The sequence below is a fragment of the Epargyreus clarus genome, unplaced genomic scaffold (genome assembly GCF_041222505.1).
Source record: "Epargyreus clarus isolate Ecla_fem2 unplaced genomic scaffold, WU_Ecla_fem_2.2 ptg000014l, whole genome shotgun sequence".
Lineage (NCBI taxonomy): Eukaryota > Metazoa > Arthropoda > Insecta > Lepidoptera > Hesperiidae > Epargyreus > Epargyreus clarus.
The window spans coordinates 13,682,264-13,960,734 of NW_027332222.1; the positions used below are offsets into that span (position 1 = coordinate 13,682,264).

A 278,471-nucleotide genomic window follows, 5' to 3' on the forward strand; every position below is an offset into this window, starting at 1 on the left:
TGACAATAAAACTCCCATCAAAATCGGTCCAGCCATTTCAGAGATTAGCCAGAACAAATAAACAGACAGACAGACAAAAATTGTAAAAATGTTATTTTGGTGTATGTACCGTATATATATGCATGTAGTAAAAAGCGGTTATTTCAATATTAAAAAGAGACAGACACTCCAATTTTATTTATATGTATAGGTAGAAGTTATGACAATGATAGATATTGTTAAACCATACTTAAGGTAAGAAAATTCCAAATTGCGATTTAAATATCTTATTATGATATAATCACAGAATCCGCCATTTTTCCGCTTTATTTCAAAACGCCTATTGTTAGACGAGTCCCATTCACATATCAAAATATAATAGTAGTTGTATAACGTCATGTAATTAATGACTGTACACGTAATTGCAGCATTATAATTCGGTTTAGTTTTTTCTGTTTTATCTACTTGCGCATCACGATTTTATTATACTCTGCGATACGAAGAAGTTTTACCTATAAACTTTGAAGGATTGAACCAATTTTAATATTTTCTGGAAACAATAAGATTCGCCTCAATAAGGTCTCATTATATGTAAATCATCACTCGCCACACCCTTAGAAATAGCGGCGGTAGTACTTCCCTGGTTTGTAGTGTGACACGACCTTTATAATGCTAATATATATTGTAGATCAGTTGTTTAACTTAATCCGCACCTTACAGGTTAAGCTATATTAAGTAGGTGGTACAGTTTTATTTTTAAATATTTAACACAAACATAAACACACCTTAGTCATATTAGTAGTTCGCGAGGGACTTTTCAAATTATTTTACTTTTTTTTTATAATATAGGTGTAGCAGACGAGCATGCAGTCCACCTGATGGTAAGTGGCTACTGCCGCCCAAGGACATCTGTAATCAACCCCAGATGGGATTAGATATTCCTACCTGAAGTCAGCCACAGATTCGCCGCTACCCCAGAGGGCTAAGCTGTAACGCCTCGGAAAAGTATGTCTCCCTTACCACACCCTTCAAAATGAAACACAGCAGCGCCTAACACTGCTGTTATTAGGTAGAAATAGGTGTGGCGGTGGTGCCGCCGGAGTCGATCCCACAAAGAATTCTACCACCTTCGAACTTACTGACTTACTTACTTTACTGACTATGTACTAATTTGTAAAGTACTATTTAAAATTGAATAGCTACGAACTTGCAGAAATTAGTTTATTATGACCACTTTCAAGTATTTCTCGCTACATAGGACGTAAGTGACAATATTTCGGAAGTCAAGCATACACGAAAAGGTCTTATACGATTTGGAATGTGGTTAACACCATGATCCTTTAGCATGTCGCTTTAGAAGAAATTCAATGTATCCTGCACTTAATAAATAAATATATTTATTGCCTACATATTTGTAACGATGAATAAAGTTTTTCGTGTTCTTGACCCAGAATCTTAACTAACAATAATTACAATGGTCAATACAATAATAATTACAATCTTCTTAAATTATCAAATACCATAAAGTCGGAGTCACGGCCTTGTGTCCTTCTTGACCTTACAAACTCGAAGAAACTCTTCCGTTATGCAACAAAACGCACCTTATAAAGAAATAGAATGAACCAGGAAATGTAATTAGTAATTAATTTTATAATGGGCAGTTATGTGAACTGTGTACACTATGGATATTAAATGCTTATGGTGCCTTTTATAGTCCTCAGACTTTAACGACTGACAACCGAAGTGGCGAAATAGGCATATAGACATAGCCATGCTGACCTGAACCGTAGATCCGGGTTCGAGCCAGGGTAGACATGCATCTTAATTATGAATTTTAATTTCCGTACCAGGTCTATGTGTCTGTGTAATTGCTTATAACACGCACGGTAAATGAATTCTTAGTGTCGGACTTTACTTCATTACTTTTTAATATAGAAGTAGCAGACGAGCATGCAGTCCACCTAATGGTTAATGGCTTCCGCCGCCTATGATTATTTGTCAACAAACCCAGGTAAGATTAGATTCCTAACGGCCACAGATGCCTCTACCGCTGCAATGCCACGGAAAAGTATGTATTTCTTATCACACCCTTTAAAACAGAACACAGCAGCGCTTTACACTATTATGAGGCAGAAAAAGGTGTGGCGGTGGTGCCGCCGGAGTTGAACCACAGATCATCACCTATCACCTTTACCCACCACTACCACTACGCCACTACGAAGAGCATAGTGGGATCACTATCACTATCAAGTATAATCTAAACGCACGGAATTATCTGACAAATTCTGGTAATGCAGGCAGTGTGTATTTTACACGAAACGTTTCAGCGTGGTTTATCCTTATCCTAACTTTATTATCTAAGTATATATAACTTAAAGCTGACTAACTGACATAGTGATCTATTAACGCACAGCCCAAACCACTGGACGGATCGGCCTGAAATTTGGCATGCAGGTAGATGTTATGACGTAGGCATCCGCTAAGAAAGGATTTTGATCAATTCTATCCCCAAGGGGATAAAATAGGGGATGAAAGTTTGTATAAATCTTCTTAGTTAATAATATTACTTCGTAACGCGAGCGAAGGCGCGGGCAAAAGCTCGTGGTTACATATAATTAGTTGACGTTGACATCAAGCGTTGTAGCAGAAAATTAGTGACATTCTTGCCTTATTATTAATTTATACAATTTAATATAAATATTCAAATAAACACAGTCAATTAAGAATCAACTTCCTTCGCATGCACATTTATTATTAAAAGTAATTAGTGAAAAAGTAATTAATTTCATATAATCGCATATCATCATTATTTTTATCAATTATATTTTATTTACGAAAATCGTTTTTATCTTCTGTTTTGTAATTAATCAAAACTTAAGATCAGATAAGATTTTTACAGAAAATATTATAATTTTGTGATCTGGTTGGAAGGGCGTGGTCAGGCATCTGAGATTAGCGACGCATCTATGGCCGACCTCATGCAGGAAACCGATCTTATCGGTATTGATGACAGGTCTACATGGGCAGCAGTAACCACCTACCATCACGTGGACTGCTCACTCGTCTACTACACCTATATTAAATTAAAAAATATATATTCTTCTAGAAACCCCTGGGGCACGCAAAGCTCTAGATATAGCCAGTGGTGCTGCGTACTGTGTTGTAGTTACCAGTTACCACTTACGATAGCCTAGTGGTTAAGAAACTCGGCCTCTCGATCGAGAGGTTGCTCACTTGCTACTTGATCACTTGCTAAACGGTGGAGGAAAACATCGTGAGGAAACCTGCATATCTGAGAGATGTATAAAAAATAAATCTCAAAGGTATGTGAAGTTTACCAATAGGCACTTGGCCAGCGCGGTGGTCTATGGCCTAATCCTTCTCATTATGAGAGACCCGTGCCCAGCAGTGGAACAGTAATGGGTTGTTGATGATGATGATGACTTACGATAGTGTTGGCTGTCTGAAAATTCATTCGCTAATGAATGACTACTAGCACGAGGGGAATTATGATCAAAACAATTCTTTATTAGCTACGAGTTCACATGAACTAGTTTATACTGTATTAGTATACACTTCCTAATTTAGTATATATAATTATTAATTCAGAATATAATTTATGAATTTATTTTTCCTTTTCGAGTTTCCTTCACAAATTACTTCACATAAAGTTTTAACGCTATACCATATAATGCCAACAGTATCCAAATTTATACCTAAAACATACATATTTAAAATTTTAAAGGATTATATAACACTGTAAGTTTATGAGTATGCAACTGGTAGATATGTTGATATAATATATGTACATACACTTCATGTAGATGCATCGTATTTCCATTTCTGTATTTTTTAATGTAACATAGTTTTATATACAGGCAAGAAACACGAAAACTGATAGACGTGTGTAAAATAGAAAATGATTTAATACGGAATATAGTTATTATTTAATGTTTAAATAATGAAAGGCAATTGTGAAGTACAAGTACCTACGAGTACATAATAATATACCGGTTTGATTTGCATTGAAATTCGAACTTGAAAGGTACATGTTGTTCTTGTAAAGCTATATATAAAGCTTGTGTTCACTTCCGAAAGCATTGCATATTACTAGGCCATATTTTCCATACATGCAAAATTTTTACAACATAAGATGTGCATAAAATAATATAATTTGATATCTCTATTTATTTTTACAACTACTAAACCGACTTGGATGGAGCTTTCACATTAAAATAGGTAAATTTCCAGGCTAATAGGCTTCTATAACCCGGTAGTATTCAGAGTTCTTACACGTGGGTGAAGTTTATGGAAAACACTATTCATTATTTTTTTATACTTTTGGATGAACACATGAAAAATATATCGGCTTAGCACGCAAAGGGTTGGAAGTACATTCAGGGGGAGTGGGTTCTGTCTCTCTTGTCGTCTTCGTGTGCGGTGTGTGTAATGGTACCCACAACATAGGGAATTCTGGGGTGGAGCTAACAAGTGAGAAATGCATATAATGTATTTATTTTCAAATTTTTATTTGGGCCAAACCCTAAGACTCGGCAGGAACAACTTCAATCGTGAAATCGACAGACGCATACAGTCGGGCTGGGCAGCATACAGGAAGTTTCGTCAAGTCTTCTCGTCGCCAATACCACAATGCCTAAAGACTAAGGTCTTCAACCAGTGCGTCTTGCCGGCCATGACCTACGCTGCCGAAACGTGGTCCCTGACATTGGGACTAGTCCACAAGCTAAAGGTAGCTCAGCGAGCTATGGAACGAGCTATGCTCGGCGTCTCTTTGCGGGATAAAATCCATAATACGGAGATCCGGCAAAGAACTGGAGTAACCGACATAGCTCAAAGAATTAGCAAGCTTAAGTGGCAGTGGGCTGGTCACATATGTCGCAGAACCGATGGCCGATGGGGCAGGCGAGTTCTCGAGTGGCGACCACGAATCCGCAGACGGAGTGTAGGACGCCCCCCGGCGCGTTGGACCGACGACCTAAAGAAGGCTGGTAGTGGCTGGATGAGAGCAGCGCAGGACCGAGTGCTGTGGCACACCCTAGGGGAGACCTATGTCCAGCAGTGGAACGATAAAGGCTGAAGTGATGATGATGATGATGATGATATTGAATGTATTTTATAATATAGAAGTAGCAGACGAACATACAGTCCACCTGATGGTAAGTGGCTACTGCCGCCCATGGACATCTGTAATCAATCCCAGATAGGATTAGATATTCCCACCTGAGGTCGGCCACATATGCGCCGCTACCCCTGAACGCCTCGGAAAAGTCTGTCTCCCTTACCACACCCTTCAAACCAAAACACAGCAGCGCCTAACACTGCTGTTATTAGGTAGAAATAGGTGTGGCGGTAGTGCCGCCGGAGTCGAACCACACAGGGTTCTACCACCTTCAAATTAACTGCGTATTTTACACTTTTATTCATATTGTTTAGACATAAATAATTCCGTGCGTTTGATCAAGATATATTTCATTCATCTTAGGTTTTAAACTTGACCCCTCTGTACTACGCCCTGCCGTATCCGCCGGAGGTCAATGAAAATTAGCAACATGTTTTTGCCACACGTGTACGGTGTAGTACAATAGCATAAATTATACATATTTTATAATATTCTAAGCGATACATTTATTATAAATCAACTTAAATTCACACGGACAAATTCGTCAGCAAAACCTAGCAGAAAATAAAATTGTACCTTTATCTATAATTGTACGGATAATATATGCTAACTCTAAGTCTTTAGCATTATATGAATTGCTCTGTCTGTAAGCATTAATTATATATTTTTTCCTCTGTAATTTACAAGGACGCAATTACCATTACGGAAATATTACAGTAAGATTCTAATTGTACGTTTATTGTGTTTAATCGACTTCATTCATACAATCATAATACATTACATACCACATAACAAAAACATTTGTTGCATATCAATCCTTCATTTTATATACAATATATACGGAGTAAAAATAATATATTTTATTCATACCGGATTTTAGATGTGACCGCACATTACAATTAACACTTTTTTACCTTCGGCCGCGTAAAATCATTGAAATACACTTATTACCCTATTCACAACTAAATCGTAAGGTAAATATTATAAATAGAAATAAAATTTGATCTCAGTAGCCTAGCCTAGTGTTAAGTGGTTATACCTCACAGAGGTTGCTAACTCTTATTAGACTGAAGCCGTAACTGAAGTCGATCCTTGCATTACTGGGTTTGGAGATTCAATAAAACGCTCTACTACAAACTATCATACAAAAATACTGCTACTAGACAAAAATAGATGCGCCGGATTCTTCCGCAGTGGAATTTTGTATAAATCAATACCAGGAACTTAAAAGTTCCCCAAATACGTCAATTTGTACCTGATACTCTAACATATATTAAATACAAGGAAGTGAGTCTATTTTAAGTACTTAAACTTTAAAAATATGCAAATTGCAACGTTAAAGATAACTTATATACGAAACAATCATTACTATAAATATATTCTGGGAAGTAATAAAGTAAAAAATTAACTGATCGTTCAATAGTCTACGATATAAGCTCATTTGATTGAGTCGTGCCACTTCTAGTCCCTTGTATTTTGCTACAACCTTACTGTACGAACGTTATAAGCTAAGTGATACTCAACAATAACAAGTTTGGATTTATTATTCAAAAGAAAATTAAAAAAAAACTCATTACGTTCATGAACTGTGCGCTTCATAACTTCCCGTGAATATTTTAAGACCTTAAGCCTAAGGTCATTGAAATATTATAAAACTGAACACCGGTTTACAATGAATACATACCTTATTTAACCATATCTGTGATAAGAATAAACCGTGTTAAAGTTTGAACTTAAATTATGCTTAAAGTTTTGATCGCTCTGCTGTATGTGGGAAATATCTGTGATACATTAAGAAGTCAGCCAAGAAAACTCTTCACATACTCGTTGCCTGATAAACGACCACTGAAACAAGCCCTAGGATATATAGAAGATTCCTATTTCAACTTCACAGAATTGGCCACGAAATACGAGTTTACATCTGAGGAACATATTGTTAAAACAAGCGATGGCTACCTTTTAACGATCTTCAGAATATTGACAAAATGTAATACTTTAAAGAGATATCCCGTGTTGTTAATGCACGGGATATACGATAGTTCAGATGCATGGATATTGTCAGGACCTCAAACTGGACTGGGCTATATCCTCTCCAGAAACTGTTACGATGTGTGGGCAGGAAACAACAGAGGGAACAGGTACTCAAGAAAGCACGTCCGACTTAACCCTGATAGAGATGTGAAATTTTGGGATTTCTCATTCGACGAAATTGGCAACTTTGACATACCGGCAATAATAGATTATATGTTAAGTGTATCGAAGAAGTCCAAAGTTTATTATATAGGCCACTCTCAAGGGACCACAGACTTTTTCGTGATGACGTCGCTTCAGCCGAGCTATAATGATAAGGTACAATTAGCCATTCAGCTTGCTCCAGTGTCGATAATGAAGCATATTACCAACCCAATTCTGAAAGTGGTTGCTCAAGGCAGTGAAAATATAAAAAATATATTAGATTCCTTAGGTCTTCAAGAACTATCTGCCGTTAATCAAATTGAACACTTTATTTTAGAAAAACTATGTCAAGTAGCTCCAGCACCAATTTGTGGAACTATTTTGTATATAACAACGGGATACAAACAAGATACTATATCAGCGAGGACTCTGACCATCGCTTTTGGTCATTTACTCGTGGGTGTATCTGCCAAAACGTTAGCCCACTTTGGACAATTAATTTTATTCCAAAAATTTCAACGATACAATGAAGGCTTACAAGGCAACTTGAAAAGGTACGGATCAGTAAGTCCTCCAGAATATAATGTATCCCAGATAACCTGTCCTATTGTATTAGTTTGTGGGCAAAACGATTATGTTTCGACATTGCAAGATATTGATGAATTAAGTTCGAAATTACCTAACGTTGTAGAAAAATATATAGTGCCAGATCCGACTTTTAGTCACAATAATCATGTATGGGGCGTAGATGCACCAAAATTAGTATTTAAAAGAATTCTGCAATTTTTCAGTGAATTTGATAAAACCTAAATCTTACAAGGTATGTTAAAAAGTAACTGAGTTTTGCACAGGGATCGCTGTTATATTTTAAGTAAAATGTACTGCACTTTTGAATGTGAAGGTCTTACTTAAATGGATTCAGAAGTTTAATATTGGGCCACTGCAGATAGACTGGCAAATATTTAAATAATATTTTTGTCCCGTAATATTTCGCTGAATAGCATATTTTAGGTTATAAAAATTGGCCAAGTGCGAGTCCAACTCGCACACAGAAGGTTCCGTAACAACAATTTTACATTTATTTTTTAATTTTAGTATTTATTATCACAGCAGTCATAAAAGTAGATGTATTGTAAAAAAATTAACTGAGTACCTATTATAGGTCAATAGAATAACACCGAAAAATAGCGCATTCGTTTCTATTTTAAGCGTTCGTACTTATAGTGGCAACCGTTACTCTGTAAAAAAAATAAGTGTCTATCTATTACGATTCAAGTGATGAGCCCTGCGACAAACGGTCAGACGTTCACAACGATCAGACGGTCAGTCGGGCAGACGGACAGACAGCGAAGGCTAAGTAATAGGGTTCAATTTTGTGCGTTAAGAGATAGTCACTCATATTAAAAATGAGGCTTTCAAATATGCCGACCCTAACAACAATAATAACTACTATTCATTAATATATACGGTAATAGTTATCATAATATATTTAACTAGTCATACTTGTTCCAGAATGCCACACCTTACTTAAGCTAATTATAACATGAACTCATAAATTTCAAATAAGTTTTAGGTTTAATTTAAAAATACAAAACAAAAATATTAATCCGATCTCGCAAACCGCATACAGAGAAGATGAAGCACATAAGCAAATTATTTCGGAAAATACACGATACAGTTGTTGAGCATGGCTCTAAAATAACTGTAATATATTAATGAAGTTTGATAAATATGTTATATTGCTTATAGTAGGTATAATATTAAGTATATTACTTCGATCTCGATGATAATTTGCCTACATCTAATATGCCAAATATTAAAGTAACTTAATATGTAATAAACGTAATAATTCAATAATTTCAATAAACCTTTGTGACATTTTCATACTGCTCATAACTGAACCGATATATAACAAAATAATTACATTCTTATTGAATTATTATTAGATCTAAGCATAAATAATGGGTTAGAGCAGTGGGTCAAAGATTGTGTTATGAGTCAAATATTAGCATTTATTAAAAAAAATAAGTAAGTACAAAAAATAATTAAAAACAGCACAGGAAGATGTGTGATTACAAAGGTCTATTAAAAATTTAATGTTTTATTTTATACGTAGTTAATCGTAAAAAATACAATGTGTGTAATAAATTATCCAATTATAACCGGATTTTTAATTAATTAAAACCGTTATTATAGCCTCTCCGTAAAATTAAATGCGTAATGACTATATTAACTATGGACTATTAATACACTATATAACTTTAATTAATTCTTGGGACATGCGACCAACTACAATAAAAACCAATCTCCTAATTTATGTCAACTAAAGATGCTTCGCTATCCTTAAGGATAAAAATATAACAGGGTTTTTATGAAATATGTATGTATGTAATATAATGTACCTAATAAGGTGTTTATGTAAGTGTCCCATCCCATCCTATGGAAGTAGTGACAGTTTGTAGTTAGAAACTCGGCTCACTCTGAAAGAACACTCATGCCCAGCAGTGGGACACAAAAAGGATTGAAACTGCCGCTTTGACACCCTCACTTAATTCACCTTTTAAAAGTAAAAAATATAGCAGCATTACATTGCTAAAAGACATCAAATTTCAGTTAATGAATGCAGATGATTTGCATAAAACAAGTACGAAAGTCAGTCTTGCCATAAGTAAAAAAAATACAATTGCAATTAGCTCCAACTGCAAGTCAAGGTCGCGGCTTATCGAGAGCCATAAAGTTCAGGTGTACACGGGTCAAGATACGAATACCTGTAGAAACCTGACATCATCAAAAGTTCACGCAAGAAGCCGTGAACAACATCCGATAAATATGTTGTTGTTCTGTTATTTCTAAAGGCTATATTTGTTGATGATATAATGATACCTAAAACAGCTGTAGATTTCATCGTAGATTTATATTTATATTCTATAATGTCCAAGTTTGTATATATTTATAGTTATGGTTAAAAGTTTTATAGAAAAACTACCATTATAAACACTTGAACCTTGTGTTACCCAAAATAGTATATCCATACAAATGTTAATAATTTAAATACTTAATGAATATAATTATTACAATAAAGATAAGGTAAAAAATAAATAGGTAATTTAATGTAAAATAAATCTTAATTTGGCAGTGATAGCCTAGTGGTTAAGAAACTCGGCCTCTCGATCGAGGGGTCCGAGGTTCAAATCCCAGGCACGCACCTCTGATTTTTCAAAGTTATGTGCGTATTAGAAATTAATTATCATTTGCTAAACGGTGAAGGAAAACATCGTGAGGAAACCTGCATACCTGAGAGATTTATAAAAAAAAATAATCTCAAAGGTATGTGAAGTCTACCAATACGCACTTGGCCAGCGCGGTGGACTATGGCCTAATCCTTCTCATTCTGAGAGGAGACCCGTGCCCAGCAGTGGGACATTAATGGGTTGATGATGATGAAATCTTAATTTACATATGCGCATCAAAAAAAACTTTTAAGACAGACTAGTATTACTTAACTTTGGAGAAATTACGCTCTAAAGTCACAGATTAAAAAGTAAACGTAGCTAGTGACAGAATTGTTATCGTTCAGAATGCAACTTTAGCAGATCACTGCACCTTGCATCAATATGTATGTGCATTTTATTTGCCAACAACTTTACTATTCTGAGCGCGTCATTTGACTGCAACCTGAATTATTCCTTGAATCATTTAGCAAATGGCAATTTAGGAACCGAACGTGGCTTATGCAGCCGTTACGAAATCGAGGACGGATTAACAATACTTGCAATGAAAGAGAAATTGCATTTCCTAGAAATATCTGGGATATTGCTAGGGATTTTGGATCAAGTTAATTACGTTCCTATCTCGGTGTGTATACATGGCACGACACGAGCTTAGTATGGATGTATAGTCCGCGTAAAACTGCTAGTCCGCTCTGAATGTAGAAGTAAATCGCGTCGCCTGCTCGCAACAACTTCAGAGCGGACTAGCAGTTTGGCAAAAATTATATCTATGTAAAATCCTTCTTTATTATTAGGTACTTATTTGAAGTATTGTTTAAATAAATTAATAGCAATTAATGAACTATTAAAAAACATAAATAAAACCCGACTTATAAATATAGTCTGTCTGTCACACCCACCGTTAAAATCCGTCAAGCCGTTTGAACTACAGGAAGTGTGAAGTAAAAGATACATATGTACATAGCATTACCCGCCGAGCGGGTCTAACTCACACGCATCAAAAGAAAGAAAATAATATAAATATGTACGATCGCCCTTACTTAGATCTCAGTTTAAATATATATATCTGTCTTGCCCGAGATCAAATGAAACGCTTTGCGTATATGAATAATTCATCTATACTAATATTATAAAGAGGAAAACTTTGTTTGTTTGTTTGATTGTAATGAATAGGCTCAAAAACTGCTGGACCGATTTTAAAAATTATTTCACCATTCTAAAGCTACATTATCTACGAGTAACATAGGCTATATTTTATATGAAATATATTTGATAAATAGATTTTGAGGCGGTACAAAGTTTGCCGGGTCAGCTAGTCTGTAATAAAATATGTAAAATGTACGCAACACATTATATAACTAATTTATTGCTCCATATTACTTAATATAAAATGCTTGTTTGTCGTTTAAAATAGATGTGATGTGAACATGCCACGATATTATTACCAAATATACGTAGTACTATTGTATATACGTTATGGTATATCCGAAGTTTTTTTCTAAAAAAAATAACCTTTAAATATTTAAAACTGAAAATTTCTCATTTAAATTTCATATTTTTATAAAGTTATTAATGCTATTATTAGAATTATTAATATTATTTAAATCAAACACTTAAACCAGGAAAAACTTGGCCACTTATAATTTATTTACATATAATATACAAGTATCTTTATTTTATAGCGTTAATTAGTGTGAACAGCATTATACAAAATATAATCGACGACAAAATTTCGACGACCATTATGACTTAATTATATCATTTTAATCTATGAATACCTTTTTTTTCTTTTCGAGGGGGAAACCTTCAAAAGGTACCCGACGCCGTGGGAGCGACGCCGGGTTATGTGGGATTTTTACCGCACTAAAACCCCCCCGATGGCCGTCCTCAGCGCTTGTTGGAGAACTCCGGGATCCCCGACGAAACACAACCGGTGTCCTCCAAACGATGCCCGAATCGGACTCTGCCCTGGGGGAGCGTTCGCTCCTCCCACAACATCTAGTGATTACGACGGTATGCGACCACACATACCGCCGTCCTTCCCGGGGTAGCATACTGGACGGTTCGAGCTCCCACTCTTGCCGCCCGCAACCCCGGAAGCTCCCTTTTAGTCGCGTCTTACGACAGGCAGGGGATACCGTAGCCCTATTCTAGTCCCGGAACTACAGGGACATAATCTATGAATACCTACATTTATTTTGGTCCTCGAAAACCCGTATCCTTAATAAAGTTGAAAACTGAAATTAGGTAAGTAAATAATACGACAACTTTAAAGTTTACGTTAATGAATAATGGTAATTTGTTTCATATCGCAATATTGAAAAATATGTATGTCCAAACTTATTTTGAAAAGAACAGATAAGCTCATTAAATGCAGAGTAAATAGCTTAACATAATACTCAAAATGGACACATTTAATTGATTTCATTTTAATCACAATTAAAGATTTGAACATGATTTGACACGTTATTGCCGAAAGTCACATTAAAACTACGTCAGATATTTAGTTTAATGAGTCAAATGAAGATTACGTAAATCGAATTAACCACGCGTAATACCATCCCCATAAATTCGTCATTAATATACCAGAACTGAGCGGTCCGCTTCGCAAGTCATTAAATGCCATCAGAATATTTTCGATTAGCTAACGGCGTCAGGCAACACACATTGAATCAAATTACCGTCGTCCATTTGTGAAATTCGGAACGGGTTTTTGAATATTTATGCTTCATTCAAGGACCTATAAAGGATGATTGATGTTCATCCGGGCACCGGCATTTATGTTTGATTTTCGACGTGTCACCGATCGATGGACATACAACTTGAAAATGGTAGCACCGTCAGTGTTTCGACTCTGGCTACCCCTATGTCATACCTATTTCTTCCTGATAACTTCTGTTTTAAGCACTGCTATGTTCTGGTTTGAAGGGTATTGTAAGGGAGACATACTTTTCCGAGGCACTCCAGCTTAGTCTCAGGGACAGCGGCGTATCTGTGTTCAACCTCAGATAGTATCAGATTACTAGTAATAATGATAAAAAGAAAACATACCTGCTCAATCAAATGTATTTTTTATATAGCAGACTTATTTTCATAGGACGTACCAAGTAAGTCCTTATAGGTACCAATGTATGGATAAACCGCCGCAAGCTCTTGTATTTATAGTCACTTATAAATGTCAACAACAATACAGATATTAATAATTATACGCTCAATTTCCATTTGAGAACATACATTATTCTAGGTTTGTCTTCTTGTTCCTATAAGTATTTATGGATCCAATTTGTACTGGATATTATATACAAGTTATTTTAATGTTCTGAGGCCAATTTACAATGTATATCATATACACTTTCAATCAAAACATTACATTGAAGTCACTTGAATACATTTCGATCTGCACAATTCGGCATGACATAACATGAGTCTACCTTTACTTATTCTATATTCGGCTATTGTCACCTTTTAAAGTATAATAGTGACCGATGGACATATATAATGCCCGTTAATACTCACACTTGGCTGTTTTAATAATGATGACCTATTCCTTGCAAAAATTCCATCACGAATCTATAACTAAAATTCATAACACATGTCATTTAAGTATGCAAAAAATATATTGCCCATTTTAAACACTATTTTATGTGTTTATTCTTATTCGTGTATTCAATTTCCTTACTGAGTCACTTGATTGAATTGTCATTTTTAGTAGAGTCAATGATTCATAGATGATATAACTAATTACAATGTTTTAGTTACTTGTGTTATACCTTACCTGTAATAGTTAGTACGATAATTTATTGTATATAATACGTCCTTTCGGTGAACACATAGACCTGAAGCCTATATAGATTTTACAAACTTTGTATGCGTTTGAAAGTTTCTGAGTTTTCGAGATGTATTTCTGTGCTTCGCGAGGTACGTTTAGCAATTGGTTCGGATAATAATCATTATACATCACTTATTAAATTTTGTTGAAATTTGTATTGCCCAACAATATAGCATACACGTTAGCTCTTATTAACACCACCAGAAACCCGCATTTTAGCAGTATACTGGAGTATGCCCTAGGACCTCCCTTAGACCGACATAAACGACCTATGAACTTATAAAATGTTGCCACCAAACCATTTTATATTGTATCAAATCACTTCAATATAACAAATTATAAATTCCTTCCCTCAGTTTGAGTCTCGGCAGGCCACTACCTTACCTACATTTCAAATTAAGTTATATGTCATCTATTGTGTCCGCTCCTTAGCGGGTGTGTCCGTGTCACCGCGGCACACAAAGCACGGCCCACTTGCTCGTCCCAACGGGTAAAAATGTAATAGTTAACATACTAACTTTTAACCGCGACTGCTCTTCCTTTATACAAAATTGTATGGGATCGACTATACAAAATAGTCGCTAATTCGCTGTTTCGTATTCGACTCGAACGACCGTAGAGTTGAACTGTTTGTCTCCGTAAGTCGTTGACGTTCCAAGTCGGGTCAGAAAAAATAAAATTTAGAGCTCTTCTATGTCTACAAGTCGCACAAAAAGAATAAACAGGAATTGTTTATTATTAGTTATTATTAATAAAGTAATATAAGTATTTAATAATTATGCCAATATAATAATTTGAAATTATTATTAAAAATAAGTACTTATACAAAAAATGTAGGAACTGCAACTGGTAACTTACGAGTATTTGTCTACACTTGTAACTCTACTTTGCAAAGAAAACATTTGACCACTAGGATTACTTTTAAACCCTAAAGTATACCCATTCATTGGATTAATACATACATACACACAAGCAGACTTAATTATATATACATGGAGACTAGTGTAACGGAAGTGGCGTGTGCGCGGCCTGACAATGTCGTCCATTGGTCCCAGTACTGCACTTGACCCTCTAACGGTATTTTATATTGTTTTATTGGACTCGATTTTTATGCAGGATTAGTTGATGACGGCTACTGTTGATATGGTTGGTATGTGATCAAGTAGTTATAAAATGGAATAACGTAGTTATAATATTTTATTGAAATGGATGAAAATAATAAAGTTTTCATAGAGAGAGAGAGATTTTTCGTCAAAAAATATACATATATTACAACTTAAGAACGTATACTTAGTCCTTTTTCAATGTGAATTTTGTAATAAAGCAGCAACGAGGAACAGGTTCACATTAAATGAATAACGAAGTTAAAGGGATTGAAACGATATAAACGATAATAAAATTAAATAAGAAAATTTATTTCTTAAATAACATTTTTAAACACCCATTTTTTAAAGACGAGGTTTTGAAATATCTACTTTATGACGGTTTGAAGTTAAATTAAACCGAAATTGTAAACGCAAATTGTAGAACATAATTCTTGAATTCCATGTTCTATGATGATTGCCCCTATCCAACTTTCTCACGCACGCACGCAAATGTTTTAAGTGTATGTACTTTTATAAAATTCCAATAAATCAACTCTTCATATATTTTAAAACCATAATACAGAGCATATAAAATTCACAAAGCTAATAAGATCTTATAAAAAAAATACATGATTGAAATGCTCTTCAATATGTTTAATATCACTAAAACTTCAATAAGCTTCCATAAATTATCATGAAGTATATTATATCGATCGATAAAGGTTCCTTTTCCTCAAAGGCTCAAACTATTCATTTTAAGAATATATTCAAGGCAACCGGTTAAATATTAATAAACTAGACTTAAGACTCTATCAACATAATGTTAGTTCATAAATAAAATATATCTTATAAGAATTACCGAAAAGAATAAAGATATAAATAAAAATTTTAACACTCATAACTCCCCTTAAAGATTTATAAGACATGGATGTTCAAAGATATGTATTCATAAACACCCTAACCTAGAGCATTTATATGAGGTCTATTTAACTTAAATACCAGATATCATACGTAAGCAGCTTATAATCACTTTTGAGTCAGTCACGTTGTCTAAACTGTAGCACGTTGTATTTAATTCACCATTAGCACTTTGAACATTGCAATAATAGTGACCGGTTACAATACGCCATGAAATGTTCTTAGACACGATAGATATAAACTGTTGCTATACATTAATGCTATAGTAGGTCGGCCTTATTAACCTAGTTAGCTAATAGCCGACATGTAGAGCATGTTCACGTTTAGTGCAATGAACCGGTGATAATAAGAAGTTATAGATCGAAAAATCGTGTCCAGCTTAATTGTACTGAAATGTGGAACGATATTTTACTTTTACTGAATATGAATATTACTTCTAGTAGCGTGACTTTACCTTTACTGTTCAGTTGTTAAGTACCGGGTTGAAACGTATGGTAAGGGAAACATATTTGCTCAATCCGTTTCAACTAGTAGGTAAGCATCTGTGGCCGACCTCAAGTTACTGATATCTTGTTGGGGTTGATTACAAATATATGTAGATAGCAGAAACTTTGGTGGTCATCCAAGCCATCAAATTAACTTCATGTTACTTCTGTATTTTTAAAAATTCTGAAGCTAAACAATATTTTTGTGATTGAACGAGTTTTCCTCATACGGAGATCGTATAAAGGTATTAAAAACTGTTTTTTGTTGATATCATAAAACTTCATTTAACTATTAGCAACAGAAATTAATTTGCAAGAACTAAAATAACTTGTTATAACTTGTTTGTATCTTTTGTCCATTCCATTTAAACTGAGTTTATTCCTCATATTGTCGTTACAACAAAATCTTACTATTATTTATACATATAACTTAGTAAGAGCTCAAAGCTGTTAACAATAGAATACTAAAGATATGGTACGAATAGAAATTGATCATTAAAAGTCTAATACAAAGATCTGAATACAACGACAAATAAAATAATGCTATACCTTAGTGCAAATCGTATAAAGCTACATTTTGTTACCCGTCACGAACATCCATCTTGTGTCACAGTGGAATCTGTCTAGCTGTTGGCAATCAATATATCGATATAGATAATGAAGATTAAAGTGTCCGTCGGTACTAACTTTGCGGTTGCGTATTTAAGGCCGTGGCTATCGGTCTTCTATTTTCTTTCAATGTTCTCGTGTCCTCTTTAAAGGACTCAATTAAAGAAATTGAAAGCAGCGTCTCCCGTAAAATTGAATATTTACTACTATTACTAATATACATAAATAATTAAAACAATAATGATAAAGTGTCATGTTGAGGCAAATGAGGCCTATCATATGTCCTTAAAACGAGCTAAAAACTATTGCAACCATCTTTATTAATACCACGTAATCTTAATTTGAAAATCATGTTAATATTTATTTATACGACTTCGTTAAGTATTCCAAATTACAAAGGCAAATCATATTTAACATAATACAATTTGATACAACTCTATATATTTGAAACAAAGTACAATTAAATATTATTTGAGTCTATTGTACCATATGTAAGTTCAAACGAAGTCATGAGCACATATAATACTCAATACATATGCGTCAGAAGAAGCTAGAGCGATGAAAATATCGATTGTGACATCCGTAGAGAGCTAATGCTGCGAGTACTTATGCAGTTGTGTCAAAATAGGTTTTACAGAGAATGGCTGTTGCATTAGAATGCGTTTGTTGAGGAGAATATACTGGCAATATTGTGTTTTTAACTAATTGATAAGGTGTGGGAATTAAAAGGCACTCATTAATGTAAAATTACAGTCATAACGACATTTATAATACAGTACCCTTAGTATGAATTTTTATGTTTGTACAACAATGACTGTTTTGGTATTTGTTTACGTATTTGCCCATACATTTCCAATCAGTTCAGATACAGTCCGCTAGGGGCGCTGATTGGAAATATATGGGCAAATACGTAAACAAATTCAAAAACAGTCATTTTTGTAAAAACGTAAACCTCATACTAAGGGTCCTTCGAATCATAGAGCCAGTATTCAGTTAGAATCCCGGTTCGATTCTCGGCTAAGCAAACATCTGAATGATGGATTTAAATTTCAGACACCATGACACATTGTACCATAGGTTATAAGTATAAGAAGCGTACATACATTTTATAATATTCTACAAGTATACAACAAAATTAATAATATAAAGATAAAGGCACTTTAATGGTATTCAACTGATCGTTAATATTAGTATCTTTATAATATAACAAAAAATAAGATATTAAATTTATTTATTACTCAATTATCACGTTCATTATAATAACAATTAACTTAAGTCCTTGCCAGTATATATATGCCATATATAGAAATAATAATTTCTACGTTTTAAACGATACACAGCTTATGTAGTAGGGAACTATGAAGTGAAGTTAATATTGTATGTCTTACGCCAGTTAATATTCACGAAATAAACATAAATCAATGAGTAGATAAAATCAATCGAGTCATATATCATGTGTATTACTTAAGTAAAGAACATCAGACCTACTTGTCTCATTTCCCTGGGCATGCTATCCACCATCAGATAAACGGTCAATGCTTTCGATGAACATTTGCAATGAACATCTAACAGAAACTCTTAGTAAGCAGGCAAAAGATGAGCTCTGAAAGCTAAATTGGCAGGCCTCCGATAACTTTATCTGCCCTACACTCTCGAAAACAGTACCCTTACCATGAGTTTTTACGTTTTGACGTTCTGACGTTTCCAAGTTCTGACACAATCCGCTAGGGGCGCTGATTGGAAATTGTATGGGCAAATACGTAAACAAATAACAAAACAGTCATATTTGTCAAAACGTAAAAACTCATGGTAAGGGTACAGAACATGGGAGTTACCACTCTACTGATAAAAAAAATGTAGCAGTTATTTTACTGCAAATAAACCACTAAAGCCTACCATAAAATGCTATGAATCGTACCAAAAAGAATTAAACCAAATAATTGAACTAAACTCAAATAAGTGTAGTTTGATCCCTTGTTTCGGATTTCTCCGGATGAATTGGATTGGCAATTATCTAGTAGCAAGTTATGTAGTAGTCACCCGAATCACGTATTTATCAATGTGCAGTAATATTGAAACAATATCCGTTCCTGCGTAGCTTTAGACGGATATTTCACTTTCACGTTTCACTTGAATTTAAATAAAAAGCTCGTAACGATTCTTTGAGCGTTTTGGATCGGAACACAGATATTGTAATCGTATGAACGTAAGCGCTGATGATTTGCAGTTCGTTTCCAATGTACTTTACAAAGGCTTAGATTGAAATGTTTTAAGAAGAATGAGTAATAATAAAATAAGTTAATTCTACCAAGCCTATTTTTATGATAAATGGAAACTTAGCTTACAGTCATTTTTGGTAATATCATAGATCATAGAAATAGTTCAAGCCAAAGCGGGACTATTTAAAGATAACTTACTACATATAACAGTTACCCTATACATATATCGGTTAGATCAAATTTTAAATAATTCAAAATAATTCTGTAAAATTGACTTGCAATTGTAACACATATTATTAAATATATAGTTATATTACTACTACATCTCTCATTATAAACATTATGTTTTTTAAAATAAAGTGTCAGAAAGTTTCTTTTTTATGATGAAATCAACAATAAATAAATATAGTAACAATACAAACTACTCTATGTAGTCTTTGATTATTTAGTGCCATTATTATATAGGAAGAAATGCAGACGATACAATCGTTAAATTTTCCAAATAATTCGAGAGTCAAATCCTACTTAGAATTCTGCAACGATCGAAGCAAATAGCTATCATTATGCAATAACGTGGGCCATCACATTGGGATTCCGAATAGACGGCAAATCGGCGATGTATTCAACACGGCGCATAAACACACGATAGCATCTCGCCCACGGAAACACCACGAAAGTGATCGAAGGTGTTCTTATAACCTACGACACGACATGACACCATAGTAGGTAATATTGAGTAGTAGCGATAGAGCTTCTAGAAATTGAACTGACACCAGTTGTTAACAACTCTGCTAGCACTGTTTGCTTGCCCGGGAAACCAGTGCAGAATATTAGTTGCCGATTTATAAGTCGGAATTATCCAAAAGTGAAATTAGCAAATTTGTGGGTACTTCGTTCTTAGCATTATAGGTCATTTTTTTATAATATAAGAGTAGCAGACGAGCATGCAGTCCACCTGATGGTAAGTGGCTACTGCCGCCCATGGACACCTGTAATCAACCCCAGATAGGATTAGATATTCCTACCTGAGGTCGGTCACAGATGCGCCGCTACCCCTGAGGACTAAGCTGGAACGCCTCGGAAAAGTCTGTCTCCCTTACCACACCCTTCAAACCGGAACACAGCAGCGCCTAACACTGCTGTTATTAGGTGGAAATAGGTGTGGCGGTGGTGGCGCCGGAGTCGAACCACAAAGAGTTCTACCACCTTCGATTTAATAAGATTGCCAACTACGCTTTATATTTATAGTTTTCACATAAATATCGGACTTTTTCTTCAATATTATACAACAACAACCACGAACTGACAACACCATTTGGAGACCGACGTTTATGGTGATATATAAATCTCAAGCATGCAGTATGCACCGCTCTTTCACATGTGTGTTTCAATCCAAAAATAAGCACCTTTAGGATATGCAGAACCTATTATGTATAATCCTTATCATAATATAGAAGAAGGTACTTATAATGAACATATAATGAACATACAAAATAAAAAATGCCGTCAACAAATCGTAGAGTGCCAAGGATCTTATTGAAATCGCCAAAATGCGAGAGGTCGGCGACCGCGAGTCACACTATGTGTTTGTGCAGTGTCCTCGTAACTCAACATCTTACATAACAGCCGTGGAAGTCGTGGAACTATTGCCCACGTGAACTACACGGTGATAGAGCCATAGCGTAAACCCGGGGATTTTACACTAAACAAATAGAGATTATTGCACAATTTATTATGCGCTCATCCTAGTGGCAGTACGTATTCAATTCAAGTTTGAAACTAGTAACTTTTCATCAGAAATAAGAATCTGTATACTAAATGATAAGTGTTCTTTATACCTGTAAACGTTAATAGAATAGAATACAACAGTGCATGAGATATTCCAAGTTAGATATTTGCATAAGATGAACCGATGAACAATATGAGTCCTCAGGAGTGCCAACGCATCTAGCATCAGATTCAGTTTAAACTTGTTCTAAACGGAATTATTCATAGATGTCTATGGATGACAGTAACGTTATCACGATATGGACTGCATGATCGTATGATTTTTTTTATAATATAGAAGTAGCAGAGCATGCAGTCCACCTGATAGTAAGTGGCTACTGCCACCCATGGAATCTGTAATCAACCCCAGATAGAATTAGATATTCCTATCTGAGGTCAGCCATAGATGCGCCGCTACCCCTGAAAACTAAGCTGGAACGCCTCTACAAAGTCTGTCTCCCTTACCACACCCTTCAAACCGGAACACAGCAGAGCTTAACACTGCTGTTATTAAGTAGAAATAGTTGTGGCGGTGGTGCCGCCGGAGTCGAACCACAAAGGGTACCACCACCTTTAAAATGCATGTATGCTACTTCAATCTTATAAAAAGTCTTTATTAGATCATGCGATACGAGAAACGCGAATTTGACCATTACAACAAATGAAATAAATATATATATCGTCTTATCACAGGTCTATTATTTAATTTGTGACTCAAAAAGTAAGGAATCATTTTCTACTGAATATCTAAACTTTACAACACGCAGACCTTTCCAAGTCATATTATTGTTATGCTTTTTTTTTTTTTTTTTTTTTTTTTTTTTTTTTTTTTTTTTTTTTTTTTTTTTTTTTCCGTCGTTCGTTCGTCGTACAAAGCAGACGTGTATAACTTTACATTTAAAAATCAATAAAAAGTACTCGACAAATCTAATCACTACGTCCCTAGTAAATTGCGGTTAAAATTGTGAACACAGTGCTTCGTAATTACATCGTTACGCATCTACAGCTGCTACAAAGTTGAGCTCCCCGCTGCCCGTGCGCACCCCCGCGAGAACAGGCGATTGCTATTTTTTACTCGCTCACGCACTGCATTAGCAGGTACGTAAGACATGAGTGTCCAGCGGACACCTCCTAATAATCCGCTACTACCCGCAACAAGCGCATCGACTGCGCGCGCTGGATCGCAACCGGATTTGTCAAAGTTAGGAAATCCTAATATGGATACGCAAATTACATATCGAAAACGTAAACAGCGGGAAGTTCATGAATGTGAATGTTCAACCGATCTAAAGGAGATGCGACTGGAGATGTCTCGTATAAGTTCGCTATTGGAAAAATACACCGAGTCACATGACCAAGTTTTGCAAAAAATGCAAGAAAATATTACCGAAATTAAGAACCAAATTTCTGATATGAAATCATCTAACGAACAAACCATACATGTTATTCAAACAAATGTAGATAAAGTCTTCACAGACATCAACGATATTAAGTTATCTACTTCCAGCCTACTGACGGAACAGAAAAACATAAGAAGCCACGTGACTCGATTAGAACACTCTATAACACTTGGTGAGAATAAGATAAAATCTCTTGAAACGGACCTCAACAATTTGAAAGATTCGTCACTCACCACACTTACTAAGCCTGAAAACCAACTATTCTTAGGTGAACAAATAATTCAAGAGATCCAGAATCGTAATGCTAGAGAAAAAAATATAATACTAGTGGGGTTACCCGAACCAACTTCTACGAAACTCGAAGAAAGAATGGCGAAAGATGAAGCCGATGTTTTAAATATAAATTCGACAATTAATACAGATATTCCAATCCCAATCAAAATTTTTCGAATTGGAAAGTACGATCCGGGAAAAAACCGTAGCATTAAGGTATGTTTTGATGTAGTAGGACCAGCAAAGCAGCTCCTCCGCAATAAAGGTAAACTTCCAAAGGGAATTCGAATGTACTCTGATCAAACTCCAAACCAAAAGAAATTCCTTAAAAATTTGCAAGAAGAGTTAAAACTGCGTGAAAATAATGGTGAAAACGGACTTACTATTAAATATGTAAACGGAGCACCGAAAATAGTACACTTAAACGCAAAAAACTACGAGCAATGAATAAAACTCCTTTTGATAGAACCTTGAGTACAAATACCTACGAAATACTAGACAGCTATAACAGTATTACAAAAAATAAATCACGTTTCACATTCTTTTATCTTAATGCCCGCAGTATATGTAAAAAAGGAAAATTTGACGAACTTAAATGCATTCTCCAGACTATACCAAATACTGTACATGTTATTCTCTTGACCGAAACATGGATCCGCACTGAATTGCAGGCGCAACGTCTCCAACTCCCTAACTACACACACTACTATAATTATCGAACAAACTCTGCTGGAGGCGGTGTATCGGCATATGTTCACAACAACATTAAACACAGCCTGTCCGAGTCTAAGTACATTGGAGGAAATAACTATCTTTGGGTAAAACTAGAAAAATTCGCTCTTGAAGTAGGAGTAGTATACAACCCAGGACATACTGACTTTAATGAATTTCTTGCAGAATACGAATACCAACTAGAGCAAAGACGCCGTGCAATTGTATTTGGTGACTTTAATGTTGATCTTCTATCGAAAGAAAAAAAGACAAAGCAGTATAAACAACTATTGAAGGAATCCGGCCACATAATTATTAATAAAGTCAGCAAAAAATTTTGTACTAGAGAAGGGCAAACAAGAAAATCAATTTTGGACCATATCAGCACTAATTTGAAAAACGACAACTTTCACATGATAACTATTGACTCCCCATTTTCAGACCACAAACAAATTTATTTGGAAATTAAGAAAGTAAAACCACCACCTAAGATATCTACTACATATAAAGCCATAAATTACACTAAACTACAGAGCATAGTAGAAAAAAGAAGATTTCAAGAAGTGACAGATGATTACACTACATTAGAAAGGAAGATTAAACATTGTATAGAGGACAGTGAAGAAACTAAAACGAAAATTCTTAACAGACCGCAAGATGATTGGATAAATAGAAACATAATATCTGAAATCAACAAAAGAAATGTATTGTGGGTGGAGCTCAAGAAAAAACCGAATAATGATATTTTGAAGAAAGACTTTAAAAAAAAAAGTTACGAAGTATCTAAGCTGATTCAAGATACAAGAGATTCATACTATTATAATAAATTTACTCAAAACATTAAAAATCCAAGAAAAATGTGGGATTTAGTAAACACCTTAGCGGTAAATAAAATACAACAAAATTGTGCTCCTCCAACGCTAATATTTGATTCCAGGGAAATTAAAGACCCCAATAAAATATGCGACACTTTTAACGAATATTTTTCATCAATAGGTCAACATTTAGCATCTCAAATACCCAAAAATTTCCATGACCAACGCAAGCAAGCATTGCCTTTACCAAACGATTCTCAAAGCTTACAAATGTCATCTTTAAAACCATGTTCTCAACAAGAAATTTTAAATATAATTAGTCATCTTGATTCAAACTGTAGTGTTGGTGTAGATGGCATTAATACTAAAACAATAAAATGCCTAAAATATGTAATATCAAACAAATTAGCTGACTGTTTCAATAGGTTGTTTGACGATGGTAATTTTCCCGACACATTAAAAGTCGCTAAGGTAACACCAGTATATAAATCCGGTCCAAAAAGTGATCCAGGTAATTATCGGCCTATTTCTGTGTTGCCAGTATTGTCAAAGATCCTCGAAAAACTCTTGCATACACGATTACAAAATTACTTAGATTCAATTAACTACATTTCTAAACAACAATATGGTTTTAGGCCCAAAAGCAACACACTTACAGCTACAATCGACCTTGTTACTAAAATAAAACAAAATATCGATAAAAAGAACATAGTTCTTGGTATATTTATCGACCTTAAGAAGGCTTTTGATACTGTAAGCCACGAACTACTTTTGCAAAAGCTAGAAGTTCTTGGAATCACTGGAAAAGCTTTACAAATGTTCAAATCATACCTAACACAAAGATCGCAAATAGTTAAAATAAATAGCTTTCAGAGTAAGTCATTGCCGATAACTTGCGGTATTCCTCAGGGATCAATTTTGGGACCATTGCTCTTCTTAACCTATATAAATAATATACAAGAACTAGGTCTAAATGGTCACATTACCCTATACGCAGATGATACTTGCTTGTTTTATTTTGGGTCATCCATACATAATCTGATTTTAAAAGCTCAAGAAGACTTAAACATCCTACAAAACTGGTTTCAATACAATTTACTAACTGTTAATATCTCCAAAACTTGTTATACTCTTTTTAAGGCAAAAAACAAACAGATACCATCATACACACCGCTTACAATAGACAATACCCCTTTGCAAGAAAAACCCAGCCAAAAATATCTTGGTCTACATATGGACACTTACTTATCGTGGAAAGATCATATAAAACACATTAAAACTAAATTGATAACATTGAGTGGGTCGCTACGTAATATAGTGCGGTGCATACCACGTAATTTTCGCTATAACATTTACAATGCACTAGTAAAACCACACCTGACTTACCTTATAGAGGTATGGGGATGCGCGGTAAAAACAAGAATAAAAGAACTTCAAATAATACAAAATAAAATAATCAAATTAATTTTTAGTTATAAATATCTAACGCCTACAAAGAAAATTTATGAAGAAACAAAATTAATGACAATCAAAAAACTTTATTTCTATAGCATTTGCATTTTCATACGTAAAACACTAAATAAGAACATCCATACTAGCATAGCGTTCCAGAAACAGAAACACGTCACAATACGCAGCACGCGTCGCGCTAGTTTTCTCGTTCTACCCAAGCCGCGAACAACGTATGGCAAAACAATGATAACGTATGAAGGAGCACAATTTTACAATAGATTACCTTTGCGTTTAAAAAATGTAGAATCACTAAATGTATTTAAGAAGGAGTTATCTAAATACATTATTAACAGTCAGTTTTGTTAATTAAAAATAATGATTTAAGTTTAAGAAGTTACGTTTGTGAAACAGTTTAAATCGTTTGTGTAATATTTAAAATGTAAAGAGGTTTCAATTAACATTAATGTTTGTACAGTGCGACAACGAACTTGTGTATTTTTTCTTATGAATTATGTTCTCATGTAAGTGACGAATATGTCTTTTTGAGAATAAATATCTTTAAACCTTAAAACCTTTAATCTTCCCTAACCACCGTTATGTCTCCCAAAGTATCCGAAACAAGTTACTTTAATACAAGTGCGATTATTGAAAATATTTTACGAGCGCCCACTGATTTATGTGTTGACCCACTTGTATAATGAGTATAGGTACGACCCTGGAATATTTATCGCTGGCATTCAGTAAGAAACCCGACGCCTTAGTTCCTATTCACATATATCACTACCGCAGCGGCAAAATGTCGGCAAACAAGTTACGTGTAGAAGCGTCGCTGCAGTTTCTTGTAGCTGTTTAGTATTAACTACAAAAACGTATCTTTGCCATAGAATGATCGTCCTCTTACGCGCAGTATTCAGACTGTTATGCTGCGACGAAGTCAGTACCATCCACACTGCTGCTTTGGACGGCAAGATGTGCTCCATTTGAGCAAAACCATACATTTACCACCCGGCAACTTAGTTTTTGTGATGTCGTTGTGGTACATGTGAATAGGGTTTAAAAGACCCGGCCGAAAGCCTTAGTCTCTACTGGTTTACTGAGAATTAAATAAAGCTCCTTTTTAGGCTTCCTGGAATATCTGAAGATAAAGGCCCTTTGGTTAAAAGATGTTGTTTATTAGTGTGAAAAAGATTAACGACAGTTATAAATGTGTTTAGTCGTGTAACAAACCGTTATTGAGAAACGGTCGAAGATTATTGATGCGTTCTTCATATGGAAGTAAAAATATTTGAAATAACTGTAAAAATGTACAAGAGGATTGCTTGTAAAAATTAAAACAATATAATAGTCTTATAACATGATTTCTTCGTAACATTACGTGTATAACTCTACAAAACAAGACTGTTATTATCATTATAATTATCCACGTTTATGCTAATTACCATTCATCTTAACGCTACAATTCAAACACGGTTACTTCAACGTCAAAACCTAACGGTTTTCATCGAGAAAAAAAGGAAAAATACTGAAAACGGTATCAAAAACAATTCGGTTACGTCGTGAATTCGTCACCCTTTTGGACAAAGATAGTGTGTCGATTTCACGGCCCCAGAGTCTAACGTTGAGAACAAATGTATTCGGGTGCTTCTCCGAAATGCTGTTTGAGAAAGCTCCGCAGACGGCATGCTAAAAGGCTTTTACGCAACGCGTCAGCGCGATGGTTGCGTCACGCCAGGGGCGCCAAGATTATTGTCACTAGTAACGCAGATACGCTAGATAACATTTATTTAACATAATTTTTAATATCTCGTCTCATCTGTGACTTCGATTAACGTGTGAATTTGATAGAAAAAAAATAATTACATTGACAGGTAGACAATGAACAGCTAAAACTAGTGGGCTTGGAAGATGGAATTGCGTGGTAGTTAATTATATAACTTACGTATAAGCGCTACGAAAGATTTTTTAATATGTGTGCCTATATCATTTTACTTTTTTAGTATAAATAATATATCAATTTTTCGACTTGTTGCGAATACAAGAATACCGATAGCATACATCCAGATCAGTACCCTTAGTATGAGTTTTTATGGTTTTAAATGACTGTTTTTTATTTGTTTGCGGATTTGTCCATACAAATCCAATCAGCGCCCCTAGCTGACTGTTTCAGAACTGATGGGAAATGTATGGGAAATACGTAAACAAATGCAAGAACAGTCATTTTTGTAAAAACGTAAAAACTCATACTAAGGGTACAGTTTTAGGTATATAACACCACCTAAGACACACACGGACACAAATATTTGCTTCTGCCACAAAGTATACGCTCAACCCTCAACTCATGCCTTACTTAATGACAAACAAATAGCTTCTTTGACTCGTCTACCAAGTGCTCACTCTTTGCGAATCGTCCTACCCAAGTTGGCAACAAGCGATGATTCTGTTTCCTGGTATTTAGGTTCAGCATGCCGCCCGTGATGAAGTGGTAACTCAAATAATTACCGCGATACGCCCCCGTAATATTACTATTTCAATAGTTGCAGCTGGCGTCATAGCTTAGAACAATTGTCGCTATCGTAAGCCAAATAACTTAGAAAATATTGCGAAAATTTTCCGCATTTTAGTTCACTGAATATGAAGTGACGTTTTACATTTTTATTAATCCACTGTTCTACTGTTTAACTTGGTCTTCCAAAATTAGACTTCATAGACCTTCGAATACTTCAAAGAGATATACTAAATTTGTAAGTTTCCTGTTCATATTTTCTTTCACTGATATAAAAGAAATATATAAAACAAAAGAGCCGTACTTGGAATTTAAACATTAAACCTACTCTACCTAAGCTTCTAGAAGTTTAAAAGTTATAATATTAGGCTCTCACTGGCAACGTTATGTAAACTATATAAAACGTTAAGGTCATCTAGATTTATCTCGTTTTCAAGTTATTGCTAGATTATGTAAGCAAAATGTCACGTTTATGTGCCTAAACCTGATTTATCTAAACCTACGACGTAAAGATAGTCGAAACCAGCCTTTTACAAATAAAGTAAAAGTCTCTAAAGGCATAACCCTTGTAATATACCTAAATAACAAACAAAGAGACTAATTAAACAAAATCTAGTGATGAAATACAAAACATACGACAGAAGCGCTAATTATGTAAGAATAACATACTCTCTTACTACACACATTTGGACGTAAAAACAACTTTGATGAAAGAGTAAATAAATATGTACTTAAATCTGTACGCAATTTCATTTCTGTAAAGACACTTATTAAATTTGTAAACCTGTCATCGACTTTAACTGATTTAAATAGCAAAGATACTAATAGGCAAAATTGGCAGGCATCTTCCGTAAATAATAATAATAATAAAATCTTTATTTCATAAAAATAACACAATTTAGTACACAATTATAGGTGCAGGGTAACATTATAGTAAGATTGGACATAACATTTATCTTCAGTTGCCTAAACTGGGCGTGAACCTGTAATATAGGCAACCGATCTCTCCCGGTGTGAGTCTAGGATACTATAATACTATTAGAATGCTAAATTACTACTAATACTATCAATAATAAAAGAGAAGGTAACCTGCCACACAAACAACATTCCTAACATGTGTCGTTATTGTTAGAGCAGATCAAATAGCCTAATGATTATGCTGTCACTGCTTTACTACGATGACTAAAACATCCTTGAGCTGGATGCAAGCCCCGCATATATTATTTTCGGCTACGTTCCTACAGTGTATCACAAAGTTCCTCATCATCTTTCAAAGACATACAGGCAATAAACGCCTCTACATACATGTAATTAGACCTGATTTCGCGTACGAATTTCGTTGTACGTTGCAGATTTTGTAGTGGTTGTAAGAAGCTGTAGATATTGCATAGATGCCACCATTGTTGTACCGAACAATGCATTTGGACACCCACGGACACTTTCTGTAAGCTAAACGATTGCTACGCCCTTGTGAACTCCTCTGCTCGATTTCGTTATTAATGTTTTATTCGCTTCGCATTGCTCAGTAAGGTCACATGGGGTATGTAAACCCGATTGTGTGAGAAGCGAAATGGTGTATTATTCTCGCTGTTTTCTTTACCATCACATTCATATGTCATCGCCAGAATGCCATATATCATAATTTCTAATCAAGTACGAGTAATTAGCAATGCTACTTACTTTTTTGAGTAAACGTAAACTTAACAATATTAAGTTATCACTACGGCGAACAATATACCCACTACACAGACTGTAGTACACTCAAAGTAGTTAATAATTCGCTGGTTCAAGTGTCCTCCACGCTTGAACCACCATACCATATCAGTCTTGCAGCGTCATAGAGCTGTGTAATGACCCAAAAATATGGAATTCATCTGTAATACACTTTTTGTTCAATAAATAAAGGTATGTTTTTACAGCAGTGAGGACTTCTGAAATAATTTTAATTTGAAATGAAATAATTCATACAATTCATCTCGTACCAAAAGTACCTATGTACTTATACGTAGCTTACCTACGTCTAACTAATAAGTATTGTATAAATAAAACATATCGATTGAAATTATTCCAATGATTGGCACTGCCTAAAACAACACCTCCGAAGAATGTCATTTATAGACCAGTATTAGGCTTTATAATGCGGCTGACACCTTGATAAAGGAGGGTAATGATAGTCCGGGATGTGGGCGGCCTTGGCAGCCAGTAGGAAGCCGATCAGCCGGTCACGATACCATTAGATACTAGATTGCATTAATTTAGACGTCACTTTCGGAATGCGGTGATCTTTACAAATGTTTGTCGGAAAATCACTAAGAAATGTTCATTGTTTCGAATTTTAAAATAGGTAACAGTAACTACGAACTAAAAGCAAGTGAAATCTATTGCAACGACAGTACGCCAAAGCTAAAGGAGATGCAATGGAAACTACTAGTACAAAATGTCAAAAAATATTATTTCAAAAAGTTGAATAACTCATGAAAGTGGCTAGAACATAAAATTGTATCTCCATAAATATAACGTCCACGTGAAATTCATAAGAACAAACGGATATTATTTTATTTTGTATGCACTGACAAAAATATCCCACATTATACAATCAAATATACTTCATATTAAGTTATAATAATGGCCAGTGGTTTGTGTGGTCCTTGTATTACTCATTGTTAATTAGAGTGATACAGGTACTAATATGAATCATTTCAACTTATTCTCAAAGGTTATAATTAAATGCTAAAAGTTAGTAAGCTAAAAAAGCCACGCGCCCGCATTTTTTATTTTTTTATTAATAAAAACATATTTATTGAACATTGTTATAAAAAATGACAGCCTTCTTAAAAAACACTCCGCGAATTCAAATACCAATAGGTAGGTATATCGTTATTGTAATTGACTTATAAGAAAGATTTGTTTTCATTGCATAATTCATCATCATCAACTCATTGCTGTCCCACTGCTGAGCACAGGTCTCCTATCAGAAAGAGAAGGATTAGGCCATAGCGATACCACCACGATAGTCAAGTGTGATTTGGTAGACTTAATATACCTTTGAAAATGTTTTTTTTAAGTTTTCTCAGGTATGCAGGTTTCCTCACGATGTTTTCCTTCACTGTTTAAGCAAGTGATATTTAATTTCTAATACGCACATAACTTTGAAAAATCAGAGGTGCGTGCCTGAGATTTGAACTTGGACCCTCGAACAAGAGGCTGATTTTCTTAACCACTAGGTTATCACCGCCGCTATTGGACAGTTAAGTTATATCAATGTGGTTCATCATAAATAACTCAGGTAAAATAATGCACGTCTAGACATACGAAGAAATCTGTGTCAGTGCGGAGTCATTGCACCGCCACTTGACGTGAATACTGATGACCAGCGACGTGTGCTGTTGGCAACTGAGGAGCAGATTCATATTTATTATTTTACTAACAGTACCCGCGGCTTCGCTCGCTTTTTGTTCAATCATGATCAAATATAGCCTATAGCACTCCTATATAATAATAAAGTAAAGTATAGCAATAAAGTAGCTTTCTGATTGTGAAAGAATTTTCGTGATCAGTTCAGTATTTCCGAAGATTAGCCCTTACAAACGAACAAACAATCAAAGTTACAAACTTTACCTGTTTATAACATTAGTATAGATAAATTAAGTAATCAGTCTAAGTAAGTCTTAAGCACGAAGCAGCTGCAACATCCGATGCAGTTGTTCAGCGTGATTTTAACTTGGTCATCATGTAAAATCTTCAATAATTCCTGTCACGGGTATTGTTCTATACAAAATTGTGTCACATCGTCATGGAGCCTATTATTTTTTATGTAAGATGGTCACTGGCACCCATTTGTAACTAAGTCCGTATAGATACTTAAGTTGATCACAGATAGGTTGCTACTCCTGAGAGCTAAGATAGAAATATTAACGTATTAATAAGGTATAAGGTCTTTTGTAATCTGATTTGAAGGACATACCTTTACAGAGTAGCTATCATTAGAGAGTTTACCTACCAATACCTTTAGAGAGTAGCATCTGTGACGGACGTCAAATCTATTCATGTTTTTGCTTGACCACAGCTACCCATGAGCAGTAGTTACCACTAAGCAACAGGTGATTGTTGTTACTTCTATTTTATAAATAACACCTATACATATTCATTTATTGTCGTTGACCTTTCAGATTGAGACAAAAACACATAACAGTTAATACGGAACATCGTAATAACATTTATTTGGTTGTAATAAGGAAGACAGTAAAAATAAATGCAACGAAGAAAACAACAGCACTAAGAAACGTGACGTCACCATCAGGCAAGATGGCTAATTATGTCTATCGAGGCGGATGTCACACATTAACCTTTTACTCATATATAGTTGATCTAGATCGCGGGAAAAAATATTGTCGGTATCCGGAATATGTTGAAATCCACCCATTATTGCCAATGCCACTGGATACAGGTTTCGTTTGAGAATGAGAAGAGTTAAGGCCATCGTCTACCAAGCGGACGGCAATATACATATAAGAGATACAATTCATCATTCAAAATCATGCTTTCTGTTATCATAAACTCATACCTGTACCCTTAGTATGAGTTTTTACAAAAATGACTGTTTTTGTATTTGTTTAAAATGTGGGATGTTTCGAAATCTCATGGTAAGGGTACCATGCCATTAAGGGTACCATACCCTTAGTATGATTTTTTACGTTTTTACAAAAATGACTGTTTTTGTGTTTGTTTACATATTTCCCATACATTTCCAATCAGTTCTGATACAGTCCGCTGGGGGCGCTGATTGGAAATGTATGGGCAAATACGTAAACGTAAAAACTCATGGTAAAGGTATTGGACCAGAACGAGCACAATCAGGCTCAAAAAGAAAAAATAAAATTACCACTTAGATATCTGCCTTCCGGAGATCGAAACTAACCTTCAGGGAGTCTAATTCCACATAATTCAAATAACGATAAAATATATTATATTATTCTTAATAATGTTAGAGAATATTCATGACTAAATAATGCTAATCTACCAGTTACTGCTGCTATTACAAATTCTACTTGTTACAAATTAAATTAAACGCAGGTACCAACTATATTCCTTTTTATAGATCAACAGTATTTTACAATCAATGATCTATAGAATAATAATTAAAATAAGACAAAAATGAAATTGTTAAATCAGTTTAAGATGACAGCTTTTAAGCCTTAACATTTTAAATCATATTGGATCCATAAAAAACAAGAATTTACGGACAAATTAATATGGACCCTGCCGACCTTATCAGGTTTCACATAAACCAGTCAACCCCAAGTTAACCTCCAAGTAGACGACAAAGACAGCCTGAACTTAATCGGAAAAAAGAAGATAACCTACACATTAACCGTTGGATGTACTCGCATTTATAATTCAAGTAATTGTAATTTATTAGCTTTATTCATCGCCTATTAAAGGGCCGGCTCCAAAGCGGTTAAGGTCCATAAACGGAAGTAAACATGGGGCAAGGATTTAATCATAGTCAGAGTAGTAAGATTAATAGAATCAGCAATAGAATCAGCAATAAAGCAAACTAATATTGCTGCAATGTGCCCCAAATAAAAAATAAATAAAGTGGTAGTAAATTATTAGAATTATTATTATTATTTTTCAATTATCTTTGGCATTGTTATAGTACCCCCTCAAAATTAATGCACAAGAATAACGAAATAGTTTCTTCTGTTGGTTGTCAGCAAGGCGACCCACTTGGGCCGGCCATTTTTAGTCTAGCCATACACCCTATAATTTCACATCTAAATTCTAAATTTAATGTTTGGTATTTAGATGACGGCACTTTAGGAGGTGAAGTAAATTCAGTAATTTCGGATCTAAAAGAGATAATTGAAAAGTTTTCAGATATCGGTCTAACTATTAATTTTTCAAAATGTGAACTGTATATTAATGAAACTTTTAACAACTTACAAAATTCTGTTATTTCTGTCAAATTTAGTGAAATAGCTCCTGGCATCAAAATTTTAAATAAAAATACACTTCAACTCCTTGGTGCTCCAGTATTTCTAGAGTCTGTGACAACGCTCATAGATCAACATATTCAGAAATTCAATGATATTTCTTACAGACTTTATGAAATCAACTCTCATATTTTATTATTAGAAATTGTCTTTTCGTTCCAAGGTTTACATATTTATCCAGATGTAGTCCTATTTTCAAATTTACAAGTATTCTAAATTCTCTGGATTTACTCATTAGAAACACTCTTGTCAAAATTCTTAATTGTAATCTTTCCGAATATGCATGGTCTCAGGCTTCCCTTCCTATTCGGTACGGAGGTTTGGGAATTCGCAAAATTTCCAGTGTATCCCTACCGGCCTTTTTGGCTTCTTCACATAGCACGCAAAGTTTAATTGACAAGATACTACATAAAATGTCTTTTAGTAATCCTGAAATTGCTTATGTGAACGAAGCCGAAACTGCCTGGACATTGGCCTGCCCAGGGCAAAATTTTCCTGATGATAAAACTGTTCAGAGATTGTGGGACGAGCCCATTTGTAAATTATACCGTAAACAACTTTTAGACAATTCACCAAATCTTTCAGAGCGGGCTCGTCTTTTAGCAGTCTCTGAAAAAGAGTCAGGTTTTTGGCTGCAGGCTTTACCATCATACAATTTAGGTACGTTTTTTGATAATATTTCATTTTCAATTTGTGTCTGCCTGCGTTTAGGTTTGAAAACAAATGAGCCACATCGCTGTCTCTGTGGTGAAAATGTCAGCCAGTTTGGCCACCACGGACTGTCTTGCCGCCGCAGTGCTGGTCGCTTGTCGCGTCATGCGTGTGTCAACGATATCATCCGAAGGGCCCTTGTTACCGTCAACGTGCCGGCTTGCCTTGAGCCGAAAGGTATTGCACGTGACGATGGCAAGCGGCCCGACGGTATGACTCTCGTTCCCTGGAAACAGGGGATGTCACTTGTATGGGATGCGACTTGCGTGGATACGCTGGCTCCATCCCATATTTCAGTGACCTCGACGCATGCAGGTGGTGCGGCAGAGGCGGCTGAATCTCTGAAGCGGCGCAAATATGCAGCCTTGGGGGAGGGCTACATATTTGTGCCGTTTGCGGTAGAGACACTGGGTCCGTGGGGGCCAGAAGCACGACGGTTCTTCAAAGAAATGTCGTCGCGTCTGGTTGACGTTTCTGGAGACCCAAGAGCTGGTGCGTACTTTGGCCAAAGAATAAGTTTGGCCATACAACGTGGCAACGCGGCCAGCATTCTTGGGACTCTACCGGGAGGCAGTGATTTGGACTCATTGTTTTATATTTAATTGTTTATATTTCCTTAAGTTTATTATTTATTTTTTGTTTAAATTATATTTTTTGTATATACTGTATATAGATTTATAATTTGTGAATAAAGTTAAAATATACTTGATTTTGAACTTGATAAAAAAAGTGATGGTACGGTAGTACGTAAGCAATTTTTTTGATTTATAATATGAATTATTCAAAGTATAATAATTAATATTATAAATCAAAAAAATTGCTGCTGACGCAAATTTTATTTCTTTGAAGACCACAAATATTATGATATTATTTTTTAGGTACAACGAATAATTTACATTTAACATTAAGACACATGGAAATGATGAATATTAAATCAGGAACTAGACCATTATTTCAAAACTTTGCAAGACAATTAAAGTAAAAAAATATTATTAAATATATGTCAAAAAAATATCAAATAACATGACATGTTAAACAACTTGCGGCCTTCCTCGGAACGCTTTCCGCAGCCGGTAAATGTCATGAATTTCCCATATACTTGACGTTTAAACGGAAATCGTAGAATAAATAATATCCCCGTGATATAATTTCAAACGTACTACATAGACGCTAAGCCCACAAATTGTGGCTATTGAGATTGTTCATTTGTTGGAATCCTTGAAAAAACAAGATACCGATATAAAATTCACATCATTAGATTGTGTACGTAGTTTAGTTTAAATCTCTCTGTATTGTAAAATTATCAAATTCATCAATTAAGTTGCATAAAAATGGTATGTTATTACTTATTAAGTTCTAACATATAAGCTCTCTTTTATGTGTAATCATAATGTCAAGAAATCGGAAAAGGGATCTACTTGATAAAACTTTAAAACTGACTGACAAACAAAGAACAACACAAGCGAATTACCGAGGAAAGGCAAATTAAGAGGAATAAAATTTATAGTTCGAGATCTTTATTTAATGAAAATATTGTTAAAACTTCTTTTACAAAATGGGACTAAATAAATAAATTAAGATTTCAATCGTTCCTTCTGTATTTAGCGTTAAATGCTAATCATATGTATCCATTTTCAAGTTCACGATTGCTTGAAACTTGATCACAAAAGTATTGGACGCATAAGTTGCACCTATCAGTAGTCTATAAACCGGACATTCGCATACGCCACAGAATACGAAGTTACACAAATTGTTCACATTGTACAAGCTGCCTTTCGATACATTCCGCGAACATTCATTCAGGATGTCGATTTTTTACTGCAGAAATCTTAACTATTTCCAAGAAAACAATTGTCTCTATGTGCTGTAATGTTATGATTGTTTTACGAAAATACCATAATGAAATAATAAGATACATGCAGAGCTCTGCTTCAAAGCTGAAAGTGCAATGGAAATTCCTCAAGAGCTGCAAGTATACCAACCGTACAGATTATTCCCACGGATAGTAGTAGTTTTTATCATGTATTTTTAGTACAGTTTTAGTACAGTTTTATCTAATGTTACTGTCATTCAAGAATGTTCGAGGCAAAGGGCAGTCAAGGGGCAATAACTAACGGTCTGAGGATAACACCAATCACTAAAAACAAACTTTATTCAAACACTTTGTTACATTCTCAAATACGTGTAATGATCGATATCTTTTTCTAATTTGAAAACCCTTGAATTGAAGCAACGTAATGTCTTATCACTGAGCAATAGGATATTAATGAGTTGATCACAATAGATCAACGTTGACCATTAGAATGGGGTCTCACACGGAAATCGGGAACGTTCGGGTCATTTACAGCAGAGGACTGGTAATTGGAATATTAAAATTCAAGAGAGTGACGCACAGTAACGGGACCGGTCGACAATGAATTGTATAGGATGGTCCCAGGGGAACTCGGACCGAATTTTAATTTGACTACGCAAATTAGGGTATGTTCAAGTTGGCCATCACTCCATTTTGCTTTTTATTTACACTTCATTGACTAATAAATGATGTTACAAAAATGGACTTAAGATATTCTACCGGCCAACCTTGGACATGTAAGAATGAATGCTGTTTCATAAAAGACTTAAAGAAGAAAGAAGAGCCGTTTTAGAGAATTAAAGAAAATAAAAATTCTAATTCATAAAGAAGCACATTAACTAAAATTGACCTTGATATAGATTTTCTCTAAGATATAATATCTCCGAAAATAGCTAAATATTTTCGATGCTACAGTCAATTTTTCACGAATTTTCAAGAAACAACATGCTTATTGCTTACACATATATGGATCATGTACTTAAATGACTGTTAATTAGTGAGTTAACTTACTGTTTATATTAATTATTATTCTATACTCGTCCTATGTATAAATAAAATAGAAAATAACTATTGTTTTCTACTAGTTACACATCTTCAAAAACAACATTCCTTTAAAAATCTATCAAATTAAAAACATCAGTCACGTTCACAGATACATACAAAATGTTTGTAACGTGATTCATTTACAAATGAACTCACACTTGTCATGTAATGAGATTTTAATCAGCGCTCTTATACAATTAAACCAAATCATGACTTATAGAGTTTGGCCATAGTTTTCTTCACAACTACAATCAAGACAGGCCAACTATTTTTATGTAATTTTATAGTAGTTTTTACCCACGGGACATACGGTAATAACATATTATTGTTACTATTTTACTACCTTCGCCAAATGAATAACTTCTTTATACCTACTCGTAACAACCATATAGCATGGTGGTTATAAGTATTTCACGGCGTTTCTTACGTGTAGGTTCCAGTTTAGTGATTTATTATTATTGGACTATTTATTGGACTGCGACTTACTAATAATAATTTTACTAATAATTTGATTTAACTTATTAATACCCCAATATTGACAAATGTTCTACAATTCAACTTTTAAATAATGATAAATATGAGTAGGTACTGACACATTTGACTACATTTACTAATGAATTAAGCGTTCCTGTAATGTTAGTGATTATGGTTATGAGTAGGTATGTTATGATTTAATGAATAAATAAATTATCCAGTTAAGTAATTTATGGTAGTGGCTATTCAATTTTAGGTGCAAACGTAATGGCCGCTTTTACTATATATACTTTTTTTTTATAATAGGAGTAGCAGATGAGCATACAGTCCACCTTATGGTAAGTGGCTACTGCCGCCCATGGACATCTGTAATCAACCCCAGATAGGATTAGATATTCCCACCAGAGGTCGGAGACAGATGCGCCGCTACCCCTGAGGACTAAGCTGGAACGCCTTGGACAAGTCTGTCCTGTCCTGTCCTGAAAAGTCTCCCTTACCACACCCTTCAAACCGGAACACAGCAGCGCCTAACACTGCTAGGTTATTAGGTAGAAATGGGTGTGGCGGTGGTGCCGCCGGAGTCGAACCACAAAGGGTTCTACCACCTTGAACGTTTCATTAAATTAAACATTTTAATTTTGAAATGAGAGTTTATCGACATAATTTGTCTGTCTTGTCCAACTATATTATTCTTATCATTCTAACATATCAGTGGAAATATCTTAAAGTATTTCACACTAAAGGTTTATATGCTCTGAATGCATAATTTAAGTTATTTTGATGTTTGCCAATAAATAATACATTAATTTTGCATATCAGATCTTCATATGTGACAAGGTTTCATAATATTATTTTTGTCGTAAAATAGATCACCCTAGTATTATTTTTTTATTATAGTCCTGCGTGGTTAGGATTCCCGGTTTAGAGATGCATAATTGCCTTAGACTCAGATCCTTAGCAAAATAAATAAAAAATAAAAATCTGGCTAAGTCCGGTTCCAGTTGAATCATAAAAAAATCTGTTCTGAATCAACTAAGAATGAGTGCGTAATATTTTTAAAGCATTTATTTAGCGTTGCTTTTTGCGAGAAGGTTACTCATAATATATCAAGACAAATACTTTAAACATTGAATGCGTTTAAACCTAGTCATCACAGGTAGCACCACATTAACAATCTCAAGAATCTTATTAAGATTGATAACATATCAATTTTAAACTGCAATAACTGAACATCTGTTGCATTGCAGGCTGACTTGCGACTTCCGTACTTGCGAAAATTATTGGCTGTAAAGGAAGTCACGGTACTTTTCCAATTACACAATCCAGAACCGAATAAGCATACAACTTAGCTCGTCTTATAATTCCTCACAGCGTTCTGTTTGTAGAAATCATTCGCATTTGCAAATCGGTATGGAGACCGTGTCCGGTGGAGAGCGGAAAGACATTTTAAAATAAAGCTGCAAAATGTATTCGCTACATATTGTACACTATGTACAGGTATCTACATCCTATACTAACAATCACGTGTTGTATGTTAGGCATGCTATCCGGCTCGGTTGCATTGTACAATACAAATACAGGTCTGTTATTGTTATCAGATTGGGATGAGGCCTCAAGGAGGCCAATTCCAATAAAATAGGACCTAGATAATCTCTTTCCTTTGGCTTTCCAAAACCAACTGTTTGGTAAAAAATAGTTCATTTTTTACCTCATCTATATTATACTAATATTATAAAGAGGAAAACTTTGTTTGTTTGTTTGATTGTAATGAATAGGCTCAAAAACTACTGAACCGATTTTAAAAATTCTTTCACCATTCGAAAGCTACATTATCCACGAGTAACATAGGCTATATTTTATATGAAATATATTTGATAAATAGATTTTGAGGCGGTACAAAATTTCCGGGTCAGCTAGTCTCATATAAATCCATAAATAATTACCATATAACACGCAACCCTGATCAACTTCATATTCTCCTTGCTATCTATAATAAATACGTAACAGCCTCGACAAATGTTCAACCGACCATTTAACATCTCGAACCAGAGCTCCATTAAATTTTAACCAGATCTTGTAACATCAAACAGTTGTCATTACACAGCCAACAAAGTACACTTGTTGCATAGTTACCAAACAGCTTTCAGAGAGACCAAACCCCGGAAGCATGATGCAATGTAGTTCCGGTCGACATTGGCTCCGTGGCTTATGTGTAGCGAGGTCTACATGCTGTCACTTACATTCACCGTAGATGCTGGTACAAGGAAGGAGCAAGCATCCGTCTAAGGTACTACTAATTACCATTTAATGAATTCATGTGCGTATTAGAAATTAATTATCACTTGCATTATCGGTGAAGGAAAACATTGAGAGGAAATCAACCTACATGTATTTAAGTTCTCAAAAGTGTGTGATGTCTGAGCATTATGAAAAATAGCCTAAAACTACTCATAATCTGAGAGGAGACCCGTGCAGCCCCAGCAGTAGGATAGAAATGGGCGTTGACAGTTATATGAATCACGTAGTCCCTTAATACGAGTATCTAATTTATATCCCATTCTGTCCCTATCTATATAAAAATAAGACGACTATATAAAATTATTTATAGTTAGTTTTTATTATATAAATAAATAGTAAAACTACATTTTGGATAATACCTTTATTAAATGCTTTTTATTACTATTAGAATTGGCTACTTGACACTTTTTGGGAAACTGTTTTAATGAATTCATATACGTATTATATATGCCTTTCATTGATCATTTTTTCGAAAAAAGGGCTATTTATTAATAAAAAACATATTTTTATTACGGTAAACGGAACGTTACGCCAAAACAGGCGGTCAAGTGTCATTTCGTAGCGTGACGTCAACACATTGAAAATATAGAAATAAACTTCGACGCTACACATACTTCAGGGGAAATCTTGGGAATTATTTAACTTTTATTAGTACAATTGCAAGAATGTCAAATTACAAGGCGTGTGCAGTGACGATGTGTTCAAGTACGATCGCTAAATATCCTAACAAATTTGCTTATACAAGTTCCTAAACCCAAATCTCATAAACGTTAAAGAACTTGCAGATTCTTATATGTTTAAATCCTCTGTTTGCAAGCAATGACATTTTATACTATCTATGTAAGAGAAGTATTATTGAAAAAAAGGAATAAATTTAGTAACTCTCGAGTGATTCGTCAATTCCAAATCATTGGAACGGGACGTAATCAAAACAAAACAGCAAGTGGAAGTATTCATATATTTAATATATTATATAGATGTCTATGATAAGAATAGAATTATAAGACGTCTATGAGAATTCTATTTTAAGGGCCCATTCTGTAATTAATAGGACACAATTAAAATATTTCATGACTGTGTTATTATTGATGGTGCATGTGCACTAATTAAGTTACAGGACTGTATAATTAAAAATACATGATTTGCTAATATTAGTATTTTATTAACCAATTTCTTTGTTTATTTGGTTTATATGGTTCTATTAGTGAGTACACACAGTAGAACTTTTGTATATATTTATCATATGTTACAATAATTACTACAGATCACCTAAGCTAAATTTTTGTGCTGCTTGCGTGTCTGCTTTTCTTCATTACTAAAATTATTTTCCGTAACAAATGGATATATATTATTATCACTGTCATTTTCAGAATTAAATTGCAATGCAATAATAGGAACTGTATGGTCACTTTTCTTCCTTCATCTTGTTGGGTAGGTTAAGCAAGTAAAGAAGTACTATTTCCCGTGTACTTTACTTTATGTATTTCAGACTGGTGCCCACTTTCGAAACTTTTGGCTCCTCACTTCTTCTAGGCAGGACAGTCATCACATTTTCATTTTCATTGATGTACCTTGTGTTCAGGGCAACTTTTACTTTTCATGAAACACAAACTTGCCTTCCTCTTAAACTGCACATACTCTATAACGTCGTCACTGGACGATTGTCGGGAAGATCTGTAAATATAAATATAACCAATTAATAACCTTAAAACAGTTCACATAAGAATATAAGTATATTTAAAAAAATCTTAATAATCACTTGAAGACAACCTTTCTTCTGTCTGAAGTCAGTTAAGAAATGTTTTAATTGTCCGATATGATTAAATGTAAATATAAAGAATGTTTTACTTACGTTGTTTATTTGATATTTCCATAGGTTATCTCACGGAAGTTTTTGTATCCATTTTGATTTATTGCACTGCATATATGGAGATTCTTTAAGCAGGTTCACGCTATCAGCTTTAATATAGTATGGCTTCATTTCGGTTCACAACATATTATAAATTCAACCAACTCTAACAGCAAACGATTTAATTATTATTTGTCTTGTTTGGTTTCGATGTAGTGACGTCACATGACATTTGAGGCAGCACTGTCGCCGTTTTGGGATTTAAAATCCACAGATAAAAAGTCGAAAATTTCTTTTTAAAAATTAAAATACTTAGAACGTATTAAAAAATAAACGAAATACTGCATAATTTATGTTTACTTATAAGCTATCATATCCAACATATTTCATATTTTATTGTTATAACTGTCAAGTACCCAATTTTCTATATTTAAACATTTTTATATCGTTAACATCGATGCTTCTTTAAACCACTAGTAATATTAATATACAACAAACTGATCGTTAAATACGCACAATTTTTATATCGTTTAATAATAAGATTCGATTATAAATCTAGACGCCATCGCTAAAGTACTTGCAGCCAAAGCAGTTGAATGACCGTTACAATACCCGCCCAATATGTCATGATTCCTGGAGTGTATGATCTTCCAAGCACTGGATGTAGGGAATTTAAACATCTTGAGTTTTTCACGGGCATGTTGTGAGAAGCATCCAGGTAAAGTTTGAAAGCGAAGTATTTTTTCCAACCACGAGCGCCGGAGGAACTCAGCGTGGCCGTCCAAAGCGCATAGACAAACTGAAAACAGCATAATTATATAAACACAAGAATGAATAAGTCTATGTGTATATAATAACGTAGGTATTAAAATAATATACAATTCTTCTAAATAGTTATGACACTTTTATTGCACCAAATTTTTAAACTACAGCTTTCTTAGAAAGGTGCCTACTATAAGTTCTTTGTAAATACATAACATATTGACCATATAAATAGTTTGATGGTCTTTTACATAACCATTACACGTTTTTACCGCACATGAGCAATGCGTACGGCTAAAAGGCTAACACTAAAAGAAACTTCGTTATGGAAGTCACTTTAACCGTATTAAGGCTATATTTTAATAATATAAAAAGAAACGTAACATAATAAGATTGATTACCATATTCCAACAGTAAATCGACGATTGCAAATCCATGTTTTGCAATATATACAGCTTCTTGATAAGCTATTGAACAAAACCGCTGACTCATGTGTTTATCTTTCTGTTCCGAAAATATACTGCAACCGCGGCCGTATCTCGCTTGCTGCAGAAATAATAATCTGAAAGGAAATCAACCGACAACTTCAACATATAGTTATAACAACAACTTATACAACATAACTTCTACATATTTATTAGAGCAGAGATCTGCGCTTAGCATAATAATTAGATATAAGAAAGATACATCAATATTAGGCTGACTGGTGTCGCTGCACAATATAGAATTCCTTACAATGTATAGCGTCTTAAAATCACTACGATTATACCACTTCTTCATTTGAACCACAAAGACTTTAATACTCGTACCTTTAAAATTTATTATTCATATTTATAAATATAACATTCTTACAATACATACCTATGAGCTAGAGCGTAGCCAAAATCAGTGCCATTCTGTAACATTTCGTAGCACGATTTTGAAACTCTACATCTCCGTGAAGTGCCATCACCTATCTCTTTGGCTAAGGACAATGATATTAAACATTTGTCTGGAATATAGAAAGTAAATTTAAACTTAAAATATATTGTTTGTAGCAATGAAAATTTAGAAGATATATATTATAATTTTTTAGAATGTTACGGAACAAGAATTGCTTTTTTTTGTATTCTAAATCAAGGTAACTTAAAATAAGTACTTTCATTTTCACTATATATTTAAGTTAAATATAATGTGAGTAAAATTAACTTGAATATTACCAGATTCCTGAGGATTCGGCACCCACTCATTAACATCATTAATATTTTTTATATACAAAGTCCAGTTCGTATATACCTTGTCCAGATCAGAATGTAATGTTAACTCATTTACGGGGCTTAAATGAAACTTTCGCAATCGATCAATCCATATTGATCCATTTGAAAAAAGGGAAAAGACTGAAAAAAATACTTCAAAATTATTATTACGTTAATATAGATGTAGTGATGGTACCTCCGGAAACTAGCCACAAAGGGGTCTACCACCTGTGTGAATGAAATCTTACAAAACTTACGTTTGAATTTTATGAGATTCTAATCTAGAAAAATATGAAAATAATCACGTAGTCATCAGTAAATTATTACTGTATCACTGAATATGAGTCTTCTCTCAGGACAGGGACAGGAAGTAAATGATTTCGCTAATCTGCTACACTATCAAAAAATATTTCTGTTACACTATCACTTTACCCTTTTCCCCTTTATCTAGATTAATATCACTTACTTATTTTATATTTATTATTTTGCTGATCGTCATCATATCTAATCATATGACGAAAAAAGTTTATAAGTTTTTCAGATTCTCGTATTATTCCTCTTAAATAAATACGTAATTCTTCCGGCAAAACTTGATGTTTTTCTTGAACCGCGCGTTTCAAATTAACTGAAAGTGATTTTTATTAAATTAGATTAAACTGTGATTTTTAGATAAATACATTTAATTAGGCATTTTTTCACCGTTGGCTAAAAATAAACCAAAATAAAAAATTATATCAATATCATTTTTATGACGACTGTAAAAGTTAATAACACCATGCAAAGACTCCAAATATTTAATTAGATCCAAATTATTAGGGAACTTTGCGTTTTTAAATTTCGGCGTTTCGATAAGTCCTTGATTACTTTCAAAATCTGGAAAGCTTGAAACTAGCATAAAACAGACAGTCAAAAAATACACTGGATATAACATCATAGTAATAATGATAACTATTTTTTCTTCGCATTCGAATTGTTCCCGTAAAACCCGGACTGAACTCAAAAGTAAACTGTTGTTTATCCCCAAGAATTCCCTTTTATATCTCGTGTGGCTTCGTTAAAATAAATTGAAACATGATCCCGCTATTTGTACAAGTAGACTTTTTACTTACAATAAAATAATGTAGTGTATTTATTTATTATTTCTAACTGTGAACATAATGTTACATTTTATGTTTAATTTTATTATATTTTAAAATTTAATGTTTGTGAAGGACTGTCCTTCTTCCGATTGTCGTTTTAGTTACACTGTCACAAATATTTTTGTAACCACGGTAAATTAATATGTGATTTTTGGAAAAGTGATATAAGCCCAAAAATAAGGACTTAATTTGTTTTTATAAAAGTTGTAATGACAATGGCTAGTGATTAATTAACATCGGATGGACGATCAGGCGTTTAAAGCTTAAAAATTATTACTAAATTGTTCGTTAATATTAATTGCTAGTGACTTTATATCAGGCGTTTTTATTTACACAAAACAAGGGAGTAAGAAGTATTTTTCTTTAAATTCAAGTTTATTTAGAAAAATGGATGGTATCCACAGAGCTTAAGATAAGTAATTGCGAAGATGTGCCTCGCAGCGGGCGGCTTATAGCCGTTTCTCCGTAATTCAATCTTTGAATAGATAAGTAGGCTTTAGAAAATTATTCCTGCAGGGTATTTTAATATTACTTTTACAGATTATATTTTTTGATCCAACTTGATCATTTCAAATTGTTAGAACTATATCATAATTATCTTGACGACGTGACTGAAATTAAAATGTTTGATTTCGGAACGTAGTTTTAAATTTACTTCATTATGCCATCACACCAGTATATAGCAAAATGGCGATTGGTGATTAAGAGTTAAAGATCCTATTTTCGATAATACTACCAAAAGAACCGGAATGGTTATTGGAGTAAAATATTGTTATTTAACCCAAATATTAATATTGGTGTCTGTACCAAATATATTAATTTGGTACAATTATCACCTCAGATTATTACTTAGTACGTCCAAACATAAAGTGAACGCATTCATCACCATTTTTTTAATTGTCGCAGTGGCAACTGGCAACAGGCAACACTGTACCATTCCAGTCAGAAGTCACCATTTTGAAGTATCATCGTATAATTGTTGTTATTCCATTTTTCGATTCTAGTCCGAAGAAACAATGGGTTTGGCCACTGTTATAGAGAATGAAGCCCATTTTCAGTCCGAAATGGCTAATGCCGGTACCAAGTTAGTAGTCGTGGACTTCACAGCGACTTGGTATGTATAACCTTTTTGAGTATCAAATTCTCGAGTCATCGTCCCAAGTTATGAGTGAAATTGGTTCAATATATTGTGAATTTGGTGTGATTAGGTGTCCGCCTTGTCAACGCATCGCTCCAATCTTTGAGCAGCTACCAGCGAAGTTCCCCAGGGCAGTGTTTCTGAAAGTCGATGTGGACAGATGCGCTGAAACTGCCAGTGCTCAGGGCATCAGTGCGATGCCTACATTCGTCTTCTATAAAAATCGGGTAAGCATTGACAATGTTCTAAAATATTTCTGAGATTCAAGTAATGAAAGTTATATCCTCTCTCTGTCAACACATCTGTCTTTGTATATTTTTATTAATTTGTATTTCATATCATGTTTACTGTTGACCTACCAATCTACCAATACCACTTGGTTTTCGTACTCTTAGTATTTTTTTTTACATTTAGAGTGCCAACCGAGCACTCTCTCCATCTGATGGTAAGTGGATTCTGCTGCACATGAACATCTATAATCCTAACTGAACAATAGATTAGATTAGATTCCTACCTGAGCATGACCACAGATCGGCCCCTATCCATGAACACTAAGCTCCTATTCCTCGGAAACGTGTCTCCCTTCAAAGTGTAACACAGTAGCACTTAACACTGTTGTTATTAGGCAGAAAAGGTGTGTCTCAGGAGTAGAACAAAGGCAGACCGCCTTCAAATAATGTATTGTGTCTATTAATTTACAGACTAGGATTGACCGGCTACAAGGTGCAGATCCTGCTGCTCTAGAGAACAAAGTGAGACAGTACTACGGTACTGATGAAGCGGGCGATGAAGATTCTGCTGTTGCAGGACATGTAAGTAATAATTATTTGAGTATGACAGTTTTTTAGATACTTCCTGGTTTTATAACTGGTATTTATGACTAAGACACTATTAATCTCTCTTGCATGAATTGTAAAAGGCAACTGGACAAAATGTAATCCAGATATTAGTAATGTTCTTCAGTAAATTATAATGTAATACAAATTCATTCCTTTTACTTTCACTGAGACCTTCTATTCACCAATATTCAAATACTTGATTGTACAAACAGATTAGTAAAGAAATTTTTGAGAGATGTATGCAATTGTGTAGAAGTTATTATTAGCTTTTTTTTTATCATTTTCACCTGCATCTTGCACCGCCAAAATCCATGATATGTGATCAAGTGCGATCAGTACTGCAAAGATTAAATAAGCCTTTCTATTGTTATAGATGGACTTGGTCACTTTCATTACTAAAAATGAATGCGAGTGTCTGAATGAGGCGGATGATCATCCCCTGGCACATGCTCTGAACAGCGGCGGTGGCTACTTGGCCAGTGACTGTGATGAGCAGCTCATTATCAACATTTCCTTCAATCAGGTAAATATTCTATATACATTTATTATTTGGATGTTCGATATAATAAAAACAGCTGTAAGAAACACAAATAAACTAAAAGCTGGTAAAATGAACCCCAGTTGTTTTAGCATAGTATAATAGAGTTTACAGCATAAGTCAGTATGTTATTATAAGTTTTAGTAAAGATCGAAGGTAGAGGTAGTATAAGTAAGTAGAATATTTGCAGTGTTTTGCCAATATTGGATACTTCTATTTCCACTTCCTATAATCTAGAGCGATTAAGAAATTAAGTAAATGACTTTAGCTTTTTTCTAATTAATTGTCTATATTTATTGAGACGCAATAAAACAATTTAAATACAATTAAAACTCATTCTTTACAGAATCAACACTAACAAGCATATTATAAAAAACTTGTTATGTAGAATGTTATTTTTTTTAGATTGTAAAGCTGCATTCCTTAAAGATTAAGGGACCCAGTGACAAGGGGCCTAAATTTGTGAAACTGTTCATTAACCAGCCAAGAACACTTGATTTCGACCAGGCAGGCGGTAACTCTTCAGTACAAGACTTAGAGTAAGTTGACAAAACCCATTTGAACCTAATATTTGTCAAATATACATAAATATATAATGGTTATAAATATTGTGTTATAGATTTTCGATAGCATGTCAAATAAAATTATTCAAAGTTGACAGTCAAACACTGCCTGTAATAGTTTTGCAAAATTTTCAAATTTCCTAATTTACATCTCCAATAAGTAATATTTATGCTTGTAATTTAGAATCTACAAATGATTTTCAGGTTCACTCCAAGCGACTTGGAAGGCAATCCAGTTCCTCTGAAATTCGTAAAGTTCCAGCATGTTCAAAACATTCAGCTATTTATAAAAGACAACCAGTCGGGTGGTGAAGTAACACAGATTGACCATCTTGCATTCTATGGTTCACCGATCTCCACCACAAACATGGGTGAATTCAAACGTGTGGCAGGCAAGAAGGGGGAGAGCCACTAAGTCACTGATTTACTATCTATACCTAAGGTAGCTCAGTTTATGAGAAAATTCGCCCATAACTATGATTCACAATATGAGATTAAAATCTCTGAACTATATTTATTCCTATCTATCGTCTATAATACAATATATAATCGTAATCATACAAATTGATGTCTGTGTATGCTACGTATTTAAATTATTCCAGATCTGTAGTCAAATTTTAAAAGTTAAGTAACCATTCAATGTGATCTATTATTTATATGTTAGCCAATCATTAATATGTATTAGATGTTTTTTTTTTTATTTTAGTAGACATTAATTTATAATCCATCATAATTGCCAATGTTTGTTTCGCTTAAAACAATAAGATAGATGTTGTGTGGTTTTCATTATAGGCCACATCAATTACTAGTGTATGAATAATCAAAATAATGTAATCAAATGGGTAATTTCTCTGACTGTGTCAAATACTTTTTGATTACAAATGTATTGTATCTGTTTATTCTCCATGAAGTAACTATGACAACTCAATATGAAAGATAGGGATTATTAGTCCTCTGTGCCATTATTATATGAAAGTTAATTCATGGAAAATAATTGTGTCTCGTATTTATAAAATATTCATATGTATAACATAATTTTATAAGTGTAATGGTCATTCCATGGCAAAGAATTTGTTGAATGGGACTAAGTAATATCAGGATTTGTATATTCAATAAATAAAGAAAAAAAGAGACAATTAATTGTTTTATTAAACTTAATATCAGTCCTGCTTTAATTCATATATTTGAATATATGCTTCCGTCAATGTGATCATTTGAGGCAAAATACTGGTTACATGAAGATCTTGCATTTCATACCTGTAACAAATAATGAACAAGTATTAGTAGTAGTAAGTAAATAAGTCGTAAAAATATCCTTAAAGAAATAACAAGCTATTGAATAACTGTTGTCCTGATTCTTTATACTTTTTAGTGGAATAAGGAGGATAATATTTTTTGAACATATGTATGTCTCATTCTTTCCCATACCCGAAACAGCTAGACGGATTTTAACCGATGTGGTGTCATTTGATTAATGTCATTTTAAACAGTCTGGTTTTTTTTATAATAATTAACTGGTTTGAATGGCATGAATGTATGCAATATCAGACTGCATATTCACTTTTTTGTATGTAATTCCTGTACCACACAAATTGCATTAATTGCATTGTAAGAAGCATTATAAAGGATATGGGCATGCTTGACATCTGATTTTAAGTAATAATGATTGTGAGCACCGATATCTGAAATATTTGCTTACCATTGCTGTGTTGGAGTGTGCAGCACATGAGCTCTGTATGTACCTTTCTCTGGAGTACCATCATGAACAATGTTGCCCACTAACTCGTATATCGTCTTTCCATTGTGTTTTGCTTTTATTTCTGGCGTTAGTATATCTCCAAAGTCGACATTTCTGGAAGAAAAAACGTCATTTATTTAATTAAAATTCTTGAAACTTTGAAAATTCTGTATATAAAATAGATAACAGAAATTGTATTTTTGTTAGAAACTTGTAATTATGCATGTGGTACTTTAAATGTTAAATTTTCAGTAAAATTCACTTACTTGACTGGAAAATTCACAACAGTTGGATTCTTTTCCACAAAGAATGTGTTTTTCGTAAACCTCTTGATATATAAAATCAAGTATGGAGGCAGTTGTGTTATCTCAAATCTCTTTAGAAAATTCTCCTTGTATGTTTTGTATTCCTTAGATGATTGTCCGTTGAATTTAGATAGTAGTTGATAGAGATTCACCTACAACAATATAGTAAAAATAATTTAGTTTAAAAAATTAAAAAACGCAGCTTTTATGATAAAATCAACTAAAAAGTAGAAAATAATTTTCAATCTAGGAATCAATTAAGGGACATTGGGTTGCTCCATTTATCAGTTTTCAAAAAGCGCCCTACACTTTTTTCACAATTATACTATTTACTGTTCCTTATATAAGGACAATGGTACAAAATTATTAAAATCGTGTATTGTCATCGGTTTTTGATAATTCTTCAAAATTTTAATTAAACTGAATGTTCAAAGTGGATAGAAATCCGGTTCAAAGATTCCGTTACATAGTTACATACATACATACAACCCAAGCTAATAAAAGTTTAAAAAAGTGTTTTATACACACTCCATATAAAAATAACAAGTAAGCAGATTATAAGACTAAACATTTCTTTTCATCTAGGTCAACCACAAATAAAATTTGAGTTCTACATATAATGCCATACATTATTTTGTTGCTAGCCCTGGGAACTAAGTTAGAATACCTCATAATATATGCCAGAACAAATATAGTCAGCACTATTTATATGTTGTATGGGTTTATTTATTACACTTTATACGAAGTTACCTGTGGGATAATGTTTTCCCTGAATTCATCAGTGAATAGTGGTGTCGGTGGTAAATCACATGTAAGATACAGGAATGGTGACTCCGTTATCATTTCACTGTAGTCTTCACTGCTTAGGTCTACTTTTGCTGCATCATCTGCATCAGGGGGTGGTAGTTTTCTACAAAGTGTTAAAAATATCATATGTTAAATGTAATCCTTACTAACTATAGATAAAGTTATAAATTTGTTTAAAATCTTATTGCATTTTTTGTATCTACTTATTGTCCAATGGATTAGTATGCTATTCTTCTTTTTCCTTTTATTGAGCTTAATGCAGTTTTTAAGCCTTTTGATAGGCCTGTATTCAATTAATTTAAATATTCATAATTTATTTTAAACATATTTACATTGTATTAATGTGTAAAATGAAATTAGTAATCAAGTAACTTACCTTGTGTATATCCTCATGTGTCCAAGAAAGGACTTGTAAATTATTGAACTATTTGGCTTCTTTGTACCATTCAGAGCCATATGAAGTGAATTCAGAAACCATGAAAGGAAGTCTATAGGATCACCTGTAAAATATTAATTGTAGTTATACTGTCTAGAAAAAGAAATTGATAAATTATTTTATTAATATATGATCAATATGCTTTTTCAAATATTTTCTATAAATGGTGAGTATAAACTTACTTTGTTTAATAAACTGAAATCTCTTTTTAGACCATAACACAACAGCTTGTAACATTTCATGTGGTGATACGTGCGCCTTGAACGCGCGCGGGTTCCACAGCTTTCGTAATAATTCCCCAAACCTCTGTACCAACAAGAAGGATGAGTCCCCTGGCGGTCTCTTCACATCCGCGTAGTTTTCTTCACGCAGGAAATAGTTCCGAAGGGGCCTCACTTGAGACAGGCACTGCAAGTTAATAAAAGTTATAAAACTTTTTATGAATAAGACCAAGTGTACACACTTATTTTACAATACATGGTAGACCATAATGGTAGAGTAGATGCACCAAAACTTATAGATCTAATTTGCAGCTGATAAATTTCCAGCATGTGCGTCCATATTAGTCAAGATATGAAAAATCTCAAATAGCAATAATTTCACTTTAATACATTATTACTAGAGATGTGCCGAGTCAGGTCGACTCGAGTCAGTACTTGAGTACTTACATAAACTTGCATACTCGAGTACCAATAGTGATACTCGAGTACCAGTAATACTCGAATACTGACGTTACTCATACACTACAAATACTACTCGTACAAGTAAAAACTTGATTAATTTTGTGTAGTGAGTGGCGTTTTTTTTTTCTTTTTTGCTCTTCCGTGTTATTGGACTGTATGTTGTGCAAAGTACTTGAGTACTTTGTGAATACTTTGGACTCGAGTACTGACTCGATTCTTTTTTATATGAGTACTAAAGTACTCGAATACCAAAAATGGCCGACTCGGCACATCATTAATTATTACATAGCTGATGCTGTAGCAATATAAACTTAGTACTTTAACACTTATCCTAAAAAAGAATATTAGTATGGTTGAGAGTCGAGGGTACATGAAAAAGAAAGTAATTTTTAACTCACCTGTAAAATAACATTGCAGTAATCATTGGCCTTGATGTTGTTCAATCCAACAATTCCTGGCATATACATGGTGCCGTCTATAGCTCTGGACATCTTGGTGTTGGTGTCTAAATGCTTTATTTGGTCTGGTGTGAAAATTGGATTGAGGACATATTTGATGTCATTTAGAGAGGAGTCTATAAAAGAACATGATCATAATTAGAAAAATAAGTATATTTTTATTTGGTAAAAACATTAATTGGTTCAAAGATATCACACAAGATGGGATTCCAAAAGCTAACATATTTATTAATTGTCTTACTATGACAAGTATTATAATAGTAACAACCATAGGTTTACGTAGGTGTTCGGCAAAAAAAGTCAGCTAGTCTCTTAATTTTTTTTCTTTCCACATATGGTGCTAGGAGGTTCATAAATCAAAAAATAAATAATCAAAATTTTTCTTTGTGTTGAAGAATATTTCTTTCTCATCTTTGACGACCTAGCAACCTACTCCCACCCATATATACTGTACAATAAACAAAGAATAATTGTAGTGTCATTTTCGTGCTTTACCTATAACTTCATAGTTGTCTGGCAGACAGTAGAACTTCAAGGTGTGTAGGTTGAGAAACACATGGTGCCCATCTGCCACTGAGTGGGTATATGCATGAGTGTTAGTCCCTCTTCCCTGTAAAAACAATATTAATAGACACATACTGTAAAAGCACTTTGCAATTTTATGAAAATAGCAAAATGGGAAAGGTTTGCAAGTTAACTAAATTAAAGCTCTAGTAAAGTAGACAAACTCTAAAAGTATTTAAAGTTACATATTGCTTCTATTATACATTATGCTCCCCCTTTAGAACCAAGATTAATCTTTGTGTTTCCCCTTAAGAACATATTTCAAACCGGAAAAACAGCAACATTTAACAGAGCTGTTATGACTTTAACTTTTACTGTAGTTCAATAATAAGAATAAAACGTACCTGGAAATATTTCCCACATACTAAACAAGCATATACATTGATCCTCGTCAAAGATATAGAACACAACTTCTCAAAGTCGAAGTCCAGGACATGTCTGTTTATTGTGTCCAAGTATGGACACTGAATATGGGACTTGGTTGGTCGTTCTGGAAGTATTAAAAAAAAGTTCAAAAATAAAAACAATTCCAATGTTGTTGTCACGATTTATAGGTTATCGTAAATACCTGAATATTCTTGACCATTTTCGGCAGATATCTTCCGTTTCCTTGAGGGTACTACTGACATTATTGATATACTTTAATTAGTAATAAATCTTTATCCAAATTAAAGTAGATTGAATACGAAATCACAATAATTAATGGATTATTGGAGATTGAGAAATGATAAAAATATTAAATTATCACTAAACCGTAGACAAGAATGCATCATGTCATCAATGTCACAATGGTAGCCTGAAGCCTGACTGATGACAGCTACCTTAAATGTTTGGTAGTTTGCTGACAGAATTGCTGGAGTACTGGAGAGAATAATGGGTGGACGTTGGAGAAGAACCAATATCAATTTTACTGGTTCGACGGCGATCACCTACCAAGTCTTGTAAGTGAATTACTCGAAACTCAATTAGGTATGTTAAGTTCACATTAAATTATTTTTTTATATGCACAGCAATTCATATCTTCATTAATTTATTTGTATTTTCAGAAGATTCAAATAACGATATTAACGATGATGACGACTTGAATATTGAAATCCAGGATTGGTTCGAGGATGAAAGTCGAAACTCATATGAAGCAAACAGAATGAAGATTAAGACTTAATTAAATAGTAATGGAAGATCATATTTTTACTAAATTTCTATATTTTTGTATTAATATAATGAATAATAAATCGACATTTAACTAAATAATTTATTGTTGAAACAAACCCTGTGTAGGAAAAAAAATGATTGTTTCTGGGGCTTAATAAAAATTTTAATTGTGTCTGGGAGAATGTTTGGCCCTTCGGATGGGTCTGGCTGTCCACAAAAGGTATTAAAATAGTCCCCCAAGCATCATATATAAAGTTGAAGATTTCGAATATAACAAAAGTTCAGTTATTTTTTACAAGCTTGTTGTGATGCCCTGTATATTCTACATAATATTTGAATTTGTCAAAAGAGTTGAAGTGGAAACTCGGCCTTTCATTCGGAGGGATCCGAGGTTCATATCTCGGTTCTAGCACTTCTCATTTTTCAAAGTGATGTACGTATTAGAAGTGATGATGTGAACGCAGAAAGTTATTTATTTCAGTTAATACACAAAGTACAATCGTCCAGTGAATCAAAGATCTCGGAGTGAGCCAATCGATACGCATGAATGTGAGATAACCACCGAATACTCGGCTGACTAGAAAGCTTGAGCAACGGCACGCGAGCAACGACTGTTGGAATGCGCGCGCAGGTCGGCGAAGCCGAACAATCACACGAAACCTTGAAAGCCTAGCGGTTATTTTATCTAAACCTTAGTCTGCATACTAAATTAACCACTTGATTAAACGGTGAAGGAAAATATCGTGAGGATGAAATAATTCACCCATTTATTGGTAAATGTTTAAAAGCTGACAACCCTGAATTCATAGAGACTTATTTTAGTTGAATTGAGAATCTCGTATTGAACTACGATATAGTAATTATACAACTACGATATAGTAATATATTTATATAAATGTAATTTTAAGTAAGGAATTAAAAAATGCAATATAGTTATATTATATTTATTTCAACGGTGTAATTTTGAAAAAATAACATTTGTTATTTTTGACATTTTGCTTGAATGTTTGTATTTACTTTCTTAAAAATATTTAATTTCATTGGCAAGACTGTGGAATATCATCGATCGAGATGACTGATAGTTTTGCTGCTTTAGAAAAGTGTCATTATGGAAAACTGACATTTTGAGATTGGCCGTTCCCGAAAATGGCCGCTTCAGGAGGAAATATAGAATGGGCTACTACTGTTAAACCATTTTTAACAGCACTTTATGGCCCATTTTTCGATAAAAACGATGCAGTTGAAATTATACATGCTATTATCAAAAGGTAAGTTCCTATTAGCATCGCTTACCACTTTACGGTCTGATAGGCTGCTTAGTCATTATCTCTATTTATTTATTTTTACAGTTTATTTTTGTTTCCGTCGATGCTTTTTAACTGTATTTTTAATTGTAGTATCTGATCGTATAGATAACAATAATAAACTTTATATTTTACGATGCATGCGCATATTTTTTATACCAAGGCATTGTCCTAATTTCAGGTGTCTGTAGATAGATATAAATAAAAAAATAAATCATAAACTCGTGCAAAAATGTTTTACAACTATTAGTAGGCAGAAAAACTTGATCATAAAGAAATAAGACATATTTTGTGACATACCCTCATTGAAAAATTCCTCCAATTTTACCTAATCATTTTCCCTTGATTTAAAATACAAAATTAATTGCTTTAATAGTAGAAATTTATATTTTATGTACATAATTATGCAATACTGTTCTTTTTATGTAATTGTTCTACATGTAGAACAAATGATTTATTTCTATGTTTAATTATGTTTTAACAGTATTGCTAATAAGTTGGTTTAGTGGCACTTGTCACTAAATAAGATCAGAAATAATAAGAGTATTTTTATAAGTAGTAAGAGTATGTCAGTGATGACAAAATACATAGTATTGTATTGTTAAAATATGTATATTAAGCAATTCACAAATAAATATAATTTGATTTGATTTAATCTTATAAGAGTATATTCTGCTTCAAATTGCCAATGACATGGATACGGTGTTGTATTTTTTATGCCGAACTAGTCATTATTCATAGTATTACTGTAATGTGGATGTTACATACATTTTGGAATGCTAAAGAACATGTCTTATATGTAGATTATAGATTCATGAAAATTATATTTTGAAATAGTTAGATAGTCTTCAATCAATCAATGAATTAAATACATCCTCATTTTATGACATAGATTTTACATATACATAGATTTCAAAATTGATTTGGAATGGATTTGGAATATGTAAAATTTGTAGGCAGGATGCAAAATAAAAATGGTAAAATTTTGCTTATAAAATATGAACATGATGTGTATTACGCTTAGTAGGTGTACTAAGTATGTAGGGTGTCAGTGTGTAGGTATATTAGGACACTAATCTGATATTAATATACTTAAACAATCTTTAAGATAAAGATAATTCTTAAACATTGTTAATTTGTCACAATGTTTTCTTTCTCTGATAAAAAATGCATATTATATATTTTAGTACTGTTAATGTGATGCAGCTGAGGAATATGCCTGTAATTCAATCAACATGGATGGCTGATATTAATATAACTAAGTTAACCTGAACATTACTGAGTGCTATTAAGTCCAACAAAGATCCAAAAGAGTTCAATAATGTTGTAAAAGTTAATCTTAGTGCTCCACGGCCACAAAGGGTCATTATTAAAATAATTTTATGTTTCCTTAGCGAGAATGAGTTCCAGAACCATGATGACGCCCAGGATCTGTTCTACACATGCATTGCGTGCTTGTCTGCACATTTCATCAACATCAATGCAAACAATTGTAAGTAGATGATAATGTTTTGAATAGTTAAATTCCAATCTTGTTTTATTCTTTTCTTGGAGTGTCATTTTGAATGGTTAAATGCAAGATTGGCATTAATATCTGATTCTTTACTTGACTCTGTTATAGGTATTTCACTTATTTGTGGTAATTAGTGTTAGGATGTCAAATGACTTTGGACATTTTTTAATATAATTTCATGACATAACTATTGCTTTATTTTCAAATTTCAATGTGGTGACTCAATATTGTGCAATCGTAAATCCTTATGAGTAATCATATTATTATGTTTGTTTGATAATATTTTTACAAACATATTAGTGAAAATGTGCTAACATTTGATGCATATATTGGAACCATAAAGATTAGTATAAATGAATTGGTCAGTAGTAAAAGATTCATATTTTTTACAGTGCCACTTGACCAACTTAGCACTGCACGAGATGCCTGTAGGATTATCCTGAGACAAATCGTGAAGAAGCTCTCCGAGGCCGGATTGAGCTATGATGACAACAGCACCACTGCTGCCCCCAATGTTTCCATCAAACAGGTAATTTTGATTTGCTTTTGTCAATACTATCAATAACAAAGATAAAGATAATGGATGTTAAAGAGATTCCTTATAATTTTTCTTATATGTTAATGGTTCTAATGTTCTACTATTAAATTTAATAAGTTAAATAATGAAACAGATTGAAACTTTTCTTGTTTTACAAATATGTGATAAAAATATCACATATTTGTAAAACAAGAAAAACCATGATTTAATCCTTTATTTTTTCCTTGTAGCTTCTGCTCCCCATTGTTGGACTTTGTGGAATTGATGGAGGTGGATACCCTCAATCTGACTTAGTTATTTTGACATCCTTGCTGAAAAATGCAAAGATACCAACACATGTCAATGTTACAGGTAAAATATATAAATCCATTTCATCATTAATTTATCCATAAATAATACAATTTGTTTTACGATTTTATTGTTCAATGGGCAAATCAGATTTAGTTACTGAAACTAATTTTGCAGAAACACAAACCACAAAATCTTCAGTGATGCCAAGCCCAATAACATCCCTGGCTTCACAAACTACCAACACAGACAAGCAAGCGCCGTCACACGCTCAGCGCCGCTCCGACGCGCTGCTCGAGCAATTGACCATGCCACTGAAGGACCCAGTGACAACAGTACCAATGATCCAGGCTAAGCCTTCCACAGCTGCCATGTCTCCCGGAAGCAAGGATAGTCTGGAAAGCGCCAAGGATGGGAATGCTACCCAACAGCCCACAGCCGAAATGAAGGTAATAATTGTTAATTATGCAGCTAATGCAGTAGAATTGAAGTTTCAGTTGAGATTGCACTAGGAGGAAAATTACATGGTTTGAGTTTACCAAAACAGTTACCAGGTATCACATAATTGGTACCAGCAAATATATTTAAAATATTATTGTCATATTGTTGACATCTATGCATTCCTTGTAGAAGTGGCTGGCACCAACTTGCACCAATCTGCTGGTGGAGCTCCGCGCGGGCTCCGTCGTGCTGAACGTGTGCGCGACGCTGCCGTGCCTGCAGCGCTACCTGAACCGCTGGCAGTCGGCCAAGGAGACCGCCATGTCGCCGCAGTTCAACTCTGATGCCTCACTGTAAGTGACTGTGCTGAAATAATATAATCCAATTAAAATGTTTTAGGTAGAAAGTAGCTTTGTCACGTAAACTAGCTTTTTTTTTTGTTATTTTTAACCGTACTCTACTAACTTCATTAAAGGATTTTAAATTAAGGATAAATTTAAAACACACATGGAAGTAAATACAACCTATGTAATTATGGCAATCTCATTCTTTCTCGATGTATTCCAGTCTCCATTTTCTCGTGAATGAAGTGCACGTCTGCCGGCTGGCGCTGTCGCTGCCCTGCCTCGAGCCCTTCACGCCGGACCGCATCTCAACGCTCAGTGATATTGCCGTTGCTTGGCTACTTTGTGCCACGGCTCAGGTATTTAAACTTTGACTCTTAAGTACAATAAATGTAGTGATATTTGATTTATAAATTCCTTTGTCTGTGTGCTGTTGTTGTTTGAAATGTGCTGTGTGTTGTAATCGCTGATTACTAATAAGATTACTATAAGATTACTGTGTACCATTATTATTCTACTATTTTATTATAGTAAACAAAACTTATTAATATATTTATTTATTTTCCAAATGACTTTATCAAACAGGCATCGCTCCACCCTAAGGACGAGGAAGGCGAGCAGCAGACTTCGACACTGGTAGAGAGCGCACTCAGCTTGTACAACACTGTTGGAGAGACATTCAAACGATCCACGCGCGCCGGCGGATATGTAAGACAAAAATTAAATTAAAAACATATACATGTAATAATTCAATTGTCTTCACTGAGACTCGTCCCATTAAATTGAAAAGATATATGAAAGAAATATCAATACTGTGTTAGTTGTTGCATATTTGTTTTTACATCTACTTTTTATAACAAACGTAAATTCTACTCTCGTTCTCTAATTCTCTCCAGCAATTTTTTATTGTATGTATTTTCATATTACCTTTTATTTGTATAACATTATTATCTTGATAGGTATACCAAAATCATCTGATGATCGGCGCCTGGGTGCTGCTATGCGGTCTACACCACGCGCTGGCGGGCGCTCCGGGACCCACGGCGCCCGGCAAGAGCCCCGCCAAAGTGCCCTCCCGACCTTACAATCTCACTAAAATGTAAGTTTATCAAGTTGACATTTATTAAATTGAATTAATACTAAGAGGTTAATTATTATGCAGTTACAAATAGATGGAGAAAACTAAAAAGTGGAGCATGCGTTTTAACTTATATACATAAAAGGCCCATGTTCCTGAATGAAGCACTTACAGGTAAAAAACAATTACATTTTAAGATTCATGTTAGTGTCTCAAATCATCAGTGCATTTTTGTCATGGGATTGTTCACCTGTTTCAGTGTTGGAGTAAGAGTTTAGGTGTTTGAAAACTTTTCTTTTTAATGGAATTCTCAAACATGTAGATTAATCTATACATCTATACATATAAATAAAATTGGAGTGTCTGTTTTTAATATTAAAATAACTGCTTTTTACTACATGCATATGAATATACATATGGTACATACACCAAAATAATATTTTTTACAATTTTTGTCTGTGGGCTAATCTCTGAAATGGCTGAACCGATTTTGATGGGACTTTTATTGGCAGGTAGTTGATGCAATAAGGAGTAACTAAGGCTACTTATATTTTAAAAACGAGCTGTGCCCCGCTGTATCACCCGCGTTAAAAAGAAATAACGCGGGGGAAACCGCGTTGTTACAGCTAGTGAAAAATAATTTCTAATATTGAAGTGTGTTTATTGTTGCGGACGGCGGACGTGTTTTCATTACGTAAGATTGTTGATTTGTATAAGAATATTTAATGTGTGTGAAAAATAATGTACAACTATGTTTAAAATAAGGTATTTAATGTAAATAAATAAAGAGAAATAAAAATAAAGTAAAGTTAGAAAGAGAGGGACATGAGTAAGAGAGAGAGAGGGCTATAGGAAGTGAGCGAGACGGGAATAGAAGCGACTGCTGCGTTAGCCCCCCGACGGTTGTAACACTCACTTTGCCACTTAAGGTGGCTAGAAATAGGGCCCGGCACGCTCCGGAAAATAGAAGAATTTTGTAAATACATGAATGGTCAAGATAAGAAAATACAACAGGAAGATTGAAATTGGAGTTTTTATTTGCAAACCCGTACTCAACATTTATGTTGTTATCAGGCAACAAGGTCTGGGCGTGGTGTGGGTGGCGCTGGGCGGGCGCTGCCTGGCGTGGACGGGCGCGCTGCTGGGGGACGCGCGGCTGGAGGCGCTCGGCGCGGCGCCCAGCAGCGTGTCCGCGCAGCTGGCCGCCGCCGCCGCCTCGCCCGCGCCGCTGGTCGTGCTCGCGCACCACACCGCGCACCAGCGCGAGCTCCGGCTGGCCGCTGCTGCGCCGCTGCACCAGGTACGCTTCAACATAATAAACATATCAATAAACCCACTAAATACTTTTATTATTCTTTTATACAATTTGTGATGTCTGTGGTGGTGACTCATTGCAGTCCACGCATAATCACATTGTTAAATAGAAAATTCCTATACATGCCATATTCTATCATCTGTACATAAATGAAAAATAGAGTTATTAAAGAAATGCTGGCAAATAATACCTTTACTTACGATATTTGTTCGCAGATTGTAGCATATCATAATAATCGCTGTAATTGAAATGTTTATACTAGATTATACAGTACTTTCCGATACTGCAATCACAAAAAGTAGTCTAATAAATATTGATCTAACTAACGCCTCTAATAACCCCTATAAACTTTATGACAACACAAACACAGAAATAAGTAATGGAGTACACAGTGCCACCAGGTAGAGTAGCACTGTGTACTTGTACATGTATTTAACAAGTTCAGTATTGAACAAATATATGATTTTCACAGTTACTGGTGGCGCTAGCCGTGGTCTGTTACCGTAAGGCCACAAATTTGAAGCGCGCAGTGGTGCAAAAGCAGCATCAGGACGCCGATCTCGACCGCTCAGACTCAACCGTTTACTTCCAGGACATGATACTGTGTTCCGAGGACTCAGAGACTGATGATGGTGAGCATACTTTTCAAATATTTACACAGAATTAAATTATTAAAAACAATTTGGCATCATGTTCATATTGATCCTTAAAATTAATAATTTCTTAACTTACTTCATTGTCAAAAAAGCATTGCAGACTTACAAAATAACAAAAGATATAGCTCTAACAAATCATAAGATGCTTGCTTCAGAATCGCTACTTTGGTAAATTAAAAAATCAACCACGAAACATTAAGGCACGATCACCCAAAATTCAAAATTGGTGTAAAGTTGAAGCATATGAGTAGTGACTTATGTACCATTTGTGCCCAGAAGACAGCGAACCTTTATTTGGGTTATGGTTCGAATCAACTCTAGTGGCGCCCGACGCGGCGGAGGGGGCGCGCGCGCACGACGTCAACGACAACTGCGACCCGCCGCCGCGCTCGCAGGGCATCGTGCCCGACAAGGCGGAGCCCTTCTCTGTAAGTTACTTTTATATTGTTCATCCTATCCTATTATGCATATGGTAGCTTTTGGTTTCCAATTGGTGTATTTATCCTCTTGGATTTATACTAATGGGAAACAAAAACAATCTGATTTTAATACATTTTAAGTGTAAGTGCTTCCCTTTTACTCTTCGAAATTATATACGTGCCCAGAATGAGATGGTTAGTTAATAATAAATAGAATCATTCATTGAAGGTGCTTTATTAAATAATCACTTAACACTTTTCTGTACATGAATGTACAAACTAATGCATGTAAATGCTGGCTTAATATTCACAAAAGAAATTCTGCACATGGTATTTCCTATAGTGAGCTTAGAGGTCACTTTAAAAAATTAAAACTAGTTTGCCTCTAAAACAATATTCCTTTCGCGAGCTGTTGTCTCTTTTCCTTCGCGATCTATGACCGTGATGTAGACATTTCTATAAGTGTATCGTTCGCACAGTACATAACGCTGGCGACGGAGGTGTTCCTGCTGCTGACGGAGGAGATCATCAGCGAGGGCTCGGAGCGGCTCGGCGCGGGCGCGCTGCAGCTGCACGACGCGCACCACGCGCTGCTCGCCGCGCTCGCCAAGGACCTCGACCGCGAGACCGCGAGGACCGACACCGGTATCTATGTTTTTGTTTTGCCCATTACAATAAAAATCCGGAATAGCTATTAAAATTTATTACTTTCTTATCCGTCCAAAGTGGGATCTTATTTTTTCAATCTACTTTAAAAAAGATGAGATGAGGTAATCATTGTGCCATTCAAGGGCCTAATGAGTCTTTTCTTTAACTTATATTTTTACTTAGTGTTGAATAACATTTTTATATTATGCAATGATTTTCTGATTTTGGATCTTTCTCTCTCTCATCATCCATCTTTTCTAGGTACAATCTTGAGGTAGCCCATTATGTTTATTGAATTGGTCTTATTGTTTAATTGATTGGTCTATATTGTTTTAGTACTTGTAAACAGACAGTAGGAGACAATTATAAAACACGTCCTTAGTATAATCCGCGTAGGGTTTGTGGTCGGGAATTCCCGGGAAAAACACGATGAGTCGGGACGGGAAAAATGGGCCGGGATCCTGGGAACTCGGGAAATGAAAATAGTCCAAAAAAATCTTTAAAAAAATGTAAATTACTCATAAATTTTAAAATTTATGATGATTTTAATATGCGATACCCAATCATATTTACATTGTCAAATAGACTCTATTGCGTAAGAATATGTCATTTAAGCACAAATTAATACCGAAAATTCAATCATATTGTAATGGTAGTGGCTATAAGCTGATGGAAAAAAAAATATGTTTAAGAAATTAAGAATCATGTCAATATAAGAAATACCAGGAGGCACTAAATGCTCTCTTATTCCATCCATCCTTTTAAGGATCACTCCTGGACATAGGTGTCTTATTATATAAATAAAATTGGCCAAGTGAAAGTCGAATTCACACATTCGTACCACCGAAATTTTCATTTAATTTATTTTTAATATTAGTTATTATTGCAGCCATTAAAGTATATGCATTGTAAACATTTGCACAGATAGATAAAGCGGAAAACATCGAAATATATTTATTATATTTTATCTTTACTTTATTATATTTTATCTTTAGTATTTGTCGTTATAGCGGCCACCTCTATACTCTGTAAAATTTTCAAGTGTCTATCTATTATGGTTCTGGAGATAGAGCCTTGTGACAGACGGACAGACAGCGGAGGTTTAGTAATAGGGTTCAGTTTTTACCCTTTAGGTAAATAGGACGCTGCAACCCAGGTTTTTCATATTGAATCCCATCCGATTTATATTTAGTTTATCTTTTATTATTATAATCCATTTATTGTCTTCAGAAGTCTGTATAGTTCTAGTACAACTGTGGCTAGAAAAAGGTGTAATATTTAATTACTCATTGTTAAAACTGGAACATTATTTTGTTACGGATACGCTGTGCATCTGCGTGCCTGGAGTGCCTGTGATTTTAAGCTCGGAGCCCTGGATTGAGAGGCAGAGTTTCTAATCACTAGCATAATAATATTAATAGCATTTATTTTGTGTTTATTAATTATTTTTAAAGTCTTTGGAGGGCGAGACAATCTTTCCACCCATTGCAATCTTCCCATCAGCATTGACAGTTCCACTGCCAGACGTACGTCTTCTACTTAGGGTGACTCCTAAAGTTTCTCCAATTTTTAAATCCAAAATGGTTTTCACAATGGTCTGTCCACGTGGTATGTATCTTTGCTCCTTTTATCTAAATGTCATGACTCGAAAACCATTTTCCCCATTGATTATTATTGGTCGGCCCTTTCGAGTGATGGGGCTGGTCAACGCCACTTCAGATGGCTAAGCTACGCCTAATTCCGAGCATTCGCGATTGGATCGCCACGCGAAGATTTTTTCAGTACACACTTGAACACATTTTTAACGCTTATGAACAATTTGGGCGATATGACACTACCTTCTGTTCCATGTATGACTGCTGTCGATGGATTGCATTCTAGCTTTGGTTGTGTATTATATACTTGGACTAACACAAGGGCGGCTCTTTATACACAGTTTAAAATCACGATGTACCTACAGTTGATCTTGCATCGCTGAAAAGCCTAGTACCGAGAAGTTTAGATAACAGCACGATTATACTTTTCAGCTTACGATACGAGAATTGATGACCTCTAGTGGCTAAATTTCATGCGCGCTTTGTAGCACATGTTATTTCGACGATCTCAGGTGTTGTAGCACTTGGTTAGCAGTCGTTAAACCTTATTAGAGGCCTTATGGATAATGGATAAAACATTTGACATGGTTCGGCCACTAATAAGTACGTCTTTCCACTAATTCGTATAGCAGATTAGTGTAGTATAATACGGTCCAGGCATCCCCCAGTTGCAAGAAGTGGGTAATGCCCAGAAATAAAGAGTTAGAAAGGTTGGAGACATAGAATACAATAACGTTTTGTAAATTTCTCGAGTTCCCGGGAATTCCCGGGAAAATGTGGTCGGGAATTCCCGTGGGTCGAGAAGAAAAAAAAGCCGGGAAATCAGAAACCCTAAGTCCGCGCCAAACTGCTAGTTCGCTCCGAATATAGAAACGAGTCGCGTCGCAATAGCAAATTGTAGATATTAGCGGGACGAAAACTGCGCGGGACCCTTCGGCACCCGTCCGCTGCCCGCTCTCACCCACGGGTACATAGCTGCGTTGGTGTGCCCTTACGTTACGACGTATATGTTAATTAAACCTGCGCGCAACAACTCCAGAGCGGACTACAAATTTGGCGCGGACTATACCAATGTAATCATCCACCAGGTACGATCTCGGCGTGTTACGGTGCACAGCTGGGCGCGTTCTACACCGCGTTCAGCTCTGCGCTGGTGCGCTACCTGCACAACCTGAGCGGCGCGCCCGCCTTCGCCTCGCTGCAGGCCGCGCTGCACCAACACCTCGTCGCCTCCGCCGATAGAAATAACATGACCCCATTACAGGTTCGCTCTCATATTATTTTAACATCATTCTATATTTTTTTTGTATGTTTTAATTTTATTAATGGGCATAGAACACGTCTTTACGTTCCATCTGCCCTATTCTCTTGATTCTTTCATTGCATATACTCTCATACTGCTGCTGCTGCTGCATTACACATTATAATATTAAAGGAAACTAATGAAATAGCTTGGTTATATCTGTCTATTGTTTCAAATCTACTTTTGTTCTTTATGCACTAGGTTGGCCCTCGAGTCGTGAAACTCCTTGGCGGTATGGTACTAAGCAAAGTTGCAGCAGATCGTGAAAACAGCATCTTAGTGATGTGGCATAAGATCATAAACACACTACAAGAATGCGCTTTGCAATCCACCCCATCACAAGACCATGATTATGAAGGTATGCTCATAATTATTTAGTAAAAAAAACAATGTGTTGCACGATTAACAGATTTTAATGGATCTTTGCTTTACAGATTTGAACGTGGAACATGCGCAACTGCTTGTTTATTTGTTCCATTCATTGACCCTCATGCAGAAGAAATCTGTGCTTCTTATGACATCCAATGCTATAATAAAAGTAAGTAGCCCAAATAAAATACTCTTATTTTTTACAGGCATTATAAACTTATCTTCATTTTTTATCCAATGTTTGTAGGTGGTGGAAACCCTTTCGATCAGTGACAGGAAGCGCGCCATGAACTTGGCACCTCATCAATTGATGCTGACTACAAGATTGATGCTTCTTCTAGAATACCTAATGCGACATCTCTATGACGCCCCGCAGCAACTACTTCAACAGGTTACCTTTAATTTTACTTCAAATAAGAAATAACTAAATTGTTACTAAAATGACCAGATACTAAATGACTTTAAATAAGAAATAAATAAACTGTTACGGAACTACAATGTTAATATTAAGCGTCTAAGAATAAGTAGGAAAGGCTAGAATGTTCATCCAACTTGGTTTAAGTAAACTGTTAGAATTAAATCGTCTGTTAACAGATCGAGTGGAATCTCGTGATAGCGACGGGGCTGGGGCAGCCGTCGTCCGAGCCGCAGGCGGGGCCCGCAGGGGCCGCGGGGGCTGCTAAAACCACCACCGAGAGCGGGCAGCTCAAGTCGCGCATCTACTGCGAGGTGCCCGCCATCGAGCAGGCGTACAGGCGCCTCTCGCAGGACGAGACGTCGATGAGGCCCAAGTTCTACGCGTTGACTTATGCCGAAATTAATAATCAGGTCAGTTTTTTTAATATATTCCATATAAGCAGATCTGTTTATCTCTATTTAAGCACTTGAAATTTAGATGTTATTTGAAAAACGTTATGAGTGTACTGAAATATACCATATTTACTTTACAAAGAAAGGAAGATCATTTTTTTAGCTTTATCCCCTTTGTAGGAAGATTAGGAGTCTTCACACTCAATACACTAATTTCATAATTTAAAATTATATCATTATTTTAGGAGAATCCGAAGTTTGACGGACTAGCTTGCAACTTCGTCCTGGGTACTCCTCACAAACTTAAGTACCCCTTACTAGTGGATGCACTTCTGGCGCTGTTGAATTCAGCCTGCATATTTGACAATCCTCAATATCATACATCACCGAGCGCTATGACTGCGGCGCACTACTGCTTCCAGACTGCCTGGAGGTTTGTTGAATAATTTAATTTTCACACATTTAATACTGAATATTATTCACTTTAATTACTTAAAATAGTAATTAAAGTTGCATAATCTTGATACTATTTTTTTAAGTGACTGCCAGGGCACACAAATACGAGTATACAGACACCAAGACCCAAAACATTAATCTAAATTCATAATTTCAATGTCTGTCTGTCAGGGAATAGAATACCTCATCCCATGCGTGTCAAACTTGTAATGTCTGCGCCCTGCGGAATATTTACATTGTGTCTTTACTATTCTTTACCACTGACATTCTGAATATTCTGTCTTGAATTAGTAGTTTATTTTGTTACTTCGTCGTTTATTCCAAGCAATCAGCCTACTATATTGGTACATACTTCTCGGAGGTCAGATTAATTACAAAAGAACCTGGTATACAATTTCCTACTCACCTGACGTCAATTAAAAAGTAGCGTACGTGTTGCCCAGGTTGGTGATCAGCATGCCGCCGGCGACGCCGCACATGGACAAGCTGGCGGCGGGCGCGCTGGGCGAGCTGCCCGCGCCGCTGCCGCTGCACGCGCTCGTGTGGGCGCCGCGCGCCGACAACAAGAAGGTGTTCAACCCCTGGCTCAAGGACGCGCTCGTCAAGCAGGGCATGTACACGCAGGTGTGTATGCGACCTTGGAATAATATGCTATTTATATGTAGATTAAATTACCCATGGAACAGAAAAAACAAGTGGAAGTGCAAAGTAGGCGCGGCGAGGTTTGCACAACTAGGCTTTGTTACTCTCACTTGCCTTCAATCGAGTCTATTCATGTTTGAGCGTCGGTCCGAGACAGATGTTTGTCAAATTCTATAAAATAAATTATTAAGACATAATGCGATTTTGGAATGTAAAAATGATAGCAGAAAGAAGAGAAGTCAGAGTTTGGGGACAACGGTTCCGATACATTTGTTTGTACTTACCACTTCTTCTTGCTTTTCTTTTCTATGAAATTACACGTCTTCAACAATTAAGATTTATTTTAGATTTAAAGATTTATTCATCATATCCCTATACTTAATTTTCGTAAACAGCTGCTATACTTATGAAACTGTGTTGAAGCTGATTATCCCCAGGGACCCCAACAATAACCCAAGGCTGAGCTGTAGATAATAGTTGCTGATGTAGCTGTAGATAGTCACTATTGGTTTAACGTTTGTGACTAGTTCAGGTTTAAATAACTGGACACGGCTTATGTTACTTAGCTACATAATAGTTTACTAAATAAGTTTTTCTTTTCTAGTATGCGGAGAATTTGTTAGCTGGAGTGAGCACATCTTGTGATAACATGAAATATACAGCCTGGCTCGCAGCCGAGACAATTAAACATTTGAAACAAAATATGTTACGTAAGTATTTATCTAGTAATGGATAGTTTTCATGGTGAACTTTGTAGTCTAATTTAGAAGGATTGTTATGGCCTTACTTATATTTATTTTATAGCAAATGGTTTACCTTCACTCCTGGACGTGATTTCTTGTGACGCGGCGCTAATCAGGCTCAAATCGTGCTTGGTGGATGGTACGCCTCCAGTTGAAGCGCATCAGTTTATGCCCGAACTTCTCGAGCTCTTTCAAACCCTAATCGAGTGCTGCAAGTAAGTAGAGAAAATATAAATATGGGGGAACATATGTTTAAGTTCAAGTAATTCTAAATAAACGTGTTGAAATATCATTTTTGAAAAAAAAAAAAAACATTATTTAGGTATGTAATTTATAATGTGGGATGTTGTTATGGATTATTCGAATTTTATAGGTCTAGATTTTAGCGCTCGAGACAAAATACCTATCTACCCACTTGCACTACAGTTTGGATAATTAACAATATTGAATACGTGATATGTAATTTTCTCTCGACAGTAAAGCCCACTCACATTTTCTCGAGAATCTCGCGAGAACACGAGAGAAGCAAGCGTGAAACGAGAATGTGGAGCCAAAACAAATGTGGAGCGGGCTTAACAGTTACGTAACGTGTGGTCGTTTGCAGAATGAGCGCGGACATGGAGCTGGCCACGGTGGTGGAGAAGCCGGGCAGCGCGGCGGAGGCGGCGGTGGCGCGCGTGCGGCTGCAGGTGTGCAGCGCGGGCGCCGGCCTGCTGACGGGCGCCAACGGCACCGCCGGCGCGGGCTCGCTCGGCGCCTGGCTGCGCGTGCACCTGCCCACCGCCGTCACCAACGTGCTCGCCAGCTTCGCCTCGCCGCCACCCGCCTCGCTCATCAACCTGGTACGCCACGCTTTTGATAACTTACGTCATTTTAGATTATGGGTTTTTAAGTGTTAAGTTGATGTCATCTTGAGTAAAAGATCGCGATTTTTGCTTAACTTTATTATTGCATAGCTTTTATCGCGGGCTTTGAGCGCGGCGACCGAATCGAGAAATTCCGTAACGAAAAATTCCTAACACCTTAATTCGTCAACTTGAATACAGATGGCAGTAATACATATTTTTTTATAATCCGTGCGGAAATATTAAAATTGTGTTTAGTATTTTTTTATATTCCTATTATATTGAATTCAAAAATATATTACCACATTATCCAAATAATATATTTTATCAACATAATCTATGTTGAAATTCTGGATTAATAAAATAACGTAGAAGAGTGTTTGTAATTTTTTAACGTACAATTATAACTGACAGATTTGACAGTAAAAAATCAAAACGCCATTATGATTTATGACGCCATTTTTGTTTCTTATTTCGTGGCATTTGCTTGTGTGTGTGTGCTTTGTGTGTTAAGGATTTATTAAAATAATGACTTTTGGCTTTCTCCTATCTCTGATTTGATTCTGCTATATACATTGCGACCTTGGCTTCGTTTGGACTCTGATTATAACTTCGTATAACTGTTAAATAAATATTTATAATTGCTAAATTAATGCTAATATTAAGTTGATAAAAGATACTATGCAATAAATAGCTTTACCGCGGCAGTTCCCGAGTGCCGCACGTTTTTTTTATATTAAAAGAGTAAGCAGATGTACTAGAATACTCATACAATGATTACCTTTGTTAAGTAAAACTAAAACAAAATAAATCTGAATTGAATCCCAAGATTATACAAATAATTAATTTAATATTTTATTTCAGAATCACTACACGTCACACATAATACCTTCGGAGAGCGCTCTGTTACGGCTGGTGACTGCTCACTGCGAGCAGATGAGCAGCAACGCAAAGTACTCGCCCAGCGTGTCGCTGATGATGCTCACGCACTCCGCTGCAAGGATCATGGAGTATGGCGCTATTAAGATGAGCGAAAACACCGAGCTTACCAGAAGAGCGTTGGACATCATTATACCTGCTTTGGTAAATATTAAAATTTTATAAAAGTTGTAAAGTCATCAAATAATGATTCTTATCTAATAGTAGAGAAATGTAAACATTTTTTTCGATTACCCATGTAATTAAACAGAATTTCATTGTTATTAATGTAATTTTTTGTCTTGATTTAGGCTGACGGGCGCACCGAGTTCTTGTCTGAAACTCTGACAACAACGATAGGGACGCTCGTGCCTCAAACGCCCCGCTCAGAGCAGCTTGTTCACGAGTACATCATCAAGACTACGTACACAGTGCTCGTCGATCATTTACAGCCGTCCACTGAAAAATCCCTGCGGCAAATGGTGAGATATTTATTAAAGTTCAAATTTTGTTTAGCACGCAATTGGTAAATACATACCGTTGTCTGTTACGCCCTTATCCATTAAAAAAATGTAAATTCTTTCATGTCTCATTTGTTCCACTATGTTAGTTATTTCATACATTATAATAATGTATTTGATATAATATTACCTATATTTTTTTTAGATAAAATATTATGAGAAAACTCTAGACCGACCCGCAGGAAAAGCAGCGTACGAAACTGTTTTCGCTGATAATTCTGGCTACAGCCTCGGCAAAATCCTTCTGTCTGCACCAAATGTTAGAAATCCGTATACAGAAAAAGTAGTGAAGTAAGTTTAATTCTTATATTTTCAAGTTTCTATTTATTAGTTAACTGTGATCAGATTTGATCAATTATTTTTTTTATTCTGATTAGGCTCTTTTTGAAAATCTTCGCTGGCTGCGAGGGTTGTGAATTAGGCAGCGCGTTGTGCGTGTCCGTGTGTCGATTCATTGGCGTGGCTGACCAGCAGAAGCTAACCAATCTATTAGCATACATTTGCTTACCTGGTGAGTTATAAAATATATGTTAATGTCTCACATCAATTTTTTAGTATTTTTTTGTAAATCTGGAAACATACGCACATAAATGCTCACTTTGGAGGTAAAGCCCCATATCTATGGATGCGTTCTAACATTTTTTTTATATTGAATAGAAATAGACATGATTTACATACTTACATTGTGTACGGTTCTTAACAAATTGACACCGTAATATTTCGCGCGATAGCGTCATCAAACGGCACCGCGGGCGCGGCGGGCAGCCCCGCGGAGACGGAGCTGCCGACGCCGACGTCGACTTCAGCGGAGCCCGGCAACCCCGCCTCGCTGGCGCTGCGTAACGCCCTGCGGAACGTATTCCGTGCTGACTCCAGCGCGCAGAACGAGCCCAACGGGAACCGCACCGACGACTTGCCCGTGTTCGATGCGCCGTTAGTATCGTCCATAACATTTTTTTTATAAATAACAAGAAATGTAACGACATCATGCATTTGTTAAATTTGGAGATGCCAAAATATTACCAACGATTTATTTAATTTCGCAGAGCACCAGCACCGAGAGCCCAGACAGATTCAGTGACTAATAATGGTAACTCAGGTTCGTTCTTTTCCAATCTATTTATTTATGAGTTGTTATCAATTTTTAATAACTTCGCAAGTACAAAGCGGTTCAAAATCACTTAAATAGAGTTAGAATATTAACGTTATATAACATTCTATAAGACAGAGAACTTGTTTTTCATAAATTTAGATACTAGCTGGTCCGAGGGTAGCAAGGAAAATGGTAACCTAGCCGCTCCAGTGGTCGAACCGCCACCACCCGCGGAGCGCACCAACGATAGCGCGCTTCTTCTCACTGCGCTCTGCAAACATATTGTGCAACACTGGTGAGAATAGGGAAAGACTACTACCAAATATTTGAATTTTATGTTATTTCCATGAAACTATAAAGGCTTACATAAGATAATAAATTATCTCTCACAACATTAGATTAACCCAATAACATAATTGTAATTGTTGCTTTTCTAACAACAATAGACGAAACTAATTAATAATAATAATAGTAATTAGCTTTTACTTTGCTTTTTTTGCATGCGATTGCTACACTAACCTTTTACTCGCGGATAGGTCGCGCTACTAACCAAGAACTGCGTCTATAATCAGATGTCAGTACGAACTTCTCTTACAGCACGGAGGACGTGAGCAAGCGCACGCTGAGCACGCTGATCCAGGTGTGCGGCGAGGCGGCGGGCGCGGGCCCCTACGTCACGCCCGCGCTGCTCAAGGAGATGTGTCGCCTTGCTGATGCGCATTCGGGCGCCTTGCACGCTCACTTGTTCCCCGCTGCTGTGGGATGGTTGTGTACTATGTAAGTCTGGCTACATGGACTCTGTACCATAGAAATGTCCTGTGTCCGGGCCACCCAAGCCGGGCCGGCCAAGTTTAAAACATTATGAAATGGCAGCAAGTGAACATATGTCGAAGTCGAATTGAGTCACTGATGAGACTCAATTCGACTTTGTCTGCCGAATTGAGTCTCATTAGTGACTCAATTCTCAAGTCTGTTTTTTTTTATTGTTATGGTATTACTGGATACACGTTCAAAACATATTAGAAGTTTGGTTCTACCAATATAAAAAAATTAAAGAGATACTTTCTCCGCGTGCACTTCGAGCTATGATGGCGCCCCCATCAATTATTCTGTAATTCACTGTTAAATTAGCCACGCTTTTCCGTGTCCAAAGTAGCCGATTTTTACGCCGTGCGAATATCAATAGACTACCCTCACAGTTGTAAAAAATAAATATCGCTATGAAGATTTCATACTTTAAGTGTCATTTGATAATTAAAAGTTAATAAGTATTACTTTTTTTAGGAATATTATGTTAATATTTTATTTTGGGTGTATTTACGTTATTGACACTGTGTACCTATTACCTAAGCAATCGCATCACTGCTAGGGTAACTGTATCGGGTTTTATTGTTTCTTTTAATTGTATATTTTCGCTGTACGTCAAAGTAGGACATAATCATAATTAGGATTAGGATCATAATTAGCCATAATACTACTGTAGTAGAAACTCGATTAAGCGAACTGTTTGTTGTCGTACGGCATTCGGATTGTCGAAAATCTAGATAATTGAGTTTATGAAAAAAATCTATTTGACCCGACTGAGTAAGGTAGTGATTTTCGACCATATTTTTGTATGTATGTATGTCTTATTCCTTGGCAAGACCAAACGATTTCACGAATTTTGATATATTATTATGTGTCGTTGGATTCATTTAAATCGTGGGACATTAGCTATATTTTTAAGCAATCGAGTCTTTTATTTTTATAGTAACTTTCTAGTTGCTTCTAGTGCGCGATGTAGCATCGATGCAATCGCTGATCTGCAAGTCTTTACAAAGTTATAGTCCATGTAAAACTGTTAGTAGCTACTTTTCTTATTCGTATTTTCTTTAAAAAATCCTTTTCCTTTAATTTTTCACATAACATTACTTCCCAGAATTTGATATAAATATTTATCAATTTTTCTCATATTGCTTCAAAAGTATAAGCGGGTGTATGTCACACGAGCTATAAAATAGTATACTATACTTGTGACATAAGTAGCCTATTATGTACACGGCGTTTAGCACCCTCGCTGCGCTCGGCCGCTAACTTCACGCCGTGCAATAATAGGCCACGCGTATCGTAATGTACTAATTTTGCTATAGTTGTCGTTTATGTTGCAATGGTAACTATACAGCCATTGATACAAAGTTATTTCTTTTTAATACCAGAAAATTTCGTTATTTTTCAGAATCGACCATTTAAGCACCTCAGAAGTGCTAGAAAAATTGGAAGAAGGCACAGTAGATGGACCGTTAGTGCCACAGATTGAGTCTGCTTGCGTTCTACTATCTTATCTTTCAGACTCTTTACATTCCATCAACACAATACAGCCACATTGTAAGTTATAACATTTTTTGTTTATAAATAAAATTAGTAAAGAAAATGTCGTTAATCACAAAAGTTGTATTACTGACCAGAAAATATGTTTTCTGTCTTAGATTTCTCAGCAATGCGTTCAGTGAGCCCCACCTGGGATTCACCATCAGATCTTGGATTTGAATTAGATTATACAGATGAACAACAAGATGAAGATGATACAAGTGCTGATGATTCTGTAAGTGATGTTATTTATTTAGTAGACATAAGATGAAATACTTTGCTGGCTACAAACTGTAAACATTTTTAATTTGTATCAATATTTATAATTAGTCAACATGATTGTATCATACATATATATATATACATAAGTTATCACATAGCAAATCTATCTCTAAACGGAATGCGCATTATGTCCGTAACAGGACGAGGACGCGATGCTGCAGTACAAGCTGTGCACGTTCACGGTGACGCAGCGGGAGTTCATGAACCAGCACTGGTACCACTGTCACACGTGCAAGATGGTGGACGGCGTGGGCGTGTGCACCGTGTGCGCGCGCGTCTGCCACCGCGGACACGACGTCTCGTACGCGAAGTTCGGCAACTTCTTCTGCGACTGCGGCGCCAAGCCCGACTCCAGGTATGTGTTTATTATTGTATTTTAAGTAAAAAAAAGGAAGTTTTGTATTGTAATCTGCACGATAGGGCGAATTATACTAATAGTACTAAAACTGTGGAATGTTATTTACTGCTTTTATACTAGGTACTTATATTTAGGTAGTAGACCTACATAAATAGACATTATTTGTTGGACAAAATAGAAACAGCAACACACGAACTTTTTTTTAACAGTTAAATATTGTTAATATTAGATCGACTTTAAGATAAATGAGAATAATGTATGTGTTAAGCATTATTCAAATTAATTTTTAGTTTCTTAGTTACACCAATTGTGGTTACCATAATCTTGATGACAATGGGGACAGACTTGGCATTCTTATGTATAATATATTAGAATACATCTTATGAAAAATATTTATTCATCAGTATTGGTTAAGAATTTCATATGTGACTTTCATATTAAAAGAAGGTTATTCATTAGTTGCCAAGCGCTGGTGAAGCGTTCAGCTACCCTAGGCGCGACGCGCGGATCCGGCAGCGAGGAGGCACCACCTGCGCCGTCGCTACGTCGTCGGCCCTCTAGCCCTACTCCGCCCGCGCTGCTGGCTCCGCCGCGCCGGCCCGTGCTCGGAATGAATATACAAGGTATGTCTTCAAACTTCTATTAATTATTTATTATTTTTGTGGACAATTAATGTTCGATTGAACATCCGTTGCGGCCCGTGATATAAGATGTTTTACTTAACAGTCCTCGTAGACTTTTTATTATGATCTGGATACTTGTTCTCCCTATAAAAAATATTATGTTACATAATATAACTTGGGCTATGTATGATATTCGTTTAAAATCAAATCCTCATAACAGGCATTGACCCTTATAATATATGGTAATATCGAGATTACATTAAAGTTGTTTCGTAGGAATCCGCTCGTACCTGTGGACGTACCACGGCTGGAACACGTGCCTGGACCGCGTGCGGCGGCTGCTGGGCGCGCTGGCGGGCCCGGTGCGCGCGGCGTGCGAGCGCGGCGCGGCAGTGGGCGCGCACGGCCGCGCGCAGCGGGCGCTCGCGCAGCTGCACCTCGGCGAGAAGAAGTTCACGCACACCGACTCGCTCATGCTGCCGACGCTAGGTAGTTGATATTGTTGATTGGTTTACGACTTACTTACCTTACTGAACGTAGTACATTATCGAACAAACAGTATTATCATTTTCGTTTTCATAAAGAATTTAGTCTAAAATGTTTGCTTACACATTACAGACAACCAGGTAGAGGTAAATATAAAAAAACGCCATGCTGAATTTTATATTGAATATGTTATAGTAATGATTTGCTTAACTGTTCGTGTTTTAAGATCCTATAAAATTACGTACTAAAATGTTTATAGGATCGCAAGAAGGAGCGTTCGAGAACGTGCGAATGTCGTACACCGGAGAGAACGGGCAAACAATCCGTCAGCTGATGTCCGCACACAAACTGCGTCGCGTCGCCATGTGTTGCCTCGCGTCACCTCAGGGGCGTCGGCAACACCTTGCTGTTTCACACGAGAAAGGTTATTAAGATTACTTTATTTACTTTTATAAAATATAACGTATGAAAATATGAAGACGTATGATTAGAACAATTTTTTTGTTAATGTTAATATTAAATTGTTATTCTAACAGGAAAGATCACAGTACTACAGTTGTCAGCACTTCTAAAGCAAGCCGATTCGTCGAAGCATAAGTTAACTCTCACGCGCCTGTCGTCCGCGCCGATTCCGTTCACCGTGCTCAGCCTTAGCGGCAATCCGTGGAATGAGGACTTGCTGGCCGTTTGCGGTCTCAAGGAGTGCCATGTGCTAACTTTCAATAGTGGTGGTAAGAGCAGATGTCTGAATATTTTACTATGAATAGTTATTTCCAAAATTAGTATTTGTTCAAAAAGCTTCGACATTTGGGTAACTCCATGTTTAAATAATTTATTGTTATTATTAAACGAATTAATCGTTTCATATTATATATTTGTCTATAATTTTGTTTTCTGAATGTAATAGGTGCAGTAGCTGACCACCTCGTGCTAAACACCGGATTGGAAGCAAACAATTACGTGATCAAAGCCATCTGGCTACCGGGCTCGCAAACCCAGCTTGCGCTCGTAACGTCCGACTTCGTCAAGATATTTGACCTCAGCAAAGACCTCAACAACCCAATGCATCACTTCCTTGTACCCAGTGGAAAGGTATTGTTTACAAATAATATATCAAATAACGTTAAATTTTGTTTCTAAAAAAAAGAAAATAATGCTTTTGTATAAGTGAAGACGTTAAATCATATGATGAATTTAACCAGTAATTATACCAGTGCTGGCCTAGTTTACTTCTACTTAAACTTTTCCACATACATATTAAGTCATTTAAATTGCATACCGACCAGTTACTTAGTATCAGAACCTTCAAGATAATTTTATATTAGATATTCTATTATATTTCAATTAAACATAAAACTAGTAAGGTATTTAACTCTGGAAAATATTTGTCGTGTGATATAGGTGCGCGACGTAACGTTCGTGAACCAGGAGGGCGTGATGCACATGCTGTGCATGAGCTCCGCCGGGCACATCTACTGGCAGCCCATGAGCGAGGAGTCGCGCGCCTCGCTCGGCACTTTCTACGTCACCAACACGCTTGAAGTGCTGCACCCTGAGATACAGGTATGGATTTTGACGTATATTTTTAAACATGTGTAAAGCTTAGATACTACCTATCGAACTATGCCATCAAGTGCTTAATTATTGAAAATCAATCGTGTCAGAAAAACGTTTTATTACATGGTGGAAAATTTATCCCTATACAATGTACTATATTGTTGTCAATGTATATTAATTTATAGTTAGAAAGTGATATCAAATGTTAATTTTCTTGCAGGATGTAGCTGGATTAGTAGGTGGCGGTGGAGTGTCCATTTACTACTCTCATACACTCAAGATGTTATTCTTCTCATACGCTCAAGGGAAGAGCTTCCTTGCACCACTGAATACCGTCGAAGAAAGCGTGAAAGGTACATACATATAGTTAATTTGTAAATATGTAAACACGGTTTTTCAAATGTTTGGACAACATTACGAAAAATGTTTTTACTCTCCAGGCACGGCAATGATAACAGTGTCGGCAACACCTAATCAGAAAGAAGGTGGACGTGGAAAGCAAAGCAGCGCGCAATCACTGTGCCAGTGGGCCGAGGTTGCAGGCCACCCGGGTCTCGTCACTGCCGTCATGCAAGCCTCGAATAACCCCGTCGTCCTCATGTTGACCCCCACCAACATTTACGTTCAAGAACTCAAGGTAAAACTTTTGGTAATGCCCTTTTTATATTAGGATTTTTTATACTAACACATTTATTGGAATTATTCTATGAGCGCCTTGGTCGGTTAAGACCATACTGTCAGTCAGTATGAGTGGCAGTTTTCCTCCCGGTGATTGGAGGGGATCTGGCCCTCGGGCTCCCGAGGCTGCGGACGGCCTCGAGGAGACTGCGCTTGGAGGGGCGACATGCTTCTTAGACGCGCGTCTGGGGCGGTCTGGACTTTGGGATTAACGAGGTACCTAGCGAGAGCAGCCAGGCTACTTCCCAATTAGGGAGAGGTAGCTGCGTCTGCCAAAAAATATGGCGTCGGAATCACTGATGTCGATGGTTCGTTTTGCAATCTTATAAAATTTCGACGAACATATATAATGCATGCCCATTAACTTTTTATATGTAAATATTTTCTTAGAGTGAACCTAGATTAAAGATTAGTTTTTTGTTTCAAATCTACACGGAAGTAGATGATTATTGATATTATAAACTAGATTTAATTTTATTAGTGAAAAATAAATTGTTTAGAAGACTCGATCTCCACCTGTGTACGTATTCCAACAATTATATCATCACGATGATCGGTCGTGTGCGCAGGTGACGCCCGCGAAGGCGAAGATAACGGACATGGTGGCTGTGCGGCACTGGTGCGGCGGCGGCGGCGAGCAGAAGAGCACGCTGATCCTGCTGTGCGAGGACGGCTCGCTGCGCATGTACGCGGCGAGCGGCGAGCGCACCGGCTACTGGCTGTCGCCCGCCGTGCAGCCCGTGCACGCGCCGCGGCGTCGCGCGCGCAACTCCACGCACCACGCCGCTCGCGCTAAACAACAGGTAACCAAATTTTTATTTTATTCCTATCTAACACTAACTAGCACTATAATACGACCGGTTAACTCAGTCCTCGCCTGCGACGCTCGCAGGCTGACTTATGTGGTCGCTCTATAATAACAAGCACGAAAATTTATTGACCGATAAACTTGCCTGAGTGAATATTAATAGGTTTTGATGTATAGAATCTAGTAAAATGTTCATAATTAATTTAATGTTCTGTATGTCTCTTTAATCCAGGCTGTCACAAAATCCAACGCAAATGGAGCACCGCAGTTCCCGATTGACTTCTTTGAACATTGTGTCTCGATGACCGACATCGAATTTGGAGGCAATGACTTATTGCAAGTTTACAATACTGTTCAAATCAAGCACCGACTTAACACCACAGGATTGTATGTGGTGTCGACCAAAATGAGTGGATTTACAATGGAAGTTATCAACTCTGACCCCAACATGGTGATTTGTGGAATCCGCGTACTTCTGGGAAGCCAAGATGTTGCCAGAACTCCATGTTATGTCGAGGTATTACTTTGTTTTAATATTATACAATAAGGTTCTATAAATATCTGTAAATGGCATAAAACAGTTGTAGTAAACGTTTTCATATTTCTATTTCTTTCAGGTGTATGGAAGACCGATTGCAACAATAGTATCACGCAATCGTTGGTTCGACATACCGTTGACACGAGAAGAATCCCTACAATCTGACAAGAAACTCATCATTAACTTTGGACCCACTCAAGATCCAGACGGCGTCACCATGGTTGATTCCGTTAAAGTAAGTGCATGTTATATAGAATACAATAATATATAATAAAAACAATTTTTCGTGTGTTACTTGAAAATTCACAGTATCTTCTAACATTCGATTCATTACAGGTATATGGCAAAAACAAGGAACAATTTGGATGGCCTGAAGAAAACGAAGATCCATCTGCCTGCCCATCATCAAGCAAGATTACTCCAGTAAGACTAATTTTCTTTTTCTTTAAGAAATACTATTACATTATTTTAAACGATGAAGATTTTTCTAACGACAATAAAATAATATTAATCACAATTTTTGCACAAGTTTGTTTTGCATATAAATATAGCACTCTTGTTATCACTTAAATATTGCTAAATGTTTACTTAAGAGTAATCAAATAGTAAAATGAAGTATTTTTCCAAACGATGCTGCAAGTCAATGTCAATGTCAAGTCATAACATACTTTAACTACTGTATAGGAGGCCGAAGGCAACAGCGGAGCGTGGAAGCCCAGCCTGCTGGAGCGTCTGGCGTGCGCGGCGTTGGAGACGCTGGAGCTGGGCGCGGGCACGCCGCCCGCCACGGGCGCGGCCGCGGGCGCCGAGGCGGGCTCGGAGGCGGCGCGCAAGCTGCTGTGCGCGCCCGCCAGCGCCCATCTGCATGCGCGCGCGCAATGTCTGCTGCGAGCCATCCACCAGGGACACTACCACCAGTTCAAGGTATATCCTGTAATTCTATTGTCATATGTATGCTGTTCTATTTTTTTTATTTCAATATATTTAGCAGTTTATGATTATTATTATTTCTCGTATACCCTTGCATTTCGTTCCTAATGCTTTATCAACATCATAAGATTTCGTATCATTTCATTTTAATAACACGATTGATTTTAAACAAAATATTACAACTTTTTTGGATTAATCTGAAACCACTGGACAAGTTTATCATTAATGTTCCACTGCTGGGCACGGGTCTCCTCTCAGAATGAGAAGGATTTGGCCATAGTCCACCGCGCTGGCCTAGTGCGTATTGGTAGACTTCAAAAACTTTTTTAAATATATTTTTTTAATATTATTCAGTTTTAGTTCCTGACACTTGTATACTTCCACAGGACCAAGCGATCCTTCGCTACGTGTGCTCGTCATTACGCGAGCTGCGCGACACAGCGGACGCGCGTAACATCGACCCCGAGGCGTACTTCCGGCTGGTGCTGCTGGCGCGCGGCGTGGCCGTGGCGCGCCCGCAACACCTCGTCAAGTTCAGCGCGCCTACGCCCAAGAGGCCCGCTAATGGTATGTATAAAGCATTAAAGTTTCTAATAGTAAATGATTGCTATATTATTTTTATTTAAGTTGTACCCTTTTGATATCAATAAGTAACCTATAAAGGCAACCTTACGGTCCACAAATGTCAACCTACGCGCTCAATCAATAAGAATTACCCAAAAATAATGTATCTGGACATGTATGCACGCGAGTCGAAAGGTTATCTCAACGTCCATCTTCAAAAGGGATGAATCAATATTGTCATGATAAGTTACGGAAATGAATGGTGCAATACTTGTTGTGATTGTGAATTTAATCACACTTAAGTTTTACGTTGGGCATTTGATTGCTAATATCCGTTCAGAAGTTGAACTAAATTAAAATAATATTCGCAGGCGACTGGTCGACCCTCTGGAAGGGTCCGTTCGACGAGGAGGGCGAGGGTCGCGAGGCGCACGTGTGCGCGCTGCTGACCAGCGTGCTGTGGCGGCTGGCGGCCTGCCGCAGCGCCGCGGGCGGCCCGCCCGGCATCCTGTCGTACGGGCTGCGGCACGCCGAGCACACGCTACACGCGCTCGCCGACACCATACATGCCTTCCAGCTGCACGCTGATTCTGATTGTGTGAGTGTTGAGTTTGAAATTTTATTTAAATTTTTATCTTAGGACGACTGGAAAACATTATTTTTACACCTGGTTTATAACACCATATTTACGAAAAGGTTTTTGTATAGGTATTTGCAAGTAATATTTAAGTAACAAATTCAACTTAACTTTTTCATGGTATGAAATTTTACCCTGTTATGTGTCAAAAATGTAGTTGTATACTTTACTTACAATTTTATTCCGCAGATTGACTTTGGTAATCAAATCTACCTATCTCTACTGCTGGCTGAAGATCAAAACATAAGCTTTGGCGCTAAAGCAGCGCTAATGAGAGTATTGCGTCCTCGGGTTAAGAGGCGTCGCGTGTACATACCATCTCCACCTAATACACCAGGTAATGAATCCATTACATTGTTAACATTGAATTGTTTGTCATTTAGGAGAAAATATTGATAATAAAAAAAAAATATTTTCAAGGAGCTGTGTCATCAGCTACAACCGCTCAGCCGACAGGCTCTATCACTGAAGGAGTAGTGTCGGAATCCGACTTGAGTGCGAACCGCGATGAGCAACAAGAAAACCAATTCATGGATGTTGACGACTCACTTGAACCAATGGTGTTGCTTGCTCCTGATGGAGGTAAAATCTATATTACAATTTACAATTTTAACAACATTATACAGTAATTGGTAAAACTTGCATTGATTGATCTTAACTACTTTTAATTATGTATTTATTAAAACAAAACAACAGGTTTTAGAAATTGTCAGTTTCTCTAAGATGTCAAATAAATACTTAATTGTTAAAAAGTTCGAATATAAATACTAAATTCTCTAATTATCAAACATGAAGATTATGGATACTCGAAATTTAGCAAAATAACATGTGATACTGTTAGCCAATTAATCAAACCAATCAAAACCAATATCAAATCAAAACCAATATCGAGCAGTTATTGCACTGAATGGTTCCGGTGCAGGTCTGGAGGCACTGCTGGACATCCCGCCGGACGCGGACGACGAGACGATGGTGGAGCTGGCGATCGCGCTGTCGCTGCAGGAGCAGCCGCGCCGCGCGCCGCCCGCGCCCGCCGCGCCGTCCGCGCCGCCGCCGCCCGCGCCCGGCTTCAGCGACCCCGCCGCCTCGCCGCCCGGGTAACTATAAACTAAGCTTTCTACTTAGCCCCCCTTAAAGATAATTATTTATTCTATGCAATTTCTGGCCACCAAAGATTGATAGATTCCATATTCATTCATTCATTACTAAGTTCTGCGGCATAATTATCAAGGCATATTTATAATTGTTCCAGATAAGAAACTCTAATTAAGTATGTTGTTATAGAATACACAAACTCTTTATTCATAACTGCTTCCGGTCTTGGTCTTAATTTAAGATTATAGATTTAGAATGATTTAAATGACGTGCTTGAAAATAGGCACATATAAAAAAAAAAATGAAAATGACAATAAAAACAACACATATGAAAGTTCGTTGCAAATAACCAGCTTAATTTATTAACTTAATAACTCCGTCTTAATTTTTCAGAGTTAAGGAGGTTTAGAAAGATGTTCGTTGTAATAATGAATGATATTTATTTGTCAGTTCCGACGACGAGGGCAGCACGGCGGCGACGGACGGCAGCACGCTGCGCACGTCGCCCGCGGAGGCGGCGGGCTCGGCCGGCTCCGAGAGCGGCGGCTCCGGCGCCGACAGCATCGGCGGCGTCTCCGGACGCTCCAGTGCATATGGTTGGTTCATAGTGATACACAGCTTTAGTAGAGTGTTATACGAATATTGTCCTACTTTGTCTTTAGCGACACTTACGAAAGAAATTGGTTACATTAACTTCGACAGGTTCTGAAAGTGATGGAAAATGTTAAAGCTACCTCCCTTAAAGCTACCTTAGTTATTAAGTTTAGGAAGGAAATAAATTTTCAATTTAAAACAATAGTCAAAATTTCATTGTCTATGAGCACGTATACGTGTCGTAGTCCTGTATACATATGCAGTTATATAAAATAATTGATTGATGCTTGGTTCACAGAATTTATTTTATTTGCACCAAAGTGGAACACACGGGCAGTTGGGTTGTAATGTTGGTTGGATGCATGTGCATGAGAGTATATTGAACACATGGCAATGAGTAGGCGCAAATGCACGTGAATATATTAAAAATCTTACGTGTTTAAAGGTTTTTATTTGTGATATTTAATTTATATTTATTTATGTATCATTATTTATTATATTATGATAGCATCTAGTGACGATGGTTGCGTTGTTCTAGGCGATATGGTGGCCGTTCCCACTGCGGGGACGATGCCCGCTTCCTCTTCTATGGCCGCGCCTGCTGCTATGGCAGGCTAGTATTTCGTGTAGTTTGTTGTTTGAGTGCTTATATGATAACAATGCTTGTAGCTTTTAAATTATATTTCATGTATTCATTTTCGGAATTGATTATGTATTAATGTTTGAAATTATATCGTTAATGTTGAGCCTTTTGTTATTATAGGGGTTCTGGTAAATGCTTGTATGGTTAATGTTTTGAATAAAATATATAACCGATAGAAGAGTTATGCAATCCTGTTCACAGTTCTGTTAACATAAGTTTAATTTCAGCTACCATTTGTAATAAAAGGATGGAATTCTTGGGCCCTGTATAAGTAGTATCATAGAAGTCATTGCATTAAATTCCTTCGTGTCTTACAATTATCCACCAAATTCATTTTTTTTTTGCTACATTAAAGCATCACACATAATATTACGTCTTTAACGTCATCGAATTATGAAGGCATCAAGTGTTTTTGTTACCGTGTAATAACACCTAACACGTGACGAACCTAACCGTCAACGTCCCACAGCAGGTCCGTCGACGTCGTCGTCTCATCCGGCGGCGTCGTCGTCGCGCACGACGGAGGCGGAGAGCGAGGCGCGCAAGCTGCACGCGCTGCGGCTGGCGCTGCTGTGCGCCGCGCTCGACGCGCTGCCGCAGCTGCGCGCGCTGCCCGGCGTCAGGGCTATACCCTTCGTGCAGGTGAACTGTCACACGCGTACACGTAATCTAATTATCGTCATAGTGACATACATCATGGATAGTTTCAAAAGATTCGTGCATAACATATAACAAGTTATCAGATACATCACAAAACCTTGTATATGGATATAATCACTTTGTCTAGTACCTTTGTCCGAACCAAAGTTATTCTTAAATTATGATAACATGGACAAATTCATATTCATATCCAAAATTTAATACGTTCAATGTTCATTTAAAATGTGTATAAGTCACAGCCGGAACAAATATTTATCATAATTTTTATGGTTTCTTGATACCCATATATTTGTTTATGTAAAGTAAATTACACTTAAATCTTGCTAAACACTGTGTTTACTCTCGCAGGTCGTACTCATGTTGGCGGGCGATTTAGATTCGAGCGTAGAAGGCGACCGCGTCGTTCTGGAACACTTGCTAGAAGTCCTTGTATCCGAACTTGACATCCAGGCGGAGGAAACACCCGGTGAAGAGAAATCAGAGAAGCGTGAACTGCAACTAGCTATCATGAGGCTTGAACTACTCGTGAACGAGTTGGACACGCAAGGCGAACAACACACACCGCCTGTGCACGAGAGAACTAATAGGAGAGAACTACAACTCGTCATCATGAGATTGCTTAGTGAGTATTTGCTCTTATGTAATGATCGCCATATGGTTCAAAACGGATACGGCATAAACGACGACATTAACTTATAAATATTGTTACAACATTAAAATTTTATCGTGTAATTAATCTTTAATAAGTTATTTGGTAAAATCGTTTCTAAAACTAGCAATGTATATTAATATGACGCGTTGAAACTTCTCACACATCCTTTGTTTCACAACTGCATTTGTTTTTTTGGTTATAACTAGTCATCGGATTATATGCAATTGCGTATTAGTGTATGCAAATATATGGTTGGAAATACATAAAAATATGTCTGTCATTTTATTATGAAATTTGTTAATAAAACTTGACCGTAATGTCTATAACTAAACACTGGATACCGTTGACTGGATACCCCAAATCAATTTGCGTAAATAAACGTAGAACTTAATAACAAATTATTGTTTGATAGTGCAATTTGGGCAAATTTCGCCCTTTTTAGTGCATATTTGCATGCATATTTCGACGTTTTGATAGTGCATGTCTAATTATTAACAATACTCTTTGACTGGCCTACATCGTGCAACATACATGTCCGGCTTATTAACTTCTCCCCGTTCCCCAGGCGTGCTGATGGCGCGCTGGAAGTCGTGCAGCACGGCGGCGGGCGGCGGCGGCGGCGGCGCGGGCCGCGGCGGCGAGGCGGCGGGCCCGGCGTGCGCGGCGCACGTGTCGCGCCTGGCCGCCGCCGCGCTCGTGCGCGCGCACGCGCCCAAGCACTGCTACAGCGTGCTCGCCGCGCTGCTGCCCTACTGGAAGGAGAAGACCTCCAGTGAGTAAATAGTTCATAACTCATAATCATAATTAACATAAATTATTTTATTCATAAATAAAGTACATGGTCTGTTACTTAGTTATAATACTCTAACGTATGAATTTGTTGTTCCAATAAATTATTTTTCAAAAACCAGTTAATAATATCCCAGTAGGAACAGAACTCACAAATTGATTTTTTTTTAACAGATACGACATCTACCACTCCAACCCAACAACTTCTCAAGCCACAGCCACCTCAACCCCTGCCAGACATGCAGCCCTTCTTTGTCAAGGAATATGTTAAAAGTAAGTAACTTAAAAGAAATAGTACACTGTCTTTCCAGTATTTTATTTGTATCATACTATTAATTACATGATCATTGAGATTTTATTTATTTATTCGTTCTTTGTCCAGGTCACGCTCTCGATGTGTTCGACAACTACCCTCAGCTGCTGATGGAAATGGCCTTGCGTCTTCCATGTCAAATACATAAGCACTGCGACCCGGCGCACTTTGATGCGCGCTGGCGTACCCTGCTCTGCGAGTACATGATGAATCAACAAACGCCATTACGGTAAGATATCAAAAATATTTTCGGTATTACCATTACGGTAAGATATAAAAAATATTTTCTTTGTAATCATTTTATTTATATACTTACCAAAACAATTTATGCAGGAAACAAGTCCGTAAGCTCCTACTGTTACTCTGCGGCACGCGTGAACGTTACCGCCAGTTACGTGACGTGCATGCGCTGGATACCAACTTGAACGCTGCAAAAGCACTTCTGGCTACAGATCCTGCTTACGACAAACTCGTCCGTCTGATGGATCATTTGAAGGTACGTTATGTTTTAAATATGTAATGTAAACCAACATATCTTAAGGCTAGAAAAATAAAGGTTTTTCGGTAAATGATAGGCAAATGACATACTCATATTTAGCTATATAAATTATTTTTATTTTAAATTTATTTTTATCATAAACAATTGTTTTTTTAAAAGATGATTTGATTTGATTTTTCAAAAGCTGTACACTTTTCACTTGTGATAGTTATAGTATTTGTATATTCATAACGTTGTGATCTCTATACTCTGTATGCAGGCGTGCGCGGAGATAGTGAGCGCGCGCACGGGCAACTGGCAGCACACGTGCCTGTCGGAGCGGCGCGAGGCGCTGGCGTGGCTGCTGCGCGCGGCGCGGCGGCTGCACCCGCACGTGGCGCCCGTCGTGCTGCAGCTGCTGCAGGCGGCGCTGTGCCCGCCGCACGCGCCGCCCGCCGCGCAGCCGCCCTCGCAGCCCGCCACGCCGCCGCACCCGCCGCCCGCCGCCGCGCAGCCCTCGCAGCCCGCGCAACAGGCTGCCGATGACGCGCAGCCTACGCCCAAGCCTTCCAAGCAGAAGGGTGATTCCAAGGTATATCCTCACCACTACCTACGATAGGGTACTGATACTAGCACTGCTATAAGAGTAAGACACTCATACATTCCAATTTAGTCCTCACGGATACCAATGCAACTTAAACATTGTCATCAATAGTTAAAGATTAACACGAATTTGCAGTAGTAATGACTTGTAATGTTTGTTTGTCCAGTCATCATCCGAGTATCCGGAACGTGAACGAAGTGCCGACAGCGATGCGTTCGTATCGGATAGCTCCAAATTCCAGGAACAAAGAGTGCCTCAACTTGTTCAACAAATTCTGAAACAGGTAAATAGTAAACATTATTTGTCAAATGCCGTTGTAATATTGTGTTTCATTAAATTAGTACTTAACTATATATTTATATTTCAAGGTACCCCAAGAAGAATTGAATCTATTCGTGAAGGCATTCTTATTGGAAACTAACTCTACATCTGTTCGCTGGCAGGCACATGCCTTGATTCTTGCTATCTATAAGTAAGTAAAATAGTTTGTAATTTCACATAACCGTATATTTTTTTTTATGTTACAATTGAACTTATATAAATGTATTATTTTTTAGTAACTCATCTCAAGCTGAGCAATCCTCTCTGGTATCACTTTTGTGGGGATTATGGCCCACCTTGCCGCAGTACGGACGCAAGGCCGCTCAATTTGTTGACCTACTCGGATACTTTACGCTCAAGACGCCCAATATTGATAATGAGGTACTTATATATACTTGATAAATATTCCGTTACTACTCTAATTACGCATGAAAATTTATATTAAGTAATATCTCTAACCAACCTTTATTGATGTGATGTGGTTCAGTATACTTCACAGTCTACCCATGCATTCATAAAATAGAAGTGCAGTTTAAATTGTAGCATAAATATGAAGGCAAAAAATATAAAAAAAATATACATTATTTTTATACGAGTTCATTTTCCAGTTAACAGATTTTATTCGTTCTTGTTTTACATAGACGTACATTGGCAACGCGGTGGAGCTCCTCCGCACCCAGAACGGCGTACTGTCTTCACACGGCAACGCCGCGCTCTACTCCGCGCTCGGCGCGTTCGTGGAGCTGGACGGCTACTACCTGGAGTCCGAGCCGTGCCTCGTGTGCAACAACCCCGAGGTGCCCATGGCCACTATCAAGCTGCCCACTATCAAGGTATGTGGATAGCAAAAAATTTACAACCTATGTACAGAATTGTGACTTAATTTGTTAGTTTATTATTTTTACTGTGTAATGTATTTGAATCTGGTATTTTTTTTTCAAGTTAAAATGTAACAGGGATTGGTGTAATGGAAAGTATTAATTTGGGAATTACTTTGTAGAACTCCAGAGGATAAGATTTTCTTGGACATTTAGTAGCATTTAAGTGCTAATGTGTCCAAAACAACCTGCATTGAAACAACGCAACCTCAGTGTAGTTGTTGGGAGAGATATATGCTTCACATGGGATATATGAATGGATTGTATCCAAGTGTAAACTGGACTTTAGCAAATTAAACAGCTGATATACATACGTTATGTTTGCGTGACATGTATTTACGCTGAAATATGGTGATTGCATCATTATAATTAAGAGCTAATCGCGTATACGTCCCACAGATCGACTCGAAGTTCACGACAACTACGCAGATCGTGAAGCTGGTGAACAGCCACATGATCAGCCGCATCAGCCTGCGCATCGGCGACATCAAGCGCAGCAAGATGGTGCGCACCATCAACTTCTACTACAACAACCGCACCGTGCAAGCGGTGCAGGAGCTTAAGAACAAGCCCGGTTCGTATCTTATTTATTATAACCAAATAATGTAGACTGAGTAACCAGATAGACTCCCAACAAGACATACTTTGCGATATTAATGAAATCAAGTAAGTTTTATAATTGTGAAAATAAACATATCGCGCTTATTTATTGGACTTTTATCTATTCGGTATTTCGTCAAGTCTTATTTAGTTCGGCATTGTTATAAGTGAACGTTCACTATAATAACTAAGATATTCGTTACAGGCATGTGGCACAAAGCAAAGAGAGTCCAACTGCAGTCTGGCCAGACGGAAGTTCGCGTAGACTTCCCTCTCCCCATCGTCGCTTGCAATCTCATGATGGAGTACGCCGAGTTTTATGAGAACCAACAGGCTACTGGTGCGTTTTGTGAAATTATTAATATATGGTAATTATATTTTGATATATAAAATGTATAACTTATTTTTTCTTGTTTACACAGGCGAATCTCTTCAATGCCCACGCTGCTCCCAATCAGTTCCAGCGAATCCCGGCGTTTGCGCGAACTGCGGTGAAAACGTTTACCAGTGTCACAAGTGCCGGTAAGAATACGCTGCCTTTAAACGATCTGATAATGTGTAGTCCCGACTATTCAAGTGGTTTATTAAATTCGGTGTATTCTTTCAGTGCTATCAACTACGACGAGAAGGATCCCTTCCTGTGTCACGCTTGCGGTTTCTGCAAGTACGCGAAATTCGACTACACGCTGACGGCGCGCCCGTGCTGCGCGGTCGACACGATTGAGAACGACGAGGAGCGCAAGAAGATGGTGCAGACTATCGGCACGCTGTTGGATAAAGCCGACCGCGTCTATCGCCAGTTGGTAGCCAATAAGCCCGTGCTCGAGGTAAACTCTGTTCCTTCTCAGAATTGCTTGTCAAAAATTATTACTCAGTTTTTATTTTGTTGGTCTCTTTTAAGATTTTTTTATATTCAACCTAACGATAGGGCAGACGGCAACCTGGTGGAAAACAGTCACCGTCGCCTATGGACATTTGCAACACCAGAGGAGTCGTCAATGCATCACCGGCTTTATATGATATAGGAATAGCAGACGAGCAAGCAGTCCATCTGAAGGTGAGAGGCTACTGCCGCCCAAGGACATTTGTAATGCGCCCCAGATAGGATTCTACGCCGCTACTACTTAGGATTAAGCTGGCATACCTTGGAAAATTATATCTCCCTATTAAGTGAGACTTGAGATTTCCATTTTGATAGTGAATCAGTTCTATTGAACATCTCTCATAATTTTTACCCAAATATTTATTCTCCAGTCGCTAGTGCACAAGATCAACGAGCACCGCGTGGAGAGCCGTCCGGACGAGAACAGCAACGCGCCGGGCGCGGCGTTCGGCGGCGCGCAGATCAACCGCGTCATACAGACGCTCGCGCACAAGTACTGCGTCGACAGCAAGGGACACTTCGAGGACCTCTCCAAGATCATACAGAAGGTGTTGGCTTGCAGGTATGTATTTCACTATTCTTTATGAATTATCTTTTAAAATATAAATTACTTTTTATTTTCATTACGAAGAAAATCGTAAGAAAATCTATATATCTAAGTCATTGCAGTCATACCGTAATTGAGAGTGTATCTTGATTTACTTGGAACGGTAATATTTCTAAATATTCCTTGTCAATTGCAGGAAGGAGTTAGTCGCTTACGATCGCGCACAAAGTGAGCAGCTGAAGGGGGATACATTGCCCGTTTATGCAGGATTGTTACAAAACTATGATGAAGATCTAACTAAAGGTAAGCTATTAGACAATATGATTATCTGTATTAATAACAAGAAAGTATTTCTTAGAATGTCTCATTAGAAGTTTAATTTAACGCTCATTGGCAGTTATTTGCGAGAAACTTTCCATTAAAAAAATAAACAATTTGTTTTTTTCTTTTATCTATGTACAAATTAATTGTTCGTATTCCTTGAATGTAAGTAACTGAATTGTGTGTCTCCAGAGTCCCGCGGCGGTTGCTACGGCTGCGCGCTGGCGTGCGCGGAGCAGTGCCTGACGCTGCTGCGCGCGCTGGCGTCGCAGCGCGAGCACCGCGCGCGGCTGTGCGACGCCGGCCTCGTGCACGAGCTGGTGCACCACAACCTGCACCGTGGCACGCCACAGGTATGTATGAGCTTTTGTACTTTGTATTTGACGGTTTACAATATCTCGAGTATGTCTTTGGGTTATGATAGGGCTCGGCAAATTCGGCATGTATGCTCTCCCTGACAATCGTTCCTATCAAAAGCTTATTCACTCTTGAATAGATATAGAAATGTATACGTTTCTTTTTCTTCGTCCATGTGGTTCATTGAGGTAATTCTTGATACCCACAAGTTTTAATTTAATTTACTGTATTACGGTACAAATGTTTGTTTGAAGTTAATTTTAATTATTAAAAGGTAAAATTTTAATTAAATTGTTTTTACAGTCTCAAGAAGAAGTACGTTCCCTTATATGCTTGGTGACACGCGATAATCTGCCGGCGACAGAGCACCTCTGCAATTTACTGACTCAACGAATTACGCTGTCCTTGATGGGACATGCTGCCTCGCAGGATCATAATAACTCTGTAAGACATACTTTCTAATAATGTTTTTTAATCGTTTATACATTTATATGACCGGTTTATTTAAAATAAATAAATACTTGTTATTACAGGTTCGACCTTTAGTATTGCTCTTAGGCTCTCTAGTAAAGGTTCAAGATTCAGTGGAATGCTGGGAAGTGAGGTTGCGTTGTATTGTGAAGCTGTGGGTTTGGTGAGTAGCAATCACATATGTTTTTGAATATAACATACACTACGATTTAATAACATTAAAATGTATTATACAGGTGTTGCCCACAACTGACGGAGGTGGCTGGCATTCCACCAGCGGCCAGCACCATCTTGACTGCCGAGGCCTTGGCAGGCTTGCCTGGCATTAATTCATCTTCTCCAAACTGTAAGTTTTATATTTTATCGAGTCTTAAGTTACGAAAAATTTAATATGTATTAAATTTTTATATTTTCGTTTAAGCTCATCAATATGCATTGCAACAAGTGGCATTGCCGTGTTTGCGCTACATGCAGCAGCTGATGGCCCCGGTTGCGCCTGCTGCTACTGGTAACGAAGAACAGCCAAAGGAAACCAAGGTATGCTACGCATTTTTTTATTTTCTTGTAGTTTATTAGTTTTGTTTTTTAACTAATAAAATAAAATTAACACTAACTGATATTACGTACTCTGATTATAACTTAATACGAGGGTGCGTTTTTAAGTCCGCGGAATGGCAGGGTTGGAGGGGGGATAGCGGGCTCGTTAAGGGCGGTACGTGTTAAGTGACTCATAAATAGTATAAATATAAAGTTTTATCACAATTGCATCATTAGTTTTAAAACTATCGACAATTAAACAACTCAATCCGGAAGAAAATTGGAAGTATGGAGAAAATCGAGCATCGCGCCGTTATAAAGTTCCTTACCAAGCAAGGAAAGTCTGTGCAAATCATAATGGAAGAGATGTCATCGGTTTACGGGGACTCTTGCCCTGGAAAAACGATGGTTTACAAGTGGAACAACCTTTTTAAGCAAGGCAGGGATTCACTTGAAGACGACCCACGACCAGGACGGTCTGTTGAGGTGACCATTCCGGAAACGATAGCGGAAGTCGAAAAATTAGTACTGGAAGATGCTCGGCTAAAGAAGAAACAGCTTGCAGAAATGGTTGGAGTATCGGATACAACCATTTTTAAAATTCTGCATGACCATCTTGGCATGACTAAGGTCAGCGCGCGGTGGGTGCCGAGAATGCTCACGCCGCCTCAGAAACAACAGCGCGTTGAATGTTCCCGTGCGTTTTTGAACCTCTGTGGAGAAGATAAGGATATTGTACTGAATCGAATTGTTACTGGAGATGAAACTTGGGTTCACCATTATGAACCTGAGTCTAAACAAGACTCCATGCAGTGGCATAAAAAGGGTACAGCACCTCCTAAAAAGTTTAAGGTGTCACAATCGGCCGGCAAACTCATGGCGACAGTCTTTTGGGATGCAGAAGGAATTTTGTTAATAGATTACAAAGATAAAGGTGTCTCTATAACCGGAGAATATTACGCAACAATCTTGGAGCGGTTAAAAGAAGCCATCAAAGAAAAAAGACGAGGAAAATTATCCAGAGGTGTCCTGCTGTTGCACGACAATGCGCCTGTACACAAGAGCCGTATTGCACTGGCTGCCCTGCATAAGGTGGGCTTTGATATTTTAAATCACCCACCCTATAGTCCAGACCTGGCTCCCAGCGATTATTATCTCTTTCCAAAAATGAAAAAAGAGCTTCGTGGAAAGAAATTTTCTACAGACGAAGAAGTAAAGGACGCAATTTCCTCGTATTTTTCCGACAAGGACAAAACATTTTTTTATGAGGGTTTAAATAAGTTAATACAAAGATCTGAAAAATGCATTCGTCTTGCAGGAGAATATGTAGAAAAAGAAAAATAATTTTGACATTTTATTTTCGCTCCTTGTCCCTCATTCCGCGAACTTAAAAACGTACCCTCGTAACAACTTCGAGTGCATACATAGAACTACAATAGTATCACAGATGAGGAAAATGCAAATGAGGAATATATATCAGTATTGAATAAGTTTATTCATATAGTTACATTTTTTATCGTCGTCATAATTCATAATCTTACACGTAACGTTTGTGTCAGGGTGACAAGTGGCAGGAGGTGACGCTGGCGGGCAACCTGGTGGTGGAGCTGGCGGGCTGGCTGGCGGGGCGCGTGCCGCCCGCGCGCTGGCGGCGGCTGGGCACGCGCGCCGCGCCGCCCGCCGCGCCGCTGTGCGCCGCGCTGCCCCGCCGCGACCTGCTGCTCGCGCACAAGTACCTCACGCGCTGGCGGGAGAAGGTACGCGTATCATTACATTTTACATTGTGGTATAGTCCGCGCCAAGCTGCTAGTCCGCTCTGAAGTTGTTGCGAGCAGGTGTGGTATACAATTTGCCAGTGAGACACTATTCATTTCTATATACAGAGCGGACTAACAGTTTTACGCGGACTTTACATATAATTATGTACCATTTATGACGAATGAGTTGTATTATATTGTGTTTGTACGGGATGATATGTTCGCCCAGTTAAAAACAATCCGTTTATAAATTAATATAAAATAAATAAAATTACTGTAAAGAGTGGTATTAGAATAGGATTTAAATGCCATATTTAAGCTAAATTACCCGCCAACATATCCGCTCACATAGTCGAGCGTTAGTACAAGGCGTTGTGTTAGGTATAGTATGTTATTTTATTTATTTATAAGTCTTTGTACACAGAAAAATTATCAATAGCAAACATTATAAAAATACAGTGCAAAGAACTGTTTATTTCAAAATGAAATCTCTTCCAGCAGACCTAAAATTGTTAAATAGTTGTCGATAAAATTAAGTGCAGTAACATATGATATAAAATTCAATTAAATGTTGATAGCAAATATAGGTTCTATGTAGAGTCATTCGTCCTTTTTAACCTTAACAATAAATTACACTTTTTGGCATAAACCTTATTTTACCAGCATATAAAGTGGTGATTACCATATTAATGAGATCGACATGCACTCACAATTTAATGTTTATATTAAGATATTTAGACTCGTGTATTTTCACTGTCATTCTATTCACATCTCATCAGTTATAACAATGTATTGGACATTTAAATAAATACGTCCTATACCAGTATTTTATTTAATAAAATAATAATATTAATTACTATTTACGTCGTGTGAAGTTATAGAAGAGAAACGTCATATGAATTTATCGTACAGATGTTGCTATCGCACGGCATGCGGCCGTTGGCCCTGGAGGACGGCGGCTGGCTGCGGCCCGTGATGTTCGACCCCAGCTCGCGCATCGCCCGCGACTCCGCCTGCCAAATGGTGAAGTCGCTGTGTGACTCCTACGAAAGAACTAAAGCTGTGAGTATTTTTCAATCAGCTAAAACATCCTTATCCTTAACCTACTTAATTGGTATTAACTAAAGAATGTTAGCAATTAAAATTTTATTTACATATCAATATTTTTCACTGCAGGTTCTTATTCTTTTGACGAGCTTCCTCCCTGAAGTTGGAAAAGCTGGAGAAGCAAGTGAACAGTTCCTGCAACTGTATCAAAGTAAGTTTGGTTTAAATTGTTTTTATATGTTAAAAATATGGGAATAAGTGTTACTCATTGAATGCTCCTTTCAAGGTTTGGCTTCTGAAACGCCTTGGAAACAATTCCTCGCGTTACGAGGTGTACTGCAACAAATTGCAGATCTGATGACAAAGGAGATCGAACAACTACATCGTCTTGAAGAAACAACTCTTACTTCTGATTTGGCGCAAGGTAGATTTTTTAATATTTATAATTTTTTTATTAAAGTAAATTTTCATTTAACTAAATTCATATTCGAAGTCCTTAAAACTTTAATCCTTAGAATCATAAATCATCGTAAATCACGTAATCTAAATTGACCAAAGCATATACAAGTTCTACCATTTTGGATTAAAATTTTTATTGAAACAACTTATAAGTTTCGTTGTACGTACGTACGTATAAAACTACACACTAAAGCTTACATTGTGCCGTACACAGGTTACGCCCTGAAGCGTCTAACGGAGCTGCTGGCGATGTTCCTGGAGGAGGGCGGCGCGCGGCGCGCGTACAAGACGCGGCTGGTGGGCGCCGTGCTCGGCGGCTACCTGTCGCTGCGCCGCCTCGTCGTGCAGCGCACGCGCCTCACCGACGACACGCAGGAGAAGCTGCTCGAGCTGCTCGAGGAGATGACCACTGGTGAGCAACCTCATTTCGTGCTAGATGAGATTAATACCGTACATGTGTAAAAACTACACTCAGTTCACTGTACCTACATCTATCATTGAACGGGACGAACACGTAATAACGCAGGAACTAAAATTTTAATACAAACATAATATAGATATGTTTGTATTCATATTTAGCCCACCTTAGACACGTCAGTAGAATTGACCATAGAGACGCCTATGGTCTATCTGTAAGAAAGCGGCTTGTTATATAGCCGCGCCACATATAGCATCTTTAGATGTGAATAGTTTCATATATTCTTTAAAATAGCATTAACTTTACGTTAAATTCTAACAGGAACGGAGGCGGAAACTGCGGAGTTCATGACTGTGTGCATCGAGACCGTACAAAAATACCCGCTGCATGACTACCGCACGCCGGTGTTCATCTTCGAGCGGCTCTGTTCCATCATTTACCCCGAAGAGAACGACGTGGGAGAGTTCTTCCTGACACTCGAAAAAGACCCGCAACAGGAGGACTTCTTGCAGGTCAGTTGATTAAGTTATCCTTGACATTGTATGGCAAGTGACTGTGTATATGTGAAAATCCTTTAGCTAATTAAGTATTGTAAATCTACTTAAAGAAAAGATACGGTTTGAAATAGTGTAAACTCGATATATCATAAATCGAAGGTGAGTATCGATTTATGTATTCATATTATATAACAAGATTTGCAAAGAAACATAGTTTATAGAATACTATTTTTTCTATATTGATTTTGTTATTAATTTATGTTTAACTGCAGGGTCGTATGTTGGGTAATCCGTACTCGTCCTTGGAGCCGGGCATGGGCCCGCTGATGCGCGACGTGAAGAACAAGATCTGCACCGACTGCGACCTGGTGGCGCTGCTCGAGGACGACAACGGCATGGAGCTGTTGGTGTGCAACAAGATTATGTCGCTTGATCTGCCTGTCAAGGAGGTTTATAAGAAGGTAATATTATTATTTAATTGTTACGGAGATAATTCTACAGTTGAAGAGGTCATCTGCATTCTCGGTATTTAAATGTATCCATAGTTATTTAAAAAAAAACAGCTTACATTAGTTTATACAAACATTCAAGAAATTGTTTTTAAGTACCTTATATTGTTTCTTGTTTGCCTAGGTTTGGTGTACATCAGGCGAAGGAGTAGATGCGATGCGAGTAGTATACCGTATGCGAGGCTTGCTTGGCGACGCCACTGAAGAGTTCGTGGAGACCCTGAGCCAGACCAACGCTGAAGCCGTAGACGACGAGCAAGTCTACCGCATGGCTAACGTACTGGCTGATTGTGGTGCGTTTTAAAGCATTTCTTGGAGATTGAAAAATGATAGAGTATGTTAATAAGTTTCATCAATTCATCACAATTTGACTTCGATAACTCCACCGTAGGCGGGTTGGAAGTGATGCTGCAGCGGCTGGCGGCGATCCAGCGCGTGGGGTGCGCGCGCGCGCTGTGCTCGACGCTGCTGCGGCTGCTGGCGCTGTGCGCGCGCGTGCGGCGCTGCGTGCGCGTGCTGACGCGCGCCGACACGCGCGCGCTGCCCACGCTGCTGCACGCGCTGCACCTCGCCGCCGACGAGGAGCGCGACATGCCGCGCGCGCACCTCGTCTACCAGCTGCTGGAGGTACGCACGTTACATGTGTTTGGCGCATTGTAACTAATGCACATTGCCATACTTCCACGTGTTTAAATATTTTCCGCCCGTAAATTCATTTTTTATCTGTACATTTGAATATTCAGGGGAGAGGGAATATCCAGGGGAGTCTATATTGTGTTTATTGATATTTAAAATATATAGGTACCGTATACCTATTGACCCATTTTTTTTTAAATGACATGTAACATATTTTTATTACAAATTAGTTTTTGCCCGCGGCTTCGCCCGCGTTTAAAAGAAAAAAATATGACATACTAACATACATAAAACTGAAAACTTCGCTAAAGATCATCACTTGATCAAATGCATAGTTTACGATTCAATCCTTACTAATATCGATTAAAATAATCGATTTTTGGGTCCAAAAGATCGGTTCTCCGATTAATCGACCTTAGATCGCCATCCCTAGTTCCCGTGGGATTTCCGGGATAAAAACTATCCTATGTCCTTTCTCGGGTCTCAGACTATCGTTGTACAAAATTTCATTAAAATCGGTTCAGTGGTTTAGGCGTGAAGAAGAGACAACCAGACAGACAGACAGACAGACAGACAGACAGACAGACAGACAGACAGAGTTACTTTCGGATTTATAATATTAGTAAGGATGTTAATTTCTCGTGTCCCTGCATAAGAAACGTACAGTCTACATACAGAGTTATTAATGTTATTATTATAAATAATGTTCCTATTTAACTGTTTTTTTTAGATAATGGAGCGTATTCTCACTGTAGCGGCCAGTGAAAGCCTCGAGTCGTTCTTGCAATTTTCGCTCACGTTTGGCGGACCCGAATATGTACAAGCTCTGCTTAATTGTACCGAATGTCCAGGCAAGAAACATGAATGAAATATTATAATTTTGTTTCCTAATTTTTTTATTATATTGTGGACTTTTGGAATATTAATTATTTACTTATGTTCAGGAATCCGTAACAACTCAGTCGCGCTTGGTCATCTCACACGCGTCCTGGCCGCCTTGGTATATGGCAATGATCTCAAAATGGCCATGTTGGTGGACCACTTCAAGCCGGTGCTGGACTTCGATAAGCTGGACTCGGAACAATGGACAGAGGAGGAGTTCCGCATGGAGTTGTTCTGCGTGCTGTGTGCTAATATCGAGAGGAACTCTGTTGGAGGCACGCTCAAGGACTATCTGATATCGCTGGGCGTAGTGCGCGACGCGTTGGAGTATATTGTGGTGCATAAATATAGAATTTTATTATTCTTTTAGAAATAGTTTTTGATCATTTGAGGAAAACTAAGTTTTGCGATTTTTTTCCTTGTTATGTGGTTGAATCGTAATAAGAGCAATACTTTAGAAGTAAAATATTTTTCTGTTTACAGAAACATGCACCATGCGTGAAACCAACATTAGTGTTCACGGATTCGGACGAACTGAAAGAGTTCATCAGCCGGCCCGCGCTCAAGTATATCCTGCGCTTCCTCACTGGCTTGGCCGCTGATCATGAACCTACCCAGGTATGCACTTCTTTTGTAAATCTAAGGTAAAACTTTTTTTTACCTTCTCAATAATTTTTTTAACATCACCATAACTTAATTCTTTGTCAGTAATCAATTAAAAGTATACAAAAAGATGGCTATAGATATCTTAAATACGAATATCCAATCGTATGTTGTATATCCTCACTCTATGTGACAATGTGATCATCGTAATGTTTTACGAATGGGTTACCCGTAAAACATTACGATGATCACTACTGAAGATATGAATAAAGTACAAAAAGTGTTATTGCGAATACTAGATGCTGGTGTGCGAAAACGTGATCCCGATCGTGCACCGGCTGGAGCAGGTGTCGTCGGGCGAGCACGTGGGCTCGCTCGCGGAGAACCTGCTGGAGGCGCTGCGCTCGCAGCCGCAGTGCGCCGCCAAGGTGCAACAGGTTCGCGAGTTCACCCGACAGGTCAGTGTGAATTACATAAATTTATATTGTTATTTTTTATAGCTTACGACTAATTAATAAGTAATTTGAGAAAATCCATAACACTTCTTTGGTTAATGGTAAACCGATGAATTTTCTGAAATCAAATAATTTTATTAGTAAATTGAACGAATTTAAAGTGGTTAAAGACTGTTTTTAAGATTGTTAGTAGGGTTTTTTTTTTTATAAATAAACAGCAAAATGTGGATACTTGCTATATCCTTTTTATCAGAAAAGTAATAGTACTTGTACAGTGAGATATGTCTACATGACGTAAATTAATTATATTTCATGTGTGTTTTTGATTATTATTCAACGTCATAGTAAATAATATGCCCTTATATGCAATAAACTGGGTTAGATATGTCTATATGCGAAAATTGTAACTATACTTCATTTTTGCGATCGTGTAGGAGAAGAAGCGTCTCGCGATGGCGGTGCGCGAGCGGCAGCTGGGCGCGCTGGGCATGCGCAGCAACGAGCGCGGCCAGGTGACGGCGCAGTGCTCGCTCACGCAGCAGGTGGCCGAGCTCGCCGAGGAGGCCGGCGCCGTCTGCTGCATCTGCCGCGAGGGGTACAAGTACCAGCCCACTAAGGTGAGCGGTTCTTCGACGATACATATGTGAATGAGAAGGATTTACTAGATTAGATCACACTACTCACGCGCGAGTAGTTGGACACATTTGATATTGTATAGTATTCGAGCATTTAGGGTTTTATACCGGCGGTTTTATACTCACGCTTTACATAGGTTAACTAAAATTAGTGGTAATTAAATTCTTATATGAAGATATAATACGAGTATATTTTACGCATTGTAAGTCCCGCAGTGTCCATTTCTGCACACGAACGTACAGACTTTAAATTCTTATATGAAGATATAATACGAATTAAAGTCTGTACGTTCGTGTGCAGAAATGGACACTGCGGGACTTACAATGCGTAAAATATACTAGCGACTTGAATTCGAACTGATGTTACTTATTTTATGCGTGGATACAGTAGGAAAGATAGACTATAGACAGGAAACATTTATTACACAGTGATACAATTTAATTTCACAGCATATTTTTACACTTAACTTTAAACATATTCTAATTAATTTATAACACATAGGTGCTGGGCATCTACACGTTCACGAAGCGTTGTCCGGTGGAGGAGTTCGAGGTGCGCGCACGCAAGACGCTCGGCTACACCACGGTGTCGCACTACAACATCGTGCACGTCGAGTGCCACATGTCCGCCGTCAGGCTCGCGCGCGCTCGGTGAGTGGATACACAAGCTTAATTAATATCAAGAAAAAAAAAACATTTATTTTGTGAGCCATTGAGGCATATATGAAGGAAAAAACAGATAAAAAATAATATTCAGACTGCACTGCAGATGTATTGAGATCCAAAACATATGTTGCAAACGTGTTAGATTCTCTACATTGTTATTTACAAAACAGTTCTATTAAAAAATGAGAGAACATTCCTTATGTTACATTCCGGTAATAAAATTTTATTGACTATTTTGTAGGGATGAATGGGAAAGCGCGGCTTTGCAAAACGCTTCAACCCGCTGCAACGGGTTGCTGCCACTCTGGGGACCACACGTACCGGAGTCCGCGTACGCTAGTTGCCTGGCACGTCATACTACGTACTTACAGGTAACGTTATTCATAAATTCACTTCACTTCACAGTGTTTAAATAAATTACCTATATTACATGTCATGTCGTTAAATTCTTACTAAGTCTAAAGGACCATGTAAGTTGTTGTTTTTGTTTCCTCAATTATATTCCGTAAGATTATGTTTCGAACACTGAACCTATATTATTTAACGTTGGTTAAAACATCCCTGTTCTAAAAATGTAATTGTATGCTATTATGTAAATGCGTAACTTTTATTAACATATATTTTTTAATTTTCGTATTCCATGTTTTTACTGTTTATTTATAATTTCGTTCTTTTGTGTGTAGGAGTGCACCGGTCACCGCGACATCGGGCACACGTGCACGGTGCACGACCTGAAGCTGCTGCTGCTGCGGTTCGCGCGCGGCCGCACCTTCCACGACGACACGGGCGGCGGCGGCCCGCTCTCCAACATGCAGCTCGTGCCCGCGCTCGTGCACATGGCGCTCTATGTTATCAACACGTAAGTGACCATTCCCCGTTGTGTTATGTTACATTCAAGTAGATATAGACAGGCTTAGGACATATTGTAAACAGTGTTAGTGTGCCAGACGCGTATAAGTTATCTTCCTTTATTTTGTTGTTTTACTTCATAATCGTGAATAAGGTTTGTTCATATCGAATAAATTTTGTTTTAGTGAATAACAACAATCAGGGTTGTTCTTTGAATGAGAAATCGTTAGGGACATATCAGGCTGGATATATTCTTGAATTAGAGGTCAAATAAAATATTCGAGAACTGATTATTAAGCGTATTGTAACAGTTTTATAGTCCGCGCCAAACTGCTAGTCCGCTCTGAATATAGAAATGAGTTTCGTCGCCATAGCAAATTGTATGACTTCATCTGCTCGCAACAACTTCAGAGCGGAGTAGCAGTTTGGCGCGGATTATTCTAATTGCAAAGTCATACAAAAATTACGTTATCATGGTTGTCAATAAACGTAGTTTGGTAATATAAACGAAAAAAAATATGGTTATGATACGTTTAATATTTTAAAATTTGTAATCTATTACAGATATCATTAAATGACAATCTGTTTGTACTCAGGACCCGCGTGGCGGCGCGCGAGGTGTCCGCGCTGGAGGCGTCGCTGGCGTGGGCGGCGCCGCGCATCCTGGAGGCCGCGCACGACGCCGACGGCCCGCTCTACTTCCTCACGCTCATGCTACTGCTCTACCCGCACGCCAAGTATGACTTGCATTTTGATTTGTTCTTTACATTTGTGTGTGTAATTAGAAGTCCCCCAATGCGCACTGGGGTCGTATAGTCGACTACGGTTTAAAAGCTATAGCATTTTTATGTTATTTTGTATTGTTATGTTTTGTTATACGTCTCCTCTTAGAATAAAAAGGATTAGGCCATAGTCCACCGCGCTAGCCAAGTGCGTATTAGTAGACTTCACATACCTTTGAGATTTTTTTATACAAATCTCTTAGGTATGCAAATTTCCTCACAATGTTTTCCTTCACCGCTTTAAGCAAGTGATAATTAATTTCTAATACGCACATAACTTTGAAAAATCAGAGGTGCGTGCCTAGGATTTGAACTTCGGACCCCTCGTACGAGAGGCCAAGTTTCTAAACCATTGGGCTATGACTGCTTTATATTGTATGGTTGTATGAAACTTAAATGTAACAATGATGTTTTATGATTAACCATTAATATTATTAAGTGTGTCATAAAATTTACTGGAACCATTATGGCTTGCATCTTAATGCTTCTATTTTTGTTTGTCTACTTGTTATTTTCGTGTTACTATGACGTAATATAAACGTTAGCCTAACTTGGTTGTGTGTGTGTAGATGGCGCGCGCACCGCGTGGAGATGCTGCGGCGCGTGCTGGTGACGGCGCAGGCGCGCGCGGCGGCGCCGGCCGGGCCCGCCATGCGCTCGCTGCCCGTCGACCACCACGCGCCCAAGCCCTGGAACGACTACAAGCCCTACTGCGTCTTCCTCGCCATCATCGATCAGCTCTACAATGTCATGTTTAAGGTAACGTACTAAATTGTTTTTGTGTTAAAATAATAAGCCTAAAAGTACTGACTATCCTTACATATTTATATGACAATAATTAAGTAGTAAATTAAATATTTTTTGATATTTATGAAGTAAGTAATGATAACTAAAAGTAAAGTAATATTCCTTTTAGAAGTAGTGGAACCTTCCGGGAATTAATTGTAATTATGGAGATTTAGTTATTTTTGTAGTACAACAGTTGAGTCAGGAGACAAAATAGCTATTCATCCGTATGTGACCTTAAATAAAACTTTAAACCTAATCTGAGGTTGATTACGGACATTCGTGAACGGCAATGCTCACTTACGATGAATAGGAGTGAAATATTGTAAAATATATGAAACATATTCTAATTTAAAACGTGATTTATCAGAACGTAGCCGCGACCACGGTGGACCAGTGGCCGATCAAGCTGGCGGAGTACATCCGGCACAACGACGAGGCGAACGCGAAGGCGGCGGAGCGCATCGTGGGCGCGCTGACGGAGGAGCTGCTGCCGTGCGCGTCGTTCGCGGAGTTCTGCGACGCGGCCGGCCTGCTCGCCGACGTGCCCGCGCCCGACGCCTTCCTGCAGGCGCTGCTCGACGAGCAGCCGTGAGGGCGGCCCTTCAGGCCCTACTGCCTCACCTACAATGGATGTATGGCCTGCTAACCGAACCCGGCCATTCTCGCCGTTAGAATCGTTTCCTCAATAAATTGCAGTAACGATGTAACGAACTTTCGATGTTACGATATTAATTACCCAATGTACACGTGTTTATCGATGTTATTATATTTATTCAAAACGTAGCCTGTATCCATGTAACCCTATGTCTAATCAATTTCCGGTGCTTTATAGAAAGCTTTTAGTGTATTTGAATTTGCCTCAATAAATTTATTTCTGCTTCCAAATTGTGTTTTATTCCTATATTTATATTCTATGTTGTTATTGAAAAAAGAAAACGTGCAGTAGTGATGTATTTATTACCTTTAAAATATTGAAACAGTATAACAAGAAAAAGTAATCGCTTGTTGCTATTAAAACAGAAAAAGAGCAACAGAAAGATAATTTTACAAGTGTTTTTTTTTCATTATGCTCTATTATGCTCTCTATTTTTTTAGCTAAAAGTCATCTATATTGAATCGCTCACATCAGCTTTTCTGAGAAAATGTGGGTTGGAGCATTACGCTCTACCTCCCACCGCAAAGCACGACAATAGCTGCTGATGACTCGACCTTGACAAGTCTACGACATATTTTTAATAGGGATCGTCGTAGTGTTGCATCAATGAAACTGATAGAGCGCGGGAGTCACGACTGTTGCGAAACTAATAAAACATCAAGATGTATAGACGAGATCAAAGCCTTTGATATCATGCTAATCCTATTAGTCTATAGAACTCGCGCCTGTGACAATAATTTTATTATCCGAGTAATGACCTTTTTGATTAGATCCAAAGTAGAACAGTCTGAGCTAGCTAAATGCGTACATAAATAAGTCGTGCGTGATTTATTGCACGGAGTATTAGAATTTTGAGTGGGTACAATTGTCTAGCAACACACACGAAGCTAAGAACTAAAAAGCTTTGTCAATGGTATACGATGTGAAATATATTTATAATCCAGCCCTAGAGCAAGGCGCAGCACCCTTCTGCTTTTAAATCTTTTTGGGCACTAGATAATGTTTCTTTTCCTAAGGCCTTATATTTTGGCGTGTAAGTCAAAATAAATTAAATAAAAACCTGTTGACCTGTACGACCGTGATGCTTATAATCTGAGCAGGAGTCACAAGGTTCGAAAATTGAGTGTTATTTGCCACAACATATTAAAAAATAACAATGAACTAAAATTATTAGATACTCAAGCGATCATATGATTTTTTTAGACCACCCATGACTGATATACAACCGGTTGAGAAACACTGTTCTAGGGGAGCGCATACCAGTGCATATGATAAGCAATGATTATACTTGCTAATTTCGTATTACCTAAATGCTTCAATAAGTATATTATGAATAACCAGAGCGTTATGTATCTATTTGTCCACCAAACGACATTCTAAAGCCGCGGTATTTAGTTGAGGCACACAGTCTATTTCAGCCCGCACCAACTATCTCCTCAATTAAACAATTAATTTCTTTAAAATGTTAACAACGAGGTCGTTTTTTATACATTGCTGTTTATTCATACGCGACTTGGCACATCGGTTAGGCAAAGAGTTCAAGGTTCAATCCTTAGAGACAGGACTGTCCTTTTGGAGTTGTGCTTTATCGTAATCGTATCGTCCGTCGTATGACGTATATGGGAGGAACTTTCTTTTCGCCCACTTATATCAGAGTTTAGGAAATAAGTAATTCTACTTCTAGGAAGACCGTATTTTAAAGCGACACGACAAACATTCCTATAATATGCCATTTCACATCTATGAGTTTCGATCGGCCAGGCAGACATTGTGTCGTAAGCTAGATATCCGATCATCTGTACATAAATTATGTAAAGTTTTGTGAATACAATTGCAATATTTACGGGAGAGACAAATAAGACACATAAGAGGGTTGCACCTTAAACGCACTTAGAAAAATAAATTAAACCAACATGTTATACTGAATACTTTTATTTCGCAATAAACATTGTATGAGTTATTGTTGGCAAAGTATACTTTGCCCTACAACAATCATCCCTGGTTAGTGATTACGTTGCTCTCACCAACCGCAGGCATTCCAATAAAAATATAATAATATTATAATTATTATCTTGATATTGAACATCATCATACTTATTCCTTATCGTACTTTATTCACATAATATAAATAAGACTTACTTAATACTTTTGTATATTCTATCTTACGGCCTAAGTTTTATCTTACATGCACCTTATGAAGTCTTTTACAATATATAAAAGATTGTTATCACTCAATTTTGTAGCCCCGATAAAGATAGAAAGTTTATTAACTTAAAACATTCACTTTGGATATTTGGAAATCTGAAGCAGTAAAATAAAATAATAGCAGTACAAGCCCATGGATAAATATTTCAATACACGTAATGTAATATACACAGATATGTAATTTCTGTTTACTATGAGACCAATGACCAGAATACAATTCTATCAATGGGCTTATACGACGGCTCTCTCGCATAACATTGATACAAAAATAAAGCGTCAACACCGTAGTTAGTCTAAAATTTAGATACTTAAATGCTAGTCCATATAGCAGACTTCTTATTTTCGTAGCACTAAAATACTGGAATCTTAAACAAGGTTATGCGAGAGTGCAGGTACCTATACTTAGTAAGGCACAATGAGTTTTTCGGTGATCGCGTTTAGAAGTCGTAGGAGCCGCTCTCGTCGCTCTTGCCGATGCGGAAGATAAATCTGTACACGAGCCCTGCGATCACGCCGCCAACTATCGGACCAACCCAGTATACCTGGAAAAGAAATTACATTTGTAAGCAACTATCACCAATGTGGAAATTTCTAGATACCAGATGCAAGTAGTAGATTGCATAGTAATGTCTAAGATACCGATAAAAGCACAATAATGTACCTACAGACCTACTCTTAATTTAATAACACAATACGAAAAAAAAGATAAACAAAACTTCATAAGTTAGATGCCATAATTGTATACAAAGTTCTTACCAAAAGCTAATTATAATTTCATTTAACCTACATTTAAAAAAGAGTATTACGCCACATTCAAGGGAGGGCAACCGGGGCGGCAGCCCCGGGGCCTCCACAAAAGAGTGGCCCCCATACTAGAGACGTCGGATTTTTTTTTAATTCCGACTAGTAAACACTAGTAAAAAAAAAATATATCTTTTCCTTTTTTTTTTCACTGTTTTACCTTCATCTACAGTACTTTGTACAAACATGAATACCTACTACAAGAATCTTACCTGCGTTTCACAATAAAATATTGAAAAACTCAACTGAAAATTTTTTCCATTTTATTCGGAAAATAATTTGGGGCCAGGGGGCCTCCACTCCTTTGTTGCTTCAAGGCCTCTAGATCTTTAAATCCGGCCCTGATTACTACCGATCTATTTACAAATAGTAACATTTCTTTAAGCCGAAGGAAATAAAGAAATGCTTGTCGTGATCAGTTGCAGTAAACATTAATTGATTTACCGTCTGTAGAGGAAATTACATCATGACCGATCGTCATGTGACTATTGCATAGAAATGTTTGAAGTTATTTAACATACATCTGAGATTATACAGTCAACCCGGTAACCTGGATCACGTGAACACTATCATGAAGTGAAAGTTATAGTTGCATATCAAGTGGCAAAAACACCATGATTTGACCATTTACGGACCATCATCGCTTTTTGTGCCTTCTACCTTAAGTTACCTACCCTATTTCTGCCATATAGGTATCTAGTTTATATGATTTTCTGTTGTTTTACTTATCTAAGGGCCTAAAATATTCTGCATGACATTTTAAGATAAACAAAATGTAAATGTAGTTACTAGTAGGTAAGATCTAGAATTTAACTTGTTAAAGCCATCTTTAAGCCATTACCAACTATAATCAATCATCACAAATAAGAACATATTTACGTACAGAATACCTTACTCATCATTATAAAAATATTGGCTCTCTTTTTTGAAAATTATTTAACTACTACTAGGTACAGTAGCTATAGGTGAATGGTAATGACTTTTTAATGTATTATTTAAATATACCTAAGCGTAAAATAAAAATACTAAGTAGGTACATTTATACAGTAAGTACTTATCATTTAAATGCAATAAAGTTTATACAATAATAATCTGTCAAATGATTAAGCAAAATTGTATGATTTATTTACTAACAACATCGTATGAATTCGGTAGGTAAATTGATTTAATGACAGTAGACACGAAGATTAGTGCAGGGTAGTATAAAAAACAATTCAAACAAAAAGTTCATCAGTGCATCACGTACCTAATTGGTTACAAAAGGTTTTCTTGCGCTTTAGGCATTAATTTGGTCAGAAATTGGCACGTTCCATGCGTAATAATATTCGGATGTGTTATTATGGCAAAATAACTCAAATGAAGATCCTTGTTAATCACCAAAAAACAGATAACATTCGTTTATTAAGTAAAGCTAGATAACTAGGTATACTGGACGTTTGATCAGCGATAAAATCTTTAGGCAGACGTTGATGGATGGGTTTTACAAATGGAAATCTAATAAAGGTAAGTCAAGGAAAAATATTTTTGATGCATTAGATAAATAGGTAATACCCCTTTAGACGATTATGATTAGGTATAAAAGATATTAGGTATAATAGGTATATCACACAGCCTTCCAAATTAATCTACAAGGTCGGTACCTTTTTGCTATCTATCTAAATTGCTATGCCTATGTGACCGACTTAAATCCTATATAGATCTAAGATCTTGATATTACTACAAAACTGTTTTATGTAACAAAGTATATAAATTACCCAGTGTGATGTCCAGTTACCCATGACCAGAGCAGGCCCGAATGACCGCGCAGGGTTCATGCTGGAGCCTGAGAAGGGAATCTGGAAAATAACATTTTTATTAAAATATGATACGTATGTTCGTTTCCGTATAGATTAGGATAATTGGTCTTTTATTCTATCAATGATATACTCAAATTGTCTCAATCATATTTATGTAGGTACCTACCTCAGTATGATCGAGGGAAAATCAGTCTGGCAATTTATTGCCCCACGGATAAAATATATTTCAAGTAAATAAATATATTATATTTGGAGTATATAACTGATGTGCATGTATTGAAATTATCTATTAAAAATCTATTTTGCATTTCAGTCCTGAAAAATGACAATGTGGACAAATGTAAATGACCACGCGACTAAAAAAATCTAAAATGTGGACCCTAAAAATAAAGGAACTTACGCAAGCAGCATGGCAGGCGGTGATGGCCAGACCGATAGCCAGTGGTCCTGAGCCCTTGATGTCGTTGCGGCGCGCGTCGCACACGCCCTGCACCACCATCACCAACACGAACGTGATCAGAGCTTCCACCAACAGCGCCTGCAAACAAATTGTGGACATAAATCAAGGAAAACTTTGGTACGGCTTTTTACTTCTAACTCTTTCAAAATTCGAACTCGATACGATTGATACATTTAAAAAATATTTTTAACTATTTTAAATGAAAATAATTCAAATTGTTTAAAATATTTGTCGTTATCAAAATAATTACAAGACAATTTATTAACCATGAACATACCTGACCATCGGTGACATCTTTCCCAGGCAAGGTCATGCCAAGTGAACCGACTCTATCTTCCGGAACGGCAAGCTGCAATAGGAAAAACACGTATAAATTCATGGAATTGGAACACTTAAGGGTAAGTCATTAACTTAACTAGTATTCAGCGAGGTTTTGAAACACTAAGTTGACCTAATATTGCATGCGTAGCGTACTTACACCCACAAAGCTTACATGCTCTACATGTCGTACAATCTCTTATCACGAGCCTAACTGCTCTAAATCAGTCACCATAACGCATGTCATAGACCTACACAATACATGATCTACGCAGACCCATATCGTGGTCACGCGCATTCAAATTTCTCGATAGGCTATGACATCACAACATCTTATAATACAAAATTATAAAGAATTTTCACCTTTTATTATATAACGGGTACATTTGAAGGTGGTAGAACCCTTTGTGGTTCGACTCCGGCGGCACCACCGCCACACCTATTTCAACCTAATAACAGTAGTGTTAAGCGCTGCTGTGTTCCGGTTTGAAGGGTGTGGTAAGGGAGACAGACTTTTCCGAGGCGTTCCAGCTTAGTCCTCAGGGGTAGCGGCGCATCTGTGGCCGACCTCAGGTAGGAATATCTAATCCTATCTGGGGTTGATTACAGATGTCCATGGGCGGCAGTAGCCACTTACCATCAGGTGGACTGCATGCTCGTCTGCTACTCTTATATTATAAAAAAAAAAAAAAAAAATTCGCGATATGCGTTTTTTTATTGCCGATATTACGTATATCGTGAGTACCCGTTATGTAATAAAATGTCTCAATTCCGCGATAATTTTAGTTTAAAATCATATACTTTTCATCTTTTCTTAGGTTCACTCGTGGGAATCGTTTAAGTTACAAAGGAAGTAACTTTCCATCTGATAAAAGTGTCGTGGAAGGTTGAATAGATTTTTGATGTCGGTGTGAAAAAACTCATCTTAATAGCAGATGTCTGTTTATCGTAATGTTATGTCTTCCGTTTTACGTTGAGTAAGAATTTTGTTACGATATAATTCTCGGAACACAGTTTTATTTTCTATATCAAGTAAACGGCTCTAGCAAACATTTTCATTTTAAACGGTTCAAAACCGTTAAAATGCTAAACGTTAAACGGCTAAAAATCTCTGCAAAGATACGAGTACATTGATAATAATAAGTTCAACTCAATTATTAATTACCAATAAAAACTAAATCAATTAAGATAACATGATGCCGATCTTGAACTTTCAAATGAATAAATTAAGTAAGTTTTATTTGAGAAAATCGTGATCGTTTAAATTGATGGTCTTTGCGCGTTGTGCGGCGCGCGGGTAAAATGTCGCATGTGACGACCTGCTTTTAAGGTCAAATCTTGCCAATATCGTAAATTGCTGGTGACAGTGATAATTTGCCATAAAAGTTAAACAAGTATTAATTATTACTTAATTTAAATTAAGACAGTTATACGTATAGTACTGTCATAACAGGATTAAATTACCGCTTACAAAAATAATTATACCTTTAAAACACAGCAATGAAATTCGCTCGTTAGTCTAAATACTGTTATTGTATTGTTAGTTTGTGTTATTTGTACATATTAAAATTATTTCGCGACCCGATGAAACATAGATATCAGCCTAATGACCTTTTTAATAGCAAACGGTCGTGCAGTCCGTCAAAAGTATTTACTCTTAGCCGCGTATGGATATCTGTAATCAGCTCCAAATAAGGATCCTGACTAAAGTCGATCATATAATATTATTAATCGCTTCTACCCTGAGAATTAGATCGTCTGATAAGTACATAAGTAATAATTTACTTCATTTAATGAAACTGAAGTAGGTAAGGGTAATTATTATAGTATATCTGATAGTAAGTGACCTTTATCGCATGCCTAAATCTGTAATCAATCCCAGAGCGGTTTGGAGTTTTATAGCACATCGGACAGAAACGCATAGCCAAATCTATTAGCACACTTCATAAAAGTGTCTCACCCTCACTACACACAGCAGCGCTAGTTTCTCCTGACCACGAATACTTCGAGTTAGCATTATTATAGGATCTCATGATAGATTTTTGATTTGACGAGCGGATGTAAACCGGTCGGATTGCACATTTCTACAGCATCGATTGATTGCTGCACTCGAGCAACTCGTCGGGCGAAGGCCGGCGCTCCAATTTGTTCCTTTATTCTAAGATCATCAGTGTCAGGGCGAGCGACACTTTTTAGCGTCAACACACATGAGCTCCATAAGGAGATTAGAATGTCGGTGCGAACGCTCACGATTTATTAGCGAGGCGCTCAGTTAATGGTGATAAATTGATATCCGTGATTGCTGTGAGTTATGTAATTTGAAAAAGTCACCGCAAATGTGACATGTTGAAGTAACTACTCTTTACATCGTGTCTCCACTCTATCTTATTCCCTTGAAGTCAGCGTTTAATTTTGTGCAAATCTCTAAAAAGCTTCCAAGTAAATAAGCTTTTACAGCTTTTAGAGTATTAACATATTAATTATAAATGTGACATATCCCCATATTGATTTATTTATCTCGAGGCACAAATCTGGCATAAAAAAGTATTCACTATTTATATTTAAACGATGTTTCCGAATTTAAAGGAAAAATGAAAACAAATAAAGTCATTATCCAGATCTTATGAGAACTTGGCACGATACGTACTGCACTGAAAATAAACGTAGTTAACGTGATTTGTACTTCTTCAATCTTCGTTTTGTAAACACATTTTTATACACACTATGTTTGTGATTTAAAGAAAGCCTAAGATATTAAGAACTATAGTATAAAAGCTGTTGTTCTATAATAGTTCAAAGGTTGTAGGGCAGAAAATCTAAGAGGTATATATGAGGTTTTCCAACTTAATCATGTTAAACAATAGTACTGAAAATAAATGAATAATAAATGTATATTTACCCTGATAAAAGCAGCCCCGGCAGTGGCGCCCAAAGCCTGCACCACGATGTAGAGCACCGACTTAATGAGCTTGATGTCACCGGCGGCGAAGAGACCCGCCGTCACCGCTGGGTTGATGTGCCCGCCGGAAACATGGCAGATACCCTGATGACAAAATAATTAGTTCAATTAGTTAATTACGATTCTATTTCCTATAATGTACATAGAAAAATATGTTTTCATGTTATTAATGACAAGCCAAAGGGCTAACGCCCGTTGTTTAAAATGAATCTATCCAATTTATTGATTTATAGACAACAAAGTGAAAAATCGATCTTTAGTAGGTGAAAAATTAATAGATTGATTTATTAATAACGGATGTATGTTGAACTATATAATGTTATCCTAGATTATACATGAAATTCTACATATCGGAGTATTTTTAGTGTCAACCATGGTTTCTTTTACGCGTACTTAATCATACATTTGTCTTTTATTAGTAGACCTTAACCTAGTAATTGTGTCTAAACGATTTATGACAAATCATAGTTACAACGTACAATCATATTAAAATTACTATATTTAATTAAACATAAATCGCATGTTCAGCTTAAATCTTCTTAGAATTGCGTAAATTATTATATTAAATGTGCGATAACTTAACGATTGAATTGTACTCGACGTTTGTTATTATAATGTTCTGCAAATGACTTACTCGCTAGGTGCGTGCTTGAGAAATAGATAATACTTTATGATATAATTGTAACAGTATAAACTAACTTCCGTATAGTTGTCATAAGCTTGTCTGGTCCCTGTTACTGTTGTTCAAAGAACAGAGAATTAGAAGTAGCAACTTTATTTAAAAGATACAAAATTTAGGTATATTTGAAATCTTATGAAACAACCATGTTTTTATTTCATATTTTTTTATTTTGTAATACATTGTTTGCCGGTCTTGCAACATTTATCTCTCATAATCTCGATATGTTTATGTGCGCTGTCTTATGTTATGTCATAGGTCAGTTGCATATTACTAATTGAAACGAAACGATTATAAATGGTGATGCCAATACATTGCAGACTCCGGGAATCTGTAACTTATTGTTACTTACGTTAGGCATAATTTAATAACCTTTGAATAATTCGAACTCACAAGTGAACTTTTATGTTCTAAGTACTTATTAGGGAATTTTATGATACAGGCAATATTTTTAAAGAAAATCAGAGTTGCAAATAACTCAAAGCGTAAGAAAGGTCATTTATAATTTAGGGTGGTGCAGACATAATAAAATTACTAATTAAGTTTGAAAAAATGGAAAATACCAACTAAAAACAAATATGAAGTAGAAATACATGTGACTCGAAACAAATTATTTATTATCCTATCTTCCCAACGACGTATCGTTTAAAACTTTAGACAAATATAAATTGTATATCTATTTATCATATATTTTCGGCTAAAGTAACTGAATGTCACGTGTTAATTTTGCACACAATATTTATGAGCATAATGAGAATCGGAAACCAAGACATTCAATCTCGATTACTGCCAATATATTATTATTACGATTTGAACATTGACCTGTCAAATATCGCAATGTTATGTTAGTTAGCAAAATACCTCCGAGCGATATAACATTCACATAGTGTAACATACTGTAATAACTAATGTTGAACATATGTATTGGTACGTATGTAAAGCTACGATGTGAATAGATTAAAACCAATGGCACGATTTAGATATATAATATATAATCCTCTGACCCTGACACTGAGATAATCGGTTATATAATTACTTTTTTGCATAAATTAGCAATAAAGCAAATATTAGATACCTACCTACTTGCACTTGAAATCCTTCAATAACATATTGAGAAATATAATTTAATGACCAGGTTTATTCAACTTCAAACTTAATAAACTACGAGTCGGTCACAAACACATGTACCTACCTAGTAGGTACGTACGTAGAAATTTAATAGTAGGTATTAAAATAATATTATATGTGTTACAATAATCGTATGTAAGAAAATGTCATGTAGGTCTAGGTAAATGATTTTTAGTTTTATGTCTTTCTTAATATGTATTTCTACTACTTTTATAATACTTAGGTATGTGATGCATACCGATAAGTAGGTACTTAACAGACATGATAACCGAAATGGTTTGAAAAATTATGCGGCTGAATTATAATTAAGTTTATAAAATGTTGACAGTAAAAGTAGCTCATATAAAATAGGGCCTATAGCACACGCTTGTATTGATATATTTACTCTGCTAGGTCTAGATAAAACAGCAAGCAATTAAATGCTTAAAAATGTACTACTAACTAAAACGTTGCTTAAACTTAATTGGCTTATATACGATGTGCATAATTAAAATTAGAAGTGTGGTTTAAAAATTACAAGAAAAAGTTCACACGGGTTTTATAATATACTTAGCCCGGAAACCCCGCCCTGTCAAACATTGCGTACTGTTACCGATTTAATACAACGGTTTCCTTGATCCAAATACTATTTGAAGTAAATGTGCATGTGGTCAGTTTTATTAGTATCGTATCATGACATTTTATCAGAAAATGGACAGTGTATGCGTTCACGCACGTCAAACAAGTCAGTTTCATTCGTTGGTACTAAATTCAAAGTAAGTAGATACATTATACTCGTAGAGATTTACGCGCGCCGGCAATAATTCTACTATCGATTGAATTATTCCACGAATGTATAAGAATAAATTTTAACTCTGTTGAATATCAGTCATGTTTAGACTGGGTTATTGTTTAAAATTAATACTTAGCAAATTTTATAATTAAGAGTATATTATGCTTGCTGTCGAATTGCGAGTTTAATATAATTATATAGTTTTCTATATCAGATTAATCTTTATGTTAATTTATGTTACATGTCTATGAGGCTTCGGTAATTGTTACTTGTCCCGATAATATTTAAGTACATTATAACGAAACTATATTCACTATATAATAACGACGTAAAAATATAGGTATGTAAAAATCACTGGTATGTCTGAAAAATGCTATACCCGTACTATAGTAGCAGAACATAGTGCTATGTCAATATGTTGTGGCATATGTGTGCACGGTCACCTTACGATCAAGGGCGTCTACAATCCCTTATGTTATCAGTGTAAAACATGAACTTTCTATGAGTACACTCTTCTCTTGTTTTTAAGAATAAAAGGCATAAGAGAGATTTAAAAAAAACAAAAGTAGAATATATTTATCAAATAAACCAGCCACGTAAATAAAAAAATACAAAAAAATAAAATATCACAATAATTCAAATTTAATTGCCGTTTCGTAAATAACAAAATTTAAAATTCTAATCAGGTATATTTTTTTTCTGTCATTGATAATCCAATATTCAGCATAAATACTTTTTTCATCATTTAAAAATATAAATAAATCTTTCATGATGAACTTTCGTCATTCGTAATAAGCAAGTGCCGAATAACGTATGGCACATTCGATTCTTGTTATCCGCCGGATCCGGTAAGCACCGGATATATTAATAATCCTCATATTTTGATTATCATTTATTTATTCGATTATCTAGCCGTGTAAGTGTTTGATTTAATAGCCTGTAATGGCATGGGTCAGGTTAGGGCATTTGTAAAGATGACATTTTAGAGTCAATTCATTGGTGGCGAAGTGGTTGTTAATATGTCATTTATTAACTTGAGAGAACTTTGATTAATCAAGGGTTCTTATGTAAAAGTATAGATATAGGCAATGACATTTTATACTAGATATAGGTACATATAGGTAATTTAAAGATCATAAGTCTGCACACTACGACCTATGCATATATATTTCTCAATGGAAACTGTTAAAAGTATTATATTTATGTGTTCCTACTAAAAATTACTGCTTTTTAAATTTCGCTCCTAAATTTTTTTGGCAACTATTCTTGGCAAGTATAAAGAGTTACAAGTACCTATGAAGTATAATAAAAATAAAAATGCAACAAACAATGACAGCGCAAAAATAAAAAACAATATGATATTGTCCGTCGTACAGCAAAAACTACTTAATTTTCCACAGTTGTTTTTCTCCACGCCTGACACGTACAGATCCAGGTCACGCAAGTGTTCGCAGCGCTCGCTCGCACACCAATTATTTTATATTTATACGAATTAATACCACGAGAACCTGCGAAGTTACGACCGAGACAAATTCAAAGCGCTGCCACAATTCATTAAGTCATCATAAGTCAAATTGGATTAAACGTTCCGTTCACAGTATATCAATTTTACAAGTATGCTGTAAATTTCTCTTAAGGTAAGCAATACACCTACATAGTGCAAGCGAATTTATTCTCGCAAGAACACAAGGAATTATGTTATTCGTGTTTCAAGTTGTTATAGCCTTAAATTTAACCTGCATTTTATACTATGTCTAAATATGGGCATTATTCCTAAAGTTGTCTATATTTATTAAGCTCCCATGTAACGTGAATTTAAATCCTAACCGTCGCAAATTCTCTACTATTACAACTACGTACAACAAAAAAACGTTAAATAATGAACCGATTTTAAAAAAATAATTTTAATCGACTGTTTCTTTTACTTATGTCCAAATGTTTAAGAAATATTAAAATGTACATTTTAATAAAAGGCTACATTCGTATGACATGATATTTAATTACTTTAAATTCGCGTCTGATATACCTATCAGGTATATCAGTCCACATCTGTTAAGGTACAGCGTGTTAACACTGGGATAATAATAAGGTTAAATTATATTACAAAATACCTGCTAGCAATTAAGGGCTTGTTACTGATCCGCCGATAAAGCAAATCATTAATCAACTAATTAAATTTGCATAATATTTAAACTGGCAGTTAAAGTGCAGTTCGTATTTTGACATGTTTACTGAACGTAGCGCGGCCTTTATATTTTCGAAACGAAAAGGCACCTCGAATTCTATCCTGTGTTAACATTTCAGATGCATATCTATTTAAATCCAAAAACAAACTTGTATTCCCTATTCGCTCAGTAATTAAAAAATCTCAGCTGTTTTTCTCTTAAGCAGACTTCTTTAATGTATTAGAATTGTGCATAGTACTTGAGTAAAAAGTCATGTGACTTTCATTTCATTTATAAGTACCTACAGGCAATCACTTTGGTTTACAATATTTCTGAAAACATTACATCCTTCTTTATTTGTTTCATTATTGGCCAGCAATAAGTTTTCTTGAATGCTTACTTAATTTTTTCACGGGACCCATAGATTAGCGGGACCATTATGTTGTGTCCGAAGTCTGACCGATGACTGGACAACCGTTAAACCGATTCCGGAATACTATATTTGCATTTACTCTACATGCAGGCGGCAGTATCGTAAATATATCAATTCCATACGCACACCGATTTAAGATATTTTGCTGAAAGACATAAGATTAGGTTCACATTTCAAAATCACAATCAGAAAGCACATTTTTGTAGTACATTAGTTATAATTAGTAATAGTACAAGATATTAGAATGATAATGAACACATTTAAATATAAAATATATATAGGTATAGGATGAAAAAATAATCCTTGAAATTAATTGTACAAAATATTATAACAAAAGTTGCAAATGACTTGTCTTCTATTTGATAAAATAAAGAGTTACGCTGCTAAAATAGCAACGCTTAATTCATTTGAGATTGATTTGTAATATCATCTTAATATGCAGTGGTTTAAATTACATTAAGATGCACTGCTTTTTATTACGACTTAGTCATAAGAACCTTTAATTCTTTTTTTTACAATGTTTATAATGTGGTCAAGATGTGTCTGACCATATAATCGTATTTACAGTCCATTTTTTGGTTTAATGTCACTTTATAATTAATTCTAGACAAGATCCGTACTGGTAATAGTAATCGTGCCTTTTACACAGCATATTACTAGACCTGGCGGATTGTGTACGCCCTTTGAACCCAGCTTGCGTGTCTAAACCAAATACCAACTGTTTTGCTGACAACTCGATGGAAATCCAATGTTATCAATTGCAGTACCCTTCAGTGACTTGTACAGCTAACTAATGGCTTGCAAGTTATCTGCTGTTAACCGCCAATAAATATCGATTTGTGACAGATACTTGTAAGTACATTATATGCCTCATACATATTACGCCCTTTGCAGAATAGAAATGATTTAAACCTGATCTTGAAATCAAAGGCAAGCATGTTTTAATATTGAATATCATTAAATTAATGAAGCTGCAACGTGACAGATATTATATCAATATTATCGCATGAGAACGTGATAATAGAATAGTTTTTTATACTTTCTTAGAATTTAGAAAAGGCATTATTTTTGTAATTACCTTCTTGTTTAACGTTCGGTTTACTCTTATGCGGTATGTAGTGCTCTTTGCAGCATCATGTGGTGTGATACGACGTGTTCTCGAAAATCTAAATCCCCAATTAATTAGATTCTTACAAGATTAACGGTCATTAATTTTAAAATATTTTATTCTGTTACCGCACTATCTCGTTGTGCAACTGCATCTTATATGTAAATTCTAACAATTTCTATGATTTGCATCCCGTTATATTAAATGGAGAGATGCACTCGCCATGCATACTAATGTGCATGAATTTACATTTATGGTTGATAACAAACATAAATTTGGAATGATGGCGTAAAGAGTATTAGAGGATTAGGAAACAGCTAGACGTGGTTTAATGATCTGTCCCGGTAATATCTTGTAGTGGCTTTTTATTGCCTTTTTTACGGCTTTCTCAGTTACTTTAAATATTTATGAATTCTGTAAGGGCTTATAATGACTGTTAGCCATATTCATAGCGCGAGTTTATGTCCAGATTTCGAGAATGTCAGGAGCGAACTTGACATATATTTACATCGAAACTCATAACATTTATTTGGAAAATTCGTTACTGCGTGTTTAATGTTGTTTGACCCTACTAGTTTATATACCTCGGAATTCTAAGGAACCTCATCTCTCCCTTGAGGTCCCCTCCCTACAACTAGGAGCAATGCGAATGGGGCCAATATTGCGATATCAAAAGGTTTACAACTAACTTGTATAAGATATATTGTCTTATTTAACTTTTATATACATATCAGAAAAGGACATGAATAATACATATCGTTTCGTGCCCTTCGTGGCCAGCCAGCTTGTCGCCTTTCCACATTAAAATTCATTTATATAATACGTAGTGAATATTAATACTACAAGTTGTTTGTGGTTTTTGAAATATTTAAATATAACTTACAAGCATAGTGAGAAATTTAATCTTGATATTAAAATTCGATCATTGTAATAGAAAACTGATAAAAAATGTATTATTTTCGCAATAGAAGCGAATTCATCCAAACTTCTATGGTTAAAAGTACCGCCATAAACTCTAGAAAATAAAAAATATTGCAACATATCAAAATATTCACTTTCTGTAACACAAATTATGGATTGTTAAACAAGTTCATAAAATCTGTTTCTTTATCTTAAAACACTTGTCATGTTAATTAAAAGTTTTATCTGGAGAGTAAAGTAATACGTGAGAGTAAAGTAATAAGTAATACGTGAATAATGCCGATATCTCGATAAATTAATTAAATGATCAATGGTCTGTGGAAAGTGCCGCTATCTTAATAAATTAATTGAATGTCCATAACTATAATCACAACCAAAGACAGCGGTTTGTACATATATCAAGTACTGTTTAGCATGTTTATGGCATGAAATTGTGCGACCCAAGCTGGAGATTTGGATTGGAAATAGAATCAGTATGTTAAAAAGGAAAACACCTACTGAAGAATGAAGCTAGTGTTACTTTCCATGATATTCTCAAAAGTGTGTGAATTTTCGCTTTTTCTGCACGTTGAGAACTTAATGTTCATATAGTAACTTGCATATACAACTACAATAATATCCCATCTAAATTAGGCTCCAATTGCTTAGCTCCACATCAGGACAACACTTATTATTCCCAACTCTGATATAAATATTAAATATTTTATACAGAAATCGCGCAAACGGGCTTTAAGCGCTTCCACAGCGCAAAATAATAGAAACTACATAACTGTTACATTCGTTTCTTAAGCTTCCCCGAACTCAAAGTAACAAATCACTTATTCCTCTTTATTTAAGGCAGTGAACATTTTGTAAATGGCTATCGCATCTCGAAACTTGTTTAAATCTTTATTTATTTCGTTTCCGAGAGAAGACAGTAACGGGACACGGACGGGTGCAGGTTGCGTATCAATTGGTGCATAAGAAATTTAAATAAAATAAACCGGTATTAGAAGTGTTACGATGGCACAAAAACATCCCCGCCGAGCCTTTCTCTGCTCTTGAAATGTGACAGCTCAATAAAAATACGAAACCAAATTAAAATACTTTAAAAGGTTGATTTTTTATACTTTTATACAATTACAGTATTAGCGAAATATATTGTTGGTATTTCTCACTTATCTGGCTTATATTTATAAGGTACAATTAATGGATAATGACTGTATTTTCACTAAACTGTATTGAGTTCCAATCAGAAATAAAATACTTATTTCTTACGCAGTCTACGAAATAACTAAAACACTAGCCCCTAGAAACTACGCTTGTTGGCCTTTTTATTTTAATGTTTTCAATATAGTATCGCAGGATGTTTTATTAAATACCACACGCTTAAAGCTGTCAGTCAAAGCTTGTAAAAATACCCCGCCCATCGACAACTCCACAGCATTTAAAAGTTAAAACTCTATTACCAAATCGTCCTTAGTTTAAAGAAAGTGCATCCTGTCCGTGACTCACGCGACCTTTGAACTGTAAACACTGCATGTTAAATATTGCGAACCTATATCTGCACGATATAGATATTAATTGCACCCAAAGCTAATTACTTAATAAACACTCAATGCCATGCGACCTGTTACTTTGAGCGAATCTTCATTAATATATTAAACTGATATGTAATATTAACATTTGAAATGAATTATGGACCACGAACGCTAACACTATATCAATAATGAGATAATTTTGCCTTACATTATTAATTATCGATCAGCAGGTCATCTCGAATATTCTAAAGTGTATTTCGAATACGTATCAATCATAGCGCTCGTTCGCGCTTTCAAACCATCAAACCTTTAAAACAAAACGGCGAGCTTAATGTTACATTTGTTTTCCATTTCACCCGAGGCGTGTTTAGCGTGTGCACTATGAATCAATTGCTTAATTACTTGATTGATTGGATACGTAGCGATCCATCACAGCTGCCAGCTTTACACGACAAAATATATAAATGTTTTGACGCCCGACAACAAAATCTAAGGGCACTATTATATTTCATTTTATTTTATTGCTCTCGTCGTATCTATGATTTTTATAGATATAGAATATACTTTTATCTTATGCAAGATATTCTACCAGAAAACCATGTAATAGGTAAGTAGTTAATGCAAATAAATATATTATTATTCATAATTTAACAGTTACATTAATAATAATATGTTGTTGCATAAAAGTGTATACGTAACAGCAATTTGCAAAATAATACATTCTTAAATAATATAAATGAAATATTTCGGTGAAATAAAATATAATAATCAAGTTTGTTTTTGGTTATAAATAATGCATTTGACAATCCCCATTATTGTTTAGGAATATATGACATAATCAGAAGTTGTATTTTACAATAAGATAAATATCATTTAATGACATTATATATTTTTTTGGCATTAAATATTTTGGGACAGAGACTAAAATATCATTTGTTTACAAGTGGAACTTAACGACAAAGTACTGATTGTAACGTACCCAAATATAGTAAACTTATAATGTTGTACAAACATATCTGCTATTTATTAATTTGAAATATTAAATTCAAGAACCATCCTTCCCATTTCGGTCTATAAGTAAATAATGAGAGGCGAATACATAAGATATGTGGACGTCATTCGCAGCGGCAAAAACAATACAGAGGCACTAAACAATAGTATCGACATATGTAAATTTACATATTAATCGATCAATTGTTTGAAATAAGCAATGAACGCAATAGAGCAGAGTAATTATGACGAAATTCATGAAAGATATTATTAAATACTTTATTTTATCAATACAACCATGATTATTTTACTGGAAAAAGTAGGATAAATTTAGGGCTCAAGAAATATGTAGCAAGAACACTAAGAAAATTTTTAATTGTATGTTATTCTCCGTTCATAACAATTGCATTTCCTGTAAATCATGCATACCATTAACCAACGCTTTGTAACGAGGTTTATTGATCATCACCGGATCAAATCGATATCGACTATAAATGGCTAAATTTCAAACGACTTTGACTTGAAATGGCATGTCAGATCGCCCGAAGGGTCAATAAATCAGCGATATTCGATTGATGACCGATTGTTCTGTTTTGGACACTCGATTCTACAAGCAGCACAATCACACGGGATCACTCGCAAACGTGACTCTAATGACAATGAATTGTCGAATGATAAGTGCTATAAATTTAGTAGCCGTTTTGGCTAAGTACATCACTTAGCAAGTAATTAAGATAAATAAAACACCTGTATCGACATTAAACAGCGTTTGTTCACGCGTGACCTACAAGTGATATTAATTTCGTTTATTTTCCTTAAGTAGAAATATTCTGACAGTCGATCATCATATGCTTATTTGTGAACGTACGATTGATATACAAAATTGCAACAATTACCTACCTATTTTTGAAAAACAACTAAAACCTATTAAACCTGTTTCGCGGGTGAGTACACAGAGAAAGTGTAACAATTCCTAACACGTTACTTTCACTGTGTCAAAAGTTTTTATCAGGGGAGTGCAAGAAAAGATTTTGCAGGTAGCAACGTTAATTTACTTTTATGCGATTTTTTAAGGATAGGAAGAGTTCCGTTCCATTGCTCTGGACCGGTCCGATGTGGGTCAAGTGCACGCGGTGCGGTGGCCGGCGAGCCGCGTTACGTCACGTGCTCTCACATGAACAAGTTGCGGTTATAAATATAATAATTAATTCCATAGGACATAGTGATTGAAAAGTTGTTAGAACGCAATTATATTTTTATTACTTCGACCTATGGATGAGATATGATACGAGTCATGATCGTTATCAAAGTCCAGTAACATTGCCAATGAATGACTTCAAAGACGACGAAGAATCTTTCTAAAAAATCTTTTAATTTATATTTTAGATATTATTTCGCGAATTAACACTTTTTATATAATAGACAATAGTAAATTAACTTGATAAGTTTAAAATTAAAATTAAAATTGTAGATGTAGATGTCTAGGAGTGGTCGTAGCAAGGTGAGCTTTAAGCTTCTATTCCTCTCTACATTTGCATAGTTTAACCCGTATAACACATTTATTTATGAACCAAAAATGTTTTTTTTTCGTGAGCTTATAAAATTATCCGTAATAAAATCTTAATAAAATATGTTATATAAATCTTAGATACAATTAAATGAACTCAAACGCAACATTAAAAATAAAATGAAAAATTATTAATGCGCTGTGAAAGTATGCTATCAACAAACAATTTAGTTTATAAATGAGCATTCGAGATGATAAAATTAATCAAATTTGCAATTTCTCTAAATCGTTTTTAAATGATAGCTTCATGAGCGGCTGCGAGGTCGACTGCATGCGAATTTGCAACGACGTAACGAACTCATTGTATATTATAAAGTAATTGAATTTTATCTCGCTGCTTGCTAATAATCCTACTCATTGAACTGAAACGTAAACATTGCAACACTCGCAAGACCGGTGAGTGTTTCGCAACCGATATTCTTTAGGTCCATTGTCGATCGGACCCCGAGGCTGGTTATCGAGTGTTACTAAAATACATAAATGATATATCAAGTTAATATTAAAATAAACAGTTCCAAACAAGGTTGCGTTCATCAGATTGTCAAGTGTTAATCTTTTAGAGTGATTCGTTATTAATTGGCCTGGACATTTTAAGGAGGCCGGGAGACGATGTCTTTGCCAAATGTTAATGAGCGTCAAAATGAATTTTTTGATCGATAGATAGACGGACCTTCACCTATATGCGGTTATTGAGCGCAAATCTCATATGTAGTTTCGCTTAATTATCATGTGTTTCTAAGTACCTATTAAAAACTACATTAATTTTACATTAAATCGTCTTAGGATTGTAAGAGTAATTGATTAATTTTGTAACTGGTTACAGCGCTGATAATTGTACACAAGAATAGGAGAATTATTTAAATAAATGTACAAAGCATTAAATCAATTGAATATGTGATGATATCTAATTGGCAAGCTTGTTAAAACTAAATAAAAATAGACTCACACGCTCATATACAGTCTTCTATTTCTTCTACGTAAAGCATAAATCGTCTCCTCAATTTGTTCGTCTCGACATGAAGGCGTTTCGCAACATATGAACCTGTTGTGTTTTGAACTTTTGAGAAAATCTCCGTAGCGGTGTAGTTCATGCAACAAGCCGAAACATCACGATCAATCAACATATTTCACGCTCGGTTGACTCTCTATAACTAATTACAAGTGTGCCTTATGATAGTTATGATAGATTGTCGGGCTGTTTGGCGGCGAAACCTTTGACGGAGACAGCCCTGACTTTCAATTTATTTCTATTGACCGCGGAGTCGACTCATACCGTGTTAAATTGTAAAACTAGCTAAATACTAAGGCTATATTTAAACCATACATTATTTTATTTTAAAACACAACATGGCGTATGTATGACATTAAGTGAAAAAGATTTGACCGATTTTAATATGTTTTCATCTTATTAATGAAGACCGTGAATATACAGTTCTTAAATAAATAATATTACTGTGTCAATTTTGATGAAACTTTCACGCAAATCAAGATAGGGAGTACTTCCTACATCTCCTTTTTACACTGGAAATATAAATATTTCTTGCGTAGAGTAAAAAAAAAAACTGTAAACGAAAACCCGCTGACAATAAAAATAACTATATTTTTAATACAGCAAATAACGTCATCTTACCATAATAAAGTGGGAATATGGAGTCGGACACAAAAGAACATCATGTAACGTGTGGTCACGTAACTGTAGTTATTAGAGTGAGCAGTTTGTGCTGCGCTACCGGGCTTCGAGACTCTACGTGCGACATACATACGGATCTATCTAGAAAATACAATATGCATATAAAAGTAAAACATAAAGTAGGTGACCTTCTAATGTATTTTTGTTTTACTGTTCTATCTAAAATAGATACAAATACAAATAACCATAATTTTAAATTTGGGTTTAAAGATTTAAACTGGCATTCTCTTTATCATCGGCGATAGATATACATCTACAACATTTATATCCAGTAGAGATTTAACTCGAAAACTCTCTGCGTGTAATCTCACAATTGTAAGTTTTCGTCTATGTAGAAATAGGTAGAAGAGTTATTTGACATATCTTATAGCATGCGTACAGTGGTGAGGCAGATTCACTTTTTCATGGTATTTCATCTTGTTTCACAGAAGTAACAATACATCTAGGGTAGGACTTCTGTCCTATATGAAATAGTTTACGATGTTAATGACCAGCCGCTCATTTGCTACGTCTATTAAATAATACAATTTAAGAACCCTATGCACGTGTCTAATAATTAATCATGACCTAAATGTAGAACTCGGACAGCTTTCTAGGAACTTATCCACTTGACTGGCTAAGTAGTTACCCAGTGACCGAGAAAAGTCGCGGATGCATGATAATACCTACGTCACCTACATGGCTTTTACTAGCCGTAAATCATCTATGTAATTAATTTTACAAAGTGTTTTATCTAGTTTATAGTGCAATAAATACATAGCTTTGTCTGATTTTATAAATTTTTATATTTATTATGTCTATTTTTGAAATTGTGTATCTTTTTGTTTGGTACACTTGCTTATTTGTAGATTTTTTTATTATGATTTTTTTTTTTAATTATTGCTTTGTGTTGTATATATGTATATATGACCTATTTTTTATAGTGCGAATTGTTTGTTTGCCAAATAAATAAATAAATTTAACATTTAATATTTTTTGCGTTTATCAAAAGCAGTTAAGTGTTATTAAAATTTGCAATGCGTGCACTGGAACGATAAATTTAACTAATTGAGTGCGGTGACATATGCCTAATCGGATATGTGGAGTCAATCGTGCACTTTGTGCTCACTGAATTGAGCTAAACTTTCGGCTTTACCCTCTAACTTTACACGACTACACATGAACCGGTTCCGGGACCAATCGACCGCAGACACGTGCCTGAGCCTTGGCTTGACAAAACAAGACATTACCACGCACAAAGGTTATGTTTACGTGTCACTGTAGTGACAGATTTACGAGGAAATTCAGTACCCTTAGTATGAGTCTTTACGTTTTGACAAAAATGACCGTTTTTGTTTTTGTTTACGTATTTCCCAAACATGTCAAATCAGTTCTGATACAATCTGCTAGGAGCGCTGATTGGAAAAGTATGGCCAAATACCTAAACAAAAACCAAAACAGTCATTTTTGTCAAAACGTAAAAACTCACACTAAGCGTACAGTTTTTAAGCTACCGAAATATTTACTTTGCACATTAAGTTTGCACAAAATATTACTTTTTATTTACAACTTAACAATAACACACCTTACGTTAAATTTAATGGACGATTACTAATCCTTTGAATTATATTTAAATAATTGCTTAAATAAGATAACAAGAAAATTACGTTCGTTTAATTACCAAGACATACTTATTTCGTACCACTTTCGTACCACACTATTTAATATTTAATAGCGCAATTCAATTTATGACTATACTACACAATAATGCGCTAAAATAGCTTTAAACGAGCTATTCTTGTTTAAGTTTTTGTTTGTATAATTATGATTGTAATTTATGTAATTAGTTTCTGGGACATAATTTGGATATTTTTATCGATTTAGATAATAGATAATATGTTGCTTTCACATTTATTGTGGTAAGTTTCACAAATAATTGTTTCTATACAATTAATAATTTCGTTATATAAGGTTAATGGCTTTACAAAAACGAAATGTATGTCACATTTCGTTATTGAAGCTGAAATATTCATTAGACTCATGGCACAATTAACACAATTGTCTTAATATATGTAATAGTTATGTTCCTTATTATTTGGTCCTCTCAGTAAGTTATCTTTCCTATCCATATAAATTTCGTATATTTTTGATTAATAATAAATTAATTAATATGAATTAAAAGGTCAAAGCATATAGATATGCCTCTGGTTAACAGGAAAATCGTTTTAATCACCTGCATCACTTGAAATTGGCATTAAAAGGGCAATTCACATTGCAACCGAATCTTATTTATCAAAGGCGACCAAAAACTACATTAATTTAATATTAAATACCTTGATCCGATGCAGGAGGACCGATTTATAAGTGGCAAGAACGTGCACTCGTCGTCATTAAGGTATTGGTATTATAGTTAGCAGAATAAAGATGAAAATATATAAACAAACTAAGTACGCTTACGCCAAGGTGTGCTTTAAAAGGAAATCAGATTTTTCATTTAAATTATTAAAAAAAAGAAAATATTTTAAGTTTATTAAATAAGTGTAAAAATATGGGAATGCATAATCATATTTTCATTTCTTTTAAGTCAAAGTATCAATTTAACGTTTATTCTTATTATTTAACGCTATTCCCATAAAGGTACAACAAGTCATAAGACTTACATCGAAATTGTTTTGCTATAGGTAGAGTTAATAATATGGAATACCTACTTATTTTTTTCCAGTTTTCACACGAGATTACGAAATTCAAAGAAATGTCACGGTCAGTTATCAGTTATCAAAATGATCCGATTAAGGTAAAAGGGCAATTTCTTTACACTATTTCAACACCTACCTATACTTAGTTGTGCAATTTGATGTATTTATAAGGCTTGAATCAATAATCCATTTAATTTTACTATTAAAACCTACTATTTTTATACACATACCAAACAAAATCATATAAAAGCTACTACTACTACAACTGCTAGAATTTATTAGTGCGTAACATGTTGAAAAAGATTTTCAAATAAATATTAAAATTAAACGTATTTTATATTTTATGAAATGTCATATTGTTGGCTTAGGTACTCCTAAGAGTACCTAATATAAACTATATATCTATCTATTGTAGCCTATCTTTTGCTACAATCAATGTCATACTGTATAGATGTTACGTAATTTAAAAAAATACTATAAAATGATCATGTGTTTGAGTAATCCAAAAGACACGCATTTTATGCGTCAAATATCGATTTGTGATATGTAGAAGGCAGATAGTGTTTCCCAACGGATTACCGGCACCAAGCTGTCTGCGGCTAAGGTTAACACAATGTTATGACTTAATCTCTAAAATTTACATCGCTTTACATGTTGAACGTGTACTTGCAAAAAGGAGAAATGTTTTATTAAGGTTGAATATTTCAATATTTTTTAGCTTTGGTAACACGAAAGGTGTCATGATATTCTATATTTTGACCTAAATATTATAATAAATGATATTGTGCAAGCAACATCATCACTTTATTCAGAGTTCATAAGCTATAATTTCTTGTTAGCTGAACTGAAAAAATGTACTTTTACTGTTTGTCACAAACAGGAAATAAACGCTCTTATTATTTTTTATCAATGTATCTTTTGTATCTACAAATACTCATACTCTTCCATAATGTTTATAATGTTTACCTATGTCGTATAATGATTTATTCTTAATATAAATTTCATTATCGTAATTATGAAAATTTGAATAACGTATTTATTTAAGCCCGAGTACATTGTTTCTAAATGTGTTATTATTTATTTTTTGTAGATGCTTATTTAACGAGTGACGATAAAGGTATAAACAATTTAGGGTAATTCATTCGCCAACCTTCCTTTAACGATCACTAAACGATCACAGATTATGCGGGCGACGAGGGCTAAAAAATTAGCCAAATGTTCCTTAAAAGTTAAGCACCAACACGATTTTAATAATTTTCGAGTTACGATCTCAACTTATTCGTGTTTGTGTCGATTTCATTTTATCCGAAATAAATATTATTAAGGTAAAATTAAAAACTTCATAAAAAATATATTTGAATTTTTGTTTCTAAAGTACACTTAGACATGTTTAGAACTAATTATGAACGTCGTTTTCGTGATCGATTTTATACTTTTAGAAAGATAGGCAGAGATTATCTATTTTAATTTTTATTTAATATTCACCTATAAACTAGAACAAAAACATTTAAGGTAGAGGCGAGATACAATTTTTATTTTATACTGTACGGAACCATCAGTTCATAAGTGTAAATAGACCGTATGTGATTTTTTTATTCAACACACGGCGCAGCGTCACGACGCCGTACGCCACACAGCGCGGGTCAAAGCCGGTTAATGACAATCAGAGTCAAGGTCGCCTTGATCTGCAGCATTGATAGTACTCAAATCAGTCGATAATTTGTTTTTTAATAATCGAAATTAATGATTTCAAATAGGTATATAAATAAAAGATACATTTTTGTATTAATTATTTTTACTTGTAAACTAGTTCAAAAGGCAGTTCATAATGGTTACATTTTCTCCGAGTACACCTTAAATGATGATAATAAATACAATTCATGTTTACTGTAGATCTGTAGAACCATAACAGTAATACCAATACACGAGTGACATACCACGAGCGACAACCGTCACCGATAATTGCTGGCTCTCGTTGGTGCAGGTTGTAGCTCGTATTTTAGAGCCCTAAGAGTAAATAGACCGGGTGTGATTTTTTTTATACTAATGACACTGCGCGTTGTGACGAAGCCGTGCGCCACGCAGCGCGGGTCAAAGCCGGTTAATGAAAAGCAGAGTCAAGGTCGCCGTGATCCGCAATATAGATATTTTCCGATTCTATCGATACCAACGCCTATTGTTTATCGAGATCGATCTTATTACGACTTATTTCTTTCAGACAAGATCCCTAATTTAAACCGTAAGGTACGTTATACAAAAGACGAAAGGCAATTTCTGCATTTTATTAAAAATTACATTTTATTTTTATAAACAGTGGCTAGGTAGTCTAATTTAAGTCGTTTTCTTTGAAAAAATTAAGATGAAGTGAATATGGTTATGATAAAGAAAATTCTAAGAAATGTTTTTCATTCATTTATTCAGATATTTCAGAAAATTTTCGCTGAAATTTTAATATCGTTTCATATGAACTTTAATATAAAGATCTTATTTAAGACCGATGACTAGCAAACATGCAATGCAAAGGATTGAGCAATATCAATATACAAATTTATCAGCAGACTTCAGAGCTGATCAAATATACCGTGGTGTCAGCATCGATTTGTTATGATCATTTGCCGCTCGGCTGTCAGCTGTCGGCGGCGATAGGTCAAGTGTTGATCGTTATGCCGTATTGTCCAAATTATTTTGCATTCCGGATGCGATTCAGGCTTCAAGACAAAAGATTAATAGTCGCGGATCATGAATCCAATGAGTAATGTATGTTGCGTAGCCACAAGTAATGAATAGTTTCAAACTAAGGGCTATAAACAACAATGGGACGTAAATGTGTTCATCCTCATGTAAATGGACTATAAACGTAAACGGTATGCATGTCATATACTTAATTAAATATATAGCCATAAATAAGATATGACGCGAGAATAAAATAGGTGTCAGGACGTTAACATTTCTCAGAAATATTATGTAGAGTCCTATTGTATTACAATATTATCAATATTAGAGTCGATTTTTTTCTGAGGTTCGGCCAACTTGCGCCTTTGCCAAGACCTACGATTTAGACAGGATATTCTGACTTCCTAATTTCTATTCCGGTAAAATTTATCTTTACAATTAACATTCCATCAAAGTCAGTTCATTTATTTCTTTATACAATGAAAAAGTGTAATTATCATAGTACAATCTTTCATTTGCCGAATGATGATGTACAAATTATTACTACGTAATGTTTTAATTTCAATGCATAAAATACATTATATGTAAAAAGCATTAATTTAACATTAATGCGTTTAAATATGAAGCAATTGATAAATAGATACGCTTATATGCAACTCGATGGGCATTAGTATAGCTAAGTATAATAATTACCAATTTCAAGCTCATTTGAATGCATCAACGGCAAATTAGTGAGCATGTTTAGTTTCAATGGAATATGAAATTTGTCGCAATACATTTTCCCACGTCAATAACAGATAAAGCGACGTCCAACCAATTAATCATAAAATTCTCGTTTGTCAACTACAATAATAGGCAAATGGGCAGTGACGCAAATATTTCAAACTGAATACATTTTGCGAAAGAAGCTTCAATCGCAATATTACTCGTAATTCTTCAATTTGGTTACCTCTACCTTCGGTTTTTAATTTTGTTTTTGAAAAAATAATTTAGAGGGTTGTTTCCTATGCAAAGTAAAAGCAACACTTCTTGTGTTGTAAATTGATTTACCTACTACACAACAGTTCTATCAGTTAATACGAAGTTTTAGTTAGTAATTGTGTATCTTAATTTAGTAGTAAGTGCATCTTAATTTTGCTTTGAACTGGTCAAATGCAAAGTAAAACTATAAATAATCGTAAAAACGTATTATATTTAAAGTTGATTACAGATGTCCAGATACCGAATCAACAATGGGATATACAGGGTGAATTTTTAAAACGGGCCTTCAGGGCCAAATCCGAAACTATAAGGATTAGCGAAAAATGCTGAAAGGAGTTACGAGGCCGATTTTGATAAAAACTAAAACTGAATCATTAGTTTTTTAAAATATTTTTTTCCTTAGCCGGGAATCGAACGAGTTCATTTTGAAAAAAATGACACCTCTATATTATTCCACTATCTGATAGTGTCGCTTATAAGGATCAAATTCTGAGAAGTAATGTTATGTGACAAATTAAAGGAAAAGGAAAATTTTGAAGAAATACGTATTTTTTCATACATTGGCATACTAATCCTTAAGGATTATACATAACAAATGATTTATGTATAATTCTTTAGAAACAGACATAAGTCATACCATTGAAGGATTTGTTGGTTAATCAACTAATTATTCGATGTTATGACTATGACATACGGCTTAGTATGAGAAAGTAATAGTTTGGCAAATAAGTTACCGCCGTTTTTAGGATTGTTTTTTTAATGAAAATAGATAACTGATTAAATAGTAAATTCTTATTGTTTGTTGATTACAACTTCGTTTCAACGTTAAATATGATTTTCTATATCTCTTTTTTAGTAATTACTCGGATTTGACTCTAAAAAGTAATTCTCGCAAATTGTCAACTTTACCTCTGTATTTAACGATACTCCGCCCATAGCAAGTAAATCTATTTCAATGGGCCTAAAAATAACCTTAGCTAAGTCGGACATAAAAATATAAATTATTGGGAAACAAAACGTCAATTTCGAATGATTAGAAACATTGAGCCAATAAAAATGTTAATACACGAAATGTTTAAATTGATGAATGGTGGGAACTTAACTGCCAAATTAATATGAAAAAATATGTATTTTCTTAAAATTAAGGCTTTTCTTTTAGTTTGTCATTTATCATTACTTCCCAGATTTTGATCCTTATAAGCAACACTATCAGATAGTGGAATAATATAGAGGTGTCATTTTTTTTCAAAATGAACTCGTTCGATTCCCGGCTAGGGAAAAAGTTATTTTAAAAAAGTAATGATGCAGTTTTAGTTTTTAACAAAATCGGCCTCGTAACTCCTTTCAGCATTTTTCGCTAATCCTTATAGTTTCCGATTTGGCCCTGAAGGCCCGTTTTAAAAATTCACCCTGTATATGGTTTGTTGTTAACAATGGGAGACAAAAACAAAATCGTGAAATACGCCTTAGTATTTTTTGTATTATACACTTGCTGCATCGCGATAGGGTAAACGATGTAAATTGAACGATATTTTTTTTTCAAACAAGGGCATCCTTTATTATATTCTTCATATAGTAAATTAACTAATATTTCCCGTATAACGTTCATACACTGTATACACTATGAAACTCTCCCTATCGAGTTACTTATTTCTTTTAGCGTAAAGTTAAAAATACCAACTCCACAACTTCAAGAACATACAGAGCAAAAACTATGACGAAGTAACCATCACAGATGATTTTTATTACCCATTTTACTACCAAATTTACCTTATGTCAAGTGGAAGTAAAATAGTATCCCAATATAAAGCATCGCCTATTTAAATTAGATTCCGATTTAAATTACGAATAAGTCAAACGTCACGTCTTACATTGAGACAATAGAGCCTAATTCTGTTATTAAGAACTGGGAGGTTATTCCCATAGTTCATAGTTAGCCAGATGCTAACTATGAACTCAGAATTAAAACATACTTTTATTATGTAATAAACAGAGAAATACAAACTGTCACGTGTATAACTCTTTTAATTGCCTTCTAAGGTGATAAAAACAATCAATCTCAAAGATAAGTAAGTACTTTTATACAATTTTTATTTTTATCAGTAATCAAATAACGCATGTTTAATCTATATTTCATCTATAAATACACTTTAAAGAGATTAAACAAATATTTTCGTATGACGTTATCGTTTTCAGGACATTATTGAATTTTGGAACCAAAAATTACAGGAATCGAAAATATTTGACATAATCTTATATTTGTGTAAGTAAAATTTTTTAAATATCATTTACATTTTTTGGTTCCGCTTCATTTTTTGTAATATTGGAAAGAAAGTTAATTTAAGAAGTTAATATATGTACGTGTAATCTTAAGAACCTAGAGAATTTGATGTGAACGAATGTTCTATGTTAAGGACGACAGCCCAATCCCGGAGTCACAAATATCGTGAACTTGGTATTTGTGCAAAAAATACTTATCTGTCCGAAATCTGGGTCACGTCCGTTTTATCCCCTCAATCATTTAATCTAACTACGCTGTAATTTAAATAAACAAGTGCTAATATTTTCGTGTCTAATATTATGTATGTCAATAATTCGTAACTTAACATTGCCTTTTATTAAGGTCTTGATGGTCATTATTTAATAATTTTATGCTTGTACTTAAATTATGTGCGTAATTTAGTATATTTGTTGTGATGGTTATAGCGTTTACGTTACGCTTGTAAAAGGAAGCAGCAAACAGATAAGCAGCGCGTCTGATGTTTGTATACACCCAGTATGGAAAGAGTTTTAAGCTTTAAAACTCCTCGTGTATTTAACTACTTCTCGTACATCTCGTATCTTGTTCTTTTCTTTTTAAAACCCTTCGTTTGCTGATGTTAGACAAAAATAGGGGAGCCCACCTATAGCCACATTCTGTCAGATAGATGTTATGGACGAAAACATCTAAATACGAAATTTTGTGCACATCATGATAAGAAAATTTATTTAATTTCAGGGTTATTACAAACCAAGGGGTCACGTCGTATGATCTTTGTGGTTACACATACATATAAGATTAAAAATTGATTGGATCTTGTATCATCTTCAGATATAACAAAGTAAAGTAATTTGTCCGCAGGTACATGACCCCAGTTTTTACTCATACTCATTTGGCAGAAGAACCGTTAGCGGATACTTTGTGGAGCCGAACGTAGGTGTCTGCAAAGGAGCAAAAAGCTCTGCAATTTCAAGTCCGCAAATTCGCCGACTTAATTAATGTTATCGCCTAAGGCGTACTCAGTAAACACAATATTTAGGAGTGATACAATGCGAAGATTGTAAATGAAGTTATGACAATCAAAATACTGTTTAACATTGGTATTCAAACCTTTTTAGGCTTCATTAAATGTCGATTATATTGACCTGTGACACAATAGAAGCTGTCAATTTACTGAAGGTAGATAATATTCGAGGTCGTTGGAGCATTATCCTTAACTTTACTATATATTTGAGGTTTGCTAAATCGTAAAACTAAAAGTCTTTAGTGCTCAAAGATTGACCTAAGCATTAAGTCGAGTGTAAATAACGAGGTAGGTCAAATTTACTCGAAGGAAATTATCCTCGGTATTCTCTATTACAATAACAGTAAGAGCTAAGACCCATTAATGTCTAAACAGTAAATGCTAGTTTCCACGATTTTATAATATATTGCTTGTGTCAAATGTGAATGTTAAAAGGTGTTTGAGCTAAAAAGAGCCCCAGTAGACATGCGACTTTAGCATCAACATCAACTATTTAGATTTGCTTTCCTGCCGCGCGTCGCTGCTTAACGCAGCACGCGAACGCAGCAGCAGAACGCGATGCATCATTAATGCAGTTGTTAAAACGCGTCTAATCGAAGTCGCGAGCGAACGGAGTAAGATGGAAATTGATTCAGCATCGATGTAATCTTCAAAACGCAAATCTCCGATATAGTAGTATGTTTGTTGGAGCCGAAAGCAATGCTGTCTAGATACTTCATATTACCCCTAAACGTTTTATGATTGTGGGCTTGATTGTGTTTAAGTGTACATTGAATACTAGATATTATAAAGGTGTTATTACAGTAAATAGCTCGTTCATATTAGCAGGTACTTTGTAAAGGAAATTTATCATATACGTCGCAGCAATGGAATATTCCAATTTTTTACTATACAACAACATTTATTATAATTATAGTAATCATAAAATCGGTATTCCGGAAGATCCCAGACTATTAGTATTGTCTAAGCAAAATAAGCTTTGCACGACATTGAAATATAGCGTGTTACTTAAAAATGTTTTAAGAAAAATAAAGCGACTATAGAGAGTGGAAGATATAAGGAATAAGATAAAATATAAATCTTCTCATTTGGACGTCACTATGATTAGGAACAAAGATAATAGAGTACCTAATCTTTCATACAGAGGTGATTTTATAACGTATTAAATATGTGATGTACACGTTATGTTATTGCTAAATTTATCATTTCTTTCAAACAAACATAATATTATTTAAATTCTCAATAGCTTCAAGCAAGTTAACAGTGGAACGGATACAATAAACGTTGGAAAACATTGTACAGAAAAATGTCATAACATATTCATAATCTGTCAGATCGAATATCCTTCAAAGCGTGAAAAATGTGTTATTTCATGTGTCGCATGTTATGATGTGTGTGAATGAGATTATTCTCCGCAACGTACAGCCACACACACAGTGTCAGTGTCGCCACGACTGCGACACTCGGCATTTCATTTGCATTGTTCCATTGTGATGGTAATCCGTGATTGACAGCTGATGATGTTACGCAACGACTTGCGAGGACTTATCCAGATCGCGTAGGAAAGGTGATAAATGATACAAAGGTCTCGTGTGCGTGTGAGATTAGTAATGGTTATTGTGAAAGTAAAATCGCTTTGGAAATGTAGACGTATTTCTTATAAATGTGCTATTATACTTGCTGTTTTTCATAACGGCGGTAGAAATTTTGTGGTTTCGTGTCACCATCGTTACAACCGCTACTGTATTCAAGTTTAAAGGATATGTTTAGGGAGAGGCTCTTACATAACACATTTATACTTCGCTCTCAGGGGTAGATAAATGGAGGGACATGCTTCAGAAAACTCATTAAGATTAGAACACGCGAAAACGTTACGTATCAATCAGACTATATTATGTATATACTCCTGAAAAAGCCTCTTAAAATATTCAAATAGATAAATTAAATGAATTGTAGGCGAAAGTGCAATCAGTTGTCGGTGGCTAGAGATATTTGTACTAATGCTTTGAGCGACAACTTAGTCGAGCGTTAATAAGCTCATTCAGGCATTATGAAGTACACAGTTCTGTATGTAGTGAAGTATGGAGCAATAATTGCTTTTAATATGTCTCTCATAAAATATATTTACAAAAAAGTCACGTTGTCTGTACATATCTTTTTGAAAATTTGCCAAAATATGCTAGAGGTTACCCGAAATCGTAAAACATGAAAACCACTGTTTCTATTTAAATAAAATTTGCTCTAATAGATAAACTTTAGTGTTATTCAAATTACTGTCCCACAGGCGGACACATATCTTCTCTTTTAATGCGAAGAGTTTATATTCAGAAATCATTGACCCTATTTAATAAAGTGTGTATTAATAAAGTTTAGAATATTATAGAATTAAATTATTTTAGTATCTAAATTGTCTACTAAAATTAGAATTCATAATTTAGATAATTTATTTTTTACTCTTTACACATATTAGAAAAATCTCCAAAAAGCCTACAGTATCATAGGTAAAAATTATGAAAAATTAATAGAAATACACAAAAAAATCATATTAGTGCATGTTCGACAATAATATCGAAAGTGCCAACGTTGAATTAGTATGACAGCCTCAAATAGTTTCAATGCATCCAAGAATATTATAAACATTTTGACGTGACGAAGCCACGAGCAAATACTAGTTAATATACAGGTGTGATTAATGAGCAAATAAACACGCCGCGTCAGTCAATCCGCGGTATCGGCACATCTGTGCTCGCTGGACCGTGCCCCAATTAGTGCCAATTGGACCTTATCTCTTATCAGCCGTCCGGTCAACGCATGCCAGACCTCCAATTGTCAATCGTGTTAATTATAGCTCTTTAATTTTCGGGTTTGTTATTTCATCTACGGTTTGCATTGACCGAAACCTGTCCCTCCAATATATTTGTTTATTATGTATTCGATTATTTATTAGGAGTTTATGGATAACAAAGTCGAAAGGGTAACAGAGACCTTAGTGATTTGATTGCGTCCGCACCATCGCCTCACAGGCAATAATAAGAGTAGAGATTAGTACGGTAGCATTTTGGTTTCTGATAACGCAGAGTTATTTAAAGGAGTTTTAATTTAGTGCTCAGGAGTACCAACTATATAGGAGGTTCTATAGGGGACTTCACTTCTTTGGAGTTGACGACACATTAGCGACAAACACCATTTACTAAGAGACTAATGCTTTCCTATATTTAGACATACCTTCTACCTATTAATATAAATTTCTGTTCACTCGGTTGTCATAAGTAATTTAATTGTCATATCATCATTTATGTAATGTTTATTTACTAATTACTACCTATTATTATTATTATAAGGCACAGTACCTTCGTTAATATCATGTATAACGTGAATTGTAGATGCAGTCATGTATGTTACAAAACACTAAAGATTAGAAATAGACACACAAATAATTGCGAACAGTCAACTTAGAACCACTTAACACTTTACAAGCTCTTAAACAACATCATTCCACGTACAGATTAGGTTTACACATAATGTACTAAAAGCTCCATACGGCGACCTCCATAACGGCCCGTTAAATTAAACTTGGCTGCATTTTGCAAAGCTGGGCTTTAATGAAATTTATATTATTGTTATTCAGTTGCACCGAATCAGTTTGGACAATTATATTTCGTTAACTAGCCTAGAAGTGCCATAAAGTAATAAATTACAATTTAGTTATTGCGTTTTTTCCAAGAATCGCATATTAAATTAGATCCTATTATATTTCAATTCCGTTATTGATATATTTTCATTCACGTGAGTAGTCTATTTACATGCGTGAAAACAGGTGCAACTAAACCGTTTGCTATTGACATAATAATTTATGAAAGAAATGTTCTTCTATCACGACTTTTAAAGAATTATGTAGGGCGGTACTGCATCACGAATAACTTACTTACATTATAATTATCTAGCACTACGTAATAAGTCACTAATTGTATATGTCTTAAGCCCTTAAATTGCTATTAGAAAACTCATCATATATGAAGGTCGGTCAGTAAGATTTATAGAGTCAACTACGTCAATTGCCTCACAGAAAAATGATTACAAAATTACTCGCTACTCCCGATCACGATAATAATTTTTATTAATTCGATATTGCTACACAGACCCTGATTAGCTCATTAATAAATAACTGTTTGGAGAGAATTCTTTATGTAGTCATAAAAATGTAAATGTCATAAAAATGTAAATATCATAAAAATATAGCCGACATTCGGTTGTCTTTGCACCGTTGTATATTTTTGTGATGCATATTTGAGTTTAACAATGTCCTTATTGCTGCAATTAGACAACGATATAATTGACCGTGTTTCCCATATTAACTAAGTATATAAATAACATTTACAAAAGATGCAACATTATTTTATATGTACCGACGACCATCCCGACGATTATAGATGTTTCAAAAATATTAATGTATCGCATAGGGAAGTTTTTAAGCAAAAAGCTTCCCATTCCTAAATTTAAAAATTTTCCTTCCTTCTAAGAACACGAATAAGAATAAAAAGCCCTTTGGCCCGGAGCCTGTACTTTTTGTACGAGGTAAAGTTGTGCGTAAGAGCAAAACCAAAACCTCTTATGGGTTCTAAGAACGCATTATCGATGCGAATGAATATCGGCTCCTACGTGAAACGTCAGCTCAAATTGACATATATCGGAGTATGATAAATGGCATACCATACCGAGGGTTAATCACCTCGCTTATGCATATATCTTGTTGGTTTATTGAAAATATCTCAAGTATTTTATTTAGCCCTAATAATTATTAAGTTAAATATAATCATTAATATCCAAATATGTAAATAATATAAACTATCTATTAAAACCACCAAAGAACGAACCCTATATATTTAGCATTACAAAGTAAGTATGGCTACAAGGGATTACCAACTACATAAATAACATGTTAGCTGTTATAAATGAATAATTTTTATTTATATATTGAGTCTGGGTATTTAGTTACTTTCGTGTGTATGTGTATGTTAAAGGATCTTTTGTATTTTGATTTATGGACCGTATAGATATAGTAAATCAACCTGTCTTCATATTTTAACAACCGTACGAGGTGGGTAGGTAGGGTTACGAGTCTATGGCAAGTGTCTACGAAATATACCGGCAAAATTGTTAATAAAAATAAAATAAAATAGTAATGGTGTTGGTAATGGTTTTAGTACGTGGTAATGGCATAGAAAAAAAATCCATTTAAATAACTCGAGTAGTCAGGCACGTATAATAATGTATGTGGTATATAAATTGCCATACATAGACTGTTAGTCACCTTGCACCGCATGTGTTATGTAGATCAAGCGCAAAGTTCATTAAAATTCATTAAGTTTTGCATTGATAGATATAGAATTCATTTAAGCCTTTAATCTAGTGTCTAACGTAGCGTAAACAATGAAAATCGTAACTTTAAATTTGAGCAGCAGTGTGTATAAAAGCTTCAAAGAAAATTTATATTTGAAACGTGAAAATTGTTTATTTAACCCAGGGTAAAGTTTACACAATTAAATTGATTTTGATGTTTTTCCTGTATCTCGTTTCTCTTTCTTGGCAGATTTCTTGAAATCTGTACGCTCGTGTCTTATTTATTACACAACATTTCTCAGAATATATTCACGACCAATCTAATTGCTGGGTGGTCGAAAGATTTGATATTGCCCAAACTGCCCAAAGCAATCCCTTCGATAAATTAATTAAAAACAACTATTCCAAAGCCCATCTTACCAAACCTGCCCTTGAATCTTCTCCGTGCCCACGTGTGGTATAAGTGGAACGCACAAACCGCCCACGGTTACCAAACCTAGGTTTATAAACAGCCAATAAAGTACTCGACATCAATTTGCATATAACAATCATGTTACCGATGCGATGTGGTCATGACCGACAAATCAACAAACTGTGTTTGTCAAAAGTTGAATGTCAGCAAACATTTGCAATGAATACTTTTTAAAATGCCTTATGTTCAGAGTTCCATAAAAATCTGCAGTGTATACGCGTGTGCATTGGCGATGTTAACTAGATTGGTTAGTATTACGTAATAATTCACTACTCTAACATAGTGAATTATATATATGTATATTTCTAGAATTAGAAACACAAAAATAGATGTAAATCGTTCTTATTTATGTTATGTCCGTTCTATATTCTTATGTAACATAAATTACATAGTTGTAATTCCATAAGTAGTTGTACACTTCATTCGCTAAATATAGTCATATTATTTTTATACGAAATTGTAGATCAAGTTCATTTAAGTCATTAGTCATCATTGAAATAGAGCCTTCAATTTATATCGAAGAGGTAGAGCGCGTATTTTTAGACGATAATTACACTACACTATTTAGGCTATAAGTAAGGTTATTATTACCAGGATTAGACAGATAGGAATATCAACTGTACAACATAATAAATCGGTTAATATATTGACTTTTCGAATGTTGACGGATTCCTGCCAAGTTCACGCTTCAAGTACAATAATTTTCGCGCTGATTCATGGTTCTGTGCATGTTGCTGATATATCAAACATTAGATCAGTTTGCGCAATGCCTAGGCGTGAGCGTGACACCGTATTCGTGACCACTCCATACTCGATTACACTTCTCCATGGTTTGTTTAACGCAAAGAGGATCGACAGAAAAAACACTGCAAAAGTATGTCACTAACCATTATGATATTACAATTTATTTATTTAGACAAAGTTCTCGAACTAAGTATATATTTAAATTATATTTAAAACACAGATAGTATATTTTTAGTATATTTTTATGTACAACTTTTTTCGTTCTTACCTATCTACCATAATTTTATATTTGCGCTTCAAAAGTTTAGAATAATCATATGTATGGCTAATTTTAAATTAACCAAACTTGCACTCCGATCTCTTACCAAAATTAATAATACACTAGCAGTACTAGTAAACTCGAAACGTAATCGTAAGTCAAGGTCTATTGATCGCCTTGTTTGCATATTGGCCTTTTACAACATGTGTAATACATTTAACACATGAGTGGTCGCGGGTCTGCGACCGCGTGGGAAAGGCCGGACATCAACTAAACTGTCCTATTCTGTGCCATTGCATACAACATTTTCTATATTCCCTGTGTTCGCCGGATGCGGTGTGCGGTTTAAAGCTGTCAGGGCGGTTTCTATGCGCCGTATATTTAGATGTGCGATTTCACAATTTTGATATATATTTAATAAGATATTTTCCTTTTGACGACGTCTCAGGGTTATTACTTTTTGTTGCTATTCGATATAACGTTCTAAGTTATGTACATTGTTAATTTCGCATCAACCGGAATAAATTTAGTTAACTACTAGCTTTATGTAACTAGCAATGAATTCCAATTGGTTGTTTTGTTTCAAATCATGTGATCACATTATTATTCATATTAAGATTAGAAGCTGCTTGAACAAAAACAGAAAGTTTTCGTTATTACGATAACGAATACTTCCCACGATTAATTCTTATTTTAAATCTTGTGTTATTTTTCCTTAATAAACCAATACATAGAAAATATTATGCAAAAAAAAAATCACAAAACATTACTAAGAGAGCATGCCCACTTGCTACTTCTAAGTTAACGAAAATCTAGTTTTGTGAACATAGTTGATAAGAGTTATCGTAAGTTCACATCTGGTAGTGTTATCTCAGGGGCTAAGCAGTTCAGGTTGTATATTTAAGCGATTAGATCGCCATAACTGCTTTAACATTGTTAACCGATCGTAAAGATAGCAGCTTCTGTGAAATAGTGCGTCCTTGATACTGAATAGGTTCAACATAACCTTTATTGTACTCGTTTACTGAAGTTTATGGGAAGAATTATTATGTTTTTGTATAATAATACTGCATATTATTAATTACTATATGTTACTACAGGATAATATAATTAAAATACATACATATGTGTCCTCTGTGCTACTATGATAGTGTATCTAGAATTCTCGAAGCCGTTATTGCCGTTAATAAACAATGTTGCGGTTTATGATCGTGTTAACTAATACGAGTAAATTAATTATTTTGTAATAGTAATAAGTAGTGATAAAAACTGCAAGTTGTTCAGTATTACGACTGATATGACGTCCTACATATATCAAATGTTAACTGTACTGTTGTACACAAACATGTTACTGTAAGTATGTTAAGTCAAATGTAGCGTTTGCAAAACAATATTGATATGTTTCACTTATATTCTGGTAATTTATTATTGATAAAAATGGATTTACTTAAAGTAGTACATTATTTTGCTATTAAGCGAAGATAAACTGATATTTTAATTAATGAGCAAAAAAATCAATAAGTATATTGATAATTAAAATTTATTTTGCGTAAGTATACATATGTTTTGCAAGAATAATTATTGGTGTACAGTAATCATGGACCATATTTAACCTCTATTCTGTACTATTTTATACAAAAAATGTACATAACCTAGCTTAAGGTGGTGTTTTATTAATTATCTTCCTATTCAAATAAACTAAGCGATGAAGAAAAATACGTCTACTTCTGCTTTACAACATAAAGAAGGAAATGTTTAAATTATTTAAATGCACCACATATACTATCCAATCGGCATTAACGTTCGTATGCAGTGGCATCGCGATACTTCCATAAAACCTGTTTAAAAAGGCAATGCCCGCGCTTCTTTTGTGGTAGCATTACATAATTTACACTCCGATTACGACCTTTCTATTTTGGTAAATACACTTTTTATATTAATGCAAGCTTAAGCTTAATGTACCTACTCAACTACTTATACATTCACAAAAATGTACGTTGTTTCTTTTTTACTACTATTTAATTATAGTATACTTTCTACTAATTTTGTTTAAGATGATAAATAGCTTACGGATACTTATGTGTATGTATCACTATAAATTCACTTTTTTCCATTTTATTCATGAAGAATTGAAGTTGAATAAAATAAAAATGTATATTCTAGAAGAGCTTAATAGGGGCATGAAATATTGTAACGAATAAACGCCCCATACCATAAACTTTCTTTTACGGGTCTTATACGTACTATGTACGGGTCCTAGTTTGATCCCGACGGCCTGTGTAGCTTGATATGATCACATCACTATCACTAACACAAAGCCAAGTACGAGATACGAGATTCAAATTCGGAACTCAACATATGAAGGTATGGGTTATTCATTTAACGTCTGCGTCGTATAATGGTTAAAACATACCTGCACAATGGAAGCGACGAGCAACCCGAAGCAGAGCGCGATGCTGGCGACGGCGGGCGCGTTCGTCCCGATGGTGATGCAGGCGGCCACACCGATGGACGTCAGCAGAAACGTGCCCAGCAACTCCGCCACCAGCTGCCGCCACAGCATCTTGTTGTCTACCACGTCCGACACGCCGATGATGGAGTTCGTCTCTGGAGATGATAATAAGACTATAAGAAAATTGCTCGATCTAGGTATACTGGGGGTAGAGCTTCCCAAACGCTCGATGTTTTTGACCCGTTAGTTTACCTATATTATCTGATAATATGATAGCCAATCAGTGACTTTATTATAAAGTTACAACATCTTGGCATCGATATTTCTTTATTTCCAACTGTAGGAAATGCAAAATACTGTTCACAGTTAGTTTATTTTCAAACCGCTATCTTAAAACAATATGAATATTGTTTTCAATAAAAACAACATGAAATGAAATAATCCTTATTTAAAGAAATAAGTAAAAAAAGACTTAGAAGATGTTTAATAAAACAACAATTTATATAACATAACAAGTACAAAATACATTATTCATCATAAAACATATCAGATATTTAATATAGAAAAAGTAAAAAAATGTCACAATTAATTGTGTTAATAATTTATTGATTTTATAACTGATAATTGCGATATACGTGTATAAACGTTATTGCGTAAATACATGATTTATTAACAATTATTTATTGTAACAGGTATTTTACATTGCACATTTAATTTATACGTGTAACTATATTAAATGACGTCATATAAAAAGAGTCTTGGTTTATAAATACCTAATACCGACGAATTGAAAATATGTATACCGTGTTAAGTTTCGTATGTAATGAATGTTGATATTAATTTGGATGTAAACAATAGAAATAAATTTTATATCACGGCGTGCGTAAATGGACGTTTTACGCACGCTTCGCGTGCGCAAAACCCCCATTTCCGACCCCGTAATATAAAATTTTATACAACACGCGGACGAAAATAGTACATTACGATACGAGGACGAAAAATTTTTTTCTGACAAGTGTGAGTTTGCAGGCCGAGCCGCAGGCGAGGACTGCAATCACACGAGTCAGAAAAACATTTTTCGTCCGCGTGTTGTATAAAATTTTATATTACGGGGTCGGAAATGGGGGTTTTGCGCACGCGAAGCGTGCGTAAAACGTCAATTTACGCACGCCGTGATATAAATGTTTTTCTGACTCGTGTGATTGCAGTCCTCGCCTGCGGCTCGGCCTGCAAACTCACACTTGTCAGAAAAAAAATTTTCGTCCTCGTATTGTAATGTACTATTATATCAGTGTTCTTAAGGTGAAAATGTTAAATAGGTACTTAAGTATAACCTTATAGGTTATGGATAGAGTTTATATCTACCATATATAAAACTACATAATATAAGTAAGTACGTATGAATATTATTATGATGTTTCAAGAACGTTCATCACTAGAAAATATAATACGTAATATCATTTGTGCGTACCTACTTCCATTTAGTGTAATAACCGCAAAGAAACTTTTTATAGCTTGAATTCTGAATGGATTGCATACCACGAGAGTAGGCAGCGAGCTCATATATCATCTTGATATAAAAGTAGAAGAATAGAATGAGACACAATTCTTGGAGATATCGCACAAACCGCAGGCGCGCAGAATAGTGCGTAATATTCCATATGAGGCGTAATTAATATGCGATTAAAGCAAAAGTCTAAGAAATGTTTGAGTCATCGAAGCTTTCGAATTCCGAACAGCATTTATCGTCTAGTGGTCACAATAGACCATAAACATCTATCGTCATCACCGATTACTGTTCGAATGAGGGGCCTACTTTTATTATAAGTAAGGGATAGGCATCAGTCCACCCTCTGGCCAACAAACCTTTGAGGATATTATTTTATTAGGCTAGTAGGTACTTGTAGGTACTCGTTGCGATTTTTCCTTACAAGTCAGAACTTTGGATTCTATCTAGGTATCTCTAGCTAGGCCGATATGCATCTCCCTATATTATTACTAAGTCTGGATTACGTATGTTATGAAAACTATTAAATCAATGCTGGGCATGACTCTTCTCTTAAAAGAGAAGGAATTTGGCCACAGCTTTAGATGATAAACTACCATAATAGGCGCATACGTGTTACAGGGCTCTACATTCAACAAGATTGTATTTTTTTAAGAACTGGGAAGATGTGGACATATTCAGAAGATACATTTCACTTCTGCTTGGAAGGAGTAAATATTTTGCTATCGGTTACAGATACGTAGCTTGGCCTATTGATACAAGTCGTGTATTGATCTGTATCGCTGTTAATTATGCGCTATTTTGTAATATTCGTGACAATGCTTGTTATCGGTGGGCGGTAGCTGTCCGTCTTGATCCACATAACAAACACGGTATTTAACAACAATTATATTTGATTACATTGTTAACATGTTAATTTGACTTTTTGCCCGATTAGATCTGTCAGTTTTTGCTTCATTTCTTAAATAATTTCCGAAGTGCAAAAAGTGGACTATCATTCTTGTAGTAAATAAAAACTGGTATTTAATAAGCAAATAATGTTGTTTTTATTTTGTATTATGATTTAGAATGGAAAAGTTGTATTTAAGTATTCTGACATTTTAAAAATAAATATTTTGTACCTTAATAATAATGTTTATTTGCGCAGTATCAATATATACGGACCAAAAACATCCAACACGATAAGTGCCTACTTGTATGTTTGCGAACGGTTGCACTGATTCCAATGGCACCTTCATATAAAGATTCAATAAAATTTGCATAGGTATATTTCGAGCTCGACCTTCTTTAAAAGAAATATATTTGTTTTAACTTTATAATACTCATCTCATTTCATCAGCAGTAGCCTAATGGGTAAGAAACTTGTCCTCTGGAACGATGAGTCCGAGGTTCAAATCTATGGTCTGATTTTTCAAAAAAAGTGATGTGCGTATTATAAATCAATTATCACTTGCTTAAAACGGTGAAGGAAAACATCGTGAGGAAACCTGAATAGGTACCTGAGAGATATATATAAAAAAAATCTCAAAGGTATGTGAAGTCTACCAATACGCACTTGGCCAGCGCGGGGGACTATAGCCTAATACTTCTCATTTTAAGAGGAGACCCGTGCCCATGAGTGGGACAATAATGGGTGATGACGATCACATTTCATCTCGACTGCTAGGTACAACTATCATTTACCGGTGACGGGAGAAGTACAGTTTGTGGAGACTGGAGACACTAAAAAATCATATCTGAGCTATGCTTCAAGAAATAAACACATTTCAAGGACATTGAAAACACAGCTCAAAATAATATATCCTTCGCAATATGGGACAACCTATATAAATGATCCGTATCTATAAAAATAAACAAGCTTCTTCAGATGTTGCTACTCGTATCTACGTAAAAGTTTACAGTAATTCTGTGTAAACATCTCATCTGCTGAAACAGTGTCAAGTGTTCAGTCTTGTTTACATTCGAATAGTCTCAACTCAACCAGAGAGAAGTTTTTGCTCCATATAGATAACAACTGGGATTTTTATATACGAAGTATGCTGTATATTGCCGCAGATTATACTACCTATACAAATAGCTATGCAACACGATTTTTTATCAAGCTGCTCCTATTTCTTTATGAACATACGAACCATCATCCGATAGGACTATATTTAGAAATCAGTGCCGCGAATATTGCTGTGTTTACGTAGAAAAAGGTAGGCACTGATACTGCCTTCATACAACCAGTTTTTATGTATCCTTGTTGTACTTAATAATAATATTATTAAGTTCCACAATGAGTTTTAATGACTTCTACTTTAGGCTATCAATCAAATATCTATTTCACTATCCCTTTATTTGTTAACATTAATTAAGTATCTAAGAATAAACGCTACTTAACAAACAGCACAAAAAAGACAACTATATAAAAAGATGCCACGATCAAGAAATACTGCAAAAAGTCCATAGAATTAATGAGGGAGCTAATAATATCTAACCAGTCCTTGAAAGGTCCTGTACCTGGCAGTAAAACTCGTCAGGACTAGGGAATAACCTATCAGGTTATTCAGGATAGCCTCAGGGTATTAATTTTCTATGCAATCTCGCGAATAGCTTTCCAAGATGCGGGAGTAAAATCATTAATAACGTGGGATAAGATAAGAAATAAAAGTATACGACGTGCATTAGCTTTACTTGGCTTAACGATAATGACAAGTCGTAGGAATAACTAACTAATTCTTCTACAACATTAAACCACTTTTTATACCCTATACGATGGACCTACCCAACAAAATGTAGTAAAATTTTGAACATCCAAATGCACTAAAAAATTCAAAATGCTTGCTGTTTCATTTATCAACAATTAAACATTTTTAATATCTTCATAATAAAGAAAATAATTAAGGTTTGTTTACGTTAAAAGATAAATCAAGATATGATAACCTATTTCCGTTCATGTGATAAAAATGTAGAGTTGTCAATATTTATACGACGCCTAAAATACGAAATAGCAAAACACCAATATTACATAACTTATTGTACCGGTATTTGCTTACAATGTTGAACTTCAATAAACTTTATTGACCCGTAAAACTCTTCGACGATAGAATATCAATCAAGCTAAGGCAAGATTTGGATTGAATATCGATATTTCCTAATATTCCCATCCGGTTACAATTTACATTTTATAGCTCTGTGATATAACCGTCTACCTACCGTAAATCTGGGTCGTATCGGAAATATATTTGTCACGGTAATTGCAAACACGAATAACATAAAATATTCATATCGATTTATATCAGTTCAGCTTCAACTCAAAACATCACAATAAAATATAAATTTTAATATTTGCACGTAAAATAGGGAAAACAATTCTATCTATTTTAAATAATAGACAGACTTACTCTTCTGCATTTCATCCATCGCGTAATCCGTTTTCATTTTGATAACTGCGAGCACTTTCTAGTTCAGTCCGAGACACGGCCTTTTCAACGGCACTAACCACACCGTTGCGACAGATATCAAAATTGCCGCCGCGAAAGTAATTTGATTCGTAATTGAAAAATTCCAAAGTTGCGTTTATTTAAGATGAACGACAACAATGCGAGCGTATGAAAGCGTGCGTGTGCGGCACTACCTGTCTGTAACGCTACATACACCTGAGTGGCGAGCCGCCGTCGGGGATGACAGGCAGGCCAGTCGAGAGTGCACCGGACTTTTTATTCCGAATGTGTTTGCTGTTTACAAATTAATCGGCGATTTGATATTCATCCCGCAATGTCGAATATTCGCGACAATTGCGCGCAATTTACAAATGATGTGCGTTCGACGCACAACAAAACCTTCGTAAATATAGAATTAACGAGCTCTTTGTTCGACTAAAACCTGGAAAACAGTTGCGTCAATATAAGTTAGTTTCCTCCCAATCGAATTGATGTTTTTTATGGCAGTATACGGGTGGCAGATAAAATTTTTCACCTGTTAATCATCGTCTCCAAGGCCTCAGTGAATGGAAGTTAATATATAATAAAATAAAACAAACTGAATGCTTGTGACGTAGCGGGTAATTCACAATTCTTGCACAAGCAAAAAAAAATAAAAATATACTAGAATCAATTACGAGTATATATAATATAAGTAGGTACCATTTTTTTGCGTGGCTAGACTTGCGGAAAGTCGGATATTGTGGTCTAAGTTATATAGATCAAGAGCCCGCGGCCCCCAGACCTTCGTTATTTTATAAAAGCTGAAAGTTTGTCTGTGCACGACCCCAAGACACATGAAAACGTTCTGTGACTATGGAGTTTGGATGATGGTGGCTTTGGCAGGTATCAGGTTATAAATATGTGAAAAATAGTACCTTACTTTCGTTAAAGTATAAAGCTCAGTTCTTATATATTTTATTTGTAATAACGTTAAAAACGATCTCGTTCATTGCCAGACACTTATTGCAACGGCCACGCCCTGCCAGACACCCTTAAAGTATAAGTAATTATAATTCTACTTCACAGACGTGAAGTAGAATTATAATTACTTATACTTGTGTGACTACAGAAGTCACACAACAAATATAAATGATAAATAAAATATCTATTTGCGTTGTTACACTAAATTCACTTTTAATATCGGTAAGTATTATTTACATAGCTTAATGCCAGTAATATTCAGTTTTAACATCAGTATTATAATGTTTGCACAAATGTACCGCATGTATGTACTTAAATATTTAAATTGGAAATACTTCTACACCACATTTTATTGTTACATCTGCATTTAAATAAAATTACGCGTAATTTTTAATTCATTGTAATATTTTAGATAGTCGAACATAAGTTAAGAATAAAGGTGCGATACACATTTTCAAACGGTTACAGATTAGCAGCATTAAGAAAAAATATAGTTTTAAAGTAGCCAAATATATTTCAAAAATATATGTTTATCTTGAAAGTGATGAAGTTTTGAATATAATTACCCCGTAATGGAACTTGGCCTCAGCCAGGAACTTAGTTAGGTTATTGCAAACACCTCATGTTCTCTGGAGTACATTGTAATAAGTACCGTTATATGTACGTGCAATAACAATAGAACTTAGAATGTAAGTAAAGAGCTCAGTAGTAAACGCATCTTTCCCTTTTGCGATCATAATGTGAATGACGACCTCTTTGGCACAGAGTCAGGATTAATCCTGCCAAATTACTTTTCTACATTCAACTCTCTTTTTGAAAACTATAACTGAAACATAATATTAACATATTCTGCTAATAATTTAATAGAAAGTAGTTAAAACTTGGTGCGTTCCTAAGTAATGTGAACTATAATGTTAAGAAAATATGTTTATCACAAAAATGTCAGGATTAACGAACGAAGAAAATATAAATATTTTATTAGAAATTAGTTAATTGAGCATATGTTTTAAAATTGTGAAACAGTACAAATCGCCTTATCGGGAAATAAAAAATACTGATGTATTTCTTGCCGTGTGCATTTAGTATACATACTTTATACGTATTTTATGGCGGAGTCGTAAAGAAAACATTTGTAGAAGGCTTATCAACTGTAAAAATCCAGTGGCAGTAAATAATTATGTACCGTAGGTAGAGTCGACATGTTAAATTATTATACCAGGACAAAAAAATCTCAAGGCACTAATTTTAAAGCGTAACACATTTTTTCTGCTAAAATTATTAACGTTATCCTTCAAATAAAATAACGTATTTTTTATGGCTTATGGATTCAAGAAATATCATCTTTCTAATTAGGACGAATCCGGAAAATTTAAAATAATTAGTCACCCTATCTTAGATAGCCGCGAAGGTAGCATGTTGACAGAAGCAACGAGCGTATTAAGAAAACAGTGGATGTTTGCATACTTTAGAGATAGCGCCTCTGCGCCTATGATTAAAATTCTTCATACTCTGCAGTCTTTTAAGCTTTTGTAAAGTCATTGTTCTATCGGAGATAATCTTCAAAAATATAAATCTCTACAAAAATGTAATGAATACCCTTCTCCTATTTAATATTAGTACATGCAACTGAGTTTATTGTTGTTTTTAAGGAGTTCTCTGTATATTGTTATTTTTAATTCAATGAGGACATTGATATTTTTTATGAGAACGTTATTAAATATACTTAGGTTATTTACCGATCCATGATAATCTTATAATTATATGTAAAGTGCGATTGTGAGATAATGGATGAAAAAAATCACTTCTTTGTTATTAATTACTGCTTACGAAATAATGTTCTTCAAATCAATTAATCTTATCTGAACAATTTATTTGCGTCTCACGGAAGTTGTCATTACATTACAATGGTTTATATCAGATCCACGATCCATGATTCATTTTTATTGAAAATATTTTATCCCAAAATGTAAATACAATTTAAAGCTCAACATTCGGAGCACGAAATTGTGGTCAAGCTAATAAATATATGAGTGTAAAGATAAGGTAAACATTTAAAGCGGTAATAGCTTACTTTACCACAAATTCCTTTACAATAAAGAGAATCGGTCAAGAGGTCACTGTTTATATTCACAGCTGATAGCTGAATATACACCATTACATTGTGTAATATTCGAAGCACGCAAGTCAGTGTATCACCCGGGAGAGAACGTCATCATGGTAAAATTTTAAACCGTCTATTGGAAAGTTCAGAAATAAAATCTTATATATGAAATTCTCGTGTCACAATGTTAGTTACCGTACTCCTCCGAGACGGCGTTACCGATTTTCACCAAATTTTATATGCATATTCTGTAGGTCTGACAATCGACTACTATCTATTTTTCATACCCCTAAGTGATAAGGGTTGTTCACTCTTCACATTTTTTAGTGATATGGTAACGCAACGTTTGCCGGGTCAGCTAGTAACTTTATATGATACATTTATACTTTTAAATACATCGTGTTATAGATGATTATGGCTGTATATTCCACTATTACCAAAATTATAAAAAAATGTCCACGTCCAAGAAAGAACAGTTCAAGTACCTACACATATTTGTATACTTTTGCGTATTTGCAAAGTGTTCTATATCACTGAGCGATTGAATGAATTCTTACAATTTCTTACATTAATATAAGGTATAAGGTATTAGGTACATTAGTATAAGGTATAAGGTACATTAGTATAAGGTATTATATTAATGTAACACGAAGAAATTAATGCTCAAAATGAAAGCGCCTAAGGATAGTGAATACCGCCTTAGAAAGATAATCACCAAAAACTTGCTTCTCCAAGGCGAGTTCAAGCCTGGTATTGACCCTGATACAGTATTACTAGGTCAAAGTGAGCCCGCATCCACAGATATACTACCGGTGCAGCCTTCGGCATCATCAACGTGGGAACATTAGTCCTGAAAACCAGCACTTTGTAGAGCAGCATATTTATGCTTATAATGTATTTTCGTTTTAAAAGTTTTTGATCTGAATATCACTACTACTACTACTACACTAATATACAATAGTACTAAAAGGTCCTAAAATTAATACGAAGTTATTCCGCCACGTAAATCAATAATATATGTGCCAAATATGTTATTCAATTACAATGACATGGGGCTCTTCAAAAAATGTGCAAAACGAGCTCTCATACAAAGCCGGCGATGAATTGGCGACTCCTCTGGTGTTGCAAATGTCCATAGGCGGCGTTGACTACTTTCCATCAGGTAGCACGTCCGCCTAATCGTTAGGTTATACGATTGCTAATAAGTTATCATAGATATTAATATTATCATCATACACGTGGCAAAGATAAAGTATTCATATGTACGTATACACAAAATCATTAAGACACCGGGACTGAACCCCTTGCGTGCAGATCCGTGAGGTGAGCTCGGTGCAACGCGAATCATTTGTTTACTGGAACGATTGTAATCGTTACATTCGTAATAATAACTTTTTGCAACCATTATTCCGTAATTATGTATGTAAGACATTTATTTTTACAAAACCCGTGTATTTCCATAGATTAGTAGTTTAATGGACTTAGGTAACACTAACTTTATCCGGTGGGTTTACTGCTCCATCAGCGAACGCGGCTAATGATAATGGTAGTAAATTGCGCTTCAGTTATCTCAATCAACCTTTTACTGACTGCGATAAGGCCCACCAGTTTTGGTAAATTGTTTCCAAGATAAGAGCTCGCACTACAGAATTTAAGCCTTTATTATGCCTACGCACGTTGACGCTGAAATTCGCATAATCAAAAAACGTATTTTTTGGAAATACCTGCTTAATAAGGATATAATATTTTGTATACTAATAAATAATAGCTCGTAACTGTATGGTATGACTTAATAAGCCCTCAATATAATAGAGTAGAAGTAGATACAAGTTACTAAAATTTATAATAATTTATTTAGTAAAACTACCTGTCATTTCATTTTAGTAAGTTATAGTTCGCGTAAAACTGCTAGTCAGCTCTGAATATAGAAACAAATCGCATCGCCATAGCAAATTGTATGATTACACCTGCTTGCAACAACTTCAGAGCGGACTAGCAGTTTGGCGCGGACTATAAAATGTATGACAACTAAAAATCTAGCCGAAATAGGCTAAACACGTAAGTTGTTATTTTTATATTGAACTAGTCTAGTCCACTTTCACGCTTGTTTTTGTGGCATCTATAAGGTTGAACGTAGACAAGGTTTGCTTCAATAAAATGCCGGAAAAGTCGATAGTACGAGACTAGTACGAGATAGTACGAGACTAGTTGAAACCTAGTAATTACATGAAAGCCCAAGCAATGTAGCCTAGTCACTCCCGCAATTTATAGGAAGCCTCAATACCTCATATGTTAACATGCGTCAAACCGTTTGGATTGCAGGGCGTAGCAAAGAATGAGACATAGGTTACATACATACGCTCAAAAAACACCTCGTCTCCGCATTGGGGCAATTAAACAGTAAATAGGTAATTTAAATCAAAAACACAAATAAAAATCCAGGACTAGTATATGCCAAAATCTTTGATTAAATAAAAAGTTTCAGAAATATTAATTAAATAAATTAACTTTTTTATCACATGAATAACTCCATCTTTTAGAATACAGAAGTTCCAATGGTACCAGCTATCACAACATTAAATTACAACCATGAACGAGATGACAAGACGAATTCGCTCGCCAAGATACTACTTAAGAAAAATAAACAAAAAATTGCACCAGTGATCAAGTCCGTTAATTATTTTTTTCCATAGCGGAAGGTTTTCGTAATCTACGTGGTCAATTGTCGAAGAATATGAATCATTCTTATTATATTGAAATAATAATATAGTGATCTAATGAATCTAGACAAGTACCTATATGCGGTTACCCTTAACAGTACGATGCTGTAGTTGAAAAGCATCATCCGACGCAAATCGAACTGTCTGACGTCTCTCGATTTTTAAATTGCACAGTTTTTAGTTAACAACAATGTTTTTTTTATATTTTTGCAAATACTTCAATCGAAATTCTTTGGAAGGTTGCCGCAGTTAATTTGTTTTTTTTATCGCTCTGAATTTATAATTACCGTAACCTACTTAAATATATTTATAGTCTCGAAACATATTTCAAATACGTATGGAGACGGAGTTTTAATTTTACAACTTTCATGTACATATACGTTATAATAACTGTTTATTACAGTTACAAATATTCAAGTATACAAGATAGAATCTACAACCTACCGTATTATGCAAATTGAAATATTATTGGCTTGGATCAATCTGACATTGTGCCTTGGCCGTGACAAGCTGACAAGTAGCGCACAGACATTGTAACAAATTACTGCATTTGATATATTAACGCATTGTTAATAACATTAGTACTGTCAGAAAATGTATTTTCAAATTTAAAATTCCTTAAAATATTTTTTAATTATAGAAGTAGGTCGAAATATCTTTAAGGTAGTCGAAATGTGGATTGGTCGATTGTGTAGGATCTGCTCAACGAAATTAATCCACTTGGATTATCAGGTAAATATTTAAATTACTTCGCGAACTTTTCATTTTACAATCTTCAGCGCCAGTGGAATTGTCAGCATTTACATAAAACATTTGAACGTTATTTAAAGTGTGAATCGCTTCGTCACACGCCAAATTGTATAACAAAAAGAATAAATAAATATCTTGGAAATTTGTCCGGCCTTGGCAATGGCCGTACTGCTGTGCATTGAACAACGACATACCTACTAACATTTTCTGGTTTAATGTTCAAATTTTTCAGAACCATTCGTTTTCTAATGTTTTTAAAAGCAACTTTAAATATCTACAAACTTTCATTTACTGCCGATAAAATCAATGTTTATCTCCACTAGTGTCTTTCGTTAAGTTCGCCTGTAGCAAGTAACCTACAAAATAATATTTTCAGCTCAATTTTTAAGGAAAAAAACATTTTTATATATTTGAAGTAGACTACAATACTTAAAATATATAAGGGTATGGTTAATATTTTTAGACAATTTCAATTTATTTTGTTGCACAATAAAACTATAAATACATCGACTAACATGTACTGCACTCAAGTAAATAAGAAATATAAGGATAATAATAAATAATAATAATAGTTTATTAAACATTAGGCACCTATAAAGTTTATTTTTAATGTTTTATGCAAAATACAGGTTAATAATAATGCAATTACCATGAACACTTATATGTAGACTGAGATTATTAAATTTATCATTTATTTATGGGTTGCATCCAGGGTTTAAATACGTTCGCATCAGTCACAGAGGAAAACCAAACGTCGCGGTATCATTGTAGAAAAGTTTTCCTTATATTTGTTATATACAATAACATAACAAGAAATCGATCAGCTATTACATTAAATAGCGTGACAATAATAAATATAGTTTAAAAAACTAAAAAACACGCTTTTATGTTAAAATCAACTAAAAAGCAAAAAATAATCTTCAATCTAGGAATCAATTAAGGAACAGTAAATAGTATAATTGTGGAAAAAGTGTGGGGCGCTTCGAAGGCGCATTCGAACCTGATAAATGGAGCACCCCACACTTTTTCCACAATGATACTATTTACTGTTCCTTAATTGATTCCTAGATTGAAGATTATTTTTTGCTTTTTAGTTGATTTTAACATAAAAGCGTGTTTTTTAGTTTTTTAAACTATATTTATTTTATTATTTTTAGTATTTGTTGTTATAGCGACCACCATCATGCATCGTTTGTAAAAAAATCAAGTGTCTATCTATTACGGTTTAAGAGATAAAGCCCTGTGACTCAAGAACAGACAGCGGAGGGTTTCGTTTTATCCTTTGAGTACGGAATCCTAAAAATCATTCTACAAGATGGCATTATAGATATGTTTCAGTACATTTGAGTTATAGGGAAATAATATTATTATTTTCCAAAGCTAAAAATCAATCTAGTAACTTTGCCTGAACGCTCCATAAGGCGCTTTCTCTCGCCTCGAAAATCGTTAATCCTGAGGATATTGATAAAGACAATGGTACAAAATTATTAAAATCGTGTATTTTCATCGGTCCTCAATAAATCTACAAAGTTTGAACGAAATCTGGCCGTTTAAAGTGGGTCAAAATTGCGCCCAAAGAAGTCGGTTACAAACATACAAACAAACATACAAACAAACATACAAACAAACATACAAACATACAGGTGAAGCTAATAAAAAGCGTGTAATAATATAATAACGCCCTACTTAAACAATTTTCTTGGTGTTATCAAGTCGCACCGTATGCATTATACATTTTAATTACAATGTAACCGGATAATAACCAGTTTAACGCACACTTTTTTAATTGATTCGAAGATCCTACTTCAGGACGTGTAAATTAAATAAACGACGTATTACATTTTACTTAAATATTTATAGAACAGTAGAACTTCGTTGTTAAGTATTCCTACCTAAAAGACTTTGGAATCTAAGCGAAGAATTTGGAGAGGAGTCCTACTCGATAGAAATCCTAATCTAGAGTAGATGCAAGCCTCCCTTTAGGTTGTGCCAGAGATTGAAATTTGTGCTCTCGTGTAATATACCAATAAGTAACTTCGTGCCCAGATGTAGAAACAACAGTGGGTTGACAATAATGTCTAAAGACCGTTATTCTAAACGACGACTGTACTCGTAATTGTGAAATTACAATTTAAATCGTAATATTCATTAAGATAAGGTATGTACGCACAATAACAGTATTCGGTACTCGGTTATAAATAAACAGAATGAGTTCGACCGTGACAATGAACGCCGCTCAAGCCCACATTAAATTAGCAGCCAATAAAAATAAAAAAATGTAAAACTTGCGCAACCAAAAAGTTTAGGTACTGATTCAAGTAATACGTCACGAGACACTGTATCGAAACTTCGAGATCATTCAGATTATATTTTTTGTTAGAATGGAGTTGCCGCATAACAATGTGAATTTTCTGACCCGGAAGACTTCATTCCACTTGTAATTAGGCTTTACAAGGATTGAAGATTCAAATCGATAGACATGCCATCAACCACGAAATAATTGAATGGAATTGTAAATAACAACGAAAAAGTGGTATATAAATTTATTAATTAAGTAACAATTATATATAATATATCTATCTATTTACAAACTTAAAATCTATATACAATATACACAAAAAATATAATTTAAACAAAAAAGAAATATTAAAACTTAAATAATTAAATATAAAACAATGAAAAAAGTGGTTAAATATTATATTACTAGTTGATGATCCCCCATCATTCGCTATAAATGATTATAAATCTTTAGGGATATGAAAATGTACAGTAATGAACGGTGCATATCGGTATTTGGTACGAGAATTTACGATTTTACACACGGTGTCACTGTTCAATGCACCGACGATTAGTACAAAATACGCAAATAGAATCCATTTTACACTAACAAAAAAAGCTACACTATTTTCTCGACAACATGTCTATGAATTTTAAAACTATGGTTATAATAATGTGAATTCTCTGTTCCGGAAGAATTCAATCCGATTCATTTGTAATTAGTATTCACAAGGATTAAAGAGATGAATACTAAAATCCCGCATGGCGCAGATGTAACCTAAACCTTCACGGTTGGCAGTGCGGCGCGTATCAAACTTGGCATTTCACAGCCTTCAGTCTCATGTTGATAATCTTGGTGTTTGGTACAAGTTACAGAAGTTCTTCAATGGTTAGTTATGTCCGAGGAAGACCTACCTTTAATTCATTTTTTTGTTGCAACTTTTGCTGAAGTAAACATAAATAGTAGAGTGTATTAAAAGGCGATTGTAAATTTAAATATTAATGAATGAAAACGACTTGAATTATTGTATAATTAATATTTTTTGCTATGAAGAATATTCCTGTTACTTTTGAAATATCGGCGATAGAGAGTCCGCAATTTATTTTATATCATCATAATTTAAGGCAACAAATACGATACACTGATGGAAGTGTCAATTAAAAGAACAATTTAGTGTATATTGTGTTATAACATAAAAACTAATTAGTGTAATAAAAATAATTACAATAAATCGCTTTTTCCCTCCGATATGTTCTTGTAACGTGGACCATTGTCCCACATTTGCTACTCAGAGTGTGTCTAACATTGGCGACAAAGACATAATATGCATGCTAAATCATAACAATGTCAACGGACGAGTACGTCTCTTTCCTTTTGTTTAAATGAAATGTAGTGGACGAATAAATTTTATTGTAACACACATTTTTTGATACGGAGTTCCTACCTACCTCCTCTTTCTTCGAATTCGGTAAAAATATAAGAATAGGTAAACGTAATAAAAATTAATACGAGTATTTTCTAGTGTTAGACATCTATTCCAATCATTTTATTATAATTTATTCTAATCAATTATTTTGTGTTATTTTATAATAATAAGTTATTATCTACATAGTCACTGGCTGGTACGATTGCATCAGTTAGCATAAAAAAGAAAAGAACGCGTCTTGACGTTTGAGTTCTATTTTGAGCGGGAATAAGAATAGTTGTAAATTGGTTGAAGAAATACTATTATTCTTTCACTAGAAAGTAAAAATAAACAAAGTACGTATTTTCTTAAGTAGTAAGTACTTAAGTAGTAGTAAGCACCATAGTAAGTACTACATTAAATTAATAAATACCTACCTTGTAACCTATTTATTTAAGTAAATGCATATCTAAAACTTGTTTTCAATTTACACACATTAACATGTTTAAAATTTTATCTTCAATACAATTTAAAATTTAGCGAATCTTAACATTCAAATATTAAAAAATAATTAACTCTCTTTTATAATTTTAAATTGTACCATTTATTTAAAACTTTCATTTCCTTGTTGTGTGTGTATTTATTATATATCTATTACTCGTATGAGGTATAAAATTGTACTTATTACTTTGCAAGATAAGACCGAGCTATTTTTAACCAACAATGCTACAAAGGTTTGCAATACAATAACACGTTGGATCACAAATTACAGGCGTCGATCCCCTCATTTCCATTTGATAATGATCCATGTTGGATAACAGCTAACAATAGAGTGAAAAAAAATGAATTTGAAACATCGCAGTAAGATCAGATATCGCAAACCTTTAATTTGGAATGAAATTTAATTGGATGACGTAAGAAAAATTTGCGGTCATCGGAATATAATTATTATCATCATTGTTATGCTTAAGTGCTCATCCGTACAGAACACAGTACTCGGATACATGTAATATTCTAGTTCTCAGAATGAAAAAAACAGGTACGAGATATCTCAAATTACTTAACGCGTTTTTTAGGGTTAGCAAAATATTGTATTTATTCTTTGTTTTATTTAAATTCCTGTTGTCTAAATACTAAATAACCTATATTTCCTTTACATAATCATGTAGATAACTTTCCATAAATCGAAAGCTACTCAATCATTACTAACTAGAGAAAATATCTAAACGTGGAAAGACAGAAATCATTTATGGAAATACCTAACAGGAAAGCCAAATGAAGTTATTTAATAAGTTTAATAATGATGTTAAGTGCTACGGAAATTTTCACTTTAGATGGAATCGTGAAATGCCGTATCGAGTTACTATTAAATTAAACTCAATTTATCTTACTTGAATCAATTTATACACACAGACACTACTAATATAGGTAAATGAATGAAATTGAAGCGTGTGCTTATGGTTTCAAAATGATTGTTATTTTTGGCAAATTTCAAAAAGGCGGAAGTTCTTACTTCCATTGTTTATTTACAAGCTTAATTGTAATTTGTTTTTTAATTGCCTAAATTTTCAAACGTAAACTGATTGAGAGTTCACGCTTTATTAGAGGATTTCACATTTACATAATATATTGTATACTTTAAGATGTCTATATGTTATATTAAGAAAATTGCTTTTAACATGCAATAGTGTAAATTTACACTTTATTTTCATAGGTAACTACTTTTATCATATAACAAGAACAATTTAATGACGTCATACTTATGCAAAGTACTAAACGAGTTTGAGGTCGCATAGATATGCAATGAGATGTAGGTAGCACATTACATTTTATTTAACGTTTATTTTTCTTTTATTGTATGAAATTATTATTATTACTTAATTTTAATGTAGTACTTTTTTATTTTGTATATACAATTGTTGCATTTGTATTATAATGATTATTTTGTACACATCGAAAAGTTTATACATTTTTGTCATACTTTTATTATACGAGTATCTAAGCGTTGTTGTGTGCGTTGCAGGCGTGCGTGTATTAGTAGGGCGCATGCGACAAAAAGCTTGTATCTACTACGAAAATATGCATATAGGCAGCACATGTTTATGACATAATAATAGCAAAAAAATCCTTGTGACATCTTTAAAAAATGAAGGCCATTTTAATTCCACTAGACGCTGAACCGGCGCACGGTTCAATTAAATAAAATATATACGTTACTGCGGCTTCTCTGTAGTACCAAGACTTCCAAGTACTCATTTGTCAAAGTAATTTGATACGAAGATTGGTAAAAAATTTCGGCGAGTAGCGAGTAAATCGTGTTCATAGCTTACAATATATTTTCTTAGAAAACATGCTGACAACAGCGAAAAAACTAAGATATACAAATGTGACATGAAATTTTAGTCGCAAAAATTTATTTCATATTTAGCTGTGAATAAGATTCAGATTATTTTGGATTATATTTATGAAGCGGTAAAGTTGTCTCGGTTTTCCCGTTTGTATGTCGATCTCGGGTTCTGATTAGAGTTGGCACGGATTGGCGGTCGTTCCACTAAACGTTGTGAGTCATGTGTGAGGTCGTATGGAAAGCTTTCTTGAAGTCGAGTTCTCCTAACCCAGCAGATACAAGGAAATTTTAATATTAATTGACGTCTGTAACGGAAATTTTATAGGAATCTGATCTAGATATGATTCAGTAGAAAAATACCTATAATTTAAATTAATACGTATTTAATTTGCTATGCATTCGTCGGGGATCTAATATTTACTCGTACGTTAGAAATGATAATTATACAGGTTAGAGACGCACAAACTAGTATCTATAAAGTTAACCAGTTAGACCTCTAGACGTTATTGCAATCAAATGAAGTGTAAACTATTTCCGATGAAACTTTCACTGACATTACGTTTAGATATACTAACGGACGGTTTTATAATAGCATAAAGACAATGGAAAGTGTTAAGACTTCCAATAACCTTTAAGTGAACCTCTATATTCGTATCGATCTGTTATATAAAAATAAAGTTAGTAACAAAGCTGCCAAGCAATCTGTTGGAAAGTGAACATCTGTTATATTGACTAGGAATTAGAACTTTCTCAGCGCTGTGGCCCGTGCCAAATAAATTGGACATGTGCTTATGTCTAATTATTATAAGTATTCTATTATATTACTACCTACAAAGACCTACCTCGAGATACATACCCCTTTTGTTGTCGCTGTGTGGTAAAACGTGATATTTAATTGAAAAAATACTTTCATATGAAATAATTAAATCTGTCTTCAATTCTATATGGGATTGATTACAGACGTCCATGGCAGTAGTGAGCGCTGCCATTCGATTGCTAGCAATGCCTTCAATTTTATATCTTTGGTCATCTACATTTAAATACGAGTACCATTTCCTTGAATTAACGATAAACTATACCAAACAAAATTGTGTGACAAACGTACTTCCATATTTTTGTTACACTGATAATAAAATAACACGATAATTTTAGTATCTACAGGGTTTTTATCTATTTTTACAATAATATTATGTATTAAGCCTATGTAAAACAGGAGTGACATAGAGATATGATAACAACTAAAATAATTTTATTAGAAAAGAAGAATTCTTTAAAATTTTAATTTTTGATTAAATTTGAAGGAATCCATTTTATTTCTAATGAAATACCCATGATAATAAATATTATGTATTTATATTCGCTTTAATACATTCTAAATTTTGCTATAACAATAATCGCGTGTTCCAAAAATTTTTGTAAAAGTAACGGTAACATTTGTAAATACGCAAATCGTGAACCCGGAATAATGAACGTATTACACAAGTTTTATAATCATACGAATCTGGTCTGGTTATCTAGAAAGAAATTGCAATAATATTCAGAAATTAATTGTCCGGAACATTTACACGCCACAATATTTACGTATATAAAAGAAGTAGATACTAGGTACGAAGACGAATTTTATTGTTATGTTAACAACATGCAGTCATATCTTGAATGTAGGTCAGTTATAGATATTTTTATGAAGAAAAACTACATTTATTAAACTCTATTTTAAAAATTACGTTTCTTAACGCTTTTGGTGCCAACGAAAAATTGATGACGCTTTTTAAATTATTGCTCCTTTTTGCACAAATTACCCAATATAAGGAACAAATTTTGAGCATATATTCTAAAAATCCATTGAATCAAAATCTTGTATATATGTTTATTTATGTTTACTCTTTGGAATTTTCAATATTTGAACTCAGTGATTGCATTCGTTTTATATTGAACAATTTCGTATCTTCCCATTCCTAAAAACTTCGTCTTACAGAGACTGTTATATGAACGCTTCTAAATATAATCGTAACCCGTAATAATACTGTCGCCGTCCTTTATTTATATTTAATTCTAATACAAATGGATTGACGTTTCTATTGTCCATTGTTAGTTGACTCTGATCGCGTCACCTTACCATCTTAATCTCCTCAATTGATTGCCTTCCTTATCTTTGAATGAATTTTCGATATGAATATTTATATTATCTAGATCTCCGAGCTTTAGTTTATGTATTCCGTAGTTACTCAATGTGTACAATATTGCAAAATAATTATTCAAATATTAAATGCGGTTAGTCATGGGTGATTTCGTTCATTCATCATTAAAATATCTGTAGCTGTAGATCGAACCCGAAACCCTTTGTGTGACAGACCCGTATAATGCGCTACGCATAGCTACCTACCTACCTAATATACTTCTTTATAACTATATCTATCTATTAAAGTTCAGACCTGGTTTCAATGGCTTATCTAATATATCAAGATTATACATCTTTTATTACTATGATAAATGGTAATGAAATTTCAAATAATAACCATTGGTCATATGTGTTCCACATATTATTATGTAAATTCATTTGTCTTCCGTAATAATTGCAATTGCTTCCTACAAAATCCGCTTTTATTCGGTCAAGTGCGAGAATTTTGCTAGAAAAGAAAGTTATACAATAACTGGGTTCTTAGGTTATTGACCTAGGTGTCTAGTAAAGCTAAATTGAGATTTCACACATTAATTGTTAATTTTATGCAAAAAATAACAAGGTAAGTAAGACACGAACATGCGTTACGATATAATTAAATCCTTAAATCGTTTTTTTATTTAAGATCTTCTAAGAATCCTAAAGAATACGAATATTTATATTTTATCTCGCACGCGAACAAGATATAAAATGAGCTACCTTATGGAATTTTTCAGAATCATATTGAGTATTTGAAAAAAACAGAAAGACATTTCCTATTCAAAGTTTTAATATATTAATGGCCGTTCAGGCTTACAGTAGCAGGTTCAGAGATCTTTAAACTGTACTGTTTTAGCCGGGTATTTAAGGACGCCTAAATCTATGAGATTGTATGCAAACCACATTACAGATCTAGAGTAGTGTGTATTTCAAAAGTAATAGATGAATTCACTTAGTATATCAATGATAGGCCGCAATTGGTTAGAATTGTTTCTCATAGCGCGTGGGAGACCCAGGCTTATATCCCACAGCTTCCTCTCGCTATTTCGAGAGACGTGACCTAACTGGACAATTTCGTTGATTGCACTTGAGGGGCGCAGATTCGGTTAAAAATAGTTCTGAGATAATTCTTTTTACAGTCATTCATAATATTGTGCCGCAGTTGATGAAACTAAGGCTAAGTTATTGTGTTAACGGATTTCTCAAATCATTGGGAAAATTATACCTACCTCGTTTGGAAGTTTTGCTTTATCTACATTATTTTATGAGCATATTGCTTTGCTTTGCAAAACGAAAAACTATGTGTTTTTCGTTTCCACAGGATAGTATGTCAAAAGGTCATATACAGATTTGGTTTATGTATTTTTCTGCATATTGCTTTTGTGAATGTCTTTCTAAGTCCAAATCTCAGGAAGTATATATTTTTATAACAAATACAAAGGTCATCGCAAATAGAATCTCGCTGATTTTATTAGGTCTAGGATTTAATCAGTCATATGCCTAGAATTCAGAATAGTCGTCTTGTGATAATATTTTGGGTTATATCTTAATAACCTCTTATAGGAAACATTTGCTACGATTAATAACTGATATAGCTACAAAAAGGATTGGTTGCAAGAGACGAATGGAAATCAAAACTCAACCTTACATCTAATACCAAATAATAGGCAAAGAAAAAAAACCCTAAAATAGGTGTATACACTTGCATAATTAGATCCAGTAGTTTAGATATCTGTTATATTTGCATAGTATATCTGATTAATTTCATTCATGGCAGCATAGTATCAGTTGCAAATATGGCCACAATGTATTTGCGATTAAGACAAATCTAATGAAACCCTCTATGTTCAGAATAATAACACCGCTATATGAGTTAGGTATATCATTACCGATATCATAATAATCACTAAACACCAGCTTTTTTTATAATATAGAGTAGCAGACGAGCATGCAGTCCACCTGATGGCAAGTGGCTACTGCCGCCCATGGACATTTGTAATCAACCCCAGATAGGATTAGATATTCCTACCTGAGGTCGACCACAGATGCGCCGCTACCCTTGAGGATTAAGCTGGAACGCCTTGGAAAAGTATGTCTCCCTTACCACACCCTTCAAACCAGCGTTTAACACTGTTTTTATGAGGCAGAAATAGGTGTGGCGGTGGTACCGCCGGAGTCGAACCACAAAGGGTTCTACCACCTTCAAAAATAGTTATATCTGCGTCTCAATTTATTTTATAAGATTGAAGTATCAAAGAAGAATGAAGTGCAATTGATAGTTAGTGGTCATTATCGCCTATGATCATCTGTAACCAACTCAATATAAAACGAGCTAACATGTCCGTATATCCTTCTATCAAAAAGCAAGGACTGCTTCAAGATTGAAATAAGCGTGGAGGTGGTACGTAGGTACCAGGAAGATACATCGAACAATACTCGTTCTATTACCTACAAACTTCTTATTATTACATTGACAGATATGTGTATGTAACCTGATAATAATACGAGATATTATAGAGCGTTATACGCCTAATATTACGTATATATTTTCTACACAATACCCTAACAACCGGACCTTTTTGCTACAGAACTAATAAATAACGTCATGTAACATCTTAACTGTGATGCAACTTCAATGACCCAACACATGAAGGTAACATAATAATTCTAAAGTACGGGGAAAGGTAGACTTTCTAGCGGAGTCCTTTCACTCGACTTCGATCGCTTTAAAAATACTTATATAATAAACTAATTCAAAAGTATTTGATTTACTGCGCATCGATTTGCTGTGATTCATCCATATGTGTCAATAACCTCACTATAAATAACAATAATCCACACACCTGTATAGTCTGTGATCTAATCACTTACAAATTGAATTTACTACCATTTACTATATATCAATTTCATTTTGTACCAAATGGTGAAAACAAGAACGTTAGCTGATGTATTTTTAAATAGTCACAAATTGACATATATAAGTAATAATTAATCTAGTAAAGACACTAACTACAACAATGATAGTTTCCCATTCTAATAGAACTTCATTTAACATTTAAAAATTTAAATATTCGCCGATGATTTACCTAAACATGTTCTTTCTAAATCGTAATAAAATTAAATACGATCACAAGTGAATAATAGCATAGTTTTATTTGCCGCGCCAGGATACGCTCATCGAAGATTATCTCATAGATTTTATCAGCCTTATATGCGCAGGCGCATGCGTTATTTGCATGAGACCATAGCTAAACCTATATCTATTATCCACTCCACGTATCTTTACTGAACGTGTAATTTTAATTGCTTAAAACGTTGAAACTGTGCGCTACTTTATTAACGAGTTCATTTAGTTCTGTGATACGAACAAAAATATTATGTAATGCTACATTTTAATAAAGCAATTAAATGCTGAACAGATGTTAGTATTATATTTTTACAGCTACAGTGTGTGAGCAATAAGCTTGTTGCCTAATATTAGGAACATTGTTATGTTGTAACTTCTATGTATACATACATGTACATTGTACTTATTATTAGTAGCCGTATAGGTACTATCCTCTTATATCTTGAGTTTCCCTTTATATACAAGAAAAACTCCACATAAACTCAGTTCGCCATAAAATTTCAGGCTATTTAAATCTTGACGACATTTTTGTTGCGGACATATTTCTGCGTCTAGATAAATCATTTTTTTCAATCAATCAAATCTATAAATTATCAAACTTCGATCTTCGGCAGGCAACAATTGGATAGATTAATTATTAATTACGGGCGTTAGCGATTTGTATTGGCGTCGCATATGTTGTGGACACTAAACAGTTCTATATCCATGTATAGAATAGACTGAGTGTCAGCGCCGACCATAAATCTAGTGCATCCAGTTGGAAACCTAGAGACACTTGAATGGACATGAATAATGTTGTACAAGCGAAAATAGTAAGTGATAGTCGACGAATGCGTGTTTGTCGCTGTTGAAATATTATTATTAGTCAGTGGAAACTAAACAGTCCATTTGTAAGACAAAGCTTGTTACGGTTGGTGCAGATCTTATCGGTATTAAGATAGATACTCGTGGGACTTATTGTATGCAAGTAGCAAATGGGGATATCATTTCTAGACATTGGAGTTGCTCCTGGAGTGGTCACTATTTAAATATATATAAGAGAATATTACAATAAATATGCGTTTGAAAATCAATTGTACTTCAGGAAACAATTAGATGTCATTTCATATAACTTACTCGTAAGACCATATTTCGGCCCATACTGATTTCCTATTTGCTTCTGTTGGGATTTATTGAATAGGTCCTATTTAGTAGTGATTTCAGATGTTTTATATATTACATAGATTTCATATCTAGATCTATTGCGTAAAAATACGCACAGTATCATATAGTTTTATGGCAAATTTTGTTCATTCCAGTAACTAATGTGCAAATAAAATTAATGTATAAATTATCTTTAGTTTAACATTAATCAGATTAATTATTCGACAGCATTAGGATACCGATTCTTATTTAATATAAAATAGTATAAAACGATTATGTTACTTTATGTTGCTTTAAGTAATCATGGGCAATGAGGAAATCTGAAATCATATCTCTTAATCCCACTGTTGATTGCAATCCTTAATCCGCGTAGCGTCGAGATTACAGAAGATATCAAATATGACTATAGATTATTTTGTAGGACACAAAACCAAACGTCACAACAAGTCAAATCTCTATTTGAAGTAGATTAATAGAGATTTTTAAGCTATATATTGCATAGTAATCCAATAATATGGGAAAACAATTTCAGTGCGAATACGAAAAAATATAATGTATATACTTATGATTTGGTATATAAAAATCATAAAAGACATCACAACATCATCTCTATTTGAAGTATATATAGATAGAGATTTAAAGCTAGGTTTGTATTCAAATGTGCTAAAATTAAACTTGTTGGGCATGTGTTATGTAGTTATAATAAAAGCGTATTAAAAAGGGTATTTATTGTTGTCGAAAATTTTAAAGAAGTAAACAAATTTGAAATGACTGTAATTTAAAAATAATTACAGCTTTCTGACTTGGCATGATACCAAAATAAAATGCGTTTTTAATTTCTGTCCGTCCGTATAGTGGAAAATGGTTGAATTAAATAAATGGGACATATCTTTCACTGACAAAAGGATTCGCATGCAATAACATTGCTTTTATCCCGTAAGTGTTCCAAAAATATAGTTATAGGATCCGTCATATAATCTGAAAAGCGGTGCACAGAGGTGTGGTGCTACAAAGGGAATACCACAATAAATATATGCATGTGTACAAGACATCACATGGTGCAACTGGTCATGCCATGCGAGTCTTACCGAGCAGCGGCCGGCGGGACGCCTTCGACGCGGGCGCTTCGCCCTCCGCCGCGGCGGCGTTACCACTCTCTACATCTGTAATCACAGGCCTTGCTTAAACAGTATATAATTATATTACAAAAATACAAGACTAATTAGGATGACAAAGCTGAAAAGTTTAAAGAGTTGTCTCGTAATAAACTTTAAGGTCATTCTAGTGCACGTTTTTGACATTAAATCGGTTTTGCGAGAGCAATTACTTCATTTGTACATATTGTATTTTCGACAGCATGATTAACACAACCTATAATTTCTTATAGGATACGCAAAAAATGTAAAGCGTCCACGGCCTCATCAAAAATAAAGTGAGACAGTACATAAATTTAAAAAATAATTTAAAAAAAAAACGTACAAGCAAATACAATTATTCTTGTTTTTTACGTAAAGTACGTAATGATATTTTTATATTAAATTTTAATATTTATAAAAATATTTGTTGTTACAACACAGGCCCTTTTTTCTATTACTCGAAAGTAGGAAGTAATTCTTTAAGCTAACCAAATCGATGCTCTAGATTATGTGTAATTTTATCAAATAAGGTAAAGACATGTCGTATCGCAAAATCTAACTAATGTAATTGCCGTGGAGATTTTATCGATTAGGTACTACACACCTAATTAATATGTTCACACTTTCAAGCTGGCGCCAATAGAAAAACTTTCTGAAATCTACGATAGTGTCGGATTAGTCACCCAACATTTTGCTAGCCAATTGATGTGATCTTCGCTATTTTATATTTCTGAGAATTTTATTACCAGTTCGATTACTTATGTAAAACTATTTGTAGCTTTAAATCCTGTCCACATAACTAGTTTAATTCGTGTTAAAATATATCAGTAGTAAATATTGGAAGAATAGTTTTATATAAATATAAAAACCTGCAAGCAGTCCATCTCATATTGTCGCTACTGCCTAATGACACCTGGTTCAAAAAGAACAAGAGTCTATTTCGCATCGTAAATTTGTGGTGGCGCCGTAGCAAGGTAGCCATGGCGTAAATTAAAATATCTCGAGTAAGTAACAATTATTAGTAGTGCATAACTTTATCCAGTCTATAGACTAAATTAGAACATTTTATGTGTCTAAGAATTAGCAGAATTAGCATTATCTAATCGTGGTTTTCAAGATTACCTATACATTATACTCAAAGTTTGTCGCTAACGTTATTACGAGTATGTTGTCCTCCTTTTATAATAGAAAGCTCTCAGACTGTAATTATCAAAAACTAAATGGCAAATTTAATCAGTGGTTTATGTTTTATGTACTAACAACGTGGGAAGAAATATTGAACACTAACTCTACATTAGTTGATCGTATGTTTAACAATTCATAGTAGATACAATTAATTTCAACATTCACTTAAGGATTCAATATTTATATACTAAATTGTAACATAACATGTAGTTTTGACGGGCATCAAATATAAGTTCTAAAATGCGAAGATTTATTGAATAAAAAAATTAAGTCACGTCATGTACCTCTATTATAAAATTATGCACTGAAATATCATTTATGTACTAATTTAATTACAGGAAATATTAAATTCATTTCCTGTTATGAAATCTGTCTGGAAATACCTTAAGTACGTCAGGAACTACAATTCAAAATAAGAATTAGATGTTACAATATTTAATTCTACGTCTTATAAGGTATTTATTGAAATTGTCTTAAGAAAATTGTACAAGTAACTATATAATATGTCAAAATATTGTACGAATAATGCCTTTAATTTTCTTATTTACATTATAATTGAAAAATCCAGAAAATACCTGTGTGAAAATACCAGAGAGGTAGGTACTTATAACAAATAAAACTGAAGTTTTTTGCCATATTATAATTAGAATCTGAGATTATTTGATTTTATTTTATTAAATATCAATTATTAACACTACTTGTTGGTTATTGAAAAACTAGTGCCCTCCCGCTGTTATAAAATAATGTGTCTTTATTTTTTGCAGAAAGAAAAAAAAAATTATCATCAATCAAAATAGTTCGTTACGCTTCCTTAAAATTGCTTCCTTGTTGTAATGTTGTCATAAGCTTGGATTTAGAACGATTCTGCGTTGTTTGTTTTGGCAAACATCTATCAACTACGTAGGCACCTTTACCTTTACGAGGATGACGAATGAACAGACTAAAATATTGGAAAACTATCGTGTTAAAAATGTACTGTATTTTAACTGAGAAACAAAATTATAAAGGGTGCGGTAGTTTTCTCTGTACCCCAAAATATTAATTTAAAATGACAGTTAATTAACGTAAAATATTAATTTTAAAATTATTAACAATATTTTAAAATTAAAATTACTCGTTACTCGTTATTTTAATTTTAAAATATTCTTCATTATATAAAGTATTCATAAAATTATTTTAAGTACCTACTCGAAAGCGTGATGGTGTTAACAAACGTTAGCATCAATTTATAAGCAAATTAAAAAGGAATAAACATAATAATAGTTAATAAGTACGTACGTTTCATAAATTAACTCTACCGGAACCAGTAGTAATAACTAGTACTACTGTAGTTGCGCACTACAATTTATTTACCATAAAAATAATTTACTGATTGAGAGAATCGTTTAATTTCTTATGGTCGGTAGGGTCTAGTTATTTATGACACTACATTGAAATCTTGGTCACGTTGGAACAATTGTCACGTCTAATGTAAGTGCCTCTTAATAGTATACTTGTATTGTATTTTGTTAAAATTTATTTAAAGGAATGAAGAAGAATGTTTTAGACAATGTATGTAGTACTCTGTGACTCATGGATAAGTGTTATTACAGTCAGGTACAACGTAAATTCTACATGAATTCGATCAGAGTTTGTTTGAATCATCTGATGAATAAGTAGCAAGTATGTCTAACAAGTATTTTTTGTTTCCAAACTTTTTTATAAGTTTAAAGTAGCAAAGCTTGCAGTTCACCTGACTGTAAGTGGTCAATGCTCCCCATGGACATGTGTAACCAATTAATATAAAACGAGGGTAACTAAAGGCAGTAACTAAACACATGCGCTGCCACTCCTAAGAATTAAGACAGATGCCTCATATAATAAGACTAGTGCATTAGTGCTACCCTATGCTATATCTAAAGCCTAAATAAGAAATAAAGCAGTAACAACACTGCGGTTGATCCACAAAAAATGCATTAATCCTCATTTTTTATGATTTAAAAAAAACAGTGCCTATACAAGCATAGGCAATAAGCAACGGCCTTTTGTTTTCGCTTCTACGGATCAATAAAACATTATTTCGCAAAGTTATAAATAAAACCTAAGTAGCGTTCAATGTGAATGAATCTGCTTAGTCTCAGGCGTGCTTATCGCATTTATAAGTGACTGTGGCCACTTAATACGGATCAAGCACTGAATTAAAGCATGTGCTTGGACAAATCACCCGTGGCCGACGTGCATACAGATGAAGCCCCTGTATTTATGTCCACTCACTTATGCATTATTTACCACACTTTGCATGTGAGCGTCCGTATACAGTTTAATGTATGCGTGACCACAAAATCTAGTATGATCCTGCAAAAACGTTACGCGATTTCTTTTCTGGTCTAACCTGCTTTGAAGTGTAACATATTCTACTTACGCATATTATGTAAAAAGTAGGTGTGTATGTAATGTGCGTATTTAAATTTGACTATTTTAAACGACTGTGATGTGATGCACTTAAAAACGTATTAAAGTAATTTATTGTAAAGTAAAAAGAAGATATTGGTAAAAAGCAAGTACGGAAAGTACTTTTATCCTCTTGCACTTTGTTTGCAATTTAAAAATACATTTAGATATGTACTTTGTTCTTAAAATTCGATAATGATAAAGATTATCATTTCACTTATTGCATAATTGTAGCACGTGTCGTCGATTAATTTATATTTACGTGATACCAAAACGTATAAACCCAAGATTGCAGAGCAATATACATAAGTACATTTATCCCGAAACATACGAAATTTATGCTTAAAAATTAAAAATTGGATTTTAGAATTATATTTTTTATTTTTGTTCGTCAATTATCACAGACTTATCACAATCGTACTTAAAAACGGGACAGTGTTTAAAGAACTAAAATTAAACGAAGATAATGTACGTAAGAAGTAATAATACCTGCTGATAGTAATCGAACTACAAATCATTTTGTAGTTTCATTGTGCGTAGCAAACCTGCGTAATTTGACAATAATTGCCTGTATCATAGTTACCGCAAAATTAATTCATTTAATTAAACAAGAAACCTAAAGTGTCATAACTCTAATATATTGTTATTAAGGTGTGTTCACAGTGTGTATGTATGAGATAAATAGTGTAGATAAATCGTGTTGTTATGCACTACGAAGCAATTACACTATCGTATCACGCGTTTCGATTATTTGGACATGCGACATACCGTTAATAGCTTGATAACAATTTAATGCAATCTTTTCTTTATTATATCCTTAATGATATCAGGTCCGTTGAAATTTAAGCTTAATTAAATGCAACTGATTTAAAATTCTTCCAATTACTATAGAATTTTTAAATAATCATTATCCATTATTAAATTTCTAATAATATTTTCAATGAAATAGGTTTACAGCAAATGAAATCTTATTAAATAGATTATTATATAATCCGTAAATTTGTTATGAGAGTTAATTTGATATCTACATTAAATGTGAAATTCATATAAAAATACTAGCTGACCCGACAAACGTTGTGTTGCCATATAAATAAAAAAATGTCAAGGGTGAACAACCTTATCGCTTAGGGGTATGAGAAATAGATAGTAGCCGATTCTCAGATCTACTGAATATGCATATAAAATTTGCTGAAAATGGGTAAGCCGTTTCGGAGGAGTACGGTAACTAATATTGTGACACGAGAATTTTATATATAAGATAATATTCAATGTAACAATTTGGTAACAAAAGACAATTACTTGTAACCATTTCAATTATGCATGATAAGTTGTAAATAGTGTTAAGGACACATAAAATTTATTATATGTTATAAAGTTAAAAACCTAAATGTGATAAAAATGTGATAAGAGTACAATGAATTAACACTTTAAAGAATTTACTGCAGTCAATGTATTGAAATAAAGGTTTTACCGTTTTAAGGACAACGATACTGAAAGGAATATCAAATTTCTTAAAACATTATTATTATACATATTATTTTATAGGTGATTATACTGAGAATAGTACTTTACTATTATTATTATTATCCTAGAATTTAAATGGTGATGATGGTGGTGGTAAATCATAAGGTGTGACACTTTTAAATGGGGAAATAACATCTAAAGGAAAAATAATGTCATAGGTATACTAAAGTCATCACCAAAATGTATTCCCTTGACGTCATTAAAATAGCTGACTAATCATGTATGTGCAAAATACCTACTTCTATTTAAATTAAAATATAGTGTATGCGATCTGAATATTACTATGAAAAAACAATTGTATACACAATAAAGTTAATACTTAAAAGTAAATTGGACTTCTATATTTATTTTCACGCTTTTAATACTTTTCCAATTTAAAAATTCAAAGCATATAGCTTGAATAAACAATATTTATTAAAGATGTACTTCGCAATAAATTTAATGTAGAGTTAGAGTTCATATCTACAATTTCACCTCAATCAGATCCTGAGGAGTGGGTAAAATTTATCTTGCAAATCATGATTACAAACACCGGGACAGGTGAAACTAAATAAAATCTTGTAAAAAAATCAAAATCCTTTTCATTAACCGCTTGCATTTAAATGATTTATTTTAAACATGTGATTTTCATGATATAAATTCAATCAATGCCATATAAAACTGAAATAAAATATAGCTTGCTATAGGATAACTTAAATATTCATAAATATATAAGTATATAGAGACAAGACTGTTAATTCAGTAAAAAGGAAACTATTTCAAGTATTAGATTAATATATGATGGCAACATTGTGTCAATATGATAAACGACTTAACTGGGATTAGTTGTCAATGAAAGACCATGAAAAAGGGCTCAGAGCAATAATGATATATAGTTATTGTTCTGAGGAAAAGGTTGTATTGTATGTATTTAGTGTATATTACACTATATACACTAAATACACACAATACTTGTAGATGTCATTACAAAATTAAAAATAAATGCTGATTTTTCTGATTGTTTTAATTAAGGCGAAGTGAAAAACGCTAAATTAAACTTAAAGGATACATAATACGTTAATTATAATTTAGATGAAATTGTTCTGTTAACTGTGTTACCATCATTTAACAGCTTAGAGATGGTGTAAATCTAAATTTACACCGTTCTTTAAGCCGTTTTAAACAAAGCCTTAGATATTAAGTGAGTTCTTTTATACTAAAATGTGTTGCAATCCGTTTCAAAAATTGGGAGGATATTGCTTATTTTTCGTATATTTCGTGTTATAATTAATAAAATATATTTGCTACAAATAAATTTGTCATTTGGAAAATATAAAACTTAAATTAAATAAATAAAGTAAATACATAAATTCTAAGTGTTACTAATTTAGCTACCATAAAATGCGCTTAATAAGGACGATCAAAATTAAGCATTTAAACTATTTTACTGTATAAATAGTCATAAAGCACATTATATTAAACCCTGAGTCAATAACATTATCGACATTAATTAATTTTGAACTTTGAGCAAGATAATCAACGTAATAATTTTGTAAATAAGGGTTGCAAACGAAATGCATTTTAAATAATAATAAAAACAATTTGGGTCTCGTAAAGTTATCTTATAAACGCTATAATATTAATTCTACTTTGCTTAAAAATATTTTTGCAACAATTATTCAATTAATTTCTGCCATGCGCAGTCTACTTTAATTATATTTAATATTATTTCAGAAATTAGAACATGATGTAAAAATAATAATATATATAACTTACTTTGTACATTCTTGGTGGCCATTTTCGTTTTCACAAAATTTCGTTTCGACACAAAAAACGGTACGCACAGCGAGTAATCCGCACGCAACTCTCGTAGAGGTCCGCTACGCTGTGTGCTACGAAGCGCGCGCGTTCCTATTAATAGCTGTTTACTATCGAGTTTAATAACACCGCGAAAATAATATTATAATAATGAAGTAATATGTTTTTGTTGTCGCGTGCGAACCGCGCAATGTTCAAACAGAGAGTGACAGTGTTCCCGACCTGTTTTTCTTGGCTGGGCTCGTTGTGATAAAGTGGTAAATTGTAGAACAAATAACACCGCGTTTATGGTTACGGATCAGGCTAATCGCGATGTCACACTCGCCAATAACTCCGCACGTTTATACTCCTGCTGAGACGATCTCAAAACACCGACACACATTGATCGAATAACACTGTAAACGAGTGCGTTATATCTGTATAAGAAGAATAAAAAGGGGCTTCAGGGCCTAAACTGAATATTGGTTCTAAATAATATTTAAAAAAAAATAGTCTTTAACTGACCACTAAAACTTTATAGTGTATGCGTGATGCATGTTGCAATAAAAAGGTTTAGACAATTAGTAACATTAATGAGAAAACAATTGCAATATAACAAGTAACATGTTATATAAGTTTTAAGTACCCATAATACATTACTTAATAGTTGACTTAGTTTTATCAATTTCTGGGATACTGTGTTTCAATCATAACGTAAAACTGAAAGTGATTAGGGATTTTTCACCTAAGCTATGAGATAATTGTTACAAGATAAGGAAGATTGATTACGTACATCTGTTATATGCTTACAAACCAAGGGTATATAATACGGTCACTTTTATTGTCATATAATATTACTTTCAATGTTAAATTGTAGTTACTTATTATTTCGCAGTTATTTATTCACAAGCTTCATTATTTATGATTTATGCATATTAAAGATTAGTAATTAATATATTTTCTTAAATTATTAATGGTGATAGGATATATGTTAAAGATGTTATAACCGTAAAAGATTTTTTAAAGACTAATTGATGATTCAACTCAATTTTTTATAATTAATTTCAACGTTGACTTTAAAATAATATAGAAAAACAGAGATACATCAATAGGATTAGAAATATGATGTTTTTAATGAAATAGAGAGATCATACGTGATCTAAAACTATCATAAGTAAAGTCCATATAAATAAAGCAATTGATATTGTACGACCAATAAATAACAAAGTAGATAATATGAGGATCACGATGTGTTCGCACGAATATTATGACATCGCGTAAATTATTGTTGTTCTTCATTTTACACTTATTACGTTTGATATTTTTATGATAACGTTTCGTACTAGAATACTTAATTATATTGTTGCGATATTTAATACTGACGTCATATTATTATAATGTTTCAATGTGTAATTTCATATTAACTCAAATTACTTTTGTATAGGTAGGTACTCATTAATACAAGAAAATTATCTTAAATCATTCATAATATTATAAACTTTTTAACTACTGGGGAAACAAATATATTTTATTCCTCTGGTTATGTAATAATATATCTATATATCCAGAAGAATGTAGGTATTTACCTCATTTGAACTAAGCAGATAGCAATTTGATAACATTATCTACAGTTTACTATAGTAAAAACAGTGCAAGGAGAATTACTCAAAATCTTCAACATAGCTCACATCGAAGCTCAAACCTAATTTATATTCCATTAAAAATAGACGTGTAATATAATATACTGCTATGACGCTATTTTTTCTAAAATATAGTTCATATCAGATATAATTATAAGTCATTTGAACATTTATGTAACGGATGGCTGACGTCGTACACATCTAAGTAGGTACAAGTATGTAATTACGAGTTTAGTTAACAAAGAAACTGATATACACTGAAACTGAAATACACTGAAAAAATTTGAGATTTTTTCTTGTACATACAATCTACCAGTCTACACTTGGGAAACGCATAGTAATACTAGAGAACGATACTTTTCCATTATTAGACATCTGTTCTAAACAGTAGAATAATAACGGTTGATGATGACGATGATATGATTCAATTTGTGAACGATACACTTATATCCACGAAATAACAGCAGTATTAAGCACTGCTGTGTTCTGTTTTCCCAAGCGTTCCAACTTGTAGCAGACCTCAGATAGGAATGTATCTTTCTGGTTGATTACAGAGGTCCATGAGAGGCAGTAGCCACTTACTATCAGGTAGACTGCATGCCATAAAATCAAAAGTAACCTGTAATAAAATCAGCACATTTTCACTGAAGCGGTGGCCACCGTAAATCAAAATTACAAAAACTCATTTATAAACGAGAAAGTATTTAAATTATCTGAAGATAACGAGGATTAATAACTGTATGGAATTTGTGTATCTGTGTACGTGTAGCTTGTAATCGTAAGTTAAGCGGATAAAGATTGCTCATATTTGATAATTGTGAAGGCCAAATCGATGTTATAACCCAGAACACACCTAGAGCTCTAGATACCAATAAAAGATTACAAGTGGTAGAACCCTCTGCTGCCAAAGATTTGAGACTCGTATATCGTATAATCTGTACCGCGAAGCTATGAATGTATTGTTGAGTTATGGTTTGAAGTGCATAACGCTGAGTAATCAGACACATTTAGAAAAATAAATATCTGTTCACACAGCAAAATTTATTTTTGAACGTCGAACGACACTGAAGGGAGTTCAATCGAAAAAGCTTTGTGATGTGAAACATCTATAGCCGCACGTAAAACGGATTTCTGGCGTGGCGACGCATGCCGTGGTGACGCGTCGCCACGCTATACGATGGTGTATATATACAGTCTATATGCAGTAGTGTGTACGGTGTGGCGACGCGTCGCCGTGCGCAATAACTATTACCGAAGTCACTGATTAAACTTTAAACGAATTAAGTAGTCACGATTTGAAATAAATTCGTAAATTTTTGTATTTAATGAAAATAAATGTTTGTTCAATAAATAGTCATCGTTATCTGGAAAAAAATCGTAATATTTTATTTTATCATTATGACATATAGTTCCTATCACAATATGTTCTTTTCTGCATATTACTTTTACAAAAAAATGTCGATGTTTCACATCTGCCAGGCGTCCCGTGACGGCTCACATTTTTTATTTTTACTTTGTAATTAATAATTATTTTATTCATCAGGTTACACTTACATCAGGTACAGGTGTACTTATTACATCACAATTTATCTAAATTATTTTGAAGAAGTTTAAGCTATTTAAGCACAATGGCATAAGTGTTTGTGGTTTTAGCACTGTGTACCTATATATACTACGAGTACCATAACTATTTTTACAACTACAGTTTGGGTTTATAATATAGTAATTGATTAAAAATATTTTTATTTCTTGCTGTTTTGTTGTGGAATTTTGGTTATACATTTATTTTTCGTATAACATAATAAACAATACGTATTTCTAGAAACAACAAATAAAGCAAAAAGTTACACAAGTTAGTGCCCAAATTATCCACGGCAAAAAGTTTATCGGACGTCAAAGTTTTTGTTCGAACACAATCGGTTTTACCCACAGTTGGAAAAATCTAGTCAATAACCTGCATCCCCTACTATAGTAAGTAGTACTACGATAGTGCGTAAGGCTAGTCGTCCTAGAGAGTATTTTTATTATTAATAAAAGTCATTGATTCGCTAGATTGGTTTATTGACACTTTTACTTGTTTTCATGTAGGAATAGTATAGACATAGAACGAGAACATTATTTGATCCGTATAAACTATTGGTACTACATAAATTAGTAAATCACTAGATGTCAAATATTTCCAAATATTTTTTAAATGAATTTCAACTGGACCTTTACGTATTTTGTATACGCATCCGCCGCATTATATATTACGCACGAAAATCTTAGACGTATTTTGAAGTTTAGTAACACGCACGTAGAGAAAAAGTACCTAGACCATGTATTGAAATTTAAAAAAATGTGAGCTGTCACGGGACGCCTGGCAGATGTGAAACATCGACATTATTTTGTAAAAGTAATATGCAGAAAAGAACATATTGTGATAGGAACTAAATATGTCATAATGATAAAATAAAATATTACGATTTTTTTCCAGATAACGATGACTATTTATTGAATAAACATTTATTTTCATTAAATACAAAAATTTACGAATTTATTTCAAATCGTGACTACTTAATTCGTTTAATCAGTGACTTCGGTAATAGTTATTGCGCATGGCGACGCGTCGCCACACCGTACACACTACTGCTTATAGACTGTATATATACCATCGTATAGCGTGGTGACGTTGCCACGGCATGCGTCGCCACGCCAGAAATCGGTTTTACGCGGCTATAGATGTTTCACATCAAAATAATATTCTATTTTAAAATAATCCAAATTCTTTAGTACCAACTTGTCACTTAGAAAATCAGGCTAAGTTTCAAACATGAGAGCTAACAGGTGAATGAACATTATTATCTATAAGATCTACATAATACCTGTCATCAATATATTATCGAGATAATTAACAGCTCGTAAACAAAGCGAGATTCTATAGTTCTGACCTGGATGTAAGTCAAGCGATTGTGTTGCAAATTTTTTATTCACCGCAAAAAACGAGAATGTCCGCGCAAGGTGAGAATATGCTAATTATAAAATAAAGGGCGGATATGGTAATTAAAACGACAGTCGTTTTATTAGCGTCATCGTGATGGAACCGACATGATCCCATAGTCTTGCAGTGCCGGATTTGGAGGTCTAAAAGCTCTGGGGAAACGAAGGAACGGATGCACCTAAAATTTTTCGCATTAAAGGACAATTTTCTTCCGTGAAGGATATTGAAAATTTGTTGTCAACAAATATCAATTTCGTTCAACATATACGTTTAATGTACTAATTAAGTGCAAGTATTGTCAGTAAAAAATGCAAAAAATACTGGTTGAGAAAATGATTTAAAAGTTTACCGATGATTTCTGCTATCTTTTGGAGGAGCCGGGTTAGTCTGCCCTCCCTCAAATCCTGCCCTGGTCTCTTGCCGCACTGGATTAAGGGGAATTGAAATAAGGAGAGCCTTCACATACCTTTAAGAACTTTTCTTAAAGATCTCTGAAATGCAAGTTTCGTCATGATCTTTCCCTTTACCGCAAGCAAATGATAATAAATTTCTAAGATGTGCTTGAAACATGGTCTCTCCATCGAGATGTCCGAGGTTCGAATCTCAGGCACGTTTCGGATTCAGTTACGCACGTATTAGCCAAGTTATTTGACAATAACAATCAGTGCATCGTTTGGTCAATACAGTCTTTAATTACAATAATTACTAATTAGTCACTAATTGAAAAATGTTGATTGATTTTATTGTGCATTTTTTTGTAATCTGTGTTATGGCATGATGCAGTAAATCAATGCCATGTTATCAGGAGTAGAAGCGAACCATGCTTGTCCAGTTAATAGCCTATTGTTTACCCACTGCGAGCGGATTTGGGTCATAAAACCCATGTTATTATGATATATGGACATAGTAAAAATACTCTTTTGCTCAAAATTTAAGTAAAGATATTTAGCTTACAATATATTTTCACAAAAGTCCTTCCTTGCCTTGCGAATGGTTATAAAAAGGCGGTAGAACTCTTTGTGATTCGACTACGAGCAGACGACGATGGAGGATCATTGCCATAAATATTTCTGACTTATAGCAGTGTTAAGTGTTTCTGCATAATTGAAGGGCTTAGTTGTAACATATACATTCAGTCTTCATTCTTATGGATGGCAACGCGTTTGTGGCGTAACTCACATGGCGTAATATTCTGCTTAATTCTATTTGATACTGGTACTAGGTGCCTATGGTTGGCAGTGAAAAGTATTTATCTCTAGACTATTGCATATTCATTTATTTGTTGTTCTTTGTCACTAAACAGTATCGTATTTACAGTACAATATTTACAGCTGCAATTACTTACTTTGGTAAAAAAACTAGCATTGTAAGTAAATTTATTTAACTTACCTTAGATACCTAGGTATAACAAAATTAAAATGACAAACGCTACACCAATTTTATACAACAATGCATGTCAAAGTTTAACAATTGTAAAAATTACATTTAAGTAAAAAGCTGATATATTATTTTAAACGATATACCTAATCACTATAAACATTTAAAAGGATTTGTAGTTCGTAAAGGGTAAATGTACTGGTTATTATTAATAGTCAATACTTATTTTCAATTTACTTAGATACAAAGTTCATATAAAGTAATAATATATTAAATTATGTGCGCAGGTTTTCATAGACACTTTGTATACTTTGTATCAATAAAAATTATGTGAAATAATATGGGTTATTCACCAGGATGTTGTGTACAAATTAGATAATAATCAATCATGGCTTCTTAACCTTTATAATTATAAGCGGTCATTAAATGCCTTCTCACATTTAAGAATAAGGATGTATCAAAAAAACTGCGTTCACATTGTGTGCATCATTCAGAATTTCCAGTTCTGTATCATAGTTCAAACGAAGTTAAAGGTAATCATAATATTGTGAAATATTCTACAAAGTAAACTTTATTCCTTTTTGATATGTATTATATAGGAGCAGCACACGATCATGCAGCCCACCTTAAGGTAAGTGGCTACTGCTGTCCATAGACATCTGTAATCAACTCCAGATAGGATTAGATATTCCTACCTGAGCTCGGCCACATACGCACCGCTACTCCTGAGGACTAAGTTGAAATGCCTCGGAAAACTATGTCCCCCTTACCACACCCTTCAATCCAGAACACAGCAGAGCGTAACACTGCTGTTATTAGACAGAAATAATAACTAGCTTACAGATGTTGCAACGCATCTATGATCGACTTTAGATATAACCCCTGTTTATTCTGAACATTATGCGTATTCTATTTGCTTTCGTATCTTTGATACCTGACATTTTTAACATATGCTTTGAATATAAAGTCTAATAAAAGTTTAGTATTACTATGGTATGTCTTACCTACGAGTAGTAACCCTTACGTAGGAGTCATTAATAGAGAGCGATGCTCTCATATCCGCACAAGCACCATTACACACCCACGTCTAGTTGCGTTAAACTTATTATTTTCTATTACCTATATTGACTACTCAATTTTCATTTCCTTGTTCGTAGAGCCTATTTGTTATTGCCTAACCTAAAATATACTTCATAACCTTTGTAGTTAGTTTAGTTAGGTAGCTGACACGTAACATATCATAGTCAAATATATGAACTCGAAATATTTTTAATACTGCTCATTATGTAATATGAATAAGTTGAATTTGATTAATAATTGTAATATCTTGGCGTACATCTATGGAATGAAAATTGCAAAAAGCCACCATTAAAAGGGTATGAACATAAGAAGTAAAATGTCTTGATCATAGACCCAATAGTTTGGCTGTATTTCTAAAAGTTAGCTTCAAATCTGCTTTTTTCAACAAATAAACCAACCGTATAAATCGAAACACTTATTACTAACTCACACATTATATTAATTGTAAATAGTTTACATTACATAACCTATTAATGAACAGCATTATATTTTATCGCGGCTTTATTACCTTGCTTTATGTGTCTCAGTGTAGCGATAATGTAGTTTATGCAAATGTACATTATTATTATTAATTTACCGTTTTCCAATCTTTAACGAAGTCAGTTAATGTACACTTATATTATTTTAATACAATAAACGTACAACATTATACATACTTTAACAACGTTATTGTAGACATATATAGTTTATTGAATGGTTAAAAATTATTTAAGAAATTTTAGTTAAAAATGTAAGGAATACTTTTATTAAAATAGATTTTAATTTACAACTTTTATAGGTATTTTATTTACTTGTGTAAAATAAAATCATTGTTGTGTAAAACTTGCTTATATATAAAAAAATACAAGAGCTTGTTATTTTAATAAATGTAAGTGGTATTTTCTGTGATACAAGAAAATAAAATAAAAGCTTGTAAATTACTGAGAAAATAGACGACTCATTTGTAATATCAAAGCAATATTTCTTAAATTCTCGTTAGTCAGAACTTATAAATGATAAAGAAAATAATTTATTGTTTACTAGTAATTCTTGGTATAATGAAGTATCGAGTTTATACCTACCACTGCCACAAGTATTTCTGTCTAATAACAGCAGTGTAAAACGCTGCTGTGTTCTGGTTTGAAGGGAAGGCTAAGAAAAATGTACTTATCCGAGGCATTCCAGCATAGTCTTCAGAGGTAGCGGCGCATTTGTGGACGACCTCAGGTAGAAATTCTAATCTAAACATTCTATTTCTTAAACAAGCTAGTAATAGCGAAAAAAATCTAAGTCTATGCTAGTAGTACTACTGCTTAATATATTTTGCAGATATTTATTTAGGTTTTATTGAAAAAGAATCATATTTTTAAGAAAATTCAGTCAATTACAATACAATAAAATAAAAATGGGAGAACATATTACGAATAAAATAGAAATAGGTGGTCTGAGTCAGCAGTTTCACGTGGCTGGAATGAGTATTCACGAAAACAGGAAAACAAATAGGCAGAAAATAAATGTATTGTATATATTTTTACAAATATTTTAATTGCACCTATTATTATACGTTTACGCGTTACATTAATTTTATGTATATAACATATGACGGTCAAATAGGTACTTTTAAAATTAATGGTTGACGTGTCATAGAGAAGTCACCACAACACCTATTTTCCCCTTACAACAGCAACGTTAAACGCTATTGTGTTCTAATTTAAAATGTACAGTGATACACTAACAGGAAGTGTTTCAGGTTAATCCTCAGGGACTCAGCTTCTACTACGTAACCGTGAGTGACTTTGCTAGAATTACAATTTTATTAAAATTATTCGTATTTCGGCATACTAACAGCAGCGTTAAGCACTGCTGTATTCTAGTTTGAAGGGTGTGGTAAACAAGGCATACTTATCCGAGGCATTCCAACATAATCCCCAAGAGTAGCAAAGCTTCTATGGTCAATCTTAAGTAGGACACTTATCTGGGGTTGATAATCTCCGTGGGCGGCAGTAGGCACTTATCATCAGGAGGTCTGCATGCGTTGGCTACACCCACATTATTAAAAATATATACCTATACTACATACATATATGAACGGCAGTCCCAATTAGCAATGCAGTACAACTGCATTTAACGACAGATACTTACATCTTTTGTATCTGAAAAGTTCCACGCCGTAATTATAATGCAATCTCGTAAACAACGGAAGCGCTTAAATCAAACCGACCAGTCACTCAATTGTTACATTACGCAGGCCACAACTGCTCCACTCATAGGTTTTTACGCTGCACTATTAACATTTATGAATGTAAATTGATTTACTGCGCAGATTATTTTGTTTTAATTCTTAAGACTGCACGCTGTTGGGATGATATGCGTTTTAAAGTTAATCGATAGGTAATGCTTCTGTATAGAGCGCATCATACTTATATTATTTTATATCTGACACAATTACTTTTATGTCCGTTGAATGTAATGCTATGGAGATTACCTTTTTTACCGAGCGTTTGGACGCTTTTAGATAAGAGATTATTTTAAGTAAGCTCTTTATTATTTTTAGCCTTTTATTCAGGAGCTGTGTCAAGTTTTTCTATTCAATGAGTCCCCTAGCATTTTTTTATAATGCAGAAGTATGAAACGAATATGAAGTCCATCTGAAGATAAGTGACTACTGCCTCCCATGGATATCTGTAATCATCCCTGGATAAGATAAAGAGTTCTACCTGATTGGCAGCTACTAAATTGGAACTTCCTTATCACGTCCTTCAAACCGAAATACAGAATGTTAGTTAGTCGTAATATCAGAAAGGATCACACCAAAAACTTCAAGGTCAAATCATAAGTTAACTATGAGACTGTTTGATAACATTGTTATCGTAACGAAAACATTGTTTCTTTATCAGATCATCTGCAGAAATAGCAACCGGCGCCTTAACTTTGAGGGGTGAAAGTGATAAGGCGTGATAACAGTGCCTGGCCGTGATACGTGTGATTTACATCGTGATAACTTTGTCGGTGTGTCTTCTGGCTATCTGGGTGTTTGGAAAGTCAATATTTCTCTAAGCAACGGAAGGTCGCTGTATTAGTATACACGTTATCAGTAACTATGGGCCTAGTCTATTGTTTGCATTTACATAATAGTGTAACTAAAAGATATCACGTAATATTGATTACATGTATGAGATTAAAAATGAAATAGCTACCGTAGATACACTGTTGAAGGTAGTAAAAATGCGGAATGGGTAAAATCTTGCAAGCTTTGGACCCACTTCTCGGTATCCGATTGAGATGAAATTTTTACTTGATATTCTTTAATAATAGGACAAGGATATTTGTGAATCCTTACAACAAAAACTGCAGACTAGAACACTATCCTATTCCGGATTTTTTTAGCATTTAAACTTAGAAATAAAATAAATCTGTAGTTTTTTTTTTTTTTTTTTTTATATTTGAACCTGACGATAAAGCAGACGTGCTACCTGATGGAAAGTAGTCAACGTCGCCTATGGACATTTGCAACACCAGAGGAGTCGCCAATGCATCGCCGGCTTTGAAGGAGAGCTCTTTTTGCACCTTTTTTGAAGAGCCCCATGTCATAGCGCTCCGGGAATACCTCAGAAGGAAGTTCATTCCACATTTTGCACGTCCGTGGCAAGAACGTCCGCGCAAATCGAACCGTGGAGGACCGCCACGAGTCCAGTTGGTGTGGATGGAACTTCATCCTTCGGCGAGTGGTGCGATGGAGGAACGGTGATGTAGGCACCAGGTCAAATAGTTCCTGGGAACACTCACCATTGTAAAGCCGGTAGAACACGCAGAGGGAACCTATGTCCCTCCGTAAACTTAAAGGTTCTAGCCGATCGGAAATCCTCGGATCGTTGACGATTCGTACTGCGCGTTTCTGTACGGAGTCAAGTGGGTTAAGTTGGTATTGGGGTGCTCCTGCCCAGAGATGCGAGCAGTACTCCATGTGGGGTCTCACTTGCGCCTTATAAAGCAGAAGGAGTTGCCCCGCAGTGAAGTACCGCTTCGCTCTGTTCAGGACGCCCAGCTTCCTTGATGCCAACTTCGCCTTAACGTCCAAATGACCCCGGTATTGCACATCACACGATATGTCAACTCCTAGGATCCCTATACTTTTATCAATGGTGAGTGGAATTCCCTGGAACCGTGGCGCTATGACGAATGGGGTTTTTTTAGCGGTGAACGCGCAGACTTGCGTCTTCGTGGGGTTGAACTCAACAAGGTTAAGTCGACCCCATGTCGAGACCTGCTCCAGAGAGTTCTCGATTTCAGACACAAGTCGGATTCTGCTTTCCTCCACGAGAGTCCGAGAGGTGTTTGCACGGCCTGTGTACACAGCATCTCCCGTACTATCATCTGCATAGCAATGAATGCTGCTAGATTTTTGCAACATGTCATTGATATGCAGAATGAATAGCGTGGGAGAGAGGACAGAGCCCTGGGGCACGCCAGCATTAACAGGCTTCGTGTCTGAGCAGCACCCGTCAACTACGACTTTGATTTGCCGCTCAGACAGAAAACTGGCTGTCCATGTGCACAACCTCTCGGGAAGACCGTAAGATGGAAGCTTCGCGAGAAGGGCCCTATGCCAGACCCGGTCAAAGGCCTTTGCGATATCCAGGCTAACCGCCAACGCCTCACCATTACTCTCAACGGCTTGCGCCCATCGGTGTGTGAGGTACACCAGAAGATCACCAGCTGAACGGCCCTTGCGGAAACCATATTGGTGATCGCTGATCAGCTGGCGATCCTCGAGGTACCTCAGAAGCTGGGTATTAACCACACGCTCCATTACCTTTGAGAGCAAGGAGGTTATCGCAATAGGCCTGTAATTAGCCGGGTCACTGCGGTCACCCTTTTTAGGAATCGGGTGAACGAGGGCTACCTTCCACGAAGACGGTACTTCACCTGTGGTATAGGAAAGCGAGAATAAACGCGTTAAGATGGGAGTCAACTCGGGAGCACACGTCCTCAGCACCACTGCGGGGATTTCGTCCGGCCCACTCGACTTCTTGACATCAAGGGACAATAGAGCTCGCCTGACAGCTTTCTGCGTAAAGCGTATATCAGGCATAGAACCCTCACACCGCGGGATGGTAGGCGGTGTGGCCCCCTTGTCATCAAGAGTCGAGTTTGAGGCAAAGAGATTGCCCAGAAGATCGGCTTTCCCCTTTGCCGTGTGGGCCAGAGAATCGTCTGATTTCCGCAGGGGCGGTAGTGAGGAGTGACAGAAATTACCCACGACAGCTTTGGCCAGCGACCAGAAGGCTCGACTCCCGGAGGGGTAACCAAGTAGTCGCTCGCCAATTCTGCCAATGTGCCTAGACTTCGCCTTGGCCATATACTTCTTTACTGAACGGGAGGCAGCGTTAAGTGCGGTTCGTAACTCGGGGGTCTTCGGATCCTTGCACGCGTGTGCTGATGCCCAGGCTTGGTAGGCCTCTTGCTTATGACGTGAAGCCTTAGCGCAAGTTTGTAGTAACGACAACGTTAAATCTGTCTCAGACGTAAAATAATTGTCATGCTCTTGACTAAAACATGGTCATTCACATCGTGAAGTAAGAAATATGTACCTCTATTTTAGAGGCCATGCAGTGGTCTCAGGAAGACAACAATAACTCGTAACAATTATTCAGCGCGCAAATGATGAAGGGTCGAAGATTTTCCTCCTCCTTCCGGGAAAATTAAAAGGAAGTGTAATTTAATAATAATATTAATTGAATACATAATAACAAACAACTTTGTGGTTTAAGAACAAAAGATGTTAATGGTTTCTTAGAAGTTTGTTTGCTAAATTGTAAGTTGCACTAGTTATATCACTTTGACGAACTGTTCTCTGAAATTTAGACGCCGGGAATGAAACACATATAGAAAACAATATTATGGAACAGTACTTCCCACAAATATGTAATTTATTTTATTTAAGAGAGACATAAGTTAATCAGATGAGAGACGTATACTGCCAACTACTTGGGATACCTTTTTCACCAGAATATCTGCCTTGCCTTAGCATTAATCCTGAAATAGCTATTTTGAACTACTGTAATAAAACCAAAACTCAGTATGGTAGGTACATTTGCCGTCGCTGTAGGTTCTGCCACTTTGTAATAACCAGATATTCTTCACAGGATGAATTAACTGTCCACATCTGTTTTCTCTTTTTTTTTAAATGTAATGAACGAGATTGTTACAAACGATACATCCTTTGGTTCAAAAGTTCAAGACAATCAAGTAGACTTGCATCAAATAAATCTGCATTTCCTCCATAAAACGTTTCCGTATTATATTGCATCCTTAAGATTAAATAATTTATTGTCGCTAAATCCTGACTTGCTTGTCAGGTATATTGTTATGAACTTGAGTGTGATTAAGGAAAATCTAATTACTCGTAGTTATGAGGAAGGAATCACCTGTCAATGACAACGGAAGAAGTCCTGTAGGTACACTGAATATTGATTTAGGGAAACTATTGATAATTAAATATTTTACCTTGATATTTTCGGTTCTGCCAAAATATTTGTTGAATAGCGTAAATCCCACGAGTTTATAACGAAGCATTATTGTTTTATTTTTATTAATTTATAAATAATTTGTATTAATGGCAAATGTTTCACATTATTTCATATTAGAAAATCGTGAGTAGGTACCTCGCTAAGGAAATAAAAAGTCACGTTAAATATTTTTTAATTTCTACCTGTGTAGAGACTTACGCATTGTTTGTTAATTGTTGTTATAACAATAATTTATAGCACAGTTTATATCTAAGATATTTCGAAAATTTATTATAGGCAAGTATAATTTAAATGTAAATCTAAATTCTGTTTTTATATCTAATTTACTTAGAATCAATGTTATTAATAACACCTAATAAGCTATAGATTATACGGTCGTGAATTTTACGGGATTATTTATCATCATCATCATCATCATCATCAACCCATCACTGTCCCACTGCTGGACACGGGTCTCCTCTCAGAATGAGAAAGATTAAGCCATAGTCCACCGCGCCGGCCAAGTGCGTATGTGTAGACTTCACATACCTTTAAGTTTTTTTTTTTTTTTATAAATCTCTCAGGTATGCAGGTTTCCTCACGATGTTTTCCTTCACCGTTTTTAAGCAAGTGATAATTAATTTCTAATACGCACGTAAATTTGAAAATCAGAGGTACGTGCCTGGGATTTGAACCTCGGATCCCTCGATCGAGAGGCCGCGTTTCTTAACCACTAGGCTGTCACTGCTCCTCGGTAGTATTATTTATCATGATAACTCATAATCTATCGTATTTATTTACACACGGTATTCATTGTAAATCATGCTTGAAATTTAATAGTGCGTAGATATGCCTCATTAGTAAAATTAAAGGTGGAATAAATATGTGACTTGACGGTGGTAGTTATACTCACTCTATGTCTATGGTATAACAGCATCATTAGGGTTGTCTTGTTGCCTAGACTTTTACTCTGTATATCTGAAATAGAAATTTCGAGTTCGTCGAAAATGTTTGCACAAATAAAACAGTGAAACCGATTTTTTCACACATTGACAGAGAGCTAAATCTTCTTTGTGTGGCTTATTGCCGAATCAAATTACAAATATGTACGTTGTTCATTATTCGTGTACCCCGTCCGAAACAAACATCCGTAAATAATCTGAACCTGGAAATCCCCGAAACTACATTCAACTCCGCGCCTATTGATTATGTTCAAAATCTTCCTGATGTGGTAAGGTCCACAAATTTCTAAGTGGTATCCCAGCTTAATTCTACGGATACATCTCTAGTTGTCATCACGCATAGTCCTTTTCAATTAAGGGTTCCTTACAAGTGCCTTTGGGCGATAAATCCATGGATTATACTTAGACATACTTATTAAATACAACCGTAACATTAAAAACAATCTAGAAGATGTCATAAGTAACGTTAAGTCCGCCAAACGAGTCGGAAGCGAGCTCCGACTTTGGCGTATACATTGAGATGCGCCGCGCGCTCCCATCCGCGGGGACGGCTCACCGACGCGCATACCAACGAGATCACCTTGCCTCCTGCTTTATTACCTCATTACGACTTAATTGCTGGGTAAACGGACATTACACTCGTTATGGAATGATAACGTGTTGATATGTGAATGGAACAAGCGGAAGGTGTCCTAACGTTTATGATAGTCATTCGAAATGATACTCCTGTTTGCTATTCAACGTCAAGGAAAATTTGGCTACGCTATACAACTAGTAGTGTAGATCTTACGAATGAATCTTTTATGTTTACGCGTACCTACCTAATCTACATCTAATCAAATATAATCGATCATAGAGTAGATAAATACGTCACTACTATATATTACTCTACACATTAATTACTAATTACAAACGTAAAATTTATCTATATCTCATAAGTCGATACGTACATAACATAATTATCTTGAAATATTTTTATTTTAGCCATTTGTACACGTGTTCTCATTGTTTTGGAAGTATCCAAAGGTACAGAACTAGACAATTCGGATTTATCGCCTAAAAGTTCTTGATTTGACAAGGAGTAGTATAGGTTATTAAAAAATAACTATTTAGAAACCGCAGAAAGAACTGCCGTAGTGATCCTAGTTGTTAGAAGAAATTTAGCCCCTCATTCGGAGAGTTCGAGGTTCAAATCCCAGGTATGCACCTTTTCAAAGTTATGCGTGTATTAGAAATTAATTATCACTTTCTTAAATGGTGGAGAGATCCTGAGGACACTTATGCGCCTGAGAGTTGTGAAGTCTTCAATTTACATTTGGCCAGCCACTTTTTTTTTTATAACATAGGAGCAGCAGACGGGCACGCAGTCCACCTGATAGTAAGTTGCTACTGCCACCCATGGACATGTGTAATCAACCCCAGATAGGATTAAATATTCCTACCTGAGGTCGGCCACAAATGCGCCGCTACCCCTGAGGACTAAGCTGGAATGCCTATAAAAGTATGTCTCCCTTACCACACCCTTCAACGCGGAACACAGCAGCACCTAACACTGCTGATATTAGGCAGAAATAGGTGTGGCGGTGGTGCCGCCGGAGTCGAACCACAAAGGGTTCTACCACTTGGAATATGTCCTAAACTCGACCCATTTTGCGAGGGGACTTATACTTAGCAGTGGGACAGTAATAGATTGATGACGACGATAAGTAAGTAGATGCTACGCCACGTTTTAAAACTATATATTTTTTTGATTCTATGAATCTACCTAATACTGTAGAAGGACAATTTACACCACCACACAAATGGTGCGAAGTTATTTATAATCACATACTTCCATAATACTATATAATAACAAAATGTGATTGATTAGTCACTACACGTTGCTAAATGTTGGTTTGATGTGTGTAGCGTCACGACTTCAGGAAAATTTTGCTCCTAGGTGTTAATTGTGATACATGTCATGTTTAGACATAATGAGAAATAAATGTATTCCGAAGTACTTATACAAAGTATCTTAATGAATCGCCTTAAGCTACGTAAACAATGTAGCCGTTTATGAAGCAGCGATATCGTTAGCTATTACGATCCCGGTGATGGGCTCGGGTCTCCTCTTAGAATTACAAGGTTTTAAGATTTAATCAGAACGGAGCAGGTGCAGTATAAGGAATTAGGTGACTATATTTAAGGTATATTTCGCAAGTACTTCTATATCATTTTGCATGCAACGATTTTTAATGTTCCACTGCTAAGTACATGGATCTCTTCATATCTCCACCAATTACTCCACCACACTGCTATAATAAAGGTGGGTTAAGGGAGGTGAAGTTTTGTGACCCGTCCATATTAAGTGTCTCTCTTCCATTAAAAGTCTCCGTCAAGGTTTAACAACTGCTAATTCTTACGGAAATTACGATGCCTTAAAATGTGTTAACAAAATTGGTCACCTTATATCACTTTAACATTTGAATATTTACTCTAAAGACACAAATCTATTAAAACTAACTACTAGGTTTACTAAATACATTACCCGTTTATTTCGCATCAGTAATCAATATATAGTAGGCAAATCAAATCACAACATTTTAAGAATCATATCTACTACTAGAAATCTGTTAAAACTAGTAGATTTGCTAAACACACTACCTGTTTATTTCGCATGAGTAATCAATACATAATAGTCAAGTCAGATCACAACGTGATGCCGTGACAATAACCAGCAGTCAGCCACCGGAACGGTAGCGTAACTTGGGATATAATTACCTAGCTATTATATAATCGCTAATCAATCAGGCCCACATAACTGGATCTGTTAAGCATGCTTCCCGTTTTCATATAATTTCTGTCTATATAAGCCTGTGAATAATATGACAACTTGATAGCCTAGTTATGTAAAATCGAGAGCAGTTGTTTCTTGACATTCGTGTGCCATCTCCTGAGTAAAATAAAATGCTGATATCTTCTACATACGCCTATAGGTAAACCCATAGAAGAGGGTAAACCTATATATATTACCCATTATCATACTTTTTGGATTCGGTCACAGTATTTAAACATACCTACGAAATGAGAGGATATGTATAGAGGATATTTTGTAGGTCGGAGCAGAACCGACGTTAAACTATAACATAGTTATCTTATATATAAAATTTTCGTGTCGCAATGTTAGTTACCGTACTCCTTCGAAACGGCTTTACCGATTTTCACCAAATTTTATATGCATATTCAGTCAGTAGGTCTGAGAATCGGCTACTATCTATTTTTCATACCCCTAAGTGAAAAGGGTTTGTTCACCCTTAACATTTTTTTATTTATATGGCAACACAACGTTTGCCGGGTCAGCTAGTAAACCTATAAATTAGGAACGTATATACCTACTTATATGAAATACCTATATTCATCAACAAATGCAACTGTCGGTTATTGCCAAATTATTTTTATTTTTGTCGACACACATTCTGCATGCGATGTGGATTTCACCTAATGTCGTCGAAAGAACATATACCTACTCGTACATAGGTACATATACTTACAAAAGACTAATTTTATTTCAATAATATTTTCAACTCTGTCTCGAAACTGGAATAAACACTATAATCGAAAAAGAACACGGTCAATGACCCGTACCTACTGTACGAGTAAGTAAGTAATATATATATTTCTTATGTGCGTGTGTATGCCACTGAACACCTCCTAAACGACTGGACTGATTTTGATGAAATTTGTTGTGTGTGTTCATGGGGACTTGAGAATGGCTTAGATTCACAATTTAGTCCATGGGAAAAGGTTTTTTTAATTAATTTTTAATTCGTAAATAGTTGTTAATTTTGGAATGTTTCACATTGGATTCGACAGACTTCGCTACCATCGCAGTTTCAAATATTCTATCTATTTTTCAAACCCGTAAGTGATAAGGGTTGTTCACCCTTAACATTATTTTTTTATTTATATGGCAACACAACGTTTGCCGGGTCAGCTAGTAGTTCTATAAATTACATATCATCTTTTGCATTAAGTGATGTTACTCTATTAGTAATAAAAACGAAAAAAGGTATACATTTTTGTAATCAACATAATACTACTTAGTATGAGAAAAGTAATCTAAGGGTAATAAGATAAAATAATTATTTAAGTTCAGGCATGAGTGGGTGCACCTTGCGCGATACAAATCGAAACAGTTCCTAATTCTTTTCTAGAACCTTCATTGGTTAGGTTTACAGAAAGACGGCGTAACCTTGGCAAATTCTAAGTATTCATAAAGGTACCTACGTAAACAAAGTCATCTGGTTAAGATACCCTGTTGTGGAAAGAAATAAAACAATTATTATGTTCCCTTGTTTTTTATTGGCAAAGCACACCTCGTACCAGCAAAAAATGATATAAGAATTGATGCGGAATCTTCCAACATATACCTAATATTTATTATATAGCTAAATGTAATCTGTGTGTTTATCTGGCTTATTTTGAGCTAAAATAGTTCTTATGGAAACGATTAAGAGTCGTTAGAATTTATGCATGAGTAGAATGAATACCTACTGAACTAGAGCTATGAGGGTCTAAAAATTCTAAAATAAGATTAAACAGTATCCTTTTAGAGTTTAGATTTTAATGATTTCAATCTAATAAGTACAATAATAATGCTGTTACGAGCCAGACATCAAACACACAAAGTAAAAAAAATGAAATGAAAAATGTGATAATCGCTTCTAGTATCTACCTTTTTTCATTGACAACGTGAAACCCGGAGAATGTATGGTGGAGAATGTACGGTTGGTTGTCCTCAGGGCTGCGTGGAGGACTCCGGGATATCCAAAGGAACACATCCAGTCTTCCTAGCGCGTTGACGCTATAGAGCTCAGGCCAGGTAAGCATTTAACCTCACCATGCCTTCGGGTGTTTACGACCATGTGCGGCCATACATCGTAGCTCTATTCTGGGGCGAAATCACATGGACGTCCACTTTCTACATAGAGTTAAGTCTAAACTGTGTCATAAGGCACGTAACAGTACAATCATGTTTGATTGTTTTTTATTTATTTTATTTTCAAACTCCCATGATTCAGGGATTATTTATAATGCTGACTAACACGTTACACGTACAATAAATTTTAATTGTTCTTCATTTCCTTCCCTATTCTCCTGATTCATGAAAAATCATATAATATGTTGACTAAAATGGTCAATTCATTACATTGATTCATTAGCTAAAATAATGTTATTATAGGAAACCAAGTTTTTAACTAACTTGTAAACAGTTTAAGCTACAAAAGTAGGTAGATTACTACTACTGAATGAAAACACGTTTGCCTAACTTGGGAACTGTCATACAAATCTCTGACAAAAGTTATAAGAAATCAAATGAAAAAACAATGGAAGATATATTTTTATAAGTAGAACATGCCATTAGTTATTCTAGGTAGGTAACAATAAAATTACCACACATCACATCATAATAATTTCAGCAATTCTTTCTGCGTAATGGCCGCCTTGTCCTTACGTTGCACATAATTACAGAGAATCTAAGCAGCTATATGACATGACGTTTCCTCATTTCTGAGAATCTACAGATCACGCTCTAGAAGCTGTATAAGAATCTGAGATACGTACAACATCCGAGAAAACTGACTGTATATTTTTTTCCATTCTACGACGTCAGTTTAATAAGCTCCTATTATGTTGTACGCTGTATGACGATATACTGCCTTTGTTAGACATAAAATTAAGTGCATTATCTCTTGCAAGGTAATTTAATGCTTCAAGATAAAATAGTTATGTATAAGTATCGTCCATTCATCCATCCGCCCATCAATAAAACCTATGATTGTCTTAAAACTACTTATTTTTGTTACTATTCGTTTGCAAATTTTATGTCAAATGGTATGTGATACAATTAAAACGGTATTTGATACTATTAAAACTTATAATAAAAGTATATTCTGATTTTAAGACATTCATAAATGATACCTATACAATAACGTGGAATACGAATTCCCATCAACGTCGACAGATGCCGAGAAGAATCTTCGACCCAGATGTAAAAATAGAACTACGGAACAGTCGCTGCCGTCGCCATGTGCCGGCTTGTTGAAATTCTAACCTGTACTTTCTTCCGTAATTAATTAATTTCTAAAGTCACAAACTTTTAGTTGAATGTGTACAGTGCCACAAAAAAGTAAAATTAAACCAAAAACAACGCCAAAGTAAGCGCTAAATTGATTGTTTGATTGTATTTGTTGATATTGTGAAAAGCATCACGACATGTCTAAGGAAAACGAAGGTTTCTTTAAAATATTCCACGAAACTATAAACAACGCTATTGACGACGTTACAAGAAACAATTTCGCCAATTTAGAAACAAATGCGAAACGTGTGTCATATTTGTGCAGTCTTCCGACCATAAGAAATTACGATCTCGCGTCTGATGTCGAAAAATGTACAACTGGAGGTGATTTTCCAGTAAAGAAAGATTTAGATAAAGCGCGGCAATTGAAGGATGAAGGCAACAAGGCAGTGCAACAGGGTGATTGGGCGAAAGCATTACAACTTTACAGCGAGAGCATGCTGTTTATGCCGAAAAAGGAAAGTAAGTTATATACGACTTTCGTTTTAAACAGCTCAATTACTTGTATTTTAAGTGCGTCCTAAAATTTCTGATGTCTTCTCGCTATACCTACTTATTATTTAAAAGTAATGTAAATTGCAAATCTTCTTAATTAAGTATATTCCAAAAAAATCGGCATTAAATAGTAGGCGAAATATTTTGTTTACATACATCACGTACAAAAATAACATACAATGTTTTTAATAATTATTTTATAGCTGAAGAGTTATCAATAGTTTTGGCGAATAGATCAGCAGCTTTGAGCCATTTGGAACAATATGAAGAGACGCTTGCAGATATTCGACGCTGTCTGTCATTAGGCTACCCTCGGCATTTGAGATTTAAAGTCCTAGAAAGGAAAGCAAGAACCCTACTTGTTTTGAAAAGAAATCAGGAAGCAATTACAGCGTTCCAGTAAGTGCTATCATTTGACATTAAATGTATTCAATAAATTCATTTTATTGGTAATTAATCAACTTGTTTATGCTATTTGCAATCATTTCATAATAAACAAAACATTTTAATTGTAAATTGTAACATTTGTTATTGTACAGGGACACGATAAGCGCATTGGACGAGGCAAATAATATGCATAAGGAAAAAAGACAAAAGATGAGAACAGACGCAAAGCTAATGTTAGAAATATTAAACAAAGGAATGGTGTTAGCGGGAAGTCCCAAAGACCCCGAACCACTGAAAAAAACACCGCCAAAACCAAAGCTACCAGGAAAACATAACACTCAATATCCTGCGGCTTCAGAAGCAATCCAAATTGACTACGAGGAAACTAAAGGACGGTTTGCAACCGCTTCCAGAGATATACAAGCTGGTGAAACATTGCTGATAGAAAAAGCGCATAGTGGCGTCTTGTTAGGCGAATTTAGCAAAACACACTGTCAAAATTGTTTTGTTAAGTATGTATATGTTGTACTGTATATTTTATTACAATCTAATTTATTTTCATTCTGATAAGCCCTAACGCACTCACACCTAGATGCTTACTTATTTTTATTAATATCGTTTAATCGTAACTTCGCAATATATTTAGCACTATGTTCGATAAGGTTTTATTACTTGGTATATTATTATGATATGTATATCTAAAATTATACCTATATCTTTAGTTACTTACATATTCATCGCAGTATTGTCTTACACAATCCGTTAGTATTTGAACAAAAGTTGTCAATTTCCAATTATAATTTCCAGATGCCCGATTCCACTGGCGTGTCCACAGTGCCCAAATGTTATATTTTGCAGTGAAAAATGCCAGGAGACAGCATTAAAGTCATACCATGGCTACGAATGCCAAATTCTACCTCTCCTCTGGAAATCAGGTTGCTCTATAACATGTCATATAGCCCTACGAATGATAACTCAGAAGAAAAAGGAATACTTTACAGAAATGAAAGATTTAGAAAGTACACCAAAAGGCACGTATAGAACAGAAGACTACAAGAACACGTACCATTTGGTTGCCCATGAAGATAAGAGAAGTAAACAGGACTTTCTCCATAGAACACAAATGACCACGTTCTTGGTTAAGCTTCTGGAACTTAGCGGTTACTTTGATGGTAAACCGAGAGAAACGCCGGTGGAAATGGCAGAAATAAGATCTATGGCGATTGATGAAAAATATACCGAAGACGTTGCATTATTTGGCGGATTAGTTTTAAAGAATCTACAAGTTTTGCAATTTAACGCCCATGAAGTGTTTGAATTGCAATGTCCGAAGCCAAAAGTCGGTCGAAATATTATCAAACATGGCGGTAAATCAGTCTTTATCGCTGGAGCCATTTTCCCAACACTTGCTTTGTTCAATCACGCTTGCGATCCTGGTATAGTACGGTAGGTAGAGATATTGCAAATTTTAGCCCACAGACCTGTATTTGTGTGTGTTAGCCAATAAAATAAGTAGCTACATAAAAAGGTATTGCCATCTACACGGTAATTCCGACTACACTTCCTATTTTAGGAACTAAGATCGTTTGCGTTATAGGAAAACCACAAACTTTGACACAATCAACAGCATTGGGCAGGCAGCAAGTTGCAGCTTCTTTGAAAGCAAATGTGTCGTAAGAAATTATACATACCGATCACGGTCAATATTTTTCAATAACTTAATTCAACCTAAATAACATTCGGTACTGACTATATAACATTGCTGTGACAATAATATCAGGCGCATTTATTTTATTCATAGGTACTTCTGTGGCCCATACATCGTTGTACGTGCAGTTAAAAACATCAAAAAAGGTGCTGAGGTTGCAGAAAACTACGGCCCTATTTTCACGACTGTACCAAAAGCGAAGAGACAAGAGGAACTGAAAGACCAGTACTGGTTCGACTGTACTTGCTTGCCTTGTGAACAGAATTGGCCAATGTATGAAGAGATGAACGAAAATTATATGCGATTTAAGTAAGCATGCAAATTTATAAAATTTAAAGATTTGGCTACTTTAGTAATCTGGCTGCAGTGGATCCACCGACACACCTTCTACTTACTAGCACTACCGCTACAGTGTTTAGCGTCGCACGAGGCACGGTACGATACCATGTCATGGATATGGGTTTCCTAATGGCCTGGAAAGCAAATCTGCAGCGCAGATCGCTAATTAATGCTCCATAATTATATACACTTACAGGTACTTATTATATTCATATTTTTTCATAGATGCGACTCGGACCAACCCTGTCCGAACGTCGTCCCCGTGCAATATGACTGCCGAGAGTTCATGGTGAAATGCGGACTGTGCCAACAATACACTAACATACTGAAAGGGTTGAAGTCACTTCAAGTAAGTACCTATTAAAAGCGTTTTGCAAAGTTTCAGTCCTCCGCAAATTGTGGGGAGAGAGCCGGCCCCAAAAAACCTTACTAACGTAACCTAACCTAACCCAACCAAATTGCAAACTTAACTTCAGATAAGACTTCTGTCATATTTGACAGGGATTACAGGATATCAAGTTATCCTTCGACTTATCCAAGGGTGTATTCTTGCAAACACCTATGCTTAAGAGAAGAAATATCTAGTATCCATTCCAGGCATTGAAAATGTAATTTTAGTTCCAACGTCAACAGCCGACTATTGATTTGCATCAACGTTATTTTCGTCACTATTAGAGATTCTGTTTCTCGGATTTGTTTTAATAATTTTAGAATTTTTATATTAGCACACCTACCAAGATTGATAAATTCCTATACGAAAATTAAATTAGGATAACAGCTTAAATTGTTAAGCAAATATCCATGACTACATATGCTGAAACGAGAAGACTTACAAATAATACTGAAATATTAGGTAACATATTAAAATTGGATGATAATACACTACACAAATACTATTTTCCGTATAAGGAGTAGTTCTTATTCATTACCTTATGCTTTAAATATAATTGGTTACGCCTATAAAAGTATTTTACTAAAATATTATTTAGTCATTATTAAGACATTATAAAGTATCGTATTTTTATCTATAAATATTGGATTCATCATCATCATCAACCCATTACTGTCCCACTGCTGGGCACGGGTCTCCTCTAAATGAGAACGATTAGGCCATAGTCCACCGCGCTGGCCAAGTGCGTATTGGTAGACTTCACATACCTTTGAGATTTTTTTTTTATAAATCTCTCAGGTTTGCAGGTTTCCTCACGATATTTTCCTTCACCGTTTAGCAAGTGATAATTAATTTCTAATATGCACATAACTTCGAAAAATCAGAGGTGCGTGCCTAGGATTTGAACCTCGGACCTCTCGATTGAGAGGCCGAGTTTCTTAACCACTAGGCTATCACTGTTTGCATTGATAATATTGGATTAAATCTAATTAAATTTAAAACCCACTTTAGCAAAATGCAAAATAAAAAAGTTTTTTAAACAAAAAATATTTATTAAAATCTATTTCAGACTTAGGTACTTTTAGGGTAGGCACTTACAAAAATATTTTATTTAATACTACCAAACCTTAAAACAAAAGAAAAAATATATACACTTAACAAATGAGTACTAGGGTTTAGCAGATCTAGCACTAGGCAGTAATTAAAAATAACCTTAATTTTAAATGTCCATGGGATATACTGACCACGTCGCATTACATGAATTGCATTCTTGCTTGCTGTTGTTTAAGTAAAAATATATTTTAAACCTATTTAAAAATGCATTTTTTTCCATTACATTTTAAATACGACGAAGATAACCCGCGTGAGGAAGCAGTCACCATACCGGTCAGACGCGCAAAGGGTTCTGGGTTCGACCCCCGGCCAAACAGATATTTGAATGATGAACTTAGATTGTCTTTCTGTGACAAATACACAAACCCTCAGAGTTTGTGTATTTGTCCTTGTGTGTGTATACAGGGAATCCTAATGTAGAAAGCGTCTTTTAATATTATCAATACATATAAACGCCATAAACAATAGTATAGCAGAATATAGAATCGTTTCTGAATATGTCGTCAGCATAATCATCGGTCTCCGGATCCCAAATACACCTCTGTCCGCACTTGACGCCGGCGCCTTTCATCTCCAGTATCGTTGTCTGAACGAGGATTTTGTACCTGAAATTATAACGTCATTATCTATTATCGCTATATATTATACTTATCGCTATTGTATAATTTTATGGTGCCGGCTTGATATTAGTAAAACACGTTTCGGGAATAATCAAGGTCGGTCTTAATAAAATATCTAGCATATTTTACGTATTCAAAAAAAAAAACTTTTTTTTATTCATGAGTATATTCTCTACAGGACTCTTCATAGAATTTAATACGTCACAAATTGATATTAGTAAAACACGTTTCGGGAATAATCAAGGTCGGTCTTAATAAAATATCTAGCATATTTTACGTATTCAAAAAAAAAAACTTTTTTTTATTCATGAGTATATTCTCTACAGGACTCTTCATAGAATTTAATACGTCACAAAATCGTCAATAAACAGCGGAGGATCAAGACGCTTCCAAATATACCTCATATTTTGTCCTGTCAACACTCAAAATGTCTCCAAAGGCTGTCCACCACCTTGGACATGCATGAGTAGTGCTCATACATTTACATCTAAGTAAAAGTATAAAGTCTTAAGTTGGTGGAACTCTGAATTCCTCATTTTGTTGGTGCCGTACATTCAGTCCATAAGGGTATCGTGTAACTTCATAGTTCAAACACGACTCGAAACACCCTTATTGTACGTAATATTTATTAAAGCTACCTTTTCATATTCAAGTCCTGCACTCGTTGGCGCACTGCGTTCGATATTGTTTTAGCCCACCGCGGCGCCTGGTCCGCTCGGTATTGCCGTTCTAGAAGTTGTTCCTTCATCGTTGATTCTATTATATCGCGAACATTTTGAGCTTGGAACCTGAAATTAATTTTACCTTAAATTGTGAGGTTGCTTATATCACACGTATTTTAAAGATATTATGAATAAGAGATTTCATGTTGGGGCAAATCAAAACAGGTATGATATTGAAGATGGTAGAAAGAGCCCTTTGTAATTTGTCTCTAGAGACACCACTGTCACACCTATTTCTGCCTAATAAAAGCAGTATTATCGTATTCCATAGACAGTCCTGTAGGAGACATACTTATCCGAGTCATCCCAACTTATATGATATAAGTACATACATTAGCAATCTTGTTATACACTATCTTATTAAACACATAAATACAAACTTTTCGCCAAGTCCTGGGCGAACTTCATATTTAGGAGGATCAAGGGTTTTTTCGATTTCAACTGGGGACACCGCAGTCTCACTTTCAGCTGCTCCTAGTACTTCTTCAGCCTCCTCTACCACTGAAAATTATAGAAATATTTTAGAAATTTTAGAAATATTTTTATATATATTTTTTAACAACTAAAAGTAAACATTTGCAAAATTATACCTTCTTCATCATCAGCCATTGTGAATCAGGATTCCCACATTTAAAAGAGTACACACCTGTAAATAAATAAATACAATTTTGATGAAGAAATACTATTAAAATTACTTAAGAATAAAACAAACACAATATTGTTTCTATACTTAAAGTTCTATATGAAAATTACTTTGGGATCAGACTGGGGTCTACAGTTTAGTAGACATAAGAAAATGACACAAAAAACAGACTTATCTAACAGTCTAACTCATCAGGCTCTCAACCAAACAATGCTTTACACTGTAGATTGTATATATTTACATAAATTACATGTTGCAGGACTATGCGCGATCCCCTTACCATATGCATAGCATTATTTCATCACTCATGTTTATTGACCTTGTTATCTAACTTGCCAGGATACTGAGATGTTGTACAAGCTTGGCCGAGCTGCTATGGAAGAAGGCAAGTATGGAGAAGCAATGAAGAAGTTTGTGGAAACTCTAAAGCTGTATGATGCAACCCTAGCTCCCCCGTACAGATCATATTATGATTGTGTACAGGACCTCAGGCGCTGCATGCTGGCAATGGGGAACTACTGTATTGTTTAATTATTTTTGTAGTTACATGGAGTTTTACTTTTTTAACTAATTTATTGTTACTGTTATATTCAATGGTTTTTGTGTTCAAATATAATTTAAAATTAAATGTTGCATACAGAATGTGAGTTTTATTTCTGATTTTCCTATTACTAGTTTGGAGCTAATACATAAACCACTTAATAGTACAAGTAAGATTTACAAATAACATGGTGAGTGTGAAGTAAGATGCTATAAAATTACTCGAATTTGAACTTGAAGGTTTCTACAGTTTTAATTCTTCTAATATTGTTAGTTATTCCTCCCTAGGCCGAAATAAAGTAATTATGCTTAATGTTGCATTTTCTATCATCACGTGTTTTTTGTAAATCACTATAGTTACATATGTGTAGCTAGTAGCAACTCTTATTAAGTTGAGATTTCTCATAATGTGTTCCGCTATACCAACTTATCTATGTATGTAGTGCAAAAGTGCGATCACTGCTTCTACACGACACAAATAAATATTCCCAATACTTCTGTAAAGAATTCCAAAATAGATACATTCATAATGTCCTTTTCTATACGGAACAACTTTCATCACTGTCAACTTACGAGGTTCTTTGGTTATAATCATAGATAGTGCCGTATATAACTAAAATCGAAAAATAACTTACCATGAATATCCTTATAAACCAAAAGTAGATCCAGTAAGGAGTAGTGATATTATTGTATAAAATAAATAAATTTGTTTATAGTGTTTCGTCGCTTTTTATATTCGGGCGCGTTGCCATGACAATGTCAATGTCAACATAGATTGACAGTGACACCTATAATGACAGTTCAGTCATACAGACTATACAGAAAAACTGGCATTTTGTTTTTTTTTTTTAATATTATTCTACATTGTACATAATATTTATTCTTGATATTCCATGATTTAAATAAATAGTGACATAATGAAATATATTTATTAAAAATAAAATTTTAGTTATATTTTTGAATTATATTTAGTATTTAAACCCATTTCTTTTAATTTAAATTAACTATTTTACCCGAAATAATTTCAATGATTTATGAACGCTAACATTTAACAGACAGATACAAAATACCAATAAGATTTGACATGTGATTATTTTGAGATGAAAACAGAAACACTGAATAGAAAACAAGAATTTAAGCAGATATTTTACTTCAATTAGAGCTCTTAGGAATTAGATATTTGTTGAAAATGGCCACATACGACAATAAAGCCTGGCTTCTAAAGAATATTAGAGATGCGTTCATTGCAACCGATGATACAGGTTTGTGCGAAACCGTAATGGCAGGGGAGAATTTTTCAAAAATCTTCCAGTGCAGGGCTTTGGAAGACAAGAAAAGGTTCAAAGAGGGAACTCTCAGTCAGCCCAGTACAAGCAGGGGCCGCGAATCGGGTACAGACGACGAGGACGATAGGGAAATCGTGACACAGTTTGATCCATACCCTGATATGGAAGACAGCGATGAAGATGATTTGTGCGGGAGTTATATTCGCGACGAGGAATTTATATTCAAAAAGTAAATGCTTTAAATTCAGTTATAGTTTGCGTAAAACTGCTAGTCCGCTTTGAATACCGCTTTTTCTCCATAACGAAACAGCTTGTGAAGTGGTGGTAGTTGTGTTGACATTCAAAAAGTGCTCCGTAAAGAATCTATTTTGAATAAAAAAAATTGATTTTAATGTATCGCGTCGCCATAGTAATTTGTATGACTACACCTGCTCACAACAACTTCAGAGCGGACTAGTAGTTTGGCGCGGACTATACCTACTTACAAGATAGTATAACCTTTCATGATTCAACTGTGGCTGCACCTCCACCACACTTATTTCTACTTTTTCATGATATTCTATGTTCTAGTTTGAAGTAATGCAGAAACTTAACAAGAAATTTTGGAAGTAATCTATGTAGATTACTTCCAAAAATATGATTATTAAATATGATTTGCTATTAATGCACTGCTACTCATGTGAGTAGCAATGCATTAATAGCAAATCATATTATATAGGAATCCAATACTATTTAAGAAATTACCAACTATACCATCAGATTGACTGAATTTTTGTATTTTAATTAAATTTCATACATAATCATGTGATTATACATGTTATTTGTATCCAAGTTCTTGACGTAATGTAAGATGTATAATTTGAACTTACTTTTCTGTGAAATTTTTGCCCATAGTATTCATTACATATCAGAATAAAAATTGTTTGAACTACTTATCTAGGAACAGACCAAACACAGCACAGAGACTAGACAAGAAGGAGCAGGCAATGAAGAAGGCAGCTAAGATAAAAGTAATAAAATGGGAAGACACATCCACACAACTCACAGCTGAAGAAATTGACGAAGCATTTGCCAAGTTAGAAGTAAAGAAACTACATAAACAAAAATCTTTACTAGCGGAACAGTTGGAAAAGTGTCCAGAACTACCCCACCGCCAATACTTGGAGTATGCCAAATTTGATGGCACTGCACAAATGAAAACTCCAACTAAAACTTTCAAAATTTTCATGACAACACTCCCAGAAAAGCATCAAAATTACCCTCTGATTGTCTGTGTCATTGCAAACTCGAAAATCAAGGATTTGATTGGATTCATATGCTATAAATACAGGTATTACTGCACAATGAAATGAAAACATCAATGTAAACAAATTTATTGTAATTGATTTTACAATTTGTATTTTTTTAAACTAAATAATGATTAACATTTTCGAATTAGTGGTTGTTATTTGTAGAATTTGAATCAGTACCTTGCTTATAATACATATAATGATATCTATATTTTTTACAGCATAGAACATCCAGAAATAACCCTTGGATCCGTTCATGATTATGGTCTTTGTCTGGCAGAAGATGACGGAGAAGTAGACTGGGCATTTCCTTGCCTGGACGCCAATGAACCATGTTCCAAATTTGGTTTCGCTTGCCTTGGTCTAGTGGACCTTAAGACCAAAATAGCACTAAGTCAAGTCACTACTCCCATACCAGATATTGAGTTACCGTTCCATATTGGACCTCCTTTTCATTTCTTTCAAAAGCCTTCTGATTCTGGTCAAAGTCATATAAATACTTCCAAACATAGTGGAGGAGAGGGTGAAGCTTCAGAAATTTTCAGAAAAGCTCTAGATGAAGGTAAAATTATACTATTAAACTAATTTCGATATTACATCCTAATATTGTTAAAATTGCCATCTTCTTCCTCTTCCTATATTGTTAAGTCAATAATGATTTAATTATTTTAGACGTCAAAAGATTCTCACAGTCAGGAATCATTGCTGATGCACCACAAGAAAAAATATTCAGAGTAAACTTATTGCATAAAATGCGCGCAAATACACCAGTGCAACTTGGTATATCCTTGGACACAATAGAAATTGTGCCTTTTGTGGCACAAAAGCACGCATTCTGGGTATGTATTTTATATATAAAATAAGTATGCATTTACGAAACAAATCAATGTGTGCAATGCACGTGCATGTATATAATGTAATTAATTCTTTTTATTTTCAGTCAAGGCCAAAATATTTTAGGCACAATATTAATTTAATAGCTTGGTGTCAGATTTTGGAAGAAAAAGCAAGTAGGACTACTTTTAGGATAGTGTATTCACCTAGTCATGACACAGCAATGAATGAAAGGAGCAGTTCAGGTAAGGCAGTAATTTTTTTTAAGCATAGTCAGTGGATGCTGTAATAGTGTTATGTTTATGTCTAAACAAATTATATTTTGGAACCTTAATGTTACATACAGTCATTGTCATCATTGGAACTATTATTGTTAATTAACAGAATAAAATTCTCATATACTTCATTAACTTCACTAAAACTTATTTTTTATGGATTTATGTGTCTTGTTACACAATATTTTATGTAGAACTTATGAAACCTTTTATATTTTACAGGTAATACTAATTTCTTCCATGCAAACACAACATACAAACTGCATGATTTTGAGACCGACCATGACACTGCTAAAACTATAGTTGAAAAGGTAAACACTATACTAGATTTACGGAATAGTCCGTGCCGCCGCGAATACAAGACTGCCAAAGAGAAGAAACTTCAAACTAGACGGAGTTTCCATACAAAACACTGAGTTTTGAAAATGTAAGACTGCTTTTTAATGTTCACATGAGTTCCTGAAGCATATTGTCAATGTGGTATGATGACTGAAAGGCAAAGTTTAACAGTTTCTGTTCAATGAAATGAATTTCATCAAATCCTCAATGAAATCTGAATTGTTGCAGTAAGTTCACACTGCAAATGCCCAGTTGTTTTTATACCAATAAAGAACATAATATACTATATGCTGAGTATACAAGTCAAAGTACACTGATATTATTATTAACTGCCATGATGTAACTGTGCTGCCGTATTTGTAAGTGTCATCTGTGGTATAATGTAGAAGAGCATTTCCATATTCAGTATCGATAATTTAATAGGATATCTCAATAAATTAAATAGGGGTCCATGATTGCAACTAAACATTTTATATGGATGTCATGGGCTAATACTAGTTTATTAATGTATAAATTGTAATGTAAGCCTTATATATGTTATCATACTATTAAAATAATTTATTCCGTTAATCAGCCATATATTATAATTGCAATTGTTATAAAACCAAGAATAGTAAAATTTTCAAAATGTTTATTTTTAATATTTTCTTTTTGATATCAATCTACAAAAAGGATTCACATTTTGGTGTATGTATCTTGTATATTTTTTGTAAAAACAGAAAAACTTGATGTCTCAAGTGAAATTTAATTTATTTTCTATTTGAATTACTTGTAAGCTATCATAATTATGGTAGAAGTTTATTGAGTTCATTCTGAACTTTGATCAAAACAAGCAAAACTGCAGATTTCACTATATAGACTACATAATTATGGCGTTATATAACTGTCTTTGTACTAATGCTATATAGTACGTATATAGAACCGTCGTACTATAATGCCTAACACCAATTACTTATTAATTATATTAATGCAGTTTTAAAACAGAAAAATGGTGCACTTTTCTTCATTCTATTTTTCAATAACTATTTTGATGATTTATAAAATTTATTTTCGTGCATACATAAGATTTTCACTGCAATGAGACTTTGTCATGATAAAATTATTTTTATATACCTGTATAAAAATAATTGTAATAGTAATTTCCAAGTATTTTAACAAGAATAATTGAAAATTGTTTTATATCACGGCGTGCGTAAATTGACGTTTTACGCACGCTTCGCGTGCGCAAAACCCCCATTTCCGACCCCGTAATATAAAATTTTATACAACACGCGGACGAAAAATGTTTTTCTGACTCGTGTGATTGCAGTCCTCGCCTGCGGCTCGGCCTGCAAACTCACACTTGTCAGAAAAAAATTTTTCGTCCTTGTATTGTAATGTACTATTAAACAATGTTTTTTTTAATGAAATGAATTGCTTGAATGTATATAATTTATTCAAATTGAATTTATAAAATTTGTAAAATGAAATGATATTATTATTGAATTATTCATTTACGTGTAATGAAATATTGAAAATAAATTGTTACAAATGATTAATATTGTGAAGTATTTTGTTTTTGGGAGTCCTTTACACTAATAATTTGAAATTCATCATTTAATGTTACTTCTAATGGTTACAAAAAATATAAAAATGGCACAAATTAATTTCCAATTAGTATAATTAAAAGTATTTACACTATACTAAAAGCTATTTTATGTACAACGTACACATGATGATTATTATCAAACTACATATTTACAAAAGTATAAGAATATAAGTACAAACTAAATATGTGTTAGTGTTAAATAACAATGTGCATTTGCTTTGCAGCTTAGACTTATAGGTTACCTGCTTTTAGCCAGTTAGAATGCTTTGTACAAGCAGAGTGATGTTATAATTCGGTTATATTAATTTCTTTGCACCGATGCTTGAAATGGACCTGGGCTTCACCCCATAGAAAATCTAATACAGTATTTTAAGGTTAAAAAGAACTATTTTCGGGTATTTTCTCATAAGTGCCAGCCAGCTGCTACAATTTTGATGTATGATTATCAATATATCCATTAACATTTCCATACTCCCAGTAAGATTCTTTCTTTTGTTCTCTGACCAATTTTCTTTTTTGTTGTTTGGTAGCTATTAGCTTTCAACAATTATTTTCTTTGGAAACTATGAATGCATCATAATTACCGCTGTGGCAAATCCCATTCATATTTTTTCAATAATGCATAATTATATACATAGGATATGCACATAACATAAATTGTACATTATCTTTCTAATGTGACATCTACAAGATTATAATTGTTTATAATCTCATGGATACACATACATACAAATATTACACATAATATTGCTTACTTATAATAATATAATGTTTGTTATGTTTTATTTTGAGTTTTATTAGTATTGTAGCAAATTATATGTATTTTAAAAATTAATGTATGTTAAATGATATAAAATAATTTTGACTTGAACTGCTAAATATACCAAACAAGTTTCATATTGATATCACGAATTATTAGTATCAATATAACATAAAATACATTTACTCATGTACATCCTTAACAAAATATATACAAAATCCCATCTTCATCCATATTGTCTTATCATTCAATTGTGCTATTTTCTAATATATACTCTGTGACTTTATTCATTTTATCCTCACAATTCTGTAAGATGACATTATCAAGTTCTACAGCTCGCCTGTGCAGAGCTACGTTTTCCTTTACAGATTTATGCAGTTTCAACTGGCTTTCCACAAGTTTTGATAGATTCACTTTTGCTTTTAGGAATTCAATGTCCTCATTTGATAACGCTGCATAGGACATCCTTGACCGGCTTGGAGCTTTTGTGGCCATCTGGTACTGCCTGAAATTAATATTCAATTAGTATTCTTATCCATTGGTTGAATAACATGTACGCTATTTAATTAAAAGTAGTGTCTCTCAGTAAATGGTTGTAGAAAGTATATTTTACAAATTTATATCATAGAACTTACTGTCTAAGATCATGGTATTTGTTTCGCCTGCTGTTTACTTCTTTTTTCCATTGCTCTTTCTCAGCCAGAAGTGTTTGATAATACCTGAAATTATAGGAAATACAGAGATGTAATACCATAAAAAATGTGATATGTAATGAAAGCTAAATGGTTTGGATTACAAAAAGCCACTTAAGACTTTGTTTATGGAGGCTCCATTGCCATTTGCCATGTTGCCAAACATATGCAGTCTATGAATCTGCACCTGGCTAATGTAGTGAACTATAGCCTAAGCTTTTATAATTCTCATTAATATTTATGTTCAACAATGGGGCACTGTTTATATCTAGATGATTCGCAAAGTATGAATTATGTACTAATGTGTCATACTTCCTATAGCGCTTCTCGTTTGCTTCAATAGTTTGTTTGCAGGGATTTGAATCAATATCTTCAGATATCGGCTGTGGTACTGAAAAGAGAAATGACTTTTAGTCTCGTATTCACATTAGTATAACAAATCACTTTACACATTAGAGCAACAAATACACACGTATGGAATCGCGTCTTTCGAAAAATGTAGATCGCCTTCTTCTAGGTGGCGATTTAAACGATTGGTGGGCCTCGTTGTCGTTCACAGAGGTTTCCATTGCCTGTTTATTGTGGTTTTCTACGTTTATTCAACTTAAAAATCTAAAATACACCTTAGAAAATTTCAAAACTTTAAAAACAAATTGACGTTAACGAAACGGACGCCAACATTGACATTCGGATATTTATGATCGGATACATGTATTCACAAAATTTAATCAATTTATTGTTAATGTCATAAGTAAAAAAAATATATCACAAATATTTTATGTCTCCATACGTATATTTACAAAACGTGAACTTTTAAATCAAATAAAGCAGAGACACTATAAAGCATTATTGAAAAGTATCAAAGATATAAAAATCTCCTGTCTCCTTTTTTTCACAAAAAGCATTTTGTACTACGTTCGGTTTACCACAAGTTATATTATTGTTAAGAATTCATGCAATGCAAAAATAACTTAACAAAAGTTACCGAAACAATAGTGTAAGCCTTGATTATCCTATTTATAAGTGAAAAGTAACGTAGCTAAAGATAAACAATTTTTTTATAGGTTACAAAAAGTTTTACCTGCTCGCAATAAAACCCTACAAGCTTATTTTGTCATTTCAGGAAAGTTAGATGTAAAAGTAACATGCACAGTGCAATTGTTAAATTGTTACAGAAAGTATTGGATAATATTATTTAAAATTGGATTACTAAAAAATATATCGTTGTTGCGAAAAGAAATTCGTGAAACGGATTTTTTTCATAGCTTTTGACGTATTTGACGTTTGTTTGCTACATCCATCAACTATCGGTAAATATAGTTATATTGTGTTATATATCTGCCGCATATGAGTTTTCTGGTTTTTTTTTCGTTTCGGTAAAATATTCGGTTGCTAAAATGTCTTGTTCTCACAGGAGAACCTAATCACCGATGGGTAAGACCAAATCAGATTAGTGTTATTACTTTCCGTCGATAAAATTTCGTTTTTGCATCGACTCTGTGAGTGAATTAAATGGTGCGATGTTTCCCAACAGCAAATAGTGATGGAGTTCAATGAATGTCGTACAAATGAGGTATTGGACCCGGTAGATATTGAGTTTTTTTCGGATCGATCTCGTACTCCGAGTCCGTCTCCAGTGCTGTCTACAAATGTGTGTTGCGACTTGGAGGACATATTGAGCGACGTAAGTATTCCAGTTTCTTAAACAGTTTGAGCATACATTGCTTAAGCCACCTTATCACTGCGTACTGTGCTATGTTTTCTTTCGAATACAGGTGTAATTAACCATATGTTCTTTAGCAGTTAGGTGGATAGTGAAAATATAGGTAATTACTGCTGTGTTACCTTGACAAAGGTATTTATGTACATATTTATTTTTAAGTGCATTTTATTTGTATAACTTTTATGTTTTTGTAAAGATATTGAGCATTTTCATAAAAAACACAGTATTATTATTAATATATTGTGCATAAGGTATGAGTGTTTGAATATTTATTTACTTTTATAAAAAAAACAATGTTTTTTTTTGTGCTAGTCTGGTACTTCTCCTTAGGTTCCATTAAATAGGTCATAAGTGTAAAAAAGGTAATAATAAAATTATATAAATACTTTAGTATGAAGTAAGTGCATAAATATCTTAGACCTTTAATATTGTAATAACAGATTTTAGTGATTAAAAAAGTACAAAATTTTTAACTGTTTTAATTTGTATTTTTATATTATTCTCTAATACTATTCTCTGAATTTTAGGCCATATCAGAATCCCTCCAAGGTTCCCTTCGGATAAGTCAAAGCCAGTTAATCAACCAGGAACTCACAATACGTCCAGAGGCAAACATAGAGTCTAACGTTCCGGAGGGCCTTGATCTCTATAAGGTTATCTTTGAAGTTGAAAGTGATACGGAACCAAGGATGGGTGATCTAGATGGAGCCACTGTTCAGAAAACAGAAAACACTACAAAGGACACAAAGGATCAAGTGAGTTGACTCATATTTTCATACATTGTTTAACTTTCTACGAGATTATAATATAATTATTATCATTTAATTTTCATGTTGTTTCAACCTAACATATGCCGAACTTCATTGAACAACATAAGTATTAAATATTACTTTAGTCACATTTATCTCTAACAGTGATTTGATGAATATATTTAAAAACATTTTAAGTTAACTCTGATATGTGATATTCCATATTTTAATAATAAATCTAGTCCATACTTTAATAATATCTTTGTGGTTTTCTATAAACTAGGATAAAGTAATTCAGGTACAGTAAATCAGCTAAGTTATTCCAATGAATAGATCTATCTGGCTTACTGAAGTTTGACCAAGGCACAGCTGTGCATTTTTATTATTATCTAGATTTTTCCAAATTCAACTATTATACAAATTAATATTAACTTAAGGTAAAAGTTAAGTCTGCTACTCGCATATTATAAAAACAAAAGTACAATCGGTACATTGCTTTATCATGCAGTAGTTTGTCTCTGTCAGTAATCAAATTCCGCATAAATTGTAATTGCTATGTTAATCAGTCAATTGTAAATTAAATTTTAATTGAATTACGAGTAATTTGAGGAAGTAACTTCTCATAATGTTTCATAAGATAACAAAAAAATGTTTAGTGTTTACTAGACTTTATCTTGCATAATTTGCAACAAAAATAATCTTTGATTATTGTTGTAAGTTATAATATTGATAACTATGTTGGCTCATTGTTATCAATAGTAGAGTAACTTGTGAACATAATGTGTGTTTTTTCGTGTGGTTTTTTAAACTTAATTTTATGAATTACGGATTAGTTGTTATAGTAGTGACAGTTGTTATTGTATGTGATAATAGCAAGCAAAGTCTTAATGACAATTATTGTTAGTAAAAGTGTTGAAAAAAGGTTATTTTTTACTGATTTTGTGGTATCAAATATTGTTTTTTATGTATTTTTTTTCTTTGGATATTATTTGTTTCTGTTAGCCAATCTCGTTAATAGGTTATTGATTAAAATTCCTTGAATATATTATTTCTTGCAGATAATGCATTATACTAATAATGTTTGACTGTAAGGGATTCATACAATAAGGTACACATTTATTTTCAACTGACTTCCCTATCTCTCGTGGTTATCTATTTGTTGCATATATAAATTTTACTTATTCTAATGTACCAGAAACATTTAAATACATTTACCACATGAAAATAAAATATTGGTAGCCCATAGATTTTTTTTTGCTATTTTTTTTGCAGTAGAAACGGAAGTAGTACTAGAGACAATTACATGAGTGAGAGTTATTTTTTTAAATGATCATCTGCATTGATGCGTGAAATACGCACAATTAGCGGGCGCAAGGCTAATTGAAATAATAAATGTTAACAATCAAACACAGAAATAATTAATCTAATTAATATTCACAATGATTTAGCATGACCAACGAGTGTATACAAATTAATTATTGGACGATATAATAAAGCTTATATCGACATAGTAGCTATTGTGTTCTTTGAATTTATTTGACCGTAGATGGTTGAACTGGGGCGCCAATTCCCGCGTCAAATTGGTTAAATGGAGGCGACGAACACGTTCAGGATTGCCTTGATGACGTGTTTGCGATCATGCATCAGTGCTACAGTTCACACAAGTGTATGCATTCACAGATTGTCTGATGGAATTTTCATCTAATATATTCTTATATATTTAAATCAGCTTCCATATCTGTCTGTTCACAGAACTCGAAAACTAAAAAATATTATATGCTGTGTTAAATAATAGATACAAATCGAAAAACTTATAAAATGCATATGCGTTAAATTCTTCGGTGTTGATACCATTGTCCAATTTAGGATATTATGATACTAGCCAGCTTTCGCATCATAATAACTCTGTACTAGCTAGTAAACTAGTATATTTTATTGCTGTTAGAGGATCATCTTTCCTTATATTCCATAATTAGCTGCACTAATGGTTATATTCTATAAGTTATTCCTTCTGACGGAACATTTAATATATTCATATAAAAATCTATTTATGCAATGGAACAAGCTTTTATTTCTTGCTTTCACGACAATATTGGAGACCTTTTTATACAGATCTATTTATATCATTAACAATGTTTACGCTATTCGATATTGCGAAATGGATTCTAACATTGTTCAAATCATGTACGCCAGCGGCAATGAACCATAAACTAAATTGACCGAACCAGTTAGCCGATAAGTTTCAGTAGCAATAAAATTGTTATATGCGCCCATTACGTGCCGTAACAATCCAATCACTGGTCCAGTGTATGTATTATTTATAATAATATATAGTAAAATTGTCATAAAACAAAAAACTTTTGACACTTTTTTTTAGAAAATGATAGGTTCCAATTTTAATAACGTTAAGGGGTTAACTCATAGCCCTACTTTTGCTGCTTGGACTACTTGAATAGTTGGTGCCATAAAGATACGAACACAAAATGCCCAGAATCAAAAAAGATATCTAAATTACAATAATGACCCAAAAATCAAATCAAATCTGTTGAGCAAACCAGCTACGTGGAATTAGTATTAGTTGTTTTCGACTTTAGGCTTTATGAACCATTATGAACATAGTATGCGATTTTGTGTTGTAAATGTTGGCGGATTTGCTTGAGAAAAGCTAGTAACGAGCATGTAATATGTACCTACGTATCATCATACATACGTATTTTTCGTACTGTATCGCAAACGTTCTCTAAAAAGTTCCAATTAGCAATTCGGACATCGCAATATTTTGTAATGAACGAGTCGTAGTTGCCATTGTTAGAGAATCATTGTACTTTTTGAAATGCAGCTAGAATATTTACAATACATTTTGCTTTGAATAGTTTGCATTTTCTGACGCTTGGATAAAACAATTCATCTGCGGTAGGGCTTCGAACTACTGGCCAGCTATATAGTAAGTGTACATAAACGATAGTAGAACGTGAATAATAGATATTGTGTTGAGTTAATAAAAACCGATGATCCGTAAATCTATTGTAAAAACCATAAAATAGAAGTGAAAGCGAATATGGCACGATAGGTAGGTTTTCTCGTTATTTACAGTCGTCATTTGTAATCGTGAGCATAAACCTATACATATCACTCCGGACTGTGAGTCTTAAATATCTCTCAAAATTAAAGGAAACCTGAATAATTAATTGTAGAAATTGGACCTTAATAAAAAGAAATCAAATTAGTTTTTCTAGCGTGAGAGATCATATTCGTATTAGCGTTTAGAGAGTTTTGATGGCACGACGATACTGGCCTCCAGGAATTTTGTAATCTTATTTCATAGCTGGATGATCGCAGCGGCAGTTTATTGTGTAAATGTCGTCGGAATGTTTAGTTTGTCTGACATTTTCCAAACCCTCGTAATGCCAGCTTTTCTTTATCTGACATTTACGCACGAGGTTTATTGTGTACCTAACTTTATATACGATTTTGATTAACTGGTCTTTAATATAAATACCTTTTTAATATGGTACTTTAAATTTGGCTTTACGATAACTAGATTTGGAAATTATAAAATAATATATAATATATATAAATAATTTTGTTAAGTCTATCTTTCTAACAAAAGTGAATAAATACTTGTTCTCTTAACTATATTAACAGTAGTTACATGCACTTATACATATTTTCCGATGGAATCTATATTCTTATGCAAATGCTAGTTGTCTTATTGCAATCAAATGCCGCAAAATGCAGCAATTTGCACAGCGTTTGTGACGTGCGGCGTCGCCGATTTTGGCGGTGCGGTACTGCGATACTTTTATGTGTCCACAAAAATCAATTTATACTATACTGTTAAATACCAAAGTACACAAAAAGTAATTGAAACTCTCGTCGATAAGTAGGTACTGTGACACTAAAACATAAGAAAATATAGCTCTTATCAATAAATATGTTAAATATCCCATGCATTAACTGGCGTGGACTGTCGATTATGTTCGCTTCGACTCGTGCACTCGGACGTTCTCGGCCTCTAATTGTGGAGTTGTTTTGGTTTGGCCCATTGTGCGTCCATTTAGTTCGTTGACGCAGACGTCTGCGAAAACACCTTGGACCCGCGTACTTCCTTGAATTATCGCTTAAACTTCAAAGGACGCCGGTATTTGCTTTAGTAAAATAGCCACTTTTAACTTTCGAGTTATCTCAGCGATATTGTTTTTTATCATCCGTGTCCGTTACCGAATATCAGATGTGTCACAGCTGTTGTAAGGGACAACTAGACATGATACATCATTTGGGCGTCTACATAGTATTAACTTTAGTTCGTGGTTCTTTGAATTATATAATATAAATATTTGCGTACTTTAATACTCTTGGTTTCTTATAATCCTGATATTTTATTAGTAAAAACGTATAGGAACCGATACCGATACGGTGTTAAGTAAACGCATGATAGTGTAGTTTGTGTTCATTGTGTTAATGACCGCATACTGAAGTGATTGTGTATGGAATTCCGTCTGTGTTCAATGATATAATTAGTGATGAGCATCACCAAGATAAATGGAAAGGTAAATATTTTCATTTTTGTATAATTTTTTGAACTTTTGTGTACTCACGGCCTTTTATACCCAGTTTGATAGCGGACGGTTAAGTTTTAAATTGATTTGCGTTTCAGAATTAATTTATATTGACAATTATAATAATTTTAGTGAAATGTAGGAATAGCTATGAAAAAAGAGAAATCATTATAAGTTAATGACGGGCTAAGAATGTTATTCATTATTATTATATTAATAATTGAATTATCAAAAATTTTATTCCTTGCTATGTATCCTTAATACTCGTTGAATGAAATTGTTGAAATGAGTTGAAAAAAATTTAACAAATTCAATTTCCACGGGAAATTGGTTCTTGTTATACAAGTTAAGGAGGAAAACTATGATGGGACTGTCGCTTGTGAAGTTTATGGACAACTGTGGTTAAGGACAACTGTGACCTGCTCCAAACAGTTTGAAGAAGGGTTTATGGGTTTTAGTTTTCCGAGGCGTTCCAGCTTAGTCCTCAGAAGTAGCGGCGTCTCTGTGGACGACCTCAGATAGGAATATCTAATCCTATCTGGGGTTGATTACAGATGTCCATGGGCGGCAGTAGCCACTTACCGCAGGACTGCATGGTCGTCTGCTACTCCTATATTATATATAAAAAAAGATGGGTTGCTTACTATGTCTGGGGACTGACTTCGAACGTTTCATACACGTTCTCAAAGAGCTTGAAGGACATAAACATATTTTTTACACATAAATACAAAAAAAGTAAAAAGTATCGTTACGTCTCTTCAACCTTTAAGCCCGAAGAATCCATACACTTGTATATATGCAAACATAACTCGTAATACAATAAGGACCTTCTTATTAATTCAAACACAAAGATTCAAATCCTTGCGTAGGAGTCTGCTACCTACGTATATTGTACGTAAAGACTAAAGATTGTGCGGGAACTTTTCAAGTCTTTAATTAAAATACGTAACGTTTACCATAATCCCTATTACCATGTTGATATTGCTGTACGTAATTAAACGATGATACGAAACATATACAAACGATTAGGTATATATTATGGTTATTACAAGTTGTCGTGGGCAGTGTGATTCATTGACAGCTGGAAGTCACAGTTTCGTATTCAAGCGGGTGCGGTGTGCACATGTGTTATGAATATTAAGTAGCCGGATAAAATATCTCTATTAGTATTGTGTTTTTATTAAATAATTGTGTTTGAGAATTAAGTCTGGTGTTTGAAAATTAAGACTGACACGATGACCTATGGAAAGTCTTCGCAAATATTGTATAAGGTATCCTTTAAATTCTTTTAAGATCAAAACAGTTAGTGATCCTCTTTAATTTCAAGTTCATATTTAAGTTATTCTGACGCATTTAGGCCATGGACCCTGTGAGTAGATTTAAATAGGATATTATTAGTAAAACTTGATTAAAGATGCGTTGATACTCCTGAGGACTAAGTCAGAACACTTAATATAGGTATGTGCTTACCACACCCTTTAAATAGGATCTCAGAAGCGCCAAATATGTAGCTGCTACAAATCAGAAATACAGGAATTCTATTACTTCAAGTAACATTATATTTATGTTTTTATTAGTAGTTATGTAAATACCAACGCATTCCATACACGTTATCTTAAATGCTTCTGTAATTAACCAGTTTTCTTTTCTAATGTTGTATGTCCACCGGAACATAATTTACTTTATTTAATGAGTAAGCACTCTTTATGTATGTACTTTCAAAACAATTAGAGTAATATTTTTTAGTTTAATTGAGTGTAAACGAATCATGATATAAATATTATAAAATTTTGTGACGTCATTTTGCAAATAAACATTGAACCTCACCAAACACAGCTGTGACATTGACATTGCGTACAGGAGGTCTGTGTGGGTCTTTTGAGGAAAACGGAGATAAAACGCTAATAAGTTCGAAGCGTAGATTCTGGGATACATATAGATATTTACACTATTTAGTGAATGAGTATAATATCCTTATTTTCATTCATTTCATAAATCGTGCCTAAATACATAGTAGGTATACCTATTATAAATGATAATATATTTTCATTCAAAATTAATTGACATACTTATATGAAAACTTTTAAATATTTAATATGTTTAAAGTGACGTAAGGAAGTATGGTTTACCTGTCTAAATTCTTGTAACATATATGGTTGTTAATTTAAAACAGAATTCGTATTGATGATTAAGTTAACATTCTAAATAATTGTTTACATAAAAAAGGACTCGCAAAACACATATATATCGGTCACTATGTGTGTTAAATCAAAACGTATATTTTAAGAACTATATCTTATAAGTACATATATGCACATAATCTTTACAACAACTGCATTCAACATCTGCATTTTCGATTTTCAAATTCTAAATATTTACATCTATGATATGTGTATATATCGTGCACGTATCGAAAGCGAACTAAACGCGGCGTTTGTTTGTCGATAGGAGTCGTGCCGGCATGTCGGTGGCTCGAAGTTCTACGAGATGATGGAGGGCTCGCCGTCCGCGGACACGGCTACACCGTCGCCGACAGAGAAACACGACCACATGAAGCCCACCGAGAGTGATGATGAAGGTGAGTAACGTATCTTAGGTTTTGTAACACTTCTCATATCCCACTCTCAAAGTACTCTTACCCACAATAGGCAAAGGCCTGGAATATACTTCAACAGTATGCTCCAATGCGAATTGTTAAATTTAGGAATAATTTTAATCCGCACTTAGGCTTCGACAATATTTAATTACGGCTATCTAAGAATACGGGACTAAAACGGGAATGGCGATCTAATGCCCTATTACCCTCCGAAGCACGGATTCGCGCATGAAATATAGCCACTAGTGTGGGTTACCTATTAAAATTTGACCGCATTAGTCGTTACTTATTATTGAAGATCAGTTGAGAAGTTACTTTCTATACAAGCCGCTGAGCTACGCGCTTTTCATAGTATTTATTTATTTCGATACCTTAATTCTCGAATCAGCTCAACTCCACTTTTTGTCAAAATGTTTTTTTTTTATTTATTTTGATAGTAAATGAAGTTGAACGAAATCAAAATAGATAAAAAAAAACAATTTGACAAAAACTGGTATTTTCTGATTTGCGAATTAAGGTATCGACTTGTAATTTTATGTTTACCGCTTTTTATACAAATAGGTAGGTGTAAATAATCCAAGACCTAAGTGGATAACATTACACGTTAAGTAGTAAATTAGTCTGATTAGTCAGTAAGAAAAATAGGGCAAAGTGCAGTGGCATAGTGTGCGCCTTTCGAAGGTTAAGCGGAATTTGATACCCTACTTGGAGAAAAAGTATTCCTTTACCTTCTAGTAAAGGAATACCTTCTGGTAAAGGAATACTTTTTCTCCAAGTAGGTATAACCAGCATATCCAGAAGGATATGCAGGGTTTTCATATCACAAACGCGTTTCTCTAATATTTTGAAAGGCTCCAAGGCATTGAGAGTTCTCCACATTGATATCAAAGTAATTAATTCTATCGTTCCTACCACTTTGCCTTACTTTAATCAACAATAGTGCTAATTGCCTTATCACGTAGTAGGTATTAATTGCGACGGTGTTGGCGCCATAGTCGGAACAGCTAAATGGGCTAAGGGTAGCTGTTAACCCTTTGAAAAATAGGCCAAGTTGAACCCGCACACAGAGCCGGAGGGTTAATTTCGACTTAGACGTCTGTAGTTAGAGCAGTGTTATAGTAGATATTTATTTCATTATGATTTTCTCCAAGTATATCAAGTTTCGTTAGCATTGTCAGTTAGCAATTTTCATAGTACTCAGTCTGCCCTTGGTAAAACTGGGATTTAGGTCAGAGGATAAGATTTAATCGCGCTTAATATAAAATTGTAAATGAGCTACGACATTGAAAATAATACAAAGTCGTCACAAATACGTTTGTAGTTTATGTACCTAACTTTTATGACATGACATATTCGGAATAATATTTCATAATACTGGTATGGCCTTTGATGTGGTTTTCCTCAGGAGATATTCTTGGTTTGATAGGGACTGACTTCAAAAGCTTGGGTTTATACGTTGTAAATATTTTATCAAGTGTGAGTTGTGACGGTAACGTTGCATAGATACAATACAGCCAATACAATAGAAATGATGACGGGCGCACACGAGAGTATCCTTAACACACACACATACACACACACAACACAATTTTAAATTTCAAATGTCACATTAGAATTACACAAACGTTTAATCCCTAGAAAAGTTATAAAGACTTTAATATTATAACAATAAATAAAAATAAATGGTTAATATCATTATTATCCAAACTTTTTTCTGTCCTTTTGAGTAAGCCACGCTTGCTATTACTATTTTTCAATATTATATGTATTTGCGTATTAAAGGACGGTTGCATAAAGTTATGCACAAATACATGATATGAATATAGCTCTTTTAATTTTCAATATAATGCTGAATATCTGTATTTAACATTAAAATAACATCTATAGGTATACGTCTGAAATATTATGTTACTTAACAATGTAACGCGACATAGCCGCAGTATTATGAATACTAGGTGTGTACTTGTGGAAACTTGCAATATTTATAAAATATCTTTCTTGGAAGAAACCGAAGTTAATAACAGCCTCGTGCAAGCTCGATACGAAGTCTTACGAAAGTAGGACAAGCCTTAATAGTTTGTCTAGAATTGTGATTTTTTTATGATATCGATTTGTATGTTTCGATGTCTGTAACTTTTCATTTTTGAAGTATTTCAATTTTAAATAAATAATTTACTTTCAAATATAATTATGGCTCATAGCATTGAAGATAGTAGGTATTTGCTTTGATATTGTTGGCGTGTTACAAAATAAAGTCTCAATCGGTGCATCCACCCTTTAAGATTTAGGAAATATTAATGTATGTTAATGTTTATGAAATGAAAATATTTAGTTATTTCGGTATGAAATATCAAGTTTCTACATACACCATAACATATGCATGATCGTAATTTAGGCGCGATAGACAAATGGTACAACTTTGCGCTTAAATGTCGTAGAAGTCTGTATTATGTATTTTGAAATCGTGGTGAAGTGGTTACAAAAACAGAAGTTATTATTGTCTCCAAAACAAATTATTGTAATTTGCTATTATATTATTATGACACATTGGTAAGTTACAGCTTGGAAAGTCCTTTTGTTGTTGTATTAGTATCATAATAATATGTCAGATATTCTAAATATTGCCTACAGTTATAATAAAGTCCTGATTGCTGATGTCATACAGACTCGTCACGGGTACATTACCAACGGATGTTGCACAGTATTATTCTGATACTACCAGCGTCATTCAGATTGAAAATATATAAGTACGTGTATGTAACGCCACATATACCTAACCACGTTAAACGCCGACTTAACGAGCAAGGAAAATACATTAGTTAACGTTTAATGGAGGATGTCTTAATTTGTTTACGCCGCTAAGTAACCTAATTAAACATTTGATTAGGGACTGTCCCAGGGATTGCTATTAATTCAATCATTAGGGATCCTAAATAACCCTTATATTACAATGTAATTGTTTCGTATTAGGTCCTTATGTTACGTACTAAAAGGGTAGTTATAGAAAAATCTTAAACAACCTCATAAAACTGAAACCTACGAGTACTTTACTACTTTATAGCTACGAATGTGCTATTTGCAGCACTATCGATTAGTAGTCTGAACTGGGAATACCAATCATTAGCTATTCTGGAAGAATAAGTGGGGACAAGTCATTTTAAAGATTTAAATCTTTTGTATTTTTATATACAGTGCATTGATTTAAATGTGTGTAGGTGGTGACCTGTTAAGTTATTCAGCGTAGGTGGCCTTGATATTTATAGAATTTTAATCTTTTATGGACAAAGTATTTAATATAGTATCATAATAAGTTAAAAAATAATATTTTTGTTAGTAAAGTGTAGACGCAAATATTTTTTATTTCATTATAGACAATGAAGGACTGTGTACTTTGTTAGCTATGGTTTATGTCTCGGTAAGGGTCTCTAGCTATCGACTTAATGATGTTTATAAGCTTAGAATATTATTGCATTGTATTGTATTGTATATGCAGTTTTAGTGGTACATGACTACTGTTAGTAGACTACTTGACCGTCGGAAGTTTTTTTAAGAAAATAATTTAAGAGTTCTGATCTGATTCATCCCATAATCATTCCAAAATATTGTAACTGACAATCTGTAAGTCCCCTTGATTACACCTATAAAAAATAAACTTTTTAATTTCCTTCCATCGTGCGTGTCACTTACAAGATAATTTAATTAAATATTAATTATATGACAATTTTTATTAACAGTTTCCGACGTGGACCAAGAGTGCACAGTGTTCTGCGGTGTCAGCTACCTCGGCGCGCAGAACATCGCGGATCCCAAGTCGGAGACGGACATCCAGCGCATCATGAAGGAGCTCAGCTCGATGCCAGAAAACCGGGATGGCATCGCCGTGTCCATATCTATACCTGTGTGCTCACAGGGACTCGTTGTGTAAGTTCATCAGATAAATAAACTTTAACTAGAACACTGCTCAGATTTTTGAAGTTATTTGGTGTTCGTAATGATTTGATCATCATCGTCGATTATCTTTAACACAAACTTGAGTGATGTCTAAATAAATTTCAAAGGGGTATCGACCAATCCATATTTGGCTTGCGGTGTGTTATAGTCTAAACTTTTCTCATTCTCAGAGCTAACCCAAGCTCAGCAGTTGGACAAAGGGTTGATGATCAACTGCATCTATCACTTAACAAATTTAGAAAATTATAAATTTAACTCCATACATTTAACTTATACACCCTACCAATACTTAAGTTAATATACTCTTGAAGATTTCGGTAACAAAGAAAGCCTTTTTTCAGGTTATACCAAGCGGACACAAACGTCGTGATGACGCGTTACGCCGTCAACCGCATATCGTTCTACGCGCGCGGCGCCACCGGCTCGCCCGTGGCGTCGTGCTTCGCGTTCACGTGGTCGCACGGCGAGACCAAGGAGTCCGCGGTGTACCGCTGCCACGTGTTCCGTTGCCACATATCTGAAGCTGTCAACCAAGTGTCCAGTAAGTTTCTTAAGACATAACGTTTCCAGTCTATACCAAATGGTTACTTAAGTGTAAAGTTTCGTTACGCAGCCGACCGTACAAACATCTATGCGCCTATGTGGCGTCACTGCCTCTTTGCTTGTCCTCTCTTGCTTCGCATTCACATGATCGCATGGAGAGACCAAAGTATACGCGGTATACCGCGATGCCAGTTATGTCGTTGTCACATATCTGAAGCTGGTAATCAAGTCTCCAGTAAGATTTGGCTTGGTCCTTTTGGTTTGTTCTTAGTTTATGATCATATATTTTGGCATGCTGGGTTGAACAGTTGGCACATTAAATGTTTCAGAAATCTTGATAACCAATTTGTTTCCATAAATAGTAAATATAAAATATGACCCTATGATAAACGGCACACGTATTACACATACTATTACGACATAGGTTGTCTCTAAGAGATCACTACTTGACTGATAACAACATTTATTGCATACATACTCGTAAGTGTAAATGTTATTCTGTTGTTTGTAGTGCCGTATCCCTACCGCGTTTAAGTTTAAGTTATTTATTATCAGTTATTCCATAGTTTAACCGACAGAATTTGGAAAACTGGGCTTAGATAAAGAAATTTATTTAAATTGACAGGCAGATTCAATTTTTATTTGGATTATCGATTTAGACAAAGTATTTATTTTGTATTGAAGTGATGGATGGCTCTTAGCTATAGGTAGTTGTCGGTATACAGATTTTTTAAAATATTATCCCAAATATTCTTTATTTCTTTTTTGTTCAGCCCGTTAGTATAGATATATAAATATTAATTTATTGTATGTTCCCCGGAGAGTCAGCGGTGCTGTAATGATCATGATTGGTGTAACTTGCAACACTATACGTTCTCACTATTGTATGTAGATGTTTGACCATTCAATTATTATAATTTACTCCGATCGACGCCGTGCATACTTCGATGTGTTTGACAACTAAATGCGTTCAGTTAACAAGCGCTCATCTGTGCCTACATACGCAGTTTCTTTTATATACTTTTGTAATACAGTTTTTATAATCCTCTTTTTCTACTAGTGCCTAGGTTATTCATTTCTATTCGAGGTAAGAAGTTCTATGTGTAAGTTTATGTATTTAATCATATTATATATCTGTAATTACTTTGATTGATTGTTTGTTTTTACTAATATAAGCACAGATAGAACCGTGCATATAAGCACAATAAAATGTCAAGAAAACAAGCACTAATCGTGCACCACAACAAAATGTTTCTTAATTATGTTTTCGTAGCCTCACACTGCTTATTTATCAAGAGGCCGTCAATAAATTAAGTTATAAGTGATCCTTTGACTTCAAGGTGGTCGTAAATAAATATGGGAAGAATCTACTGATTCTTCACACTTTGACTATGTACTATTAAATACACCAATATAGCTAGTATATATACATACTTTTGAGAACATTATGCAAAATTCATGTTTTCTGTCATGTATTTCTAATAATACTTTAAACTAGATTCAAACTTTGTGTATTAGCGTGGGAAGATTTCATACGCTGGGATATACCTAATAAGTGAATTTAAAAATCCTTATATGCAATATTCCTTCATATTATGCGGGCGAAATCATAGGCGGAAACTCGGCTGTTTCTTACGAGTACGTATGTACTAAAGTCTACAACCGATTATACTATTATCTGTGTATGAGACGCACCGTACTTGTTAGACTGATTAAAAGATACGGGATTTTTTGTGTCAAAGATATCATTTTCATAACTATTGGTATCTTCTTCAAAATAATTATTTTTAATTTAAAATACTTTGAAGTATTTAAAATATCAATAACCATAATTTCTTCGTGGTACCTTGTATTTATCTATGTGATGTTCGATATGTACATGTGATATACAAACGACGTACAGGAAGAATTCGGTTAACATCGGGTACCCAAAATACCATAAATAGCCCGTACGTAGAAATAAAAAAACATTTAAATGCAAACTTTTCATGTTTTATTCACTCTATTTCAAGTAAAACTAAAAACGCGTTATTATATTTTGTGTAATTTGTGTGTGCATCGCAACCTATTTCATATTGTAGATTAATTTGTCAATAGTCATTCCCCTGTAGCCCATTGAATTCCACATTTCAAACAATGAATCACAGTGGTACCGATAAAGATATACGAATGTTTTCATGACATAGGCGCAATGACTAAATCTCGATATCAGTTTCAATTCAGACGTCGACATAGTTTCATTTGCCGATAACACCACAGTATTGCATTACGGCATACTTATTCTGGAAGGAAACAAAAAAATAAGTGAGAATATTTCATTGTTTAATTATTATTTATTATTATTTCATTCGGTTAACACAATGACTATTCATTTTTTTAAATATTATCGGTAATATTATCTTTTATTTTTGGAATGTATTTCCGGTCGCTTCAATCGTATCACATTCATCAATTTTTCATACCTTTTGGAACTGACCGTATAACTGCATATTATTTTACCATGACTAATTAAAACCTTAATTGGTGACGCATAATAAAATTATTTGTTTAAATTTGTCGACAGGTATATAATCTAAGTAACGTTGTTCTGATGCTTTTCTAGTGTAAATGCACAGTTGTATAGATACGTCACAATAAATAGCTAAGTGTAGGTAGGATTCTGCATTATTCTGATCTCCGAGAAAAAACGTAGTGCTGTAGTTGAATCAATAGTTCAATACTATTTCTTCATATTTTAGAAGCCCGTTAAAGTGATCTAACTCTACACTGTCGAGGTCAAGTTTGTAATTGTACATAAACATTATGACAACAACTATCTGCGAATGAATGACATATGTAACGTTAAATGTGTACAACTGCAGTGCAATACAATGGAGATAACACTACCGTTTATCAGAATAAGGTTACTAATGCGAGCATTATCTAGCCTGTGTTTAAACCTCTCCGGCTTTGACAGTGAACGCTCGCTCGCAGATTTATATTCAGCATATTTTTGGTACATGCGTACATCTTATCATTGTTATCGTGTACCTGAAGTTATTTATAAACAGTTTAGTGAGTGTTGAACCAGTAAACTACTGTTCTTTGACATTGTGATTTGTGACAAATATTCTTGTAAAAAGTGTTTGTGTGTGTGTTTTTAAAGGTAGCTTTTTTTTGCTGCTTTTGTCTTGAATATTGATCGATTTAATTTTTAAATAATATTTAGTTAAATTTCATATAAACTATCCATTTATAAAAGATATTTTTTTCGATAAGTTATGTCTTCTAATATGTTTTTGGCACTAAATACATAATATATAAGTACAAGGTTGTACGAATGTCTGACAAAGTCGAAGGAAGTTATTAGAATCAAGAATGTATAAGAACTTATAAAATTTAGTTACAGTAGGTGTAAAATATAACGTAGACAGACATAAAAGCAGGTTTCCGCCCACATTTATCATAATTAATCGCAACGCAGTTTTAATTAACCCAACTCGGTTGTATCACATTCCTCTAGTAATTTTTGTTTTGTTCAAATATGGAATTAGACTTGAAATAGTATTGTTATACTAAACATTTGTAGTATTATAATAATTATATCTTCAACCTTAACATTCATAATTGTTGTGAAACAAATAATAATGTGTAATTGTGTATCCAATCAGTGAATTGAAAGTTTGAAAACATTAAGAAATACAGTTTATCGTTCTTTTAATATTCAGCAGGGATCATTACCTTGGTTGTTTTGTAACAAACGTGATTCGTCTCTGAATATTTTTGAACGCGGTAGAAGAACACTTTGTGGTTCGACTCCGGCGGCACCAGCGCCACACCTGTTTCTACCTCATAACATTAGCCTTAAGCACTGCTGGTTTGAAGAGTGTGGTAAGGGAGACGTACTTTTTCGAGGCGTTCCAGCTTAGTTCAAAGGGGTAGCGGCGTATCTGTGGCCGACCTCAGGTAGGAATATCTAATCCTATCTGGGATTGATTACAGATGTCCACGGACGCTAGTAGCCACTTACCATCAGGTGGACCGCATGTTCGTCTGCTACTCCTATTTAAAAAAAAAAACAGCAGGGGACTGATGTTTCGTTTTTTTGAACAGGTTGTTTCGCAAAGGCCTTCGAGCGTATACCGCGATCGATGGCGTCGTCGCTCGTGGGCGACCTGAGCGCCGCGCCGTCCATGACCGGCTCGCTGACGGAGGGGCTGGGGCCGGCGGCGCCGCCCATGCAACTGATGCATGTGCTGGAGTGCACCGTGGACATCAAGGAGGCTGATGCTAAAGTACGGTTTTTTCTATATTATATTTGTTTATTTTAGCAATGTACTTTTATATGTACCATACATATAAAAGTGCACTCTTAAACAAGTACCTCAATACTCTGATATTTTGTAAAGCAAAAATTTTTTTAATGGATCATGGTTAAAATACGTATATGAAATTAACGCCTTTTCTTTACATTCAAGTACAATTGTTGTTCTAATAGGTGTGATTTTCATGTAGTAGTTAACAATGTAATAGTTGTTTGTAATAAAAAATACAATTCTTTAATATATTATGATATTAGAATAGTTTGGTAATTTTTATTTGTCGTTATAAAATATCCACATATCATTGTATCTACTCGCATCGTAATGAATAAATCATGTTGCATACATACCAAGTTTGTTTAGATCTCACACGTAACCTAAAGTTAGGCCACATGGACTTATTTCTATTTTATATTATTCACAAGATATTTGTAACAATACAAATCAGTTAGTATTTATCATGCAGACGACGTACTTAATTCTTATTACAAAATAAATATTAAGTAGATGAAATAATCGTTACAATGTACTTATAAAAAACAACATATTCCCATTTACAGGGTACGCTAAGCCACGTGCCAAAGGAGCGCCTCGGGTACAAGTTGCGCGGTGGTATTGACAAGCAGGTGACGATAAACGTGCAGCAAGTCACTAACAACGTACAAGCTGATGGGGACGATTCACAGGTTTGTTATATTCTTCTTAATTCTACTTCGTTCTACGGTAACCAAGTAAGTTTAGTGCAATTTTCGTGCTTTGCAGTATAGGTAATTGAATCTAATGTGGTTTAATGGTTATATTTAAGATGTTTATTCAATATTATTTTATTTGGAAGGATTTTAGCAAATAGTAAATGAAGAAGAAGTGTTTCAGAGTTATAATGCAATTATTTTTTCTCTTGCAGATTACATACACTGGTGGTCTCTTCATTGAACGTTGTTTTGGTATATTGCTCGCGCCGGGACGCAGCGTAAAGCACTCTGACATGCAATTATTGGAAATGGTACATACAATTTTATTTAATTAAAAGCTTAAGTGATCATCTATTCAAATGTTGTGTCATATTGTACATTAGGATATAATAAAATAGACCGCACTGATTAAATTTACTAGAAAAAAATCAATGTGTCATAGAGAATTCCAATAAAAGATAATAAATTTTATTCACTCATTGCGGTTTTTGTAGGCAGTGGGTAATATTATAATCACGCTAACTAATATTTGTTGTTAATTCATAAAATTATTCATTATATCATTTTGATGACCTGCGTGGCAGAGCGGTCACCATACCGGTCTGACGCGCAGAGGGTCCCGGATTAGATCCCCTGCCAGACAGATATCGAAATGAATGATTGTATATTTGTCTATGTGTGTGTCCATGGCACCCACGACACAGGGAATCCTAAGAGTGTAGAGAAGTATCCTAAGTGTGTAGGAATTGTTTTTTTTTATTTTTTTATTATCATATTATTATTGGATATCATGAATCATATTAAATTTGAATCCATTTTATTTTCTTTCATACGTGTGTGTAGGTGAGTGGTGCGTCCGGTGGTTCTGGGTGTTCAGTGTGCGCGATGTGGAACGCGGGCGAGAGCGCACTGGCCGCGTTCAACGTGGCGAGCGGCGACGGCGCACCCGCGTACATGTCGCTCGCGCTCGACCTCGTCATCCGGGGCATTCGGGACCCGCTGAGGTTTGTATAAAACAAATGTTGCATATTGGTTATTTTTATAAAGATGATCGGCGTGTTGTAGTGGTCACACAACATCACATCGGTACACACAAAGTCCATCCAGGATCGATGCCCTGTTAATTAGCTTTGTAAATTGAATGCCAATAATAATAATAAGTTTGTGCCGCATTGGTCTCCTGAAATAAACAAATTTATTTTAAGATACTTGTAAACTTTCGGTTATGGCGGGTATTCTACTTGAGAAGATAGTCGCAAAGTTTTTTTATGTAACAGTGCGACATCCGGTGATCATTATTTATTTTTATGTTCCAGATTGGTTATTGAAACCCCAGTGAAGGTATATCCACCCACAGAACGGTTCTGGTACTATTCCAAAAGGCCTCTTGTTCAACAGTTCTACATTAATCTAAAAGAGGTAATATCCTTTTATGTTTCAAAGAAACAATTGAATTTATCATAATTTAAGTGGCTTATCGATGTATTTAATTAGTAACCTTGTGCAAACTGATGCAAAGATTTTAAATTTATAAATTTGTGATTGGAAGGGTAATTAAAACAGCACTTTTATAGTTTCAACTATGAGATAAAAATTCTACTTTATTACATTTAGTTTTTTTTTTAATAAATGTATCTTTTTTTGGCAGTCAGTGGACGCCCTCGGACAGTTGCAGTACGAAGTAGCGAGCGTGGAGACATCTGGCGAGCTGGACCGTTCGCGCTTGAATCTTCCGCTGTCCCTCTCAAGTCTGCTGCCGTCTCCCCTATCCAGCGCCCCCGCACCGCCCTCGCCTTCTGAACCCGACTCAGGTACTTAAATTTAATAACGAAAGCTTAGTGACAAATTCACGAAAATAATTTCACAAGAAATATTTTTGCAAATGTTACAATAATAGATAGTTAAGTAACGCAACATGTTGATGATGATTTTAGTTGGTCTTTTAGACTTTTCTCGGACACATAAGTGCATTTATTTGTGCGGTGATCAATGTAGTATGTAAATTGTTACTATATTTTTTATCAGCGATATATATTTTATTTGCACTGAAGATAATATAATTTTATTATTTTTAGATGGAGATGAACCACTGCTCAGTGGTACTGGAGAAGTTTCTAAGGACTGCGGTGTTGATGTCCTCGAAAACTGGGCGCAAGTACTCAGAAGGTAAGACACCTAACATTGTTACGAATTTTGATAAAAGCCAACGTTGTTCATTTTGACTGTGTGACCAAAATTGTAAATCATGCTTTATTCATTTTTCGTGAAAAAATGGCACCTAGACGGTACATGTAGTAAATTATATTTTCCTTTATGACAGTTGGACCGGTCCCCGTCCGCGCGCACTGAACCATCTGGTGCGTGTGGGCGTCCCGGAGGCGCTGCGTGGCGAGGTGTGGCCCCGGCTGGCCGGCGTCGATCAAAACGACGCGCTCATGGAGACCTACAGGACGCTTATCAGCAAGGTAAATAAACTCTGAAAAGTTAGTAAAACATTGGAGTTTCGATCTCCTGAAACCTCGATCCATGTGGGTGGTCTGTAGGAGTAAAAATTACACATCTTCTTCTTTCATTTTTTTTCATGCTTTAACGCGTCTTAACGTAAAAATCAATTCGCAGGACTGTCCGTTCGAAGCGGTGATCCAGCGGGACATAGCGCGCACGTTCCCCGCGCACGACTACTTCCGCGAGGCGGGCGGCTTCGGGCAGGACTCGCTGCTGCGCATGGCGCGCGCGTACGCCGTGTACGACCACGAGGTCGGCTACTGCCAGGGGCTCAGCTTCCTCGCCGCCACGCTGCTGCTGCACGTGAGTATCGCTCGTGTTGTTCCCGCCGCTAGCCTCGGGCAGGACTCGCTTCATAAATCATCAGCTGGTAATAATCCGCCACAGATATGAATCCGTGTAATTTTTATTTAGTAATAAGCATCCTATTACATTTAACGCGTACAACTAGCGAATTTTCATTTTGTATAATTATTTTTACAAGCGATATAATGTGTTTTATGAATTATCGTATTGTAATATTTTCATAAACACTAATGTCATAAACACTAATTTCAGATGCCTGAAGAACAAGCCTTCTGTCTTCTAGTACGTTTAATGTACGGTTACGGTCTTCGTGAATTATATAAAGACGGATTTGAAGCTCTCTACATGAGACTGCACCAGTTGGATAGACTTATGGAGGTACATTCGATTATATTTGTTTTATAACGTAATTTTGCCTTGTTTTGTTATTCTGAATTTTGTCCATTCTGTATAAACCAATTTGACACTAGTTTGTTCCGCAAAACAAATACTTTGATGATTCTAAAGTATTTTTTTTTATACGTCAAGTTAGTTAACACATCCAAATTCTGTACAAATTAATCAAAAAACCGTACCTTGAATAAAGCATAACTATATACCTGCCACTAGGGCACTAAAATATGTAACTTACTTTTTAACTTTCATATATAGGAATAAATAATTTTAATTTGAATATAGGAGCAACTGTCGGACCTCCGCGCTCACTTCCAAGAGCTGGGCGTGGAGCCGCATATGTTCGCGTCGCAGTGGTTCCTCACCGTCTTCACCGCGCGCTTCCCCTTACCCTTGGTAAGTGTACAGCCTCTCTTATTACAAGAGTTCTTTTAGCTTCATATTATCTTATCGAAGTATTCACGCAGTACAATTTTAGCTAACAACTGTGAACAGTGTTCCTTAAGGAATGAATGAATGAATGAACAAGTGAGTGAATAGTGAACAAGTCCATTTCGTAATATCGTTTTAAATAAATTATTTTTCATGTATCTGTCATTTATTCTGTAATTATTTTAGTTATGAAGGTATTAATTGTGTTAGTATTAGTGCCATCCCTAACACTAACATATTTATTATCTTCATTATATTGGCATCCTTATATACTATGTCATCCTTAGAGTTTAGTGTTTTTGATCTATTTGATTGACTCATTGTATAATTGTTTTTATAGGTTTACCACATCCTAGATGTGTTCCTATTGCAAGGGATGGACACATTGTTCCAAGTGGCGCTGGCGCTGCTCTCTCGTTCACGCAAAGATCTTCTGCAGCACGACTTTGAAGGAGTTCTCAAATATTTCAGGTGAAAAATAAATGATATGCTTATTTAGTAATAAGTATAATAGTATCAATGTCTTCAACATAGACATTATACTTTACTCGTCTATGTAAAATTTACTCGTATTTATTTAAGAACATTAGTTTAAAATATTTTATTAAAAGAAAATATCGTTTTATGTTCAAATTACCGTATTTCAGAGTAACTCTCCCTAAGAAGTGTCGTGCTGAAGAGACATCGCGACAGATCGTAAAACTTGCATGCAGTATTAAAGTGAAGCGTCTAAACAAATATCAACTGGAGTACGAGAAGTTTATCAAAGGTATGTCGACTATAAATTTATTGCTAATACATTGCATGCAATTTAGTAGTTTTAGTTTAATACGATGTCAATTACATAGACGAATAGACAGCCAAAAAGAACTAGAAATTGCTATAATTACTCACTTTTCGTAACTACTTTTTTGCTAATATATCCGATGTAAAGACACGCGAAGCTTTCATTCTTACTATATGTCATTGTATAGATAATTGACAATAGCAAACCATTTTTTGTGTACTTAATATACATCATATTTTTTTAGAATCTGCCGAAAAAGAGAAAATCAATGTTGAACTGGAGAGGCTGAAGGTTATCAACAATCAGTTGCAACAGGAGAAGGAATTGTTGGAGTTACAAATGGGACAGGTAAATAATTTTAAATAATACAAGACTATTAAATTGCAATGTTAAATATTCAACATTTATGTAAAAGGCCGGACTTAATATACTATAGTTAGTATGATATATTTAGTGTAAATATTCTTGGTAAATTTTACGAGTTTTATTTTTGATTTTTCATAGACCCGAACGAATTTGGAGGAAGCTCAAAAAGAAGCGTCACACCACGCGGCCGTCGCGAGGGACTACCGAGAAATATGCGCGAGACTCGACAAACAGTTACACCAGATGCAGGTGTGTACATTAAAATTATATTATCTTGTCATATCCTATTAAATTGGGATATGTAAATGATTTCTTTAATTTACCTTCTTAAATGTAAATATTTATATTTTATAGGATTACGTGAAGAGTTGCGTCAACTGTAGCGTGAAGCTTGCGCAAAAGGATAATAAAGATGGTAAGCATTTTTGTATAATTATAACCGTTTTAATTTTTATATTTAAGATGGTAGGCTGTGGTAGAATCGCTGTTCAGTTGCGGAAGCATTACCGCTAGATCATTTTCTATCTAATAATAGAAATGTAAATCTGTAATCTGCGTTGTTTTAAGTTAAGTTTTATGAGTATGGTACGGCAATCACGTTCGTTTGTCGTTGTCAATAATTAATCTATCAAATTTTTACCTGTCTAAGATTAGTCAACGTTTAGTATAAAAAATGTCAAAAATCTTTTGATAGTCGATCAGATGGTGGCTTGAAGGTTTATCTGTCGTTGTAAATGGTCGCGAAACTTCTTAGTCTCGCTTTTCGCAGTGACTGCAGAAATCTTTAATATAATATGTATCGCTATGTAATAAAATATTTATTACAGTACCTAACGTCTATCACATGACAATATATTCCAGAAGTGGAACAGAAAGACTCAGAGAAGACGGAGAACACGAGCGACACAGAGGCGCGGCTGAAGCAGCGCGTGCGCGACCTGGAGCTGGAGCTGGCGCAGGTCAAGCTGGCGCACGTGCAGGCGCAGTGCAGCAACCAGGTGCGTGCGCGCTGCGGGACTGGGGTCCGGGGCATCGGGCACAGGGGTCGTGGGCATCGGGCCTTGGGGTCAGGGGCATGGGGCCCAGGGATCACGGGCATTGGGTCCAGGGATCAGAGTCATCACACTTGTGTGATTATTTGTTACATACTGTGTGTTTAATAGTAATACCTAGTGCTGAGAACACTCAATGATCAGCGTCATCAGGCTCAGTGCTCAGGTCAACTCAGAACTCTGAACCATTTTTGAATACGCTGTATTCAAAGACTTTGAGTCATCATACCTCGTGCTCAGTCTTCATTCTATACTCTTTACGGGTTTTGATCTCCAATAATTCCCTGAAATACTCTAACAGTAACTGACTAATAGATAATACAGAGCCGGTGGATGTAGATGCATATAACTTTGAACATGAATACTGAATTTTTATTTTAATTCTTTATTATTTAACTTTGCAGTTTAAGCTCTGTAAGAAATACACTCTTAAATAATTGTTTTACTAGAACTAAAATTGCTATACACCGTAACAAATGTATTCTTTAAATTACATACATAAACTTTCAATATTCCAGGAGCTGAGCCACCAGCTGAACGCGGCCCTAAACGAGATGCAGTCAGCAATGAACCAGAAGCAGACGGTGACGCCGTGGCTGGTGCGCACGCTCGGTAAGCCCCCCTCCCCGTCCGCGCAGTACGACCGGCTCGAGTGCGCTCTCATATCCATCGCGCTGTTCGGTTGGGACGTGGCCGCCTTCGTAGCTCTCGTACTCTTCTTTTTGTACTGTCTACGTCATACGTTCTGATTTTTTTCAATTGACACGATTAGGTTCTTTGACGTAACACTTAGTGGTCATAATGTGTAATGGTGTGATATACATCGCACCTTCAAATTAGTTGAATTTTGACAATCTGTGGAGCGGTTACAGTACCAGTGTGAAACTCAGTGGTTTCCAGGTTCGATCCCCGAGCAGATAGTTAAGATTTTTTATGTTCTGGGTCTGGGTGTTTGTATATTCATCCTTGTGTGGATCCATGGCACCCACGACATAACAAAAAGCCCTAGTCTGAGACTATAAGTGTAGAGTATTAGTAAAAGTAAAGTCGAATCGATACTCCGATAACCAATACTCTATCCTAGTATAGTCAGCGTAAAACTGCTAGTCCGCTCAGAATATAGAAATAAATAACTTCGCCATAGCAAATTGTATGACTACATCTGCTCTTAACAATTTCAGAGCGGACTACCTGTTTGGCGCTAACTATACTATCTGCATCATGTTCTGAATTACATCGCAATAACGCCACCGTATACACATGGATACATAATCTTACAATATATGCAAACAAGAATTTTGTTATGGCTGGTGCGCACGTTCAGCAAACAATGACACAAAGCATTCCACATATAGCTCATATAAACATCATTGTATTATTAGGTCGAGTTCCTTTCTCACGCAACACCGTAGTTATTATTATGAGCAATTCACGTCACATTTATTTTGTATAGCGTACACACATGAACAAATGTTGCACGTTGAGAATCAATTGAATAACACGGGCGGGTTTTCACAAAGAGAGTATCTCGATGTAAATATGAGTTGCAACTTACTGTCAGTATTGTATTGTAGTATAAAATAAACTATCATTGTTGAAGTGTTAAAACATTTCGGTTCGTTCATTACGATTATTTGGAGACATTATTTTCCGAGGCGTTCCAGCTTAGTCTTCTGGCGTAGCGGCGCATCTGTGTCCTCAGGTAGGAATATCTAATCCTATCTGTGGTTGATTACATATGTTCATGGGCGGCAGTAGCCACACCATCAGATGGACTGCATGCTCGTTTGGTATATAAAATAAAAAACTACCATATAATAAAAAAAACTCGTACATAAATCTCGAGATACTCTCTTTGTGTTAATTTGACGACTGATATACACTGCAGGATACACCGCAGTACGGCAAGCTTTGCGTCGTCTTACTGTTATCTTGTTTTAAGTTCACGGCTTTGGTTTTTAGCGACGTTGAATGACCATCACATTTTTAATTAACTTTGTCATTAAGATATCATTTATTATGAATGCATTTTGTAATATTTTTGATGTATATCACAAGTGGTATCCATTGGCTTATTACTAAAATTTAGTAAGTCATATGTCTAGGAAATATTTGTACCATATCAGCTTTTGATGGTTTTTCATGATCACCAAATCGTTGAAATTATTTTAGATTTTTTTTTAATATGCAGCCTTTTCTATATAAACGTTTTTATTCGTGACTTTATTTTCAGTTGGCACATGGGTCGTATCGTTATAGAGATGGCTGATGTGTTATTAATTTAAACGATTGTTTTACTATGGTTTACATAAATTGTGAAACAGCAGTACTGACCTGCTTAAACTTGATTAAAGTACTTCGGTCCCTCATATAAGTAAATGGAATTATTAATTTTAGTAGAACTGAACCAATGAAGAGAAAATATTCATAAAATTGGTAATTTTAGTATTTTATTCAAAAATAATTACTTTATTGATTTATACACCTATTTCTTTATTTATTAAAATAGTACACTTTAAAGTTAAAATATATTGTTCAAAAAGATTACATTGATCCAACATTTTAAATATAAATATTGTTTAAGGTTAATTTTAACAATTTTTAATTTTTGAGTGTGTTTTAACTTTCAAATAACCCTTTCTACTTCTTTGGTGTCAACTAAATTATTTTTAATCTACTTCTCGTGACTGATTAATACTGTGATACTAGGAATAACCTTTAGATGTTTCTTGATGTGTGGATGGTGTTAATATAATCTCATCTCTATATCGATGTGCCCTTATGAACTGTTTGCTCCATTGTAGGTCATTAACCCGACGCTCCGTCACCGAGTCGAGGTGATTGTTGTCTATATATATTTGTCGTACGCTTATGCCTTTATGTTTGTTTGTATGTTTGAAGAGTTGTGTTTTTAATGTAGGCTCATTTTTTAGAATTAATCATGTTAGTATGGGATACTTACGGGTTTATAAGAATGTTTCCTACTTCAATCATTTCATCTAAACCATTGTTTGACTGACATAAACTAAACTAGTTTTAAGTGCCAAAGAAGTAATTTTAAATGCAGGCTATAATGAGTCTCTTGTGATATTTGTGCGAATTTGACGTAAGTCTTAATTTAGAAGTAAGAAATTTAATAGCTTGTAAGTATTGACAATAGCCTGTAGTTAAAAATACTTTGACTATTACTTAATTCTGTGGCTAACATTCATGTTTCATTTAATCATACTGTAATGTGCCAGAGTAAAAAATATTGCAAGAAAAGTAAAAGTGATATTGTTTCGTCGCGAAGAGTATAAACGAGTTATTTGGCTATTAAAAAGATTAAACACATTATTAATGTCTGTTGTTTACAAAATAACATGCAATATTTTTTACTCTGTGTTCTGTCTCCTGTCTCTATACCTCTGTCTCTACTTACTAAGCACGCTTTACATTGACTAAATATACATTCTGATTTTATTTTTTATTGCTGTTTTTTTTTATTTAACAACATATTTTTTCTTTAATTTCTTAAAGTTTATGAAGATTCATAAATATAAAAAGTAATAGTTTAATGTGTTTAAATGTATAATTTATCTTTAAATTAAATTTTTCTTATAAAATGGTCACTTTTACTGACACATATAAATTGGATATTTAAATTAAAATATTACTAAGTATTACTTTTACCAATCTTTTACATAATTTACATATGTTTTATTGAATGTGTATTTGATTGTATTAAAGGCATTAAATAGATTTACAGACGATAGCTGTAGGAAAATTTCTAAAAATGAAAATTGTATTCTAACTTAACATTAACAAATTAATAACATTTTCCAAGCTTGCCAGTACTCCGCTAAACCCTTTGCTAATTAAATTTCTGTAGTCATTTCTAACCTTCTAATCTCCCGTTTTAATTTTAGTGAATTATGTAGGTTATATGAGTAACCGTAGAAAGAATGAGAGTTGAGCTAGAATTGTAACTTTGTTTCGGTATATAATTCACATATGCGTTATTATTGAAAGGTTCCATCATGGAAGCGGCGCAAAATCGTCCATCATTCCAAACGTACCTCCCGAACTTGAACCAGGAGCCCCCGCCGTCGCCCGTGCACCGGCACGGGTCGTTCTCCAGTGCCCAAGCACCCGGCCAGGCCAACCTCGACCGCCGGGTATCCGACCCCTACAGCCCCGACGTCGTCAGGAGGAAGAAGGATCTAAACGCCAAGAGGCACTCGATGCTCGTCGAATCGAATCTCACCAAGGAAGCGAAGGAACTCAACAGGCGGAGCCACGACGTCACCATCGTGAACAACCTGTCGATGGGTTGACCGAAGCGTGTCAGTTTTACGTTTCGGTTCTATTGATTTGTCGACGCGTCGATCCGGTTGAGTTTCGTTTCGTTTCGAATGTGTGAAAATCGAATGCGAGCCTGTCGAAATTATTGCCGGTCATAAACGAATTGTTACGTTATTTATGTATGGTGTCGAATGATATATTGTGACATAATTATTGGTATCGATGTGCACATAACTGTAACACTAGTCAGTACGGTATAGCATAGTCGAGTTTATACGTATGATATCATATTTATTTGTATAAGGAATGGGTAGTGTGTATTCGTTGCTGCTTCTAGGCGTTCTTGATTGTCTTAATACATAGTATGTGTAGACGCAATAAACGTGTTGTTCCCGTCGCGGATATTGAGCTCTCGACATTATGAAGTGGGCATTGGGTGTATCGCGGGGCAGGGAGCAACTAAGGCCCGTTAGTAAAAAATAACGTTAATCAATTTTTACATATCAATGTACGAAATTTGACAACTATAGCCTAAAAATGTAAATTTTGAAATTTGATAGGCAAAAATTGGTTAAGTATGATTTTAGCTAACGGTCGATAAACACATTCCATAAAAATAATTCTTTATCTAAATTTTGATGCCGATTTCAAAGTAATATGTGAAAGACCACGGCAATATGAAGTATGAATTGGGTGTTATATGAAGTCGGACATTTGTGAGCAACCATGTTATGAGGATCACACGACTCCTAAAATTAATCCAGATCTGTCGGGCTGTTTACTGTCTGAAACTTGGCGGCCAGTAGGCCATGAACCATAAATTAGAAGAACCTCCTTGATGGTTAAAATTAACCACTCAGCAAAAAATCTGCACAATTACCTCACATGGATGAAAAGACATACATAGGTTGTAACAGTAATGATTCTTTATCATATGACGCAAACACATTACGGCGTATACAATCGATGCCTTCAATAATTGGGCCCTAAGATATTTAATAATATCTAATATATAAAATTCTCGTGTCACAGTTTTCGTTGCCATACTCTTCCGAAACGGCTTGACCGATTTTGATGTAATTTTTTGTGCTTATCATCCCCCACGAACTTATCATCTTTGTGCTTATCATCAACATCTATTTTTCATCCCCCTAAATGTTAGGGGTAGTACAACCCTAAATTTTTTTTATTTATATGACAATACAACGTTTGCTGGGTCAGCTAGTGGAATATATAATTTTGTTACCGTATGGTATCATTATGGCCTATCTTCACTTAATTACGTTATTGAACTCATCAGAAGGTCTGTAAATAACTTCTTCGTAAATCACATTTAAGAGCTCAAGATCTGTGACAGGAGTGATACTAGTATTTGGTATTTAGTACAGATTGAAATATTTTTTAAATATATTCCTATTGCATTTAAGGCTCATTTGCAGATGAAAATATTTCTTATACAAAATTACTTACTAAATTATACAATATTCTATATTATTATGTATACACATATTTAGGCATTTTTAAAAACTATAAATTCTTACCTCTAAAATCTTATTATGCATGCGTTTTCAAATTATTATTATTATTATTGTTTAGTAAAAACAAGAATTTCAATAGTTATTGAGTATCGTAAATAAATAATATATAATATAATTAATAATGTATACCCAACACAAAATATATTTAAATATGTATGCACCCTTGTCTCAGAATATAGCACGTTTTAATTATAATTATTGTATATCAATGTTAAAATTTCTATTGCCGTTAATATTATAACATAATGTGTGCGTGTGTGTTAGAGATGCGATGGATAGAACTTCACCAATTTATTTTAAACGTACTTTTATATTTTAATGAAAAAAATAATTTCATGCTTACACAATAAAGAAAAACTTATATTAAACAGTCTTTTATCAGGCCAATTTATCTATCCATGAGGGTTTCCCCACGTAACAAAGGCCAATTTATCTATGGATTGCATAGAGGAAAAATATGGCTATAGATAAATTATGGACGGTTGGTCGACAAGTTTTTTCTATCCATAGACAATTTAATCTGATGAGAAACCTTTAATAATTTGCGTTTTGTCAGTTATATTATGATACGAGTCAGCAAGTGAATATTTTTAGCTATTGCAAAACATTCGGCACTTCAGCTATTATTCACATATTTTAACTTTATCCGTATCGTCTCTAATATGTCTTGCATTTAAAAGTATTTTTTACATTGGCCCAAATCCCACGAATCCAAGTTTTACATTCTTGCAAAATTGGCCTATAGTTTTGCCAGAAAAGATTATTTACATTTGGACTGTATAGCATAATTTAATTAAATTGGGTATGAAACCCATACAATGTTTATTAAAATAATTGTCACATTAATGCCATATCAATATAGTGCCTCCAGACGATCGTTTGCGGGTAGACTGTGAATGGGGAAGTCCTGGAACATACTCCCCCATGCTGTTTCAATGGGAATTTATGCCTATAACAATATTAAAAAAATCATATGTGCAATATAAAACATTTTTTTTATATCTATAATTACATGCATATTTTATAATTTTCAAAAATTATAACTATACCACTATCTACTCAGTAAGATATTAACCGCAATTATATTCTCGTCAAATTTTTTGTAAATATAAATAGAGCCTAGGCAAAAACACTCAAATTGATATTTTACACCAGCATTGCTTAGATTATAATTTGTTACACGTTTGATTTGGCTTTCAAAACACGAGCTTATGTGTATATGTTATAGGCAAACTCCGAAGCTCCGGCGCTCCTAGGTTGGACTGGTCAATCCTCAGGTCAGACTGAATGACTTAGTCAAAGCCCAAACAAATGTAAATTTTCGGCCTTTGACTAAATAATTTTCGTCAAACCTGGGAGAGACTAATTTGGTCAGGCAAACGTCAAAACACAATTTTATTAAATCGGGGTTTGACGAGTCAAACTCCGATATAGGTATGAAGTGTCTTATCTTCGTATATTTGGAAGCATTTTATCATTTAAGCAGCTTTCAAGTCTTAAGAACCGCTTAACTCTGCCAGTTCTGACACCTGATTGGTCAGCTTACGTGATTTTCACTTTTATATTTGAGATGCTTTGAGAGAATGCCGTGTGGCATTAGGCCCACCTTTTGTACGATGTGCAATAAAGTATAAAATAAATAAATAAATGCTTTGAAATATACGGAGGTTAGTTTGTAAGATTAGGTATAAAAAAATAACATTTTTAAAATTTTGATGTTTATTGTTTTAATAATTTAAAAAAACCTAACCTAACCTCACTCATCTTCAATTTTACACAATTACACGCCCGCACGCTCAATGAACGAACATGAAATGACAAAACAATCGGTCGGAACACCGCGAGAGACATTATGAACCTGTTTAAACATGTTCAGATCAACGTTTGACCGCGTTTTGCAGTCGCTTCTAGGATTGACTAGGCCAAAACCGAAACAGAATAATTTACTTTCGACGTTTGACTGAAAAGTTAGGAGCTCCTGGGTTTGACTAAAAATACTTCAGGCAAAGGGCGAAATTGAAATGTATTTCGGGGATTGCCTGATGGCTTTGGCCAAACCTAGGATAAACCAGTCCTTCCGCGAAGAGACTGTGTATCGGACTTTGACTATAACATATATATAAATGTTATAGATTCATTTAGAGTAGGCATATCATAATATCAGAGACAGCGTTTTTTTTAACTAAATAGGGCTTTTTAAAGAAAGACCGGCTATCTAAGTTTAATTCATACATTTACTGCTTACAAAAGTCATAAAATACAAAAAAAAAAAACTGTTTATTGAAATGCTCTGAAAAGTAATTAAAAATGGGTCTATATCAGGCAGATGGTCCTAAATACTTATACATTCAAAGGCAATATGAATATCAAATAAGAATATGAATTATATTTGAAAGTGTTAAGATAATTCACATAGCAACACATATAATGCCTGCTCACTGCTGGATTCATAAACTTTCCACTCTGTTGAAATGAGATTTCTAATTCGGGCAATATAACTTTGAAATTCATATTGCATCTGGACATGCTAGTATGTATACGGCGGCCGTAAAGCATTTTTATGTGCATGATATTTAATTTTGTACTAAATAATTGTTTAGAAGTGTTTTAAGTCTTTGTGGGCCCTTTAAATGTAACAACACTACGTTGCAGTATTTCACTCAACCTACTAATAATGTTTTAGTTACCTTCTACTTTAAAAGAATTATTACCCCACTGATACACTCCTTGCAGAAAACATATGGAGTATTAATGGATAGGATAGCAATATTCAGTGTCCAATTATAAAGTATTCTAAATAGAACAAACGTCTATTTATGATCCTTCAGATATAATTTTTTGCTACTAAATCGTGTAATTTAGATGAAAAAAAAAACAATATTAGCTGTTCAAGGTATGCTAACTTTTATGAGTCGAATTAACCATTTGCAAAATAAAAAAGTTAAAGTAGATATAAAATTAAAAAATAACCTGTGTATCAACTTTTAATCTTTGATTGTTATCAATGATAACGTAGCGCCATCCTAGAGACCTCATCTGTGAAGAGTTTGTGAGCCCTATTGTGTTGGTTGTCTTGTCTTTTTTATTTTTAAAGTTGTGATATTATAGTCACCATATGTTTTTGTATGAAAACTGAGATGTAAGCTGCATATTACATTACCACTTTTTTAAATACGCAAATTTATTGATAGAGTACTAATGAAATGTTCAAGATTCAAAGATAATTTTAATCACTGCCAGAACAGAGCAAATGAGTGAAATGGACATAAAAAAAACGAAAATTAATAATTGTGAATTACGTTTAATTTTTAAACTGTGTAATTAAAAGAAAACGTATATAATTAAACCGAATGTTGTATAAAGATTTTTCGGTAAATTAATGGCACCTGCATTTTATTGATTTTTATTTGTGTTTAACCTTAAATAAACATCGTTAATTGTGTATTATACATCAGTAAAACTATAAAAATATCATCTATTACATGGCATTTACTACTGTCATTCCAAAATATACATTTCAGAGGCCACACTATAACAATATTTATGAAACAAAACATCGTGGTAATAGAAAAAAATACATTTTTTGTATTTTTGTTAGCGCTACCGAGCAGGAGATTTTAGTTTTCGACCTCATTGAAGTAAATAACAACACATCGCTTCGTTGTTTGAGCCCAGGATATTATTTTAGCCCTTAATTTTATATGGGCTTTTTAGACTTAAGCTCTCTGAAATTTGTGTGTATATCATTTGATTGACAATAATTTGTTCTTAGGCTTTTTAAGTAAGCAAATATTACAATCTCAGTTATTGTTATGCCCAGTGTATTTGCATGTAATATAGTTTTATTTGTAGAATTTAGTTGGTTAAAATATTCCTTTTTATTATATTAAATATATGCCATATGAATATTATTAGTCCTTGGTATAATCTTTGGTTAAATTGATCTCTAATCTAATTGAAAATATCTAGAATATTTAAATTAATGATTTAAAATATTTTAATTAATGATTTAAATTAAAGCTACATTTATAAGTATTATTAAAGATTATGAGCGATTTAAATATTAAGATAATTTCCCTAACATTACAAAGATATTTTCATTGAAAAAATAAGTAGGGTTAATACTCTATTATTATACTCTTGCCGTTGAAAACATCTTCAAAACGATATTCGAGTGAAATTATTTCATAGTATTGTACTATTTTAGTACATATTTGTTATTGTAAAATATTACATAAAATAATATATTATTTAAAGCAATATTAATGTCGTACAGCCACGTATCATAAGGTTGAAAAAATATTTGTGTATTTTTCATTCTGTCGCATATATAATATTATGATAACATTTATATAAACTACATTAAAGATTATGATAACCATCGAGCACGCGGCACGTTCCGTTAGCACTCTGCCATATTGCATAAGGTACATACACATATTAAATGCAATAATTTAATTTTAACTATGTTATATTCAAAAAATATTACGATTTATGTTAATGTAACCATGTTATTTTAGTAGCTTTATAAATAATGCAAGGATTTATCCAAAATAGTGATGCAACGTTTTAGAGTGAGCTGTATTTGCCGAGACGTGTTGTTTGTCTGTCATTTATGGAAATAAAACATTTTACAAATTACGTTTTTTTATTTATACACTGTTTACTATTAACAAGATAAAGTGCTGTTTTTATAGTGGTGTAGATAAAGATAACAATTTGGATAAAGCTTAATAAATTAAATAAATAAATCATATAAGTAATATTTCAATTTAAGAGTAAATAACGTCATCTATCGCCATGAACTATTTTGTTGTCATGTACAGCGCCATCAAGTGTCGAGTAGCTAAATTAAAATCTAGTCATATTACATAGATGTCGCTATAGACCTTCTTCTTTTGATTCATTGATTGTACGGTTTATTTTTGTAAATTAATCAATTTGTTTCATTTATTATAATAATTGGACGTTGGAGGTTTCCAAATATGAATATTATTCATGTCACCCTCTTGACAAAACTTAGTTAAAAAAATCTGCATAAAGTTTGTGTAGATCATAGATAAGTACTAATCTATGGTGTAGATAAACAGATGCCTTTTGTTTATAAAAATATTTTAAAGTCTTATGTACATGCCTCTCTCCTGTTTTTTGTAAATAAACATATTTTTCTCTTAGGCACTTTGGCGTCATGAAGTTCTTTATTAATAACGTAAATAAACCCACGCATCCCGATCTCACGACAGCCAGCGTGTCGTGACGCTGATCTGATAATAAACAGGTGTTTCGATATTTTCAGCGCGGGAATAACATTCTTGCCGATATTGTTTAGTTAGAAAAATATCATAAAAAGAAATAAATAAGATAGGTATGTACCAGATTGTACCTATCTATTATTGGGTAATTGCACTTAGTGTACAATTGTAAGATAAATGTTTTGATTTACTAACTCTTCTTGTCATAGGTAAAGATTACAGTGTCCCTGTAGTTCCGGGACTAGAATAGGGCTACGGTATCCCCTGCCTGTCGTAAGAGGCGACTAAAAGGGGGCTTCCGGGGTTGCGGGCGGCAAGAGTGGGAATTCGAACCGTCCAGTATGCTACCTCGGGAAGGACGGCGGTATGTGTGGTCGCATACCGTCGTAATCTCCAGATGTTTCGGGAGGAGCGAACGCTCCCCTAGGGCAGAGCCCGATTCGGGCATCGCGCTTGGAGGACTCCGGTTGTGTTCCGTTGGAGATCCCGGAGTTCTCCAACAAGCGCCGAGGACGGCCACCGGGGGGGTTTGAGTGCGGTAAAAATCCCACATAACCCGACGTCGCTCCCACGTCGTCGGGTACCTTTTTGAAGGTTTCCCCCTCGAAAAAAAAGAAAAAAAAAGGTATAGATTACAGAAAGATAACGAATTAGATAGATGTTGAATTGATTTCGAAGGTCAAAAAAACCTAGGTCGGATTAAAGTACATAATTAAACCAAAAAGCGACAATTACACATATGGCACACACACCTCTTCATAATCTACACAAAAAATAAAGGATCGTTAAAGTACCTTCCCTCGTAGAAAAAGGAGCAGGTGGGTACTACTAAAACAGATGTAGATACCGTTGCATTTCCCTAGCACCGGCTCACCTCCACATTGTGCATCGATATACACTGTGAGAACGGAAGTAGCGTGCAAAAACAAGTTAAAAGTGTGGGATGGTATACACGAAGCGAGTAATACGAATATTTGTGGGGAGTACCTAACTATTACGTATATTTTAATTGGAATATTAACAAGTTTTCATTGTTCAAACCTACTCGGTATCTATGTTATGGAGTTATAACCGATTTTCGATCGATGTATTTGTCGATTAGGTAACTTATTTGAACGGTAACTGTAGGCTTGAGTACTTTATTAAAATTTTCGATCAGTAATTTACGTAACGGAATTCTATTAAGAAAGTACTTACAAAATTTTAACGTGTTTTGTTTTTGTTTTGTGAATGTATTCCACGTCCACATTATTATAGAAAGTGCTCCGAATAGTTATAGTGACATTCATTAATGTATGAAATTGGGATATCTCTCATTTTTGTAGTTAGTTCAGGAGATACAATATTACGAATGTTTTATGAGTTAAGCCATAGTAACTGAGCGGTAGCGACTGGCGACTTGTCTACATATCTATATTTAAATTTCAATGGGTATCAATTTATTATTGACTGCAAGGGAAACTTTGGTTGAAAAGGCTCAATAAAAATATTTTTTTCGTTGTCTCCCATCATTATCCCACTGCTGGGTTCAGGTCTAAAATTTACCGGTGTCTATGTACTCAATAAATTAACCATATTCCTACTTGTTTATACAATCCATTAGGTACTCTGAACTCTATATCAATAGATTAAGAAACTCAATAATGTAATAATTTCTCAAGCAATTTCCGTATTACGGTAGATACTAATTGTTCCATTTACAATTACAGTGGCAATTAAATTCCAGTAACATTTACTAAAGTGTAATCAAAGACTACTGCAAAGTGTAATAGATTCTGTATTGCCTCTATTTACCACTTCGAAACGGTAAAGTATAATGTTGCCATAGCTACATTAGGTACTGCAATAACTAATAAGTAATTTATTATGAACTTCTTACGAAACAGGTTACAGTTCAAATATCTATAAATAATCTAATCAAATATCTAAAATTTATCGGACTAAGTTTACTTGCCAGACAATTTGAAACATTGGCAAAATGGTCATAAGACCGAGAAGCCATCGCATAAACAAAAAAAAAATTGAAACAAAAGAAAGTGCACCTAAAACATTCCGTAGTTCAGCAAATAAATGGACTTTATATCAATTATAATAATTTATTTCAGAAATTGTTTCCATGTTTTGAATGTGAAATTACAAAATGTCATCTTTATACGTGTTTATTTCATACCATTTAGGTATAGAATGTACTTCTTGAATAATAACGTCATGTTAAACAGTAATATCATAGTTTATAAAATGTCCATAACCTACTTAGATATTACTAATTGCTAAACAAGTAAATGATTACTAGGGTCCGTAGGGCAGCAATAAACAAGCTTCGAACAATGACATTTTATACTAGACATGTTATACGCCCACTAACTTGAGAGAAAACTTGAGCGAAACTGCTTTGATAGCACACATGCACGTTTTTTATTTTACTTACCTTTAACTACATAGACAAATGTTCTATAAGGGACAGAGCTATTAGAACAATGTGATAAAAAAAAGACAACTAGTGTTTGACCTTGCGTTTCAAGTGTACGCAAACGTAAATATTGACCATGGAATATAGTGACCAATGATTACTTCAGTCAAAACGGGACATCGATTTTTTTATGTCAAATACTTTTTACTTGAAAAAATATAGTTAAAAATAATAAAAAACACGCTTTTATGATAAAATTAACTAAAAAGTAGAAAATAATTTTCAATCTAGGAATCATTTAAGGAACAGTAAATAGTATAATTGTGCAAAAAATGTGGGGCGCTTTATGAAAACTGATAAATGGAGCACCCCATGTTTTTTTTCACAATTATACTATTTACTGTTACTTAATCGACAATGGCAACGGTTCATTTTCGGAGACAACGGCACGAAGCATCGAAAAAGGGACCGTCCCGTTAAAAACGGGACGCATGGTGGCTTTCCCATTGATCCGCATGCTTGTCAAAGATAAAGAAATAATGGAACAGAAGGTAAAAAATGTCCAAAACTGTCGATAATAGTTTTAATACGTCGTTTACGTAGAAATGTTATAGTACAGTTTAACTAAATAAATTATTATTATATAAAAATATAATTTGAAAGAATGTATCTATACAGATGTATCGACTGGTTTAAAATATACGATTTAAAAATAGTTTATATTTATTATCATAGATTAGTAAATATTACTCACTCCTAACAAGAAAATGTACCCAGTTTTGAGAATTGAAATAGTTGCGTAAAAAAGTTTTGCCACGTCTCCGTGCTAAAATGTCTCTAAAATATTTGAAATAATTATTTATTTATTATGTAAATTACGCAGTATTAGTTATTTATTAGTAAATTTTCTCTAAAAATTTTTTTATTTGTCAAGAATTCAAAAAAAGAACTTATTAATAAGCCGTTTGTGGCTTATTTCAATTTCAAGGCGGCGAAGTATCTTTACTAATCTATGTTTATTATTATCAGTTTTATTTTACACACGACCATTAATTGCAAAGTTGTGTAAATTTTATAAATGTACTAGCTGTTCCAGCAAACATTGTGTTGCCATATAAATAAAAAAAATGTTAAGGGTGAACAACCCTTATCACTTAAGAGATATTTTTTTTTTTTTTTTATAATATAGGAGTAGCAGACGAGCATGCAGTCCACCTGATGGTAAGTGGCTACTGCCGCCCATGGACATCTGTAATCAACCCCAGATAGGATTAGATATTCCTACCTGAGGTCGGCCACAGATGCGCCGCTACCCCTGAGGACTAAGCTGGAACGCCTCGGAAAAGTCTGTCTCCCTTACCACACCCTTCAAACCGGAACACAGCAGCGCCTAACACTGCTGTTATTAGGTAGAAATAGGTGTGGCGGTGGTGCCGCCGGAGTCGAACCACAAAGGGTTCTACCACCTTCAAATGAAAATAGATAGTAACCAATTCTCAGACTTACTGAATATGCATATAAATTTTGGTGAAAATCAGTAAAGCCGTTTCGCAGGAGTAGGTACAGTAACTAACATTGTGACATGAGAATTTTATATATAAGATTCTAATTTTACCGTGGTCTTTTTGAGGATTAATTTCTGGCTATACAAAGATTGTTTATTAAATTATGTTTAGGTTAAGGAAGAAATACGACCTTAATGATTGAAATATTTATTCAATTAAAGAAATTTTAAAATACCGTATACTATCCTATATAAATTTTATGGTAATATTTTTTATTATTTACCACAGGTATCGAAGGAAATTTAGAGATAAGGATACAGAATTTCCCATATACCGATTTTATTTTATTAAAATAAACTATAAAAAGTTATATTTTGACTAAATACACACTAATATAAAAATTAAGCAGTGGGAATTTAAACTATAACATACGACATATGAACATCGTCAGATTCAATAAAATGTCACTTCTGTTCTGTTGATCTATGACCATGCATTTTGCGTCTTTATCACTTTCATTCACAAAAACATACTTTGTCTCTTTCAGGTTACTCACGTAATCATGGCGGATCGAACACGAAAAATAAACAAAATTTAATAATTTCTCTTCATTTACGTGTGATAGGTGATTCCATGAAGTTTGTTTCTTTTTCGAGCATAATTTTTGCATTTACGCATTGCACAAGAAGGCATTTTGAGGCTTAAAATTCAAAATAATGACGTTTAACGTGTTCAGTGACATTCGTGTGTATTACTACGCCGCGCGAGAGCGACTGGAGTCGTTTCAACTCGTTTTACACCACTTGACGTATTTTGTATGTTTCAAGTTTTGCCCGCTTGTGGCGTATCTTCAGGTTATAGATCAATGGCTTCGAATAAATAAATAAGCTTAATATTTATGTTTTGCTGGATTTGTAAAAGTACATTCCATATATATTTGGCATACTAGTTCTTAAAATGTCGGTCAGGCTGAATTATAATATTAGTACTGGTAGCACTAAATTTCTAGGCACGACGAGGCCGGCGGGGTCGCGTGCCGTGGGCAGGTGCGCCGCTGGCCGCAAGGACGATGTAACCACCGTGCCTCCGCAGCATACGTATTCATAACTTTATATGTATCCAGTATTCATTTCCTAAGCTTCAACAGATCATTGAATCTACATTGCATTTATTTGTTAAACTTTCAACGTGATAATAATATAAGCAAGTCGAAGTTTATATTGAGGTCATCTTAATACTACTTTTCTATCGTATTCTAATCCAGCCTATTAATTTGTAATCGGCGTTATATGACTAATAATGTTAACAAAATAACAAATAACTATTCATAGAAATGTAATTAACAAAGCACAAACACAACACGATATTGATAAAATCTTGGTATACCTACTTCCTTTTACTTTGTCTGCCAATATAAATATTTGCAATAACTTAATAGAGGGATAGTGAAAAGCTCAGATTATAGAATCATTGTGGCATGCTAAAGTAAGTTGCGAAAGAAGCGCCATTACACCTCATATGGATTTCACCGCGCATATTCGCACGAGTGAAATCCGTCGCTTGTCACCAGCGGTCTATCATTGTGTTGTGGGTATATATTTTTATGTGGAGTTGTCGGGAAAATAATTCTAAAATTATTACGACATTTTGGCGAAAGTGTTCGGTTCTACGCAATAAAAGGAAGAGCGTTTTATTTATAGTTTTGTAAAACTATTGTTATTAGTTTTTCCCACGATATACTTACTATAATTATATGTATAAATTTAGTTAGTATTGTAATTTATTCACACGGTAATGGTATACCTAGCCGCTAAAATAGTAGATGAACAGTTTTCATAATATCTTATTTATAAAAACTTTTTGACAATCTTATTTTCAAAAGGAGAGTTGCAACGAAGACTAGAGTGTTGGCAACTTACACTAAATTGAAAAATTGCTCTGTGTCCTTATTCCAAGTCCCAGTATTTAACCTTATTTAAGAATTAAGGCGTAAGTAGAAGTTAAAGTGTGATAACAATTAAACAATATAACACTGATTATAATACGTCTCACAATTAAGCAAATTAATTAATGTATCAAGTGGTTGAATAATTATAATTAACAGAACAAAGATACTATTATAGAGATAGCACGAGATGACGCTCTGGGAATTCGCCTTCACCACACTACGTAATTATAATTAAAGAGAGCTGTTTTTCGACCTTATCTCATAGATTAACCTTACTTTTGAACTTAATAATTAAAGAAGTTATATCATTATCTATTGGTAAATATAGATCTAAGAAAAATATCTATCTTTTTAAATTAATAATATAGTTAGGCGAAATTATACGTCAGGTTTTAATACTGAAAGATAGCCCACGTGAATTGATTGAATTTTATTGTATACCAATTTAATCCGCAAAGGGTTCAAGATTCGATCTTTGCTCAGGTATCTGAGTGTTGAATTTAGATTTTGAGTTTTTATTAATCGTCTTGGTTTTATGTAGCTAAATGGCACTTACAACACGGAATTCTAACGTGGATCTTTTTTAAATAAAGAATTAATAAAAATATCCAATAATGTTAATACCAAATAAATATAAATTCATCATAACAAAAATAACATTCCTTATATACGTAAAACCATAGCTTAAAAATCTCGAAATCCCAACTATTGTATCTTTCGGATCCCTAATCCAGCAGCTTAAAGGGATTATTAGACGTATTAGTAAATCACTTTAATTTGTATCGTCTGATCTCTGCGTCTGAGCGATCATCCCCAAATAACTCCAGACGATCGCTGTCTGGCAACATTGTTTGTTTTTGTCTTTCATGAGTACGCCACCGAATCTTTGATAAGTAAAATAGAAAGATACTTCACCACCTTGAAATTGATTGAAACCACAAAAGGGTGATTTATCATTTATTTTGGAATACTTTACAAATAAAAAACACTTTTAGAGAAAATTTACGTTTAAACGACATAATTTAGTTAATAAATAAGTATTTCAAACATTTTAGGGACATTCTATTACGGAGTCGTGGCAAAACTTTATTTATGCAAGAATTAAAATTCTCAAAACTGGTTACATTTTCTTGTTAGGAGTGATCAATCTATTTATTTTACTCATCTAAGCATCAAATTGAGACCGGCGCCTATTGTCTGAAATCGGGCCAAATTTAAATTTCCTTAGTGGAGTTGCGACATTTCCGTATGTACCAAAGCCGTCGTATGCTGTACTTTATTGCTATTATATTATTGTGATACAACGAGTTTGGTTGTATTAAACTAAATCCAATTTGTGTAGGGTCTAGCTTAATATTGCGAAGCTATGTGCATATATTCGTAATTCAATCAAAATATTTAAATTTAATTAAATTGCCCACATTAAAAATATACTGACAAGATTAGGAAGCTCAAAAATGAAATGTATTGTAGGAATAGACCAGTCATTAAATATTTTTCTGATATACTCTACTATAGAACATCTATTTTAGATTGTAGTTGAATAAAATTACAAGATTAAGGAGGCACAAAAACTTATTACGATGCGCAGGTGCGGCAGGTCGTTATAAATTGGACCTTTCCGTCCATTGGCAACAAAGTTCGTAATGGTACCATTGAGGAAATAAATAAATAGACTCTTAATAAAGGTAATTTAGTGAACAGATAAGCCGGATAAATCTATATGGGGAGAACAGAATTACTAGACGCCAAGTAGCGAAACTTCGCAGACTATTAATTTTGTAATGCAGGTCCTTTGAAATGTATTAAATTAGAAGTCTATTTGTTTACTTTGTCTTTAAAAGATACAAAGTTAGTGCTGTTTGCATCACTGTTCAGACGATAACGTATCTATTGTAATAAACTATACTTTCACAACTCGAAAGCCTTTTACGTAGCGTATCGCTTTTATATTTTGTGTTGTCGATCAGGCGGATACGATGTGCAATTACCCTCAATCTTAGGAAGGTGACCAGAGCAGTGGGCTTCAAAAACTACTTTCGTCATCTCTTTCTTACCTGAACATGGTAAGTAAGTAAGACAGAGATGCAAATTAGTGCTTAAGTTATGCTATGCATTCCGTAGTAAATTGGCGTAGATCGGCATATAGTCGCGATATCAGCTGTGAATGCGGTTCGAATCGCCTTGATTCGATGTACTAGATTCTGCTACATGATACTGTTATAATTGCTGCATAACTTATTTATGCATTGAAAGTAGATGGAAATGCATGTTCCAAAGCAGAAAATAATATAACTATCTAGAATGCAATCATACAGATTGATTTTAAAAATAATTTCATGAGATAAGTTACTCCAAAATGGGTTTAGAAAAGTACTTTAACAAAAGTACTTTATCTTGAAAATTTACATGAAGAGCTAGTTAATGTATAATAAACGAAAATATTTCTGAGGAAACATCTAAAATTTTGATGAAATTGTTTAAAAATACAATAATAAGCACCGTTGTAGTGTTGGTTCATCTTATAATCCGCGAATCGACCCATGCAATATTAATTGCTCAAAAGTCCGTTGACTCAACAACAAAAAACATTTCCCAATGAAGATTATTACGAATTAATATTGTAGCATCGTGACGAGACATTAGATGTCTTATGCAAGACGCGGAAGGTTCGCGATTATGTTGTATTTGAAATAGGGATGGCGACCTGCGATTGATTAATCGATGTTATGGACCAAAAATCGATTATTTTCATCGATCTCCAGTAATAGATGGATCAGTGAGTCGATCTTTCATCCTAGAAAGTCGAAAATCGATCTTTATGGAGTTAATTGAGCATTAACAAATATGATACAGACATTTTTTGTTGATATACGTATTTCAGTGCTCGTTTGATCATGATAATCTTATTTTTCTCTATCTTTGCCCTTTTTAGCTGAAACGACCGATTTTTGAAGTATCGATTGTTTGGTCCTCCATCTTTTGTAAATAGATTTATGACACTTCGAATCGATTCAAGAATCGATATTTTCGGAAAGCATCCCAACCCTAATTTGAAATAAATTACCTTCTACCGAAGCTCAGCGGGCGGTTAATAGGTATTAGACGCTGCTTGAACAGAATGCAATCTGCATCCACCACTCAATTCACGATTATACAATATAGGCCTCGATAAACCAGATGTAGAGTAATAAAGTTACGTTTGAGTCATGATTGTGTTATAAACTGGTTAGTGTATTATCTAGGTATATAAATAATAGAATATACTAAGAGGAGCGTGCAAATTTAAGATATGAGACGCCGTGTTACTTCGCTTCCTGTATTAAATACGTGCTGACCTGTCATGCAAGTACGTTGCTTAGCACACAGGCATATATGAAAATATATGGGAACATTATCTTATGATATCATTACCTATATCATAAACAAAATAGTTATAAAAATAAGCTTTTTAGAGTTATTACAGTCGGGTTTAATGCCAATTGCCTCCCCTTATACACGTAGGACCTACTCCATATCATATCGAAGAAGACGTCTATTGCGGCCGCCAACACACACAAATACCTACCTACATACTGCAACTACGATAAACTTAAGTAAAATGATAATTAATAATTAGTAAGGAGGCTCTGTGTCCTGCCATGCATAAAGGTCAAAAGGTTGACGAATGTACAATTGGCAACATATCGTTTTAAATTATTTGTGTATATTTATTTATAGTAATAATTTATCTTTTACGTATGTATGTAATATACGGTAGTTTTTGACTGTACAAGTACATTTGTATGCATATTCTTATAAAAATATAGTTTTAATAATAATTTGATCTCTATTATCTTCTGTAACTCATATTTCAAGAAGGGTGTCTAATAAAGCAAGTCAATGTACATAAACCCATCTATTTTTAACTCACAATTTATATTTACTGAAACCGAATAAATAATGGCATGACAATGCTTGTGGCAATTCATAAGGAACTCACGTTTCTAGAATGCTTGCAAGGCCGTGCCTCGTGCAGTATTTGTCGACTATTATTCCTAGACTTCTATCCGCGTTCCTGTGTATTTATTAATAGAAAGTATATTTTATTTAAAATAGTTGTGAAAAGGTATTTCTTTTCTATTGTTGTTTATTTTCACTCCACAGAAACAAGGATGAAAAAGTTATAACAGATATTGTTGGTTAAGTTTAGCTTGATTAAAGGATTTAAAGGTTGCCATTCACACGTTAAAATGAACAACCGAAGTAGATAGATAGAAATATGGCATTTTTTTCTTAAAATCTTTATTGAAACAAGGTTTACATGTACATTATCGTTCCGTTTACTACGTATATCAATTTAACTATACGATAATTTAGCCTTAACAAGTAATCTCTTGTTAGTGGTAAAGGAATTAGTTTCTATCAACATCGTTTTTTACATACTTTTGTAAAACCTAAGTGTTACCTTCTTGTGATAATTACATACTAGCATAAATGTTGTATGGCCGCTAATCTAGAAACTACCAATGCTCGAGTTCTCAGCTCTCTTTCTTCGCACATACAGTTCTAACGCCCCGGTTACCTGAAATGATTCCAATTTCGTTTTTGTCACAAGTACTCTAAATAGTGATTTTCAAACTCTTTTACCTGCTGTATTAAGCACTGAATTGTTATATAAGCATTTATTATCCTGAAGTTTCCACAGGTCATCTCAGAAGTAGTCACAACGAAGCGATACCGTATTTAGACACCTTATATTATGTTAATAACATCAATATACCATTACCGAAAAACGAAGTGAACGAACGATAACTCGAAAACGATTATACACTGAAAATAGTTATGATAGAACATTTTCTTATCCAAAAGTGTGTGGTAATTTAGGAGTTTATGGTCATTTAACATACAAACATCACCTTAAATATGTGATCAACTGTATACAAGTTGAAACCAACGTTATCTACTTAACACATAATAAGTGTTACGGTCTTAAGTCGCATTTCTCATCGTCTGCGGATCGCGATTGTCTGAATTGCAGATTTTCACGGGATTATTCTCTTGCCAGATGCCACGGCGTCTCGCCATTGTCTTCCATTTTAAGTGCGTTCTTTGTTTCTTTTCCATGGCAATGATAAATTGTACATATTCATTGGCGTACGGAACAGTGCTAAGGCGTCTAGATTGGCATGGTTCGGAGGTTATGTTTATCGTTCGTAAATATATGTATTGAGTTAACATTACATTATTGGTGGATTTTCAGTGCATATGATAACGACTAAATAAAATTAACGGAACTTTAGATCAAAAAAAGTATTGTAACAAACAAATATTTAGCTACCTATTTTACAAGTTCAGTTAATTCATAATGTATTGTGATATCACTTTCTAAAGAATATCGGGTCAATGTGTCGTTGAATCTGTGTGAGCTATTCAATTCACAACATTATGTGAGATAGTTATGCTTAATTAAACCAAGTCGTTGATACATTATTAATCTGATAGGAAGCGAACACAATATGGGTAATTAAACAATTATTGTATAAAGAACGGAACTTATAATTGCAATGATTCTAACGAACAAATAAAATTAATAAAAGGGCTGGTATATTTTATGTTATTTTTTGGTCAATAAAACACATAGAGTCAATGAAACCATGACTTCTAAAAACACAGATCATAGATTTTTTACGTAATTGATTTAATGAGATTGATTATGCAATTAGTAGGGAGTCCGTCCCTAATTACGTAATCACATGTCCAAAATTTTGGACAGATATTCCATGTAACGATCCTCTTGTAAGTACTAGCCTGACTATAATTATTGTTGTGCAAAATGTTTCGTTTAAACCATTGTATCTTATTATTGTCAACCCTATAATATAACAAAGAAAGATTTACAACGAACTAATTGCAGTTACGAGACGACGCATTGTTCTTAGTGATCGATGAAGATCATTAAGATCCATAATTAATGGTGTTATTTTTTATGAAATGAGTAAGATTGTTACTATCCATATCTATGTGTGTGAAAGAGATAGAAATTGGCATTGAGCATGGGAAGATAATTTAATTATATTAGATAGCATGGTGAAGAATGCACCAGGCATCTCCATTTTCTAGGGTTTGTCCCACGTCCGGAGTTCGAACCGTCCAGTAAGCGACCCCGGGAAGGACAGCGCTATGTGTGGTCGCATACCATCGTGAACACCAGATGGTGTGGAAGGAGCGAAAACTGCTCACCGAAGGCAGAGCCCAATCGGAGCAACACGCTTGTAGGGCTCCGGTTGTGTTCCGTCGGAGATCCTGGAGTTCTCCAACAAGCGTTGAGGACGGCCACCGGGGGGGTTGTAGTGCAGTAAAAATCCCACATAAGCCGGCGTCGCTCCCACGTCGTCGGGTACCTTTTGAAGGTTCCTCCTCGTAAAGAAAAAAAAGGGCTAAAAAATAAAACGTATTATTGGAGACATGGAGTTTCATCGTGTAGCCCATAATAAAAATACAGCCGATATAAATCCTATCTTAGAGTCGCTGTACAGTTTATCTGCGAAATTTGCTGTGTTAGTTATTTATTTATTGTATAGGAAAATATGAAAGGGAAGGCTTAATGATAAGCTATTAGGAATTAGCAACTTTAGCCCACAAGAGCCTGGAAATGCTCATAAAAATGTCGGCTATAGGTAACTCATCAACGCACTTCTCTTGATTTTGCATAAATGAGATATTGTTTGCGACACCCTGGCACCGCGAGTATAAGGCGCCAATACTCTTCAGCTAGGATTTAGTTTCCAGTTATTTTAACGGAGTGCTATATGGACACGGTGTTGATATATTACTGCTATAAAGAGAACAAACAGGTGCATAGTGTTTCCTTCTTGGCATAGGTATCGCGTTCCTACGAACTCGGAACTGCAATTGAAATTATAATTGGTAAATATTTCATAGATTATTATTTTCTTATTTTTTAACTCAATGTTAATACAGACCGGCCCATATGATATCCTGCGAGTTAGTGAGTACTTCTCTGAGAAGATAAAGAAACAGCTCATTTTTTTAAAACGTAATTTTTTGAAGGACCTCATGTCATATTCCGGATCCCAATTCAAGCTAATTAATGATTTTTTTTACTTGAACCACCTCTTTTCTAAATAATGCCGACGTGTGTGTACAATCTATAGAGTTAAATGTACTTTGTCTAATGTCTTTCTACTAGAAATTTATTACTACCACATGATATATACGTTATACATTTCAATATTAATTACGCTCATAAACCGTGATTAGTGAACGTCCTAAGTGTGCATAAAATAAAACCATATGAGTGTATTATTAATTAGACTAGGTAAAGAAAGTTGTTCTTAGTAACCTAGACCACCTTTGATAAACCGTTAAGTTGCAAGTCAATGGCTCTCAATCTTTTTGCGCAAGGACCATAATGACATTTCTTAGCTCGGACCCTCAACTTCGAGGATATTTATTTATAAGTACCTACAGTATATTAGTACAATTTGTATACAATAGAAACATAAAACAGGTGACCTTAGTGCATACACAATATACAATTGTTACTCGTTGCAACAGTCCTGTAGCATTTATTTATCAAGTTCCATGCAACCAATTTTATTTCACACGGAACACATATCGTACATAGCAGATGTACATAGCAGTACATAGGCACTTTGGGTACCAGTGCCCTAAATCATCGGATGCTCATCCCGAGCTCATGACGCGTGTCACGCTCCGTGATCCGCGAGACAACTTCGTGTTTTCGCATCGTGATCACGATCATAATGCACTCACCACGACACCGCACAGAAACTTACACATTCTAACTTTTACACACACAATAGAGCTTAAAGTTACTTACACTAGCTTAGATTTTACGGTCTAACATTTTAAGCTAACGTGTCCTGGAATCTGAAGGATTTGAAATACCGACAGCGTGATAGTGTAATGTAATTTAATAACGCAAAAAGTACATGCTCAAGTGGAGCTGCATGGTGTGAGTAAATATAACGTAGCATGACTGATGTGAGAGTTAGTGGAAGTGTTTTGTGGAATTTAAAAACATAGTAGATAGGACCAGTCAGGACATTGCTTATGACAAATAATAAGTTAATTATAATCTTATGGAATAGTATATCGGCCCAAAAATACTTTCAATAACTATGTAGAGGTGTACCTATGTCCAATTGAGGCGGCCCTACTAAGATTTTTACGTTAATAGGGCTTGTATAGTTCGCCGTAAGATTAAGCGATCTTCAATTTTTTTCTAGTGGTGCACTCTTGTCAAAGGAGTTGTAGATAAGACGAGGGGCAATGATAGAGCCTTGTTCTTGCCGAGAGTTGCAGCTGTCTGTGCAATAGAAACTTCCCCTCGTATGACCATTAGTTTCATTTCTACAACACTGGACGATTAAGAATACCCTCGATTTATCGATATTCTTGACCAATTATCCCAAATTCCTTTCATAATTTGCCATGATTCTGTACTGAATTTTGGCTGTCTTCATTATTTTTCATTCTTTCCAATTCACACAAAGGAATCGCTCGTTGCGATCGTAAAAGCGATTTATTTATTATTTTTTTCCTTAACAATGTCTGCAAGACTGACATAGTTTAAACAGGGTTGTACTACCTACAATCTAAATGTTCTTTTGATCAATCAATCATCGATTAGCAACGCGCGTGCACACAAGATGCGCGCCGCCTATTTACAGTTGTGTTTATACAAACGTGATGTTTGAGACATGAGATGAAACATGATGGGCTTGAAATTTGTGTTAACAGTTTGTGGTATGCACGATTTGAGATTTTGATTTGATTTGACGACCTGCATAGCGGTCACCATGCTGGTCTGACGCGCAGAGGGTCCCGGGTTCCATCCCCGGCCAGACAGATTTCTAAATGGTGAATCTCTGTGTGTGTCCATAGCACCCACGATACAGGGAATAGTGTGGGCTGTGAGTGTAGAAAGCGTTAAACGTTAAGATGTACCTATGTGCTTCGATTTTGCTTAAATCAAAATGCTATAGACGCGAGCTAAAATTTTGATCATTTAGTGAAGTGACACATAAAATAGTATAAAAAACCGTTATTCAAATACATTAGTAGCGATGCACCCGATTAGTAGTACGATGATTAGTAGATGCGATGCGATCGATTTTTGACAGAGTGTTGTGTAGTTGCAGGCAGGTTCGAGGCGAAAAGGCCTCTTGATAACTTATATAATATACAGCTCAGCTCCACACCACAAGGGACCCAGTCCTATTAAAAGAGGGCAATACATTTCCACGGACACTTAATATTATGTTTGCTGCTCCATTACAAGACTAACATTTAAGCCTCTTTATTTGAACAATTCACTTAAATATAAGGTACCAGTTAAGAAAAAGCGTGAAATGGAAATTTACCTCACTGCGGGCAAATTAGAACTGTTTACTTAGCTACACGGTTTAGTACCTACGTGCGTATCACGGTATCATGGTGTACTGCGTAGCCGGCTGATCTACCGTTACATCTTGGGAGAGAAAGTATTTACTACCCGGAACAATTGACTCAAGGTATCTTTAATTGAAAGAATAATAATAATGGTAACTTTGCGTAAGTCCAGTTAATACGTCTCTATAGTAAAAGTAATAAAATGATTCAGCAAGCAGTACGGAGCAAAATATATCCAACTCCTAGAGACTATGAATCAAAACCTGTCCGTAGCAGTGTGCATCGATAGTCACGATAGTTGAGATTGACGTGCGTGTATCCAGTAAATACCTACATTTTGTAGAAATGATATCACGCGGGTACCGAGAAGCTAGAGATTTGTTGTGGTAGTGAGAGCTTGGCGCGGCGGAGCGGAACACCACGCCTCTGCTCTACACAGTGTTACAAAGAGACATTTCATCTTTTTAACATGCTTTTTTTATTGTAGTAGTAAGCGAACTTGCAGTCCACCTGATGATAAGTCACTGCAGTTCGTTGACATCTAGTATTTCAAGTAAGATTAAGGTCGTGCCAGACATCGGTCACAGATCCCTTAATGTCGTTGAAGACTAAGTTAGAACGCCTTTTGGTCTATCTGTCTTAACTCATCTTTACAAAGCAGCGATTAACATTGCTGTTCCTTAGAAAAACTATAGCAATGATACCGCAGCCGAACTATTTTTAGCATGTTTGAATATATTACATCTGCTATGCTGTCGCAGCTGCAGGATAACTGAAATTATGGTAATTTTATTTTATGGCCTGCGACAGCATCACCTATATCTACACTATAACACAGAAAGGTTAACATAAAAAAAGATTAATTAATATTAAAATGTATCACATTTCTAACACAGAAGCCCATTTATAAAGAGTGCAATGATCTCGGTACCCGGTCCCTATCCACTGATGTCACACGCCGGTGGCATGTTGGATCGTATTACTTGATGATTCTCAGTATCGCAGTATTCTTATGTATTGTACCTAATACGAGATTATCTGGGCTTTACCAAATCTACTTACCTATATTTCTTGATAAAATCGAAGATAAGGTATCTGTTTTTGATATGTCTTTGTTTCTAATTTTAGTTATCTTACATTTATTATGTTACATATTCTAGTATTTATGTATACATTTTAGTGATTTTTTCTGAATTACCGACCTACTGATTGTTTATATTTTCTTAATTCAATACAATTCAATGCTACAGATACATATTTAAATTGTTATTTTACCTCTTCTTTAAATTATTACCCCTAACTAGTGACAGGCAGACAACTTTTAGGCCAGTGTGGAAATTATATTTATGAAATGATGAAATAAACATAGAAAAAAATATTTCTCATTTTTTAGGCCACTGTATTTATAATTTAGTTATTATTTTATCTCTTAATTATTAATTTCAATAATTGTTATTTATTTTTTATATTTATTGCTGGCACAATATTTTATAGATACTGGTCCCTATTAAAAGAAAATATTGTGTTCAGACCTTGAAAAAAGAAAACAAATGTTGTCTGCTTTCACATGTTCTCTCTTTTTACGACAAAACTGAAGCAATTGAAAACGTAATTAATCGGTGTAAAATCGCAAATATCTTTTTATTAATCAGGTAAGTATTTATATTTTTGTACATTAAGACTCTGATGTATTCTCTAATTGCTCTTAAGTATTGCTTGATGAACTTTATTCGCAAAAAAATAAAAGTACGAAAATTTCGTACGACACTCGCCGCATGCCAAAAGTACCAGGTGCGCAGACAATAGGTGGCTATTGCATTTGCTACTCCTCCAGCATAGCTCGGAACAATGGCCATTGTGGCGTCCGCTGATACCATTTCATCGACAATTACGTCAAAACCAATACCTACACAGGCTTGGCATAAAATGACATTACTTTCACGTTAACTTTTACTTTGTTAAGTGGTTTTGAAAATATTTTATTAGTCTATTACTTACTATAATTGCTGGTATAATTGAATGTAGTGTCAATTTTATTGTGCCACAAGTACCAGGAGCGCATAAATCAGGAGCATAAACGTAATATTACTATTGAAGACGTCTACCATATAAGATAAGAGATATATACAGGGTGAATCTCCATAAAGTGCACATATTGAAACAGGTAAAATTAAACCGCATTTTGTCGACAAAAAAAATAAAAAAAAATAATGAAAAAATTTTTTTTTGTGTTTTACGACCTTTTGAAGTTTTTTTTTTGGAATTGTGCACCTGAAGTAAATAAATCGCTATAACTTTTAAACTAAGAGGGTTATCAGGTTCAAACAAAAATAACAATGGTTGCCAATGATAGGCCGTACTGATCCATGAAAAAAAAAACAAAAAAAAATCATCTTCCCAGGAAAAAAATGTCAGATTAGTGCAAAAAAGCACTTTTTTTTAGGTAAAATTTTCAGTAATTATCAATTTCCTCAAAATAATCTAGGCATTTTATTTTTTTATTATTATTTAATGCAATTCTACGTCGTATTAGCTTAGTTACTAGGCGTACAGACAACAAGGAGCGGTTGTGATGCGTACCTTGTCCTCGCATGACCGGCAACAATGCCCATTGTGGCATTATCTGTTACCATTTCACCCACAACTACTATGTACTATGAATGCTACTCACTCATTCACACAAAGGAAAGTACCGTAATCGATTATACTCTATAAATAATAAACAACTTTACTAAATAATTATCGATACAAAATATGAGTGCTGCGATTCAAAAACTATAGATTTGTTATCAAAAACATTGTGCGTGTTTGTTAGTAGTTTATATAATGTTTTAATTAATGAGTTCACGAATGTTAATCGTACACGCACGTGTCAGATTAGTTCCATTGACTGTTAATTAAAAGTATGCCGGCTAGCGATAAAATAAGCTTTTGTTTTTTGTCTGACCGCATACAATCTAAATTTTACGGTCGCAATAAAATCTGATTTTGAGGTGATTGTTAGACGTTCAAAACAGATATAATCATAAAAATGTTGGAATCGCATTCCAATGTTCCCATAAAATCTTTTAGCATTTACATTTCATTTGTTATTTTACCGAGCGTTGTTATATCTTTGGCATGCCATAAATACTGTACCAATCATAATTTATGAAATAAATAAAGAAGTATTTATAGGATGTAGGTATATTTAAATACCAGTTACTTAATTAACTATCTATTAGGTTATAAATCTAGGTTTTTGTCATGTTATTCATAAAAATAATTACATAATCAATTATCGAGATGAGTGTCAATAATAAATACTAGACATCTGTTTCAAATATGTTTATTGTTATTATACCACTTTATTATTATATTTTGCAATATGTGTATCTATAAATATTTACATTATTTTACCTCAAATTTTCATTGTTGTTTCATCTTTATGAAAATAAAATAACCAAAATGCAGTACTTGATTATACTTATTAAAAATTTGTTCCTTTAGAGCTCTATTTGCTAAAATAAACAATTCTTCACCAATTCGAAATATGTTTGGCTATGTAGAAGAAGGCAAGAAACTCGATGCGTGTGCATGATTTATATCCATGAAAAAGTGTAATTTTATACCACATACTGGAGAAAGCCCGGCACTGTCCTACATAACGCGCGGCGATGATACCAGGACCACAACAATGGCAGTCTTCGTATGCAATTAACGCTATGCTCTCTACGCATTCCGTCTGATTAGCGCCCGCGTTTAGCTCTTTCTTATGTGTGCCTAGTAAGTAACGGCTTATTTGCGCACAAAGATTAGTGAGAAAGAAATACCTATGTGAGAAAGAAAAAACAAATAAAACACGTCACAGAATGTAAAATTACCAATAAAACATTCATTTTTGTTGTTTTCAAATAAGAACGTTATATATTTAATGTATTTTTCAATATTTCAGAATAAGTGATTATTGAACTGGAATTTTTATGAATGAATGAAACATGAAATATTTTATGTATAAACCTTAATATAGAAAATCCTAGAAATTACAAATCTTTGTACTTTTCTGTAACGATTTTATGTACGTTATTTGATAGGTAACAAAAGACTAATCAAGAGAGGTCATACATTAGAGTACCTATATTGTTTTAAGATTGATGTGAGGCAGATAGTGTAGAAATATTTGTTGCTGATCTATTGTTTTAGCAAACAGCCAATTCCGGTTACATAAGGATAAAACTTATACAATTGACAGATATTGCAAGTCGGTCAGCGTTCGATCGAATCCATACAAACTGCTAGTCACGGGTCATCTACCTACAACAATGATTGCGACAAGCAACACCATTATGTACAAATCCACGGTAAATAGAAACCACTAATGAGGTCCTCGGCCTCTTTTTGTAACGGATTAATGTAGTTATATTTCAACACGTAAATATAACTTATCTACGTTATCGACAAAATACCCCAAAAGTAGCGGTTCTTTCTTCACTGAAGGTACTCTATCTCTCACTTCTTAGCTCAAATTGAGCTAGTGAACCGTGTCTTACGAGCGGAAAATTGTAGGATACGTAAAAAAATGTTTTGTATAAAATTGCTAGTATGTATATTTATGCCAAAAATCCTTGTATTATGTCCGCGTCATTTATTTGAAATATTAATACGATAGACGCAATATCTATTAATTGGATAATGATAATTTAATTGTTAACAACATTTAGAGAACGACATAAACCTATTTACAAAATTTTATTTTGTATGACTATCAGTAATATACATAGGTACTTATTTTCGTTTCTGTGAGATTCAGGTATCGGTTTATTTATGAGATCACCGATAAATATAGCGGTCTATGGAAATATCACACATCACGAGAAAACGATAAGATTAAGTAATGCATTGTTTTGATAAAATAATTCATATTGACAATCTTCGATGTATGTCATATAGGTAATACCTACACCTTAAATCTTTTGTTACTTCTAACTGTTGCATAATGTACTAATACGTAGGAGTAGAATTAATATTATTTTTAAAGATTTCTGAAGTCTATCGATCTACAACTTTCCAGGGCTGAGGTGTACAGTTCGAAGAATTTGCTATTCCGACAATTTTATTGTCTCTTTACGAAAAATGTAGATAAATGATGATGAGGAAGAATATTGGCTTCCATTGAAAATTTCCACTGCTTATCCCAGGCCATTGATAAAGATAATCAGTCATATTGAAAGATATGGATATTTTTGTAAGTACCTACATACAATGCAGATATCATTCATTTGCAAAATATTATGTCGCTCATGTACTTTTACTTGCATTTTAGTTTATGTTTCTATACAGATCGATTATTGTTCGGCACACGTCAAATACATCAAATGAATACAAACACTAAAATGTAAAAACTAATGTCTATAACATAATAATAAATACATAATAAAAATAATAATAATAAAATGAATAAAGCATGCAATTGGCAGCGAGCGTAAGGTAATGGTCCCATTGATGAGCTATCTACTAGTTGTTAGATTCTAACAGTTACAAGATATATTGTAGTCCAATAAATGATACCTTTAATTTGATGTAACAAAGTTATAGAATTGACAATATACCGGTTTAGTAATAGCTCGGCTATTCTGCGATTGTTTATCCTTGGTACAATCACTGTTTAATAGCTGTTAGCTCTCGATAGGACTGCGCTCTAAACTATTTGCTTATCTAGCAAATGTCAAAGCATTTACACTCGCAGTCTCAGTGCCCTGAAAGGCAATGTCACTCTCACTTCGAAGCGAACGAAACAGCAGCGTTTTGTCTTTAATTGGTAATATGCAGTTGTCCAGTTGCACCGACACTTTCGGATTAAGCCCAGGGTTGCCAGTTCGTTAAAAACCGGATATCTAGGCAAAAACAAGCGTTACTGCAAAAAATCTATGGGCCAAGGTAATTGTAATTAAGGAGTGGTTTGTAAAGACAGGTTTTGATGCACTTTCTTCTTAAATTGTTAATGGAAAATCGTGCATCACCGCATTAGTCTCTATAGCATTTAAAAAATATCAAGGCAAATAACCTACCTGAAATCAATTTCAAATACGTATCTAAGACCTAAGGATTAAATTGAATCCATTTGTTAAGTAAATCTTTATTATTAGATATTCAAACCAAAAATAGGACTTAGTTATACTGATGACAAACATTATCATAAGTCGCCGTGGGAGTAAAATCCCGAGGACTTTACATTTTTTACAAAACTAAGTAATAAGTGGCGTGGAGTATTAAATAGGTAATTTTTTTGTGAAAAATCTATTCATACCAAATCAAATAATGTTACGAAAATAGTAAAGAGTCACGTGTATTTGATTTATCACCATATGACTAAGAATGAAGAAATATTTCGCAGCCCTAGTTACGACATCATCTATCCATCACGATAAATGTACTTCAGAGACGTGCATTGTATGCAACATTATCTGGGGACAGCTGTCCTCGGTACGCGATAAGGAATCATAATGGATTTTCGTTTATTTGGACGACTCCTTTCTCTTGATCGGCGGATTAGTGATGGGATTGAGTGCAAGCTGTCAGCGATGTGACAAGCTTTCAACGGCTAAGCGGTTGCTTGGAAGCTGTTTATGCAAATGCAATTTTAGTTATACCTACTTGACATCTTCAGTTGTAAAATGTCGTCGCTTTTTACATTCATTGAAGTCAATGTGAGTTTTTATGAGAAACTTACTGACACGAATTTAAACTGATGTAATACATAACATTTAATGTACTATTAAACAAAGCATATTATTATGGTGTGTTCCACATAAAATGGCGTAAAGATACGTTAAATATTAATATTTAAAGTATTTAACAACAGAAATACACGAGATTAATGCTAAATGATTTTTAAATGTTAAAATAAACAATTAGTGAGGACTATTATGTAAAGTTCCGCGTTTGTAATTTTTGATCTAAAAACCGCTGTTGTTAAGTATTTCTTTACCATTTGCATTTATCATAATATAATATACAGAAATATTATAAATAGTGTAGGCTTTTAGAAGTAACAGTTATTGTTACGGAAGAAAAAGCATCTCGCAAACCGTTAATTATCTACTTCCTGTCTCGATAATGATTTATTTTATTTCACTTTCACGGCACATTTAATTCGAGTCACGCTTAGAAATAGTGCGAAACAAAAGCGGCAATCAATAACATTTATATTTTATAGAAATAATTTTAATCAAATTGTCTTTCTGTAAACTGAATATTTTAAAAGTATGAAATTGAATACGTAAGTGTTGTCATTTTACAAATTTGCTTGTTGTCTGCAATGTTAGAAGTGGCTGAAAAAATTTTCATGATAGATATATTTTTACTGTGTGTTTGCTTCTGTAGACAGGAAAATACTCTGCCGATTTGAAGAAAACTTACGCAAATGTGAGTTGTACCTATAACTTTTTGCATAAACATCATCATCTTTATCATCTTCATCACCAACCCATTATTGTCCCACTGCTGGGCACGGGTCTCCTCTCATAATGAGAAGGATTAGGCCATCGTTCACCGCGCTGGCCAAGTGCGTATTGCTAGACTTCACATACCTTTGAGTTTCTTTTTCTTATAAATCTCTCAGGTATGCAGGTTTCCTCACGATATTTTCCTTCACCGTTTAGCAGGTGATAATTATTTTCTTTTTTTATTTAATGTTTTTTTTTTAATACGCACATAATTTTTAATATATATTTTTTAAAATCATAGTGGCCTGGGATTTTAGCCTCGGACACCTCGATCGAGAGGCCGAGTTTCTTAACCATTAGGCTATCACTGCAGTTAATTCATAAAGACACTGTTCTGGAATTGCTTCAGATTACTTAATAATAACTGAAACAGGTGTGTAAGACCCGAGCCTGGGAGTGTTTCGAATGAAGCCACAGACGAAAGCTTGTATAAGATAAATCTATGGTTCCGTAAAGTCCCTTTCTCCACATGATAGAGTACCTTTCTTCATGGCGTTACACCACGCTTCACGACTGTGGATTGGCGTATCACTTGTCATATTTATTGTGACATGGTTTGCACGCCATTTCAGTTTGAGCTAGGGCACGTACTTATGATTACCTATTTCTTTTTAAAAATATATCTTATAGTATCATGAGCTGCCGAGTTCTGTTTTATGTGGTTACTAACATAATACTTTATCATGAGCATTCGGCGTTTTACTTGTTGTATATATAATTGTCTACGTGCAGTAACTTTTTGCCATGAGGGAGTTTAATTCACGTTAAAATTGTTAAAGAACACTTTATATAATAAAAATGACAATCATTTGTCCACTCTCATGTTTTTCAAATAATCTATTATACTACAATGTAGAGTAACATCCATTCATTTTACGAAAGAGCGCTTAGATCATAATCAGTCTGATTTATGAACTGAGAATGATAATACATAGTGTACCGATTGCGTGGAAACGTAATGAGATTTTGGGATTAACAAGAAAAGGTGATTGTTCAGATACGCTTCAATTTATCAATGACATGACAATATAATGATCTTGTCAAACATCACATCCGGTTATACAATAATTTAGGCGAAAAAGAAGTTTTGAAATGAAAGGTGAGCGTAAAGAATGCAGACAACGGGCCGATAGAAGAAAGTCAAATATTAAGCTCGCTAGCATCAACGTGTGGCTTTGCCTGAAATTGTCTGATTGTATTTCCGTGTATGGATTTTCATTATGAATTTACACCAAAATCCTAAATATTTTCGAGATGAAAAGTGTTACTCAGTTAATTGTGCGATATAAGTCTGGTTTATTTCGTAGAAGCCGAATCGTAGTAATTAATCCTGTGGGGCGCATGTAATCGTTGAAAACCTTTATGAAATTAATTAATTTCAATTTAATTTATTTACATCATAACGTTGCGTTGTGTATAAGTAAAACTGAATAGCCATAGCAGATCTTAGTTATTGTATTGACAGATATAAACGAAAGCTTACGATTTGTAAATAATTAAATGCCTGTAATAGTTTTATAATATTCAATAACCGATATGACAGTGACCACTTTTTCAGGTTTATATTGGGTTTGTAGTTACGTAACAACAGAAATCGCACCATTGTTCTTTTTAACAACTTTTTAATACATTTGTTACAAAATTGTATATAAAAAGAAGAACAGCGGAAGTGTACAACTAGATAGTTATTGTATTCATAGATACGTATGAAAAGTTACGAACTGCAAGTTAAATGACCATAATTGTTTCGTGATATTCAATAACCGAAGTGACAGTAACAACTAAACTTGTTCTGGTATTTATATTCGGTTTGTAGTTACGTAAAAACGGAAAGTGCTGCATTGTTCTTTTTAACAACTTTTTAATACGTTTATTGTAAAAGTGTTTATAAAACAAACAAGGGAAGTGTGCATCAGTGACTGTCATTTATATTTATTGGCATAATACCAACGTCAAAACTAATATATGCAACTATAAATATACTCAACGCCAAGTTCGTTTTATGAGCTTTTTAGTTTTTACTTAATCTAGAACAGATCAAAGATCCATTGCTGCTCCACAGGACTAAGATAGTCTCCTCAACTTTAAGTCGGTCGGCATCCACGTTCTCCACTGAAACGCAAACAGCTTCAAGTCAGAAATTAGTGTGGCGATAGAAGGTTCTTCCCCGGTCGAACCACACTCGTTTAACTAGTACAATCACAAATATTAACATTGTTAAAATGAATATGAGCTTATTTTAATATCAATAATTAATACGCATAATTCGGTTGTTAAAGTGTGATTTGGCTTCGAGTACGCGAAAGTTTACTACAATTCTTTTGTAGTGTTTGCTTGGCGCGCCGCCAGCCTTTATGTGGGAACGAATGCACGCGTGTATCGTTGGAATCTTTACTTTTTATTAAATACGATGTGTGATTTAAGAGCTCTTTAAAATTTGAAGAATAATCTATTACGCATTAATGATTGCAACTATATTTTTCTTGTAACTTGTGTGATTGAATTTAAATTAATTTGTTTGTTTTAATAGCAATTATGTAAAGGCTGCTTATACTTTAAGGGGATTGAATGCAGGACCACTGCCTAACAAATCGTGTTCTATTTTTCCGTTTCGGGTGCCATAGAAGAATACGATGTCATAAACAGAACCCAAATCTAGAAGAGATATCCAAATTCATCATCCATACAGCTGCCCGATAATCAAATCCAGAACCCTTTGCATAACAGATAAGTATGGTGACCACTATGCCAAGCGATTTATTTACGTCGCCGCTGATTTAAAAAAGACAGAATCCGTTCACAAGTAACTCTCTAACACAAACACGTTGACAGCGAAATGGGTCGATTAAATGCTTGTACAGAAATTATTCCGCGCACGCAGCTCGATTGAAAATCCGTTTGCGGTATATTCGTTCCATTATCCTTATTTTCAAATAACGGAATTGTTTACAATTACGGTTTTCTTTGGTGTTTACGGTAAACACGACAAATAGTTACGGAGAAAACGTAAGATTTTTTCTATTGCATACTGGCCAGGCATTTGGAAAATTCTGTACCATTTGCAATTTTAACTTTACGTTCATTTTGCAATTAGTTAATGTAAGCATACTACATTGGAATACAAATTATATAATATTCTAGCTGACCCGGCAAACTTTGTATTGCCTCAAAATCTATTTATCAAATATATTCATATAAAATATAGCCTGTGTTACTCGTGGATAATGTAGCTTTCGAATGGTGAAATAATTTTTAAAATCGGTCCAGAAGCTTTTGAGCTTATTCATTACAATCAAACAAACAAACAAAGTTTTCCTCTTTATAATATTAGTATAGATCAACAAACAAATCTTACTATAAAAATAAAAATCTGGCTGCTTAAAAATATAACCCACTTAATTCTCATAATTTAGGCGAATCCAACGACACTTCCTAAGGCCTCCCTAAGAAAAACATTTCCCTCTGCAAAGGGTAAAAAAGTAGGTTGACATTTTGTCTCATTCTTTGTCTCGCTCTTGAATAATTATTAAAACCTTTGAGCCCCCCTTTTTTCAGTGATTTCGCAGATTTATCTTTAGCCATAAAATTCCTTGTACTACCTACGAGTCTATTCGATTACTTCGTCTACGGTTAAGCATTAGAGTATGACTCAACGATAGCTGATAAAAACTAAATTGCATAAGAGATTTGCGTGTGCTTTTTAAAGCATGTTGTTGTGTAATTTAACTTTTACATACAACTAAGTACTATATATAATAAATATGAACGACAGGCAGGTGATATAGAGAGTCAAAGACTACTATCATCGCTTAACACAATATTATTTTACTTAATCATACTTTTACTTTTTTTGCAGGAAATTTAACTTTTTAAGCAAAATATGACAATTTCAGTTGGTAACAATGGATAAGCGAAAAATTAATAAGGGTTTAAGTGTGTTCAACTGTGTATGACGCAATATTTTACTTTTTTAAGGAGGAAATAAAACTTTCCTGAACTATGATGATTGATATTAAAAGATGGTGGTAGGCCTCCTGACTAGGTTCGATTTCCATGGAAGCACCGCTACACCTGATCGTGATTAATGTTGAAGTATATGTCGCAATGGTGCTCGCTACCTCTCTCAAACCTCAATAATATTCATATACCATGGAGAAAATATAACTTACTTTCATATCAAACAAATGCATACTGGCCTTAGAGGTCGTTGTTAGTTAATACAATAAAATTATAAATGTAAGTAATTAATGTACATAATATATGCTGTTTTTGTCTTTTTCCTGCTTTCTTTTTGTATTTAAATCTTTATTGTCGCTTTATGTAAACTATAGAATTAGAAAACGTTGTTTTAAGTATGTGCGATTTATGTAAAACTTTGTTATATTTTTTATAAACGTTTCCATAAATCTGCAAATTATAATATTATTTAACGCTTATTCCACGTCTTTTTATACGAGCCTTTGGACCAATTACACTTAAAAATCTTACAATGCTCTTAGAGTTCAATATAATAATGGTTTCAGGATGCTGATGGGACTACCAATGTACTGTAGTGCATCAGGGATGCTTCTGCATCCCTGATGCAGCTATGAGCTTCTGCTCATGTAAACTGTTTTTACACTATAATGAGAAAAAGATGCAGCTCCCTGATATACCGTGTCCGGGATAGCTCCAACAGCATCCTGAAGATGATAAGCAATTGAGTAGACTGTAGATTTATTCCTCATTGCAGTTTTCTACATATAAAATTGTAATGTAACTTAAAATTTTAATTGTAATTCAAAAATAAATCTTTGTTACTTGAAATAAATAATTAAATTATTATGAATATTATTTTAATCAGGACTACCGACTACCCTAGCAAACTTTGTATAGGTACAACATAATTTTGAAAGTACCGCCAATGTTTGTATTGTATTCGCAAATAATAGAAATAGTTTACGATTTGTTTATTTTATTATAAGTTGAGTGATGTTGTAACAAATGTTCAACGTAGTGAGACGTTTGGCTGGCGGCCAAGGGGCAGGCCTAGGAAACGAGCTGTTTACTACGATCAGTCAGTCGAGTGCTGCGAATTGTTTCAATTTTACTCTTGACATAAAATGTTAGTAAATATAATGGTTTAATGATTGTTTAAAACACAATGAAGTATTTTTTATTATTTAGAGTCAGCAACACACAATATCTACTATATCAATGTTGTTTTTTTATTGAAAGTAGTTTGCGACCCTCCACTCTTCTTAATACTATTTTATTATGTTAGAAATATAAAACTCATATAATTTAACTTATTTTTTTATTTAGGTACCGGATAATTGATAATGAAATATTTATGAGTAGTAGTAACTTAACATTTTTTTAATAAAATATATTTCTTGTTCAGTGAGACTTCCCTACGCCTCACTTTAAAATGTCACGTATGCACAATATCACAGGAGACCTCAATACATCATCGGTCTTGAAGAATTCTGCTTTTGCAACAATTCCGAAGAGGAGAATGAAGCCCATTGTACTCAAGTAAGTACTGCACGAATATGCAAATTAATCAAATTGAACTGCCGAAAACTGGTTTCAGTAAAAACAAGTTTTTATCAACCTTGTTTTGCATACTGGAGACGATTCGCGCTGCTACATTAGCAACGTGAATTCCCAATTCAGATTACCAGTGAATACAAAGTAAAAATAATTAAGTTTGTTATCTAAATTACATGAAAGTTGTATTATTTGTGTTTTTATCCTCGTTTGGAGCATATTCACATGTTTTCTTAACATTTCGAGTAGAAATAAATCTTACTGGGATAAAAATGTAGCCAATGTTGCCTATCCAAATTGGTTTACAGACATTATATAGTCATATTTTTCAACAAAATATTTTAACGGCCATTACTACACAATATTTAACTGGCACGAACAGTGTCTGTGTGGTTGTGTTAGTATAAGTTAAGACACATCGTACAGGACAGTACTTACTACGAGTATTTTGTCTGCTCAGGCATGCGTCTGGCATACTGGCAGTTTGGCATAGGTACATTGATTTGTAGACAGACAAAAGATTTAAATTGAGTTTCTTACTACGAGTATTTTGTCAGCTCAGGCATGCGTCTGGCATACTGGCAATCTGGCATAGGTACATTAATTTGTAGACAGACAAAAGATTTAAATTGAGTTTCTGTGTTATTGTTTTCTTCAAATAAGCATTTGAACTTAGATAATAGCAGTTATTCTGAAATTGCAAACAGACAATGTAATTGTTTATATACAGATGTTATAATCGCCTCAAAGGTTGCCTGTAAATGATTTTTATCGCCCGTAATAAGTAAATTTGTTTAAACGTTCATCTGCATGACAAATCAAAACGGGTTTACGTAAATTGATTACAGTAGCTTGCAACACGTAATGTTTCACATTTCTCTTTTTTCAAAGGTCAGGGGTTGTTTACACCAATTATCTGAACTGAAGTGAACTAGACGTAACCTTACACGCGAGGCTTTGCTATTATTTTGATATTATCTACAGACAATGGTTTATGTTTCTTAGAACTAAGGTAACAATGTAATGATGAGTTGATGAGATTGCTTAGGTAATTGCAGGTTTGGTAAAACTTTTGTTGAGTAAGGTTAGATTGTATTCAAAGCCTGCACTGGAATCTGATCAGATTAGGTTTCCTGCATTTCTTGTAAAACGGTTGCGCTGGCTTTTTATGTGCACTCCTAAGACGTTCAAAGTGCATCTGTACTTTTTCCATGCTTATCGCGCTTGGTTACGCTTGTTACTGACCATACTGAGCGCAAGCATCGCAGAATAACCTGAAGTCGATCACAAAATCAGTAGTCATTTACACTCTCTATCAGTGAATTTAATCAGAGTGACTAGTTTTAAATTTTAGATATTTTACACAGAGATTTTATGCGCTTTATTGTTTATTAATTTATTTAAAATATCTGCTTAAGCAGACTTCTTACTACTTTCATTAAAAATAAAAAAATAAACCATAATAATTTAAGTACGTAGCAGGCAATAATTATATGAATGTAGAGCATGAATAATTTCGAGTCGTACCTTAGCATTTCATCACGCAATAGGTCAAATTTGCCCATAAAACGTACTTTCTCCTAATTTTTTCTCGAAAGTTTTGTAACATTGCACGTGTGGAGTCGTGATCACTGCTACGATTAATATAAAACTCCCTATATGGGGAGAACGTTGCGCATTACCGGCCGTAATGCATAGCGCAAATAGCTATTACATCGGCTCAGCAGATTGTCACGCAATGCGCTCTCTAACATGCTTGTAGTTAGCGGAGATAGATGAAGTGATGTGCTATGGTATTTGGATATTTGATCTAGACTGATCTACGTACTGATGTATAAATATTATGAAAGTAAGTAAAGAGCAATTAAAAAAGGAAACACGTAATATTATATAGGTACATAGAACAGATAT

At 34.6% G+C, this 278,471-nt stretch overlaps 12 protein-coding genes and 1 long non-coding RNA gene across 34 annotated transcripts; 7 read left to right on the forward strand and 6 right to left on the reverse strand.

The window, feature by feature from the left end:
- Window positions 1-6,579: 6,579 nt before the first annotated feature.
- Window positions 6,580-8,104, forward strand: LOC140746907 (lipase 1). The gene has a single exon (XM_073079058.1). The coding sequence runs from the start codon at window positions 6,860-6,862 to the stop codon at window positions 8,102-8,104; it is 1,245 nt and encodes a 414-aa protein (XP_072935159.1). The 5' UTR covers window positions 6,580-6,859.
- Window positions 8,105-34,073: 25,969 nt separating this feature from the next.
- On the forward strand, window positions 34,074-35,909 carry LOC140746912 (uncharacterized). The gene is made up of 2 exons (XM_073079062.1): window positions 34,074-34,078; window positions 34,768-35,909. The coding sequence occupies exons 1-2, from the start codon at window positions 34,074-34,076 to the stop codon at window positions 35,897-35,899; spliced, it is 1,137 nt and encodes a 378-aa protein (XP_072935163.1). The 3' UTR covers window positions 35,900-35,909.
- A 6,197-nt stretch (window positions 35,910-42,106) lies between these two features.
- LOC140746931 (uncharacterized) lies at window positions 42,107-43,125 on the reverse strand. The gene is made up of 2 exons (XR_012102832.1): window positions 42,818-43,125; window positions 42,107-42,639 (listed from the first exon to the last, which is right to left on the reverse strand). It is a non-coding gene; the product is annotated as an uncharacterized LOC140746931 (long non-coding RNA).
- Window positions 43,126-43,344: 219 nt separating this feature from the next.
- LOC140746916 (UPF0764 protein C16orf89 homolog) lies at window positions 43,345-44,720 on the reverse strand. The gene is made up of 4 exons (XM_073079071.1): window positions 44,660-44,720; window positions 44,438-44,567; window positions 43,978-44,138; window positions 43,345-43,613 (listed from the first exon to the last, which is right to left on the reverse strand). Exons 1-4 carry the CDS (start codon window positions 44,718-44,720, stop codon window positions 43,345-43,347), a joined length of 621 nt encoding a protein of 206 aa, XP_072935172.1.
- A 2,152-nt stretch (window positions 44,721-46,872) lies between these two features.
- Txl (Thioredoxin-like) lies at window positions 46,873-50,164 on the forward strand. The gene is made up of 6 exons (XM_073079095.1): window positions 46,873-47,064; window positions 47,159-47,315; window positions 47,790-47,900; window positions 48,301-48,450; window positions 48,871-49,004; window positions 49,233-50,164. Exons 1-6 carry the CDS (start codon window positions 46,967-46,969, stop codon window positions 49,441-49,443), a joined length of 861 nt encoding a protein of 286 aa, XP_072935196.1. The 5' UTR covers window positions 46,873-46,966; the 3' UTR covers window positions 49,444-50,164.
- Window positions 50,160-54,804, reverse strand: Usp39 (ubiquitin specific protease 39). Its single transcript, XM_073079094.1, has 10 exons — window positions 54,588-54,804; window positions 54,364-54,509; window positions 53,951-54,065; window positions 53,396-53,571; window positions 52,497-52,722; window positions 52,255-52,378; window positions 51,822-51,981; window positions 51,033-51,223; window positions 50,728-50,880; window positions 50,160-50,285 (listed from the first exon to the last, which is right to left on the reverse strand). The coding sequence occupies exons 1-10, from the start codon at window positions 54,646-54,648 to the stop codon at window positions 50,189-50,191; spliced, it is 1,449 nt and encodes a 482-aa protein (XP_072935195.1). The 5' UTR covers window positions 54,649-54,804; the 3' UTR covers window positions 50,160-50,188.
- A 1,472-nt stretch (window positions 54,805-56,276) lies between these two features.
- Window positions 56,277-105,429, forward strand: poe (E3 ubiquitin-protein ligase-like protein poe). Of its 17 annotated transcripts, none has more exons than XM_073079097.1 (96): window positions 56,277-56,439; window positions 57,870-57,967; window positions 58,381-58,517; window positions 58,757-58,877; window positions 58,992-59,263; window positions 59,445-59,608; window positions 59,823-59,958; window positions 60,185-60,307; window positions 60,559-60,698; window positions 61,752-61,977; window positions 62,465-62,624; window positions 62,925-63,076; window positions 63,547-63,712; window positions 66,399-66,574; window positions 66,815-66,971; window positions 67,048-67,151; window positions 67,230-67,373; window positions 67,577-67,810; window positions 68,038-68,225; window positions 68,692-68,872; window positions 69,495-69,600; window positions 69,695-69,848; window positions 70,238-70,475; window positions 71,343-71,561; window positions 71,708-71,878; window positions 72,063-72,208; window positions 72,295-72,428; window positions 72,649-72,850; window positions 72,964-73,016; window positions 73,170-73,305; window positions 73,590-73,787; window positions 75,226-75,374; window positions 75,476-75,591; window positions 75,779-75,993; window positions 76,456-76,619; window positions 76,896-77,111; window positions 77,365-77,529; window positions 77,642-77,836; window positions 78,013-78,197; window positions 78,507-78,668; window positions 78,883-79,015; window positions 79,103-79,311; window positions 79,910-80,143; window positions 80,381-80,665; window positions 80,766-80,921; window positions 81,023-81,109; window positions 81,371-81,610; window positions 82,003-82,183; window positions 82,552-82,778; window positions 83,007-83,154; window positions 83,238-83,399; window positions 83,740-83,914; window positions 84,363-84,508; window positions 85,045-85,119; window positions 85,619-85,791; window positions 86,158-86,431; window positions 87,027-87,233; window positions 87,425-87,523; window positions 87,633-87,792; window positions 87,897-88,059; window positions 88,322-88,633; window positions 88,812-88,928; window positions 89,014-89,117; window positions 89,203-89,347; window positions 89,608-89,799; window positions 90,244-90,418; window positions 90,650-90,784; window positions 90,867-90,966; window positions 91,052-91,271; window positions 91,699-91,889; window positions 92,071-92,177; window positions 92,388-92,548; window positions 92,856-92,996; window positions 93,086-93,186; window positions 93,260-93,369; window positions 93,445-93,560; window positions 95,120-95,317; window positions 96,230-96,379; window positions 96,494-96,575; window positions 96,651-96,788; window positions 97,038-97,235; window positions 97,563-97,753; window positions 98,011-98,199; window positions 98,372-98,540; window positions 98,639-98,874; window positions 99,614-99,734; window positions 99,828-100,102; window positions 100,249-100,383; window positions 100,668-100,826; window positions 101,258-101,440; window positions 101,961-102,109; window positions 102,366-102,495; window positions 102,808-102,983; window positions 103,570-103,710; window positions 104,325-104,514; window positions 104,912-105,429. In XM_073079097.1, exons 1-96 carry the CDS (start codon window positions 56,318-56,320, stop codon window positions 105,134-105,136), a joined length of 15,921 nt encoding a protein of 5,306 aa, XP_072935198.1. In that variant the 5' UTR covers window positions 56,277-56,317; the 3' UTR covers window positions 105,137-105,429. The 17 variants fall into 17 exon arrangements, with proteins under 17 accessions (XP_072935198.1, XP_072935203.1, XP_072935200.1 ...); XM_073079102.1 differs by having other exon boundaries at window positions 90,256-90,418; XM_073079099.1 differs by having other exon boundaries at window positions 85,622-85,791.
- A 1,686-nt stretch (window positions 105,430-107,115) lies between these two features.
- Drip (aquaporin homolog protein drip) lies at window positions 107,116-177,886 on the reverse strand. Of its 3 annotated transcripts, XM_073079116.1 has the most exons (8): window positions 177,546-177,886; window positions 170,604-170,678; window positions 145,553-145,746; window positions 113,679-113,822; window positions 110,739-110,810; window positions 110,402-110,539; window positions 109,960-110,040; window positions 107,116-107,946 (listed from the first exon to the last, which is right to left on the reverse strand). In XM_073079116.1, the coding sequence occupies exons 1-8, from the start codon at window positions 177,565-177,567 to the stop codon at window positions 107,842-107,844; spliced, it is 831 nt and encodes a 276-aa protein (XP_072935217.1). In that variant the 5' UTR covers window positions 177,568-177,886; the 3' UTR covers window positions 107,116-107,841. The 3 variants fall into 3 exon arrangements, with proteins under 3 accessions (XP_072935217.1, XP_072935219.1, XP_072935218.1); XM_073079118.1 differs by lacking the exon at window positions 170,604-170,678 and having other exon boundaries at window positions 177,546-177,885; XM_073079117.1 differs by lacking the exons at window positions 170,604-170,678; window positions 177,546-177,886 and adding an exon at window positions 150,485-150,752.
- Window positions 177,887-196,848: 18,962 nt separating this feature from the next.
- Window positions 196,849-205,271, forward strand: Smyd4-3 (SET and MYND domain containing, class 4, member 3). The gene is made up of 8 exons (XM_073079119.1): window positions 196,849-196,954; window positions 198,098-198,673; window positions 198,910-199,105; window positions 199,246-199,605; window positions 199,901-200,539; window positions 200,895-201,110; window positions 201,366-201,489; window positions 204,969-205,271. Exons 2-8 carry the CDS (start codon window positions 198,349-198,351, stop codon window positions 205,158-205,160), a joined length of 2,052 nt encoding a protein of 683 aa, XP_072935220.1. The 5' UTR covers window positions 196,849-196,954; window positions 198,098-198,348; the 3' UTR covers window positions 205,161-205,271.
- LOC140746941 (dynein light chain Tctex-type protein 2B) lies at window positions 202,569-205,945 on the reverse strand. 2 transcript variants are annotated; one of them, XM_073079120.1, is made up of 5 exons: window positions 205,805-205,945; window positions 204,577-204,632; window positions 204,367-204,487; window positions 203,903-204,052; window positions 202,569-203,249 (listed from the first exon to the last, which is right to left on the reverse strand). In XM_073079120.1, exons 2-5 carry the CDS (start codon window positions 204,593-204,595, stop codon window positions 203,084-203,086), a joined length of 456 nt encoding a protein of 151 aa, XP_072935221.1. In that variant the 5' UTR covers window positions 204,596-204,632; window positions 205,805-205,945; the 3' UTR covers window positions 202,569-203,083. The 2 variants fall into 2 exon arrangements, with proteins under 2 accessions (XP_072935221.1, XP_072935222.1); XM_073079121.1 differs by lacking the exon at window positions 205,805-205,945 and adding an exon at window positions 205,597-205,682.
- Window positions 205,946-206,238: 293 nt separating this feature from the next.
- Sin1 (SAPK-interacting protein 1) lies at window positions 206,239-210,362 on the forward strand. Its single transcript, XM_073079122.1, has 6 exons — window positions 206,239-206,684; window positions 207,396-207,785; window positions 207,966-208,306; window positions 208,417-208,583; window positions 208,685-208,823; window positions 209,076-210,362. Exons 1-6 carry the CDS (start codon window positions 206,359-206,361, stop codon window positions 209,267-209,269), a joined length of 1,557 nt encoding a protein of 518 aa, XP_072935223.1. The 5' UTR covers window positions 206,239-206,358; the 3' UTR covers window positions 209,270-210,362.
- A 472-nt stretch (window positions 210,363-210,834) lies between these two features.
- LOC140746944 (uncharacterized) lies at window positions 210,835-212,941 on the reverse strand. Its single transcript, XM_073079123.1, has 4 exons — window positions 212,705-212,941; window positions 212,545-212,623; window positions 212,176-212,259; window positions 210,835-212,045 (listed from the first exon to the last, which is right to left on the reverse strand). The coding sequence occupies exons 1-4, from the start codon at window positions 212,799-212,801 to the stop codon at window positions 211,784-211,786; spliced, it is 522 nt and encodes a 173-aa protein (XP_072935224.1). The 5' UTR covers window positions 212,802-212,941; the 3' UTR covers window positions 210,835-211,783.
- A 566-nt stretch (window positions 212,942-213,507) lies between these two features.
- On the forward strand, window positions 213,508-242,560 carry GAPcenA (GTPase activating protein and centrosome-associated). 3 transcript variants are annotated; one of them, XM_073079126.1, is made up of 26 exons: window positions 213,508-213,666; window positions 213,767-213,916; window positions 214,483-214,710; window positions 221,712-221,841; window positions 225,594-225,780; window positions 226,152-226,351; window positions 230,446-230,627; window positions 231,215-231,340; window positions 231,559-231,657; window positions 232,190-232,350; window positions 232,663-232,765; window positions 232,995-233,157; window positions 233,422-233,512; window positions 233,667-233,811; window positions 233,966-234,154; window positions 234,410-234,535; window positions 234,836-234,946; window positions 235,323-235,453; window positions 235,630-235,751; window positions 236,014-236,117; window positions 236,274-236,384; window positions 236,490-236,550; window positions 236,997-237,133; window positions 237,706-237,799; window positions 239,992-240,024; window positions 241,199-241,304. In XM_073079126.1, exons 2-25 carry the CDS (start codon window positions 213,776-213,778, stop codon window positions 239,997-239,999), a joined length of 3,150 nt encoding a protein of 1,049 aa, XP_072935227.1. In that variant the 5' UTR covers window positions 213,508-213,666; window positions 213,767-213,775; the 3' UTR covers window positions 240,000-240,024; window positions 241,199-241,304. The 3 variants fall into 3 exon arrangements, with proteins under 3 accessions (XP_072935227.1, XP_072935225.1, XP_072935228.1); XM_073079124.1 differs by lacking the exon at window positions 239,992-240,024 and having other exon boundaries at window positions 241,199-242,560; XM_073079127.1 differs by lacking the exons at window positions 213,508-213,666; window positions 213,767-213,916; window positions 214,483-214,710; window positions 239,992-240,024 and adding an exon at window positions 220,352-220,534 and having other exon boundaries at window positions 241,199-242,560.
- Window positions 242,561-278,471: the final 35,911 nt, after the last annotated feature.

Bases quoted from the DNA above. Each gene is read 5' to 3' on its own strand.
- Usp39 (XM_073079094.1), bottom strand. From the start codon at position 54,648: ATGTCAGTAGTACCCTCAAGGAAACGGAAGATATCTGCCGAAAATGGT. The intron at 54,066-54,363 runs GTACGTTTTATT...TTGTTTTTACAG, and splicing joins TATGTGGGAAATATTTCCAG to GGAAGAGGGACTAACACTCA. The intron at 50,881-51,032 runs GTAAGTGAATTT...TTTTTCTTCCAG, and splicing joins GTTGTGAATTTTCCAGTCAA to AAATGTCGACTTTGGAGATA.
- Drip (XM_073079116.1), bottom strand. From the start codon at position 177,567: ATGGCCACCAAGAATGTACAAA. The intron at 110,811-113,678 runs GTAAATATACAT...TTCCTATTGCAG, and splicing joins CCGGGGCTGCTTTTATCAGG to CTTGCCGTTCCGGAAGATAG. The intron at 107,947-109,959 runs GTAATTTATATA...TTTCTTTTCCAG, and splicing joins GTAACTGGACATCACACTGG to GTATACTGGGTTGGTCCGAT.
- Txl (XM_073079095.1), top strand. From the start codon at position 46,967: ATGGGTTTGGCCACTGTTATAGAGAATGAAGCCCATTTTCAGTCCGAA. The intron at 47,316-47,789 runs GTAAGCATTGAC...ATTAATTTACAG, and splicing joins TCGTCTTCTATAAAAATCGG to ACTAGGATTGACCGGCTACA. The intron at 47,901-48,300 runs GTAAGTAATAAT...CTATTGTTATAG, and splicing joins ATTCTGCTGTTGCAGGACAT to ATGGACTTGGTCACTTTCAT.
- Sin1 (XM_073079122.1), top strand. From the start codon at position 206,359: ATGGCCACATACGACAATAAAGCCTGGCTTCTAAAGAATATTAGAGAT. The intron at 207,786-207,965 runs GTATTACTGCAC...TATTTTTTACAG, and splicing joins TTCATATGCTATAAATACAG to CATAGAACATCCAGAAATAA. The intron at 208,824-209,075 runs GTAAGGCAGTAA...TATATTTTACAG, and splicing joins GAATGAAAGGAGCAGTTCAG to GTAATACTAATTTCTTCCAT.
- GAPcenA (XM_073079124.1), top strand. From the start codon at position 213,776: ATGGAGTTCAATGAATGTCGTACAAATGAGGTATTGGACCCGGTAGAT. The intron at 234,155-234,409 runs GTGAGTATCGCT...CACTAATTTCAG, and splicing joins CCGCCACGCTGCTGCTGCAC to ATGCCTGAAGAACAAGCCTT. The intron at 236,118-236,273 runs GTAAATAATTTT...GATTTTTCATAG, and splicing joins TGGAGTTACAAATGGGACAG to ACCCGAACGAATTTGGAGGA.
- LOC140746941 (XM_073079120.1), bottom strand. The intron at 204,053-204,366 runs GTTTGTATTTAT...AATTAATTTCAG, and splicing joins CGCCCAGGACTTGGCGAAAA to GTTCCAAGCTCAAAATGTTC. The intron at 203,250-203,902 runs GTAGCTTTAATA...TTATAATTTCAG, and splicing joins CAGGACTTGAATATGAAAAG to GTACAAAATCCTCGTTCAGA.
- LOC140746916 (XM_073079071.1), bottom strand. From the start codon at position 44,720: ATGAAAGTACTTATTTTAAGTTACCTTGATTTAGAATACAAAAAAAAG. The intron at 44,568-44,659 runs GTAACATTCTAA...TCTATATTCCAG, and splicing joins AAAAAAGCAATTCTTGTTCC to ACAAATGTTTAATATCATTG. The intron at 44,139-44,437 runs GTATGTATTGTA...ATTTCCTTTCAG, and splicing joins GGCTACGCTCTAGCTCATAG to ATTATTATTTCTGCAGCAAG.
- Smyd4-3 (XM_073079119.1), top strand. From the start codon at position 198,349: ATGTCTAAGGAAAACGAAGGTTTCTTTAAAATATTCCACGAAACTATA. The intron at 199,606-199,900 runs GTATGTATATGT...TATAATTTCCAG, and splicing joins TGTCAAAATTGTTTTGTTAA to ATGCCCGATTCCACTGGCGT. The intron at 200,540-200,894 runs GTAGGTAGAGAT...TTTTATTCATAG, and splicing joins TGCGATCCTGGTATAGTACG to GTACTTCTGTGGCCCATACA.
- LOC140746907 (XM_073079058.1), top strand. From the start codon at position 6,860: ATGCTTAAAGTTTTGATCGCTCTGCTGTATGTGGGAAATATCTGTGAT.
- LOC140746944 (XM_073079123.1), bottom strand. From the start codon at position 212,801: ATGGAAACCTCTGTGAACGACAACGAGGCCCACCAATCGTTTAAATCG. The intron at 212,624-212,704 runs GTGTGTATTTGT...TTCTCTTTTCAG, and splicing joins CGAAAGACGCGATTCCATAC to TACCACAGCCGATATCTGAA. The intron at 212,260-212,544 runs GTATGACACATT...CTATAATTTCAG, and splicing joins AACGAGAAGCGCTATAGGAA to GTATTATCAAACACTTCTGG.
- poe (XM_073079097.1), top strand. From the start codon at position 56,318: ATGGCCGCTTCAGGAGGAAATATAGAATGGGCTACTACTGTTAAACCA. The intron at 73,306-73,589 runs GTGAGAATAGGG...ATCAGATGTCAG, and splicing joins AAACATATTGTGCAACACTG to TACGAACTTCTCTTACAGCA. The intron at 75,375-75,475 runs GTAAGTTATAAC...TTTCTGTCTTAG, and splicing joins CAACACAATACAGCCACATT to ATTTCTCAGCAATGCGTTCA.